This window comes from Dipodomys merriami, unplaced genomic scaffold (genome assembly GCF_024711535.1).
Source record: "Dipodomys merriami isolate MVZ:Mamm:240054 unplaced genomic scaffold, mDipMer1.0.p SCAF_63, whole genome shotgun sequence".
NCBI classification, from domain to species: Eukaryota; Metazoa; Chordata; class Mammalia; order Rodentia; family Heteromyidae; genus Dipodomys; species Dipodomys merriami.
The window spans coordinates 5,177,159-5,429,479 of NW_027206213.1; the positions used below are offsets into that span (position 1 = coordinate 5,177,159).

General features: G+C 39.6%; 1 protein-coding gene, 3 long non-coding RNA genes, 1 other non-coding gene and 1 pseudogene across 10 annotated transcripts; 3 read left to right on the forward strand and 3 right to left on the reverse strand.

Moving 5' to 3' along the window:
- Positions 1 to 2,838: 2,838 nt before the first annotated feature.
- LOC138815187 (uncharacterized) lies at positions 2,839 to 11,314 on the reverse strand. The gene is made up of 3 exons (XR_011368204.1): positions 11,248 to 11,314; positions 7,826 to 7,898; positions 2,839 to 3,275 (listed from the first exon to the last, which is right to left on the reverse strand). It is a non-coding gene; the product is annotated as an uncharacterized lncRNA (long non-coding RNA).
- Positions 11,315 to 60,374: 49,060 nt separating this feature from the next.
- LOC138815277 (U6 spliceosomal RNA) lies at positions 60,375 to 60,481 on the forward strand. The gene has a single exon (XR_011368248.1). It is a non-coding gene; the product is annotated as a U6 spliceosomal RNA (small nuclear RNA).
- A 16,345-nt stretch (positions 60,482 to 76,826) lies between these two features.
- On the forward strand, positions 76,827 to 85,148 carry LOC138815205 (high mobility group protein B1 pseudogene; annotated as a pseudogene).
- An 11,159-nt stretch (positions 85,149 to 96,307) lies between these two features.
- Positions 96,308 to 151,152, reverse strand: LOC138815254 (uncharacterized). The gene is made up of 4 exons (XR_011368232.1): positions 151,066 to 151,152; positions 143,226 to 143,324; positions 99,790 to 99,963; positions 96,308 to 96,409 (listed from the first exon to the last, which is right to left on the reverse strand). It is a non-coding gene; the product is annotated as an uncharacterized lncRNA (long non-coding RNA).
- Positions 151,153 to 168,122: 16,970 nt separating this feature from the next.
- Positions 168,123 to 218,270, forward strand: Peli1 (pellino E3 ubiquitin protein ligase 1). Of its 6 annotated transcripts, none has more exons than XM_070004532.1 (7): positions 168,123 to 168,394; positions 204,516 to 204,655; positions 209,140 to 209,269; positions 212,147 to 212,248; positions 215,124 to 215,321; positions 215,412 to 215,600; positions 216,836 to 218,270. In XM_070004532.1, the coding sequence occupies exons 2-7, from the start codon at positions 204,585 to 204,587 to the stop codon at positions 217,400 to 217,402; spliced, it is 1,257 nt and encodes a 418-aa protein (XP_069860633.1). In that variant the 5' UTR covers positions 168,123 to 168,394; positions 204,516 to 204,584; the 3' UTR covers positions 217,403 to 218,270. The 6 variants fall into 6 exon arrangements, with proteins under 6 accessions (XP_069860633.1, XP_069860638.1, XP_069860636.1 ...); XM_070004537.1 differs by lacking the exon at positions 168,123 to 168,394 and adding an exon at positions 168,812 to 168,830; XM_070004535.1 differs by lacking the exon at positions 168,123 to 168,394 and adding an exon at positions 169,044 to 169,141.
- On the reverse strand, positions 193,226 to 195,168 carry LOC138815188 (uncharacterized). Its single transcript, XR_011368205.1, has 3 exons — positions 195,088 to 195,168; positions 194,040 to 194,162; positions 193,226 to 193,400 (listed from the first exon to the last, which is right to left on the reverse strand). It is a non-coding gene; the product is annotated as an uncharacterized lncRNA (long non-coding RNA).
- Positions 218,271 to 252,321: the final 34,051 nt, after the last annotated feature.

Consider the following 252,321-nt stretch of genomic DNA (forward strand, 5'->3'; position numbering starts at 1 on the left):
GGCCTAGGTACTGTCCCTTGAACTTTTGTGCTCAAGTCAAGTACTCTACCACTTTGAGACACAGCTCCATTTCTGGCTCTTTGGTAGTTAATTGAAGATAAGAGTCTAATGGGCTTTCCTTCCCCAGGTCTGGCCTTGATCCTCAGAACTCAGCCTCCTGAGTAGTTAGGATTATAGGTGTGAGCCATCAATGCTGGACTGTTTTTTGTGTTTTTAAATCCTGTTTTCCCAGGACCTTGGGACTCTTTGTCTCTGATCATGTAGAGATCTCCCATGCCTCTGTCTCCCCACAGGGCCAGGCAGGGCCTCAGATGTACCCAGCAGTCTCCTTGATGGGGAAGACAGTTCTGAGAAGTCCTGGGTAGGATCAAGAGTTATCTGGAAGGGATCATTATCCCACATTGCTGATTTCCAGACTATCAAGATCAACAAGGACTGGGATGAAGGAGGGAAGTTTGGAAGGCAGGAGTTGATTCAAGAATGGAAAAGGAATCAAGAAGTGGATGCCAAGAAACACAAATTCGTTAAGCCATTATAGCAAGCAGTATGCAGGTTCCTCGGAAACCTAAAAATAGAACTATTCTGTGAGCCTGCTATTCGACTCTCAGAGTATACATCTGAAGGAATATAAGTCAGCATACAATAGATACTTGCACACTCATGTTCATTGTGGCACAGTTCACAATAGCCAACTTATGGAATCAGCCTAGGTGCCCATAAATTGATGAGTGGACAAAAAAGTGGTAAATATCTACAATGGAGTATCATTCAGCCATAAAGAAGACTGAAATTATATATTTGTAGGCAAGTGAATGGAACTGGAGAGTATTATACAAAGCAAACAAGATAAAAAGAAGAGAAAGGAAAAAGAGGCCAATACTCAAAAAGATAAATATTGTATGTTTTCTCTCTCATGATGTGGAAGCAGGAAAAGAGGCAAAATGATGGGGAGTGGTGAATAGAATAAAAGTACAATAAGGAAATTTCATAATGAAATTCATTATTTTGAATAACAACAACAAAGAAACAAACCAAGTGGATCCCAAGTATGAAACAGATCAGTGCCAGGTCTGACAGAGGCCTTGGAAAACCAAGGGAGCCTGGGAGCCTAAATTTGGGGACTAGGAAGTGAACCAGAAGCAAAGTAATCTCTGGCTGTATCTTCAGAAGTCCTCCTAACCTGTGACACTGGTACACAGATTCTCTTTTATAAAAAACAACAACAGTTTTTCATAAGCTGCTATACAACACTGTATAACAGTGCTGTCTTTGTCCATTATGGGGCACAAACCCAGCCATGCTACAGGATAACACTCGTGTCTCATCTAGGAAGCTCTGGTGATCGTGACTCCACCGTTGCTCCTGTCTTTGGGCTGTTCCAGGAGCAGAGAAGATACATGTATTCCAGGGCAGGAGCAGCCTCCTTGCAGCCAGGAGCCCTTACCTGCTTCCATGAATTATTCACCACAGCCCCCCCCCCCCCACAGCTAAGGTATGCCATTTCCCCTGCAGGCCCTACTCTAACCCTCCAAGGGGATGGGAGATGAGAGGAAAAAGCTCAGTGAGGCAGAACCGTCCTTAAACCAGACATTAAGCCTAGGGATAATCGAGAACCAGTGGGCTCCCCTGGATGTTTGCTCAGCATCCTCCCAACATGCTCTGCTCTGCATCCTCCGCGGCCCTGGTCATGGACCATTTACCAGCTCCTTTACTGGTTGCATTATCTCACAGTGGGTGGAAGCTTCCATTTGGCCCCAAGCCCTCCAGTGCTACAAACAAGCCTATTTCCTACCATGCTGGGCTTTTAGGCTCCAGTCAGTAGTTTAATATACCTGAACCCCAGAGGACATTCTTAAAATAGGGGAGCTTCAGACAGCAGCTCTGACACATGGACCTATCTATCTCTTGCCCAAATGAAAAATGTCCAAGTCTATTTTTTTTCCCTTTTCTGGGAAGCTGAGCTAAACAAGTCATGGTGTGCTATAAATGTCTTTCAAGATTTGACTTGTAGCTTCTAATAATAATTAAGACAACAGTACTTTGGGCTGTGCTTTCCTTTCAAAGTTGCTAGCACGCTCAGCTGCCTGAGGGTGATTGTCCCCCGTTACTTCATTTCTATCTTGTAGTAGATTCTAAGGACACTTTCTTTCCTTCTCCAAGACTGGAGCACCAGGGCCTCCATCACCTAGCTCCTGGCCTGCAGGTCTGGAGGTCTGATCTGAGGGAGGAGCACCAACCATTCACGTCTGTAGGGCCTTACTACCTGGACTTGACCCATGAGCTTTTTCAGATGACCGTACTGGCTGATGCCAAAAGCCCGTCCAGACTCCCAGCTGCCAGAGAACAAGCTTGGCTTCCTGGCACAGGCTCCTCACTGCAAGTGTTCCATACCCAAGCTTGCCCTCAGTGGACTCTGCTCTGCCTACACTGTTCCAGCTCCAGGGCAGGGACAAGCTGAGACTTGTTCACTGGCCTGCTATGCTGTCAGATCACATAAGCTTGATTTGGGTCTTCTGGGTTCCTTTGAACATGCGCTGTGGGCTCTTCCTGGCCTTGGAACCCACTCCTCTCCCAGCAAACCTTGTGACCTTATCAATCCTTTTGAACTAGAAACGAGTCTGTGGTCACTGAAGTCAAAAAGATAGTTTGCATCCTGAAAGAAAGTATGTGCCAGCCTTGGATGAAAAAGCCAACTGAGAACACCACACCCTAAGTTCAAGCCCTTCATATTGCACACAAAACAAAAACAAAAATAAACCCAGCTCCCTGATATGACAAGCCCAGTCCCGTGGAAAATAAACACTCTGAACTAGATTGGTTTGTTTTTTATTTGGTTTTTGTGTGCTGGTACTGGAGCTTGAATTCCAGGTCTCACTCTCTTGAGCTGGTGTCTCTAGTTTCAGCTTTTTGCTGGTTAAATGGAAATAGAAGTCTCAGATTTGTCAGTCCATGCTGGCCCCCAGTGTTAGTCCTCTACTGTCAGTCTCCTAGATAGCTAGCAGTGTGAGCCACCAGCGCCCAGCGTTGAACTGGGTTATAGGCTGAGGCAGTTCCTTGCTCCTGGCAGGACAGCTGTGGGAATTGGGAGGAAGGCAGCAGGGTGGATCATCCTCTCCTGCTTTCCTCCCTTAACCCGATAACTTCCTCTTGGAGTTAGAGGAGGGAAAAGAGAAGCACAGGAAGGTTTCCAAGTGGCCCCTCCAGGACGTAGGTAGGATTCCACTTCTGTCTTCTTCCAAGACTCCGTTCTCTTCTTCCTCACCAACTTCTGTCACCTATGGGGTTCAAACAAGAGTCCATGCATCCAATTCTAGTGCTTTTCTATATTTCCTGGGTTCCCAGAAATCCAGCAACACCTCTGCTTCTTTTAGTTTGTCCACAGGTGACTCAGCGGGGCAGATGTATGTTCGCCATACAACATACTCAGCCTGCTGCCCGCATGCTTTGCCCTCAGCCACTCACCCACTGTGCCATTGGGGCCACTAGCCAACCTTTTAGATCTTCCAGCTAAAAGAAGTGAACATTGAGTTCTCTACTGGGCTGGGGAGATGCACCCTTTATTCTCCCCCTTGTGTGTGTTAGTGGCTCTCACCATTCTCTCCAATGAGTGTTTCTCCAAAACACTTCACTCTAAACCTCAGAGCCTTGATGATTAAACTACGGATTTTCTCTACTTTTATGAACTCACAGTGTTAAATCTCTGAGGGAAAGCAGAATTGGGATGTTGTAATTTGCTGTGAAAATCAGTATGGCTCACCCTCATTAGCCTCCACTGAGATTTACTTAGGCTTTTCAGCAAGAGCAAGAGAGCCATGGTGTTTGAGCTCACACTGTAACACAGCTTCTAATGTCTGGTACCCACAGGTTTATTCCAGCTGGTCCCAACCCACCTCCCTAATAAGACAGCCATGGCATGTCTTGGAACATTTATCTCTTCTATTAGTATCATCCAGGTGTTTAAAGAATAATTTAGAGAACCATCCATCTATTTTGAGACTTGATAGTCAAAGACAGTGCCCCAATGTATTACCTAATGTTCTGTCTGTATAAAGGTAACCCTTTAACACCTACTGACATTTTGTACCAGAAAATATTCCTATTCATAGTCAAATTTGCATACTTCCTTTTATTTGGCAAGGAGAACTACATAATGACGCAGTTCTCATTGTGCTTTGCCTACCAGGAAGTTCAGCACTAAACTTCGTGTTTAATTGCAGTAACTAAATTATCCCAGAAGGCAGGTATGATTCTTTCATTTCTTTCCACTCTCCCTCCGTTTTACTGTGCTGGTCCTGGGGCTTGAACACAAGGACTGTGCACTGTTCCTTAGCTTTTTCCACTCAAGGCTTGAACCACAGCTTTATTTCTGGCTTTTTTTTTTTTTTGCTAGTTAATTGGAGATAAGAGTCTCACAGACTCTCTTGCCTACACTGGCTTTAAACCTCCCTCTTCATATCTCAGCCTTCTGATTAGTTAGAATTATAGATGTGAGCCACCAGCACCAAGGCCTCATTTCATTTTCATTTTTTATTTAAAAGTTATGTCTGCAGATATAGTCTGACATTGTAAGCTCTTTTAAATTATTATAGGACATTCATCTTAAATAAATGGAAATAAAATCCACATTTGTCTATCCCTTCCAAAATAATTACTGATCACCTTCTACATGCCAGGGAGTTCTCTGAGTACTTAGAAAAACTGTGGTGAGTGAACAGGTCACCCCTCACCTGGCAGAGATCATCAGGCACCAGGTTGGCATGCAGGAGACTAAACCTTCAGAGGACCCAAGAGAACCTTAGAAGGAAAGTCCTAGCACTGCACAGTCGTGGATGACAAGACAAGCAAGTGTTCCCAGAGGACCGGCAAATGTCTGGCTGCACAGAGATCTTAAATAAGACAAGAACTGAGGCAGGCCCACTTAGCAGCTCGAAGGTCATTAGTTACTCTTCCAGGAACAGTCTCACTGGAGATAGGAAGTGGGGATAGCAAGCATGGACAACTCTTTCACAAAACTTGATTGTGAGAAAAGCATCTTTTCTGTCAAAGTAGGTTGGTTCCTTTATGTCAATCTTGTGAGAATTGTTTTTCTGAAAAGTTATCAAAGCCATTTCAATGTTAGATTTAAAGCTGTTAGCTTACAAAAGGAGCCAAATAGTATCCAGGCAGACATCAGGGCTATGTCAGGCTTTTCTACTGACATTCCTAATGATGGAAATAACTTCCTCTAAAATCACAGTAAGTCAAAATGTAATTGCATGATGTTCTGACTATTCTGCCTCTCTTGTGCCCTTGTACACCACCTAAACTTAATTCAACCAACTCTGCTATGATTTGGATGTAATCTGAGTGACTAACATCTTGTGACTAACATCTTGGTCCCTAGGGTGGTGCTATTGGGAAGTGGTAGAACCTTTGGGAAGTGAAGACTTATGGGAGATCGTTAGGTCACTGGAATTTACATAAGGCTCCTTGAGTATTCTTGAGAAGATTGTTTTAAGGACCAAGCTTGCCCTTCCAGCCTTCTCTGTGCTCCTGTTCAGCAAGTGACTGCTCCTAGCTACACTCCTGCCATGATGAATGGCCACTCACACATCATCTGTCCTCACTGAGGCCAAGTCAATCCCATCTGACCTTGAACTTCGAACTCATAAAACTGTGACTGCAAATCAAATAAACCTTTTCTTTTCATAAGTTAGCTGCTTCGTGTATTTCACTATAGACATGCTAAGCTCCTATTTAATTGTGCAATGACTTGCAGTTCTTTCTTTGTCTTGGCTGTTTGAGACTTCATATTTGGGTTTTATTTCAAGACATGGCAAGCTTTTTGAGTTTGACCCTGGGCATATAAACTTAGCTACTTTCTTTGGGATTCCTTTAAAAATTTTTGCTTCTATATGACATGTTTGAAAGCTGCTTCACATATGTTTTAAGAAAGAGGTAGAAAATAAAATCAATAAACAATAATACATTTCTGCATTTTCCAGGTTCATTCTGCTTTTAGGTGACTCATTTGTGGTATAGGAGAAATTGTGGTTTTCAAAGAGAAAGTCCTTGCTATTGCATATAAGATTTCAATTTCTGTGTTGTGTGTGTGTGTGTGTGTATGTGTGTATTTGTGTGTGAATATGTGTGTGTGCGCGTGCGTGCATTGGTGTAGCAAGATGTATTATAGCACAAGGATTCAGCATGTGAGCTCTGAAGGCTAGGTTCAAATCTCAAATGTGCCACTTCCCAGCAGGGTAACCTCAAGCCACTCCTCTAATTCTGTGTACCTCAGCTTTCATAATGACTGCAGAGTATGGCGATGAGGAGAAAATGCAAACACAGTCATGCCTCAGTAAACAATGGGGACACGTGCTGAGAAATGCATTGTTAAGCAAATTAACTAACATTGTTAGACACTTTACAAGCATCCTGGCCTGTACTTCCCAAGCCTATGTAGAACAGGTCAGTTACTCCATAGAGCCTCTCATGCAATCAAGGGCACAGGCCATAGAGATGTGGTAAGGCTGCTGCCAGTGGAAGACGGCATACTGTTTTACCGTAAACTGCTAAAGTAGAAGTTCCTTCTAAAATAATGAAAGAAAAATAGTAGTAAATACATAAGCCAGGGGCTTGGCATTATCAAACACTCTGTGCTGTATGTAGTTGTGTGTGTTGTGCTTCTAGATGACTAGACATGCAGCAGATGTGTGTATATCAGTCCTCTCCTTAATCTATCTCTTGAACTGAAAGTTCTAGTTTTTTAGACTTTTAGTATCTTCTTATTAACCAGTTGGTTGCTTTTATTATTATTCTTTAATTCTATTCATCATTAAAAGAGAAATTATACAGAAATACATAAAGAAAGAAAAATTATGGTAGAAGGCAATCTTCTGTCCCCCTTCTGAAAAGTCCAATTCTGCTCTTTTTCCTGAATATTTGGAATTGACTCTTATTTCGCTAAATAACATATTCGTCTTGTTGTTTGCCTGTTTATTGGTTGGCTTTGGTGGTCAACATATCACTATTCCACTATGAAAAAGCAAGGGGTCAGCTCTTTCTCATTCCCCCGTTCTCCCAGTCCTCCAGCTGTCCCTGAATTGCACATTCTTCCAACACTTTCATGGTGATTTGATTAAATACCAGCAGTATTGAATGTTTAGAGTTAGGTGAGGTCAACATCATAGATTACTGGGCTTGAGTAGTGTTCTGAGAATTTGTTTTCCTTCCTGTGGCAGTTCTCATTTTCCATGAACTCAATAATTTCCCCCTAATTGCCTAGTTTTCTCTGAATTCTCTATATTGTGAATTGGACCTTCAGTTGATTGAATCTATGGAGGCAGAACCCATAGATAAAGAAATCTGATGCTAGTCTCTTTGTTCATCAAGGTTGAGACAAGTATTTAACATTAATGTCAAAATTTTCACAGGTAATGTAAATTTCTTGGATGTGTTAACACTGTGGTGATTTTCAAGATATATTTAATGATACTAGGAATAGTTAAGATGCATTGCACTCATAAACTGATATGTTGAACTGAAATGCCTTTTCACAACTAAAGATAATAAATAAATAAATAAATGCCAGGAATAAACCTATGATGGGATGGCAGCTAAGTTTGCATTTAATTTTATTAGTCATTTTTTTATGGATGGAAAATTCAGAAACATCTATGGTGAGAGCCCATAACAGATCTTCTCTGGGCTATAGACCATAGCTTTTTACTCTTTTCTCTCTTTTTCCTATTTGGAGTAAACAAAATACCTATTAACCCCAAAAGCTATAAAACAAAGGCTTAACCTTGCTTAACCTTGCTTAACCCCTGTTAGAAAAATTGCATACTTGTTAAGAAATAATTTGCAGCGCTGTGATCCCAACCAGCAACTACAATGTCTGTTTTCAGCAAGTTCCTGACCTGTAAGAAAACAGATTGAAACACGTTGGTGAGAAAGTCAGATGATTTACACATAGGCTGCAGAGTTGTATTTTATCTTTAAGTAGTTCTACAAAGAGGTTTCCATACACCATATCAGTTTATGGGCACAATGCATCCTGACCACTGTCACCCCTTTCTTTCATTCTCTCTCATCTCCCCAACCACTGTCCTATCTTGAAGAGGGCCAGAAAGAAATAAGTTGATACAGAGAATCAGAAGATAGAATTCTATTTCTCAATGAGCATAAGCTAATTTCTGCTCTGTGGGTTTAAATATTTATTTGATGGCAGAGTCAACAAAGTCTGAGGCTGTTGATGACTTAAAATCAAAATGTGGCAAAAGGATAATTTGTGGAGGAGATGGGGAAAACAAGTCGTTTAAGGATACAGGTGGAAATGGAATTCTATGCCTCCATCAGAAAGAATGACATTGCCCCATTTGTTAGGAAATGGAAAAACTTGGAAAAAATTATATTAAGTGAAGTAAGCCAGGCCCAAAGAAACATAGGTCCCATGGTTTCCCTTATTTGCAATATCTAGTATATGTAGGAGTCAAGCGGAAAAGGTCTGATAAAGTGATGTCAGGAAAATGAACCCTTAGATATGTATTTTAATGTTTTTTTTCTTTCATGCATGTGTTTCTAACGCATTTATAAGATTATCTCTTTGTTGCTTTGTATGTCCCTCCCCCACAGTATAACCCTTGTTTTCACTATATTTGATGTCAGTATAACTTGTGGAGGAGATGGGGAAAAACCAGTTGTTTAAGGATACATGTGGACCTGTTGCAACAATGAGAAGTACAAGTTGTCATGTCCAAAACGAGCTTTACAACGTTGGTGGGGGGGGGGGGGAAGGAGAAGGATTGGGATGGGGGGAGGGGGGAGGCTGGGAAGGGATGTGAAGGGTAAACCAAAGGAGGAGGCTGCAATGCTTGGGAAGAAATGTACGCATTATCCTGCCCATGTAATTGTAACCCCTCTGTACAGTATGTTCACAAATAAAATAAAATTAAATTAAAAAAAAAAAAGGATACAGGTGGACCCGTTGCAACTATGAGAAGTACAAGTTGTCATGTCGAAAATGAACTTTACAACTTTGGTGCGGGGGTGGGTGGGAGGTGAGGGGGATTGGGTGGGGGGTGGCGGGGGGAGGTTGGGAAGAGATGTGAAGGGAAAAAAAGGAGGAGGCTGCAATGCTTGATAAGAAATGTACTCATTATCTTGCCCATGTAATTGTAACCCCTCTGTACAGTATGTTCACAAAAAAAAAATTAAAATTAAAAATTAAAAAAGTGAAAAAAATGTGGCAAAAGGGATCCTAAACTCTTGTGGCAAGATGATATATTCTGGTTAAAAATAATAGTGATTATGGAGCAGAAAGGCAAAGTGATAGACTTTTACAAGGAGACTGGTTGGTATTTAGGAGACCAGAGGCTGAAGCAGTCTTCTGTACCTCCTGCTTCCAGGAAAAGGTCCTTGAGCCTGGGAAGAGAATAGTGGTTTGAAGTTTTCATGGACCCTCAAGTAATATTGTCCTTGCTTCTTTGAGGGTATTTAAAAGTAGCTTAGTAATAGCCAAGGGTAGAGAGAGGAGCCCTAAGAACTGGGGCTTCCAGACTCTGCAAATACTGTGAATCTCAGCACAGATGGAGGCTGCAGAGAGGCCCTTCTGAGTGCTTGGGCATCTCATCAGCAGATGACAAGTGTGAGCTGGAGGCCAGACAGTCTCTTCTGTGAGGTCTCTAACCCGAAGGGAATAGTCTACCCCCTCATCCTCCAATGAATAACTTGTTGAAAAAGTAGAGGCTTGGGGCAAGCAGTTTCTGTGGTTTGAATATCTTCACTAAAACTCAGGTTGAAATTTAAACCCTATGATGATGTATTAGGAAGTGAAACCAAGTGAGAATTTTAAGAGGTAATTGGGAGCCACATATCCTAGCTATTTGAGCAGATGACATCAAGAGAACAGTTGATCAAGGCAGCCCAAGGTTCTGGGTGGGGAATTCATGATACCAACATCGCAACTAATAAAAAATTAAGCATATTGTCATCCAGCTATAAAGGAAAGGTAAATAGGAAGATGGAGGTCTACACCAGCCTGGGCAAAAAGTGAGACCCTATTTGAAAAAACAATGAAAATATAAAGGAGGGCTGGAGGCATAGCTCCAGTGGTAAGGCATCTTCCCAGAAAATTCAAGGAAGGAAGGAAGGAAGGAAGGAAGGGAGGGAGGGAGGGAGGGAGGGAGGGAGGGAGAGAGAGAGAGAGAGAGAGAAAGAAAGAAAGAAAGAAAGAAAGAAAGAAAGAAAGAAAGAAAGAAAGAAAGAAAGAAAGAAAGAAATCAGGATTTTGTATCCAAATATGTATGGTGTTTACAAACACTTCCCTGCTACAGTAGCCACTTCCTTCCTTAGCACTTACATGCCAGGTATGAAGCTATGAATTTACATGCTTATTATGAAAACCATTGCATGTTACTACTGTTTCTTTAAACAGAGCTTTGTCAGGAAGCTCACATCCTAGAGGGCAAAAGTGTATTAAACTGTTGGAAACAAGACTAGATTTATACTGGAAATGCAAATAAAGTTATCTTGTGGCTTTTTTTTTTGCAGTACTGGGGTTTAAATTCAAGAGTGCACTACTACTTAAGCCATGCCCCAGGCCTATTGCCCTCATTATTTTTCAGGGTCTTGTACTTTTGCCTAATCCAGGCATAGACCACAATCTTCCTACCTCCACCTGTGAAGTAACAGAGATTACAGATGTAAACCACCACACACAGCTTGTTCTATGAAATAGGGTCATGCTGACTTTTCTTGCCCAAGTCCCAAACCTCAGTCCATCTATCTCTGCCTCCCAAGTAGCTGGGTTTACTGGTATGAGCCACTACACTCCTCATTGCTACTTTTCATTAACTATGTAAAACGTTCAAGCTTTCCATTAAGATAAAATGTCAAAGAAACAACTTTCCTAGGAAAAGTCAAATAAGAGTTAGCAGTGTCCTTGGGTTTTAGAAGACTGATCAGCTTAAAAGAAGCAAATTGTCAGAACCATGGACAGAGGCTCAATCATTCAAGGTCAACCCCTCCCCCCACCCCCCAACAAGTCCCTGGCCATGCTACCTCTAGGATGAAACCCATTTTACAAAAGGAAGAAACAAGGCTCAGAAGGATGGAGCAGATGCCTAGGGTCAACCCGTTGATAATAAAAGAGGTAGGAATTAAACTCCAAATCATGTCATTTCAAAGCCTATGAAATTTTATCATGAAGTCAGTCCTCCCCACCCCCATCTAGCTTAAGATCAGATCATTTTCCTTATAATTACTTACTCTCAGTCACATTCTTGGTCAAGACAGTGAACGATATTTGGCCCCTGCAGTGGCATCTAGATTGGAAGCTGGAGAAGCAAGCACAGAAGATGCACTGAGACTAGCCCTGATTCTCTGCCCTCACTCCCCCTCAAGTCTAAGGCTCTGGAAAGGAGGTGGTGTGGCAGGCACAGACAACCACAATGTCTTTATCTAACTGCTTCCAAATACTATTTTAGGGCCTCATCCATCCCCTCCTTTCCCTCTCCTTCCTTCCCTGCTGAGCCAGCCAGACATCTCCTCCACCCACCTGCCATGTGCTGGCCATGTGCAATTTAGCTGCCTGTCCCTAGCACCTCAATGAGGTGGCAGCAGTTTTGTCCTATCAGCCACCAGCTTCAGAAACCCCACTGCTCATCAGTTCCCCTGCTTCCTGAGCCAGAAATAGTCCATGTACCATAAAGAGCAAAACAGAGGAACATGTGGGTAAGTTTCTTTTAAGCTACTAAATTGATTTCTTATTGTTATTATTAAACTATATTTCTGTGTGTACCAATTCTCTCTCATGTCAGTAGATATCATCCAGAGCCAGGAAAAGGCAGGCTTAGGTGAGGTCAGGGCAGAGACCTGGGCAGGCAGCAAGCTAGCCGCCTGCTCATCTGCCTTCCCAGCCTCCTTCTTGTTCAAGGAATCTAGGTAGAATTTTTTTCTCTTCCTGACAGCTTTGGCTTGGGCCACTCAGAATGGAATGGGCTAGAGGTGGATTTAGAGGCATGGAAGTGGGGGAGGGAAGTGGGTGACCCACCAGAGTGAGCCCTTCAGAGGGACAAATTCCAACCCCTTGTCTTTTATTTATTTTTTAAAATTTATTTATTTTTTATTGTGAACATACTGTACAGAGGGGTTACAATTACATGGGCAAGATAATGAGTACATTTCTTTTTTTTTTTTTTTTTTTTGGGTCCAGTCGTGGGGCCTGAACTCTGGGCCTGGGCGCTGTCCCTCAGCAATTCAGCTCAAGGCTAGTGCTCTACCACTTGAGCCACAGCGCCACTTCTGGCTTTTTTTCTTTTTGCTTATGTGATGCTGAGGAATCGAACCCAGGGCCTCAGGCATGCAAGGCAAGCACTCTACCACTGAGCCACCTTCCCAGCCCTAATGAGTACATTTCTTATCAATCATTGTAGCCTCCTCCTTTGTTTCCCCTTCCCATCCCTTCCCTTCCTCCCCCGTCCCCCCCACCTAATTCTCCCCCCCCCCAGTTGTAAAGTTCGTTTTCGACATGACAACTTGTACTTCTCATTGTTGCAACAGGTCCACCTGTATCCTTATTTAAACGACTTATTTTTCCCCTTCCCCTCCACAAATTATACTGACATCAAATACAGTGAAAGCAGGGCCAACCCCCTGTCTTTTAATTGGATGCTAAGGGCAAGTTCGCTCCATGCCCTCATCATCACTTTGTCAATCTTTAAAGCTTTAGGACTCCTCACTGAACCACTCTGGTCCAAGGGCATCTTTGACACAGCCAGTGTCCATGGCTTGGAAAGATCTTGGCAAGATCTCTTGCTCCGCTTAGGAGTTCACAACTCCATGCTACATGGAGTCCCCTATACTCTGTCTTCCTTCTCCTGTCCATGTATGGATGGTCATTTTACATATCTACTTCTGGTTTCTGTAATGTTCCATCAAACTCAATGAATGGGCTGCATTTTCTCTCTCCCCAAAGCTGTGTTACTCTGAGAGCTAGATAGGAGAGGAAGGGCTCTTATATGCTGCGGATCTTGATTACTAGGTTCTGTGAGCTCAGCCACCTGCCATAGAGCCTGCAAATTTCCACACTATGGGCTACTCTGAGGGACATAAATCAGCCAGCTCTCAACATGTATTGCTGCCTGATGGTCTGATAAAAATCTTTGGAGTAGGATAGAACACGAGTTAAATAAAAACAAAAGAGAACCTCTATAAGTCTTGAGTAGACAGAAATTTCTTCATGTTCACTAAATATGCTTTAAGAGACCATTGTGTACTTGGAGTTCTGTCAGTGATGGGACACAGAGTGAAAAAAATATACACAGTTCCCACTCTTGTAAAGTTGAGAGAGAGAGAGACAGAGAGAGAGAACACAAAGAATCCAACAAAATATAGATTTAGTAACTGTAAAAGCTCAGTAAGTGAGTGAAAAGTATTTTTTTCCTCAGGAGAACAGGCATTAAGCCACTTATCACATGCTAACTGGATTTTTTCCCCAAATACTGAGGATCCAACCTAAAGCCTCATGTGTGCTAGCCAAGTGCTCTTCCACTGAATTCTGGTCCTTTAAATAGTAGACTCAGTGCATGAAAGAATGCTTGTGCACATCACCAGAATCCTTGAGAGTGCATCAGTAAGAGATAGTGAGGTTTGAAACTGAAAAGCTCTCCGAACTTCATCAACTTCAGTTGTTAAGGTCAGTTTATCAGATCTGTCTGAAGGTCACCTGTAATTGGGAGTGGCACACAGAATCTTGGGCATGCAACATTGCATTTTTGTTACTCTCCAAAACTCTTGTATATAAAGTACCTTCTTGGAAGCCAAGTGATTTAAGTAGTCTATCAATAAGAAGCAATTGACGGTGATGTGCTGTTTCTTTAGGGTTTTCTCATGGACATCTCCGAGGCTTTGATTTCCTACTTGTCTTGGTTAAGGACTCTTATTTAAAACTACTGAAGTAGGGCTGGGAAGTTGGCTCAGTGGTAGAGCGCTTGCCTTGTATGCATGAGGCCCTGGGTTTGACTTCTCAATACCACATAAGCAGAAAAAAGCCAGAAGTGGCGCTGTGGCTCAAGTGTTAGAGCGCTAGCCTTGACCTGAAGAGCTCAGGGACAACACCTAGGCCCAGAGTTCAGGCCCCACAACCAACAAACAAACAAGTTAAAAAAAAAAAAAACTACTGACGTAAACTTACAGAATGCCAAATAAAAATGGGAATTATAAAGAAAGATGGGGATAGGTCTTTGCTATACTTGTCCTACTTATTCCCTTCTGGGATAATTTTTCTTTCTGCCAGACTCTTGTTTTTATGTGAAGCTTTTCTTTGCTATGGCCCCAACTGTAGCTTCAATTCCACATGATTGGATGAGTCAGGACTGTCTGGAATATGACTGATATACACACAGAGCAAAATAGCATATGTAAAAACAAAATAATTCAACCAGAGAATTGAAAACTCTGGAGGCATCTAATTTTTAGACATAACTGGATAGATGAGTACCTAATAAATGCCAGAAATGCCTCTTGGCCTTTTTGTCTCTGTCACTCTCATTCTGCTATTCTCTGTGTTGCCTGTGACCTCAGGGAATATGATGATGGCAAAGAGCAGCTCTAGAACTATATTGTTTTCTTTAGAATTAGCAATTCCAGAGGAAGAGAAAGCATTTTCCCCAGCTGTTCTTGCTAAAATCCAGGGCTCTAGGTGGCCTAATTTAGGTCATGAGTTTACAGTTGAACCAAACTCTGAGGCCAGGAAAATGAAGTCTACACATTATTCAGGCTTCGTTGCATATCCATCTCTAAGATTAGATCAAGCTTAGTCTGACTAGAATCATGGGGTTAGATATTTCTTAGTTCACATTCTCAGGAGAATATGATTGGCTCAGCTAAAGTCACATGTCCGTCCTTAGTCTAATTATCTGTGGCCAGGAAAGCAAGGCTACCTGGAAGAAATAAATAGACTCAGATCTTCAGGATGGATTGTTGGTAGAGTACAGACTTTCTTAGTAGGGTATGAGTGGTGAAGCACCATAGATGAAAAAAACATTCGGGGATCCTTCTCCAGGTCGATTAAGTGACTATATTTTTGATATGGAAAAAATATTGGGATCTGTACAAGTACAACTTTGGGGGAATTGGGAGGAGGGAAAGAGGGGAAAAATGAGGGAGGGGGTAACAAGTTAGACAAGAAAAGTACTCACTACCTTATTTATGTAACTGTAACCCCTCTGTATATCACTTTGACAATAAAATTAAAGTAAAAAATTAAAATACTTATATTAAAAATATGGGGCAATCAGACTTTGCAGATCCATGGAACTTTTAGGAACTCTTGATAAATGGGGAAACTGAGACTTGCCTAAATGAATAGTTTCCTTTTTTGTAGAGCATAATATGAACCTGAAGTCTGACATCCCCTGAGTTCCAAGAGGATGCTTGCTTAATATAACCATGGCTGCTTAGCCAAAGGATGTCAGACCAGCTTCTCCAGGGCTACTTCTGACCCTCTTAGTTTTCTTCCCATGGGACCTCTAGACTTGTTTGCTGTGAATGAGGGGACTCAACTTGATGCAAACTGATATGGAGGCTATTGGGGCTGGCCTCTGGATCTAGCAGTGTATTAAATGTGATAGACACACAAACAAGCAGATATTGAATATACTGTAGCTTCATGGAGTTTAGCAAGTACAGTGTCAGTTCTCAAAGATCTTACTAGTTAGAAAGAAAAAAAACCTTGATACTCATAATAATTATAAATAATAAGAGGCAGTACAGTATCCCGCCTTATTTGTGGATTTATTTTGTGTAGTTTTGACTGAGCATGCTCAAAAAATAAATAAAAGTCAAGACATTTTGAAAACAAAAAGTTTAATTCCTGCACATATGATGCAGCTCAGTTGATATGAAGAAGCACTCACTCAACCCCATGTTATCATCGGTTGTGTTTAAGTAGCTGTGTCACCTGCTCTTTCCTTGCCCCTTGCTTTGTAAACAATACACTTCCCCAAATGCAAGGTAAAAATTAGTGTGCTTAATTTAAGTAATAAAGGGAAAAAAACTTTAGACTTGCTGAAAATTTTAGATTTGTTGATTGGGAGCCTATCTTGAGCAGAAGTTGAGAGGCATTATGGGAAAAATCAAGCAACCATCTTCAATACAGTATTGAAACCTATGCATCCTGAGCATTCTTGATTTTGCCTCAATGCTGGTCTCCTTGGAACCTGTGAATACCATAGGTCTAGTGGATTTAATTAATATTGGACACTGTAGCTCATCTTTTTGATACATTTTCTCATACTTTTCATTAGCTATTAGTTATTTCTGTTAGATTCTTCCCTTCCTTGGTTCAGAGTGTCCACACTAGGTCAGGGGCACAGGCTGGTTTTCATCCATTCTTGGCACTTGAGAGCCACATACACACACACCTTTAGCGCATATCCCATAGCTCGGAAGTTTCACAGAGTTCCTGTTGAGCCACAGAAATCCCCTGGGACAGTATTTTGCCCTACACTTTCGTCAGCTGATAAGCTCCTTCCTCCAGAGCACTATATTGTGAATGAGAGACCAAAATGAGGATCTGTAGTTGTTGTGGCTCTCCAAGTAAGGATGAAAGAAATCACTCCTGAGGCTGAGGATGCAGGGAAAACCAAATGGTGTAGAGGAGCTCTCCAAGCCCCCTGTGAACGGCATGTGGATTAGAAGATGCATGACTGGAATCTGAATGAAAGGACTGTCTTCAGAGTCCTCTGGATGCTAGAAGAATGCACATCTTGCAGACATTCCTGGCTAACTAAAGCAAACTGAGGTTCCCATCTCTTTCTCTCAGGGGCAATAGATTTGTCCCACCCTAGGCAGGGTAGGGAAGAAGCCCCAGGAACAATGTTAGGAAGAGGGAAGAGAAAAGGGTTATTTTGCTGCCCACAAAACCAGGGATATGACATGCTCAGCTGTCCTAGTCACCAGTTATTGCCACGCATGGGTAGAGGGCTGCTGTCTGTCTGAAAGTTGGCTAGGGAGTAGAGGCTCAGAATATTGGACACCATCTCACACATGTCCTCTGTTATATGGGGGGGCCTTCAGTCTCCTATTATGCCATGCAGTATCTCCCAACCCTACCTCTGCCATCCGTTTCTCTACTTTTTTCTCTTTTTCACCCTTTTCTTGCATCATAACTTAAATGTTCTTCCCACAGACAACATGGCTCCATGCCTGACTCCTTCCTAGCACATCACACTGTAGTCATTTTACATTTAATCACGACCTGTCCTCCACGACAGAAGAGAAAGTCACCAAGAGCAATGACTTGTCTGATTGGGCTCACATGGTATCCATATCCAGCACCATACCTGGAACCTTGGCTGACTTGAGCAAATACTTGCAGAAGATCAATATACCTGACCTGTTGCTGGGAGGCTAAGCAGGCAACCAGGATTAGAGGGCAGGGAGGGACTGACGCTAAGAGTAGGAGTATACAGAGCCAAAAGTCAAGTCAAGGTAGAAGAGCATGTGGGGAAGGGGAAGAACCCAGAGAAGGAAGCCAATATTTAGAACACCAGGGAGGAGCACCCAGGCAGCTCTGAGAGCCCAAGGAATAAAAGCTAAGGGTGATAATCATACAATGACGGTGGTGAAAGTAGGAAATGGCAATCTGAGCAGAGCAGAGGAAGAGACCTAGAGGCTGCTGCCCAATCTCCTACAGGCCTGAGTCATCAGACCACACTTGGTGAGAAAAAATTGCAGGGAAAGTAGAATGTGACCAGAGTTTTCTAGTGGTTCCCAATTCTAGCTAGCAATCAGAAATTTTTTTAAATGCAAAGACCACCCAGAAATTCTGACCTTAGTTTTCATTCTAAAGGTGAGGAGAAACTATTCAAAAGTTTTGAGAGAGAGAGAGAGAGAGAGAGAGAGAGAGAGAGAGAGAGAGAGAGAGAGAGAGAGAGAGAGAGAGAGTTGCTAACAGATTGAAGTTCAGAAGGCATTAAGATTGTGAATCAAGAACAGTTATTTCCAAAAGCATCCCATGCATTTAAAGTATGTGGTAGGGCTAGGAATCAGCACTCTAATATAAGTCTTTATAGTCCTGGCTGCACATTGCTATCATCTAGGGAGCTTTAAAAACTACTGACGCCTGAACTTTACTCTCAGAAATTCCAACTTAATTGGTCAAGTGTGACCTGTGCATGGAGATTTTTCAAAGTTTTCCAGATGTTTCTAATGTGGAGCCAGAGCTGAGAACCACTGCTAAAACTATTCAAGGAGACTTGTTACTCCTACTGTGGTTTGTGGAGCAGCAAAGTAGACTGGGGAACTTGGTAGAACTTCAGGATACCACCCTCTACTCCAGTCTTGCTGAATCATGATTTTAAGAAGATTCCTGGGTGAAAGTATGAGAAGCATTGTCCTGAGCAGTGATTCTCAAATTGTCTTCTCTGGACCAGTTGCCATCAGCATCTCCTGAAAACTTCCTATAAATGGATAATCATGGGCCAGACATCAGAAGCATAGGTAGGAGGATTATGTTTCCAGGTTAACCTTGGGCAAAAACATGAGATCCTATTCAAAAAATAAAGGGAGAAAAAGGTCAAGGAGCATGACTCAAATAGTAGAGTACCTGCCTAGCTGAGTTCTAGCCCCGTACCACTAAAAATGAAAGAGAAAGAGAGGAAGAGGAAGAGGGAAGAAGGAAGGAAGGAGGGAGGGAAAGATGGAAGAAAAGAAGGGTGGGAGGGAGGAAGGAAAAGAGAAAAAAGAAAGAGGAAGGAAAGAAAAGAGAAAGAAGACAAGAAAGAAAAAGAAAAACGAAACGAAATGAAAGAAAAGACAGAAATTGTTGCTTATGTGCCACTGACCTAGAAACTATAGGAAGTGGGGGCATCCAGATGCTTCTGGTGCATGCTAAAAATTTGGTTCCATAATTCCAGTGGGAGAAAGTAGTAATTTCAGGATGAGACTCCATTAGGAATCGGGCCAACTATTTCAGAGGCTTGGGGGTTAGCTCATTTCCATAAGCTTGGGTGTAACTTTCACTTTGCATCAAAAGCCTGAAGATGAAAATAAGTTCTCCTCGGTGCGGCCTACCTTCTTCCAAGCTGAGGACATTCCTTTGGGGGCAGAGGCTTGACTTGTTCTCCAAGACTCTCTGCTCTCCCACTCTGGCAGGATCTCAGCAGAAGACTACATTGAGGTCTGTGGGAGGCCTGACTTAGCAATGGGTTTCACATGAGGCAAAGAGAAGATGGGCCAAGAGAGCTGAGGCTCAAACCCAGATCATTTCTCATGCTAGGCAACCCCCAACCCTCTGAATCTGTTTTAATGTCTTACTAGTTCCCTTGTTCACTGGAGCCTGAAACAATCACAGACAGGTGTTTATTCTATATTACTCAAAAGCTATACTTTTTAACCCACAAAAGTGGTTCATGCTATAGACAATCTCTTCTGACTTCTATTTTTCAACAGCTTGCGGCTTATGCTACATATGGAGAAAAACGGGCAGAAGCACAAAGCCAGACTGAGATTCCCCAAGACCAGGTGGGGGATGAGCCCACAGGCCCTACTGGTTATCAAAACCTGAGGTCTATTCTCTCGTAGAATCCTGAGAAAGAAGCAGCATTTCCAGAAGGGAATGGCTAAATGGAGCACCTGAGAGGCTAACACCTAGGGAGACTGTATTTAACTGAGTTCCCAGCCTCCACAAAGATCCAGGTTCAGATTGAATTTGAAGCATTAGATTGGAGGGACCAAGTAATGGCCAACTGAAAAGGGACCATTAAGAGCAAAAGGCCTGAAAGTATGCTGTAGAAGAGAGATAATACTTTCACAATAAGTTGGAGGTAGTAAGATTCCTAATAAACACTGAGCTCAAATTTACCACCAACCTGGTGGTTTGGGGACTTCCACTTGCAAATTATTATGATGTTTCTCACATACCTTGCAGAGTGAAATTAGATTCTGCCTGTTTATGGGGTGTGTGTGTACCTGATTTCTAGTGTTACAATCTGAAAGACCTAAGCAACACACACACACACACACACACACACACACACACACACACACACACACACACACACACACACACACACACACACACACACACACACACACACACACACACACACACACACACACACACACACACACACACACACACACACACACACACACAGAATCCTTTGTCTCCTGAAGACTGGTTTGACCTGTTCAAGTTCATCACCAGTGCTGGAGAAGTAACTGTCACTTCCCTGAGAAGTAGCACTGGCCTCCCGAAAGGGAGGGTCCAGTAAGCATGTGTTCCAATTCATTTCACACAAGAATGATAGGAGACAATGCTTGGTGAGGGTCTCCTCACCAACCTCAGAGCCTAACCTTCCACTATGACGTCATTTTCTCTGACCCTCAGATTCCCAGACCCCAAAACATATAGTCTATAGACTGGAAATCCTATACCGAAGTTCATATTTCTAGTGAGTGTTTCTCAGATGTGTTCAATTAAGCTACCAGGTCTGAATCACCTGGAGAATGTGATTAAAAACCTATTCCTGGGTCTTCCTGAGTCTATTTAATCAGATCCTCTGGGAATCTTTCTCTTTAATGAGTGATACTGATATCCTTGCTAGTCTGAGAATTAGGAGGAGGTTAGGTGTGAGGCAACACTTTGACCAAACATAGGAAGAACAACAACAAAAATGAAACCATGTGGGACAGGAGATGCTGTCTTCTGCAGCCTACTCCTGCATGCCCCACCCCATGGATGCAGGGCTGCTGCTGGCATGAGGCTTTGGTAGAAACTTCTATATATTTTCAAGGGAGGAGAGGACTCAGCCTGCAGCTCCTAGGAAGCTTTGCCACTCAGTGTGACCGAGTGACAGCAGCATCAGCTTGTTTACTAAAAACTGAGCTGTGAGAAATGCTGCCTCACAGGCCCACCCCCCATCTGCTGACTCCAAGTTTGCATTTTTGTACAATGTCCTGGGAATTCTCCAGGACATTACAATTTTAAAAGCTCTGGTCTAGGGTAGGAGCTGATAGAGGGAAGAAAGAGCTTAGAAAGAAAGCATACATAGATAATTAAAGGCTTGAAATTCTCCAATTCTTCATTCAGCTAAAGACAATGGAAAAATTGTGTGTGTGTGTGTGTGTGTGTGTGTGTGTGTGTGTGTGTGTGTGTGTGTGTGTGTGTGTGTCCCACGGGAAAAGTATGAGTTGCTCTCTCTGTACATTCAAGAGCTCAGGCCTGTTCTCTGTGTGGCTCTGTTGTCCCGTCTGAGACTCCTTCATGGGGCACATGCCTTCCCCCTGCCCTGCTTCTCTGGCTCCTGAGCTCCAGCATGCCTTTGCACCTGCTCTTGCAGAAGAGCTACAGAGGGAAATGGGGCTTCCTCCAGGAGGTTCAAGGTTGCTGTGTCAGAGTGGTAAAGATGAGAAAAATAGTAGAAAACATGAGTTAACTTGCACCCCACCCCTTTGTTACAGGCCATGTTGGCCAGACAGAGGGGAAGCTGGGGTGGTTTCTCTTTGCTCATTCCCTTCAGGTTCCCTCTGAGTTTTCTCCAGTCTGCAGTTGGTCCTGGCTGCCCTCCCGCTGCTTAGCGCTCACCCACGTCGTCCTTCCTTTGCAACAAGCCTGCCAGGAGACTTGAGATTCTGCTCCCAATACGTGGCTGGCCATGAGCCAGGGTCTGGCTGCCAACTGACTGACTAACCACTTGGCCAGAGCCTTGGCTTCCCCTGCATGAGCAGCAGCTGGCATTTCCTCTCTGTCCTGTGGGCTGCAAAGGAGTCTCCTGGCTCCTGGTCATCTGGCGTGGCTGGGGTCTGCTGGTGGCCTCTGGACTTTCTTTGCTCAGTTCTTTGTATTAACATTTTCTTATTCTCTCTCTCTCTCTCTCTCTCTCTCTCTCTCTCTCTCTCTCTCTCTCTCTCTCTCTCTGTCTCTCTCTGTCTCTCTGTCTCTCTCTCTTTCTCTCTGTCTCTGTCTCTCTCTCTCTCTCTCTCGTGTGTGTGTGTGTGTGTGTGTGTGTGTGTGTGTGTGTGTGTGTGTGTGTGTGTGTGTGTGTGTGTTTGATGTTATTGGGGCTTGACTTCAGGTTCTATGTATTGTCCTTCAGCTTTTTCACTCAAGGCTGCCACAGCTCCACTTCTGGATTTTTGATGAGTAATTGGAAATAAGAGTCTCACAGACTTCTTGCCTGGGCTAGCTTCAAATGACTATCCCCAGATCTCAGCCTCCAGAGTAGTTTGTATTACAGGAATGAGATACCAGTGCCCAACTTATGTGTTTTTCTTTTCTTTAATTCATATAATTTCTGTTATTTCTCCCCAACTCAATCTCTCAATCCATTCCTCCCATCCACACATAGATGCTTTAGTCAGTACCACATAGCTAAGATACCCTTCATTAGTCCATGGACCTTCCTAGCTACTGCCTTGGTTTTCTCTCCTCCAATAATAAAACTACTTGGTATAACTTTGTCTCCATATATTATTTTTGTTTCCATATTATTTCCCACTCTTACCTCCATTCATCCCTTTACTCAATGCAATTTGCCTTCTTGCTATAAGGCTCTACCCTAACTGCCCTTCAAAAGGACTCCATGTCCATCATTTTGGAGGTGCAGCAAATACTCCAATCTCTATGAACTTCTCAGTGGAATCAGACACAGTGAAACATCCTTGACCATAAAACATGTTCTTCTCTTGTTTCCTATGGCATCTCAAGTACTATGTTTTCTTCGTAGCGCCTTCCTTGCTGCTTTTGGTAGCTTATCTTCTTCTAGTTGATCTATGTATATAGCAATTTATAGGTACTAATCTCTGAGCTATTTTTCTTTTACTTTTGTGAAAGGAGTTTTAAAACTTTTATTATTATTAAAAAAAGGTGATGTACAGAAGGGTTACAGTTATATGTCAGGTAAAACATACATTTCTTTTTGGACAATGTAACCTTTTCTCTTGCTCTCACCCAGTTTTTCCTTCCCATTCCTACCCACAAGTTGTATAGTCCATTTTTAACATAGTGTTCTGGGCTTTTTATTCTCCCTCTCTTCTTATTCTAAATTTTAGGGCCCAGTGTGGACTAAGATTTATCACTAAAGAATAACCATGTATAGGAGAAAGCAACAATACTTGCTAAGAAATGTACTCATTACCTTACCCGTGTAATTGTAACTCCTCTGTACAGTATTTTCACAATAAAAAAGAATAACCAAATATAACTATTTAATATTAAACCACAAGTGTTTGGGGAAATTTTCAATTTTTTTTTAAAGTGAAAAAAATCTAAACAGAGAAATTGAAGTAGAACTCAAATCATACTAATTTATATTGGAGCAGGAATGGGGAGAGAGGAACAGAGGTTAAGCTGAGACTAGAAGGAGGCACCATAGTTGTGCAGGTGCAAAGGGTCAAAAAAAGAAGCAAAAGCAAATAAAATAACACAAGCGGCAATAAAAGCCACTGCTGACAACAACCTGAACCCAGCCTCCAACCCAACCTCTTCCCTAGACTCTGCTCCACAAATCTCTCTCTACCTTCCAAACATTTCCAATTGTGTGTCTCTCAGGTATCACAAAACATCTGGATTTCTTCACATGTACACATTCTCTCCCAAATGTCTGCCCGTTGGTGAATGGCTTCCTTCATCTACCAGTTGCCCAAACAGAAAGCTGAGAGTTTGCTTTGACTCCTTACTTTCCCTCATTCCCCATATCTTAATGGCCACACCTATTTGTTCTACCACTAAAATAGATTTTTAAACAAGCCTGCCACTTACTCCTCTGCCACTCACTTGGACTAAGCCAACATCTGTCACCTGGGGACTATGGTAGTCTCTCAATTCCTCTCCTAACCTCTCAGCAGGCCACCTCTCATCCACTTTCCATGAAACACACAGACCTTAAAAAAATGGGAACAGCTTCTACTTCTTCAACAGCTTCTCCTGTCACTTAAAACACAAATGCTGAGGCCTGCACTACACAACCTGTGAGATCTTGGTCCTTACCCATCTGGTCCAGCTTCATCTTGGGCTACCTTCTCTTCACTCCCTAGACTCCACCTTCAGGATCATCTGTCTGTTCCCCAAAACAATCCTACTTTTGTGTGCTGCTTATCATAATACAAGTGTTTCCTAAGCCATTCTACAGAGTGGTGGAAACCTGTACAGTGAAGTTGTACCAAATCATGAGGTTGGTGAAGGTTCTTTGGTCCTGAGTGCCTGCTCACAGGGTGTCCTCTGAGCCATCCCTCATTCTCCCAATGCTAGGTTACTGAAGCTGGTGGAGCACTCCTGAGATGAGTTCCTGGTTTCTTTGCTTCTTCCCAAGTGCTAGGCAATCTCCTTGTGGCCTTCATACCTCACTCAGGAGTCCTGCCGGGCTGTGTATACGCTGTGAGTCCAAATTCACCATAGAGTCACTTCCCGGCCAGGTTTTTGCTTCCTCTTCAGTCTTCATCCCCACCCCAGCTGGATCTTCTGGGCTAACAATATCTCTGGTCTCTCTATGTCCCCTCTAACCCCCCCTTCCACAGGCCTAAGGGTTTTGTTTTTGTTTTTTTCTAGTCCAGAGGAGACCCTTCTCTTCTTACACCCCATGTCTCCAAAATATTTTGACTCTGGCTAGAATGCTCTGCAGCCCTATAAGGGCTTTTAGGCCTCTGGAAACCAAAGTCAGAAAGATATACTGCATCCTGTTATATTTGCCTTAAGGCAACAGACCCTGGGTTTCTATCAGCATGGCTTGAGAGATAGGCAAAGAGGAAAAGAAAACAGAGAAGTAAAACATCCCTATTATTCTATCCCATTTGTTTGCTGCACATTTCCCCTACTAAATTAGTTCAGGCTCTGCAAAGGAAACAGAAGCAACGTATCTCTGGAGTCAGACTTATATAAAGTAATTGGCTCATGCAGTTGTGGGGCTACAAGTCTTAAGCATGCTTTAGAGGCTGGAGACCCAGAGAAGATGTGAGGTTTTAGTCTTAAGTCTGAAGCAGTCTAAAGGCAGAGTTCCTTCCTTCTTAGGGGAATCTCAGACTTCTATCTTTCAAAACTTTGTTTCATATTAGCATAAATTGATTATACAACGGCTTCATTGTAAATAGGTGTATATAATGTACTCTGACCAAATTCTTAACCTCACTTCCCTTTTCTTTCTCCTTTTAATATGTTTTAGTATATGATTTACATGTATATATTTCCCTCTCCCAAACAGTCCCACTTTTACAATCATGTCATTTCTTTCCTATTTTTTTTTTGTGTGTGTATGTGTGGGGTGGGGGCTGAATGCAACTTACCTCTGTCTGACCTTTCCCTTAATCCCTTCTACTGATTGGATAAAGTCCACCCACTCAGGCTGTTTATAAAGAGCAAGTAATTCGCTATACTCAAAGCCAACTTGTTTAAATAGCACATCTAATTTTTTAAAAATGCACATAGCATGGTGTAGATTGGTTTCAACCAAACAACTGGACATCATAGCCTCGCCATGTTGTCATATAAAATTAATTGTTCATCACAGAATGTAAGCCCATCAGGTAGGATTGTTTTGTTTTGTTTCTATTTTTTTTCACTGCATATATTCCTAGATGAAATTAGATCTAATGCATACTTAGACTTACCTTGTTTGTGTCTTCACATACAACGAATCCTTCTTATCTTGGCCCTGCTTTCCAACTATCTGATTTTATTCAACATTACTTCTCATGATTTGTATAGCTTTACAAAAGCTCTAGCTCCATTCAATCAACCTGAAAATCTCAACTAGTAAAGTACATGGGGGCAGAGTTTACCTGTTTTTGCTTATCACAGTACATACCAAACTAAAAGTCTACTGATGAATTGACTAATCCATTCCTCTTTTATTGCCTAAAGGTGAAGCCAGATTAAGATCTTTAGGGATCCTAATGCCCCAAGTATTGAAAAAAAAATCCTAATCACAGTTAGTCCCATTTGTTAGTTTTCTCCAATGGTAATTATTCAATATCAAACTCTTTCCAAAATTTTCTGTCTTGCAAGAGAAGGAGAGAGACTGACATCTGCATTGCTGGTATTTGAATACATGTTTAGTCTGATTTTTGTGCCTTTACTGAGTGGGGGGCAGGGAAGTAGGTAGCAGCCCAACCCACTGATTATGGTAGCCACAGCCTTATTCTGCCCGGCTGCTCTGGAAAAGCCCAGCAATCCAGCTACATAGACATAAGAATAACCTCTTCTACTGCTTGTTCAGAGCTGCAGCTGTGTAATGTCATCCACACCCCTGGACCTATGCACAGTTAAATGTTTGTATAGAAGTCAATATAGTCAAGGTTGATCCAATAGGTGCTGGGGCCAGTACTTGAACCTAACAAGCCCAAGAAGCAACATTAGGGTTGAAGAGTAGTTAATAAGAATAAAGACAATAGTTATTGCAATCTATCTACAATCATAATTGGCTCTCTTCAAGGTCTTCTTGCTCATGTGTTTTTTTAATTTAAATGCTAAAGGATAACTCAGAGTGTGTTTGCATTACATTATTGCTTGTAACCAAATGACAAGAATCTAACAATTCTGGTTTCAGATTTCACTGTCTCCCCATCCTGCTTGCTGATAATGAAATGTGCAGACAAGTCTAATGACTGTAGAACACAGATAAGTATGGTAGGAATGACAAGGTCAGAAGAATTAAAAGTGTGTGTGTGTGTGTGTGTGTGTGTGTGTGTGTGTGTGTGTGTGTGTGTGTGTGTGTGTTTAAATTTTTTCATTAGTGAGTGTTCCAGGGCATCTAAAGAATTAAACCAGGCAAATTTTTAAGCATTTCTAGGTCGGTTATACTAATGTGAGTTCACTTCTGACCATTTGTGGGTGTTAGAGGCATTTAAATCATTTTTCCTTTTTCCCTATCCTCCTCTAGAAATCGGTATAATATCTAGACTACATATGGTAGTACAGAGCTGAGATTAAAATAAAATGCCCAGTCATATAGGTGGCTACTGAATAACTGCATCATACAGTTTTTAAGATAAATTACTTGTACAATTTAAAATATATCCTTATTATCAATAGTACATTTCAAATTCCAAAGACAGCAATAAAAACTGACAAAAGATAAAATAACTGCAAACCTATTAACTAAGAGAACATAAAATATAGGGAAAACAAAATTATATATAAAAAACACAATTCCTATAAATGGTAATTTTCTTTACTTGTTCCAATGATGAGACAAATAGCTGATAAATTAACCAATCTTTAAGATAAAAGAAGAATTTCTCTTTCCCTAATTGTGTAGTAGGAAAATTACTTCTTATTTCATGTCTTTATATTCACAGATGGAGAACTGTGATAACACATAGATCTGCTCGTAGTATCGGGCATGACTGACTCTTTGAAAATGATTCTTTTTTGGAGGTTTAATATTGCTGAAAAGTATGGTTTTTCTGTTTCAAGCGATTCAACAAGTTAACAAGGAAAGCAAACTGCTATGAGATGGCATTTATAATAACATACTGATTCCGGATGATTTCAAAGAGTCCCCACAATCTGTAGGAAGCACAAAAATAGAACTGATAATAATCTGCTATATGGCCTTATTTTGAACACAAAGATTTTCCCTGCCTTTCTGCACTGACATAGGAAAATTTCTCTAAAGATGTGGCTCCAGTGGAGGCGCTAAATTCAATCCCCATTACTGAGGGAGAGAGAGAGGGTGGGAGAAGGGAGGAAAGGAGGAAGGGAGGAAGAAAATGTAAGCGATTTTTCTTCTTGCCAGTAAGTTGAATCAAAAACAAATGCTGTTAAATCCTTTTTTTAAAAAATTGTTATAATATAAGTGATATAGAGAGGGGTTACCATTTCTTAAGTCAGGCAATGAGTACATTTCCTTTTGGGCAATGTCACCCCTTCCCCACCTGCAAGTCACATGCTTCATTTTTCACAGAGTCTAGTGAGTGCCACTGCTGCATTTGTTATTTGTTCACCTATGTCCCTCCATTTTTTGTGTTCCTGTTATTCCCTCAAAGACAGAAAAACAAACAAGACCAAAAAAAAGAAAAGAACAAAATGAAAAGAAAAACCCTTTTGTTTCCATTTCATGGAGTTCATTCTCTGTCAAATTCTTAATTGTGGAAATATTACAGACCCAAAGTTTTCGGGGTTTTTTTTTACCCACTTTGAAAAGTAATGGGAAATAGAAACAATTTCAAAGGGGGCAGGGGAAAGAAAATTAATAAGAAAGTCTCATTCCCAAGGGAACCAAGTCACCTGGACCTGGGTTGAGTTGGTGCTGGGAAGTCAGCTCTCTCCAAACATCCATCTTTCCTGTTCTTCTTACTGTCTGATGGTCTGAGGGCTGAACGAGGAAAGGTGAGGGCCCCAACACAGTGTAACAGCAAGGGAGGAAAATAAAGCAGTGCTCACCTTGAGAAAGCGCGAGGTGGTCTGCAGCGCTCATCTTGTCAAAACACACAAGGCACTTTCTCTGAAAACATAAAGTAACCTGAGGAGATATGGGAGCACCAATCAGATGCCATCTTCCTTTAACCAATACATCTGAGCTTGGCAAAAAAGGCTTGCTGTTCTCTGCTGTATCTGCCTGCCCCGGCCATGACTCACTCAGCTTTCACACGGGGCTGCATCCCAGAGGGGGCCATCGGGGCTAAAAGTGACTATGCACTTTAGGAAATGAGCACTCTGGTTTCTCAAATGATGGGTCCGATTATATTTTCACATCTTGGAATTTGCCTCCCTGTGAGCAAAAGCCTCCTTCAAAATCACTCCTTGAGCTGGTGTGGGGCTGACATGAGAGGCTCTTTGGCTTGCCCAGGGATTCCAGAGACTAATTGTATATGGAAATGAATGGGTCCAGTCACTGGCCTCTCACACTGGAATGCGGCTTATGAAGCACAGCACTATTATGCCCAAACCACGTTCTGTAGAGGAAGTAGAACTTCTCCAACCGGTTGGTGAGCTTGCTCTGCTGGCTGTTTACCTCTGGGCTTTGGTTTCCAAGGGCTGCTATTCCTAGGCCTCACCAGCCACACGGGAAGAAATTGAGGTTACAGAGAGGGATTTGATTTCAGGATGCCAGTGTTCACCAGAGCTCCCAGAAACTGTTACTGTTGGTGCCCAACTTTTTGGCCTGGGGAAGTATCACCCTAGTCTCACATCCACAGTTGTATTAGTTGGTCTTAAACCAGTCCCAACCAAACCAGCTGGGGAAAGTGCCCTTTCCCCATCTCTGGTCAATTCGCAGACCCTTTTGGGGACCCTAAGGCAAGCCCCACACACATGGTGAGTACCCATCTTATAAAAGGAGTTGCGGAATTAGCTCTTCTCTTTGTGTGCCCAGATTTTTGGGGGAATCCTTTAACACCCTCTTAGGATCAAAGCCTTGCTGGGATCTTCCATACCTATGTCGTGGGCTGGGTAGACAGGCAGGCTGGCTCTGGCTCTTGCCCTCATTGTAAGTCAATACATAGGTACCCTGTCTTTCGTGACAACATTGGCAGTTAAATACAGACATGTTATGCAAACAGGAAATGGACATTTTTCACATTCTTCAGCCGGAATTAGCGGATGCCATGGAGGCAACCATGCAGGCGGGGCACTTGTGGCATGTGAAGGTTCTTCTTACATTTTCCTACTTTCTCCAACCTCTTCACCCTCCCAGGTGCCACACCAGCTAGCCCTCTGAAAGGATGGCAGGTTGTTCTGGCACGCTAGGGAATAGCCTTTGGCACAGGAACAGAGCCAGTTTCAAATCTGCAGCTGCCCTATAGAGAATGAGAAGGGTTATTCAGAGGGAAATAGGTGTCCAGAAAGCCAAGAAAAGTGAGGGTATCCTGCAAAGAAGTCAGGTAAGATAGGCAAGGAACAGAACAGTGAAGAAATGGCCTGATTTAAGGCGGCTGGGATGTAGGAGTGGGACGGGAGGGGTGACTGAGGAGATGTTTATTTATGGGAGATTCCTGACCAGGTTCCCATGCTACAGAAAAGGGCCCAGAAGTTGGGTAGAAAAAAAGGATAATGGAGAAAACATTGGCTAAAGAGAGACTGAATCCGGAGCAGAAGTAGAAGCTCCAGGCAGAATGGATGTAGGGGTATATCCTTCAAACCAGAGAAGAGAGCTAGAAGGTCAGTGCGGTTAAAGATGACCTGCAGGTCTGAAGGCCAGAGCTGAGAGAGTTTATAAACTAAAAGCTGCTACATACTGTGCATTCACGTACTCACAAATTCAAATGCTGAAGCTTTTAACCTCCCATGTAGTGATATTTGGAGATGGAGCCTTTGGGAAGTGATTAGGTTTTAGGAAGTCAAAAGGATAGAATTCCTTGTGATGTGACAGGTACCCTTAGAGAAAGGGACCAGAGCCCTGTGTACTTAGTCATGAGAAGACACAGGGAGAGGACAGCTGTCTACAAGCCAAGAAGAAGGTCTTACCAGGAAACGATCTGCTGGCTCCTTGATCAGGGACTTCCCAGCCTCCAGAGCTGAGAACAATATGTTTGTCATTTAAGTCACCTGTCTATGGTATTCATGTTCTATCAGCTCCACTGACTAAGACAGAAGCTCAGAGAAGGTGGCTATGTTTGGGGAGGGGACTAGGCACAATGGAGAAGAATAGCAATGAAGAGAAACAAGGAAAGAGGAATACAGGCTGATCAGAGGGTTGTTGAACTGAGAATGCAGCTGGGATTAGAGGACACAGGTTGTTTAGAATTCAGATCACAGGAGTGAATACTTTTAGATGCCTGTAGAAAGAAGACAAATGGCCAGCTGCTGCTGGCTCAGACCTGTAATCCTACTACTCAGGAGGCTGAGATCCAGAGGAGCGAGGTTAGAGGCCAGCCCAGGCAGAAAGACTTCAATTAACTACCAAAGAGCAAAGCTGGAGGCATGTCTCAAGTGGTAAAGCATCAACTATGAATGAGCAAGCCAAGTACATGGGCACTGAGTTCATACCCTGAGACAAGAAAGAAAGAAAAGTCAGGCACTGGTGGTTCATACCTGTAATCCTAGCTATTCAGGAGGCTGAGAGCTGAGGATCATGTTTCAAATCCAGCTCTAGCAGAAAAATCCACAAGATTCTTATCTCCAATTAACCACCAGAAAACCAGCAGTGAAGCAGTGGCTCAAAGTGGTAGAGCACTAGCCTTGAGGACAAAAGTTCAGAGATAGCACCCAAGCCCGGAGTTCAAGACCCATGAAAGAAAGAAAGAAAGAAAGAAAGAAAGAAAGAAAGAAAGAAAGAAAGAAAGAAAGAAAGAAAGAAAGAAAGAAAGAAAGAAAGAAAGAAAGAAAGAAAGAAAGAAAGAGAGAGAGAAAGAGAGTGAGTGAGCGAGCTGAGTGCCGGTGGCTCACGCCTGTAATCCTAGCTACTCAGGAGGCTGAGATCTGAGAATCATGGTTGAAAGCCAGCCTGGGCAGGAAAGTCCGTGAGACTCTTATCTCCAATAAACCACTAGAAAACTGGAAGTGGTGCTGTGGCTCAAGTGGTAGAGTGCTTGTTTGAGCTGAAGAATGTAGGAACAGCGCCCAAGCCCAGAGTTCAAGCCCCATAACCGACAAAAAAAAAAAAAGAAAAGAAAAGAAAGGAAGAAAGAAAGAGCGAGAGAGAGAGAGGAAGGAAAGAAGGAAGGAAGGAAGAGAAACCTCCACAGAGAAGAGTTTGCATGACCATCAAAATCAAAAGAAGGGGCAATACAGTGACAGAAAACACAAATACATAGACATAAATACACACACCTACACACACACACACACACACACACACACACATATATAACTATGTATATAATTGCATATGTGAACATATACGTTAGATAGATCAATAGCTGATACACGGCAGAGATAGAACAGGTCTGAGTGGCTAGGAATTAGTGGGGTTATGTTACTTTGATAAGTAGTTATCAAAGAATGCTTCTGGAAGGTTAAACTTTTTCTGGGGAAAAAAATAAGGCATGCATACTACTTGGGAGGATTATGTACAGATCAGGATCAGATCCCAAGCTGCAATTTCCCTCCAGTGCCCAAGGCAATCACTGTTAATGGACAGCCACACTCTCCAGCTCAACTCCAAATCTGTCTCAACATAGGGCTCCAGGAACAAGAATGGCTTCCTTGAGTGGGAACTACTTCCAGTTCTAGGGCAGATGGAAGTTAGTGAGCTCTGGCTGGGTTTTTAACAACAGTGGTGAAGTCATAGCACTGTTGAGCCATTGTAGACAAGGAGAATGAACATCTCACAGCCAGCCTCAGTTAATTGGGTTTTAGAGAGAACTAAGGGCGGTACCAGGGAGGAACCCAGAGCTCAGGATTGGTCTGAGGCACACCACAGAAGTTCAGTTTCAACCAAAGCGTCAGGGTTTACCTGGATTGTCCCCTTGGAGTCCCCAGGTGGAAATCCCAGATTTGTTTGCCTTAACTGGCTTCCAGAAGTGGAGAATGAAACAGTTTATCTCATGACTCAGTGATCTTCCACCTGAGCAAATGCTTGTTAGCCCAGTTTGGAAGGAATTTGGGGGAGAATGAGCTTAATCCCTTTTGTCGCCCTTGTTTATAATTTCTTGAAAGCTAGACTCAGCCTGAGGCTACAAGGAAACAGACCCCATTTAGGCTGTCTCCGAGAACACCTTTCACTTTATCAGGTTCTTTTTTCCTTTGGGTGAGCAGTTACAGAAGACAGGGAGCCTTGTTTCCTTACTCTTTGCTGAAACTCCTTTGCTTTAGGCTTTTGTTTTCCTCAGTCACTGCAAAACTGATCTCTGATTGCACAATATGGGCAACCCAAAGACAGCGATGAGGCTGACAAATCCCATGAAAGCCAATCATGCTAATAGATCAGATATTCATATAGGGACTCAGCAGTATTAATCTCTGACGTCACCATAGCTTCCTTCAGACTTACTAATATCAGAAAACATAAGTCATCTCTAAGTCATCATGGCCTCCACTTATTTAGGACTTTTTGTTCTTGTTACATAACGAAATGAATTCAATGAGAAGAGACCTCAGGAAATGTTTCTTGACTTTTGTTATTTTTTCTTCTTTGTTTTTTTTTTTTCTGAGGCTCTTATCAGAAGAACCAAGAAGCCAGGCATGATGGTACATGCTTGTAATCCAGCACTCAGGAGGCTAGAGCAGGAGAACCTCAAATTGGAGGCGATCCTAAGTAGTGAGACTATCTGAAAAATAACAACAACAGAGAAGAAAAAGAAAGAAACAGAGAGAAAGAAAAAAAAGAAAGAGAGGAAGGAAGAAAGAGAGAAAAAAGAATGAGAAAGGAAGAGAGAAAGGGAAGGAAAGAAGGAAGGAAGGAATGAAGGAAGGAAGGAAGGTGTGAAGGCCAAACAAAATATAATATAGCCATTTTAGGTTTAGATTCCATCCTGTTAAGTCACTATAACAAACTCCAGGAACTGTATCAGCAACTCCCCTTGAGCCCAAATTCCAGGAACAATTCCACTAACTACAGCTAAGTTCCAAATGTTCCTGCAAGATAAAGACCCTTGGTTGCAGCTCAGATCATCTGCTTTAGCCAATCATTCCAAAGAGCATCAGCCCCATGAACCAGTCAACCCCCAGTCCCTGGTTGGTTCCCGCCATTGGTTAAACTAATCATCTTTTAGAATTATTTTATGAATTTCCCGCTGTGTGATATGATTTGCTAAGTGATGCTATGGTATATAGAATGCCCCTGAAACCCTATAAAAACCCTGCTGAAGGAAGGGTCAGGGCTCTCAACTCTGACCCACTGCATCAGTGATGGTTGTGAGTCCAGGCTCGAGCTTGTAATAAATGACTCTCTTGAGCTTACATCGGTATCTGCTCCTTGGTGGTCTTTGGGGATCCTTATCTGGGCATTAGGAAGGAAAGAAGGAAGGAAGGAAGGAAGGAAGGAAGGAAGGAAGGAAGGAAGGAAGGAAGGAAGGAAGGAAGGAAGGAAAGAAGGAAGGAAAGAAGGGAGGGAAGGAGGGAGGGAGGGAGGGAGGGAGGGAGAGAGGGAGGGAGGGAGAGAGGGAGGGAGGGAGGGAAGGCAAGGGGAAAAAAAGAAATAAAAAGAAGACAAACCAAAAAATAGGCATACAAGATAGCTTCTGCATAGTTCATGGCCCTAAATGACTAGTATTTAATTGAAACCTCTAATCTATAAAACCAAAAGCTTATTGGAAGAGATAACAAAGAAGAATACAACATTGTGTGTGTGTGTGTGTGTGTGTGTGTGTGTGCACCCGTGTGTGTGTGTGTGTGTGTGTGTGTGAGAGAGAGAGAGAGAGAGAGAGAGAGAGAGAGAGAGAGAGAGAGATGTGCGATGTCAGAACAAGAGAATGAGAGAACAAAGCAACCTTGTGTGGGAAGGTGGAGGAGGGACTTGCAATACCTATGAGTTGCATGTCTGGAAGGTGTGGTGCTTGCAAGTAACACAGGTATGAATTACCCATCACCCTGGCATTTCCCTAGGTCCAACCTATATCAGCATCTAGCCTCCCACACCTCTTTCTACTGTAACTTAGTAAAAAATAAGTTCTCCTGAGTAAGCTCAGTGTGGTGTGTTTGGTTGTTGTTGTTTTAGTTTTTTAAACAACAAATAATTGTACAAGTGGGTTACAACTTAACATGTCCATTTATGTGTCCAGTGTTCTTGATCAGACTCAGCCTGCCTGTCATTCTCCTCCATGACTTAACCAATGGATCAATCCATTGATAGAATCACAATATGATGACATTATTGGGACATGGTGAAATGTAGGATATGGGACCTTGCTGGAGGAAATAGAACATTAGGAATATCCTGAAGGGCTCTTCTACAAGCTCCTGCCACCATGATGTTCAGTCTCATCATGGGTCCAGAATCAATGGGGCCAAGAACTATGAACTGAAACTAAGCCATGATAAATAATTTGTCTCTCAGGCATTTTGATCAAGTTTTGAAACACTAACCAACACATACAGTTACTGAAGAGCTAGAGGGAATCTGAGGTTCAGAATAGGAAGAAAAACTTTTCTGGAGACATGAGCTATGAACTGGTTCTAAAAGCAAACCAATGATTTTTTTTATTACAAAAACATAGAAAGTATTTATTACAGAGAATTAGAAACTAGAGGTTAGGGGAAAAACGTTATCTCATGTATTATTCTACCACCTGGAAGTAATTATGGTGTGTGTGTGTGGGGGGGGGGTTACTGCATGCCAAGCTACATCTTTTTCTTCCCCTTATACTCCCTTTTTATCCCTCTGGTCTGATTTACTTCATACCTATGAATTGTCCTCATTAGATTTTATTCCACAAAATAATTCTACTACTACAGCATGTCCAAAAGCTATTGCTGAAGCCAGGTGCTGGTGGCTCATGCCTATAATCCTAGCTACTCAGGAGGCTGAGATATGAGAATCACGGTTCAAAGCCAGCCTGGGCAGGAAAGTCTGTGAGACTCTTATCTAGAAAACCGGAAGCAGCACTGTAGCTCAAGTGCACTCACCTTGAGCTGAAGAGCACAGGGACAGTACCCAGGCCCAAAGTTTAAGCCTCACGACGACGACGACCACCACCACCACCAACAACAACAAAGCTATTGCTGAACACCTATGCCAGGAAACTCTCCCCAAATCCTGCTTTCTTTCCATCACTCTCATTTGAATCAGCCTTCAGTGGCACTCATCTCACTTTGGCCATTTAGGGCTTAGTAAGTTCAGGCTGCTCTAGCAAAATACCACGGGACTGTGCAGCCTGTACACAGTGGAAACTTCTTCTTCACAGTTCTAGATGGCTAGAAGTTCAAGATCAAGGTGAGGACCTGTCTTTTTTTTACCTAATCATCCATCTAAAGGCTCCATTTTCTTAAGCCACCATTTTGGGTTTAGAATTAAAGCTGAATTTAAGGGGTGAGATGAACATTCACACGATGACAAGGGCTGCAATTCATCTTCATACTTTAATTTCCTCTCACTCTCCTACAAACCTGGAAGGTGCTGTGCCTGTTCTATTGCCAACTTTTCCATCACTTTATGTGCCCAACTCTTCTCTCCAAATAACCTTAGTTTGTCTTGCTTCATTGGTCCAACAAGAGCTCCTTGCATTACTTAGTATCACCTGAATAATGCAGGACTTCTAGAACCCCAGGAGATATTTGATGTGTACTCACAACACACAACAAACATGCGTCCTCTCCTATGTTTTCCCTCTCCTGCTCCAACACCACCTGCCATGTCTATGCTTTCATTGTCAGACATTTCTGCGTAGGTCTTCCATGAATATCATAAATTTGTTTTTTCTAATGGCTTCATGACTATAATACTCAAGAAGCTAGGGATTCCAGGGAGTAATATTCTTTCCCTGAAAGCAGAAACTTTGGCTTATTTCTACTGATCACTGAACCCAAGGCCTTCCACATGCTAGTAAGCATGTGTCTTGCTTTTGAGACAGGGTCTTGCCAACTTTGCCTGGGCTGGCCTCAATCAAACTTGTAACCCTTCTACTTCCTCCTCTTTAGTAGCTAGGATTATAGGCTTGGGCCACTCTACCCAGGTTCCTGTGACATTTTCCATTGTAAGTCCAGATCAGAGTCTGTTGACTTGGTAGAGCCCTCATCTGACCCTGTGGTGTCCTTCCTATTCATCTGTCCTGACCCTCTATAGAAGCTATTTTTGACAAGTGACTTACACAGGTAAACATCTGAGAGCTAGTTTCCTGGATGAATCATCAGATATAATCAAAAATACTCTAATCCTGCTGGTGGAAACAGTTTAGCTTCAAATGAAAAATCCCACTTAATACCCTTCAAGACCCTGAGACATAGTGCCAGTCTTCATAAAATCATCCCTATGTCAAATTGAATAAGCTCACAGGCTTCTGAACAGCCGTAGTTCTACAATTAATTTGGTAATTAATCATGTATTTCCTGTGACAACTTCTGTTCTTTCTCCAAATTGGTGTTACATATTTTATTGTACTAAAAATATACATGTATAAAAGTCATTTTTATTCTGAGCATATTAAGCAAAGAAAGGAAAATCAAGAAAGCTAGTCTCCTTCCTTGTCAATCCTCAAGAGCATAGGAATAGCATGAATAATTTTTAAGTATCAGCATCTGATGTTTACATCTTGGCTCATCACTGATAAAAGGACCATAATCTTCACTTTGGTAGAGTTTGATATTCAGCAGGCACTCAAAGGCCCATTTGTTCTTTTAAAAGAGGTTTAAGGTTATTATTTCACACCTTAATCAAGATGGCAGAGGGGGAAAAAGCCAATAGAAAGGAATACAGGATAGAAAATAATTTTAATTTCCAGAATGAACATGACTGTGATTTGAATATATCTCCCAGATTTCATATGTTGGAACTTTAACCCCCAAATCATATGTGGAGGTAGGAAGCAAAACCCTCATGCACACTAGGTAAACTCACTCATATATTACCATTGACACGTTAATGGTTTGTTGAGGGCTGTTCTGTCTGGCTGTGTAATGCCTTCTACCATGTCATGATGAAGCAAGAGGATCCTCTCCAGAAGTTAGGGAATTCTGGTATTATGCTTCTAGAACTATGCACCCAAAGAAATCTCTTAACTTTATAAATTATCCAGTCTCTAGCTTTCTGTTGAACAAAGTTTGCTTTAGGGTTCTGGTGACAAAATGAACAACTCCTAAAGTCATCTCCCATTTTAGAGGGTTTGTTTCAAGTATACTTAGTCAGTATCTAATTCTCACAATTCAACAAACGCTAAGTATCTACTGTGTATCAAACTTATTTCTGAATAGGTAGACCAATATCTCTTCCCTCTGGAAATCCAGTTTGTTGTAGAGATGCAGAAACTCAACTAGGTAATTTCAGACTGTGCATACCATTAAAAAAAATAAACTATGTGATTGGGGAGGAAGTTCTTGGCTCCTTTGGATACAAAGGTCCTGGAAGCTTCTTGCAGAGGTAATATTTGAGTTAAATCAAATGGATGACCAGGCACCAATTTACCATAATCTGGAGAAGAATATCCTGAGGCTCTTCGCAGGTTATGTAGTAGTTAATCTCTTGGACTCCATTTACAAAAACAGTGGTGCCCCTAGGGCCGTACAGTTGCATTAGCTCAGAGTGTTCCAGACATGTGTCAATTCACTTTTGTAATTAATTTACTTTGTGAAAGTCAATTTGCACAACTGCTGACATATACTTAGTCCGGCTGGACATGATGACAATCAAATTAGCCATGCAACCATTCAGACTAGTCAGAAAATAACCCTCTGCAAACTGCAGGTTGGAGTTGGTTGAGTAGCTTGTGACAATATGTTTTCCACTTCTGAAGACATGGGAGACAAGCCTAGAAATTGTCATACTTTAAGTGGGAAAAGCTTGAGATTGTTTTTGGAACCAATCCCTTGTCTACTCTTGTAGTCCTAATGCCAGCAAAAGGAAATATGAGTAATTGCTGCCCAAGCCTGAAGCGGGTTTTCACAGTGAGAAATCTTCCTTCTCTGGGAATGATCATGTGTGGGATTTTGAAAATAGCTCTGATAATTACAGAGTATACTATTAAAGACAGGCCACTCAATTAACCATTTGACTCCATGGCATGGAGAGATCCCATAATGACAGGTTAATGGATTCTATGCTTAATAAAAGCAGAAGGAACCATTAAACTTCTAGTAAAGTAAACAGTGTAACTCTTTGCTGGCTACGGGGTCCTTTTTAAACTGGCCTCAAAAAAATGCATGTAGATCCCTTAAGATTTCAAACTGGTTTAATGGGTTTCACAGTGTTCAAAGGTAGCTTTCCCAGCAATTTACAGTTGAGGCAGTGAAAGTGATATGGTGATTCCCAGATCACTCCCCAAATCCCTCAGCTGTTCCTACTTCATCTAAGAACTACATTCATCAGTGCTTGAATCCATCAAAGTCAGATCCAGGGTAAGATCTAGTCCCTTCTCACCACACACTCTACCATGTAGAACTCTAAAGGAGCTCAAGAGGGAGGGGAGATGGAAAGAATACGGGGCATGATAGGGTAGTTGTGGGGAGAGAAAGTGAGGGACTGGCCCTCCTTGAGTCATGCCCATGCAGGGGAAGGACAACTTCAGGCCAAATTTAGCAGGTGGGCATAGTCCAAGATCTCCGATTGTGGGAACCAAAACTAAAGTAAACATCTATGCGTATTCTGGAGTAACCAGTTCAAAATAAATGGAAAGATAGATCAGGGCTCAGGAACTAAAGAATGAGAGTTGAAGGACAAATGGGCTCCAGAGAGCTACCTGAAGCATGCTTTTCAAACCTCACTATGCATAGGAATCATTGGAATCTTACTACTCATGCAGTTCTGATCCAGTTAGCCTGAGCTTCTATATTTCCCACAAATCCTTAGGTAATGATAGATGCTGCTGGGTCATGTACCACCCTTGGTATACTGAGGGGTTAGAATACAGGACAAGATCCCCTCCCTTTTTTATCTCAATCGTCGTAGATCCAAGAGAATGAAGAAGCCTGGTCCCCTGGAGCCTGAATAATCACAGCACTACTCCCTAACAGTACTTCTGAAAAGATGCATCATTCTGTGGGCTAGGAGCAGTGGAAACCTCACACTCATTCTAGGGAAGGGCCATAGGAACTGGCTGCTGGTTTAAGCTTAGAATAGAAATAGCTTCAACCAATTGGCATAAGAAAATTATTTAATAGAACAAAAAAGTGGGTCATATTGGTGGATCACAGGGATAAACTTAGTCTCTGTACCTTTTTAAGGGCTTAAAGATCCTTTATCACCTCAACTAGAGAAGTGCATTGATGATGTTCTACAATAGAAGGAATCTGGAATTTGTTGAATAAAAGCTGTGATTCAGGCCACCCTACTTGTCTTCTAGAAAGATTTAAGTGGAAGATTTCTAGGAATATGCTATGACCCCTCATTGTTCAGTAAAAACAAATATTAGGTGTCTTGATGAAGGTACTTGGTAGATGTGGTTAACATCTACAATCAATTGACTCTAAGTCAAAGAGTTGTTCTTGATAATTTGTGTGGGCCTTGTTTAATCCATTGAAAGGCAAGAGAAAATCCTAGTTTCTCTGAGGAAGAAGAAATGCTGTCTACTGTAGCTATTGGAGTTTCCAACTTGTGGCTTGCCCTGTACATTTCAGCCTTACCAGACCTCACAATCAGATGGGCCAGTTCTTTGAAATCTGTCTTGTTAACAGATAGAGCCAGTCTCATTATTTGTGGATTCACTATTTGTAGATTTTCCTGGTTGAAGTCAATACTTACAGCCCTTACATGATTATTTGCCATGATCACTTTATGCTTGAAGCAGTAAAACCTTTTTATCACCCATTGCACACATTTCCAGCCGAGGTTGAATGAAGTGGCACTTTGTGTCTTCAGCTCACAGACTATAAAGTGTCCTTTTTGTGATCCATTTAATGCCATGCTCTTCACTTTTTTTTTTTGCCTTTCATTGGTGATGTCACTGTTTAAAATGGCCCCTAAGCTCCATGTGAAAGGACTGTCTAATGTTCCAGCACCAAGAGGACTGTGATGTGTCTTATAGAAAACAGATGTGTGAGATAAGCTTCATTCAGACATGAATTATAGTGTTGGCTGTGAGTGCAACCTTAATGAATCGACACTATATAGTAAGTGAGGCATCCTTAAATAGAAACATACATTACACAAAGTTCTACCTTGATTGGTTAATGAAAATGTGATCAGAGGCTCTCAGAAACCTCACCCTGTATTTCTCCTAGTAGCAATGGCTCACTATTACCTCACTATTAGCTAATTCAAATGTTTGTGGTATTTTACAATATAACTACTATGAGTAACAAGGACCAATTCTCTCTCCTCCGCTCTCTCTTTCTTACTAGTGCAAGTGCACTGTCACCCTTTCCTCTAGGGTCCATCTGTGCATGACACAAGAAATGAGCATTTTGCCTTTTCTGTGTTCAAATCCCTTACAATATTCTGCAGAACAAGAGGAAGGAGTCTGTGTACAAATGATGTGAATTGTCCCTTTTATAGGGAAGGGTTCTCTCTTACTAATTGTTATTTAGGGACACAAAATATATGTAGACTCAGTCATTTGGATTCTACTGCATCTCCTGATACAGTAAGAAGTAGACTAGAGTAGGTAATAACTGAAATGCATTTCAGCATTTGTAATGTAATTTGGGTGATGAGTCCCAAATTACTTTTCAAAGGGAACCCAATCAAGTATATTCCAATTTAAGCACCTTTACCAAAAATAAACTTCTAGAATATATAAAAAGATAATTAGACTGTCTAAAAAGCATTGGGTTTATTCCCCAAGGTAGAGAGACACCAGCCTATCTCTGGGTAAAATGAAGGAAGCAATTCAATGGCGCTAACACCCTCCCTCTTCTAGTGGTCAGTTTTAGTCTTCTTGGTGGCTGTGGCTCTCTGACTGTACTCTACTATGTTCATGACAAATTGTGAATTTGTCATCTTCCACATAGCCCTGACTGTCCCAGGAGAGTCTGAGCAACAGAGAGCAATGTCTTAGTTCAAAGCCTACCCTGTCCTGTGCTACCTGGAGCTCATGTCATCTACTGGGCAAAGCCCATCACTGCAGATGAGACACACGGTCCCTATATGCCTGCTCAACATCGGAATGAGATTTGAAAAGGCTTCCAAATCATCTCATTTTACTTTAAGAACATGTTATGACTAAGAATAAGTATCAAGTGAAAGCACTGTTGATCCTGAAAAAAAAAATGCTGTCTGGACAAAAAAGGAAAAAGCTTCTTTATGCACAGCTTCTAGGAAATCAGAATACCACTCACAGAATGCCATCCACAGAGTAATTCAAGTATCCAAAATGCTCAGCACGGACAGAGGAAAGGGAGATGCAATGCAGTTTGAAATTTATTTGTATTCAAAAGCCTTTCCCTTTTAATGCTTAGCAATTTCTATGGCATGAATAGAGTCTAAGCTGTTAATGGTAGAATGCCTTGTCTTGTGACTATTAAATGGATATAGGAAATAGAAATGATATGCTAAATAAAATTAGAGCCAGTGGGTGGAAAAGTATCCTCTATTACCAACAAATAAAAAAGTATGAATATATGTAGTAAACAAATTGATTAATCCAAGTAATCTCAACCCAGTAAAAGATGACTTAACAGGACTAGCTCTTATGAAGTTTGGTTTTGAGGCCCATTTCATTTTCTTTCTTTCCTTCTTTCTTTTTTATTTTTATTTTCAATTGGGGGCTTGAACTCAGGGCCTGGGCACTGTCCGTGAGCAATTTTTGCTCAAGACTAGTAGTCAACTACTTTGAGCCACAGTGCCACTTCCAGTTTTCTAGTGGTTAATTGAAAATAAGAATCTCACAGATTTTCTGGCCAGGCTGGCTTTGAACCACAATCCTCAGATCTCAGTCTCCTGAGTATTCATTCTGTTTTCTATCAAGTGCCTTCTCTCTCCCCTTCCTGAGCGCTCATCTGATTGGCATCTTTGAAGGATTCAGTTGCATTAGAGGTAGGATAACTATGGCTCATGGATGGGCCCAAAGCAGCCTACCTCTTGTTTTTGTAAATAAAGTTTTATAGAAATAAGCCATGCTCATTTGTCTCTTTACCATCTATCTATGTCTGCCTTCTGCCCTACAAAGACAGATTTGACCTTAGGACCCATCAAACCTAAAGATTTTTCTATCATCAAATCTTTTACAGAAAGTTTCCTAGCCCCAAATCAGTCCCTTCACATTAAAGTATGGCAGTTTTAATATGTTTCTCCTCCAGAGGTGCACTGGATTTTAATAGGGAGATAATTTCTTCATCGAAAGGAATTAGTGGCTAATAAGAGGATTCCAGCCATTAGCAACTGGATACTCAGGAGATATTATGGGCTAGGAGAATTTCTTAAGCTCATTTACTGCCTCTTCCAAGTTATGGGTCCATCTATAAAAGATTTTTAATAAAAGTTGAGAGGTAATGGTGGTAGGAACAGAGACCAGAAAGGGTGATTTGAGAGCTGTTGGAATTGCTGAAAAAGAGGGAATACTAGAGCTATGATTGTGATTTCTCTCTCTCTTTATCTGTTTCTCTGCCTCTCTGCCTCTCCCCCCCCCCCATTTCTCTATCTCTGTCTCTCTCTCTCTTCCCCCTACTTTGGGATGGAACCCAGAGCCTTACATATCTACTTGAGCCACATCTTCAGTCCCTTTACTGCTAGATTGTTTTTCAGGTAGGATTACATGCTTTTACACAAGCTGGCCTTAGACTTCAGTCCTCCTAGCTCCACCTCCTAAGTAGCTGGGATTACAGATGTGTACCATATGTCCACCAACAGACATTTTGAGGTCTACTTAAAGGAATCAGATTGCTGTCTTTGGCAATGCCCTTAACGTTTCCCTTTTTACTTTTCATAGATAGTTATATCTTACAAAGATAGTAAATCTTTTATTTAATGGCACGTGGATGATTTTTGTCTCTAAAATTCCCGTGAAAGGTGGTATTTATCTCTACAAAGGACTCCTCCATAAAAGCAAGGCCCTGGACTTGCTTCACACCAACATCATTAAGCCGATGGGGCAAGACTGAAAAGCAGTGGTCATCCTGAGATGAATCAGAGGCTAGGTGTACATGGGGGAGCAATGCTCTTAACATTTGTGCTTGTTCTGGATATTATAGATCTCATAATCTTCTCCAAAAATCTTCTTTCATTTAGTCCTCAGGACAATCCTTTGATGTGAAAATTGTCATCTTCATTTCACAGTTAAGAAAACTGAGGATCTAAAAGGTTAAATGACTCACTCTAGATCAAACAGCGGTAAGGGATAGAGTCAAACAAAAAATTCAGGTCTTCTAAACTATCTCTGGGTAGAGGTTTTATTTCCTTGGCCCACACTGAGGAGATGCTAGGTCTCACTGGGTACAGTTAGGGCAACTTTTTGTTTTTGTTGTTGTTATTGTTGGTCATGGGGCTTTCAGGGCCTGGGTGCTGCCCTTGAGCTATTTTGCTTAAGTCTAGAGCTCTATCACTTTGGGTCACAACTCTACGTCCCATTTGTTTGCTTGTTTTTTGGGGGGAGGTAATTAGAGGTAAGAGTCTCATGGATTTTCCTGCCTGGGCTGGATCCTCAGATCTCAGCCTCCTGAGTAGCTAAGATTACAGGTGTGAGCCACTGTCACCCAGCTTCATTCTTTATTTTTGAGACAAAGTCTTGCTAAAGATGCCAGGCTTGCTTTGCACTTTTAATCCTCCTGCCTCAGCCTTCTACATGCCCTCACACACACCCACTTTCACTCAATTTTAGAAGCCCAAGATTTTGTCCCTGTCCAGGTACAAGAGCGGTAAGTAGCAGCCTGGAGAGGAATAGGCTATGTTCAAGTGCAGCCCTGAGGTATGCATGTTGAGTGTCAAGATGTGCTGTGTGCCTCCTGGGCTCTCCTAGGAAAGTGATCACACATCACTAGAACCTGATGGGTCTCTTTGCAAGCTAGCTAAAGGAAGATCAATTCTACCAAGGTCCTCCTCCCCCAGTTGACCCAGCCCTGCAACAGTACCACACAGCAAGCCAAGCAAGCTAGATCCAGTCCAAACTCAAGTCCTACAACCCAGACAAGGCACCACTGTCCAGATGTAGCTGATACAAGAATCCCATGGCTGCTGGGTCCAGAGATCTCACTTCACCAAGTGGGAACATTTCTCAAAAGACAGAAAAGCTTGTTGAGAACTGAATCTACACAGCACGATGGACACTGCCAGCTTACCAAGAAGGTATCGGTCATATTCTAAGCTCAGCATGGCTTAGTGATAACAGCCCTTGTGAGCTAGAGAACTGGGCTTGTCAGTGACCAGAGCATCCCCCTCCCCCTTGTTTCTCCCTCTTAGCAAAGCAGCTCTCTGTATCCCATTCAAGCCATCCTCCTGCATTCATTCAGATGCTGCCATGTTTAACAAGAACACCCCCAAATCAGAGGAACATCCAGCTAGCAGAGGGGTGTGCTGGTGGGCAACCACCCTATTCTACATGTCTGTGTTGCACAGTGACAGGAACACAGTTTCTGGAACAGAGACACTGGTCCCTTCCTACTCCTCTAAGTGTTCTGGGGAGCCCACAACTTCCCTTAGGCCATTGGGCAAGGTCCAGCTGAGCTCATTAATCATTTTCGAGTCACCTTTCCTGCTCAGAGATCAAAGGCAGTGGGAGCCCATAATCCCTTTTGGAGCTGTGTTGCATAGGATTTGAAAGAAGAATGAATCCAAGAACAAAATAATGGTTTTAACTAACCCTGGGAGACCAGAATAAAAAGTCATACTTGGTGTACAGATACTAGGAATAGAGAAGTAGAGTGAGCTGGGTACAGAGTTAATCATAGCCACTCCTTTATAGGCCATAACCAAGAAGCACGGGAAACAAGATTGTTCAGCAAGAGGGTAGAACTAGACTCATAGACTAAAATGTTTAATTTATATCAAATGGGCTTAATTTATAAGGTACATGGCCTTCCATTTATGCAATGTACCTCAAATCTCTCCAATCTTGTTAAGCAAGTAATCTTGCTTCAGTAACATTGTATGAGCTTTTCTACCCCTTTCTTTTTAAAACTCTATTTTCTTTCTTTTATTTGTTATTGTAAAGGTGATGTACAGAGGGCTTACAGTACTCTTTACAGGTAAAGAGTACTTTTCTTTTTGAACAATGTCACCTGTCACCCTTTATTTCACTCTCCCAGTTTTTCCCTCTGGTCCCCATGCACAAGTTGTATAGTTCATTTTCAACATAGGGTCTAGTAACATACTCAGATGTGGATTTTAATCATCTTGTTCTATGATTTAAAGTTTGGTTGCCATTTTCAATATCATACTATATATATTTATGTATATATATGTGTATATATGTATGTGTATATATGTATGTGTATATATGTATGTGTATATATGTATGTATATATATAATGGCTCTGGGTTGCTAATCACAAACTACATTTTTTTGCCTGTTAGGGATTTGGTTTTTTTTAGCTGGAGAGGGACAGGATGGCTTCAACCTTGTGATTCTTCTGTCTCAACTTTCTGAGTGCTAGGACTGCAGGTTAACCATCAACTTTTGATAAAGAAGTATCTAGAAAGCTCACATTCTATGGTGTTTTGGAGGGAATATCCCCCTTATGATTAGATTGTGTCTTTATGGTATTTCCTCTCATCAGTTCATCCAAAGTTATAAGATACAACCAAGGAATGTTTTGTGATGTTATAAGGTTTGTTGCAACTATTAAAAAGAGACATAGTTTTTGAAAACTATCACTTTAAAAACACAGTCTTGCTGGGAGCTGGGAGCTCATACCTATAACCCTAGCTATTCAGGAGGATGAGATGTGAAGATTGAGATTCAAAGCCAGCCAAGGTAGAAAAGTCCAAGAGACTCTTATTTCCAATTAACCCTCAAAGAGCTGGAGATATGGCTCAAGTGGTAGAGCATCAGCCATAAGTAAAAAAGGCCTAAGTCTAAGCCCTGTAACCAGCACAAGTAAACAAACAAAAAAAATCCCAATCTTTTGATATCATGTATAAAAAGTAGAGCCTCCAGTGTGAGAATAAATCCTCTTCTCTTCCCTATGGTAAATGATAGCATCTGCCATATTTAGCATGTTAACTGTAGATAACCCAATGGTGATTAAATAATCCAGTGCCATGGTATGAATTAAAGACTGTTTTAGAAAACAAACATTAGTAAAAAACTACTGCTAACATTGAGGCAAAATATAGAACATAGAATCTCAGTAAATGTGATGATTTATAACCAACTAAAGAGAGATTGGAATTTATTAAGGGGTGACTATACATCACAAAAATCCTAGGTAAGAAGAAACAGATATGTGTTTCTGGAAAATAGTTCTGGCACTGAAGGGGACATCAGGGAGTATTAAATACAGCAAGGAAAGTTTAATCTCCTCTTCCCTGGCACATTGCTCACACAGGGAGGATGTGCAGAAAATGGGTTAAACTAAACCACATTGTTTCTGCATGTGGTTTGGTGTGGCAGGCATATTCTATTATCAAAATATGTTAGTAAATATTGCTTAGCCAATCTGCCCTATTTAAAAGAATGGGTTTTCCCTCCTCTCCCCACCCCCTGCCAAACAAAAAAGAACACCAGTAATACAAAATGACTCCATTGTTACTATCACCAAGGGAAAGGTTTTCAATTTCCCAACATGAAACACTTGGAAGAAAAACTCATTCAGGGAACTTTTTGGTTTGGGGAAAAAACACAGAGTAAAGATTGGGGAACCCTACCCCCAGCACTAACCCTAAGGATCACTTCCTGTAATCACAGGTCACAGACTCTTCTCCCATGTGGACACCCACAGGACAGCTACTTGCACAGACAGCCTGTGGGTTCCAGGAAATTCTCATGGCTCTGTCCCCATGGCTGGGTGTTCCCTACAGACAAGACACTACACAAAAGCTCCAAGTAACAGTAGTGATTCTGCTTCTGCTTTCCAGAACTGGGTTGTCTGGGTGAAATGCTGACTTGTCTCACAGCTTCTCTTCCTGTCTCTAGCTTCCTGTTGATCCCTGTGAACTTTCATAACCCCAGCACTGCGTCCCATCCCGCAATGAGCTCCTCTCAAGGCAGAAAAGAGTGAAAACCCCACATTTTAAAAGGTGATGGAGACATTGGGAGCTGATTATTCCCACTATAGAACAACTCTCAGAACTCAGACTAAGAACATGGGTAAGCAGTTTTTAAAATCTTCCATTGTTTATACTTGTCCTCTGATTTTTTTTTTCCTAGTCTTGGGGCTTGAACCCAGGGTCTGGGCACTATCCCTAAGGCTTTTTTTTTTCTCTCTCTCTCTCAAGGTTAGCACTATATTATTTGAGCCACCACTCCTTCTGGCTTTTTGATGATTAATTGGAGATAAGAGTCTCATAGACTTTCCTGCCTGAGCTGGCTTCAAACTATAGTCCTCAGATCTCAGCCTTTTCAATAGGTAGGATTGCAGGCTTGAGCCACCAGTGCTTTTTTAGATGAAAAGCTTAGGACAGAGGGACCCTCTTGTTCCCAATTCATACTTGGAGAAAGAAAAACTCTGAACAGGACTTTAATTTTTTTAAGTAATCAACATATGGTTTTGCTTAAAAGTACTTAATTTATGCACTTATCCCTGGGAAAACATTACCAGTGGAGAACAATAGTTCATTTATGAAATGGAGTATGAACTTACATGGTATTGCTTTTCTAAGGTGTGATACACACTGTAGAATAATGAAAACTTACATCCAAACCAAAGATGGCACCTCTGAACAACTTGGATTTGAAATATATATATATATATATATATATATATATATATATCTTAAGGGAATTATCTTCCAGATAGGCAATTAGAAAACATTGTATTATATAGAGAGACAAGTATATTCTTAAACCTTGAGAGGTTTAAGTCAAGTCAATGACACTTCATTTGTGCTTGCTAGTTTTTGTGGCTGCCTTCTCGGTTGGCCTCTTCCTAATCTCCAAGTTCAAGTTCTGTTTTTATAACTTGCCTAGGTGATTTTTCAGGAAGCAGCTGTGAGAGAAACTAGTCATATGCATGTGTACGTGTGCATGCACACGCAACTGGGACAAAATTTAGTATAGAATCTTAACAGAAAAGAAAATGCTTTTCTTTCTTTTTTAAAACCTGGATGCAGGAACCCTTTTTAGAGTCAACTGTCAATATAGGCTTTTGTTATGTCTCGCTCCTGATTTTTTTAATATATACTGCAAATGGCACTCCTGCACAATCATCCTGTGGAGGCCACTCTGGCTTGCTGCCATCTATCCTTGCTGTAATAAGAAATGTGGATCCATTGCTATTACAAATCCTGAAGCATAGCCAAGAAGGAATCTCAGAGGGCCCTCTCCCCAGACATGTGTGAGCAGAATCCGAATGAGACACAAATGAGAGCACGAAGCCTCCAGCACACTAGGGACAAAGTGGGGGCCGTGTCATTGGCCAAGAGAATGTTCTGGTTCTTAGGAAAGCAAATTAAATTAAAACATGCTATTCTCTACATGTGAAATTCTTTCAGACCTCTCTTCAAATAGAATGGCCCCTTTCTGTGGATTTCCTGAAAGTGGGCATTAGAATTTCATAAAGCAAATGTGTACATTCAGAGCTGCACCGAGATGCATCTTCATGATGTTCAAAGTATCCATGGTCCCCATCCAGATGATCAGATAGCAGAGGAAGCAGAGGAAGTAATGAGCAGATAGACTGCTCATTTATACCAAAATGTTCAGGTGCCGGGCACCAGTGGTTCATGCCTGTAATCCTAGCTACTCAAGAAGCTGAGATCTAAGGATCGTGGTTCAAAGTCATCCCAGGCAGGAAAGTTCAGTGAGACTCTTATCTCCAAACAATCACCAGAAAACTGCAAGCGGCACAGTGGCTCAAGAGGTAGAGCATTTGCCTTGAGCTGAAAAGCTGATGGACAGTGCCCAGGCCCAGAGTTCAAGCCCCAGGATGGACTAAATAAATGAATAAATAAATAAATAAATAAAAATGTTCAGGACCTGAAATATGTCCTATCTCACAGATATCTGTAGTCCAGAGAAAACTCCTTTCCAGAGGCCCATGGAACCCAAACAGCTCTAACCTAAAGGAAAACACAAAAAAATGGTAGTATTTTCGGTACCAGTGCTTTTGAAACCACTCCACCCTACCCAGGAAGCCATCTATTAATGCACAGGTGGATCTAAATATATCTTTCTGATGATGAGGTGACAAGCATAAAAGGGAATGTCATACCTAGCCAACCTTGAAGGGTAAGTCATGGTTTCTGCTATTTTTAATTCCTCCTCCCCTTCCTCCTTTCACACTGGTTCCTGCAACTTTGTCTGTCTCATGCCACTGCCCCATGTCACCAACACAGTTGGGAAGACTCAGAAAAACATGTTTTACACATTTTGTGGCCAAAGATAAATCCAGTGCCCAGATCACTGTGATATGAAACTAAAGGCAAAAAGCAATGCCACTGAATATTATGGGAGGAATGGGCTTACTGGAATGAAAAGATGAGGCTGCACAAGAGCTTGAAAAAAAAATCTACAGGATCAGGTGGACCTGTTGCAACAATGAGAAGTACAAAATGTCATGTCAAAACCAGCTTTACAATGTCGGTGTGTGGGGGGGAGGGGGGTATAATTGGGTGGGGGGAGGGGGGTAAAATTGGGTGGGGGGAGGGGGGAGGCGGGGAAGGGAAGTGAAGGGTAAACAAAGGAGGAGGCTGCAATGCTTGGTAAGAAATGTATGCATTATCCTGCCCATGTAATTGTAGCCCCTCTGTACAGTATGTTCTCAAATAAAATAAAATACAATTTAAAAAAATCTACAGGAATCACTAATGCTTTTATGAGATGCTTGGTTTTTATACTACTTCTGTTTGATAGGAAGAAAAGAAGTAAGTCATTTGGTTAGGTCAGAGTCAAGAGAATTTGCCAGACATTTGCTGACCAATTGCATGTTAATGTCTGTTGTCCTTACAACAAGTACATTGTTCCCTCTTATGGCCTTCTCCACATTCAGCAAGACTTTTACAGGAATTCTTCTGCAGCCTAGGACCAAGGGCAGAAAGGAGGAGAGGTTTACTAGGGGTAAGCCAGGTACCTTGCCTGAAAAGAACTCAAAATCAATAATAAAGCCAGGAGCCAGTGGCTATACAGAAGGCTGAAACCTGAGTATCATAGTTCAAAGCCAGCTGGGGCAGGAAAGTCCATGAGACTCCCATCTCCAATTAACCAACAAAAGGTAGTAAGTGGAACTGTGATTCAAGTGGTAAAACACCAGCTTTGAGAGAGAAAAAAATCTCAGGGACAGTGCTCAGGCCCTGAGTCTAACCCCCAGGCTCAGCCATAAGAAAAACAGACAAAAAATAATAAAAATACCTACTGAAAAACAGTCTGCTTTTTATTCTTACCACAGCAAGCAATTCCAAATAATGTCAGTGTTAACTTGCTCTCCCCACCAAAATCCATAAACAAATAAATAAAATCTTTCACTGCTCTAAGTTCCAAGCAATCACTGAAGTTGCAGTTGAGTTTTTAACAGTATAAATGTAAGCTTCAATTTAGTAGCTTTGCCTTGGGTAAACAATGCATACTATATGGAAGTTGATTTAGAGAATGAACTCCCTGCATTTATTTTGAGAGCCACTGCATATAACAGAGCTTGCTTTGGGCACAAGTAATATCTTACTCTCCCTGGTACAGTACTAGATATTCTAGTCAGTTCAGACTACACAATGATAGCATAGTGATTGTAGACAATCAGAATTTGAGTAACTTCAATTCTGTCATTCTTTGTGACTGCTTGGAGTTGTTAGTTGTATCTAAATTTTCTAGAATTTATTGTGAAGTGGGTGTTTATGCATTGATACCAAACATTGCCTTTTGTTGAAGACATTTCTTCCTATTTAATCTATGCCTTTATTTTCAAAATTAAAATTGATTTTTAAAAGTGTTTTACAGTCAAGGTAGGCCAACACTTTACTAGTATTGGTGATATATAGTTTTTATCCTTTTCTTCAAAAAATATGTTAAGGAAAATATTTCTGTAACTGTTTTCCTTTGAGGGACTATAATATTTCTTCTATGTTTATTAGTATGATACAAGAATTAATAAAGATATTCTGAATCATCATGTTTCATCTTATGATTATTATTAAAAGTAATTTTGTCACATAGAAAACCTTTACTCGGTGTGTCAAATATTTGCCCCATTACCAATTTTGTTCTATGGCTCCATGACTCTCCCATACATGCTCATCCTTCTCCTATCCCTGACCTCATCATGGCAAATAGAACACATTTGAGAGAGAGAGGAAGATCTGAAACATCTCCCATCTCCTATTTCCCTTCCACTTTTCCTTATAGAGAAAGAAGAGAATTAGGATATGAAATTAGAAGAGTTAAAACTCAGTCTTCCACTCTGAACAGAGACCTGACCTTTCAGGACCTATACCTATCTAACCAGGAAAACGGAGCCCAGCCCAAGCCAGAGAGGAAGGAAGGAAAATTCAGAAAGCACAAAGCTATTTTAACTCTCTGACTCCCATGAAGCCATCTCTAGCCACAGCTCTCAGTAGATTTCCTGCCTGGAGGAACATTTGAGAGCACACTGTTCTAAAATGCAAATTTAATCAGTATGCCTCCCACCCCCTAACACCCAGGCTGTAGTTCCTATCACCCAAAGAGAAGAGAGTTCATCCAGGCCTCATTCCTCCCCTCCCCTCTGAGACTTCTAGCTATGGTCAGCCCAATGCTCTTAAACACCAAACAATCTACTCAAAACAAGACAGAAAATATTTCCCACCCAAATTTGGCAAAGGATTATCATCACTCTTCATGTTTCTAAAGGATCTTATGTCATCTAACAATGATTCATTATGTCATTAAGTGTCACATTTTCTTCACATTGGTGATGGGGGAAAGTTGTGATATTTATTTTTCATCTCTTACTTAGCTGAGTATAATGAATTCCACGCATGGCCTATTTCTGAAATCCCACCAATCAAAGGAAATTGTAAAGTTCACCATAGTAACAGCTCTGTGTCAGTGGCCCGCATGAGAACCACGCAGCATAGGAAGCATTGGCCAATCACCAGGCAGAGGAATGCCACAATCTCATAACAACCAAGAGATCTGCATGGCAACATCAGTTGCTATATAAAAGGAAAATTAGAAACAATATTCTGTGAGGCAGAAATGAAGGTATTAACTGTAAGTCATTGTTGAGTCATGGTTGTGAGAACTGATCCTAAAATACCCACCTAAACATAGCACAGATAAGTACCTGCTAGATCCAAGAGTCCCGTGCTAGGAACATGGTCCTACCAGCAACTGGGCCCACCTGTGGAGCAAAAGAGACCGTCCACTCCTTCTGAGTAGGAAGGAACAAGGCTTTTGAATGTGAGTAACAGGAAAGTGTTTGCAGAGCAAATTGTACAGAAATCATCATATTTGATCCTGTGAGGGAGGCAGAGCAACTATTATTGTGACTAAATTCTCCATCTATTCCCCTCCAACTCTCCTGCAGCTTTCACATCTTAGTTAATGGCAACACAATTCTTCCATTGTCCCGGATGAGAAGCTTGGCTATGTTCTTTCTTTCACATTCCTATGCAATCCACCAGCAAATACTATTCTTTGTACTTTCCAGATGTGTTCCGAATCCAACCTCTGCTCATTACCTCTGAAGCAACTTCCTGGTTCAATTCGCCGTCATTTCTAACCTGAAGACAACAGCCTTTGTTTTTCACTGCTCCTCCTTTTCTTGCCTCTCCCACCCCCTGCATTACTCTCAATGCATCCCAAAGCACAAGCCTTTGGCTCACAATCCATCCTATCTCAATAAAAAAATCCAACACGTCAACATGGTTACAAGACTTCACCCAACATAGCTCCCTTCTTGTTTCTTCTTAGACCTCATCTACTGCTATTGTGTTTGCTCACTCTCCCTTCTCCTCTGGAACATTCTTCATTTTTGTTCAATTATCACCTTCTCAGTGAACCATTGTCTGACTTTCTATGCCCTCAGCTCCTCACCCTCTTCCCTGCCCACTTTCTAGTGGCCATCTAGAGCAAATCCTGGCACATAGTAAGTACTCATTAAGTATCTCATGATGAATAAAAGAAGCAGTGCTTTACAAAGAAGTCAGCCTTAAGAAGGTCACTGATTTGCTTAGAACTCACAGCCACAATGGAGTAGAGCCTGGACTTAAATGCAGATCAACACAGGATTCTCCACACTGTGCTTTGCCCACTATACCACAGTCTGTTTTCCTTTTTCCAGATCTATCATCTCTTCCAGAGTGCTGTGACCATACTGCTTCCCTGGGATGGCAAGCTGGACCACTGTACTGATGAGGCTGCTGTGGGCTTAACCATCAAAGGATGGAGAGTGGGGATGTGATGACCCCTTGGGAGTGGACACCTTTCCAGGGAAGTCAGGAAGGTTGGCTGACGTCATCTCAATGTGACCTCTCCACCCCTTCCAGGTCACTTTTCTTGAGTGGAGGAACAAGCCTTTTGACTCTTTTTTTTTTTTTAAACCAGGGCTGAGAACCGAACCCAGGGCCTTGGGCGCGCCAGGCAGGTGCCCTTCCGCTGGGCTAAACCCCCAGCCCCGCCTTTTGACTCTTTGGCATTCCCATCTTTTGTTTACTCGTCTTGGCTCAAAAACAAGGCTTTAAATGGAATTTTTAATTTTCATAATGTTTCCTCGTGGTTCTTGCTAATTCATTCGCAGGGAGCTTCAGAGTTATGTGAAGTGTTCACTGCATGACTAGTTGACTAGTTGGAAAGAAATAGAACATTTCAGCCACCAAGTACGGCTTTAGTCTGCACAATGAATAGATGAGTTTTTGTTGTTGTTTTACTAGAAACTACCCAGGAAGAAGATTATGTGAAAGAGCATTTTTTTTTTTAGCTAAAATATACTGAAAACTATTAGTAGCATGGCTGTATCCTTTATCCTGATTTTAGCAATGGAGAGTAAGGAGTAGGGAGTGAGAGGCAGAGACAGAACAGGAAGAGGACTAAAGCAATGGCTGTTTGGGAAATGCTGGTACACACACACACACACACACACACACACACACACACACACACACACACACACACACACACACACACACTGAACTTACCAAACCATAAAGATTCACCCACACTTTTGCTCGGTTTTGGTGGAAGAAAGAAAACTCTTTTCTTTTTTTCTTCTTCCCAGTACAGGGCTTGAACACAGGGCCTGGGCATTGACCCTGAGCTTTTTCTGCTCAAGGCTAGTGTTCTACCACTTGGAGGCACAGCACCACTTCTGGTTTTCTGATGGTTAATTGGAGATACGAGTCTGACAGACTTTCCTCCCTGGACTGGCTTCAAATTATCATCATCAGATCTCAGCCTCCTGAGTAGTTGGGATTACAGGCGTGAACCACCAATGCCCAGCTAGAAAATTCTTCTATCAAGAAAGCAGACCCACCAGCATCTGTTATTATTAGATTTCTTGATAATGGCCATTCTAACTGGTGTGAGGTGGAATCTCTATGTTGTTTTGATTTGCATTTCTTTTATGGACAGAGATGTTGAGCAAACAGAAAGGGGATCCAAATAGGAAAAGAAGAAGTAAAATTCTCCTTCTTTGCAGAGGACATGATCCTGTATTTAAAGGACGCCATAGGAAATGGCACTGTGGCTCAAGTGGTAAAGCGCTCGCCTTGAGCTAAAGAGCGCAGGGACAGCGCTCATGCCCAGAGTTCAAGCCCCATGACTGACTGAAAAAAAAAAAAAAACCCACCATAGACTCCTCTCCCAAGTTACTTGAGCTGATCAAAAACTTTGGCAAAGTAGCAGGGTATAAAATTAACCCACAAATACCAGTAGCTTTTCTGTATGCTCATAATAAGAAAAGCAAGGCTGAAATCAGGAAAACAACTCCTTTTGTAAGGACCTCAAAAAAAAAAAAAAAACACCTAGGAATTAACCAAAGAGGTAAAGGACCTCTATAATGAAAACTTTAATAACCTAAAAAAAAAAAAAAAAGAAATTAAAGCAGATTTAAGGATGTAGGAAAACATCCCATGCTCATGGATAGGGAGAATGAACTTTACAACCTGGGGACCAAGACTGCGGGTGGGGGGGGGAGGGAATTGGGAGAAAAAGGAGGGAGAGGGGTAACAAGGTTTGACAAAAAAGTGTACTCATTACATTACGTATATAACTGTAACCGATCTGTATATCAATATCAACTTTACAACAAAATAAAATTACATTAAAAAATAAATAAAAGAAAAGAAGAAATGTTAGAGGGCCATCAGGTAGGGTGAAAAGTAAAAGGAGATGGTGATAAATAATAAATCCAATTAAAGAATATTATATATCATCTATTAGTATATATTCTCAATGTATAGAGAACATTATACAGTATTTATACAGTACATCATATAAACAAAATATATACACAGAATATACACACATCATTAAAATATATAGGCCAATCTATATCAACATATATGTTAATATATGCACATGTTGATGTGACACGTGAAATGTGTGACACATGCATGACGTTTTCATGACACATATGAGACATGATGTGTGCAGCACATGAGACATATGTGGTATGTGATGTATGGTCCATGTGACATATACAACCTATAAGACATGTGTGACATGTGTAGTATTTGCTGACATATGTGATCCATGTAGCAATGTAGCACATGGGGCATGTGTGGCATGGATGACATGCATGACATGTGTACGTATGACAAATGTGACTGAGAGGTCCAACACGTGTGGCATATATTGGCATGTGTGGAAAATGTGTCATGTGTGTTGATTTGGCATCTGTCATTTGCAACAGGTGTATCATGTGTGTCAATTTAGCACGTGTTGCATGTTGATTTTGACATGTGGTGACTGTAGCATTTGTGCCTTTTTGACGTGTGTCAGTTTTGGTGTGTGTCATTTATGACACATGTGCTGATTTTGACATGTGTGGTGCTTATGACATGGATGTTGGTTTTGCCAGCCTGCAATTTATGACGTGTGTTGATTCCACATCTGTGCCATTTATGAGGTGTGCTGCATTTGTGACATGTGTCAATCTTGACATGTGTGTCCATTGTGACATGAGTTGGCTTTGACACGTCATTTGTGACGTGTCGTGCCTATTTTGACATGTGTGTCAATTTTGACATTCCTATCATTGGCGATATGTGTGCCATTTGTGTCAGGTGTGTTGATTTGAACATGGGCAACATTTGTGCCATGCTTGTCAATTGTGACATGTGTGTCAGTCCTGACATGTTTAACTTTGTCATACATCTCTTAGATGTTATGTGCAAATTTGGGGACTTCTAATTTACACATATCTTTTTTTCACTATCTAAACTATAAAGAGAAATGGGCAAATGGATTTTCTTCTTGACTGATTCAGAAATTGTCCTTTCCGATGTAAGAATGTACTGTGTGAATGTTAACTGGACGTTTTGAAAAGACCAGTACTGGGGCTGGGAAGGTGGCTCAGTGGTAGAGCGCTTGTCTTGCATGCACGAGGCCTTGAGTTCGATTCCTCAGCACCACATAAGCAAAAAGAAAAAAAGCCGGAAGTGGTGCTGTGGCTTAAGTGGTAGAGCGCTAGCCTTGAGCTGAAGAGCTGAGGGACAGCACTCAGGCCTCACGACCAGACACCCCCCCCCCCAAAAAAATGAAAAAAACAGTACTTCCGGTTTCTACCCCTCCATCTTCTCTATTTTTTTGGGGGGGGTGTGGGGAGTGGGGGGGTCCGGTCTTGGGGCCTGAACTCTGGGCCTGTGTGCTGGTCCCTCAGCTCTTCAGCTCAAAGCTAGCGCTCTACCACTTGAGCCACAGCGCCACTTCCGGCTTTTTTCTTTTTGCTTATGTGGTGCTGAGGAATCAAACCCAGGGCCTCACTCATGCAAGGCAAGTGCTCTACCACTGAGCCACCTTCCCAGCCCCCCATTTTCTCTATTCTAAGAAAGTGTCTTTCCAGGGTTGGCATAGCCACATCTGTAGCACTTCTGAACCGAGTGGACCCATTGACCCAGAGTTGGCAGCAGATACACATAGAAATGTCCACTTGGGCCTGAATGTTCACAAGGGCTGATGCTTATGATTATGTGTTGAGTTGGGACCACCAAATCTCAGCAAAGAAGTGGTCATGTGTTCTTCCATAATTTTCATCTGTTTAGGTGATGGTAAAATGCAGGTCTTCCAAAGCACAAGTCCCAGAGACAGAGCCCCTGCCCCAAGACTCTGACTAAGAGCAATTATATCAATTACTAACCTTTATCTCTACAACAGAATCAATGTATGTTTAATAAAATGGCAAAGACAAATTCAAATTCTTGTTGTCTTCTTTCCCACTGAATGCTTTACTCATTTTCATATATTGTCTTCCCCAGCTCCAGCAAAGTACCTTTATGCTCTATTTTCCCCATAATTCCTTATACTTGGTGCTTTGAAAACACTGGTCTCTTTGCTTTGACTCTCTTTCACTTTCCCCATTCCTGATTATCCCATTATTAACTCAAATCAGATACCACTATTTCTGTGCCAGGATCCTTTCTGGGCATTTCTAGAATACCTAGACCTCTTTACACCACAGAGGTAACCACACTATATTTAAATTTTCTGCTTAGTTAATAAGAGTACTCCTAATGATGAGCACATTTAGGGCAGAACTAGTCTATTTAATGTTGTAATCATGCTACCTAGTAGACTGGTTCATCAGTGATGCTTAATAAACATCTGGTAAAAACAAAATAGACTATTAAATCAAAGGCACTGAACTCTGACCAACTTTAACCAAGATACAACTGTGACCAAATTCAGTTATACTCATTTAGTTACTCATTACCATACAGCAAAAGGTACTGGATACAGTGTGTCTATCAATGGCCTGATCAAATTAAAGCCACAGAGCACATAAAAATCTCCAGACACATATCTTGTTCAAAGCCATCAACAAATATATTCTCCTCAATATACACAAACTTCACTTCAGATAAAAGCTTAGTTGGATGGCCTCAAGTCTTGCATATATTCAGTTTACTCCTTATAAACCTCATTTTCTTCCTTTTGTCCCCATGTGTGGAAAAAGACAGCTGATGCCCAGTGTTCAAGGCAGTTTTCACAAAGGTCAACTAGCATTCAAATTTGTGCTGGTAAAATGCATTCCTTCTCTTTCAAAACTTAAATGAGAAAGGACAGCTTTGTGAAATGGAGAAGCAAGAACAATATTGCTTAAATAAATTGAAATTTGCACTTTGATTACCCTGCAGTTTCTGCCATACTTTACTGGAAATGTTCCTTGTGGTGCAGATTTTCTCCAGAGTAACATCATCAGATGAAGCCATCTTCACTACAGTTATTTCCATCCATATTTGCAAAGGACATAGCTAAAACATTCAGTAAGGAATACTTGAGGCATTTACAACTATTTAAAACTGTAACGTCACAGAAAGCTCTGTTAAAAGACAAATGATATATATCTTTATGCATGCTTCTGACCCCAAAGGAGGTATATCACATTCACATTAGGAAGTAAAAAATGTCCTTCACAAACAATGAGACTCTGATAACCGCAAATATCCCATACCATCAAACTACAGAAAGCAATGTGTTCCAGTTGTCTTCCTTAAAACAATACTTTTTAAAGATGCCACATGAAGGGGGTCCATGTCACCAAGTTAAATATTTTTAGAACTTAGTAACATTGACAGAATGTTACTTCCATGCACTGAGATTTTAAATTTTTTCCTGCCTGGTTTCCCTTTTGGCAAAGCTAGTTGTTCTTTTTAGAATTTAGAGTTGTTCTGGGTTTTTTTTTTTTTCAGATTAATTTGAATGAAAGTTAAAAAAACATACAAAAGTATTAATTTTAATTAAAAGTAAAAATCAAATATAGTTAACTGAAAAGCTATTTTTGATATCTGAATAAAATTAAAAATATCATGCTGAGCACGGGCTTCCCTGACACAACTTGTGATTTACTAGGGGTGACTTCACACAGGGCAGAGACAGTAGCCTCCATTGCTGAGTTGAAGGGTAGTTTTTTTGTCTCCTGGGAAATAAAAGCTTCCACCATCTGCTCACTGAGGCTCTGATTTTATTTTAAACGCGGGAAAGTGTGTTTAACTCAGTTTAACTCAGTAGTTAGTAAGTGGAAGGTGCTGACTCTTTCATTCATTCACTATCCATGCATTCAATCATTTACTCATCATAACAACGAAGAGAAACAGGCACTGATGATGAGATTAAATTGTTTACTTAAAAGAAGCACAGCAAGACTTGACTTTCTCTCTAACCACTATTTTTAGATTTGCTTTGTAAATTCTCCCTTCCATATCTTGTAATGTCTTTCAATTTGCTTCCATCATTTTTCAAGTGTTATCAGTTGCTTTAAAAAAAAAAAGCAAATTTAATTGAGCTTATAGTTTCAGCTTACTCTTTTAGAGTTGACGTAGGACAAAGTGACCCTTGGTCTTAGTGACTAGATTTTCCCCCCTTCTCTTTCTCATTTGTGTCTTATAATTTAAAGATGGCTGAAATAGAAAGGATAATCAGTCCTCTTACAGTGCTACAACAAAGCCCTCTATCACTAGTGAATTAATAGTTTCAATCCTAGAGGGAGAATGTTGGACTCTACCTGAGGTCCAGTGGAGGTTCTGTTGCCAACCTATCCCATGGACATCAGCCACTCTTGTGGCTCTGGATTAGTCTGAGTACACACTCAGAATCTCAATGCTGGGGGGTCTTCTAACATTACATTTGAATATCTCCAAACTCCCAGGGACACCTACCAGATCTCTGAAGCCTGAGTTTAATGATAACTATTTGGGGGTGCTCAATGTCTTATTCTTTTATTCTTGGGTCCATGGTTTTTCTCTGAGTAATTATGTATTTTTTTAAAAGTAGCACTTGCTTTGACAGTACATCTATTAATATTGGAATGATACAGAGAACATTAGCATGACCCCTGCACAAGAATCCAATGCATATCCTACAAAATTAAGAATAAGGAAAGAGGTATGATGGGAAGGCATGGGTGAGAATGGTGAAAGGGCTGACATCGGTCAAGAATATTGTATTCATAGGCAGGCACCGGTGGCTCACGCCTGTAATCCTAGTTACTCGGGAGGCTGAGTTCTGAGGATCATGGTTCTAAGCCAGCCTGGGCAGGAAAAATTCGTGAGACTTTTATCTCCAATAAAACCACTCAGAAAACTGGAAGTAATGCTGTGGCTCAAGTGGTAGAGTGCTAGCCTTGAGCTGAAGAGCTGAAGGCTAGCACCCAGGCCCAGAGTTCAAGCCTCATGACTGACAAAAAAAAAAAGAATATTGTATTCATAAACTGCTTTATTAAATGGCAACTCCTTTGTACAACTACTTAAAGATAATTCTAGAAATTCAAATGTGAAATGGGGTCAATATTATATGCCTATATAAGCAACAGATATACATATCCATCTCAACTAATGAGCAAATCCCACCTACTTCCCCCAGATAGATGTGGGAATGCAAAATCTACCATCACAGCAAGAACTGTCTGGATGTGACACACTCTTGGGGCTAAGTTTACCCAGATTTTTGTGTGCCTTCATTTTCTCATAGCACACAAGACATTAATCAAATTGGCCCTTTATGATAATGCTGTCAGGAGCTGTCAGAAACACGCAGTTTCACTGTTCTCACAGGTCCTGTTTCCTTAATTGAAGTTTGTAATGATAAATAGCAGCAAGTGGTTCCAATTCTCTAACTTGGGAACTTGTTCCTAAGGGTGACTTGCTCAAATGGACTAAGAAAAGCAAAGTCACATTGCTCTCACAGTGGATGATTTCCTTTTCACTGGCATTAAAAACATAAGAATCTCATTTAGAGTGTCCTATCAAAAACCAGAAATGCTGACTGTCGTGGAAAACTTTATTTCTGGGATTTGGGTAAATGAGTTATTTCAGTCACTAAATAAAGCTGTTTGTCAGAGAGAGAGAGAGAGATAGAGAGAGAGAGAGAGAGAGAGAGAGAGAATTACATTAAGACAGCTTCACTTAATACTTTAAGTATTGAGGGAACAATAGGATAGTTAAAAACATGTTTTATACCATTGCAATAGTAAAAGTCCCATGGCTCTGAATAGAAAGGGTTTCAAGTAAGTCACCTGCACTTTTAGCCTCAGGAATCGTATGTTCCTCTTATACCTATTTAAATAAATTTAACACCTCTTTAGTTACATATTGAAATAATAACAACACATTTCCAAGTTTGGTGTAATTTAAGAATATTAGAACAAGACACTATGTTGAAAACAAACTTTACAACTTCCAGGGGAGGGAGGAGTTGGGAATGGGGGAGGGAAGGATGATAGGGGCAAAACAAAGGAGGGGGTAACAATGCTCAATAGGAAATATACTCATTACCTTACTCATGTAACTGTAACCCCTCTGTACAGTATCTTTACAATAAATATATATATATATAAAGAATATTAGAATAGCACATAATCTATCCTTAGATCTCATATATAACATATTTGACACATGTGACATGCATGACATGTATAGCATATAATATGTGTTATACATGTGCTGTATGACATGCACATCACATGTGACATGTAGAATTGTGACATACATGACATGTGTGGCAGGAGTGACATATGTGGCTCCCAACATGCATGACACACGCTATATGTGGCATGCATGACACATATGGCACATGTCATGCATGCTGCACAGGTCACACATGCCACGTGTGTCATGCAGGACATGTGTGACTTAGGCGACAATTGCTACATGTATGGTGTGTGACTGCATGGCATACATGGCACATATGACATTTGTGACACACATGACATGGATGGCATGTGTGGCAAGGAGACAGGTATAAGATATGTGACACACATGACGTGACATGTGACGCGTGTGATGTGTGTGACATGTGCGGCATGTGTGACATGTACGGCATGTGTGGCACATATGCTATATATGACATGTTACGTCACAACTGTGATGTGTGGCTGTGACACATGCAGCATATTGACATATATGACATGTGTGGCATGTGAGTCACATGATATATATGGCATGTGGCATTTGTGACATGTGATACATGGCACATGTGGCATGTGTCAGACATGACACCTGTGGAAACTGTGACATGTGTGCCATATGTGGCATGATGTGTGACATAATGTGACATCCATGACACAATGTGACATGTGCAACAAGGATGACATATATGGCATATGTGACACAATGACATGTGACACGGATGGCATTTACAACACATATGGCATGTGTGACATCTGTGACAGGTGTTACTTGTGTTACACATGTGCCAGATGTTCCGACCTGCAGGACGTCAACGAGGGCAATGAACCTAAGCTAGAAGGAATGAAGGGACAAGAGACACGAAGAATGACAGCAAGACAAGGGTTCTGATCAAGCTGCAAATTTTTATTTTTCACACAGGTATTTATATGCTTGGAATAAGGAAGCTTTTTCATTGGCCGTTAAGGAAGTTTTTTAATTGGCCATAGCAGTGCAGGATGTTTGCTTAGGACAGGGGGAAAGGGTGGTCGTTAGCAGTTGCAGGATGTTTACTTAGGGCAGGATGAGGGTCGGATTCTGTAAACTCAGCCTCAAGATGTTCCAGTGAGATAGTCAAGCCTATTATGTTGAGAGACTCAACTTTTGGCTCCCGACAAGATGTGACATATATGACATATGTGACACACATCCATTTCTTCATAGGTTCCTATGTATTTTTCTCCAACACTATTTTTGAATAATAAAATCTTTCCTATTCTGAATTCTTAGAATTGTTGTTACAATTGACCGTGTATGTGCACATTTATTTCTGGGCTTTCTGTTCTGATCCATTGAGTAGGTCTATTTTTGTGACAGTACAATTTTCTTTTTATTATTTTAACTTCATAATGTTTTATAATCTGGAACTAAGAAACACACCTTTATTAGTTCTTAATCAAGTTATTATTGTATTTGCAGTTCTAAATGATTCCATATTTAAGTATATACATATATATATATACATAAAACACAAACATATGAGTACACATACATATGCACATACATTAGTACTTAGGTGAATCTGGTTATTTAGTGTTTCCTTGGTAAAAGTGAATCCTTAGAAGTATCATGTCAAAAGCACTTGCCTTGCATGCATGAGGCCCTGGGTTCGATTCCTCAGCACCACATAAGCAAAAACAAAGAAGCCGGAAGTGGCACTGTGGCTCAAGGGGTAGAGCGCTAGCCTTGAGCTGAAGAGCTGAGGGACAGCGCCCAGGCCCAGAGTTCAGGCCCCATGACCGGACCCCCCCCCAAAAAAAAGAACCTATACAAATGATATGATAACATTATTTCTGATGAAACATAGAATTCCATTGTGTATATAAATAAAACATCTTCTTGATCCATTTGTCCTTTGAAGGTCATCTGGGTTGATTCTATATTTTAGCTATGATACACAATACTGCAATGAACATAGTTGTGCTGATAGCTTTAGTGTGGCCTTGTTTGTAGTCTATTGGATAAATGCCCAGGAGTGGAATTGCTGGGTCATACAGAAGCTCTGTGTTTATTATTTTGAGGAAATGGGAAGAGTTGGAAAAATTATATTAAATAAAGTAAGCCAGACCCACAGGTTACATAGTTTCCCTTATTTGTTGTAACTAGAATGTGTCTATAAATCTACAAGTAAACACACTGAATGGTAAAAGACTTAAAAATGCACTTGGACATGCTGGTGGAGATGTGGCCAAAAGAGAATGCTACTACACTGTTGGTGCGAGTGCAAACCTATCCAGCCACTCTGAAAAGCAGTATGGAAGTTCCTCAAGAGATTAAACATAGAGCTCTCCTATGATCCAGCAATCCCACTACTGGGCATTTACCCAAATGACCACAATAAGGCCATACTAAAGCTACCAGCACAACCATGTTCATTGCAGCATTATTTACCAAAGCTAAGATATGGAACCAACTCAGATGCCCCTCCATAGATGAATGGATCAAGATGTAGTATCTATACACAATGGAATTCTATGCTTCCATCAGAAAGAATGACATTGCCCCATTTGCAAGGAAATGGAAAGACTTGGAAAAAAGTATACTAAGTGAAGTAAGCCAAACTCAAAGAAACATAGATTGCCTGGTTTCCCTCATTTGTAACCATTAGCATATGTCTCAGATAATTCTAGCAGAGGACCACAATAGCTTAAAAGCTGTGTACATGTGATCATGTAAGATGATATTAAATGAAATTAATTACAAGAAGTTTTTCTTTATTTCTGTGGTTTTTGATGTACTATGTTAAGTTGCTTCTTTTTCTTTAGTTTTTTTCCCCTATGTTTGTCTCCTGATATCACTGTATTTGATTTTGGTACCCTTGGTACTGCAAATACATTTATCTGAATCAGGGAAGGGAAGGGGAGCAACAAACTGGTGAGACAAAGGACAAAGGGTAAACCAATAAAACAGCGATACTCACAAGACACTATGTTGGAAATGAACTATACAACTTGGGGCAGGGGTGGGGGGAGGAAACGTGGGTGAAAAAAGAGGGAAGGGGTAACAAGTTTGACAAGAATTGTACTCACTACCTTATGTATGCAACTGTAACCCCTCTGTACATCACCTTGACAATAAAATTTATTTAAAAAGAAAAGAAAATAAAGCAGACCCATGGAGGACCAAAGTTAAAGGTTAATAATGGCAGCTGTGTCTTCTTGAGCGTTTGCCATGTGGTGAGCATTTTGCCTAGTGCTTTCACACAGTTTTACATTTAATCCTCATTAAGCCTGGATGAAGAAATTACCTCTTCACCTGACAGAATTTGCACTGGGAAATTGTTTGACCTACCCAAGGTTATACAGCTAGAAAGGAAGTGACAGGGCTGGTCCATTTGCCTCCAATATGCTCATTCTTTACTGTTAAACTGCACCTCCTGTCTTCAATAGGAGCAATTTACATGCTAGAAAGGACTAGAGAAGAAACATAAAAGGAAGTGCCATAGGAACTACTAACCAAACAAAACAAAGACCCTAGTGGAAGCACTGATCTATTCCAAGTATATACAGCCACAAATGAGAACAAGGCCTGCATGAGTTAGAAGGCGCTTCATCAAACTCCTCTTTCCAGGATACACAATTAGCTCCATGCTGACAGAAGAGGAAATGCTATGTGCTGCTCACAGGGTTCACATTGCCCAAAGCTGTAGAACTCATTATTGTTCTATAATCTCTTCCTTGCTTATTTACAAATAAGGTGTTTATGATGGAGCAGGCTTGTGTGATTCCTCAGTTGTATTTCAATCAGAAGCAAATCTAAATCTAAACAGGGGATAGGAAGTGAGATGAAAGAATTTTTATGAATTCCTAAATAATTTTTTAATGACAGAAGAAAAAAAATGTATCCTAACTTGATGGGTGAATGGGAAGCCAGTATACCATAGAGTGCGGCCTTTTGCACAGTCAGGGGCATTCTCTCTTCAGGGTAAACCCTTTAGTTGTTTAGGCCACAAAGCAGGTGTTGTATACGGTGTCCCCCAACATGAGAACCATCTTTCAGCTCACCTCTGTATCACTCAAGTAGCAACAGCTTTTATCTAATAGTTTCACACTGAAGCTTCCTTGTCTACCCCATCGCTGAGTTTCCTAAATAGTTTTAGAGGTATGAATTTCTCAGGAGAATACTGAAGTGCAATCCATCCCATATTCAAAAAGGAGATGTCCCAGTCTTTCAAAGTTTTGAGAAAAATATGCTACCTTTAAGACTGAATATCAATTTGTTCTCAACATACAGCACTTAAGGGCCAACCCTGTTGTTCTAATAGTGTCAAACTTCAAATTTAGCTTTTAATGTTTCCCTTTTGGTCATAATGTTCTGCCTCATCTTAACAAAAGTATGATTATGGACAGCATCATTTCTGTCTTGAAATCCACAAGATATCTTGAGTCTATAAACAAAATCATGTGTTTCAGGCTATAACTTCTGTATAAATGTATGTGCCCATCCTAGGGTGGATAGAAATAGTGTTTCAACAGATAAAATACCAATTTTAAATCTTGTAAGGCAGAACTTATGTTATCCCCTCCCTTTCCTTTAAGTGTCTGCATAAATTATCTGGTAGAGCCATGAGCATAAATTAGCATCCATGTAATAGAATAGAAAAGACTGGGAGTTCCATGGTACTGATACAGGTTTATTAGGGACTTGGGCACACTTTTGACACAGCTGTACTTGTTATCCAACTACTATAAAAACGTACAGCCAGGGGCTGGGAAGGTGGTCCAGTGGTAGAGTGCTTGCCTCGCATGCATGAGGCCCTGGGTTCGACTCCTCAGCACCACATAAACAGAAAAGGCTGGAAGTGGTGCTGTGGCTCAAGTGGTAGAGCACTAGCCTTGAGCTCAAGAGCTCAGGGACAACACCCAGGCCTAGAGTTCAAACCCCACAAACAACAAAAATAAAATACCAATAATACTTTTTAAAAAGAAAGCATACAGCCAAGTTAGAAGCTGGAAATGAAGGGTTGGGGAAGGGAACATAGTAATTTCCAGCCCAGCTTAGGTTTTGGCTATCAAGTTTTTGTGGGGGGCCTCAGTGAATCTGAAAGGAAATGATGGCAAAGACAACTCTGAGGGAAAGGACTATTAACCAGGCTTGGGAAGGGGCAAGTGTTGCGATTCCTGGAGTATGCCTGGTGCCCTGGCTGACCACAGTGTGGTGATACAGGATCATGATGTCCAGCCCCAGACCCAACTCTAGGACAGGTCTTCCCAGTTCCCCCCACCCCTGCAAAAAAACAGACCAGCAGGGAATTGAAAATAATCTATTCATTCTGGATGTTCCTGAAAGAAAGGCTGGAAAGCAAGCTCACCCTCAGTCAGAGCAGCAGGACAAGTCTGCAGACAACACAGCAAGGGTGGCTCCATTCAGAACTGCAAGAATTCCTCCAAGGAGGCCTCCTGGGAGGGAGTACAAGATACAGTGACTACCCTCCAAGCCAGGCAAGAGGGGCCATGCTCTGGAAGAGCCCATTCCCCACATGAACACAGAGAAACCATTTTAAGCACACATGACCAGCTTTGATGCTCTGGATCTGGACTTCACCTCTGGCCTACAGAGACCTAAGGCATAGTTAGCAATTCTCTTCACTTACTCCTTTCGGACCCCAGGGACACATTCCCACCTCTCTTGCCTGGCATCCAAATACCATCAAAGAGTATGAGTTTTGCTGCTGCAGATGTTGGAGACAGACACTACACTACTTCAGAGGGTGGGCAGGATTTAAGCAGCCAAAGACTTAAATAACAGAAGAACTTACCTACCTAACTTACCCAATATTTCCTCTTAAGGAGCATGAGTGGGAGAAATGAATGATTAAAAAAAAGACAGACCAGTTTCTTCAGAAATCAATCTCTTCCTTTTTTAATATTCCAACTTGTGATTCAAAAATATATTTGATGTCATAACTACTGTAATCCAGAACATTTATGTAACTCCATAGATAATTGTCTCAAACCCCAAAAATGTTAGAGTGACCTATGAGTTACTCGAACCCTGTCTGAGGCAGGCCCTGGGTAGAGGTATGTGGCTGTGATTTGGCTACTTGGGGATCCATTACCTTTGTATCTATTATGCAATGTTCACTTGGAGTTTCTCTCCCAGAAGGTGTGGCCCAAAAAAGACAGGGTTAGCAAACAATGAAACCAAAGTCATCATGTCTGGCAAGGTTTCTTAAATATTGACATGAGACTAATTGACCAATTAGGCTAATCCAACAGATTTACTCAGGAAGCACATTTAACAACTTCCTCAAGCACTCTGAATCAATAGGTATATCCTACTCATATCTCCTCTACAGACCTTCACTTTCTTCCCTTCTTGGGAGAATTTCCAAATTCTCTTCCCATCTAGTTCTCCATCCTCACAAAGGAGGAATGACTGATCCGATTGATCAGAACTCAACACTGATAAAGCCAGGGATGGCAAGTTTCAGGTTTCATAAAAAGAGGAACTGGCTCCACTTTATCTAGACCAAATTCTTCTTGCCCATCCTTGTGCTGCATATCCTCATCTAGTAGGAAAACTAGGAAAAGCTTCTCACAAGGAAAGGCCAGTCTACTCCCCACCGAGTCAGCTCTGAATAGGCAAATGAGATGGTCAGGATCATGGCTGGAATCAGTCACAGGCCCACAGGTACACAGGACTCTGTAAGTCCCAAGAAAGAGATGGAAGATCATAGATCCAGGTCATACTCCCCAGGACAACTTGTCAGGGTCTCTAGATGAAGTCACTCATGGGGCTTTATCTAAAACCCACTAATTCAGAGAGCCTGTAGGTCAGTTCTGTCATGTCTCAGGCTAGGGGACTGGCTTAGGACACCAGATAGCATCATACCATACGATCAGCCAAGGGATGAGGCCTAACAGCACTTCTGCCATCTTCAACATGGGACTCCATGGGGTTTGTCCAAGAAGGGGAGAGATAGCAGTCCAGGCCCAGAGATTCCTCTTAAGCAAATAAGGTGGGAGTTCAGTGTGTCACTTTCTCCTGAATCCATTTATGATGCTGAATTGCAGAGCCTCTTCTACTCCAAAGCAGCCTAAGAAATAAGAGCACTGATTTTGGCAGAGAGCCACCACTAGAGTTATAGAGTCTTGTAAAGAATCTGTAGGATACAGCTTTACTCCAAGGCAGACATTCTACAGGAACACGCTAAAGTGTGTGTGTTTATAATCTGGGTGGTTGATTGGCATTAGTTACTCATAAAAATGTTCCAGCCCAAATCATCTGTTCCACAAAAATTGGTGCAGCAGAACACTCAATTATACACTTATAAGGTTATTTGAGCAGACTCAAAGATACATTATGAGATATGAATAGTTCTTCTTATGGGGTCCATGTAGCCTATTTAAAGTGGAAGAAGAACAACCAGCCATTTGTAAGGTTTCTTTCAAAATCATCTCATAGTAAGTAAATTCCTTCTGAAATCCTGAACTATAACATTTTAACCTTCAAGTGAAAGTAGTTTTTTCTTACAAGAACTATGTACACAAATAGAAGCAGGAAAATCAAGAGTTTGAGACCAGCCTTACTTACATAATTAAGACTTAGTCTCAAGCAAAATAAAACAAAACAAACAACCAAACATAAAATAAACTATTTGTTCCTATAATTGTCTTGATTTCTAAAAAGACTAGAACTTGTTCAGAGCACCACTATTCATCATAACCAAGTTACAGAATCAGCCCAGATACCCCTCAATGGGCAAATGGATCAAGAAAATGTGATAGATAGATAGATAGATAGATAGATAGATAGATAGATAGATAGATAGATAGATAGATAGATAGATAGATAGATAAATAGATAGTGAAATTTTACTAATGTATTAGAAAGAGTGATATTGTACCATTTGTAAGGAAATGAAAAGATCCGGAACGTATTATGTGAAGCGAAGTAAGCCAGACCCAGAGAAACAAAGGTTACATGGTTGATTTCCTTAATTTGTGGTAGATAGAATGTGCCTATATGATTTATAGGCACAGCTGGGTGCCGGTGGCTCACGCCTTTAATCCTAGCTACTCAGGAGGCTGAGATCTGAGGATCATGGTTCAAAGCCAGCCCAGGCAGAAAGGTCCGTGAGACTCTGATCTCCAATAAACCACTAGAAAACTGAAAGTGGCACTGTGGCTCAAGTGGTAGAGCGCCAGCCTTGAGCTAAAGAGTGCAGGGACAGCACCCAGGCCCAGAGTTCAAGCCTCACGACTGACAAAAAAAAAAAACCACACACACACACACACACACACACACACACACACACACACAAGACCTCAGGGACAGCACACACACACACACACACACACACACACAAGACCTCAGGGACAGCGCACACACACACACACACACCACATTCACACACACACACACACACACACACACACACACACACACACACACACACACAAGACCTCAGGGACAGCACCCAGGTCCAGAGTTCAAGACCTACAACCAACCAAAAAAAAAAAAAAGATTTATAGGGACATAGAAGTAAACACTTTAGGCTGGGCTATATACAAGTGGTTACACATGAATGAACTGAAGTATAGTAGATTCTATGGTAAGCTCAAGCAGTAAAATCTTTTAGAAAGACTAAGTCAAAGCCTAACAAAATCAACACTGGAAAATGGATATATCCAAGGTGAGGAAAAGGGGAAGGCAGACAAATGAAGGAGGGAAGAGAGGGGGAATGCAGTCACAAGTTTACTTTATATACCACAAAATTAAGAAAAGTAAGGGAAGGAATGGATCAAGGGGGAGTTAGAATATTGAAGGGGGTGACACTGATCAAGATGCACTGTATTCATAAACTGCTTTGTTATAGGGTACCTCCTTTGTACAACTACTTAAAGATAATTAAAATAATTAAAAATAAAAAGACTGACACTAAATATAATATTCAACTAACCGGTTGTTTAATTATGGTGCCTGAAATCTATGTCCCAGTTTGTTTTATGTTATAATGTATTTAGTTTGGAATAATTTTGTATTTGTAGAGAACTCATACTACAAATAGTTACTCTATACTCTTCACCCAACTTCCCCTAATGTTAACATTGCACTTAACTTTGGTATATCTTCCCAAAATGAAGAAATCGTGTGATTTTTTTTTTTTTTTTTTTTTTTTTGTCGGTCATGGGGCTTGAACTCCGGGCCTGGGCGCTGTCCCTCAGCTCTTCAGCTCAAGGCGAGCGCTCTACCACTTGAGCTACAGCGCCACTTCCGGTTTTCTGGTGGTTTATTGGAGATAGGAGTCTCACGGTCTCTCCTGCCCGGGCTGGCTTTGAACCGCGATCCTCAGATCTCAGCCTCCTGAGTAGCTAGGATTACAGGCGTGAGCCACCAGCGCCCGGCTCGTGTGATTTTTTTTTATCAGTACCAGGGTGTGAAACTAGGGTCTCACACTTGCTCAGCTCTATCACTTGAGCCACACTTCCAGTCCAGTATTATGCTGGTTAGTTGGAGATAGAATCTCTCAGGTTTTTCTTCCCAGGCTGGTTTCAAACTTCAACCTTCTGAATCTCAGCCTTCTGAATAGATAGGATCACAGGCATGAGCCACTAACTCATTGGTTTCTTGGCTACTTGGCCCAGGCTACCTCAAATTTACAATACTACCAAAACTGAAATTTAACCTTGGTGCACAACTATACCACAGACTTTGTATGGGTGGCACCATATTTTTCTTCTGTTTTTTTTTCTAAGATACTACATTTCAGTTCCTCTAGCTTGTTGTAATTGAAATATAGTGTCCTGGGTAGAAAGCATTCTTAAGTAATTAAATGACAAGAAACTGGAAAATTGTCTATTTAAGAGTTGTAAAAGATTTGTTTTTCAAGAAAACAGTAAGAGATACTGATTTTTTTTGTAAGAGCAAACCTATCCCTTGTTGAGTTACATAGATGTAAACACTTTCTCAGTAAACCTAAGTTGTCTTAGTTGTAGGTTCTCAGCTAATAAACTAAGAGTTCACTTTCACAATTTAGTTGAATTAAAGCTATGTATAGTCTGACATTGTTGCTTTTGCTTGGCATTGAGGGTTATGATTAGAAAAGGGGATTTCCTTAAAACAAGTGAAGGAATATTCTTGTAGTTATTGCCCTGGGAAAAGACAGTTCTTAAGGACAGGAAATTGGAACTTGGGGAGGAAAAGTCTTTGATCTCCTGGGGATCTGGAGGTCAGGTGAGGTCTTCCTTCTCTCCCACTCTTGGATTTTAATTTGTTAAGACAACTCAAGGGATTCTCAGCAATGGGAATGAGCTGACCTTTGCCATGTGGAGGCAGATTGAGTGCTTCGAGTGTGATGAGGCTACACTTGAGCCTCTGGCTCAATTTAGCAGCAATCACTAGCATCTTCTCTGTGCTGTGAGCCCCAAGCACTAAACATTCAATCTGGTCTTGCCCTAAATTACAGCGTAGCCCTGCTGTACTATGGGAAACAAGAAAAGGATATGTACCAGACTTGGGGCAGAGTGGTCAAGATGCCACAGGCAGGGTTGGGGTTTGGGGTGGGAATTGGTCCTGGGAAGGCTAACAATATAGAGCCAATTAGTATGGTGGCTCAGAAATACGATTAGAGAAGAAGCTTTTAGTCCTCTTCCTGAACACACATGAGCTCTCAGTCTAGAAGCCTCTAAGGAACACCTAAGAGCATGGGATGGGGGTTAACTTCCTGTAGAGCCCGGTGGAGACACCAAAAGCTTTCATAAAGGGATACTAAATGTGACTTAATGTTGTGGTCCCACTACAGAGGTCTGTAAGTATAGGCTATACAATGTGTTCTATACTTGTTGTATTGTTTGCATTCACATTTATGAAGGGCCCCTCTATGCCAGACCCTGAGCAAGCCAGAGTGAGAAAAAGGCATATCTGACCTCTTGAAGACATCCTGGCCTGCATACGGGCAAACACATTGTGAGATGCTTTGTATGCCTTTGAAATCCTTAGTAGAAGTGAAGAGAATGGCCTACATTTTAATTTTAAGGCTATAATATAATTTAAATATGCTTTCTCTGCATGATGAAGAAATCAGATTCAGACCTTGAAAATTGGAAGAACCTACTTGATCGAGTTCATTTGGAAGCATGGGGCCCACATCTGTACCATGGAATAACTTTCCACAAAGAGAGCTGCCCCTCTGAAGATTTTTGGCTCCTCTGTACCCCAATCTCAAGGACAGCCCTAGAGATTTCCTGTTGGCTCATAGCCCAAATCTAAATACTGTCTTGGCCGCTCACATCTGAAAAAAAAAAAAAAGAACAAGAAAGTCCTTAGAAACAGATTTTAGATATTTCTTTTGGAAAGATCCCTAAATAGAGCTTCTAAATCTAATTGCCACTGCTGACGTAGCCTGTTGTAAGAATACAATAGTGAATAGGCAAGAACCGGAAGGTTCCAAATTGTCAAACCTCAGAAAGGTACTACAAATCGTCTTTCTTACAAAATATGGCTATCAGAGTCTGTGGTCTTGATTTTGAAGACATCTGTAACTAACTAATGCTGCTTATGGAAATTGCTGGAAAGTTATAAATAAGATGTTAAATAATACAGTGCAGCTAATTCCCCAGGTGTTGTTTCTATTCTCAAGTCAAGATCTACATGAACCAAGTGACAGCACACAGCTTTTCCGTGGGTGTAAATCTCTAGAGACATTGTTCACTGCATTTGCTTATGTCCCTTTACTCTATCAGTTTCAATCACATTATTATTTCCTGCTTTGTTATTTCTTCTCTCCCATCCACATCAGTAGCCTGTTCTTATAAATAATTCAGCACTAGGCGCGGTGGCTCATGCCTATAATCCTAGCTACTCAGGAGACTGAGATCTGAGGATCACGGTTCAAAGCCAGACTGGGCAGGAAAGTCCGTGAGACTCTTATCTCCAATAAACCACCAGAAAACCGGAAGTGGCACTGTAGCTTAAGTGGTAGAGCGCTAACCTTGAGATGAAGAGCTGAGGGACAGCACCCAGGCCCAGAGTTCAAGCCCTATGACCGACAAAATAATAATAATAATAATTCAGTATCCTGAGTATTCATTTGTAATATTAGTTTGCATGATACTATGTAGGAAGAGAGAGGGGAAAAAAGGCAAGGCATTTTGAAAGCTAGTAATGCTTAAATATAGGAAACAATATTTTTTAAATCTTTCATGTTGGCAAAATGGTCCTTCCACAACCACTGTCTCTGAACTTACACTGAAATTTCTCTTCCAGAAAGTCTGGTTGCAGAGACTCAAGGCTGCTGTAAAATTTGATCTAACTGAAACTTGATAAGAAGGTCCACCTTAACCGTATGCACCTACAGAAATGTCCACCATCCCTACAGTTATTGGAGAGTTTAAATAGCTCCAAAGAAAGCAAGTCAGTTCATCTATACATACTACAGGGACAAGCAGACACTTTTTTTCCCCCAAACATAATTTTGAAATAACATTGTTGAAATTTCCAGGGAAAGTTAGGCTTCAGGGCCAGGTGTTCCAATTAAAGATACTTTTAACCTTGCTTGCTGACTTCCCTTAATACATCCTATAGACCCTTGGAGTGGTTGAAAAGCTCACCACAAATGCAACAAGCATCTATTCTCCCAGTTTCTAAGCAGAATTAAGGAAGAAAACAGAATGGAGTTCACTTTAGAGGAGTTAGTTACACTTATACCTCCTTTGGCTACCAATGACTAAGAGTATAACTTTTCTAAATTCTGAAAACCTTTAGGAATCCAGGTCTAGGGCCCTTCTCACATACTGTTCCCTCTGCCTGCATTGCTCTTTCCTCTCCAACCCCCACCACCAACTTTCAATGAAGTTTCAGTTGACACTTAGGATCTCAGTTTCCCTGACACCTCAGAAGAGGTAAGCGTCCAAAGTACGCCCTCAGATTATACCTCATCTCTACTTGTGACAGTATCCCTATTTTTCTTAGGAGTTGATGTCTAAAGAAGCTACAGAAAAGCAGAATCCTATCTGATTTAATCACTGGCTAGACAAGTGCAAAGTAGTTGTTCAAAAAGATTCAAATGTATAAACCAATGCATGCCAGTGAAGTAAAAGCTAACATTTATATGCTCATTTACTATGTGCAAGGCTCTGTGTGCAGTGTTTTACGTGTGAGAATGAATGGATGAGTGAATATTGAAAGTAAGCACTGAGAAAATATAAAACATCTGAATGAATAGAAGATCTCGTCTAAAAGTTATTCATGAACTTTTTTTTGTTTAGTATTATATGATGTACCCAATTTGCAAATGAGGGAAAAACTATTATTTTAAAGGTAAACTGACAGCCAGTTGCCAGTGGCTCAGGCTTGTAACCCTAGCTACTCAGGAGGCTGAGCTCTGAAGATCACAGTTCAATGCCAGCCCAGGCAGGAAACTTCATGAGACTCTTATCTCCAATTAAACACCAGAAAACCAGAAGTGGTGCTGTGGCTCAAGTGGTAGACCGCTTACCTTGAGCTGAAGAGCTGAGGGACAACGCCCAGGCCCAGAGTTCAAGCGCCAGGACCAACAACAACTAAAAAAGTAAACTGACAAAGGAAACTTGGAAAATCCCACCATGGCTAAAACAACCATGTGGTCCAATTAACTAACCATAGTCAAGAAAACAAGAGAACACATAGGAGACCCAATGTAAAGGGACACTTTCACTTGGATTCTCAGAGAGGTATGTGATTCAAAATGCTAAACTCAATGTCTATACTATTTTGCAGATCATGTTTTCAGTCAGTACATCTTCTCCCCTGCTTTTGCCACTAAATAGCCCCTTGCAGCACCCTTCCCAGTGACCACTAGAATTTCACTGTGCCTGCATGTGCCTGTATTTATTTTAAAATTCTCCTAATGTTGGACATTTAAGTTGCTTCCCACTTCTAACTACTACCAACTTGTAGTAAAATCTTTGCACACATCACTAATTATTTGCTTAAATATATTGACGATATCAAAACTATAGGGACAAATATTTCTCTTTTTTTTCCCTTTTCTTTTTCTTTATGCCAGTACTGGGACTTAAACTCAGGACCTTGCACTCTTGCTCAGCTTGTTCACTCAGCCATTTCTGTCACTCAACCAGTTGAGCCCTACCTCCACGTCTAGCTTTTTTGCTGGTTAATTGAAGATAAGAATCTCTTGATTTGTCTGCCCCGGCTGTTTTCAAACCATAACTCTCAGATCTCAGCCTCTTGAGTAGCTAAGATTACAGATGTGAACAACTAGGGTCCGGCTTGACAAATATTTCTAGTTGCTTTTAGGAATACATGACATCACACATGCTCTTTTCCACTTGCCTGAGATGTAGACTCGGAGAACACAAAGACAACAGCTTTAAAAAACTAATTTGAAAATACATTCTTCTTACTTGCCTTGAGCTGCCTTACTATTACTTTGCTTTGCTTTAGTAAAACAACAAAATGTTACCAATTCCAAACTGAACGAAAGTTTGGAAGTGCCATCTGGAAATGACAGCATTCTGGTCCTGTGAAAATAAATATCCTTGAGTAAATATTTAAGACATTTACCATAGTATTTCTTCTAATTCTAGAAGGTTTAAAAAATCTATGTAATTGAATGATATTAAAGCAAGCAAATCTCAAGTTTTCTATATTAGTAAGAATTTTTTAAACTCTTAGCTGAGTATTTCAATTTCTTACCTTCTTAAAGGCAAACCAAGCCCTTTGATGGCTTCCCTGGAAAGAAGAGTTTCTAAAATTAGCTAACACCAGACCTACAGTGACTTAATGATGAATAGAATCATTGATTTCACAGACAGCAGAATCGGCTTGAAGGTCAGCATGGCTGACATTCCTAGAGAGAAATTTCCTCCAAAGTTAATAGTAGAAATGAAGGTAAGTAAGGAGCCATGGTGTTTCAAAAAGAAATCCTAATGTGAAGGATGAGTTTCAGTAGCCATCATTCTTATCCATGATTATCTCAAATAATCACAGACAAAAAGTGGAACATATGAGACTCATTGAACTCCTTGATCCATGATTGACATTTATGATCTTTCAGGCCTTCTGTCATGTTCATCATCACATGAAAACCTTGTTCTAAAAACGATCCTAATCATAGAAATCACTAATTGATCCTCAGCTTATGAAACCCTCCCTTCTGGCTTTCATCTTTCAAACCTACAAGCTGTCAGGGGAGTTGATACAAGGGTTAAGACAAAGCCCATAAGGCTGAATTTGAATCCTCCATGACAAAGCTCTGATAGTCAAGGGATCCTGAAAGAAAAAGGCCAATAGACAACAACTAGTTTAAAAATCGTAACCCATCTTCACATTTCTGATAAAAATCTAGTTTCCAGAGATGATGCCAGAAGAAGTAGATTTAACAGTAATCTTTTTCTTTGTGGGGCTAGTTCAAATGTTTAAATACCGTTGTTTCTCTGAATGGTAGTTCTCCCTTTAGTCTATGGCTTCAGGTCACTAGATGGAGTTTCGAACAACACTTAGCACAGGCCCAATGTTCTAAGAAGTAGACACAGACTTGATGAAGAGAAGCACGAATACCCACACTGTCTTTTTCCTCAAGGGCTAGTATTCACCACTGATTCTTCTTAGTAGTTTGGCTCCGGGCCCACAGAGATGCTCCTTTTTCTCAACACACATTTTATCAAGGCACCTTTCACCATATTACTTATTCTCTGAAGATCTCCTTCTTATGTCCCTAAGATAATGAAATATTTGAAATGTTAACTATATTACTTAATGCAATCCAAATAGTAGAAATTAAATTATCCCAGGCTTACTGCCAACTGCAGGCTTACTCTTTTGGTAGTCACCAGAAAAGGAACAGAAGCAAATGTGTACACATGTTTAAAACAAAAAAAAAAAACTCTAAACTTTTTCAAAGCAAAGTTCTAAGAAGCTGTCTAGCTGCTAAAAATAAATATATAACTAAGTTATTAACCAAAATTTTAAAATGAGGAACCAAAGTATTTTTTTAAATACAAAATGAAAATGTAAGAAAATGAGCTCAATAGAATAAGATACAGTTTCATCTTTAGAGAGCTGGCTCAAGACAGGGTGAACTTGATCCTGAACTTGTTCACAGCTGAATTTATCTCATGGGTTGGAACAGAGACCGAGAAAGATCAGACTGGGAATCAGAGGACTGTTGTATCTTGGGCTTATGATTGCATTAGTGAAGAGCCCCAAACATGAAAGTTCTATCATTACTATTGCTAACTGCTGTGGGATAACCCACTTTAGGTTAGGTACCATGTTTGAAATAAAAAAGTTTTAAATATGCTCCTTCAAGCTCATAGATTATATATATATATTGATTTTGGTACATTCCAACCCAAGGAGTGAAACATTACTAGCTTACTAGTTAAATTCTAGTAGTGTTTCCTAAAGACTATGGGGAAATTGTGCTATGTTCTACTGCCAACAAACTAGTATAAGCAAGGATGCTGAAGAGCTCAGGAATGGCATATAGAGAAGTGAAAAAAAAACATGTAAATAGAGGTAAAGGCACACTTAAAGGTTGGGGCGGGGGGAGAGGGTGTTGTACAGAACTGCAAAGCAAGGAGGAAATGGATAACATAATGTATCCACAGATCAGTATTCCCATGTCTTCACCTGCCTCAGGATCCTACCCATTGCAGGGACTTAATAATGTTAATTGACTGAATTAATATGCTTCAGAGTTCCAACAAGCAGTTGAGTGCCTAATTATCCAGCCCATGAAAACCCTCAGGAAAGCAGGTCATCCTTAATATATGTCCACTTTACATTTGGAGAACCAAAGGAATAAACCAGTCAAGAAGCACTCCCAGGTGCCCCACAAGTTACAGACATTGCTAAACAAAGGCCCAGATGGAGGGCCTAAGAAAGACTCTGAGAAGCAGCAAAATCTCACAGGGCATGAGCTAGAAGACAACCAGTCTTGGCTTTAAACCCAACTCTTATCACTCACCTGTAGCAACTAAATGTCTCCAAAACTCAATTTCCTCATCCATAAAATGAAAATGAAGATCATCTTAGAGAGTCTGGAAATTGAGGATGTGATTTAAGCCCCTGACAGGGTGACTTGGCTCTAATTGGCACTCAGTGAAAAGCTAACAAATAAAATATTGGTGATGACGATTCCAGTAAAAACAGTAGAGCCATCAGAGAGTTAGAGGTCATGTGAAGGTTTCCCCTGACTGGATTAAAAGAAGTCTAAAATAATTAATAAGCCCATGGATAAGGAATTTGATCTGCAGATCACAAGGATAATTTTTCCAGTATGGGAAAAAAAAAGTCATCCAGCAGCTCATGAGCAGATGTCACCTTGGAGCAGTGCCCCTGACCCAGAGAAAACTGGCCTTTATTCATTGTTCATTCTCTTTCTTCTTCTCTCTCTGTATCTTCCTTCCTTTTATTATGCTCAGCAAATATACCATGATGGTATGTCATCTGCCATTGTAAACTGCATTTTTATAACTGATTCTTGGGATTGATGATATCCCTAATTAACTCAAAGATTTAAGAAAGAGTGAAGTTTTTTGTTGCCTGAAAGCTATTAATGTTATTGATTATGAACAATACACTTGGGGGGGGATCCCTACCTTCATCTGGATGTCCATTCTCAAACTCATCTTCCACATCATGCACCTATTTTTCTCTGCCACATATACTTCTCTTCCTGCTTTCCATCTTCCTTGCTGAAGCCAAGATCCATCCTACCAGGTAGAAACTTGAACACAGTGCTAGAAGAGCACAGAGGAGACTCCAAGGATACTAGCAATCTACTGCAGGGTAGGAAGGCAGAAAGTAAGTTCAAGTAATAGAATGTGATTATAGAGCCACCAAAACAAGAGAGTGCAGTGGGCATATTAGTAGTTAAGATTAGATAGATATGCTGATGTAACAAAGAAAATCACTAAAATAATATATCTGTTGCATCTCTGCAACAGCTACAGTTATGATCAGTTCTGTTTCCATTGTAAAATTCACTGTTTTGGAGTGGCACAAGTACAGGCATATGAACAAGAGAGAATGACTATGAAATTCAGACCCTCAAAAATAAATAAATACATAAAGTTAAAAGAGAAAGAAATTCAGACCCTCCCTTAGTTTCCTGGAACCAAAATATCCTATATCTGTTGTCAAAAATTTGGTCAACCTAACTGTAAAAAAAAAAATCACACACACACACACACACACACACACACACACACACACACACACACGCATGTGTGCACAAAACTACGCCATGTTTTTTCCTTTGCTTGGGAAGATAAAATAAGGTAGTTAACCCATTGCATGTTTAGACCAATTTTATAAAATATTTTATATATAGTATATATGTATATGTATAAAATTGGTCTAAACATGCAATGGGTTAACTATATATAATCGTTCTAAACATGCAATGGGTTAACTACTTTATTTTATACATATAAGACTGATGTACCTGGAAACTAGTGGGAATTACAAGGGGATAAAATGTGCTGTGGACAGAGTGTGGTGGGACACACAGAACATCTGGGAAAGTAGGTAAAACCAAAGTCATTGGGATCATTTACGGGAGTGTCATGCTGAGGATAATATGGCAGCACAAAGACAGGGAGATTTGAGCAGTGGAGTATCTAAGAGCTCAACTTCTGAACCTGAAAACTCCAAGTTAAAGGGTAAGTTCCTGCTTCCAGAGCCTGAGGCTTCCAGTAGTTTTCAGAACCAGTGGAGTGGAGACTAGGATCTGGGACAGACCTAAAAGCAAACTAAGCAGCTCATTGTGGTATGTGGTTATTACCTCCAGACACTGTGGGATCCTTCCTCTAAGGGCTTCCCACACTTCCACCCTCGCTCTCCCTTTCAGCTGCATCCCAGACTCATCTCTCTTTTATCTGAGGTCCAAACCTCCTCTTTGATTTTGGAGAATATTTTTTCTTGGCCTTTGGCTTCTGTGGGGCTCCACATCCAATATTTCCAGTGTACTTCTGGCTGACTCCCAGTTGGTTTAACTCTCAGCCATCATCTGCCAGGCTTATTGAGTGAAAGGTGAAATAATAAGAATTAACACTAAGTGCTTGCTACATCCCAGGCACTCAAGCATTTCTATAAATAATTTATTTCATTCTTAGAGAAAATTCACAAAATAGATGGTATTTTCTCCATATGCAGATAAAGAAACTGAGGCAGAGGATAATGGGACACTTTGATAGTACGTATAAGTGGTCAAGTTGGACTCTGAATTTAAATGTCTAGCTCTTAGCCACTATGCACTATGCTATATTACTAAGGTAAGGAGCAGGTGAGGATGAAGAAGCAGAGTAGAGGGAGATAGAGACATGACTTCATGACATCATTTTATTTTTTTTTTAAGTGAGGAGCAGTTGTAATCCCTGAGAAGGAAGAGAATAGCAAAAGAGGGAGGAGCCACAACAGGATAAAAAGCCTACAATTATTCACACAGGGCTATTTGTTTCTTAAAAAGGGACAAATGGAGAGGATATGCCTGAGTTTTTCTTGCTGGAATTTCACTTGCAATGGCAGGTGGGTGGTAGGGACATTTGAGGCCTCTTGAATTGCAGCTTCTAGGTCCTACGCTGAAACCTCCATTCGCCTTCACAAAGGCCCTCCCACAGAAGCACAATGTGGCCGTCTGAAGGCTGGACGTGCAGTCAGCACACAAAACAGGAACTGTTTTCCCTAGGCGCAGCTGGCGAGCGTTTTCTGCTGCTTGCAGCTGCCAGAGTCCAGTCTGTAGACGGGCCACGCCCCCTGATGAATATTCAAGATGCTTTGTGCTGGGGGCTGGGATGTCAGAACTTCTAAAGGAATTCAAAGACCCTGGTTTTTAATTCAGCGAGGGACAATTTTATAAAGGGAGCTTCCCTACTCTTTGTACTGGATTAAGACTTGCCATGTCCACCATTCCAACACAGACAAGGTGCAATCACTAGTGTTCCACAAACCGGCTCTTTCTCAAGCCCTGAAATACGAAAATAACGGAGACTGGGCTGATTGCTAAGAATTAAGCATTGTCATCATAGCTCTTATCCAGTTAAACATTTGCATGAACAATGTTCCCCTCTTATACATGTTCCTGAGTATATTAATTGAGCTAATCTTTGTGGTATCTGTGTCATTCTATGTTATAAGGCAAGCAACTTATAAAACAAAAAAACAAAACCTTTTAAAATACATAGAATCTTGTGGCTGGGAAGGTGGCTCGGTGGTAGAGTGCTTGCCCTGCATGCATGAGGCCCTGGGTTCGATTCCTCAGTACCACATAAGCAGAAAAAGCGGGAAGTGGCGCTGTGACTCTTGTGGTAGAGTGCTAGCCTTGAGCTGAAGAGCTGAGAGACAGCGCCCAGGCCCAGAGTTCAGGCCCCACGACTGACAACAAAAAAAACCCACATAGAATCTTGTATATAGGTGAGATATAATTAGGAGATTAACCTCACATAGATGTGGCTCCTGAAAGAGTAAAATATTCCCTAATGCATTTCATTAATTTTAATACAATATGAGCATTTTGGGACATAGATCCATTGTTTATTGTTGTTGCCCTAAGTATTCCCTCTCCACTTCTCTTAGGATAGCGGGGTGGCTCAAGTGGTAGAGTGCTTGCTGTAAGTTCACTCAAAAGAAATTATTGAACACTTCACTGAGTACTTCTATTTCCATTAACCCCTCCATCAAAACACAGGCTCTACTTCTTCCCTACAAACTGGAAATGGAAGAAATAATATTATTGAGAGTAAACCAAAGAACAAGAGAAAATATAGTGTGAATATAGTGTGAAGACTTTCACCTACTCACCTACTTCCATCCCCAAGCACTAAAGAATTATACAGATATGAGAATAGAACCATTGAAAACAGCCTGTGAGATCTTATGAATATAGCAAGGATTGGACAAAAGACATTAAAAATGCCTTCATAAATTAAACAATAAATTTGATCCACAGAAGAATCCTAGATTAGCTAGGCAAGCAAGCAGCTACTGCTCTTATAGCACTTTGCTCAGGTTTCAACCTGAGAGGACGTACCTTGGCATCAATAAAGAAAATAAGAAAGCAGAAAAGCTTTCCCATGAAGAGATCCATGATATATACAAGGTGAGTCTAACATCTAGGCAGCTGTCAGGAGACATCTGGCTATATGCGGATGAAGCTCAGTGTGTGTGTGTGTGTGTGTGTGTGTGTGTGTGTGTGTGTGTGTGTGTGTGTGTGTGTGTGTGTGTGTGTGTGTGTGTGTGTGTGTGTGTGTGTGTGTGTGTGTGTGTGTGTGTGTGTGTGTGGTGTGTGTGTGTGTGTGTGTGTGTGTGTGTGTGTTGTTTATACATCTTTATGTGTATATGTATGGCATCCAGTACATGCATTGCTTGGTCCTAACCACAAATAGGGATCACATGAAGGAAATTGTACATTGGTCACAGGAGCCCTTAAGTAGTGAATCACAAATGAGATCGATTAATATTTAATAATATTGCTTTATAAATGCCCACTTATTTCACTTCTAAAAAAAGTTCAACCTTCTTTTCACTCTATTGCCTCTTTAGAAACTTTGAGCTCACTGGGCATGTTGGCACATACTGTAATCCTAGCACTTGCAAGGCTTATGTAGGAGAACCATGAGTTCAAAGACAGCCTGAGCTACATAATAAGATCTTGTCTCAAAAAATAAATGAATAGGGCTGGGAAGGTGGCTCAGTGGTAGAGCGCTTGCCTTGCATGCATGAGACCATGGGTTCGATTCCTCAGCACCACATAAGAAAAAAGAAAAAAGCTGGAAGTGGCACTGTGGCTCAAGTGGTAGAGTGCTAGACTTGAGCTGAAGAGCTGAGGGACAGTGCCCAGGCCCAGAGTTCAGGATCCACAACCGGACCCAAAAATAAATAAATAAATAAATGAATACAGCCAAGTGCCAGTGGCTCACACCTGTAATCCTAGTTACTCAGGAGGCTGAGATCAGAGGATCATGGTTCAAAGCCAGCACAGGCACAAAAGTCTGGGAGACTTCTATCTCCAATAACCCACTCAGAAAACCAGAAGTGGCACTGTGACTTAAATGGTAGAGCACTAGCCTTGAACTGAAGAGCTGAGGGACAGTGCCCAGGCCCAGAATTCAAGCCCCACGACTGACTAAATAAATACAAATTGGACATCTGGTGGCTCATGCCTGTAACCCTAGCTATTTAGGAGGCTGAGATCTAAGGATCACAGTTTGAAGGTAGCCTGGACAGGAGGGTCAATGAAACTCTTATCTCCAATTAGCCATCAAAAAACCAGAAGTGGAACTGTGGCTCAAGTGGTAGAGAGCTAGCTTTGATCACAAAAAGGCTCAGGGATGGTGCCCAAGCCCTTAGTTCAAGTCCCAGGACCAGTAAAAAAAAAATCATTAAAAGACTAAATTATAATGTCCAAAGATATTTAGCAAGCTTAGAATTGAAGCTAATGGATGGAAGTAGTAGCTACTTCTAAAATAAATAATAGTTTAAGCTACATGAGTGGCATTGCAGTACATTGAAGCTCCATAGAGACAGAGCAGAGGAGTGAGAGCCGGAGAGGGCACTGAGCAACTCTGCCTCAAGGAGGGAAAACTACATAAAGGAGCAAAGGAGATCCTAAGAAGCCAGGAGGCAAAATGTCATCAGATGCATTATTTGTGCAAACTTGCCAGGAAGAGCACAAGAAGAACTAATTCTATGAAATGCTCAAAATGCTGAAGAGAAAGGGAAATTTGAAGACATGGTCAAGGCAGACAAGGCTTTTTATGGAAGAGAAAGGAAAACCTTCATCCCTCCTAAAGGGGAAACAACAACAACAAAAAGAAGTTAAAGGATCCCAATATGCCCAAGAGGCCTCCTTCAATCTTCTTTTTCTTCTATTCTGAGTATGGCCCTAACCTCAGAGGGGAACGTCCTGGCATGTCTATTGGTGATGTTGTGAAAAGGCTGGGGGAAATGTGGAACTACACCGCTGCAGATGGCAAGCTGTTTTATGAAAAGAAGGCCGCTAAGCTGAAGGAAAAATAAGAAAAGGATATTCTTCCTACTGAGCTAAAGGAAAACCTGATGCAGCCAAAAAAAGGAGGGGGGAGAGTTATGAAGGCTGAAAAGAACAAGAAAAAGAAGGAAGAGGAGGAAGATGAAGAGGAGGAGGATAAATAAGTTGGCTCTAGCAAAGTTTCTTTTCTTTGTCTTTAAAATACTTAATTGCCTCGTACACTACTCATTCATTTTAAAGAAAAAAAATTGAAATGTAAAGCTGTGTAAGATTTGTTTTTAAATGGTACAGTGTCTTTTTTTGTATAGTTAACACATTACTGGATGTGTCTTTAGATAGTTCTGTTCTGGTGGTATTTTCAATCGCTACTAACCTTGCCTGGTACAGTATAGGGGCTGCAAACTGCATGGAAATTTAATGCAGGTTCTCGTTGATGCACAGTATAAATTAGGTATATGTGGGGAGGGTAGTTTTTTCATCTTCAGTTGTCTGATGCAGCTTATATGAAATAATTGTTGTTCTGCTAACTGAATACCACTCTGTATTTGAAAAAAATGTTGCAGCTGTTTTGTTGATACTCTGAATGCTCCTAAGTAAATCCAATCCCCTCACCCCCCAAAAAAGGTTCATGAAAAGCAGTTCATACTTTGTTTTTCTAACTAACAAAAAAGAATAAATAACTCAACCTAACTTTCAAGGAAGAGACAGAAGATATGGAGTTAATTCAGTAAAGATAGTCTTCAGTAACTAGTACTTTAATTGGAGATTTCCATGCAAAAAGAAAATACTATAATCCATACCTTCATTTATATACAATATTAACTAAAGCCAGGCACTGGTGACTCATGCCTATAATCCTAGTTACTCAGGAGGCCAAGATGTGAGGATCACAGTTCAAAGCCAGCCAGGACAGGAAAGTCTATGAAACTCTTATCTCCACTTAACCACCAGAAAACCAGAAGTGGTGCTGTGCCTCAATATAGTAGAGCTCTAGCCTTGAGCAAAAAAGCTTAGGGACAGTCCCCAGGCCCTGAGTTCAAGCCCCATGACTGACAAAATAATAACAATAATAATGATAACTCAAAACAATTCATAAGGCTTAAATTATAAAACTTAAAAATTGTAAAACTCCTTGAAATTTTCTTTCTTCAAAAATGCAAGTATATATATATTTAAAATAAAAGGTACATAAGTGTAGACTATGGACTAAGCAGGAAGTAGATAAGCAAAAATCATTAGGTTATTCCCCCTCCCACTGTCCTTTGCCACCTGCCTTTAAGGGTGAAGAGGGTGTTTCAGCCCCACCCACCCAAGCAGAACGGTATTTAATACAGAACCCTAGTCTGCGAAGAGCTCCATCACATGGGCATGAGAAAGTGTAAGGGAAGAGAGTGAGTGGAAGCTGCCCTCGGTAGTCCAACACTTCTTTAGATTCCCAGGATGTAAAAAGCCTGGGAGAGCCTAGTACCTTTGGCTCATGCCTATAATCCCAGTACTCAGGAGGCTGACTCCTGAGGATCATAGTTCAAAGCCAACCTGTGCAGGAAAGGCTATGAGAGTCTTATCTCCAATCAACCACCAAAAACAATGTTGGAAGTAAGTGGAGATATGATCTTGAGCACAAAAGCTCAAGGACAGTGCCCACACAATGAGTTCAAGTCCCAGGACTATCACAGTCAGACAGACAGACAGACAGACAGACAGACAGACAGACAGACAGACAGACAGACAGACAGAGACAGAGACAGAGATGGATAGATAGAGGGAGGGAGGGAGGGAGAGAGAGAAGAGAAAGAGAGAAAAAGAAAGGAAAGAAGGAAGGAAGGAAGCAAGGAAGGAAGGGAGGAAGGAAAGGGAAAACAGCCCTGAGAGACAAGAATACAAATCCTAGTTGTCACCTCATAAACAAACTGGCATAGACAAACTAGGGCTCCACTGGGTGGGCCAGAATCTGAAACGTGTCAGCTTGAATTCAAGCCCCATAACCACCAACAATAACAAAAGTCTTAGGAACATAAAAGCAATTATGCATTGTGTCAGACTGTTATTCTCAAATGCCAGCTTTGTTTTCCATTAGCTGTTTAAGCTTGGCCTGGGTTCCTAAACTCTCTAAATCTTAGTTTTTCTCTGTTACATAGGGATGACCAAAAAAAAAAGTCAAGTGTGCATTCAACAAATAGTAAGTAGTTAATTAGTTAGAATTGCAGAAGACCAAGGGAAGTTACTGTCAGGGTAAGGCCCTTAAACACTACCCAACATCTCATAGCTAAACTAGAGATGGAACTGCCTTTAAATGTGAAGTACCGTCATTTTCCATCTCAGTTTACTTTCCTCAGTTTGTGATTGGGATTTTTTTTGGAACCTCCTCTTATTATGCCAAGCTGACAACAAGTTACACCATATTTTACTTTATGATTTTCTATGGCTTCCTGGTGACCCCACATTCTTTCAGCACTCCTACATTGTAAAAGCTGAGCACCATCTGTCATTTAATCAGTGCACAGCAGTCCCTCAAAAGCTTGGTAAATGCCTTCTCTATGAAGCATTCTTCCCTCTTAAGCATAATGCAATGTTATAATTTAACTTGCAAGATCCACTCAGGATAGGAGTCTTGACAGAAGCATTCTCCCTCTGGTTAGCCTGAGTATAAATGTACCAAGATGTACCCTTCTAGAACTAACAACAAATCACCTAATCCTCTTCCACTCCCAAGCTTTTAACAGAAAGAAAAGATAGGGAAGCCGGGCGCTGGTGGCTCACGCCTGTAATCCTAGCTACTCAGGAGGCTGAGATCTGAGGATCACGGTTCAAAGCCAGCCCAGGCAGGAGAGACCTTGAGACTCCTATCTCCAATAAACCACCAGAAAACCAGAAGTGGCGCTGTGGCTCAAGTGGTAGAGTGCTCGCCTTGAGCTGAAGAGCTAAGGGACAACGCCCAGGCCCAGAGTTCAAGCCCCACGACCGACAAAAAAAAAAAAAGGAAAAGATAGGGAGTTGATTTCTACCTCATTCCTTCAAATAATAGGTAAAAGCTATTATTTTTTAAAAAATCATCTAGTCAGACAAGCTAACTCATCTGGAAACCTTTTCACTCCCAACTCTTTTTTTTTCAAAGTCTGTAGGAGTCTGTAGGGTACATCTATGAAATCCATCAGGTCTTACTAATCACAACTCACCAGAAGGACAAGCGATTTGGAAATTAGGTCACATCTTAGGGCTTTCTGCCAGATTCATACACAGGAATAGTAACATCATTGCTAGAAGTATCTTTGAACACAAAGAACAATGACAGATAATGTTGTTTGCTGGGAAATGCTGAACAACGGCTGGGTATTTTGTGTGTAGGGTCTCTTGGAGTAAAAGCTTCCTGACAAAAATAAAGAGGCTGAAAGGAAATGCTTTCAATGTCTGCTTTTCCAAAATAGACTATTTCTATATTGGTTTTCCTGTTATAATATATTTTCTGTGCCTAACATGTCTAGAACAAGGTAGGGAATTAAAAGTACAGAAAAGAGGAATAGACCATTTGTTTTCTTTCTTTTCCTCTATTAACCTCACCCTGACAGAGATACACCTAAGTAGGAACAAGCTCACTCTGTCTTTCAGATCTGTTCCTGAAACATCTTTTCCTTTTAAACCTAATGAGATCTTACAATTTAATTTCAAAAACCACTCTGAATAGAAGGAATGATGGGACAGGTCTATACATTTGGCCAGGGTTTTTTGTCATCAAGTCGTCTTTGCATGCTCAGCAAACTGTTCTTACAATCTCATCTTCAAGAAGGACCCAACCAGGGAAAGGATAAGCTTAAAGTCCTGGAACAGGTTAAGGAGCCAGTTGGAAATGCAGAATCTCAGAATCAGAATTTATATCTTAATCAGGTTCCCAGAAGAGTCCTGCAAAAGTCCAAGTCTGAAAAGCACTATCTGAAGCCAGCTGGAAAGCCAGATCCTATGGGCACCACTGCCTGGTTTTTCTGAAGATGTGCAACCTAAGATTGTATTTCCACTTGACACTGGTTTTCCAAAAGGAAGAAAGAAAAGGTTCTCTCCAGTCTTTCAAAGCCCCCAAGCTGACAGTAGACCTCAGATTCATGGTAAGGGACTGAGCCTCTACTTCAGGAGACAAGAGGTGCCCTGCTGGCACCGACAGGCAAGTGAAATTTACTTCTATACATCTTAGCAAGACTTTGAAAGTACCAGGGCCTCTTGTGAGTGTTCATAAAAACCATTATCAAAGCATGGCAAAATTTGAAATGACAACGGATCTTCTAGCTGTCTATACAAAACAATAATAATAATAAAGCTCCTGGGGTGGGCACAAATTCCCATTCCAGAAGAAATCAATAGAAAATGTTAATCTGTCTGTGATAAATCATTCCACATATTGATTCCTATGGCTTATAGGGCTCTGAGGGAAAGGCTAATCATTCTGAAATGTGTGTGCACCTACAGTATGGCCCAAGGGACCAGGGAGCTTGCCTGTTAGTCAAGACTATGTTATAAACAAATTATAAGCAAAAATTTCTTTAACGTGATAGAATCCTCCATTTCAATTTTTCTCTGGCGTTTATAAAGGCAGATGATACCAGGGATAAAACATTTAACAGCCATCTGCTTTGCATGTAAAAATTGGACCACACAGTTGACATGCAGCATGCTACTTTCCTCTTCCTTTTAAAATCTTGCCAGCAGCATTATTCAGTGGAGCCCTATCCTTAGTGAACACGTGCCATGCCCCTGTTCTACTGGCTGTGGTTCTCCTCACCAGTGTCCATTAGGAGGTTGTTTTTAAGAGACTGACATTACAGATCAAGGTGGGAAGAGAATACTAGAAGCATTTACATCATATGTTCTTTGGCAGATTGAATTGTGGTCAGGTTGTCATTGCCTACATGGTTCTCTCACCCCACTCCACCGATTAAAATCCTATTCATTTTTCATAGCACACTCTAAACTTCTCTTTGCTTCTTCTGTGTTATTTCATCTTATCTTCCAGGGTTCTTTCTTTCATATGATGTTCTAGAGTTCTAGCTAGAACTCTACCTTAAAATAAAGTGATTTGACATGCTTTATCTCTATCACTATACCCCAGCTTTCTTTTAGTCTCTGTGACACATTGTGTGCAGTCTGTCAGTGGCCACTGATTTGAACACATGGGAGTTTATGGAGTTCTCATTGTCCATTATCTCATATCCCAGTTTGGCTGGAGCAAGCAATATGGAAAGGCAAATACTAGGAGGAAAGCAGTGGGACTCCACCAACGTTTCAATTCTCTTTGCCAACCAGTGGGCCAATATTTAAGAACTGCATAGTCAGAAAGAGGAAATTATGAAACAATGAGGAGGAAGTTACAGTCAGGTTTCAAAGACCAAATACAGAGGACAAGTCAAAGGCAAAAATATGCAGCAAGCAGAGTTTTGTCCATCATTTTTTGCTGCTTCAGCTTCTTTGCCCTATGATTTGGCCCTCTATGTTCATCTAGTAGAGCTCTTATCACTCTATGCTGTATATCAGTCAGGAAGTTAAGTCTGAGTTTCGATAGAGTTGGGGATGTTTTGTTTCCCAGCAATGATTGGAAGATAAAGTCTAAGTCCTTTGAGAAAAGAGATTAAGGGAGAACTTGGAAATAACTGTGATCATCAGGAACTTTGGAAGAAAAGGAGCTATCTAATTCTCTTGCATTTGGACTCAGAAAACCTTCTCCCATTTCTACATGGAAGACAGCTGGGGACCGTGGTGGTCTAACATAAGAACTGAGCAACTAGTAGATGACTGGCACTGAGTAGAAACCTAAAGAAAATGGACAAGGCTCCCAGTCTCATGGATCTTTCTGCTACTGTGTGATGGCCAGGAGATCTCATCTGCAACAGAGTGTTTGTGTTCTTTTTTAAAGTATCAGTATTTTTCTGTCACAGTTTTTTTTTTTTTAATTTCTGGACCTCTTGTCTTGTATGTAAGTTTGTCTGATTTAGGAAGAGGAAGGGGAAGCACAGAAATTGTGGGACCAAGGGTGAACTAATGCAGCAGTGATACTCACTAGACAGGATGTTGAAGATGTTGAAAATGAACTGTATAACTTGTGGGGGAGGAGAGGAGGGAGGGGAAAAAACTAGGAGAAAATGAGAGAAGAGGTAACACTGTTCAAAAAGAAGTGTACTCATTACCTGACTTATGTAACCGTAACCCCTCTGTACATCATTTTTACAATAAAATAAAATTTAAATTAAAAAAACTATCAAGATCAAAAAGCAAAAGAGGGAGCTGGAAGGTGGCTCAGTGGTAGAGTGCTTGCCCTGCATGCATGAGGCCCTGGGTTCAATTCCTCAGCACCACATAAGCAAAAAGAAAAAAGCTGGAAGTGGTGCTGTGGCTCAAGTGGTAGAGCACTAGCCTTGAGCTGAAGAGCTGAGGGACAGCGCCCAGGCCCAGAGTTCAGGCCCCATGACTGGACCCCTCTCTGCCCCCCCCCAAAAAGAAAAAAGCAAAAGAGGGAGGCTGAGCTCAAGAAGGAAGGACGTGTGGTCCCAGTCTCTCTGTGGCCCCCTTGAACTCTGTCTTTTAACCACATGTGTTCACAGGGTTAGGAAAACAATGAGAATTCTCTACTCTGAGCTTAGACATTGACTGCCCGTCAGACTGCCTACTACAGAGAACTCTAATAACATGTTTTCTAGAAGTTTAGAGAAACAATGTGCAAAGCTGTAAACTAAGTAGACCAACCAGAATTAATTTTCCACCATTAATTTTTAAAAACTGAAAATAAGAACTTCCAGAGTCCTGACATGGTTGGAAATTGAAAGCAGCAGCCCTGAACAGAGCTAATATGGAGAAGTACACATAGTCTTTCCTTGTGGAAGCCCATGTGAAAAGCCTGCTACTGTCTGTGGTCTGGGACGTAGCTCAGAACTGGTGGCTTAGCATGCACAAGGCCTTGGGATCAATCTCTAGCATCGCAAGGAAATAAAACACAAGGCTTGGCAGAGGGTAAGTCCTTTCATATGTAACATGGCAACATCTGCAGAACAATGGTTCTTCTCTTATACGGACCATATTTGTACTTGCAGACTGTTAAAGCCCTAGACAAATTCAAGTTATATTATAACTTACTTGTTTTCTTCTTTCTTAAATTTTGAAAAGATGGACTGGCAAGTGTATCTGATAATTACATGAGAAAGGAAAGAGAGGAAAAAGAAAAATACTCAATAATTGCAAATATTAAGATGAATCTGTGTGTGTGTGTGTGTGTGTGTGTGTGTGTTTGCAAATGGCAGGAAGTAATTCCCAATGAAGCCTAGTGTGACAATGTAATATATCTCCATCAATATCAGATGTTTAAAGAAAATGAGGGCAATGAGGAAATTGGAGGAATTTCAAAGATAATTTAAGAAATGGCAACGTGGCTGTACTAAAACTCCCGGTTGTGAGTGCATTTGATGAAATACATTGGATGTCTGAGCTGCAGCATGTGTGCGGAAATCTTTTGGATATGTTACAGTCACATCTCATGTGTCAAGTTCTGAATTGTATATATAGATCACAAGACTTGCAGGAAGGAATTCCAAAAAGAGCTCATATTAGGGCAAGTTTTCATCTATCCAGTTGTTAAGAGAAGCTTTATTATAATCCTGGCACTGAAATAAATAAGGAACTAAAGAGAAGCAATAGTTTAAAAATCATCAGCAAGCCAGGCACTGGTGGCTCACACCTGTACTCCTAGTTACTCAGAAGGCTGAGATCTGAGGATAACCTTTCAAAGCCAGCTGGGGCAGGAAAGTCCGTGAGACTCTTCTCTCCAACAAACCACTCAGAAAACCAGAAGTGGTTCTGTGGCTCAAGTGGTAGAGCACTAAGCTGAAGAGCTGAGGGACAGCACTCAAGTCCAGAGTTCAAGCCTCACAACTGACAAAAAAAAAAAAAATCAGCATCTTACGCTCCAAAATGGGTAAGATGAAAGAAGATCTAAAAGGAATAGTGAGAGTAAAGGGAAATTAGACACAGCAAAGTGCTGTTCAGCAACTCACCCCCATATGGTTCTCCTACATGTTTTTGGTTTGTTGGGGGTTTTTTGCTTTGTTTTGTTTTGTAGGTCGTGGAGCCTGAACTAACTGGAGATAAGAGTCTCATGGGCCTTTCTTCCCGTACCGGCTTCGAATGGTGATTCTCAGATCTCAGCCTCCTAAGTAGCTAGGATTATATGTGTGAGCCACTGGTGCCTGGGTTTCAGGCTCATTCTTTAACCAAAAGTGGGGTCATGTTCTACAGTTTGGTAATTCTCACTATAACCATATCAACATAAAGAACATAGATTAATTCTGAAAGTGGATGTTGTGCTAATAAGCCAACAGGATTCTGCTAAACAGAATTTTTAGTCTTCTATTGCATGCGATTGTGCACATTAGATGTTTCTTTTATTTTAGGAAGTAGAATGGTCATTTAAACAAAATAAGGTGATAATGTGTCTTTTTTTTCTCTTTTTTCCACCTTTGTCTTCTTTTGCAGTAGTGAGATTGAACTCAGGGCCTCATGCTTGCTACTCAAGTACTCTACCAATTGAGCTATACCCCAAGTCCTTTTCAGATAGAGTCTCATACTAACTTTTCCCTGGGGGCCTCAAACCATGATCCTCCTACCTCTGCCTCCTGCATACCTGAGATTATAGGCATACACACCATATCAGGTCAAAATAGTGTATTTTTTAATAGAAAGGAATAGGAATAATAGGAGACTGTTATGGCCTTTCTGCTCTCATATGCAACGTTGTCATCATCATCATCTTTAATACAGGCAGCAGAGGGAGGAGGAGTAAAAAAGGGCAAGAAGTGAACACCATTGTCATTTAAGTAAAGTTCCAGAAGTTGGCGTATTTAGGTTGAGCAACCCAATAATCCAAATTGTGAACAGCTCCAAAGTTCCCCACCTTGAAGCTTTGTTTCGGGCCCCAAATTATTTTTAAAAATACTACATTACCTTCAGACTACGTGTATATGAAATAAACATGAATTTCACATTTAAATTTGTATCATATTCTCAAAATGTCTCATTATGTACATGCAACCATTCAAAAATTCAAACACAGTGTCCAAGTCCTAGAAACTTCTGGTTCCAAACATTTTTTTGATAAGGGAAACAACCTGCAATTGTTGCTCTTAGTCCCCGGCAAAGGAAACTGGAGAGGAGACTCTTTTCCTTTTTCCTGGAACTCCCCATCCAAGCTTAAAAAGTCATGTTTCTATAACTATGGAAGAAGAGGACGATACATCTATAAGGACCAACAACAGTCTCCATTGATCATTTTTAAGGTATATAAGGCTACAAACATTTTTTTTCTTTTTTAAATAATTGCATGTATTTATGGAGGACAACGGAGTAGAAAGGAATCAAACAAGCTAATTTGGTTATTGTTATAGGTAAGATATGGAATGTTCCCCAAAGCTGCTTTATATTTTGAAGGTATAATATTCAAAGCAGCAAGGTTTAGAGGATGGGACTTTGGTGAAGTGATTAGATCCATGTGAACTGGATTCAGGTGATTCGATCTAAGTAATTGGGTCATGAAGACTCTGATCAATGGCATAATCCATTGATGGGCTCATAATTTGATGGGCTGTTGGAGGTGAATGAAATCTGGGAGATGAGTTGTAGGTTGAATGGAATGGGTCCTTCGGGGCATGTCCTCAGGGACCATATATCATCTCAGCCCCTTCCTTTCTTTCTCGACTTCCTGGTTGCCATAAAGTAAGCAGTTTTGCTCTACCACACACTCTGAGCCATAATGTTCTAGCTCAGAGACTCTAAAACAGTGCTTTATGGACTGAAACCATAAGCCAAAATAAATATTTCCTCCTTCAAGTTGATTTTCCCAGGTATTTTGTCACAGCAGCAAAAATCTGACTGACACCACTTATCCATCGCCTCACTAACGTATCCTATTGTTTTCTGTGTTGAAGACCTTAAAAATCTTACATGTGTTGTGTATATGCTGGTACTGGGGCTTCACTTCAGGGCGAGGGCCCTCTTCCTTAGCTATTTCACTCAAAGCAGGTGCTTTTCCTCTTGAGCCACAGCTCTACTTCCAGCTTCTCACTGGTTAATTGGAGATAAAAGTCTTGTGGACTTTCCTGCCTGGGCTGGCTTCAAATTTCAGTCTTCAGATGGCAGTCTTCTGTGGAGCTTAGACTACAGGCCTGAGCCACAGGTGCCTGATTTATCTACTAGCAATTTTGAAATATAAAATACAATGGGTTGTTGGCAAAAAAAGAAAAGAAAGAAAAAAAAAGATGCATTACTTCATGAGCACAGTAAAAGATTTTCTTTTTAACAGCAAGAAAAAGGCAGTCATCATTAAAGAACATGAAGTAGAGATTAGTAAAAACAACTCATATCTCATACTCCTGTACTTGAAATTGAAATACACTAAAGTACTGGGAAAATGTCCTAAAAGCAGTTACTATTTACTTACATCCTTTATAGCCTTTTAAGTTAGAGGCAATGCTGTGTCCTAGCAAGAAGTGATCATCTTTCAGACTGAGACAAGTTCATGTCATTTTAGACAAAATTCTGTATAATTCTGTGGGTGTTGTGCTATAAAAGGAGACAGATTAGCATTCCTTAAGTTCAGACTCAGTCTTAGAAACATGAAATTCTGCAAGCTATTATTTAAGCTCAGCAACCTCCTTCACCTACTATCAAAATGGAAATGTCCAGAATGCCCAGGTGTATTTGCTCAACAAGGAAAGTATCTATGCACTGCTTGCTGCAATGAGAATTTGTAAGACTCCATGAAAGGCCTTTCAAATTATGACTGGTGGGCCTCTCCTTCCCATAACATGTTTTGGTGGGGAGATTTCTATAATCTTCTCCATGCTACCATCTTTTATGGTGACTGCCATGAGCCTGAATCAGTCAATTTAGAGTTAGGAAAAAAAAACTATCTAAAGTTCAGGTCTCATGCCTGTGAATAAATAGGGAGTAGAGAAAGATTTTTATTTTGTTTTGTTTTTTTTTTTGTATCTGAAAAGTTCCAGCAAAACTAAACCTCGCTGCTGAGGGTGTGGCAGCCCCATGGGGTAACACCCTTCCTGGAGTCAGGGAGTATAAGAGCAAATGCGTCAAGTATTATTCGGAGACAAGAATAGAACATTATTCTGAGCAATAAAGTGTTATTCATATTCTACCAAAGTACACAGATGCTGTAACATGGTAATTATTCTAAGAAAGAGTGTTCAATTTAGAAATTACCTAACCTTTTTGGATTCTAATTTTGATGACATTTGTGATCTAAATGAACAACAAACCTATGTCTCTCAGGCTTTTACGTCTACCTCTCAAATTTGAGTTGCAATTTTATTTTAGGAATAGCATCCGATTTATTAACATTCCATTCCTGTCACAAAGATTGAAGGCCATTCTAGGCTCAGGCAACCTGCAGACAAAGAATGGAGAAGTAAAAGGAATTAGTGCTATGCTTTTAAGCAAGGTAAAAGAGTAACCACGTCACCACCTGATTTCATACTTCTCCCTCTGTGCTACTACTCTTAGATGTCTGAGCACAAAAGGAAATTACAGAATTGCTGATATTTGTTGAGTGTTAGGACTTTGGTCTCTCTCTCCTTGTGAACCAACAGAGTCATCAACCAGCATTGCTTGTACTTAATTAAGTTTCAGATCTTCAGCAAACCTTAATATTCGTTCATTCCTTTGGTAATAATTTTTTCAAGGTGTACTGAGTTCTGTACTGGACTATAGGAAAGTACAAAGGTTTGAGTTCTCGAAGCCTTTATGTTCCAGTGATGTTGGTATTACTTTTTTAGTATTCAGTATGCATATAGGAAATACGTACAAATGATCATAATAGTCAGAAGGAATTATGGATAACTTTTTTAAATCACTCCAAACTTTCTATAACATTATTCTAGTCCTAGAGTTTTTAATTTTAGAAGTAAAACAGTAATTTTAAACCCTGGTAAAAATTGAGTGAGAAGCTTTTATTTTTCAAGTAGAGTTTCTTTAAGTAATAGAATCTCCGTTAGAAATAAACAGTTGTTTTGTAAAAATGTAAGTCACTTATTTTAAACATATAGATTCTATCTATCACATGCATAACACAGTTATTACAGCAAATCCACTTAAAACCTTCTAGAAGGAGGGAAAAGGGTCCAACATGGGTGAGAATACTAGAGAATAACTTAGACTATGTCAGGCCTGTCTCACAACATGTAGCAGTTCTAACAGTCATCAGACCTGGAGACCTAGGTTGATGATGATCTTGCACACAAACCAACTTGGTGTTAGAATTCAACCTGCTCTCAGGTGAGAAAACAGATCACATGAGTTCCAAGTTCCTAACAGTGCTATGAATACTAATAATACTATCCAGAGTCCTCATACTGTTATTCTTAAAAGGCAGTATAGAATGAATACTGAGAAGCTGTTTGGAACATGAAAGTTGATCAAGTCCATCCTTTAGACTCTAAAGTAGAAATACTTAGCAAATTTAAAAGGAGGTTACAAAAGAAGGATGAAAATTTGAGATGTTTAGCAAGTTCTTTAAAAGCCACTGATGACCAAGGGGTTGTGGATATACAGTCATATGCTCACTTCTGTCATCAGAAAGTTAGAGATTAAAAATCTTGTTTCTGAATCAACACAGATATGAATTTTATTTTCCCTTGTGTATTAAGAATTGACTCAGAGCCGGGCACCAGAGGCTCACACCTGTAATCCTAGCTACTCAGGAGACTGAGATCTGAGGATCACAGTTCAAAGCTAGCCGGGGTGGAAAAGGCCATGAAAGGCCATGAAAAGCTTATCTCCAATAAACCACCAGAAAACCAGAAGTGGCGCTGTAGCTCAAGTGGGAGCACTAGCCTTGAGCTGAAGAGCTGAGGGACAGCTCCCAGGCCCAGAGTTCAAGCCCCATGACTGACAAAAAAGAAAAAAGGAAAAAAGAATTGACTCAGGACTTGGTGCTTTGCTAGGCAGTGCTCTACTATTTCAGCCACTCTCCCAATCTAACCCAGACCAAAAAAAAAGTTACAGTTTTCTCATTCCTTTCATTCTCATCTTTGAAGTCTTGACTTTCAGTCATTCAAATATATCTATTGATTTCCTGCCATGTGGCAGACTGGAATCTAGTGCTTAGAATACATCCATGAATAAAACAAAGATGATAATGCTTATACAGTTACAGTCTGGGTAGAAGACAAAAATAAACTAGAAGTATAAGAAAGTGATTTCTATATCTCATGTTATAAGATGGGATACATGTAATTGGAAAGGGCAATAGTAGACCAGGATAGGCATAAGGAGTGCTGAGTGTGGAGAGGGAAGGCAAGGCAAGTTGTAAGTAGGTGACAGAGTAGGTGGCTTCTCACTGAGAAGCTGAGAACAGTGTGAAGGACATGACTACGTATTCCTGGGAGACAGGAAATTTCAGATTGAGAGATCAAACATGTCTGGTATGTTTGAGCAACAGTAAGAGCACTACTGTGGCCGGAATGGAATGAGTGAAGAGGACATGAGACTCACATTTATCCTGAGTGGAATGGGGCACCATTGGGAAGCTTTGAGCAAAGGAGAGATATGATTGACTTACATTTTTAAAGCATCATGTTAATCACTGAACTCTAAGGCCAGAGCAGAGAGACTCAATAAGAAGCTGTTGTGATAATCCAAGAGAGAGGTGAGAGTGGCAGCAGTAGAGGTGGTGAAAAGTTGATGGATTTAGGCTGTATTTTAAAGGAAGAAGCAACAATATTTGGGAACAAAAGAAAAAGTGAGAGGAGAGAAAAAAGGACTCTAAAGTTTTGGGATAGAGTCATCTTTAACTGAAGTTATAGGTAGTTTCAAACAGAAAAATAAGAGTCCAGGTTTGGACTTAAATTTGACACATCTAGCAAGCATTTGGTATAGGTCTGCAGGCCAGGAGATAAGTCTGCGTTACAGACAATGCATTTGGGACCTTCTACATGACATTCAAGACCATGACTGAGCGAAGTCACCAAGACAGGAAGGAAAAGATGCTTGAGGACCAAGCCCTGAAACCTTTCATGATTATGAGGTGAGGGAGAAGAGGAAGAATTAGCAAAAGAATCTGAGAAGAAATGCCTAGTGAAGAGGAGATAGATGAATAAATGGTGTTTTTGAAGCCCAGGGAAGAGACTATTTCAGAGGAAAGAATCATCACATCAGCTGGGTCACATACTACAGATATAGCTGTGTCAGTGGAACTAAAGATATGGCCTGGGAACTGACCACTGAACTCAGAAAAGTGTAAGTCTTTGGTGGCTTTCAAAAGATCAGTATTTTTTTTCTAGGGAAAAAAAATCTGTTTGGAGAAAAGTTAAGAGGTGATCAGAGGGAGAAGTTAGAGAAGTTAGAGAAAATGAATACCACCCTTTAGAAAATGCTACTTAAAGAAAAAGGAGGTCTGCCTTATGTATGTAAGAGGTTATGTATATAACCCCTCTGTACATTTTTTAAAATGATAAAACATAGTTGAGACCCCCCAAGAGAAAAAAAACAAAAGAAAAAGAAAAAGGAGGAAGATGAAGAGTGTGAGGAGGAAGATGAAGAGGATCATGATGAATAAGTCGGCTTTAGCACTGTTGTTTTTTCCTTGTCTATAAGGCATTTAACCTCCCTGTACACAACTCACTCCTTTTAAAGAAAAAAATTGAAATGTAAGGCTGAGTAAGATTTGTTTTCAAATGGTCCAATGTCTTTTTTTGTACAGTTAACACACTACAAAATGTCTTTAGATAGCCCTATCCTAGTGATATTTTCAATAGCCACTAATCTTACCTGGTACAGTATAGCAGTTGTAAATTGGCATGGAAATTTAATGCAGGTTCTTCTTGGTGCACAGCATAAATTAGTCATATATAGGGATGGTAGTTTTATCATCTTTAGTTGTCTGAAGTTACAAAATAATTGTCTTATATGAAATAATTGTTGCTCTGTTAACTGAACACCACTCTGTAATTGAAAAAAAAGTTGTAGCTTTTCATTGACATTCTGAATGCTTCTAAGTAAATGCAATTTTTATTAGAAAAAAATTGAGAAAATGTTGCTTTAAAAGATGCAAAATAATTGAACTGTAGCTACCCCATTTATCTTTAATGTTTGCTTTGTGTATTAATGTGAAAAATTAGTAATTGCCCAGTGAATGACTTATTTTTTCAAGTAAGCAAACATGTCTAGTATCTAATAAGTGTCTAGTAAATACTGTGTAATTACTAGAAAATTAATTTGCTATGGAATTACTTAAACTATGAATCCTCTTTTCTGGACAAGGTCATTTCAGAGATTAAAAATTCATCTCTATTATAAAAGATCATTCATATACAAAATACGCCTTCTTAAATCTATAAATTTTTAGGGCTTCAAATTCCATCCTTCTCAAAATGTTGTCATTTATCTCAGAGGAAATGTCTTGGTAAAGCATGAGCCCAGAGCTTGTCTACTTACTCAGCACTCAGCATTGCTTATACCCCAAGTCTCCTTTCCACCAACACAATGGGACAGGAACTGAGCCTTGGGCAAGAGAAAAGGGCTGGGAAAAGACAGAAATGAAAGAGGAATAGGTCTTTGCTGATAGATCTAACTCTAGTGACTACTTTTGGGTGTAATTCTCTTTTTTTGCTCCAATGTTTTCAAACCCAAAGGTACATTTGTATTTGTTTCTTTCTTTTGGAGGGGTGGGAATAAGGAGCTTTACCTATTTGCTCATTATCACATTCAAACAACATCTAAGGTATAATATTTGCACAGTTTTGTTTTAAATCTGAGTCGATTTAAATAGTTTTGACAGTATCCCCGCACCCAAAGGAATATGTCTTATCACTTCTCGTGTACACAGCTCATTTCTCACCTAGTTTCATTTTGTAAGAATAAATGTTGAAATCATATTTAATAATATACTGCAGAGAAGAACTTATTGCTAAGGTATTTTAAAACAACTAACAACTACTAATTTTTAGGATTATAATTACCTATAAAATAATTTCAATCTAGAGGACAGAAAAACTATAAGAAAACTCATTTCTACACTAACAACTATCCAATTCCATTACAGCGGAATGATGAAGAACACTAACTCTGAGAGCAGCAAGGATTACAATGACCTGGGAAGTGACAATGAACCTCAGAAGGATTCAGGGCCTCATGCTCTCACGCAATACCAGCTCCTCTGGAGGCAAACAGGCCTCTGTGCAATAGTGGGAGCAGAGCACAGAGTACCACATGTGCAGGCCCTGGTGACCTGCCAGTTGGAGACATTCCAGGAGCAGCCAGCCCCCATACACCTGCCACAACAAAGCCCACCATTGGATGGATACAGAAAACATGAACTGCTTTTTATGATCAAAAAGGTAAAAGGAAATAAGCATCTTTACCAATGAGTGCCAGACGTAGGAGCAGGAATCTATTTAAAAGAATGGAGTGTTCCATCTTTTCAATAAAATTAAGAAATCAACAAGTACACCACGTTTGAATAATATGTCAACTTGCCACTGGTTCCAGTATGTACTTTAATCCAAAGAAGTAGAAATAGAAGAGATTCATGGCACATTTAGGATCAAGAGTCATTTCAGCTTTTTCTGTAGCTCACATTTCAGTGCCTGAAAGCTCATTATTACAATGTAGATTCCCCCTTGTCAAATCAAGCCAGGGCCCTCTGTGGTACCAATTGTTCTTGGTGCCCAGGTAGCAGCAAGCTGGGAGGTTTCTGCTAGTGGTCTGGACTTTGAAGAGGTATAATTCTGTTTGTTGCCAACCTCTCATATACCAGGAATGCCACTATATGTTAGAAATGCCACCTTATAACAGTAAGTCAAATGCACCTTTTTCTGGCAGCCATGAAACAAAAGCTATGAGATCATTTCTAATTTGGAGAGCAAAAAGGACTTGGAGGATATTTTGCGTTGATTCTAATATTCAAGAGCTTAAAATCATGTAAAATACAGAACTGGGACAGGGGGTTCAGGATTAGCACTTTGAGAGGCTTCCTTTAATGTGCCCATTTGTCACCAAGACACAGCTTGGTTGGGGGGGGGGGGGGTTGTGCTTTTCTTGAGATTCCTACACATCACATTTTTCAGCCTGGACTCTATGAAATACATGAGAGGCCCATATCAACGATATGGGTATGGGAATCAGATCCACCCCCTTTCCCTGGCACCTGACACAGGCTCCTGATTCTCCCTCCACACTTCTATCTACCTGCAGGAAAATGGTGGAAAGGGCATTAACACTCCATCCTTGAAAGAAAAGGTAATTTTGATCATGTGTACTCATATCTGAGAGTGAACACCAAAGGTAAATGCTTGGCTGCTTGGTTAGGAAGCATTGTGCTACATTTGGGAAGATCTGGGGGGAGAGAGTACTTGAACAGAATAGGATGAAAGCCTAACCCTGGTCTTGCTTACTTAGTCTCCTGAAGTTGCAGGGCTCCACTAAGAGGTGCCCCGGCAACAGTGGACGTAACAAAGTCATGCCCCTCTAGCACAATGTAGAGACAGCCCCCCAACCCACCCCCCGCCCCTTTATCAAATGCTGTGTTGTGTTAAACCTGGGCCTCTGGCCTGTGCCATCCCCTTCCCAGGCACATGCATCTTACTGATTGGTTCTTGTTCTCTTTCCTTTGCATGATTACTTGGAATGATAACATAGCCTGTATGTGTGCCTGCACTATTTTCCTAGTGATTAAAAACTAAGATTTAGTAGCTGGGATGTACTTTATTGGGATGTACTTTATGTACTTTATTGCTTACTTAGCAAATGAAAAGCCCTGGATTCAATCCCTAACATTAAAATGGAATAAAATGAAGTAAGTGAAAATGGCTTATGTCCCTATACCCAATAAAACCACAACTAGAAATGAGACTGATGAATATTTAAATTCTGGTTCCTACACTTACCAACAAGGTGGCTTTGAGCCAATCATTACCCTCCACAGCCTTGGATTCCTCATAGGTAAGAAAAGGAACGCCTACCTTCGTGTACAAGGATCAAGCAAGTTAATGTGGGTAAATCACTTGGCAATTAGCACCCAGCATTTGGTGACTCTCAGGGCCCACTGAAGAGGACATGGCAAGATTCTCCCAACAGACCCACGAGAGGAAGAACTGCAGTGAAGTGCACCATGGGCAAGGTAGGTCTAGCAGCCAGTGCAGCAACGTCTATTCAGGAACTCCCAGAACCTCAGCCTTGCTGCCTCCCAGGAGGCCTGTAGCACTTCACATGCTGATTACCCCTATGGTGGAACTGAAAATATTTTCAGATCATTGCAAAGATCAACTGTGGCTAATAACCTATTCCCTTGAGAAACACACACACACACACACACACACACACACACACACACACACACACACACACACACACACACACACACGTGATTGGAGGAAATCAAATCGAGAATCAAGAAGGTAAATTAACTCCAGAACACAATTTTCCCAGGATCTAAGCCACCACAGACCAGTCCCCAAGGAATTCTCCCTCAGAACCTTGATAAAACTAACAACACTAGCTGCAAGATGACAGCAGTGATAAGATGAAGGTTCTCTGAAGAGCTAACGAATGGATTTAATTGAAGCATCTTATACATTTTGTTTAAGATCTCCCAGTCAGCATCATCTGCAGGTGATGCAATAAGAAGTCAAGGGCAGAACTGGGTGCTGGTGGCTCATGCCTATATACTTCTGAAAACATTTTTGCCTCTGGTTTTGGGAGATCTGCTTCTCAAGGTCCCTCCCACCTCAAAGACCCATGAAACAAATCCCAAACTGCATAGAAAGTTACAGCTATTTAAGTATCAACACAGGGTTCTGGGATTCCCACAGATGTGGAGCTTTGCTTAATATCAGCTGGGAAATAGGGCTGTTAGCTAACCTCTGAGATCCTTGGTTTGCTAATCTGTTTAGATGGGTCATAATAAGGCCTATTTGTCAAGGTTGTTACCAGGATCAAATGAGAAGTCCCTAACAGCATATATTATATGTCACACAGAAAGCACTCAGAAACTATTTCTTTAGTAGTTTCTTTTAACATATGAATTCCTATCCATCCCAAACTAGGAGAGATACTCAAGTTAAACAATCACTTATATGTTTCATCATAACTACAATCTAAATACTTAGTGTAAGCAACACTAAAGCTCTCAGCCAGGTCTCCTGGCCTCATTTTCAAATGCAGTATCACTGTAGCCAAAAAGAGGGAGAGGGGGAACTACTATATGAAAGACACTCTCCTTCCTTTTTTCCTAAAAGTTGTTTGCCCCCTTCTCTTGCAAATTCTTTTAGTTCCCAGAGAGCAGGAACTCCTGGGAAACAGAAAGTAGCAACGTGTTATTGAGAAAATCCCCAGATGAAGATCAACAGTCTCTCTAGACAAGAGTTAGGTCAAAATAGGGAAATTCCTTCATCAGCCCTCAAAAACAGTCTCTCAACAAAGCTTAGAGAAAAGGTTAATTTGGGAAATCCCCTCTGAGGCATCAGAGGAGATGGAAAGCTGCTTCTGAAGAGAAATCTGAATGAGTAAGCCAATTATTGGCTGCCTGGGAGAGCAGTCTGGGTAAAGCCACAGTGCTGCTCCTGCCTTCCTGCCTCTTTTCATCCAGATTCAAGCATCATCCAGAGAAGATTCAGTTGCCAGCACTACTATTCCCAGGCTCCCCACTTAGGAATCAAGGCCTCATCTCCTGGCCTCCTGAGCTGCCCCTAAACTAGATTCACTTTCCCCTAGAACCTTCTCTGATCACCCTAGTGAAACTCCCCCAATCCTAACCCTTCTGTAACAAGCCCATCAGGTTTTACTGGGTTCTAATCTGAACATGACCTTGGGGTCACATTTCTTAGCCCCTACTAAGCTCCAAGAAGCAGGGAGGAATCCTTCCCAAGGGGAAGAAAAAAAAATCACATAAACCTTGTCCTAGGAAGGGTTTAGAATGAAATATCTGCTGGTGAGCTGAAGCAGAGACAGTGCGTTAATGCTTTTGGGAAAGGGCCCAGGGAGCAGAACTGGCTCTGGATGGCTGGTTCACAGATGCAAGGCAGATGTAGCTCGCTGCTGCAGCCAGCGTGCTCCGAAGCTCTGCTCCCAGGAGACTTCTGTCAATGCTTGTTTTGTCTTTTATGTGTGAATTAAAATGACCATTTCAGAAAGATGGCAAAAATGAGATTTTAATAGGAAAGAAAGAAAAACAGACTCTATAATAGCTTAAATTTCCTTTAGTATATACTTTCAAAAAATAGAGATCAAATCTTGGAAAGAGGGAACGTTTTAATGGGGGGGATCTTGGAAAGGGGGCATTTTAATGGGGGGGGAGTACTCTGGCTCTAAAATTCTATGAGAATTGTGCTCTAGTAGGGTGTGTTTGTCCTTTTTCATGTAGTCAGACCTACCATGGTATGATTTACAATGACAGATTCCACTTTCAAATATTTTTAGACTCTTAGAAAATACCCTGGTGAAATCATTTCTCTGGATCTTTAAACAAACGTGTTCTTATTCACTTCCATTCCTATGGCTTTGTTAAATCTCTCTCCAAAAATTGTAAAGGTTGGGGCTGGGAAGGTGGCTCAGTGGTAGAGCGCTTGCCTTGCATGCCTGAGGCCCTGGGTTCAATTCCTCAGCACCACATAAGCAAAAAAATAAAATAAAATAAAATGTAAAGGTTGTCTGGCACCTACTTTCCCCTATGCTTTGGAAAAAGTCCAGAAGACTCTTGTTTGAGTTTGCATGTTTCCTAGCAATTAGAATAGTCCTTATATTCATTTTTGCATACACCAATTACGATCACTTAAACTTCTACCAAAATCTCCTACACCTGACAGATTATCAACATACCCTCAAAAGGTATTATTTAGGGCTGGGAAGTTGGTTCAGTGGTAGAGTGCTTGCCTCGCATGCATGAGGCCCTGGATTCAATTCCTCAGCACCGCATAAGCAGGAAAAAAAAGCCGGAAGTGGCACTGTGGCTCAAGTGGTAGAGCACTAGCCTTGAGCTGAAGAGCTGAGGGACAGCACCCAGGCCCAGAGTTCAGACCCCATGACTGGACCAAAAAAAAAAAAAAGGTATTATTTACACCTCTCACATGGAAATCTAGGAAGCATTTAATTCTCAATTCCTAACCAGACCAAAGAATATTTCTGATTTCATTAAAAAAAAGTTTCATGTGCTCTCAGCAATGCTGTAGTTGTGAATGTGATATGTATTAAATGATGAGCACTTCCACACACAAAAAAAGAAAAAGAAAAAAGAAAGATATCTTTTATGCAGTCACCGATGAAATAGATTCCATCATGGTTTTGAATAATGAAAAATTAATAAAGAAAAAGGAGGAAGGGGGGAAGAGAAGAAGGAGGAGGGAGAGGAGGAGGAAGAGAAGAAACATGAAGCAACTTTGATAGAACTAAGCTGTTTGCCTTTGCCCTGGAAAGTTTATAGTGTTTTAAACAATTGTAAACATGTCAGTATACGTGGATACCGTTTCCATAGCAGCATAGCAACAGTTAAGAGTTTCTCCAAACATACCCAAAAGGAAACTAAAAATAGCTTGTCTTCAATATCAAAATACATACATATATACATATTCGGGCAACAGTACATAATATGATGTATAATTACAAGTTCTAGAGACACCAAACTTTCACCTAGCATGTCACAGTTAGCTTTTAAAACCAGTACCTTTAGAAGTGGGGTAAAGACCAAGGAGTCCAAGCTGAAAAGATGGAGGTCATTTTGAATTCTAAGATCAGAGGCTTTGACATCAATGTCCTTGACCATTGCTTCTGCTGGTCTACCTGATACTGCTCTTGCTCCAAAGGCCTACTGTGTCCTGTTCACCTTTTGCTCTTGCCAATACTGGAGCAAAGCATAGCATACATACGGTCTTTACTTACTACAATATTCTCTCATGTTAAATTTTCTATATCCCATTGTATTTTCTATTAGAGATTGGACAATAGTTGCTTTTTAAAAAATAATATAAAAATGAAATGTCACCCTTTCCCAATGAACTTATTTAAATTGACCCTGAGTGACAGAAATAGTGATTCCAAAATGAAGACTGAATGTCAATACATGTTTTTGGACCTTCCCTGATTGTACTTTTTATTTATGTCTGAGAATTACAAGTATTTCAAAACATCATCTACTGAGAAGATACTACTGGGGTATACATAATTTATCATGCGAATTGAGATACTTATGAGAGTGAAATAATTACATTAGGGAAACATGTAAAACAAGACTGTCCCGGACAGGCTGAATACACACAAGAGTGTATCTTAAGAGCAAGGATATTGTTTTTATTTGTTTTATTCAGCATCCACTTTAGTGCTTTACATCTAAGAAGAAAAACAAATACTTGGTAGATGAAAGGATTTTTATCATTAGGTAACGTTTTAATAAAAACTTTTGGCCGGGCGCTGGTGGCTCATGCCTGTAATCCTAGCTACTCAGGAGGCTGAGATCTGAGGATCGCGGTTCAAAGCCAGCCCAGGCAGGAAAGACTGTGAGACTCCTATCTCCAATAAACCACCAGAAAACCGGAAGTGGCGCTGTAGCTCAAGTGGTAGAGCGCTCGCCTTGAGCTGAAGAACTGAGGGACAGCACTCAGGCCCAGAGTTCAAGCCCCACGACCGACAAAAAAAAAAACAACTTTTGGAAGTATTTAGTACCTAGTAAAACTATATTGAATGTACTGCATTTTTAGATTCTCTGTCTACTTATTAGGTTTAAATAAAATCTCATGTAGCAGTCACTACAGGGTGAATCTTCGTTCTTTATTATCTGATCTCTATCCTAAAAGTGAAGAAGGCACAAATGGAAAGGCAAAATAGACCCATAAGTCATAAAAAAAATCTATCACCTGTGATGGTTTATGAAAGCACTAAAGAGGGTTAGAGTATGAATTCAGATAAGAAGCAATTTCATAATGTCTATGATGGCTATTATCCTAGTTTCACTCTTCTTTGCCAGGAATGTTGGCCCCTAGGGAGAAATGCAGAATGAGTATCGGATGAGCATGCTACATGGAATAATGTGGTGTGTATTTCATGAAGTGGAATGGAGAAGAGCCCTGGTTCATGGTAAACTCTCAGGAACAGAGGTAGAGCATCTCCACTTTCTTCCTGAATCTGCTTGGAGTACAGGGCATGCCTTTCTCAAGTCATTTTACCATATGACATGCCTCCAGTTCTTGGTATAAACATTAAGTTAAAGGATTGCTGTGGGAAGTGATCATTATGTACTAGCAAAGCACTTATTGATCCTCTTATGAAAAGTGCCATAAATCTCCCTCCCCCTCCATGAAGAGGCCCCAGCATTTGAGAGGGAAGTAATATTGGCTGTCCTCATGATCTCAGACTCTGCAGTCATACTGTTTGTTTGGGTTTGCAGCCAGATTTCTCTCCAGGATGTTGTTGCCTAATCTCTCTGGGTCCCAGTTTTTATCATCTTTCAAAGAGGGAAAGTAATTATTGTACCTCTTCTTAGGGTTGTTGATGAGGAATAGGTGATATTCATGTTAAATAACTAGAAGGTAAATGTGGCCTATTATTATTATCCATCTCTCTATTTCTTTGGACATTTGGAAAGAGTGAGTTTCTAATCCAAATCAACATAAATATGTATACTTAATACCAAAAGGAATCTACTGGGCCTTAGGCCACTTATAGACTAGATCCTGCTCTCATCTCCTCCTCAATTATTTATTACTCCAACACCAAAGGGACTTTGCATTTTATTATCACCCTTATTCAGCAGGTTCTGGCAAATGCAGGCCAGTTCCTGTGCTAGGAAAAGCTGAATGCCTATTCCAAAAGAATGATAGCTCTTCTTTAATATCTAATTGAAAGGCTAGGAAAAATCTAGAAGATTGAATTTATCGAATTATGTAAAACTTTATATTTAATGAATTTTTGTTATCTAAGAGTGGGTGTGGGGAAGAGGCACTTTATAAATATCAAATCATGTTGTTATCTACAAAGAGTGTGCCAGTTGGTTAAAGAGAGCCAAATTCTGTTCCATTTGATAATTACTGGATTTGACATTCACAGAGGTTCTTTTATAATTCTGGGAATAAGAAATCCACAAACTCATTAAATTATGAAGCATTTCAACCCTATTATCCTAATACAATTATCCCCATGGATTACATTGCCACAGGAAGTCTTCAAGACAGCTCCTGGTGCTTAGAAAGACTCAAATCAGATTTTTATCACATAAAAGCCACTAAATAGAACTGGGGAAATGGCTCAGGTAGTAGAGTACCTGCTTAGCAAGCTCAAGACCCCAATAACACACACACACACACACACACACACACACACACACACACACACACACACACACACACACACACACACACACACACACACACACACAAGCCACTGCAGTGTGATTTTTGAAAGTGATATTGAAAAATCAATCTACCTGATCTAGATTTATGGTTAATGATTGTAAGCAAAGATACTGTTACTTATGCTCACCACAGAGTTTTCTGTTCTATAAATCTACCCTGGCATTTAAAGACATAAAGAGAAAAGGAAATTTAGGATTCAAACTTGTTTAAGAATATTTGAGGGACAAAAGACTTGGCTGTATCATCTGTTTCTTTCAGTAATACTAGAAACAATTTATCTATCTAGCATTATTATAATTTATTTCTTAGCTACATCAAGGGAAATGTAATTCTTTACCACTAAATGAGTTATTAATGAAACCTTTATTATTCAATGCACTTAATAAAATGAAAAGGTACAAATAGCCCCTAGATTTTCTTAGTGTCCTTACTTCTTCACTCCCAACCTTTCTGAAATATCCATGTGCTTGTGAATGGCACAAGAAAGTCAATACAAATTCATGGATCTGGGAATTGGAAATAGAGCAGCAAATCCTTTGGCAAAAAGTATTGTCCAAGAATAAAAAATTCAAAATATTACCTGTTATAATACTTCTTAATTATAAAAGGAGTACAATATTTGCAGCATGGTGAAACCTGGCAGATGCCTCTTTGACCTGTTGATCAAACTTTGCATTGCTAACAATGGAAACATTGACATTATATTACTCCATCCCATGCCCATGGTAGATATTATTAATAGTTCTAATGAAACTAGGATACAACTTCAGAATATTTCTCAAGATTGGTAGTGTCATCTTGGAGAAGAATTTGAGAAACCAACTGTGGTGCTGATGCTGCCTCAGTTTGGCCTGCAAATAATGGTGCCATGCCCTCTCTTTATATCTACCAGGTGACTCTGATGTCCTTAGTGAAGGAAAGTACAGGTCCTGGGCCTTGTAGTTTGGACAGTGAAAATGACTGTACTGAGAAAATAAACTATGTATACTTGTGTGGGTACAAGTGTGTGGGTTGAAGAGAGAAAAAAGAGGGACAGAAAGGAGAGGAATGGAAAGGAGAGGGAAGCAGGGAAAGGGAGGGGAAGGAGAAGAAAGGGAAGGGGAAAGTAATGCTGTCCCCAGTTAAGGTTGCAAATAAGGTACAAGGTTTTGCTATCACAGACAACCCAACAGATTATTTGGGGTCACTGAAATGGTACAGTTCAAGATCACCTAGCTGATTAGGATCAATCTCATATCCCACAGAAAGAAAACTTATTATGGGAAGAGTGAGCTCTACAGTCTATTTTAGTCTCAAAATTGTCTTCCAAAATAAAAGATTACTTATTTGAATACACCCAATTGTGGCAAGTGTGTATCTCCTTTAAGACTGAACTTAGCCAGGCACCAGTGGCTCACTGCTATAATCCTAGTTACTCAGGAGGCTGAGATCTGAGGATCATGGTTCAAAGTCAGCCCAGACAGTAAAGTCCATGAGATTCCTATCTTCAATTAAATCACAGAAAAAGCTGGAAATGGTGCTATGGCTCAAGTGGTAGAGTGCTAGCCTTGAGCAAGAGGGACAGTATCCAGGCCCAGAGTTCAAGTCTCAGGACCAGCCAAAGAAATAAAGAAGAAAGAAAGAAAGAAAGAAAGAAAGAAAGAAAGAAAGAAAGAAAGAAAGAAAGAAAGAAAGAAAGAAAGAAAGAAAGAAAAGAAAGAAAGAAAGAAAGAAAGAAAGAAAGAAAGGAAGGAAGGAAGGAAGGAAGGAAGGAAGGAAGGAAGGAAGGAAGGGAAAGAAAGAAAGAGAAAGAAAGAAAGAAAGACAGACAAAGAAAGAAAGACATACAAAGAAAGAAAGACATACAAAGAAAGAAAGAGAAATATACTGAATCTGTGCTTAAAGGTCATCTTGCCCATTTAACAAACTCATTGCTTCATGTTATTCCTCTGGCCCAGTCCATCTTCTATCTTCTTCATACCACTTATAAGTATTTTATTAATTTGTAAGCATGGTGTTGTAGGAGTGGTTTGTTCACACTTTCTTATTACAGTATCAGCCCCTATGGAGTAGAAACTGTTCCGTTTGTGCATCTCTGAATTCACACCTTCTAACAGATCCTGGCATATGGGGCCACACAATGAATATTTACTGAATCAGTAAACTAATAGGTAAATAAGTGATTATTTGATTTTTAACAAAATATCCCATGTTATTAGGAATTAACTTACAGAGAGGAGAAAAACAAAAAACTAATCTTCTATGTAATGCTAACTCTAAGGTAAATCACTATTTAGTCACTATTTAGCCCAAAGGAGTTTGTAGACTATAACCTTGGCTCTAGAGAGGACTCTAAGCTACAGTTCCACAAGTGCTTAGAGCAGTGTTTTTGCTAGGATCAATCTATGACTCCCAACTGTGTTCCTGGAAGGATAGTAATCATTTGAATTTGCACCATTGCTTTCTTCTTTGCATACCCCAAATACCTTACATAACACATGAGGAAGAATGTGTAAGTACCCTTATTCTAAGCCATACTTTAGAGAACTCCTTGGTTGTCAGCTGACCCCCACCAACAAGCCATTCTTCAGTGCTGAAAGGGACTACAGCTAAAAGGCATATCAGATGAACCCTTGCCACCATGGCTATAATGACTGCTTTAGAAATCTGAGAGTCCTTACCGAAAGAACAAAGATCAATATTTAGTTTCTTGTGTCCCTAAGGGGCCTTTCATCATTTTTATGGCCTCTTGTTCTGTCACCTCCCTCACCTCTAACTCTGGTCCACTCTTGTGGGAAGGCTTGGTCTAGGAATAATAGCAATACAAACATAAAACTACTTTAAACAAAATATAAAGTTTGACTCACTGTGCTTTGTTAACACCAAGATTTAGCATGTTAAATCTGTTGCTGTATTTTTCAATTAATTACTTTTAATTTTTACCTTTTGGCCATACTAGGGCTTGAACTCAAGGCCTCACCCTTGCACTCTACCACCTGAGGCACATTTCCCATCCAGTTACTGTACCTTAAAAGACACACACACACACACACACACACACACACACACACACACACACACACACACACACAGAGTCCTAACCAAATGGACTTTATTACCTGCCTATCAGGTGAAAGGAAATAGGAAAAATATTACCAGGTTATCTTTTTGCCTATTCTATTTACTAAAGACTATAAGAATAAGCATTGCACCAACGGACTTTTGGTCTTATCTACTGGCACATGTTTCATTTACATCCTGTTACCAAGGTTACAACTAACACCATAAACCAACCTCCTAATTATCATACAACTACCTTTATAATAAAACAAAGACTAGTTTTGGAATAATTTAAGCTTCAAGTGTTCAATGAGTATTTTGAATTTGGAGCTGATGGTGTAGATCAAGCATATTGAAAGTAACACTCTAAGGACACAGTGCACAGGGAGGACTTGAGCCAGGCTGCTGGCACTACCCACTTTTCCACTTTAGAAAACATCCATTAACATTGCCAAGAAACTGTCATATTAAATACCATACTCTTTCTCTATCCTACAGGCATTTGATTTTGGGTTTTTTTAAGCTAAGCCAAAATAATATTTTTTTATTTTATTGTTACTGTAAAGGTGATGTACAGAGGGATGACAGTTATGTAAGTCAGGTAATGAGTACATTTCTTTTTGAACAGTGTTGCCTCTTCCCTCATTTTCTCCTAGTGTTTCCTGCCCACTCTCCTCCCCAACAAGTTGTATAGTTCATTTTAACATAGTGTCTAGTGAGTGTCACTGCTGTATTGTTCATCTTTTGTCCCACCCTTTCTGTTCTCCCCCTTACCCTCCCCAAAACAGGTAAACTTACATACAGAAGGTACAGAAATCAAAAACAGTGATAAAGAAGGAGACAAAAAAAGAAGCAAAATAACATGAAATCTCTTGTTTCTATTTTTGGGGGTTCATTTCAATAAATATTATTTTATATGATCATATGCCCATAGCTATTAAACCTTTGTGATCCCCTCATAAGAATATCCTCCTTTGGTCTCACTGTGTAAATGTCTAGAGTCCTATAGAATTTATAATGTCCAAGTGTCAGGCATTTGTTGTAAGACTTCCAATGGAGTCCTAAATCTGCAAACTCCATATACAGACACTGTGATACCTGATAACCAATGGAAACCGTTACTAAGTGACTTTCAGGAGGGTAGCGAATAAGATATGGACATGCTAGGAAAGACAAAGTGGAATACCTCAAGATGTCCTCACACGGTTCAGAACAGTTTTCCATTCAAATTTTCCTGTGTGGTTCTACCATCTGCTTCCAACCGATAGATGTGGAAGAGAAAATTAAGCCCCACTCACTTCTTAAAACACTGGGCCTAGAAGAGATACATACCCCTTCTGTGCATGTGACTCATGACCACATGGCAGTGAGGAGTTGGGGAGGAAGAAGATGGTAAAGTCTTGGAAGCCATTTGGAACAACTCTACTGTGAAAAAATAAACAAATAACTTTTTTGGTGATTCATTAGTTGTTACTGCCATACAAAATCACTATCCTGGACTTGCTTAAGCTTTATTTCTACACCCACTTATCCTGAAATAGAATGGCCAAATCACTTTTCAGAATGTTGTGAATTAGGGAGTTTTGTTGTTGCTTGACTATGTGTTGTTTTAATATAGATCCTATAACTCAAATAACAAGGCACCAGCCACTAGAAAATTTTCACATTTATCGTGTTCTAGTGACTGAGTATGTAATTTTATTTCTTGGTTGTTTTGGAGGAAAACATTAGTAATGATTTTCACAGGTTGCCTATGAATTTTCCATTTTCAACTTCGGGTTACATAACCACGAACACAGTTATGTTTGTCTCTAAATCCCTGAATTTGCACATACAACCTTTTCGATTGCTTAACTACCCAAGTGCAAAGAACAATTAGTCATCTATAAGCAGATTTGTGAGTAGCAAGAGGGCCCTTCACGAAAACTAGGGATGCAAATATTTAAGACTAAATTTGAAAACAGGCAGTGATCTCAAGTCGCTAGTTAGAAGCAGTTGCTTACAGTCACCTGATAACCTCTTCATCACCAAATCCCTCAACCAACTTCAATCCACAATCTAGAATGGACCCTTCACTTCTCTCTTTAAACGTTCTGATGGTGTCTGTAATTTATAGCCTTAATGCTGGATACCATAGAATCTTGTTTTTGCCTCCAATACCAGTTACATTGTCTTAGTAATTTGAGTACTAGTAAGCACCTCTCCTCAATAATAACCTTCCTGACATTATAAATATATAAAATTTATATTTGTTTATATATATATATATTTCCCATAACCTTTGTCTGACTTATAATCAATGTTTAGCATTTCTTTATTTTTATTTGAATTAGGTCAAATTACAGATGAAGGCGGGCACCATGTCTGCAGTTTAGGCCACAGTCCTTCTACATATTAAGCTGCAGGATAACCATATTGCATTTTCTAGGTCAGGCACGTCCAGCTTGCTCATTCTCTTCCCATACACCCTCCACTTCTGTTTTCCTTTTCAGCAAAGCTGCTGATGTCATTCAGTCTTGCTGCTACTGCTTCACGTGCTAGAAAGGAAACACGAGAAGAAAAGGGAAACCTGGGCCTGCCCTTGCCCTTAGCTTCCCTGTTTCCTTTCTTGGTTCCCATGTTGCTCATGAAGTAACTACACGAAGATGCTCCTCATTAGTCTGAACCTCCTCTGTGGCTTCCTCTCTCTATCCCCACTCACACACAGAGGTCAAAAGAGTCATCCTGCTCCTTTTTAGTTCTTCAACATTTTAGAACCAAAAGCTAGACAGGCCTTTCAGGCCTATCACATCTAAGAGATATCTGTGAAAGCCCCAATTTTACAATAACAAAAGAAAAAAAAACAGGAAGGAACCCAGGGAACTAACACGGGGTGCTAGAAAGAACCATCTACACAGGAATTAGAAGAGTTCAGATTTGAGTTCTGGGTCTTCCTTCACAAGCTAGATAACTGTCTGGATCGAACTCTTCACTGCAGAATGAGGGGCTCAGTTAGGGTACCTGTAATTGTTACTAGGTTTTGCTCTCAAACTTTATTTGTCTCTTAAAACTGGGACACTAAGCCAGGCACAGTGATTCATATTTGTAATCCCAGTACTCTGGAGGCAGGAAGATCAACAATTACAGGCCAAACTAGGATATATAGTGAGTTACAGACTATAGCAAGACCTTGTTTCAAGAGAAAGAAAAGAAAGAAAGAAAGAAAGAAAGAAAGAAAGAAAGAAAGAAAGAAAGAAAGAAAGAAAGAAAGAAAGAAAGAAAGAAAGAAAGAAAGGAAGGAAGGAAGGAAGGAAGGAAGGAAGGAAGGGGAAGGAAGGAAGGAAGAAAGGAAGGGGGAGGGAGGGGAAATAGGAGGGGAAGAAGGAGGAGGAAGAGGAGGAGGAGGAAGAGGAGAAGGAGGAGAAATAATTTAACTAGGTCACTTACTCAGGTCTAATATGCAGCCACTGATATAGCAGATGTTGGCCATTCTAAAGTATCCAATATTTCTGGTGTATCAGTGATGGTTTTCAACCCAATCTGTCTTCTTGAGTCTTGACTGGCAACTTATCACTTGGGCAAGATCTAAAATCTTCCCTAGTGAATTAAGTGATCTTTCTTCCACTTAACCACTTAGCAAAAGCATAAGTGAGCACTCTATGCTCATAAAACAGATTTCTACTTTTTACAAATGTGACAAGTAGAACAAAACTTTCCTAGACAGGGCTGGGAAGGTGGCTCAGTGGTAGAGCGCTTGCCTTGCATGCATGAGGCCCTGGGTTCAATTCCTCAGCATCACATAAGCAGAAAAAAAAAAGCCGGAAGTGGCGCTGTGGCTCAAGTGTTAGAGCACTAGCCTGGAGCTGAAGAACTGAGGGACAGCGCCCAGGCCCAGAGTTCAGGCCCCACGACCGGACACTCCCCCCCCAAAAAAAACTTTCCTAGACAACCACCTGCCTGTTCTCTCCAGAGCTTTACCCTAGGCAGGACAGCAGGCTTCTTGTCCTCTACTTTAGCTTTCAATAAAAGAAATAACAGCCTCAGATAGAGAAAGCTTCCACTTCTAAGCTTCAGTTGGGGTCGAGGGTTCTGTTGGCTGCCAAGATGTTCTAACAGGCTCCTCAGGGTTGAGGAATTATCTGGTAAGAGAAGAAAAGAACTGAAAACATTCTGCATAACAAAATGGAAAACAATCTCCCTTGTGGGCCCAGTACTATGGGACAGATATGTTTGTTTTATTTAAGGAGGAAACAAGGGTTTCTTGTCCTTTGTTTAGACAATTTTGTCTCTGAGAATTGCTGCTTTTTCTCTGTGTTGGCACATGTATGGGCAGCCATCATGAATAAGTGTTGCAGGAGGAGGAGGGAAAGGAAAGACGTTCACATAGTTACCTAACCAAAGCCTGCAGGGACAGTTGTAACTTTCTGCACAACCCAGCAGAGAAGAAACTTTGATCTGGATATTTCCCAGAGGACTAGAGCTTGCTAGAGACTTGTCTCACTAAAATCCAACAGGGTTCTTCCTGACTGGATCACTCAGACTTTGGGAAATGCTGTTGTGGTATCATTAGACTCCAAGGTCAGACAAAAAAGAAACAGGGTTGAACCTAAGGCCATTTATTAGGAATTAAGAAGGAAAGCAAAGTTGAGATCTCCCAGGTGAGCCAGGTGATTATAGGTTATCCCTGTAATCCTAACTACTCATGAGACATTGCAGGGTGGGAGGGGTCATAGTTTAAGGCCAGCCCAGGCAGTTAAACCCACTAGACTTCAGTTCTAAAATAACTAGCAAACTACAGGGCAGGTGGCATGCCCCAAGCGGTCAAGTGTCAGCCTAGCAAGTCACTGAGCAAGCACAAGGCTCTGAATTCAAATTGCAGTACTGCTGGAAAAAAATTAATCTTCTAGATGGCTTGACTTTACCACTATCCTTTTCCCACTTTCCAACCCTGAAAGGAAAATAATGGGAAGGATTTCTTGTAAAAGAGAAGGAACAAGTCAGGTGTGATGGAGAATATCTATAGTCCCAGTACTTGACAGGTGGAAGAAGAATAATTTCAAGTTTGAGACCAGCTTGGGCTATACAGTGAGCTCCATTCAGGTGACCCTGGGCTCCATAGAGAGAGCCTGTCTCAAACAAAAAGGGGAAAATCGGCAAGAGCTAAGCTGCTCTTGGTTTCTCTCAGACAGAACAGGGAAGTCTTGGGAACACTGATACAAGGTTAGAACAGACAGACGTCTACATGGGGGACCAGGAATAGTTTTAAGTTTCCATCATGGTTTCACCTTGCCCTACTAGGACATGCAGTTTTCATTTGAGATGATGTCATCCTCATAGGGGTAAAAATTGCCTCTTGGTGGATGAAGAAAAGCCTAGGGATTAACGATGCACAAACTTCCACAGTAAATAAACACACGATGTAACTGTGGCACTTAAATTTCCTAGGCAGGGGTGGGATTTGAAGTGGGGCATAATCTGAGGGAAAATGTCTAAAGGATCTCCTTATGGGAGATGATGATGAGAAAGAAAAGGCTGAAGGACAGTATAGCAAACAATTAGGTATAACTTCAGTTTCATATTATTTGTTCCTGTGTAATTCCCTCATCACTACTGTCCTTTCATGCAGTAATTCTAGCTACTTAAGAGGCTAGAGATCTAAGGATCATAGTTTGAGGCCAACCCAGGCACCCAAATCTGAGAGACTCTTTATCTCCAATTAACCAGTAAAAAGCCAGAACTGAAGGCATGACTCAAGTGGTAGTGTCAGCCAAGCAAGCAAAGACAAGCAAGAGTTCAAGCCTCACTTTGCACAAACCATATAAAATATAGACTTTTGTATTGGAGTAGATGTGGGGAAGTTGGGCCTCCACATCAGCTCCCACTGGGGGCCACCAAAGAGACTGTCAGGAGGCCTGGGATCCAGGCCTACTTCAGTATAAGGCAGAGGGTTATGGGGGCCAGCCACTGACTGTTAGGAAAGCAAATCAGAAACTGACCAAAGGGCCCATTTCCTTTGTGTGAAAACTGTGGTCAGGTCCACAATGGGCAGTATCAGTATCCCTTGGGAACTTGTTAGAAATGCAAGTTATCAGGCCCCACCCCAGATCTACTCAGTCAGAAACTGCAAGTGAGAGCCAGCCATCTGGTTTATGATAGTCCCTCAAATCTGCAGCCACTGGACACAAGGTAAGTGACCTAAGGGAATGAGGAGGCAATCTTTGGGAGGCAGAAAAGAAATAGAAAATGGAAAGTCAACAAAAAACTTTCCATTCTCTAGTTTGCAATCACCTTTACTGTGGTTTTATTTTTAAGATCTTAGTGATATGAACATGGCTCATTTTCACCAAGAAAAGAACACAACTCCACAGTCAGATATGCTGAGCACTAAAGGGTAAGGGAAGCTTGCAATTAACTGGCTAATTAAAGCTTTGTCAGTCATCAAGACAGGCAGTCAATCAATCTCAAACTTGTCTGACTGGTTTGCTGTCTCCACTGATCACCTAAGCCGAATAATCAGCAATCACTTTATTTTGTGCTGTGTTGTCGCGGTAGAAATGTTCACAAATTGTTCCTAATTGATACCTGAAAGATTAGCTTACTCAAGTCCCTACACAGGAAAAATTAAGTGGTTTATGGTGGATCCTACCATTGCTGTAGGGTAGTATCCAAGCTTTCAAATGGTCAAATGTAACTTTTCTTCCTTTAGTCTTTTTTTTTTTTAAACTTTCTTTCCTTATGAACTACAGCATTTTGATTTTGAGCTTTATTTATAAAGTATTCACATAATTTGTCCTGGAAACATCATTCTTTGAATAAGAAGAAAACAGATTGAATGGGGCTGGGAAGGTGGCTCAGTGGCAGAGTGCTTGCCTTGCATGCATGAGGCCCTGGGTTCGATTCCTCAGCACCACATAAGCAGGAAAAAAAAAAAAGCCTGAAGTGATGCTGTGGCTCAAGTGGTAGAGCGCTAGCCTTGAGCTGAAGAGCAGGCCCAGGACCGGACTCCCCCCTCCCCCGAAAACATATTGAATGAAAATTATGTAGTAACAACCCCCTTCCGTGTTTACCTTCTATGGCTACTAAGGCCGAGGTTTTCTACAGTGCTCTTCTCAGAGCTGATTTGTCAGAGATCTATTATCATAGCCTAATTAGAGAAGCAACACTCTATGACAATGACTTTCCAATAACATTTTATGATGGTGTTACTAGTTCCTTCCTTAGATTATACCAGGAAGCTAAACTTGGGTCAAAATGTACTCAGGATATCTTTTTAGATCAAACTGTAGCCAAGTCTTTTAGCTGGGTGCCAGTGGCTCAAACCTGTAATCCTAACTACACAGAGGGCTGAGATTTGAGGATTGCAGTTCAAAGCCAGGCCAGGCAGGAGAGTCCATGAGACTCTTCAAACCATCAGAAAAGCAGATGTGGCACTATGGCTCAAGTTATAGAGGGCTAGTGTTGAGCTGAAGAGCTGAGGAATAGTACCCAGGCCAAAGTTCAAGCCCCATGACCAACAAACAACAAACAAAAATCATTTGTTGTCATTTATGTCCTGAATTATGCTTCCATGTTGTTTCTATATAACTTCCAAAATGATCTTAAATTGTGTTTTGACAAGTCTAAAAAGGAGGTAGCTAAGATTAATCTAGAAGGCTGTTGAGTTCTTCCCACACCTGAATTTCAAACACAACACACACACACACACACACACACACACACACACACACACACACACACACACACACACACACACACACACACACACACACATCATTGCCACCTTTTTCTAATTGGGACCGTTAATGTGACACATTTAGAATAATGTCTACCCATTTTCTCAACAGGCTGTGTTGGTCTTGATGATATGTGGAATTTCAGGTCTGAATTGACCAGATAGCTTTTGGAAGTTCACATTCTCACTCTGTGTGGGAGCCTTTTGACTCAGACCCTTGTGTAGATTTGTACAGATATCTGTGTCAAGTTAACTTCCTCTCCAACTTCCTGGCCATGTGTGGGCTGGTTAAGTATGTGAAGACCAGGCATTTCAGCAAAGGAAAGAAACTGCTCTTAACAATCCAATGTTTTGTTAAGTTCTTTGTCTTTCTTGAGCAGATGAGGATGTAAAACACTAAATATCTTATTTTATTATTAAGTGAATATAGATGTAAGAAAACTAGCCAAGCACTAGTGGCTCATGCCTGTAATCCTAGCTACTCAGGAGGCTGAGATCTGAGGGCGTTGGTTTGAAGCCTGGGAGGAAAAAGTTTTGGGGAGATTCTTTTCTCCAATTACCCACGCAAAGGCTGGAAGTGGAACACTAGCCTTGAACAAAGGAATTCGAGGACAAGGCCCTGTGTTCACACTTATATCCAACCAAAAGAAAAGGAAAATTAGTTAGATTCTCTTTATTACTCTTAATATTGAATTAGCCAAATAACACTTCGTTGCAGGTGTGATCCTACTTAAGGTTATTTCCGAAGGATTGTGTACATTTTACTCCATCTATGAAGTAGGACTCAAAAGCACCTCTGTATTCTGAAACAATCCTCTTTTGGTTCAAGCTTTAGATGAACCAACCAAGTCACATCATGAGTGGGAGCCTGAGCCGGAAATAATAAGAGCTCATGTTTATTGAGCACTTACAGTTTGCCAGGCACAGACCTGAATGTTCTACACATATTCACTAGGACTTCATAACAAGCTGATGGCATAGCTATTCCCTTTATCATTTTACAAAGAGGAAAGCCAGATCCAGGATAATTAATAACTTGTATAAGGTTTCCCAGCTGGTGAGTGGTCAGTTCAACCACAGCTCTAAACACATCTGGGAAAGGTGTCCCTTTCCTCAAATCTTATCCTACCAAGCCCCCACTTGCCCTCCTCCTCGTGTACTTTTATACTGTGGGGGTTGTTAAATGGAAGCCTGGCTGTCTTCAGTCTCCTTTGTTTCCTGAGCCTGAGATGGCCTGGCCTCTGGCTAGTGTCACAGGGAAAGCCTGAACAACTGATAACTCATTGGTTATACTGCCTTCCAATGTGAACTAATTTCATACTGAGCTTCGCATGCAAGAGTATCTTCTCCCTCTGCAAGCAGTTGTCCCAATGGTATAAGTGACTGGTTAAGCAGAGGAAACTGAGGCACTCTAATGCAGCAGGAGCAACTTAATTCATTAGCTCCTTCCATTAAAGATGAGACAAAGATGAACCCATTTAGACTCCTGTTTCAGCCTGATAGCTCATCTGTCATATTGTGCTTCCTTTGGAGAATTTTTTCTCCCAGAGGATCTCCTTGGGAGATATGCCTACTCCATAGCCAAACCAAACCTAACTCATCTGTCCAGCCTTAAGAATCATGCACAATTAATTATTAGTTTACAAAGCCTGCAGATTGAAAAAGAAAAGAGCCTGTCCATGAATAGCAAATCCACTGTCCTTCTTCCCACCCCACCAAACACTTGTGTTAAGAGCAACAGGAGGCAGCAATTGTTCTGTTTAACATTTGTCCAGCTGATACCATATTGGGTCTGCATTAGCTGTGACAGAATCCAAGTCCATGTGACAGTCCTAAAACAGGCTTATATTTGTCATATCCACCTTGTATAATAATAACCAAGGTTATCACCCAAAACTTAAACACAATAATATGGTTCATTATATGGCCAAACTGTGGCAAAAATAATTTCCCCTCCTTCCACAATCAGCATGAATGTATATTGCCTGCCCTTAACCTGCAGAGGTAAAAGACAAACACTTCTGTCCTCATGAGACTCTATAATGCCTTATTCTAGGAGATTCTTGGACACCAAGAATCTCAGAACATTTCAGTGGGAATTATTTTAATTTAAGAAATACCCATGACAGCTGGTTCGGGGGCAACTTTTCTAAACATGCTGAAACAAATTTGGCAATGTTAACTAAATCACACCCTGTTCCTCAGACAATTGACTCAAATTTTTCTTTACTACAGTAAATCTGTATCCAGATCATGGAAGCTTGTAAGATTAGCAATGCCAGCCCTGTCTTAAAGATAGCTTTCCAGGATGGATTACATTTTCTAGAATAACAAAGCTAAATATTTTTATTCAAAGGGAACAAAACAACAAACTTCAATTGTCAACCTGAATATTTTAATAGAAGTTTCCTTCTTTCCTACCGCCTCCTCCTCCTCTCCTCCTCCTTCTTCTTCTTCCTCTTCCTCTCCCCCCTCTCCCTCCCTTCTCTGTTTCTGGCACAAGTTCTTGCTATATAGCCCAGTTTGACCTCAAACTTGAGAGCCTCCAGAGCACTGGAATTACAAGCATAAACCATCATGCTCAGCAAAGTAAAATTTTTATTTCATATTTTTATTTTTCAGCTGCTTGGGATCAGACCCAGAGCCCTGTACATTCTGTGAAAGCATTATATCTTAATGGTGTGTTCTAATGAAAACTAATACGAGAAATAGTTTCCAAAAGTACAAAAATAGATTCCAAAAAAAGTACCAAAATAAGATTTAAAAAAAGAAAATATATACTCTCAGTAGTTAACAGTATCTTCTTAATATTTAAGCATTAGACACCATCTTAGATTATGAATAATACATTGGGTATCTTATGCTAGATACTTCACATTATTCAGCATATATCTATTCCACAGTTTTTATGTCCTAGGCAATGTCCTAAATGCTTAGCCAAAACGAATCTTTTTTGTTGTTGTTGGTCGTGGGGCTTGAATTCTAGGCCTGGGTGCTGTCCCTTCGCTCTTCAGCTCAAGGTGAGCGCTCTACCTTGAGCCACAGCGCCACTTCCGATTTTCTAGTGGTTTGTTGGAGATCACAGTCTCACAGACTTTTCTGCCCAGGCTGGCTTTGAACTGTGATCTTCAGATCTCAGCCTCCTGAGTAGCTAGGATTATAGGCATGAGCCCCCAGCACCCAGCAACTAATCTTTTCATATACAATCTTCTTAAGAAAAATTTCAAATTTTTTTCTTTCTCCTCTTCTTTTTTTCTTTCTCTTTTCTGAGTGTGTGTGTGTGTGTGTGTGTGTGTGTGTGTGTGTGTGTGTGTGTGTGTGTGTGTGTGTGTGTGTGTGTGTGTGTGTGTGTGTGTGTGTACAGGTACTAGGGCTTAAACTCAAGGCTTTGTGCTCTCACTCACCTTTTTTCACTTATGGTTAGTACTCTACCAGTTGAGCCATGCCTATAGTTCCAGTTTTTGCTGGTTAATTAGAGATCAGAATCTCTTGGATTTTTTTTTTTTTTTTGGCCTGGACTAGCTTCCAATTGAGATTCTCTGATACTCAGTCTCCTGGGTAGCTAGGAATACAGGTGTTAACTACAGGAGCCCAACATACACTTATTTTTTAGGCAAGAACTGGCCCATGTAGGCCTTCAGTATAATACAGGCCTTGATAACCCAGGCTGGCCTCAAACTTGTGATCCTCCTTTCTCTGCCTTCTGGATATTGGTATTAATGGTGTGCACCACCAAACTTGGATTCAATTTTACACATTTTGATGGTATTATTTTTATAGGTGACATAGGAGTTGTACCTTTAGGAATGCTTTCCTGCTATGTCACTAAAATTAGTGTTACAAAATGTCTCTGAATAGTTGTTGTTTTTTTTTTTTTTGGGGGGGGGTCCAGTCGTGGGACTGAACTCTGGGCCTGGACGCTGTCCCTCAGCTCTTCAGCTCAAGGCTAGCGCTCTACCACTTGAGCCACAGTGCCACTTCTGGCTTTTTTCTTTTTGCTTATGTGGTGCTGAAGAATCGAACCCAGGGCATTAAGCATGCAAGGCAAGCGCTCTACCACTGAGCCACCTTCCCAGCCCATCTCTGAATAGTTTTTATCCTCTGAATATACTGATTTCCTATCTGATCACTAGTCTTATGTGATTTAAAATTAGAATGAGTATGTCTTCAAACGTTTGTCCTTCTTTTAACTTGCCTACATTGAGCACTCTTATTATTCTATATACATATTCTATGTATGTCCCAAGTTCTGTTACATATGACTACAATTGCAATATGTAATTGAAAGAAAAGACATTTGCCTTAAAGTTTTAAGAGTTTACTTTTCTGTCCAAAGTTTCACAGAAATTCAAATAAAGCAGCATCCCAGGAGTGACAAAGACATTTTCTGTGAAGTCAGACAGTACTAGGATCAAATCTTCAAATCCTACCCATTTCTTACTAGCTGTATGGTCTTGAGTGGATTAATTAAAATAATACAGTGAGAATTAACTAATAAAATAATCCTAGGATTTGAATATGTTTCATCCCCACCAAAACTCATGGGGAAGCTTGGGCCCCAATGGAACAGTGGTGAGAGTTGGTGGGGACATAGGGATCTGAACTTTTGAATGGATTAATTGTTCCCCTCAAAAATACTATGGAGGGGAGGGGGGGGCTTGGAAGGTGGCTCAGTGGTAGAGTGCTTGCCTTGCATGCATGAGGCCCTGGGTTCAATTCCTCAGCACCACATAAGCAGAAAAACAAAATCCAGAAGTGGCTCAAGTGGTAGAGTGCTAGCCTTGAGCTGAATTGCTGAGGAGCAGCGCCCAGGCCCAGAGTTCAAGCGCCATGACAGGCAAAAAAAAAAAAAAAAATGCTATAAGGGGTCAACTCTCTTTTCCTCTCTACCATACATACCTACAGGCCATTCTGCGTTTTTTTCTCACCATGCATGAGGTCTTTACCAGAAAGAGAGGGATATGGTACGATGCATTTTTTAACTATGACCCATAGTACTTCCAGGAAGGACTGAGAACACATTCTGATTTTTTTTTTAAATCCATGTAGGTTTTAAAGAAAATTGAACTCAGTACAAGCGATAAAGTTCAGAGGCTTTGGGACATCTGCAGACTTGAATTGTGGAGCCACATCTTGTCACTCCCATTTCTCAAGGAGGTCTTGAGCCTAGGGTAAGTGCTACCTTGACTCAAGAGTTCTCGGTGGCTCCATGAAGCACACACTCCCAGAATGTTCTGTAGGTATGGTACATGATGATTTCTGTTATTAAATGCAACATTAATTCTGATATAGGTATGTGTGTCACTTGATTCAAATACTCTCAGGTTGATCAGGAGAAGACAGGAGAGAAGAGAATAGAGTTCAGGCAGCTAGCTTTTTCACTCAAACTGGCATTCTACGACTTGAGCCACACTTCTACTTCTGGCTTTTTCATGGTTACATGGAAATAAGAGTCTCATGGTCTTTCCTGCCTTGCCTGGCTTCAAACCATGATTCCCAGATCTCAGCTTCTGGAGTAGCTAGGATTACAGGTATGAGCCACCAGCACTCAGCTTGTTTACTCTTTTGAAGAGAACAAAAATGTATGTCCTGGAAATTCTGTCTGGATATTTTATGAGATTCAGGATGTTTTGAAGAGCAATGCCACCCTGACTCCAAACTCAAAGTTACAGCTAGTAAAATCAGAGTGTCACATGCTACTTTAATTCTGAGCTGCCATACTTTAGTGGCTTCTCATTTGAGAGTACATAATTATCTTCAAATTACCATGTATCATTTCACAGTTAAATATGATTATGAGCTAGAATTTCCAGGGAGATTGGAATTGTACATGCAATATAGATTTGAATTCTTATTTATTTTCCTTTTGATGGTTTTGTTTCCTAAACCCTCAGATCAGCTATTCCCCAGATAACTATCCTAGGATACTGGGAAAATTTAAATGGAAGAGAATAGCACTCTTTCATACAACATGTTGACAAGAGACATAATTCACCTATATGGAAACCTAGTTAGTATTCGGTAGGGATATATCTTTCCAAGAACATCTCAAAATAGTTCTTTAAGAAAATGTAATGCATCTGGCCTTTGACCTCTTAATTCTACCCCAGTGCATATGTGTTCATGAACATGTGTGTATGTGTGCTTTCTATACTCATTTCAATAGCATAGAAAGAAGCTCTTAAGGGGCCTCATCTTGGACACTCTGAATCAAAATGATTGGAAACTCCCTGGATATATTGTGATCAACTGTTCTATTTTCAGTTTTGATAGCTTTAATGCTCCTAAGTCAGCAGGCTCCCAACATTCTTCTTCTTTCTAAAGAGAAGCAGTGATTTTTGTTTACATGTGTAGTCAATGTGATGATAATTATCTAAATTTCTTTCTTCCAGATCTTTGATCTCCGCAGCATAAACTGATAAAATGCATCCCTTTCAGAGAGCCAAATGCCTTGCTGATCCAGGTCAGAGATCATTTCCTTAGGAGAAATCAGAAGACTTCAGGGTGTTGTAAAGACTGGTTTTCTTCACATGTAGCAACCATAGGGGATAATCTCACAACCTTCAGTCTTCCAATTCCCACTAGTTGTGTGATTACTTCCTATATGTCCATATAGTCCATGAACCTACATTAAAGTTCTATGAAAGTAGGGCCTCAAGCATAGTTGTCCACTATCATTACACTTTTAGTACATGAGGAAAAAAGTTACTAGCAAGTATATATGGATATAACAAAACAAATGCAAATACATATATACATACTGATATACAGATATACAGAGCTGTGCATATGTGTGGCTATTTAATCTTAACTGTAAATTGATTAAAACTAAAACAAATTAAAAATCCAGTCACATTTAGTCACATTTCAAATGCTCAGTAGTCAACATGGCTAGTGGCTAAAAAACTTGATAGTGTCAATTAGAGTATTGATATCATTGCAGGTAATTCTGTTTTACATCACAACTCAAGTAATCCTAAAAGGCTGGGAAGGTGGCTCAGTGGTAGAGCACTTGCCTTGCATGCATGAGGCCCTGGGTTCGATTCCTCAGTACCACATAAGCAAAAAGAAAAAAAGCCGGTAGTGGTGCTGTGGCTCAGGTGGTAGAGCACTAGCCTTGAGCTGAAGAGCTGAGGGACAGCGCCCAGGCCCAGAGTTCAGGCCCCACGACCAGACCAAAAAAAAAAGACTCAAATTATCAAGTAATCCTAAAATTCTAGCCAAGGAGAATATTGTTTAGGATAAATCATCAGTATCATTGCTGTTGTTGTAGAATTGTTAGTTACTTAAACTCCTTTTCTAGAACATTCCTCACTCAATGATGAAGATAATCCAAATATTTTGCTTCTTGTTCTCCCAGAATATATAATAAATTACTTGGCTGCTTTTATTTGTCAGGTTCTAAGGTCCATAGTTCTCCATGGTACTTTGCATATTTCTTAGCCTTCAAAAAAAGCCTTGACCTTTTTTCTAAAAGTGCATTATAGTGAATATGCTATGGATAGACATGGGAAAAATGCAATGTACCCTGGAAGTCTTTATTAGTGTTATGAAGACTGGGATTTGTATTAATTTATTTAATTACATAAATTCATGATTTCATACAGTCTGAACTTTTAATTATACATTAAGCTAATATTGTCTTTCAAAAGAATAATATCAGAGCCGGGCGCTGGTGGCTCACGCCTGTAATCCTAGCTACTCAGGAGGCTGAGATCTGAGGATCGCGGTTCAAAGCCAGCCCGGGCATGAAAGACCGTGAGACTCCTATCTCCAATAAACCACCAGAAAACCAGAAGTGGCGCTGTAGCTCAAGTGGTAGAGCGCTCGCCTTGAGCTGAAGAGCTCAGGGACAACGCCCAGGCCCAGAGTTCAAGCCCCACGACCGACAAAAAAAAAGAATAATATCAGTTTGGTGAGATCTTTTTGTTTCAACAGCTTTATTTATTTAGATATAGGTCTTTTTTGAGACAGGATCTTGTTAATGTAGTCCAAACTGGCCTCAAATTTGGAGTACTCTTTCCTTAGCCTAAATGCTAGGATTATAGGTGTATTCTATCACACCTAGCTTCTCTATTTTTTAAATCAAGAACTTCAATACCAATTATTATATTCTATAAATGATACATTTATTTATTGAGGGCAGAAATTAGTTGTTTCCACAGGTTAGAAAAACAGTGTCATATACACTCAAATAAATGTGGTAATTTGATATAAATACCAAACAAGCAAAAGCTTCTTCGTTTTGTTTTGTTGTTGTTGGGGATTTTTTTGTTTTGTTTTGTTTTTTGTTTTTTTGCAGTGCTAGTGGGCAAACCCAGGGCCTTGTACAGGCTAAGCATATGATCTACCACTGAGCTATACCCTCAGCTCTAGCAAAAGCCTCTCTAGTAATGTCAGTGTTAGAAAAGGATAACAGAATAGTGAAGATGGTAGAAGAATAGGTCAAGTGCTCAGATTCAGGTACACAGACCAGGGTAAAGTGAGCAAACCAGGAGAAATTTAAAAATGCAAATACCTACCAGGTTTCTTTTAGAGAGAGATCAAAGTACCATGGCTCCTTAGGACTTCATAGTCCCATCTATCTCCGTATCTCAACAGAAAATGGAAGATTCTAGCCAGCAAAATAATAATTGGCTTTACAACCCACATTTTAAATCAGATGCCATAACTTTTTGCCAATCTTTATCATAAAATGCTAAATCCATCTTCTAAATAAGTCATTTCATTGTACTTTCCTGGTTTCATTAAGTTAATGAAAACAATGAATACCCACATTACTTTTTTTTTCAGACAGGGTTTTACTATGTAACCCTAACTCATCTTAGACTTCCTCTCCTCCTATCTCAATCTTCCAAGTGAGGGGATTATAGATGTGTACCACTACACCAGGCTCAAGCATTATAGACAAGTGACATCGTAATACAAGTATTGTTGACAAGCAACCTCCTTTTAAAAAAATGCCAGGGGCTGGGAAGGTGGCTCAGTGGTAGAGCACTTGCCTTGCATGTCTGAGGCCCTGGGTTCGATTCCTCAGCACCACATAAGCAAAAAGAAAAAAGCCAGAAGTGGCGCTGTGGCTCAAGTGGTAGAGCACTAGCCTTGAGCTGAAGAGCTGAGGGACAGCACCCAGGCCCAGAGTTCAGGCCCCACAACCGGACCAAAAAATAATAATAAAATAAAATAAAATAAATTTTAAAAAATGCCAAAACTGGGTGGGTGCTGTTGGCTCACACTTGTAATCTAAACTAATCTGGAGGCTGAGAACTGAGAAGTCAGATCTTGTGGTTTGAAGCCAATGGCAGGCTAAAGTCTGTAAGACTCTTATCTCCAATTAACTATGAAAAAGGCAGAAATGGAGCTGAGGTTCAAGTGGTAGAGTGCTAGCCTTGAGCAACAAAAGCTCAAGGACAGTGCCCCAGGCTCTGAGTTTAAGCTCTAGGACCAGCACGCGCGCATGCACACACACACACACACACACACACACACACACACACACACACACACACACACACACACACACCAAAACTACTTGTTAATCTAGCATAATCTTTCATACCATACCACACATGTTCCATACTACAGAAAATTAGACTATTAATCCTTTTTTAAAGGTTTTTACTTTATTTTATTGTAAAGGTGATGTACAGAGAGGTTACAGTTACAAAAGTAGTGAGTACATTTCTTGTCGAACAATGTTACCCCCTTTCTCGTTTTCTCTCGCTTTCCCTCCCCGCCCCCCCCCCCCCCGACTCAAATGTATTTCAAATGCATTGTCTTGTGAGTATCACTGCTGCATTGGTTCATGCTTTGTCCTTTGTTTCACTATTTTGTTATTCCCTTCCCTTCCCCAAATCAGATAATTGTATATACAAGATCAGGGTACCAAAACTAAAAAAAACAAACAAACAGTGATAACAGGGGATAAACCAAAGGAAAAACCTGAAAGAAAAAAGAACTTCACACAAAGCATTAAAAAAAAATACCTCTGGTTTCTATATCTTGGAATTCATTTCATTCATTTTGATTAACATCATTTTTATGGTCATATGTACATAACTATTAAGCTACTGTGATCCTCTGCTAGGACTATGCTAGACATGTACTAATTATTACAAATGAGGGAAACATGGAGCCTATGTTTCTTTGGGTCTGGCTTATTTCACTTGATAAGATTTTTTCCAAGTCTTTCCATTTCCAATGGGGTGATGCCATGCTTTCAATGGAAGCATACAAGTCCATTGTGTATATATGCCTTATTTTCTTGATCTATTCATCTACTGAGGGGCATCTGAGTTGGTTCCATATCTTAGCTATGGCAAATAATGCTGCAATGAACATGGTTGTGTGGGGAGCTTTAAAGTGGCCTTGTATGTGATCATTTTGGTAGAATTGAAGACCCAGAAATGATCCCACAGACCTATAGCCAACTCATCTTTGATGAGGGAACCAAAATTGTCAGATGGAAGAAAGATAGCCTCTTCAACAAATGGTGCTGGCAGAATTGGTTGTACTGTGTAGAAAACTGAAGTTAGATTCTTATATATCACCCTGCACCAGAATCAACTCCAAATGGATCAAAGACCTCAAGGCAAGAGCATATACCCTGAAAATATTACAGGAAGGGATAGGGGATATGCTAGGGCTCCTTGGCACAAGTCAAAACTTCCTAAATAAATATATAGAAATACAACAAATCAAAGAAAGGCTAGATAAATGGGATCACATTAAACTGCAGAACTTCTGCACAGCAAAGGACATAGCTAGCAAGATAACCAAGCCAACAGATTGGGAGATCTTCACTAGCTAAACAACAGACAAGGGCCTCATATCAAAAATACATCTAGAGATCAAAAAATTAAATACCTCAAATAACAAATCTTCAAAGAAACAACCACCTCATTAATAAATGGGCTAAAGAATTTTTAAAAAGTCTTCTCTGGAGAGCAAATAAGAATAGTCAATAGACACATGAAGAAAGTCCAACATCTCTAGCCATAAAAGAAATGCAAATCAAAACTACATTGAGATTCCACCTCACCCCACTTAGAATGGTTATTATAAAGAAAACAATAACAGATGTTGGTGGGGATGTGGCCAAAAGGGACCGCTACTACATCTTGGTGGGAATGTAAGCTGGTTCAACCACTCTGGAAAGCAGTACAGAAAGCAGTATGGAGGTTCCTCAAAAGACTACACATAGAGCTCCCCCTATAATCCAACAATCCTACACCTGGGCATTTATTAATCTTTTTAAAGTATATTTACAGGGATTATACCTGTACCTACTTAGGAGCAACTCTTAGATTCGTTCTTCAATTTACTCTTCCAGTGACTAGTAAACTTTTATGTTTCATGATTTTTTACTTATCAAATGAATGTCAAAATTGACAAACATGAAATTGCATGGTTTACCCACTTGACTTCTTGAATATATCAGGTTTTGTTTCTTAGAGGATAACCTTAGAGGCAAGTTTACCCATAAGGAACTTTGAAGAATGAGATAGGAAGAATAAGAGTCAGATGAGTTAGGAACTGGAAAGTCTAAGCAGCTTCATCCACATGGATAATCCATGGGTTACATCTATGGATTTTCCAGATGGACATCCAGGACCAGCCAACCCCTTAGCAGTCTGTCACACTAATGACCACTACTTTGTGAGGGTTAGAAGCAATTGCAATGAGGTAAAGCTGAGAAAGAGAGATGGTAAATAAAAATAAGGAGAAATTGTGATAAGCCCAATTGGAAACATTTTACATTTTAACCTTTTTTTAAGCAAGTATTTCGAAGACTGTACATGCTGTGCTCTGATGGCTCATGCCTTAACCCCTAGCTACACAGGGAGCTGAGATCTGAGGATCATGGTTCAAACCCAACCCAGGCAGGAAGGCCTTTTAAGACTTTTCTTTTTGGTGTTGTTATAAAGATGATACACAGAGGGGTTGCAGTTGCATAGCCAGGTAATGAGTACATTTCTTTCTGTACCTCTTCCTTCGCTCTCTCCCACTTTTTCTCTCCCATCCTTACACACAAGTTATATAGCTCATTTTTAACATAGTGTCCAGTGAGTACCACTGCTGCATTGTTCACTCTTAAGAGTCTGATCTCCAATAAACCAGCAGAATCCCAGAAGTGTACCTGTAGCTCAAATGGTAGAGCACCAGCTTTGAGTGAAAAAGCTAAGGGACAGTGCCCAGGTCCTGAGTTCAAGCCCTAACATTGGCATACACACACACACACACACACGCATGCATACACGCACACATGACTGTACAAGTCCAACTTGAAGAGGCAGCTTGAACTTAGGGTAGGGACAAGATAGACATTGGCTAGAATAACTTCAGGACAATTTTGTTTCAGTAAATGTCACAAGGAATGCATTAAAAGTGGTTAGGGAGTCCCTTTGGAGCACAAGTTTTTCATGTTTTAGCTTATAAAATTATATTTCATTATCAGCTAACTCACTTCAGTTTTCTTCATCTCCTTCTCCAAATACTTCTACATTCTTTTGGCTTGATCAAGGCTACACTAGTGAATGTCTCATACCAAGTTCTTTCTAACTACTGGTATTATCCCAAACCATGGAGAACATTTATATAATTTGTCCAAACTTTGGGTGAAACAATAGCCATCAAAAAGGAACTGTGTAGTAAATCCTCTGTTGGCTTTAAAGGCACTGTATCTCTGAAGATTTTCCTACAGGTGGTATTCCTGCTCCTAATGGAAACAGTATTTAAATTGGTTGGGCTTATATTACTCTAATGTAAGCTGGTACTGTTTAAGCCCTATGTAATTTGGGCAAGTAAATACTATCTCCACTCAGTTTCCTTATCTTTTAATGTGAATGGTGATGCTACCTAGTCAATAGGTTGTTAAAATCATCATGTGTATGTTGGCTAGAAAAGAATACATAACATCTTGTCTGTTACACTTTCCCCAGTCATTTACTCCTCATTCTGAACACTGGGGATTCCAGTCACCACACGGAGAAACTTGCTGATAGTGCTAAGGTAGATAAGGTAGATGAGTGTAGATGAGAAAAAAATGGATTGAAACAGAAATGACAATTCACATTTATTAGGTGCTTGTATGAAATCTCATTTACTTTTCTTTCTTTTTCTTTTTCTTTTTTTTTGGGGGGGGGGGTCCAGTCATGGGGCCTGAACCCTGGGCCTGGGCGCTGTCCCTCAGCTCTTCAACTCAAGGCTAGCGCTCTACCACTTGAGCCACAGCGCCACTTCCGGCTTTTTTCTTTTTTGCTTATGTGGTGCTGAGGAATCGAACCCAGGGCCTCATGCATGCAAGGCAGGCCCTCTACCACTAAGCCACCTTCCCAGACCTCCCATTTACTTTTCATATCATTAATGAACTCCCACGAACTTCATTTTGAAATGACTCATGTGGTGATTTTCTTTTTCACTCCCTCAATCTAGTTGAGCCAGACCTAAGTTTTCCAGAACCCTTTTCCTTGTATGATTCTGGGTCTGATTTGACCCACTGCTTGCTATTTGGAAGGCAGGTGTAAAGCAGCAGCCACTCTGAAGATCATAGTGGTTAGAAACAATGATAGAGGTACTAATAGGTTCTAACTGATGATTCCATACCATTCCATATCCTGCTTCTTTGGAGGACCCTCTGGCCCCACTGATCAAACATAGCTATTGCTTGACTGTAAACCTTCTGATGCAAGAGCTCCTTAGAGATCCTCCACCAACTTTACATTTGTAATCCCATTTCACCAGTTGGACTTGCCATTTTCTCCGACAGACTGATGGGTGGACCCTCTGATCTTCCAGTACCCACTTCAGACTCTCTACTCCCCAGTGCGTCTCACAGTGACTGCTCTATTGCCCCAATTAAACTTCAATTGATACACAATAGTGTCATCTAGTAAGATTAAGTGTCTTGAGGTCACCTGGTTAGTGAACCACAAGCTAGAAGTGAAATCTTAATCTGTTCTTGATAACATTATGCAGAGATAGAGAGACAGAGAGAGAAGAAAGGGAAAGAGAAAAAAAACATCTAACTTAGAAGATAATGAATATAGAGGAACAGGAGATGACAAGGAAAGGAAGGAGGGAGCCATAAGAGCCAGATGAACATTGGAGAGAGAAGAAAGGCAAAAGCCGGGCGCCAGTGGCTCACGCCTATAATCTTAGTTACTCAGAAGTCTGAGATCTGAGGATCGAGGTTCAAAGCCAGCCAGGGCAGGAAAGCCCATAAGACTCTGATCTCCAATAAACCACCAGAAAACCAGAAGTGGCGCTGTGACTCAAGTGGTAGAGCACTTGCCTTGAGCTGAAGAGCTCAGGAACAGTGCCCAGGACCAGAGTTCAAGCACCACAACCAATAAAAATGAAAGAAAGAAAGAGAGAAAGAGAGAGAGAGTTGTGAAGGAAGGAAGGAAGAAAGGAAGGAAGGAAGGAAGGAAGGAAAGAACGAAAGAAAGAAAGAAAGAAAGAACGAAAGAACGAAAGAAAGAAAGAAAGAAAGAAAGAAAGAAAGAAAGAAAGAAAGAAAGAAACAGAAAGAAAGAAAGAAAGAGGTGAAGAATGGGTGCTCAAGTTTGACAATCCATCCCCCCCTTTTTTTTTCATAAAGGAGGAATTCCAAGCATGACTAAAATATGCCAGATGACTAAAAAGTTCTAATGCCCAGTCATTGAGAAGCAAATACACTTTTAGTTTTACTCTTCTATTAGAAATTGAGCCTAGCTGGGCGCCAGTGGCTCATGCCTGTAATCCTACCTACTCAGGAGGCTGAGATCTGAGAATCACAGTTCAAAGCCAGCCCAGGCAGGAAAATCTGTGACTCTTATCTCCAATAAAACCACTAGCAAACCGTAAGTGGTGCTGTGGCTCAAGCGGTAGAGTGCTTGCCTTGAGCTGAAGAGCTGAGGGACAGTGCCCAAGCCCAGAGTTCAAGCCCCACGACTGACAAAAAAAAGAGAAAAGAAAAAAAAAGAAATTGAGCCTAATGTCATATGCAATCAGGTGAGTGCTTAAAACTCCATATTCATGATCTGTCCCCAGATTAATGGGTCTCAATTCAACTTTTCCTTTCTTCTTCTTGAGCTGAACAGAAAACAAAAAGAGAAAGGAAATGAAAGAAATTCAACCAAAAAAAAAAAAAAAAGAAATTGGGACTAAATTTTTATGTAAGTATGTTGTTGCTGCTTTTTAAAGGACCTAATAATTTCCCTAATTACCCGCTCTTTAGTCATTGTTAATTTGTTTTTACAGCCTTATATAAGTCAGTGATAAAATGCTTGTAAAGCAGCCACCTTTACTATAGATTTTATCTATGAGTTCAGAAATCAAATACTTTGATGCAACAGAACAATGACTAATAATTTAATTACAGTACATCATGTTCAACTGGGGTGATTATCAATTTAAATATGTGATATTCCACACATGGGATATGGCAAATTTTGCACATAATTCCAAAATAGAGGTGTGAAATAGTCATTGTCCATGTGACTACTTGGTTTACTCTAGATATTTCCTATGTATAGTATTATAGTTGCCAAGGAAACATAGAAATTAAAAACAAGGTAAATTCAATTGAGTTTTTTATTTTCTACTTTGAGACAGCTAAGACTAAAAATATCCCCATGCAGGGTAAAGAAAGTGCTTTTCAAATGTCTTAATGTGCTTGGAGGCCAGAGGACATTCTGCCTGACGTTCAGGACAAAGCATCTAACCTCCAATATCATCCCATACAACCTCTCATGGTATGATTCTTGGCTTGCTTTCAATCATTGGTCAGCAAGCTTTTGGCAAGATTATACCAAGAGAACAGGTTTTTCCAGAAGACAGTAATAGAAGATGTGATCTTTTTGCCTTAGATCATCCCTTCTTTTTAAGATCCTTTCTCCTTAAAGCTTCACTTCAATTCTAGAACCTTTAGGGACATACAGAAAACATGATAGCTACTTGTTCCTTCTTTAGCACTGACTCCACATCATCAGCAACCAATGAAGAGGAATTGAAGGTGGGAGTTACTTGCAATCATGATGTTGGTGCAGTACTGCTTACCACAGCAGTGAGGCTGGCTATTTTAGCTACCTTAGAGTATTGCCTAAGAAAAGGATCTTGGTTGAAACCAGATTTCCAACCTTCTCATCACCAGCTAAGATCTTGCTTCCTGTGAGAAGGGTGTAAAAAGTTTATCTTTAAGACAAAAGGTAGATCTGCCAGATAAGGTTGTACACACCTGTAATCCAAGCTCTTTGGAATGCAGAGATGGGAAGCATTTTGATTGGAGACCAGCACAGACAAAAAGTCAATGGGACCTCAAGCTTAACAAAAAAAGCTTTCCTACATACTTACTACAAGATATATAGGAGATATGGTCCCACCGTCTGAGCCAGCCCCAAGCAAAAACACAAAACCTAATTTTAAAATAAGTAAAGCAGAAAAGGACTAGGGACATAGCTCAAATGGTAGAGCAATTGTCTAGAAAGAAAAAGAGAGACAGACACACACAGACACACAGAGAGAAACAGAGACAGAAGGGAAGAAGGAGGAGGAGAGGAAGGGGAGGAAGAAGAGGAAGGTTTCACTTTTTTGCACGGATCATCATCATCATCATCATCAAGCTCCCCTTCTTTACCTCCTCATCAAGTGCCTGAAAGTTTTGGCCTTTGCTTTTCCCACATGGTGATATTTCCATAGCTCTGGTAGAGTCAATATTTTAGACACAAAAACTGAAATGCACTTTATCTTCAGCAGACAGTGAATATATTAGCAGACTTAGAGTAGCTCCTAAAGTGAATTAAAAGTCCAAGGAACCAGGTTCAAGATTTCTTTCTACTTGTAAGTGATAACTGTGACACCGTAGGCGAAGCAGATTAGTAACGCTTTTTTCTAGTTTCACCTTGGTTTTGGGCAGGTGAAGATGTTTGTTGTAAGCTCTAACGCGACCTGGTTTATGGTCTCAAGTGTTTAGCTATTAAGCCAGATTCCTTAGCAGACCAAATCTTTTGTCATTGATGTGTTCTGACACATTACCTTGATGTTTAAAGAAATGTTTTTGTTGAAATGGCTTGAGTTTCATCAGAGAGGGTCCAATTAGTTTTCCATCCTTGTAGTTAATGCTGCATGTGCTAGTCCTCTAGAAATATGTGTTAGGCTGACACAACTTGATGGAACTCTACAGGGCTTGTTTTCCAAAGAAAAGTGTACCATTTAGAGAAATACAAATAAACTTCCCTAGATGTTGTGTTAAACATTAAAGCCACTCAGCAGCAAAAAAAAAAAAAAAAAAAGAAATCAGCCAGAACCAAGAGTGACCAAGAGACTGGATCTATTTATATCTATATCTATTATATATTATATATTATATATTATATACACCTTCTTTATGTCACAAGGAGGAAAAATGACTTCTGGGTGGCCCTTGGATCCTGATGTCATCGGACCTGGACTGTATTTTTCCTATCTTTTCTTTGTTGCTGGGGATCAAACCCAGGGCATTGCACTTACCAAGCAAGCACTTTGCCACTGAACTACATCCCAGTCTTCACTGGATCTTTTCTTTTCTTTTTTTTTTTTTTTTCTACCAATCCTGGGGCTTGAACTCAGGGCCTGAGCACTGTCCCTAGCTTCTTTTGCTCACAGCTAGCACTCTACCACTTGAGCCACAGCGCCACTTCTGGCTTTTTCTGTGTATATGGTACTGAGGAATCAAATCCAGAGCTTTGTGCATGCCAGGCAAACACTCTACCATTAAGCCACATTGCCAGCCCCTCATTGAATCTTGATACGGTTGCCACAGTCACTTTTACCCAAATGAACTTCTTTTCCAGGCAAGAATTCTTAGTGGTCTATATCATATGACCTGTCCTCATTTCAAAGAACATGGAAACTGAATCAATGGTCTTCCATTCTAGGGGTGGGAAGTGAATCCATCCTCTGCTGATGAGAACTCCCTAAAACAAAAAGGAGCTCAGGCACTAAAAGCAAAACTGCTCTGAACCTCTGATCAGACATAAAATAGACTTTGACCCAGTATTTAATTCCAGAGACCTTCAGGCTTGTTTGTATTATGAGCCAGGTTTTTGCCTTCCACTCAGTAAAGCTCCATTATATACCCATTCCAGTTTGCAGAGTTCACTATGCTATAGCTAGATCCGGTTAAATTCTGTGCCTAATATATACACTTCAGTTATACTAATGCAGTCGAGCATTTTGTACAATTATACAAGGGCTAACAAACCATCTTGATTGTGTTCTTGGTGTGAATTACAATAACAAATTTGTTCAAAGATGTACTATGTATAGGCATAGATAGTTAATATAATCCCACAAATATTATCATGCATTTTAACAAATAGGGAAGCCGAATCTCAATGTGTTTAGGTAATTTGTCTATAAAACTAGCAAAGCCAAAATTTGAATTTTTTGCAGATTCCTCAGCCTGTATGCTTCTCACTCTGCTCTGTCACCGACTGATATTACCTCACCAAGAAAAGTGAGCACTTTATAAAGTAATCCTTATGCAAAAGCACAAAACAAAAACAAATAAATCTAAAATCATTCCTACCGATTTTGATTCAGATTCTAGGTACATGCTTGTTCCTTGTGTGATGGGTTACTTTCTATTTGAAAGGGAAGATAACAAACACAGTAGGAGAGAAGAAAAGCAAGATGGAAAAGGTAAAGAAGGGAATTTTCTTTATGAGAGAATGAATTTTAAATCACACCTAGTTTCACGAAGCTTTACAAATTATGGGAGCCATTGGCAAGCTACCTTTTAAGAATTGTTTCTTTAATTAACAAGTTTGCGAATTTTAAAAGAATTGATTATCACTGGTCTGCCTTCCTCCCTTATATGCCTTCCTGTCTCTAATGACTGCAATCCAGCTATACTATCATGCTTTATTTACCTCTTATCACTAGTGCCTGACCAAACAATAGGGGCTGAAAATATAATAGTCTAGATACATGATTAAAGAAAAAAGAACAAGATATTATTAATGGAGTCAACAGTATTGTCAGCCTGACATGGTGGTGCATGCTTGTAATTCCAGCTACTTAGAAGCAAGAGGATCATGAGTTTAAAGGCAAGCCTGGGCAAAGTTAGTGAAAGACCATATCTCAAAAACAAAACAAAATCAAAAGATCTGGGGTGTAGCTCAAACTTAAGTGATAAAGCACTTGCTTACAAAGGGTAAGGCCTTGGATTCAATCTCCAGCACAAAAAGAACAAAAATAACAGCATAAAGGGGGTGGAGGATACATGGCTGAGGCCTTTTCTGAAGAGTTTTTCTGGTCCTTGACCACCTCCTTAATGAAAGAAGAATGTTTCCCTTCAAGTCTAAAGGTTGTTATAAGAAAGTAGATTTAGATTCAGCTCATATCCACTAAGTACATGTTAGGTGCTAGGAGCTTTCTTTCACATGCAGCATCTAGGGTTGAGAACTCCAATCACTCAATGGCTATTATTTTCTTCACTTTTCAGAAATAGATACTTAGGATCAAAGAGGTTAAATTCTTTGCCTAAGGTTACACAGTTAATAAGGGACAGGAGTAGAAGCTGTATTAGTGTACTTAGGTATAACAACATGCTTAAAGCTAGATATTTCATAAAAGTAGAGGTTTGCTTAGCTCATAGCTTTGGAGACTGAAAATCCAAGATTAGGCAACCTCTTCTGCATGCCTTTTGGTGAAAGTACTTTTGGGTGACGCTGGCTCAAAATCATCACATGGCAGAGAAGTGGGGAGGGAAATGGCCAAATGCAAAATGGCAAGCATGTGAGAAAACTAACTGTATAACAACCCTTTCTAGAGAGAACTAAAGCAAATCCCTCTGAGACAGTGTCCTCAACTTCATTCACTAGGCCTCACCTCTTAATAGTGTGGTCAACTCCCAACACTACCATATTGGTGACAGCTCCAATAGCAGAAGTCAACTCTGGTCTCAAAACACAGTCCTCATTCTACTCCCTCATGGCCCCACAATGTACCAACGCATGCACCACATCCCAGTAGAATTTATGACACACCTTTCTCAGCTTTTTAACATCCCCCAAATAAGGGTAAATTTTATACACAATAGCTCCCTAAATTTCATGAATTATAGCAATAGTTTTTCAAAAAATATTAAAAATTTACCATCCCTATCTTACAGATCATCACCTCAGACCAGGAGCTCATGTTGGAGACCTCCATTCTGTCCTTAGTGGAGAAAGGAAGTTGGAATAATGTACTGTGATAAGTTAGAAAGACAACATCTCTGGTTTTTCTGTTTCAGTTGTGTGTGTGGTGGTGGGGGGGGGAGGGAGTTGTGTGTGTGCTGGTCCTGAGGTTTGAACTCAGGGCATAGATGCTGTTCTTAAGCTTCTTTTGCTCAAAGCTAGTGCTCTACCATGAGCCACAGCTGTATTTCTGCCTTTTTTTGGTAGTTTATTGGAGATGAGAGTCTCACAGACTTTCCTGCCCCAGATGGCTGTGAACCTCTATCCTTAGATCTCAGCCTCCTAAGTAGCTAGGATTACAGGCGTGAGCCACCAATGCCCAGCTACATCTCTTCTTTTTAAAAAAAAAAAAACTGCTTTTATTTTGAAAGACAAGTACAAGTAATAATAATCTATAGCTCAGTTTATTGTAGTTTAATTGGCCTTTTTCCTCTTAATCTCAAACCAAAAATAACTTCAAATACAATGAGAGTTTTGATGCACAATTAGGTGGAGAATAATTAGGGATTTGAAATCTTTTGAGAAGACAGTGGGATATTTTGGGATACTGTACAAAACAAGAAAGGTGTATATTATGGAGTGGAGTTAAATATGAAAATAAGTACTGGGAACTGGTGGCTCAGACCTACAATCCTAGCTACTCAGGAAGCTGAGACTTAGAGGATAGTTTGAAGCCATTCCAGGCAGAAAAGTCTGCAAGACTCTATCTCCAACTAACCAGCAAACTGCTGGGCTGAAGGAGTGGTTCAAGTGGTAGAGTACCAGCTGCAAACAAGAAAATCTAGCAAGAGTACAGGCCCTGAGTTGAAGCCCTACTTCCAACACACACACACACACACACACACACACACACACACACACACACACACACACACACACACACACACACACACACACACACACACACACACACACACACACACACACACACACACACACACACACACACACACACACACCCCAAATGCAATACAGGACAATAAAATGGATATAAGCATTTTAAAAGAATAGCAAATAGTTATACATTAAATATAGACCATACATTATGAAGATTATTCTCAAGAGAATAAGGCCAGTAGGATGATGATGCTAACAGCAAGTATTTGCTATTTATGAGTGAGTTTACCAAATGAAGTGAAATAGTCTAGAATATGTATTTTAACATCAAAGCAATTTTAAGTTATTATTTCACTGCTCTAAAATAATTGCCTCTGTGTGTAATATTATCCAAAAGCATTCTCAGAGTATCAAGTTCATGGTCTTTAAGTATGTAACAAGCCAGAAATCTGCTTTTACCTTTGGTCACTAGGCCCAGTTTTCTTGACTCATTTAAGACTTCTCATAGCCAAATACAAGTGGCTCCTGTGTGCAATCCTAACTACTCAAAAGGCTGAGATCTGAAGACTGTGGCTCAAAGCCAGTCTGGGCAGAAAAGTCCATACAACTCTTAGCTCCAAAATATCAGAATAGCAAAATATCAGAAGTGGAGGTGTGGTTCAAGTGGTAGAGCACCAGCCTTGAACAAAAAGCTAAGTGAGCACGAAGGCCTAAGTTTAAGTCCCTGTACCCACACAAAAGAAAATTTATTTCATTTATTTTTTTTGGGGGGGGGGTCTGGTCGTGGGGCCTGAACTCTTGGCCTGAGTGCTGTCCCTCAGCTCTTCAGCTCAAGGCTAGGGCTCTACCACTTGAGCCACAGCACCACTTCCGGCTTTTTTCTTTTTGCTTATGTGGTGCTGAGGATCGAACCCAGGGCCTCATGCATGCAAGGCAAGCGCTCTACCACTGAGCCACCTTCCCAGCCCACAAAAGGAATTTTTTTTAAATGCTGTCCCAACTCAGAAGCCACTGATCAATTTTTAAGTCAAGACCAAGACATTCATGTTACCAGTTCTGTAGTCAGTAGGACATAGCAACAGAACAATATATCCAATATAGCCACTCTCTTCCTAGCCTGAAGAGTCTGTATATTAGTTCACTGAAGGAAATAGCATATGGACATATGGACAACCCCTGTCTCACTCCGGACAGAGACAGAGGCCTAACAGTTTATTTGGCATAATTAGCTATGTTTGTTGTTGTTGTTTTTATTTCAGAGATGCAGCCCTGTGCTGTGGTGAATAGAACTGAGGAATTAGTATCTTGATCCAAAGGAAGCCTGTGAAATAGATTAATTCTAGAGTACTTTGTAATTGGACTAATTGGGTTCTATTTCTTTTCTTTTCTTTTTTCTTTTTTTTTTTTTTTTTTTTGGTTGATCATAGGTTTGAACTCTGGGCCTGGGTTCTATCCCTCAGCTTTTCAGCACTGTCCCTCAGCTCTTTCAAGGCTAGTGCTCTACCACTTGAGCCACTGTGCCACTTCCAGTTTTCTGAGTGGTTTATTGGAGATAAGAGTCTCATGGCCTTTCTTGTTTCGGCTGGCTTTGAACCATGATCCTCAGATCTCAGCCTCCTGAGTAGCTAAGATTACAGGTGTGAGACACCAGCACCCGGCTTGGGTTCTATTTCTTATAAGGGTGAAAAAAATACAATAATACAGAGAAAGGTACCAGGCAATTCAAACTAAGAGCAGAAATAGACACACAACAGCAGGTTCAGAGAGAAAAGGTAAGTCACTTTTTTGACAGAAGAGATTGACCAAAAATAAATAAATAAACCCCCAGTTCTACCCTCTGATACAAGTATGTAGGGTTCCTAGGGGGGTTTTTCTGATTAGTCTCAGGTTTCCTGAGCCCCAGAGTGTCTATCAAGAAAGACTAAATTTTGAAGTTATAAAAACTAACATGAATATGTCAGAATCTAACAAAACAAAATTTATTTAATTTGAGCAAAATTCACTTTTTTTTGTCAGACTCTATTCTGGGTTTGTGAGATGTCTAGGGCTATATCATTCAACATTTTAGGTTGCACCTACCTGACAACTGATCACTGGCTCTTAGATGCTTCTTCCTGCTGTGACTCAATACTTCTACTCCTACTCAGTTTATCAAAGTTTATAACATGGTCCACCGGTCTGTAAAGAACAGAGCAAAGTGATTTTCCAAATACTGAGGAGAAAACTAGAAAAGCAGGTAAATCAGGTACCTCAATTTGGGATACCTTGCTCTTTAACCTTCCATTGCTCTATGTTAATCATTTTGTCCCCTCCTCCACTTCTCTGAAACTCATCTTGTCTTGCTGTGTTATATTTGTGTCACATACTTACCCTTGATTCACTCTCAGACACACCTAGCCACACCTATTGCCACTGGCAAATTTGATGCTTCACAAATAAATATCTAAACTTGTAGCAAGCCAGGACTTGCATGGCTGAGTAGCTGCTTTCAGTTGCCATTTATTTCCTCTTCTAAAATAAGAACAGTAGCAGAGAATGATGAATTCTGGGCATGTGAGGAGAAAAAAGATAGTGAGAGCTAACAAGATCACCTCAGTAGGGCTAAATTACTACAATTTATTTCTCTGGAAGTTATTGTAGGAGGTAGAATTCAATCTAAAAAGAAACAGCTAAGTTTACTGTCTACTATATGCCATCACTTCATTATACCATAATGCAGTATCTACAGGCTAGGAAATGATAGTTTCCCTTGGCTAAAGTGGTCACAAAGAAGTCATAGAATTTGCCCCAAGTTACACTGTTGTATGGTAAGAAAATGAAAAAGCCATATTTTGAGAGGGAGTCTTTATTAAGAGGCCAGCAAATGCATGTTGGACTCCTGTCTCAAAGACCAGCAGCCAGCAAATACACTTAACACAGGGAACTGAACCATGAAAAAAAGAACAAAAACAATACCAACAAACCAGTTCAGCTCCAATGGAGAGCTGAAGTGGGACTCCATGGTGACTGCAGAAGAGCCAGAAGACAGGAGACAGGACACAAACACAGAGACATGACATGGCATAATGGCCCTGAGCTGGTCCAGACCTAAATAGTGTGAGGATCAGTGGGCAGGGTCACAGGAAATTGGTCTCCCAGGCACTGGACTGACAGGTTTAGTAACCTAGCATCCAAGTCCCCACTCCTGCCTCCAGGGATTCGAATACCCATCACCTGGGAGGCAGGGATTTCACCTTCCCCCCACCCTGAAGACAAGATGCCAGACCCTACCATCCACCAGGTAGCCAAGATAGAGCCAGGCAAACCCAAACTCCCACTCCAAATCATGAGGATGTTTTTGAATATGGCATCTCTGCTGCATTCAGTTTCACATTCATTTGTTGAAAAAGATGTAATGAGTCTGCATAAAAAGCAATTACAGATTAAGAGACAAGGCTAAAATTCCTTCACTGAAGTAAACAGACAATTATAATACAGTGGCTTAAGAGCTGCCATAGGAATAAGCAAGTGGTACTATCAAGATCTCTAATCCAGGGTTGCTATTCTGTTTCTTCGGAAATATTCAAACAGAAATTTGTGTGCAAGAGTCTTGCTTTCAGGATCAGCCACTATAGGGACAAATACAAGAAGTTGAATGGGGCAGAAAGAGAAGCTGGGTTGTGAGGGTTGCTATAAAGCCTCAGCCCAGCCATGAGAGAACGTAAAGCTAGGATGGCCTGCAGCGCTGCCCCCGCTGGAGCAAAAGGACCAAGCTTTCATATCTATGAATTAATTAGTCACCAAATATTGGCTGTTTCTGGAAAGAAAAGCAAAACCTTAAGCAAGTATGCCTTTAATCTTTCTTTGGCTAAGAACAATCCTAGAAAGGAATGTAACTGAAATCTATGTTATCAATACTCTTAGCAATTAGAGAATTAGTACTTCTGTCCTAAAGAGATTGAGGAATCCAAGCATTACTCCACAGTATCCATTACACTCTCCTCCAAGGAAGATTTCCTAGAGGACTGGAGCAGGGTGATGAATTGGTGTTTAGTGGGATATAGCCTGCGGAGTGTATATTCAGGGAAGTTTATTGTATCTGCAGGAATGAATACTATAAGAGGGAGAGCAATGGCTAAGGTTGACACCAGATCTAGTAGAATATGGCATGCAATGCTGAGGACTTTGTACTTCTATCTAAAAGCAATGGAAGACATTCAAAAATTGTTCAGAGTGACATGACCATGTTTTCTTTGTCAAAAGGTCATTCTGATAACAGGTAGAAAATATTTTAGATGAGGATGAAAACTGAAGAGTACTAGATTTATTTAAGGGGTTGTGACATGACACTGATTCTAGAAAAAGAGAGTAATACTTGAATTAGCAAATAGAAGTAGCAGTGAAAATAGAGGAAAGAGCATTCCAGAGCTCTTAAGTGGGTGAAAGGAAGAAAACTTAAGAAATAATTAAATGTTTTGAGTAAGTACACTCAATGAATCAGGAATGTCTCCAGAGATAGTTTCCTCCATTTGTTGACATAAAATCTGGTAGAAAGATGGTTAAATTTAGTTATGAACATCTTGCCTTTAGAACATTCATGTGGAGATCTTGGACTACAGATGCTGGCTCTTTCCTGGAGCTCAGCAGAGAAAATCTGGGTTGGAGATAAAGAATTAGTGTTAACACATAGGTAGAAGGTCACAGCCACAGGAATGGGTGTGATCAGCTAGGGACTGAGGCCCAGAAGAAAAGCAGTATTTAAGGTGAAGAGGGGCCTACAAGGAGTCTTAGAAATGTAGAGGAGAAATCAAGAAAGAATGATATCTTGGAAGTGAAGAGTGTTAGGAAAATGGAGGAGAATGGAAAAGGAATAGACTGGACTCAATCATCAACAGACGAGGATTGTTTATTGCCAGCAAGGGACACAGACTTTCCCATGGGCTTTGGAGGTTATGCGAGGGACTGGATTGTGGGGTAGGGTTTATATGGGGCTTAACAAGGAAGTAGAAAATTTAAAAAATGGGCTATGGTGTCTTGGAGGCCAAGGGCAGTGTCCTTGGTCAGGCCCAGAGTGGAATGCACTACCTAGGGTGAGGGGGCTATCAGCTATGCCAAGGTCAGAATGACCTGTCTGCAGACAAGCATCTGAGCATGCACCTGATGTTTTGCTTGACCTGAGGGAATAAGATGGGAGTCAAGTCTTCAAAAAGAGGTTGCATCAACTGGGATGTATAGCACTTGCCTAAGATGTGCGAGGCACTGGGTTTAACTACATACACACACACACACACACACACACACACACACACACTCACATACACAATACACTCATATGCCACATACACACACAATTGTAACAAGTACACTAGACTGTCACTGGAAGGGCCATTTTTCAGAGGATTGAAGAAGAGTTGCAGGTGACCTTGGCAAGAATGATGTAGAAGAAGACAGAGTCAGAATAAAGAGCATCAAGGAAACTTGGTTGACACAAAAGGACAAACACTGTATGATTCTACTTGTATGGGGTACCCAAGATGTCCAACTCACAGAGACAGAAAGTAAAATGGTAGTTGACAAGGCTTCAGGGAAGGGAGAATAGAATTGGTATTTAATGGATACATTTGGGAAGATGAAACCATTCTAGAGAGAAATGGTAGTGATGCCTGCACAGCAATGTAAATGTACCTAGTGCCACAGAATTATACACTTAAAAGTGGTTCAAATGTCAAGGTTTGTGTTACAGTTAATTTACTATAATAATAAGAAAGAAAGAAAACAAAAGCATGACACGAAAGACAAGAATGGAAGGACTGAATGTAGCCTTCTTTTGAAAAGCTTGAATGGGAAGAGAGTTGGGATAATTAGCCAGAAAAGGGAAGGTTAAGGTGGGTATTTTTAGGAAAGTAAATAGAGAGGGAACTACCAACATTATAGCTAAGAGATACAATATTGTTAGAGTAAAGTATAATAAAACAATGATAAAATGGGAGCCTTGGGAGCTGCTTCTGACTCATCCTAGCAACACTGAAGGGGGAGTGGATGACATAATAGAAACATGAATTGTGACTGTAAAGGATGGCCAAAAGTTTTGCTCTGCCCAGTTGATTCACTTTATTTGGGGAAACTTAGGAAACCATTAATGGTTTCTTTAAGTTTTAAAATCAATATCTAGACAGGCTCACGCCTGTAATCCGAGCTACTCAGGAGGCTGAGATCTGAGGATCACAGTTCAAAGACAACCAGGGCAGAAAAGTCTGTGTGACTCTTATCTCCAATAAACCACCAGAAAACCAGAAGTGGCGCTGTGGCTCAAGTGGTAGAGCACTATCCTTGAACTGAAGAGCTGAGGGACAACGTCTAGGCCCAGAGTTCAAGCCCCACGACCAAAAAAAAAAAAAAAAGAGAGAGAGAGAGAGAGAAATCAATATCTAGTTTGGTGTGACTTTTAAACAGCTGAGTGAGAATGATCTACACAAGTCACAGGTTAAACTACTTAATCACAAAATAGTCCACCATGTATGATAAATAGATGCAATAATGTTTCAGTATGTAAGTTTTTATTTTTTTATAGAGTTGAATGACATTTTAACAAAGGGAAATACTTATGAACTTTTGAATACAACTATTCTATTTCAAGAGATTATATCTATAAGTTGTACTCTTAAATATTTCTCTAATTAAATTGAAATTTATTGTTGATTTTATATGTTCTTTAAAATACCTCAAGAAAAATATATTCAGATCATAGGTTCCCTTGAGTCATAGAGGAAAAGTAGTTAAATAAAAGAGTAATCTTTTTCTCTAGACTGGAAAAATAGAGGGATGGTGTTCTTTTTAGAGCACCGTATGTAAATTATGTATTTTAGATCTGTCTGGATGTTCTCTGCAAACTATGATTATGCACATCAAAAGTAATGCCCAACCCACTGCATTATATTTTTTCCGTCTAGACATAAATGTTTATAAACTATAGATAGGAATCCTTAATACAGTTATTCACACACACACAGGTGCTGGAGGAAGGTCTAGCTATTAGCCATGATTATGTGAATTTGCATCATTTCTTAGTTATATAAAGATACAAGACCAGGAAATCAGATATAGACATGAATGTTCTCTCATTTCCAGTGCCCTGGCATGACGTGATTTTGGTTTTCTGTGACAATCTTTAGACCCACTCTACTTAAATACAGAGAAGATCATAAGGGCTCTTCTATTTGGTATACATTGCAAGATTCTATCACTAAAGAAAAAGAATCTTCAGGGTCATAGTATAAGGCAATAATGATTACATTCATGTAACATTTCTATGTAATTGTTTAATTAATCTCAGAGAATAGGTAAATTTAAAACCTTGATTTGATATATAAGAAGTAAATCAGAACAGTCACAAAAGATATATAAATAAGCACGACACATAAGCAATTATATCTCAGAAGCCACCTAATTGTATCCAAAGCATAGACATAAGGAAAGAAACAGCCCTTTAAAATAAAAGACTACCTTATTTTTTGAGGTCTAAAACACACAAACCAATTAAAAACTGTAAAGAGAAACGAGAGGAAATTAAACAGGCATTTCTGAGAAGATATCAAGCAAGTGAAGACAAAGTTCCCTTTCCACATTTGTATGTCTCCTGTCTTTATACATGACTGCCAAAATGCTTCCTTTTCTTTGAAGGGGAAGAAAACAAGACATTTTGTTCTCTTAATGAATCTACTTTCTCTACTCCATCTAGGTGTGCAGATTTCTATTCTAGGCTAATTATTCCATTGTTTTGACAAGTCACCCTATCAATTCAAAATTGAATCACTACAAAATTCATCCTAAAAAGTAGATATATAATTAATATCTAAAATCATTCTAAAATTAATGGGGAGAACAAAGGAAGAGGTGACATTGACCAGGAATCATTACACTCATACCATGACTTATGGAATAGTAACCCCTTTGTATAACTGCATAATAATAATAATAATAATTTCATTTTTAAAAGAAAATATAAATATTTCCTTACATTGTAGAAATGCTATCTTTGCATTAGATAATGGACTTACCTAACTCAAGTATTAGAATAAATGGGCTATATGAAGACTCAGACTAGAAAATTTGTCAGGATATTTCTGGCACAATAAAGCTTCTTAACTAGATCTCTTTTTGCTGTATGCCTAAACCATATTTCATAACATTTCTGAGGCCAATTAGAGGACCTATTCAAAAATCAGTTACTCTATTATTCTAAGATTCTAATGCATGGGAAAATTATCTTTAGAAATGTTCTGATAATGCTAAAATCATTTGAAATCAAAGTATAAGAAATATTTTCCTAACGATGTCAGAGTATGACCCTCTACAGTGTCCAAACACTTCAAGACAAAAATCAAAATGAATAGTTTGTAGTTTCAAATGGGTTATTAAAACTGAAACTATCGTGGAAAAACTAGAACAAGCCATTGTAGCTACACATCTTTAATTTGTCATATAAATACATTTGAAGGAAATAATGTCTTGCTATCATACTTTATTCATACTCCTTTGTGTAATTTGTGGGGTTTTTTTTTACATAATTGGATCATTAATTATCTTGTCTTTATTCTAGGGGCTGAACCCAGGATCTCACACTCAAACACTATACCACTACTTAAGCTATATGCCCACATCCTTTACTTTGATTTATGTTTTATTTTATTCTGAGACAGGATTTAAAAACAAAGGGATCAAACTTGGGATCTTCCTACTGAAGTCTCTTCACCTTATCCAGCTCAATATTCTTATTTTAACCAGTAGCAGTACTTGAGCTGAGGACCTTATACTTGCATAACAGGCACTCTACCGCTTGAGCCATGCTTCTAGTTTTGCCTCTTGCTGATCATAATTTGCAGATGGAATTTCGAGGATCTCTTCAGCTCGGACTGGCTTTGAATGATGATTCTCCAGGCACCAGCCTCTTGAATAGTTAAGAGTACAGGTATGAGCCACCAGTGCCCAGCTTCAATATTCTTTTTATTTTTTTAATTCCATTCTGATCAGTAATAGGTCTTGACCAGAAGAACTAAGCCTCATGCCTCATGCTTTTGTCAATGACACATACACTTTTGAGAACATGCATCACAGGTCTATTAAAATTAAGTAACTGAGCCTGGCTGGCACCAACCACTCAGGTCTGTAAGCCTAGCTATTCAGAAGGCAGAGGTCTGAGGATCGTGGTTCAGAGGCAGCCCAGGCAGGAAAGTCCATGAGAATATTATCTTCACTCAACCACCAGAAAATCAGAAGTGGAGCTGTGGCTCAAAGCGGTAGAATGCTAGCCTTGAGCAAAAAAGCTCAGGGATTGGGCCTAGACCCTGAATTCAAGCCCTAAGACTGACACTCTCCCCCCCACTCCCCGCAGAAAAAAATTAGTTATTGTTTTCTCCACAAAGTCCTCCTGGGGCCCAAGTAAAATGTTAAAACTATTCAGCAGCGAATGGCATTTTAAAATATTATCTATTTATAATCACTAACAAGTTGAAAAATTCTATTTTTAAGTTACCAAAATTACTCATTAAAATACATCAAACTTCTAAGCAGAATAGGGGACTTTAAAAGAGATGGTAAGGTTCCTCAAAAGGAAACTGCTACACGTTGGGGCAGAAAAGAGGTTATTGGTGGGGGGAGAGCAAAGTGCACATGACGAGGCACGCAGAGAGAGATGGTAAGGAAAAAGAGAAAGAGGAGGGGACTCCGGGAGGCGGGACCACAACTGACGGAGAGATCTCAGAGGCGGGGAGATCAAGGCAATGAACTCAGTGGGTCCTTTGCTGACTCACAGGTGACCCACAGTTCCCAGGTTTAGAGGGGTCAGGGACTGTTCGATGTACGATGGATAAAAACTTATTTCTTACGGAACTAGAAAGATTTTTCAGATTTCCCAGAAAGAATAAAGTTTTCTAATACATACCTAGATAAGCAAAGTTGACTACTTTCTTTTCTTTTTCTTGTATTAGTATTGTCAGGAAATGCCCCCACACAGACCTAATTTCCGCCCTCAAAGACAGACCTAATTTCCGCCCTCAAAGACGGCGCCTGCGCAGTAGGCGAGGCACCGCCCACCTCAGCCACGCCCCCCACGGTATAAAAGGAGCCTCCAAGGCACCAGACAGCCCCATTTTCTCATGAGAGCTTGGCCTTGTTAACTCTGTTGGCAATAAATCTTTTCCTCTACGTGACTTCTGTCTATGTGGTCTTTTGTGTTACTTTCTGCCTGGGTTACATTTTCCTTTCAAGTATTATTATTATTATTATTTTGTCGGTCATGGGACTTGAACTCTGGGCCTGAGCACTGTCCCTCAGCTCTTCAGCTCAAGGCGAGCACTCTACCACTTGAGCCACAGCGCCACTTCCGATTTTCTGGTGGTTTATTGACATTGTCTCATGGACTTTCCTGCCTGGGCTGGCTTTGAACCTCAATTCTCAGATCTCAGCCTCTTGAGTAGCTAGGATTACAGATGTGAGCCACTGGTGCCCAGAAACTACATTTTAAAGATTGAAATCAAATATATCACGCCAAGTTGCATTGAAGTAGTTTATTATTTTGTCTTTATTGTTCAGAGGTTAGATCATGATTATCATCACGAGACCAGACAGCATTATAGCGGTAGAGATGGAAAAGTATAGGAAATAGAGCATCCCAGGACAAATACATTCTACTTTTAAGTGTATCTTTTGTTAACATATTCCTGAATTTAAGTTCCAAAGCTTTTAAAAGAATATCTGAGCTGAGTGCTAGTGGTTCACACCTATAATTTTAACTACTCAGGAGGTTGAAATCTGAGGATCACAGTTTGAGGCCAACCCTGGCTGCACAGAAAAATCTGTAAGACTCTTTATCTCCAATTAACCACCAAAAAGCCAGAAGTAGAGCTTTGGCTCAAGGAGGTAGAGTGCTAGCCTTGAGCAGAAAGCTAAGGGACAATACACAGTCCCTGAGTTCTAGGACATACACAGATGAACAAGAATATATATATGCTTTCTTTTCCACAAAATTATAGTGTGGGAGAATATCCAATTATTTTATTTTTGTAGTAATTTGAATTTTTGACAAATTTTGAGTTTTTATAATCTTGAAAAATACTTTAAAAATACTGTATGATTCACTACACATGATGTTGGTATTGGTTGGGCCTTGTGACACAAAATAGTAATAGCCTTTATTTAGTATATCTATTTGAATTGGTTTCCAGTACAGAAAACTTTATTTTAATCTGGTATTATTAGGAAAGAAGGTATTTTATGTAGGAGAATTTTCTAGGTACTTTAAGCTCATTCCTCTAATTCCACAGATAAGGTTTATTTTAACCATTCATATTTTTTTACTTCTTAATATGCTACACATACCTCTACTTTCTTAAACAGACAGTAGTCAGCACAATGTGACTGTCTCTTGGTACTGGGGTGGGGCTTGACTACACATTTGTGGGCCACACATTCGTGTGGTTTTTTTCACTGAACAATCTCTGCATTCACCAAATCCCTCAAATTCTGGCATGTTGTGTTGAGGCCTCTTGCCTTATATATGGAGTAGAATAATTTCAAAGTTTCCTGTTTGTGGTTTCTAACGAGGAATGGTACCAGGGGAGGAAAGTAAGCTTGAATTCCAGCTCTAGATGCTTTGCTGATTGTGCAATTTAGAAAAAATTTGAATTTATTCTATTTATTTTTGGCAGTTTGAACTTGCTAGTTTGCGCAGGAGCTCTACCACTTGAGCTATACCCACAGCCCTTTTTGCTTTTAGTATTCTTTTGATAGAATCTCACTTCTCTGCCTATCCCGAGGGGCCAACCTTAGAAATCTGCCTACCAATGCTTCCTGCATAGCTGAGACCACAGATAAGGAACCACTATGCCTGACTTCTTAGTTGAGATAGGGTTGTTAACGTTTTTCTTTTGCCCAAACTGGCTGCCAGCCACAATCCTTTCTGTCTCTGCCCCTGGCCTTATTCAAGTTTTTAAAGCTTGTTTCTTCATCTGAAAAATGATGACACTGATTTACAGAATGGTTATGAGTTCAATAATATATTGTCAAGGGTTTGGGGCTCTCTAGTCCTTAGTTTCCTTCCCTGTGTGCTGCTGTCACTGACAGGTCTTGTTCCTGCTAGCTCTTCCGTCTCTTACTTTTTCCTCTAGTTTCTAGACTATGAAGCAGGAACCTTATAACTGTCACCACTGCATCCACAGCGTTACCTGAAAGTATGGACTCTAGTAAAACACTATTTGAGCCGGGTACCAGTGGCTCACACCTGTAATCCTAGCTACTCAGAAGGCTGAGATCTGAGGATCACGGTTCAAAGCCAGCCTGGGCAAGAATGTCCTTGAGACTCTTATCTCCAATAAACCACCAGAAAACCAGAAGTGGCACTATGGCTCAAGTGATAGAGCGCTAGCCTTGAACTGAAGAGCTCAGGGACAACGCCCAGGCCCAGAGTTCAAACCCCCCCCCAAAAAAAAAACACTATTTGAATCCAAACTCTGTTTCTGTGTCTCTGTATCTGTCTGTCTGTCTGTCTGTCTGTCTGTCTGTCTGTCTGTCTGTCTCTCTCTCTCTCTCTCTCTCTCTCTCTCTCAGTACCAATACCAGGACTTGAAATCAGGTCCTGGTGCTCTAACTCAGCTTTTTTTGCTCCTAGCTAGCTTTCTACTACTTGAGCCATACCTCCATTTCCTGCTAGAGAAAAGAGTATCTTGGATTTGTCTGCCCAGGCTGCCTTGAAACTAGGATCTTCAGACCTCTATGATGAAAACTTTAAAATCTTGAAAAAGGAAATCAACACAGAACTAAAAAAATGGCAAAGCCTCCCATGCTCCTGGATTGGAAAGATTAACATCGTGAAAATGGCAATACTTCCCAAGGCTATCTACAAATTCAATGCAATACCTATCAAAATTCCAACCTCATTCTTCAAGGAAATAGAAGAGGCAATCCAAAAATTCATATGGAACAATAAAAGACCCTGAATAGCAAAAACGCTCCTTAACGGAAAGAACACTGCTGGAGGAATATCAATACCAAATTTCAAACTCTACTATAAAGCCATAGTAATCAAAACAGCTTGGTATTGGCATAAGAACAGACCTCAGGACCAATGGAATAGAATTGAAAACCCAGAAATGAACCTACAGACCTATAGCCATCTAATCTTCGATAAGGGAGCTAAAACAATAGAATAGAAAAAAGACAGCCTCTTCAGTAAATGGTGCTGGCAAAATTGGTTAACTACATGTAGAAAACTTAAGCTAGATCCTTATATATCACCCTGCACCAGAATCAACTCCAAATGGATCAAAGACCTTGAAGTCAAAGCAGACACTCTGAAAACATTACAGGATGGAATAGGAGAAACCCTAGGTCTCCTTGGCTCAGGCCGAAATTTTTTGAATAGGGACCCGGAAACACAACAAATCAAAGAAAGGTTGGACAAATGGGATTGCATAAAGTTGCAGAGCTTCTGCAGGGCAAATGACATAGCTAGCAAGATCAATAGAAAGCCCACGGATTGGGAGAAGATCTTTACTAGCCATACAACGGACAAGGGTCTCATATCTAAAATATACTTGGAACTCAAAAAATTAAACCACCCAACAACAAATCCTCAAAGAAACAACTGCCCAATAAATGAGTGGGCGAAAGACTTAAAGAGAAACTTCTCTGAAGAAGAAAGAAGGATGGCCAATAGACACATGAAGAAATGTTCAACATCCCTAGCCATAAAAGAAATGCAAATCAAAACAACATTGAGATATCACCTCACCCCAGTTAGAACGGCAAAAATCAAGAACTCTAACAACAACAGATGCTGGAGGGGATGTGGACAGAAAGGAACCTTACTTCATTGTTGGTGGGAATGTAAACTTGTTCAACCACTTTGGAAAGCAGTATGGAGGTTCCTCAAAAGACTTCACATAGAACTCCCCTATGACCCAGCAATCCCACTTTTGGGCATTTACCCAAATGTTTACAAACAAGACCACACTAAAGCTACCAGCACAACAATGTTTATTGCAGCATTATTTACCATAGCTAAGATATGGAACCAACCCAGATGCCCCTCAGTAGATGAATGGATCAAGAAAATGTGGTATATATACACAATGGAATTTTATGCCTCCATCAGAAAGAATGACATTGCCCCATTTGTTAGGAAATGGAAAAACTTGGAAAAAATTATATTAAGTGAAGTAAGCCAGGCCCAAAGAAACATAGGTCCCATGGTTTCCCTTATTTGCAATATCTAGTATAGGTATGAGTCAAGTGGAAAAGGTCAGATAATGTGATGTCAGGAAAATGAACCCTTAGATATGTATTTTAATGTTTTTTTCTTTCATGCATGTGTTTCTAACGCCTTTATAAGATTATCTCTTTGTTGTTTTGTATGTCCCTCCCCCACAGTATAATCCCTGCTTTCACTATATTTGATGTCAGTATAACTTGTGGAGGAGATGGGGGAAAACCAGTTGTTTAAGGATACAGGCGGACCTGTTGCAACAATGAGAAGTACAAGTTGTCATGTCCAAAACGAGCTTTACAACGTCGGTGCGGGGGGGGGGGGGGGGGTAAACCAAAGGAGGAGGCTGCAATGCTTGGTAAGAAATGTACGCATTATCCTGCCCATGTAATTGTAACCCCTCTGTACAGTATGTTCACAAATAAAATTAAATTAAATAAAAAAAAAAGAAACTAGGATCTTCAGATTTCAAACTCCTGAGTAGGTCTGATTATAGATATAGATATGAGCCACTGGCACTCAGTCTGACTGTACCACTTTTTATTGTGTGATTTTAGGCAAATTATTTCATCTCTGTCTGGTGCTCTGTACACTCAGATGAAAATAAGGGGAATCATATAACTACCTCAAACATTTATGTCAGCTATTCAAGTACTTATTCCTTACTCAGAGTTAACATACAATGTTAAGATCTACACAGATCAGAAAAACATTCGTATTACTTCTAGCCTCTTCTGAGGCCAGAAGAAGAAAATAATCAAATTTATTTAAATGAATTGAAAGTTTTTTCTACTAGTAAACTCTATGAACTTTTGATTTCTTCTTCCTCCTCATCTTCTTCTTCCTCGTCCTTCTACTCCTCTTCCTCCTTCTCTAGCTCTTCCCTCTCCTTTTTCTTTATTATAGGCAGCTCAGAAGGTTTCCTTTTACTTCTTTTTTTCTCTGGGGCTCTTTGACTCCATTTTCTCTGTTTCATTCACAACGATAGATATAAAGCTTTCTCCTAAGTCAACCAGTTTGCCTGTTCTATCAAACATACAAATATTTGTCACTTTTATCCATGTGTGGCCAACCATGTGAACAGCCAGGGCTACCATTTACCATTGTATTAATAAAAATTCAGTGTTTGTATTTATAAATCTTAACACCTAAATCATCTTGTAATTGAATAAAATTGTCAAATATTTGCATTATGTGTTCCATTTCTTTGTGTTTAATGATCGTCTGTTTGTCTTTGACTATTAGCCTGGTTTAATCCTCCAGTTGAATAATCGGTTGGAATTTGAAAACCGTTAAGAAGTGAGGCTGCATAGTTATGATTGAAGAGTAGGGGCAACAAAATATTTAGGATAGTAGTCTCATAAATGGCATATATTTATAGCTCTAATCAAACAACTGAATACAGAAATTGAATAAACAAAGGTTTATCTGAATGTCAAGGTGCAAAAGAGCTTAGTTTCTTATTTCAAATCATTGTCATTATTATGTTCCTTTTATGCTTATTTATCAAGACATACCATGACTTCTGATTCTAACATCAGTAGACTTCTGACAATTTCTTCTCAATGTCAAGAATCACATATAAGCTGGGTGCTGGTGGCTCATGCCTGTAACCCTAGCTACTCAGGAGTCTGAGATCTGAGGACCACAGGTCAAAGCCAGCCAGAGCAGGAAAGTCTGAGAGACTCTTATCTCCAATTAACCACCAGAAAACCAGAAGTGGCACTGTGGTTCAGGTGGTAGAGCACTCACCTTGAGCTGAAGAGCTGAGGGACAGCTCCAAGGCCCAGAGTTCATGACAAAAAACATATAAATCTGTAAATAGGCACATGTACACCTCCCCCCCTCCCCTTTCCTGAGAGAGAAAAATCACATCTGCAGAGCAAAAACAGTAAGCACAGCAGGAGGCTGAGTCTGAGGATAGTGGCCTGAAGCCAGCCCAGGGATGGAAAGGCCAATGAGACTCTTTTTTATTTTATTTTATTTTATTTGTGAACATACTGTACAGAGGGGTTACAATTACATGGGCAGGATAATGCATACATTTCTTACCAAGCATTGCAGCCTCCTCCTTTGTTTACCCTTCACATCCCTTCCCAGCCTCCTCCCTTCCCCCAATGAGACTCTTACCTGCACTTTCCAATGAGACTCTTATCTGCAATTAACCACTAGAAAACTGGAAGTGGTGCTGTCGCTCAAGGGGTAGAGTGCTAGCTTTGAGCTGAAGAGCTCAGGGACAGTGCCCAGGCCCAGAGTGTAAGCCCATGACTGAAACAAACAAACAAAAAACAGTGAGTAAAAAGGAAGATACCTAATAAAAATCCCAGTATTGTCTGAGAGGTAAACTGGTCTCCAGCATGGGGAGACAGGAGTTATGGTTAAGATTCCCAAGATAGTTGGGTGTCAGTGGCTCACGCCTATAATCCTAACTACTCAGGAAGCTGAGGATCACAGTTCAAAGCCAGCCTTGGCAGGAACGACTGACTGTGAGACTCTTATCTCTAATTAACCACCAGAAAACCAGAAGTGATTATGTGGCTCAAGTGGTAGAGTGCTTGCCATGAACTGAAGAGCTCAGGAACAGTGCTCAGGCCCAGAGGTCAGGCCCCATGACCGACAAGATAGGAGAGGGGTTTCTCTGTGATATCACTCTGAGAAGTTTCTTAGGTTGGTTATATGGGGTTAAGCTTGATTATTTTTGTTTTCATTTTGTTTGGACAGGGTCTTACCATGGAACCCAGACTCTTCATGATCCTCCTCAGCTACCCAAGGGTTAGGATTACAGGTGTGAATCACTATGCCTGGTTTAGATTGGGTATCTGATCTAGAGGACAATTTTAAGGGTATGTGAAGCAAAAGTCTAGTGATACATTTTATCTTGTCATCATCCAAAAGAATAGTAGTAGGGCTTAATACATAGATATAATAACTGGAGAAAGAGATACTAATTGCTCTTCTTTAATCATTACATATTGTATAATATATCAAATTAATGTACTGTACCTATAAATATGTAGAAATATGCATTTAATTGCATGTTTTAAAAAGTTAAAATACAAGCAAGCGAACTATAGCATATGGATCAAATCCAGCCAGTTGACGGTTTTTGTTAATAAAGTTTTATAACAATACATGCGCACAAGAGTAGTAAGGAGTATTAAAAGTGGAGACAGGTGATTTCTCTGCTGATATTTGAAGAATATGTCCCTTAACCATGTATCCCCTTTACTGCCACTGAAATTTTCCATAGTACAAAGGTGTGTGTGTGTGTGTGTGTGTGTGTGTGTGTGTGTGTGTGTGTGTGTGTGTGTTAGAAAGAAGGATGTAAGAAATACATTAACCAATGGCATACATATTTGGATTTCAATTCAAAACAGTCTGTCTGAATATTTGAAGATATTAAGAAAATATTCAGGGTTTTAATTTTAAATGTGATAGTAGTATTGCACTTAATCTTTGAAAAAAATATCTTTTAAGAGACCTCTGAACACATAGCTGAAATTACCTGGCACCTAGAGTTTGTTGGGAAATAATCCAATGGGTGTGTTGGAATGAGTTGAAACTGTTGAAAACTGGAGAATGGGATCATGATGTTCTTAAGACTATACTCTCTCATTCTGTATGTGTTGAAATTGTCTACAATAAAAAGCTTTTTGAATAATGCCTTAGGAAGAAAAAAGTCTCCCACCAACTGAGAAAGCTTAGGCTAGCTAAGTCTAGAAATGAAACTGCCTCTATGCTAATCTGTGATACTGATTTTATCTGAGTAGAGACGGAGGTTGGGGGGCTGGTAACACTTGGTGGGGGCGTGTGGTGACTCAGGTCGGTGGGGAGCCTGGGAGCTCTGTACAGTGACACAGTGGGGTGCAGTTGTGAAGCAACTGATCTCTAAGAGGTAACTGTGGAGGCAGGAGGCATGGGATGATTAAGGCAGGATTTGAAACTGCCTGGGGGATCCATCTGAGAAAATATTAAAGTGGTAACAGTTTGGGAATCCATCCCCAGAGAAGCAGAGCTCAAACAGGAGAGTTCAAATGGCAAAATCCGGATATCTCTACTTAGGTCTGTGAGGAGATCACAGACAGAGAAACTGAATTTAGGGAACAATTTGCTATTTTAATTACTAAAGTGACAGAGGCTAGAAGAAACTAACAAGAAAGAATTTGGGATTGTGTGGTACCTATCAGGCTGTAGGGATGATATAGGGAGAATTAAACTGAATGTCACATATTTATATTCCTTTAATTTACCAAATATATGTGTAGTTGCTACCTCACTCTGTGTGGCCCACACCTCCCCAGTATTCCCTGACAATGTGTTAAATTCCCAAATCATAACTCTAGAAATAGGAAAATATTTTGGATAATGAATAAAATAGGAACTTGTAGCAAAATGTCTGAAATAGTTTTCAAAAATGAATGAAAAATATGATCCTGCATGGTCTGGGGGTGTGGCTACAAGGTAGAATGCTTGCCTAGCATTCATGAAGACCTGCATTAATCCCAGGTTCATACATCATGGCAGAATGAGCTGATAAACTGCAACTTTCTGATGTAAGTATATAGAAATGCTGAATCAATATAATAACAAAAATAACAGTGAAATACCTAACTGAAGTTGAGAAATAAAGAGAAAAATGAACCCTCTTGACAAGGGAAAACTGTAGCCAGTGACCTAAATATAAGTGTCAGGGCTAGTGGCTGGAGCTTCCATGTTTATATGAGACAGGAGTTCCTGTGAACCTACAGGGAAGGGGCTAAACTAGGACTTCTGCTAATTCCTGGACTCAGTGAAAAGGAGCCATAAAAGTGCCATCAGACTGATCAGATAGCAATTTATTATCTACCCTGAGTTCTAGGTAGAGAAAATTTTTTTCCTTCAAGAAATCTAAATACCAAATTTCATAATTGTTGAGTTCAGAAGAAAAAGAGAGAGCGAGAGAGATTGAAAAAAAGCAACAGAAAACTAGGGAGTGGACCTTGTGGTACATACCTGTAATACCAACTACATAGGAATCAGGCATTAGAAGGATCTCAGTTCAAGGCCAGCCCTGAACAAAACCATGAGACCCTATCAAAAAAGAAACAAAAGAAGGGTTGGGATATGGCTCAAGTACCAAAGCACCTGTCTAGCAAGTGTGAGACCCTGAGTTCAAACCTAAGTAAAAATTTCAAACCTAAGGGGGAAAAAAAGGCAAAATTTTAACTTTAGACCATTCAGAGACAGGATTTCCAAATGGCCAGTATTTAGGCTTTCTTACTACAGGTGCCCTTAATCATAAGAGAAACGTCAATACAAACCATAATGTGGTAGCTAAAGTGATAGCAACAGAAAATAATAAAGGTTGGTGAGCATGTAGACACACAAACGTAAAGGCTTGTTTGATTGTCCATGATCTCTTATTTGTATTATTGCATATTCTCTTACCTAGCCACTCTGATCAAATACAAGTATGATTTTGTATCACACTTCTGCTAAAGATTTTTTAACAGTTCCTCCTTGCCAAACTCCTTGGTATGACACGGCATAGCATACAATGACTTCAGCACTCTTCTCTTAGAAACTTTCCCACATCTCACCTTTCAGTGTCATTGCCACACCCAGTAAGCAGCTATGCCGCCCTCTGTGCCTTTTTTGACATCACAGGCTGTGAGAAACAATCGTGTTCTCCTGGCTAGCACCTACTTATTTTTTAGGATTCATCTCAATAGTCACCTCCTTTCTGACTTGATTGGCTGACTTCACTCTCACACAAAACTGATGACTCTTTTCTCTATATTCATTCTAATTTCTCACAAAATATATTTCTAAGACAGTGACTATAAAAGCTTATTGTACTTTATCTATTCACTTGATAATAAGTGAATAATTTCCATATCCATAGCCTGAAATCAGTGGATATGGTCAATAACTATTTGATGAAAGAATAAAATCTGAGATGCAAAAATATGTGCAATTAGTCCATACTCAAATAAACCAATTTTAGGGATGGAAACACAATCTAAATCTTGTCAGCTTTCCATTTCTCTCTTTTCACAGTATTTTCTTTTTGCTACTCCAAAATAACTGTTTGCATACATATGTGCTAGGCTATTCTTTGGTGTTCAAGCATATTTCTTTAAAACATTAAAATCTTACTAGCTTGTCTTTGACATTTCCCAAATATAACTAAAATGTCAGAGCCAGCATTTGGGGCCTACAAATCTTTTGAGTGAAAGCCCAGGCCTTCAAATTGTGTGCCATTCACAGGTTTAAAATAGGAACATAGTCTACACTGACTATGAGCTATTTGGAGACTGAGAAGATTAGAAGAAAATAATTTTATTTTCAGAAGAATGTGAAAGGTAGAAGCTAGGAGAGATTATCTACTGAGAATCTGAATATTAAAATGAACACACACACACACACACACACACACACATTCACAATCTTATCAATCTCAAATCCAAGAGTCTCAGCAAGAGTTCAATATGTAACTTAGGTTCTCCTGGTCCTAAAAAAGAAGTCTGCTTGGAATTTTTGGTAAAACAACCAACTTTCAACCAACTAAAAGGATATAATCTTTTGCCAGTATAAACTATGAACATTTTGGACTAAACCAGAACAGATATGTTCATTTGCAGCAGAGGAAACACTTGCCATGAAAGAAGAAAAGTGTTTCCAACAGTTTCTCCAAGTTATAAAAAAACAAAACAAAACTGGTATGTCCAATTTCCTCTGTATCATTTACCAACAAATTATATTTATTGAATGTTATTCTAGAGAAAAGTACTGCACCTTAAGTATTCATCGAAGGTCCATGTGTAAAGGCTTGCTTCCCAAGCAAGCAGGAAGTGGTGGGACATTTAAGAAGTGAGTCCTAGTTTAGGGGATTGACAGTATGCCTTTGAAGAGGGCAGTGGAACTCCAGCCCTTCCCTGCTTTTTTCTTTGTTTCCTGGCCATGAAGTGAGTGGTTCTGCTCTCCATCCCCGTATGTTCTGCTCAATGATGTGCTACCTCTTTCTAGGTGCAAAGACAATGAGGATAATGATCATGGACTGAAACTCCCAAAACTATGAGTCAAAATCAACCTTTTCTCTCTATGCTGATGATTTCAGATATTTGTTGTAATTATGGAAAGCAAACTAATGCAGGTATTCTTACTATGTTAACAAAAACCTTATGTTCATACCATAAACTCTGTTTTCTGCATTTCTTTAGTAGAAAGAGTAGAAATAGAATTTTAGTTGATTTTGACATAGTCAGATGATAGGTACAAGAAACTTCTTGAATTTTTCCAGTCAACTTCCCAGATCAAAACTTTTTTTTGTTGTTGGTCATGGGGCTTGAACTCTGGACCTGGGCACTGTCCTTGAGCTCTTCAACTCAAGGATAGCACTCTACCACTTGGAGCCATAGGGCCACTTTAGGTTTTCTGAGTGGTTTATTGGAGATAAGAGACTCATGGATTTTCCTCCCCGGGCTGACATTGAACCACGCTCCTCAGATCTCAGCCTCCTGAGTAGCTAGGATTACAGGCATGAGCCACCAGCACCTGGCTGTCCCAGATCAAAACTTTTTAAAGAAATGCACTTAATTTTCTTTTTTAAATCTAAAATCTGAGTTCCAAGAATTTACTTTGTTACTGAATGACTAGATTTCTGTATATACCAACTTTGAAGCCACACATAAGCAACTATGTATATAGACTGAGTGGATGGTATTTGGAGGCCCACTCACTTTCCATGACTGAACTGTTCTGAATTAAAGTGATTGCAGATTGCATAGGACTATGTAGAACTGTATGGTGAAAGTAAAGTCATAATTTTAAAAAGGATTTCTCAGCCAAGAGCTAGTGGCTAATGCCTAATCAGGAGGCTGAGATCTAAGTATCTCAGTGAAAGACCATCCAGGGCAGCAGGAAAGTTTGTGAGACCCTCTCCAATTAAGCACACACATACAAAAAAAAAAAAAAAAAAAAAAAAGGTGGAGGCTCAAATGGAATAGTGTTAGCCTTAAACAAAAAATATCAGGGATAGCACTCAGGTCGTGAGTTCAAGCCCCAGGCTTGGCACAAAAAAAAGTGGAGAGGAGAAGCTTCTTAGATTTTTGACATATAAATGAATATAACCTTCATTTTCTAACCTGAATTTTTAGCACAAACCCCAGCATATATCTCTGATCCTGACTCAGTTGAAAGTACGGTATATTGATCATTTTACTGTCTCCTAAGGTCTCTTTTAAGCATTTGCACATAATTTCTCCTTCAAGAAAAGCTAACTGAAGCAATAGTAAATCATGTTATACAAAAGAACTTAGTGTCAAGGATAGAGCTGAGGAAGTATGGTGAATTTACTGGCAATGTGTGGGTCTTCTTAATTCTAAGAAATATATTTATTTTATTTCATGAAACTACTATATGCTTGTCACTTCTCTGATTAGGTTCAGCAGTCCATAATGTAGACTGTAAGACAGTAATGCCATCAAACAAGATAGAAGTTTGCTTTTCTGTGAACTTAAATAAAGTCAGGAGGTAGAGTCCACAGCTAGTATTTTTTTTGGGGGGGGGGTCCAGTTGTGGGGCCTGAACTCTGGGCCTGGGTGCTGTCCCTCAGCTCTTCAGCTCAAGGCTAGCGCTCTACCACTAGAGCCACAGCGCCACTTCCGGCTTTTTTCTTTTTCTTTTTTTTTTTAAATTTAATTTAATTTTATTTGTGAACATACTGTACAGAGGGGTTACAATTACACGGGCAGGATAATGCGTACATTTCTTACCAAGCATTGCAGCCTCCTCCTTTGGTTTACCCTTCACATCCCTTCCCAGCCTCCCCCCTCCCCCCCACCGGCTTTTTTCTTTTTGCTCATGTGGTGCTGAGGAATCGAACCCAGGGCCTCATGCATGCAAGGCAAGCACTCTACCACTGAGCAACCTTCCCAGCCCGTCCACAGCTAGTATTGCAGCTTCATAGTCATTAGGGACACAATTTCTTAAATATATTTATGTTTCTTCATTCAAGGTATTGTTTTAGGATGTCATTTTATATTCACTGCAGACTTATTAGCTAATCTGTTATTTTTGTGGTTAACATTGTTTAGAAATACTGGCATTTGAACTCAGAGCCTGATGCTTCTTAGGTAGGTGTCCTACTACTGGAGCCATGGTCCCAGACCTTGTTTGCTTTGTTTTTGAAAGATGTTCTAAGGTTTGGAGTATGAATTTCAATTTATTATTTCACACAGTAGCAAACATTCATGTATATTGTAAGACCTTTCTATATAATTCCATTTCCTCCTTCCATCCTTTAAGCAATTTGTCAAACATTTTTCTTCCACATACATTATGATCCTACAGTACACTTTAAATTATCTTTCAAAAACTTTTCAATGAAGGAGAAAAGTTTTGCATTTACTCATTTACTTATATGTACCATTTCTGGCACTCTTTTCCTTTAGCATAAATCCAATTTCCTTGCAGTCTCATTTTTCTTATGCAGAAAAGTTGTCTTAACCTTTTTTTAGTTCAGTTCTGCTGAAGACATTGTCTAAGCTTTTGTTTTCTTTAGCCTTCATTTTTGAAAACTATTTTGTCTAAAAACAGTATTTTACATGACAATTTTTTTCTTTGAGCCCTAAAAATATGCCTTTTATTGTAGTCTGCCTTGAATTTTTATTGGAAGTATACTAAATTCTTATTTTGTTCCTGTCTACATAATATGTCTTGTTCCTCTGGCTGCTCTTAGTATTTTCTCTTTGTTGTTGGCTTTCAACAGTTTGATAAGGATTTCTCTTTTTTTGTGTGTCACCTCCACCATCCCTCTTGCTGCATCCCTTCTTTCACCTGGAACTGCAATTATGCAAGGTTTAGAAAGTTGGTAATATCCTACAAATCGCTAAGGTTCTTTCTTTTTTCCCTGTACCATTTTTTATTCTGTGCTTTATTTGGTTAGATTCTATTGCTTTGTTATGTATTTTTTTGAGTGTCTTCATTTGTTCAGTGTCTAATTTGCCTCTGTTAATCCTATCCTGTAAATTTTATTTCAGAAGTTATCATTTTAATCTCTAGGTTCTAGTTTTTATGAATTTAATTTCTAATGTATATACACTGTGGTTATTGTACCCATTTTCACATTGTCAACTGCTAATTCTGTCATGTGCACTTGTGGCTTTATGTAGATTGACTTTATTCTTGTCTATATATTACACTTTAGTGCTTCTTTGTGTACCCTAGTGTTCTTGTCTCCTCCCAGGCATTTTCATGATCTACCTGCGTACATCTGAAGGGCTGGTGTCTACGTGGGTTCTATTATTACTTATCTGCTGAGCATACTATGCTACAATAGTACTTATTCCCATAATGCTCTTATACTGCTCTAATCTTCTTTCCAGAACCCAAGTCATATATGTAACCTACTACTCCACTTACTTTTCTATCTAGATACCCAAGAGTCATCTCAAACTCCACATATCCAAAGAGAATTCGTTAAATTCCCCCTCATAGCTGTTCAACTCCTGTATTCTGAGACTCAGTGAATGGTTCCTCTAGATGGTAATTACACAAACCAAAAATCTGGGAGTCATCCTTGGCTTCTTCCTTCCAGTAGATTTATGATTGCTTGCCAGCTCCTATTCTTATTCTGGGTAATTGCTTCAACTTTGTTTGTTTGTTTGTTTTGGTCAGTTGTGGGGCTTGAACTCTGGACCTGGGCACTGTCCCTCAGCTCTTCAGCTCAAGGTGAGCACTCTACCACTTGAGGCACAGCGCCACTTCCGGTTTTCTGCAGACTTTCCTGCCTGGGCTGGCTTTGAACCAGGATCCCCAAATCTCAGCCTCCTGCACAGCTAGGATTACAGGCGTAAGCCACTGGTGCCTGGCTTGCCTCAACTTTCTTAATCCACACCTCCTCGTCACAATTTTGAGGACACTGCCTCCTTTTTCTTGAGGAGTACGTAGATGTCATCTGGAGATAATTAGCTTCATGCCATCTACTGGCTGCCATTTTTAGTTTATGTGCAGACATGTGACTCACTTATTAAGGCTTCTGGGAAAAGATGCTGTACTTGCTGTTCTCCCCACTTTACAGTGCCCTCACATCTCTTTCTCCTTCCCTATTAAAATACACAAAGTCCTAGTAATCTTCACATTCATATGAGCTTTAAAGCATTTCCTGGCCTTTCTAGGGTCTGGATTAGTATGCACTTTCCTATTACAGTACTTGCCACATGGAATCTATTCATCTCTTTTGTAGAATAACCATTTTGGAAAAAAAAGGTATGTTTTGTTTACATTTTTGTATCTCTATTTCTAAGCCCTAATAAAGTGCCTGGTACATAGCAAACATTCAATACATATTTTTCCAATAAGCAAATAATTATGTGGTCTGCAGGCATCAGAATTACTGATCCTGAGATTCTTTGGAAACCAACTCTTTCTTCTGTAAATGTGTGTCTGCTTCCTGGGCATGACCCCTTTTCTTCCACAGTGTTGACCTCTAGGTAAACTGAGAGGGGAAATCAAAGAGCTTAGGAGCAGGTTATCTCTAGCCCTCTGAAGAGTCAGTAATGAGTCCTGGCTTTCTCTGCCCTTCTCATCATCACTTATGCATACCTGAATGCCCAGAATGGGTGTAGAGTTAGCTGACCAGCTCAACAACATACTCTCATACGTTGGTTCAGGTTTTACATTGCCAAATGAAAGTTGGCCAATACATATACACAAACGATTTAAAACTTTCTAGTCATCTTTTGAATTTTATGAAATTTTTATCTCTTAAAAATGGTAGGTTGGGGCTGGGAAGGTGCCTCAGTGGTAGAGCACTTGCCTTGCATGCATGAGGCCCTGGGTTCGATTCCTCAGCATCACACAAGCAGAAAAAAAATGCTAGGTCTTAAGATGAACAAATCTGGAACATTTTATACTGATCAAGTAAAATACAGTGATGTGCATCATTCATGTTACCTTTGCTGGTGCTAGTTGGACATGAGTAATTGAGCAAAGAAATTATGAGATTATGAGATTCTGTTAATGGTGATGTTCCTAAAAATTCTATAAACTAAATTACTGTAAGCAGCCAGATTTCAATGTCTTGAATAAAGAAATCTGTATTAAGAAGGAATTCACTTAAGTCCAGAGAAAAGTGTATTTGTGATTTAGGACTTAGGGAAGAAAATTAAGCAACAATAAAGGATGAACTACCCGGAGGAAGACAAATTTCCCTGAGCACTTGTGAGAGGTGAAGCTAGTTGTTGGGAGTGGAGCTAAGTAGGAAGGACTGGCCATGGGCCGGATCCTCAACAGCTCTGAGATACAAGAACGGCCTTGTTTAGTCAACAGCAGTACAGAACACACTCGCTAGGGGAGCTGGTGACCATGGCAACGGCGCCCCCCCCCATCCCTCCGACCATGCGCAGTGCAGAGGGAGTGCGACCCTATCCTCCACAATGTATCCCATTTCCTCCCCCTCACTCCGTCGAAGAACTACAATTCCCAAGAGCCCTAGCGGTGCGGCGTCGCCGCCTTCCCGCTGTCGTCCTGCCCAGGTCTCCAACCTCAGACCCCGCCCTCCTGCTAGTCTCCTCCCCTCCCTCCGTGTGTGTGTCAGTGACCCAGAGGCGGCGCGAGGCGGGGAGACCGTTGGGGGGGCGGGGGGCGCGCCGCCGCCTCCGCCAGCAGCAGCAACAGCTACAGCTACAGCAGCAGCAACAGCTACAGCAGCAGCAGCGGCGGGTACAGCAGCAGCGGCAGCCCCAGCCTTGCGGCGCGGCCGGATCTGCCTGGAGCGCACCACAAAGCCGGCCCTTCGCCTTTTCCTCACCAACGGCTCTCGAGCGCTCGACTACGCGGCCAACTTCGCCTGGCGGGGCTGGGGCGGCTGGCGGGGAAGGCAGGCGGCGGCGGCGGCAGTGGCGGCGGCAGAAGGAGCGCCGGGGCTGCCCGTTCGCGTGGCCCGCGCACTCACCCTCGGCCCCCGCGCGCCGGGTCTCGGGTGGGGGGTGGCCGTGCTGACATTCGGGCCACCAGGAATTGTCCGGTGAGTGTGCGGGGCGACGCGAGCCGCGGGGAGGGGTCGCGGCGGGGTCGGGGGCCGGCGGGAGCGCAACTTCGTCGGCGGCTTTCTCCGCGGCCGAGCGTGCTGTTCGCTCGGGCACCTGGGTCCTCCCGCCCCCGCCTCGGCGACGTCGAGTCGGGGAGGCGGCGGGAGCGGAGTTTGCGGCGCCTGCATCCCGCGCCTTCGCCGGAGGAAGCGCCTTTGTCAGGCGCGGCGCGGCGCGCCCGCCCTCCCCCGCCGCGGCCGAGCGGCGTCCGGCCGGGAGCCCCGTGCGCCCCGTGCGCCCCGTGCGCCGGGCTGCAGGCGGGGAGGCCCAGCGCCGGGAAAGAGAAACAAAGGGGGCCGGGAGTGGGCTTTCCTTTTGTGTGTGCGGAGCTGGGAACTTGTTTCTGCATCCTTACGTAACGCGGACTTCCAAGTTAGTCATTCTTTTTTTATTGCTGGGATTATTGTCATCATCTCTGCGCGTCTCTCTCTCGAATTCCTTTCATCTTTGGACCTCAGAGCATTTAAAAAGAAAACACTAATTAATTTCATCTCCGAGGCCCAAGCAGCGCGAGTGCTTACGTACATACATACATACATACATACATACATACATACATACATACATACATACATACATACATGCCCGTTTCCGTAAGTGGGTAAACTGAGGTCCAGAAAGCTGTGTAATTAATGGGGATGCTTGGTCTACCGCGCCAGCTGTCCGAGGCTCCGAAGGCGTTGGTGAGTAATAATAACTCGCCGTGGAAAAGTTAAAAGATGCTCATTTTGCTCACAGGTGAGCCAAAGTATGAAAGAAGTCTGGGGTAATTGTTAGGTAGTTCAAACAATAGTTCTTTTTCACACAGAGTTTGAATTCGAGTCTTGAAACCTCAAAGGACTTCCTGAAAAATGTTCGGAGGGGAGAAGATACAGAAAATCACCCACTCAGCTTATCTGTTTTTTTGTTTTTTTTTTTAAATCTTAATACGTACGAGTCTTTTAGGAAACTAGAGAGCAGTGGTGGCGGGGGTGGGGAAGTAGAGTGTTGGGATCGTTTTTTTTAAATGCAATACGTTTTAGTCATTATGCACCACTGAACGTGCCTTGGTTTGAGCGTTACTTCCCATCCCTTGATTATCAGTCTATTCAGAAAACATTTCTGAGCCCTTTATAAAGAGTCGTTTTTGAATAAGAAATGAAACTTGTTTAAATTAAACAAGTTAAAATATTAAAAGGTTACCTATTTGTTTTGGATCAAAAGCGGTTTACTTTTTCTTAGTCTTCCCAATGTTACTTTGCTTTCATAGCAGGAGATCTTTTGTTTCAGATACAGCATTGTCTTCTACATTGAATCTGCAGAGGAGAAATGAGTTTATTATTCAGTTTCAATAGGAGTGTGAATTTTAGTCTTTGAATTTTGGGAAGGTTCTGTTTCTGCAGTACTATTTCAGCTTATGATACGTTTTCTTCACAGCAGAAAAATATTTTCCGAGCATAATCAGACTTATGTGCCTCAAAACGTCATGATTGTGTAAATACAGCCCAGGAATTATTTATTTTTTTATTCAGAACTTGTAGAGCAAAATCCTTTAAAGGGCAATTTTATTTATTTTGGTACTTTTTGTTCTGGGGTACCAAACTGAAAGGTACCAAAAAATTAAATCAAGCTTCATTTCTAACAGATTTTTATTGAGATGAGAATGAACAGAGTTATAGCAAAAGCAAATACTTTTACTTTAGAAATTTGTATTGTACAGCTGCCCCTAGATTGTACTTTCTGGTGGTTGCATCACAAAATGAAAGTGAGACATGTATTGCTTTGTACTTTTTTCCACAGTCTTCTAACATCTCTTTTTATAATTTAAGAGACCCTGGGTTTAACACAAACAGTTGGAAAATAGAATGTTAAGTGTGTGGAAGGTAATGTGTTGTAAAGTGATTATGATTCCTCAACGAATAAATTTAAAGCTTTAAAAAAAGGGAACTATCTCCTAGATTTTTATGAGCTTGGTCAGTAGTGTCATATTTATTGATTTGAAAAAAGTAAGCTTGAAATCTCTTGTAGTGGCAGATTTCAGGATTTTGTGCTCCTGAAGATGGACATTTTATCTTACAGTCACGTTATGTTGAACTTTATTTCTTAGTACTTACCAACTAGATTTATCAGAGTCATTTGTACTTTGAGGAATCCACTCAGTGCCTTTACTCAAATCCTGGAGTCTAAAGGCAAAAGTTGACTGTTGAAGCCGGGCTTTGTAGGTTTCCCAGTTTCTTTGGGATGCCTCAAAACAAATAATGAAGCCTGGGGGGAGGGGGTGGAGACGGCCGGAGGAAGGAGGGCGGGCAGAAAACTGAGGTGAGTATTAATGAGGCAAGTGTCCAGGGGAAATCTAAGGATGTTTCCATTTGACTTAGTTTCTGCTTCCTTTGGGGTTATCAAAATGTCAATTGTAAAAGTTGTCATTTCAGAATATGCTTTATTGTGGGTTTCTAGTAGCTTAGATGATACAAGGACTATAAAACTACTACTTTGTGAACAGCTAAGGTTTTCCATAAAACCTTTATCTGGGAAAGACGTTAGTTTAAGACTTAATATTGAAAACTATCTTCCTAACGTCTAACAGGCACCATACATTTTACCATTGAACATTAATATAGACCTATCACTTGAATCAGTTTACTGAAATTATCATACATGTATTTTAACTGTATATATGAAAATTTCCTAATGACCAATTTATGATGTCACTGAGATGGTTTTAGGAATTCCTTTGAAAAATCATATTCAAATTAATATCGTTTAGCTGAAGAAAATAAAACAGATATAGGAACCAGTGAAGGAAACAAAAAATCAACAGTGAAAAAAATGATGATACTTTAAAGAGTCTAATATTAAAGATTTCTGGCAGCATTTATAAACAGGTATCAAAATTCTAGCAGTGAATTCTACTTAGCACTTTCTGTTTACAGAATTTTTTTTTTAGCCACCTTTCCCAGATTTTCTCTAAATATATTATACATAGCACGTAAATAGAAGTCATTCTTTCAAGGGATTTGTGTTTCTGGACTTTTAGTTTTTACATTTGTGGTAGTGGGCAGTTTATTGATTAAAGTTTGGTTTATTCTAGAGAAAGATTTCCCCCAGATTAATGTTGGGAAACTCCAGAGAAGAAATATTGGTCACTCAAAGATCTAGATATGATCTTCTGCTATTAGCTTTTTAAAAATGTTATCTTAAGCAGATCACTTCTTTAGTTTTGCCTTCAGAGATTGAAAATAATTGCCAGACACGTTATACTTTGTATGTCCTAAATTTTGGCTGTTCCTGAATGCATTTATAATAAAGAGAAAGCACAGTTGCTTATGTGAATATAAGGGAAATTCTTTTCTTTTTTTAATGGAAATAAGAATCAAAACATGCATTTGATTAAATTTTTTTTTTTTAAGACAAGATCTTGCTGTGTAGCCCAGGCCTTCCTTGAACTCCATATCCTTCCTTACGCCTTTGCCTCTCTAGTGCTGGTATTACAAATGTGAACAACCCCCCCTCCCCAACAGCATTTCTCTAATTTCAGAAATAAGCTTTGATTACTTATTTCTATTAAAAAGGGGGGGGGAAGCACCAATTTGTCTGATATTCACTCAAATCTTGTATTTTTTTCTCTGTTATAAATTTATTGTCGCAACAACAACAAAAAAATCCATCAGGTAATTAAGAAAAGTGAATTGCAAATGATCCTAAGAAGACCTTTTTCTTTTTTTCAGAATATTGTACAAAGTGTTGTAGTTTAGGGTTTTGTTTGTTTGCCACTGAAAGCTATTTCAGAGAAATAGAGCTCTACATAATACTCATATCACCCCATAATGCTTTTATGCCTCAAAATATCATTTACAGAAAATAGAATATATTGTTGAGGCTTACAAATGGGAGAATCCTGACATTTGTCATACTGCCAATTAATCTTGACCAGTTATGTAGTTAAAAAAATTAATTCAGGGGCTGAGAAAGTGGCTCAGTGGTAGAGCGCTTGCCTTTCATGCATGAGGCCCTGGGTTCGATTCCTCAGCACTCCATAAGCAGAAAAAAAAAAGCCGGAAGTTGTGCTATGGCTCAAGTGGTAGGGTGCTAGCCTTGAGCTGAAGAGCTGAGAGACAGCGCCCAGGCCCAGAGTTCAGGCCCATGACCGGACCCCCCCCCAAAAAAAATTAATTCAATATGTATGTAGTTTACTTCCTTTACAGAGCATTTCTTGCTGATTTTATTTTATAATGAACCTCTTGGGATGTTTCTAATTTAAGAAATATGCAGTATCCCCAGCTCCCCACAATCTTCTTCATTCTTTTTCTAGGTGTCCATCTGTCTGTACCCTGAGTCGTGGGGCTTGAACTCAGGGCCTAAGTACATTGCTCAAAGTTAGTGCTCTACAACTTTGAGCTACAGCTTCACTTTTAGATCTTTGATGGTCAGTTGGAATTAAGAGAGATTTTGCTGTGGGAGATAGGTTTGAACCACAATCCTCAGATCTCAGCCTCTTGAATAGCTAGACTTACAGGCATGAGCAACCAATCCCCCGCCGTTTTTCTTTTATTTGTTTTTGTTTTTGTTTTCTTTGCTGTCGTTTTCTTCTCCCGTAAACTTAAGTTTCAGCTAAAATTCACCATACGTGTTTCGTGTTTCGTTCTACTCTGGGAGAAAAGTACACTTTTGAAGGAGGCGTAAGTAGGAATATCAATCAAGTAGATACTTCCTTAAGTATCAAATCTGATTGTTCTGTGGTTACTGAGATCTGCTTTTCCACTTAGTAGGAAAGAGTGCTAGGATTAGCATTTTTTGCTATTAGACTTGGGGCATAAATGCCAGATATTCATTCAGTGTTTACTGGGTACTTTTTATATATCAGGCACTGGTGTAGGTATAGACTGTGTGCCTTCCAGTGTGTGTACAATCTAATCCTAAGACCTGGGCAAAAAAAAAGTAGGGCTAGGATTGTACTTTAGTGATAGAGTGTTGGTTTGTCTGTCATACATGAGGCCCTGAATTTGATCCTAAGTGCTTCAAATGCTTCAAGAAGAAATGACCTAGTTTACCTAGTTTCTTCAAAGAATAATACCAACAAATAAAGAGTGAGGAAAAACAATAAGATTTAAGAGAAACTTAAGAGGCATAGCCACCAAAGGTGACATTTGGAATTTAGATTCTACTTTGAGCAAGGTAACTGTAAAAAGACATTTGTGAAAAATGGTTTGTTTGGATATGGGTTATTTAATGAAAATGAATTGTCAAACTTTTAGGTGTGATAATGTGGTGCATATATGTGTATGTTTATTGAAAAGTCCTTCCTTGTAGAGATATATAATAAAATGAATTATGAATTAAAATATAATGTCTGAATTTGGGGCTTAACAATAATTTGGAAGGGAAACAGATAAAATGTGATTGGCCTTAATGTTGAAAATTGTTAATGTCATACATGAAACTTCTTTCTACTTCTGTGTCTGTTGGAAAATTTCCATTAAAATGTATACACACAAATAAATTAATAAGAAAGGAGGGAGTATGTGAGATCTGAGAATGGAGTCAGAGGAAAATGCAGTTTATACAGGGTAGTCAGAAAAGACTTCTTGATAAGATGATGCATAAATTTGATTAGAGCTGAAGAAGAAAATGTGTCTGGTAGGTAATCTTGGGGAAAGAAATTTCAGAAAGACCAGCCAATACACTGCCCCTGAGGTGCAAGCATGCTAAACTGCAGGGAACTACAAGAAGACAGCAGTGTCTAGATCAGAGTAGCGGGACATAAAAAGTCAGAATGGTAAAGCTTTGGTGGATAGAGTGAAGTATGGGTTGTGTTAAAGATGGCCATCCATCTTGTTTTAAAAGTAAACAGTTGTCTAACATAAGTCTACTTTAGTAACTGAAAGCCTTATACTTACTCAACAAGACTGATTATTCAGAATATTTTTAGAACTTTCTTAATTACCTTCTAAGTCAAAGAGCCACACATGAAAGTAGCTCATCATTTTGTATTTGTTCCCAGTACCCTTGTTTTTAAGGAAAGGGGGGTTATTTGCCTATAAGGTACTTCATATTATTTTTTTGCATATGATTCAAGATTTTGACAGAAAGAAAATAGGAAGTAAGTTGAGGCTATTTCTAAATAACATGCACTCTGAAAAAGCAATTACTGTTTCTAAAAATCAGATCCTCTCCTACACTGAAAAAGAGTTTTAGTACTGTTCTGGACATTTGTAACATTTGGAATTTTTTCTAAACATTAAAACATACATGTGTATATATATATATATATATATATATATATATATATATATATATATATAAATGCTTCAGTAAGAGTATTTATTTTAAAATTAAAACCGTACAACTTTCTTGTTGCTATGGCATAGAGTTGGGGAACTGAAAGAATAACATGTTTAATGTGAAGAGATGACTCTGGCTTTCAAATTTTGTATTCATGCTTAATTTCTCAGAAAACTAATTGTTTCAGTTTTTTAATTTAATTGTTAAGGTGATATATAGGGGGGTTCCAGTTACATATTAAGGTAGTGTATTAAGGTAGAGTATATTTCTTGTTGAACTTGTTACCCCCTCCCTCATTTGTTTCAAAGTTTTAATCTTGTATTAGAAGTATTGAAAAATTAGACCTCAAATGTTTAAATGCTTGGAAAGTTCTCAATATGTACTTTTGGAAAATCTGTTCATAGGACAATGTGCATGTAGACATTACTAGTTTTAAATAATTATTATGCCAGTTCAATTGTTTATGGGGTTAATATTTCAAACCCAAGAAAATAAACTTCCATGGTTTTTCACTCTACTGATAATAATAGGTGAAGACAATTCCTTTTCTAGTTAATTATCTCTAATGATTGGGAATCACTTTTCTTATTCGTGTTTTTAACCAGGATTATTTAGAATTTGATGGCATCAAGTAGAATTTGAGAACTTTTACTGTACACTAAATTAAATAGTGACTACAGTCACTAGAGTGACTATTAAAACTATGAGGCCAGATGCTGGTGGCTCAGGCCTGTAATCCTAGCTAATTAGGAGGCTGATATGCAAGGATTGCAATTCAAAGCCAATCTAGGCAGGAAAGTCTATGAGACTCTCCCCAATTAACCATCCAAAAAACAGAACTGGAGCTGTGGTTTAAAGTGGTAGAGTACTAGCCTTGAGCAAAAGAGCTCAGGAACAGCACCCAGGCCCTGAGTTCAAGCCCCACAACTGTCCACCCCCCCCACTATATGTATATAACTGTTTATAACTTTAACAAAGCTTCCTATTTTAAACATTTTTCAGTAAGTTGTTAGAAGTCTAGCTCGTCAGTATTTGCATATATGTATTCATATGTATGTATAGATAGCCAGACCTACTCACATACTGTACAGGTTGAATTATTTAATATGTTTTAAACATTAGCTATTAGCATGGAACACATAGCCCATCTTGCTATTAACTCTGAAAGTATTTTAAAAACTATCTATAAAATTAAAAGTGGCAGTAGTTTTTATTTATTTATTTTTTTGGGGTCGGTCGTGGGGCCTGAACTCTGGGCCTGGGCGCTGTCCCTCAGCTCTTCAGCTCAAGGCTAGCACTCTACCACTTGAGCCATAGCTCCACTTCCGGCTTTTTTCTTTTTGCTTATGTGGTGCTGGGGAATTGAACCCAGGGCCTCAAGCATGCAAGGCAAGCGCTCTACCACTGAGCCACCTTCCCAGCCCATGGCAGTAGTTTTTAATGAAAGACTTGAAATTCTGTGCGAACTGTACCCATGTGTGGCTTGTTTTAGAAATAGCTTTCAGTCTATTGATTTGGTGTTTGGATTATGAATGTTTTATTTCCATTTTTGTGAAATAAAAATTTTATAATGGAAGAGAAGGGGGTAGAGATCAAGAGAAGGAATTTTTAAAAATAAATTCTCACACAATAGGTAAACATGGCCATGAGCAGTTCTGATAACTTGGATCTACTAAAGTCTAATGAGTTAAGACATAAATATATAAATTCAGTAGAGAATAGAAGCAGTACAACTACATTGAAAGAAAACTAGTGCTTTGCGAAAGGGACATATTACTATGTTGACTTAAAAAGTATGACTATGGTAAAAAAAAAACTGAACTTAATTTTGGAAATAACAATGATGAACAATAACTAAGATTTATTCAGTCTGTTACCAAATTTTTGCAGTAGTAAATTCCAGTTTGCTATTCTAAGCTTAAGCCTTGCAAAGTATTTCTAATTCTGTGTCACTGCTTTTCTCATTTCTGTCTCTTCATTACTGTATCTATTGCTACACACACATATATATATATATATGTGTACATATGTATAATAAGTTATATATATTAAACTTCCTTTGTCTTTTATGTGTGTGAGGGAATGGGGCTGTTGAACATGATATTCCATTAGACACTAAGAGATAACTTTTTGACATGTAAGAAAAATTTGGTAGCATAATTTCAAAGGCTGTCTTCAGTTCTTAGTGTTTGTTGTCTTTTCCAAAAATTTAAAATGGAAATTTTATCAGCACTCTAATAACATACATGGCCTTACAGGAAGACTGTCTGGATTTCAATTGAGCTTCTTTCTCACAGAAAAGAAGAAAAGATGAAAAGACCAGTAATGTGGTTTTCTTTCAAACTTCTTTCCATAAGAATGAAATTCAAAGTGATTGTCCCTGATTGTGTTCTAGTTGTTTGTTGTTGTGCTCAGCAAACCAGTTGACCTACTATTTAGAAGGTACAGTTAAGTTCATTTTTATTTTTAACAATCAGTGAAAATATTGGAAGTGCTTTGTTGGTTCTTCAAGACCTGAATGTTGTATAGTATTCCTGGTTCTTGACAGATAACTATGCACAGTCGTCCTTGTGTTTCTTCTGCCAGTACTGACTTTTCTTTCATTTTACACTATGGTTAACTTAATGGATTTTTGTTTGAATTACTTTTCACCACCATCCTGTAAATTTACCATCAAAGGACCAAAACATCCAAATTAGTTAAGTTTACCATTTATGAGAAAATGTGTAAAAAGATGTGACATTCATAAGGTAGTGGCTCCTTCTAAACAGAAATCACAGCCATATTTATAGGCATAAGTCATGTAACAGAAAGCATTTTCTTTTCTTGCTTGCTTTTTTCCTTTTTGCTATAGTAGGGTTTAAATGGAAGGGCTTGTATTTGCAACGCAGGTGCTCTACCAGTTGAGCCATGCCCTCAGCTTTATTTGTTTTCCTTATTCATTCATTCATTCATTTATATGTGGTGCTTCATTGGAAATAAAATCTCCTGGACTTTTCCTGCCTGGAATAGCTTCGAACCATGTTCCTCTGATCTCAGCCTCCTGAGTAGCTAGGATTACAGGCGTGAGCCACCAGTGCCTGCTTCCTTGTGTTTTGGTTAGTGTCTTGTTTTTGCTTGGTCTGGTACAGAACACAATCCTCCTATTTATGCTTCCCTCATAGTTGTGATGACAGCACATACCACATTGTTCAGCTTTGATTGAGATTGAATCTCTCAAATATTTTTTCCCAGGCTGGTCTCCAATTGTAATTTTCCCAGTCTTAGCTGGGATTACAGATGTGACCCTCCATACCTTGCTTCAGAAAACTTTTTAAATATACATTGCTTTTTTGTAATTTGCACTCAAAATAGTTTAGTCTCTGAAGTGGTCATATCAATTTACCAAAGGAGCTATCACAGTTTTTGAGGTGGTCTCTTAAGGATTCGTGATTTCAATTGATAGCAAATAATTTTCTAATTTATCACTGACAGCAACCAAAAAAAATACATTTTGCTGAAGACTTCTCTTGGCTTTGTCTCTTTTAGAAATAGCATGGTGATTGGAAGTGGCGCTGTGGCTCAAGTGGTAGAGCACTTGCCTTGAGCTGAAGAGCTGAGGAATAGTGCCTGGGCTGAGAGTTCAAGCCCCATGACCAAAAAAATAAATACTAGAAATAGCATAGTGATTTGTTTGCATGTAGTTCACCTCTTAAAGATCAGCCCATTAAGGCTTTAGCCAGAAATACCTCCTAAGCTATCTTTTAAATGGCTTCCAGAAAGGATTTGCTAGGTTCCATAAAGGAGTAGGCTGTTAATGATTCAGTAAGCCCCCTCATTTTCCTCCTACCCCTAACTTGAAAGCTTCTTCATAACATCTAGGTACCTTGAGTCATCATTGCTCCACTCTAAAGAATTGTCATATGGAAAAATTTACTGTGAAGTATAATTGTCAGGAAACAACCTGAGTCAGACCACTCATTGATCGCAGTCATAGAACATACAGATTGTGGGCTTCACTTAAATCTTCGAATGTACATAAATGCCCTTATTATAGGATTGTAAGTGCTCTAATAACCTAATAAAACTTTCTAAGGTATTTGTTCTGAGTTGAGTTTTGATTGGGTTGGCTTTTATTATGTTACATAAAATGAACATTTTTATTGAAAGCATGTATTGGAAGGGAGAGGCATTTATGTACAGGATAAAAGCCACTCTACTTGAAGTTAGGGAACCTAGACTTCTGGTCCATTTATTTCATTTATTTCACTTAACCTCTCTGAACCTTAGTTTCTTTACCTTTACAAAATCCTATAGGTTATCTTTACAAGATTAGCTACTCCTCAGCACATACAGCCTTTTGGAACAACTATGATATATAGCTAATGGCTGATCCCAAATCAACCTGACTTCTTGATTTTGTATTGTTTTGTTTGCTCTAGGGATTGACCCAGAGCCTTATGAATGTTAGGCAAGCATTCTACCACTGAGTTACATCCTCAGTCCTGTTCTTTGGGATTTTTGAGAAAGGGTCTTAACTGTGTACCTAAGGCTACCCTCAAAATTTCCCTTACTCTGCCTCCTGAGTGCTGAGATTGTAGGCATGCTCCACTGTACCTAGCCAGACTCCGTTTTGGTTACAGTACTATCTGAAACTACATAGTTGGCATTCTAGATGAAGTCTGTTATCTCAGAGATTCCATGACTTTCAATAATTTGTCTACATAAAGTCTCTGTCTTCTGAATCTCTATGGTCTCTTTATATTGAAGATTCATTGTTGAAACTTACTATATAAATGTAAGAATTCCTTGTGTTAAGGGATAGCATTTTTTTTTTGGGGGGTCCGGTTGTGGGGCCTGAACTCTGGGCCTGGGGGCTGTCCCTCAGCTCTTCAGCTCAAGGCTAGCTCTCTACCACTTGAGCCACAGTGCCACTTCCGGCTTTTTTTTCTTTTTGCTTATGTGATGCTGAGGAATCGAACCCAGGGCCTCAGGCATGCAAGGCAAGCGCTCTACCACTGAGCCACCTTCCCAGCCCCAGCATTTTTATTTTTCATGTAATGTTGAAAACAAAGATTGAAGATTATTCACAATGACACTTAAAATTCCAAATACATATCAAAACAATTAGTGATAATATGATTTAAATTAATTTCAGGTCCTGAATGTTCTCTGGCACAGATCTCAGGTTGGTGAAGTTCAAAGTGATGTGTTTATCTGGAGGGTATACCATGGAGCAAAAAACAAACACAGATCCATCGATAAGAAGCCTGAATTCTAGTTCTACAAACTGGTTTTTAACTAACTGGGTTAGTGTCTTTATCTATTTAATGATATCATGCCAGTAACTTCTTAAGCATTAATGTGTCATATAAGTTACCTGAGGATCATATTTAAATGCATATTCTCATTCAGTAAGTCTGGGTAGGACTTGAGGCTCTTCACTTTTATCTAGGTATTTGTCTTTTTTTTTTTTTTTTTGGTCTTTTTGTCAGTTGTGGGCTTGAACTCTGGGCCTGGGTGTTGTCCCTCAGCTCTTCAGCTCAAGGCAAGTGCTCTACCACTTGAGCCACAGCACCACTTCCAGTTTTCTGGTGCTTTATTAGAGATAAGAATCTCACAAATTTTCTTTCCCGGGCTGGCTTTGAACTTCAGTCCTCAGATCTTAGTCTCCTCAGTAGTTAGGACTACAGGTGTGAACCTTGTCTTTTTTTTTTTTTCTTAAGGTCTTCCTGTGTTGCCCAGGCTGGCCTTGATCTATGTAGTCCTGGCTGACCTCAAACACATGAGGATCCTGCCTCCTCAGCGTCTAGAGAGCTGAGATTAAGGCTTACAGCACTATGCCTAATGAGCTTTTTTATTTTTTATTTTTTGGTCAGTTGTGGGGCCTGAACTCTGGGCCTGGGCGCTGTCCCTCAGCTCTCCAGCTCAAGGTTAGTGTTCTACCGCTTGAGCCACAGTGCCACTTCGGGTTTTTCTGCTTATGTGGTGCTGAGGAATCAAACCCAAGGCCTCATGCATGCAAGGCCCTCTACCACTCCACCACTCCTACCTCTCTACCACTGAGCCACCTTCCCTGACCCCATAATGAGCTTTTTTTACAAATCATCTACATGTGCTACTACTGGTGGCCATGTACTACATTTATAAAAGTCATAGATAATTTTCAAGGCTCCTTCTAAGCATACCCTACCTGTTAAACCCACTTCTTTCTCTCAAACTCCTGGATATCACAAGCTTTATTGAGCTAGTACTATATGCTAAGTTAATGTCTTATAACAATGCTTTGAATTTAACATTTAATAGGGTGTAATGATTGCCAATTACAGGTTCTTAACCTAGATGTCAGATGTTATCTCCTAATAACAGTGTTAGGAATTAAAGTATTAATATATAAAGCTTTGAAAAAATGCTTGGCACTTAGGATAAGATATGCATATGTGGTTGTTATTATTTATTATCTCAGATAATAAATAACAACTGAGGAAATGTGAACCACAGTGATGTTGGTCTAAGCTTCACAGCTATTAAATGTTGGTGTTAACAGTTGGAAATTGTCTGACTCAAGAACTCCCTTACCCACTTTATTTTACTTCTTCTCAAGTAATGATTGATATAGACTCCTTATTAATGTCTCATTGTAATCGAGTAATTCATTGGAGCACTCACACCTGGTGCTGATATGTAAAAGATCTAAATTTTGCCTGTAAATATTCATTTAAGTATGACTTAAGAATCATAGAATATACATGTAAATTCCATTTTATTCCATTCACTTTTCTACCTTTCTTTTAGCAGTTTAATCACCAAAATCCCTAAAAAGTGGAAGTAAAGTTTTATGTTGTGTTGCCATCAATTTAGTTGTTGTAATTGTCTTTGCTAAACATTTTCATGAGTTGAGTGCTCAATAATATGCCATACCTATGTGGTGTGCTTAAATTATTACCTCTTGAAATTGGGTAATGATTGGATCATGGTTTGCATGTTTTTATAAGTTCTAAGATATTTTAATTTCCAAAGGAGTTTTTTGTGGATTTTACTTTTTATCAGCTGCTTTTTGAATAGGAAAACTCTGATTTAGTATTTTGATGCTTTTGTATTCCCTGTAGTTGAGTATACTTGATTTTTTTAAAATATGCTTTAGTGTCTGACACTCATTAGGCCTTTAGTAAAATTTTGAAAAAGGTCTGCTTACTATTGTAAAGTTCTGTAGATTATTTGCTCTCCCCTTATTCTATCTACCCATTACTTGTTATTTTCTCTTATCCATTGTCTCTTATTCCTTTGTAACAAAAATAAAATCCTTTTTATTAAGACAATATGAGGCAGAAGATAAAATATCTTGGAGCCTTTGATCTTAGGGCAGGGAAATCAAGGGGCAGAGGATCCTTGAAATTAAGACAGACTTTGAATCTGTGAGAGAGTGTTTTTACCATGTTTTAGAACTGCATTCTGTATATTTACACTTTGGGTAACAAACATACTTGAAATAGTTTTTATATCAATAAAACTGTTGTAACGGAAAACTCAGCTCAAAACAGGATTAAAGAGGGAAAAGGAAATGTATTGGTGTGTATAAATTGGTCCAGGATAGGTGTGGCTTCAAAATAGCTCCACCCAGGGTTCAAATAATGTTATCAAGACTTAGTTTCATGTACATTTCTTAGTACTGCTTCCTGAGTGGTGGCTTTATAACCTAGCTCTACCCAGAAAAAATAATAACCTCCATCCTCTTAGCCTCTAAAATCCTGTGTCATGAGTTGAAAAGAGTCGCCATCTTTTCCCTAGAAGTTCCACAAAAAATCTCATTGATTCTCATGAACTCTGTGGCCAGGGGGTTGTGAAGCTCTCCTGTGTTTGAGAGTATAGGCTTGAACCTCCTTCCAGAAAAGAAATGATAACCATTTTATCAGAAGGGAGTTGAGTATAGAAAGTTGGGTGCATGGTTTTATCACAGCTACTACTTGGAAAGCAAAAATTCTAAGGATTGTGATTTGAGGCCAACCTGGCAATTTAGTAGGACCCCACCAACAGGAACCCAACCAGCAGGCAATGTGTGGTACCACACTCTTGTGCCTGTTTCGCAGAAGATATAAGAAGGAGGATTCATAGTCTAAGACCAGCTTGTGGCAAAAACAGGAGAGCTTATCTAAAACATAAAAGGGCTAGACACATGGTACAAGTGGTAGAACAGCTGCTAGCATAAGTGCAAGGCCCTGAGTGCGCGCGCGTGTGCGCGCGCGCCCACACACACACGTCTGGGAGAATCCCATCTCCAATTAACCAACAAAATGCTAGACAGAAGATGAGACTCAAGTGGTAAATCACAGGTCCTGAGTTCAACTCTAGTACTTGTCACAAAACAAAATAATTGGTGAGCATTTATTATATTCAATTTCATTTTTGTCAAAATGTCAATATATGATGCAGAAAAGGGACAGCTATGTCACTTTTATACTTGGAGAATAGTTGGGAAGAATCTGAATTATGGTGGATCCAAATTACAGTTCTTTGTTGTTGAAGTCATACTAGGGTTTGAATTCAGGGCTTCACACTCACTTGGTTTGCTTGCCCTAGCTGGTGCTCTACCACTAGGGTCATGCCACTAAACTAGGCCTTTGACAACTATTTTGGAGACAAGGTTTCAGAGACTTTTCTAAACAGCCTGTCTCCTAACTGTGATCCTCCAGATACCAGCCTTCCTGAGTAGCTAGAAATATAGGCATGAGTCACCAGTGCTTGGCTTACATTCAAAATTTAAAAATCAAAACTAGTAGAATTATTGCAGCATGTCAAATGAGGAGCTTTCTACTTCATCTACTATACTCCTTCTTTTAGTATGTAATAGAATTGGGAATCATTTCTAACAACAATTACATAGTATCTTTTAGGAGATAATCAGCAGTTTGCATGGAAACTTATTACACATATAGTATTGCCTTAAAGGGTATGATAGTTTAATTTTTTATCATTTGAGAAATTCCTATGACTGTGGACCAGCAATACTAGCAACTGTTTGTCTATATTCTGCATCTTCTAGAATTGGCAGTGTATTTATCTGTTTGATGTTTACAAAACTCTTGTGTGCTTTACATTATAGTATGATTCATTTGAATTAGAGGCCTTGAGATACAGTGTGACTTTAAATTCATGGTTTTAGAAAATTGTTAACAAATACTTACTGAAGAACATTTTTATACTTGTAAGAAAGGGAACAATATGATTCCTGAACAGTTAAGAGTTTAACTGACTCTAAATAAAGTCATCTTTTTTAGAAGTTAGTAAGAAAAGCAATTAGGCAAAATCTAGTTGAATTATTGTTTCAATTGCAGTTTATTTGCCTTATATGAACAAAGAGCTCTATGAGTTTGAGCATATAAGATCTCTAAGTTTTTGTATTCTGAATCTGTTGTTTACATGGAATGCTAGGATATACTAAAGTGACTCCATTTATATTATTCTACAAAAAGATTGTTCTGAGTATAAGTCTTAAGTGATTTTCACAATTTATTGCTGTCTAAAAATTTCCCTTGACTTCACATTTTGTTCTGAGTGTCTTGGTTTCTTTCTTCCACCCACACAGTGTTGAAGGCAAGGGATGCAAGAGTTGCAAAGTAATATAGCAAATTTGAGAGCCCTGGCTTTTTTTTTTTTTTTTTCAGAACAAAATAACCTTTATTATACAATTGCTTTTTATTGATACAAAAAAAAAAGCTTTGGCAAGTGTTCAACACATGTATGAATAACCTTATTGATTTTGCTAGAATGAATAGGAAGCTTTGCTATTTGTTCTTGTAGATACTTGGCTCAGTAAACACAGTGATGGTAATAAACCAAATACTCTGATGAAAGGCTTAAAAAAAAAAGCCAAACTTCCAAACTTATCAATCCATGTATCAAGCCACTTTATATCCATCCATGTATCTTTTCTTAAAAAAGAAAGGTAGTATATTAGAGTCATGTTTATATTTCTTGTTATGGAAAATAATTGTGTAAACATACATTACAAGCTAATGTGAAAATTTTGAGAGAAGATATTTGACCAGAATTGTAAGCTGTATGAATAGAAATTTAAATGTACTGTCATACACTCAACAGTAAAACTCCAGTAAAGTCAAGGAAGCATAATTAGGACAAATAATTAGAAAACAAGAGAAGCAAAGTAAGAATTTAAAAAAAAAGAAAACTTCATTTTGTATGTCACAGTTCAACTTGATCTGGTTAAAATGTAACATTTTAGGAAATGTTTAAGATTCTAAAAGAAAAAATGACTTTTAGTGAGGGGGAAAAAGAAATGTTAGTGGGAACTTTTTGTATCACTTAAAGTAAGGAATCTCCAAAAATTTCTAGGGGGAAAAAATGTATTTCCTAATTTTATTAGCTCCTTTAAGACATAGCACTTCAGAGCATTTCAGTTCTGTAGGCATTTAATAAGTGAACTAACCTGAATTTTAGAAATTTCAGGTTAAGGTAGAATTATTTTCCTGGGCTCTAAATTTATTTTTTTCTGTCCTGATAGAAAGAGGTTCTCAGATTTGAATGTGAAGAAAACTAGTTGATATTTTTTATCTATAAAACTCTGGCCTGAGCTGAAATCATTTGAAATGAAACTGGATTGTAAGAGTTGCTTCTTTTCAGCTGTCTAGACTAAAACTATGGACTAGTCAATAGTCTAATACATACATGTGTTAAAAAGTAAATGTAGTGGAGAAAGGGTTTGAAAAGAAAGGAATGGTGGATATAACTGTTCATTGGTCAGTCCTAACAGTATAGGTAGAGGGCAGTGAAATTCTATAGCTTTCATGTGTCAACTGAGACACACCTAGATTTTCCAGTTTCAAAAATAGTAACCCTTATATGTATTTTAATTGTATGTATTACATTATTTTGTCTTAAAATACATACTCTGGTTTTGGTTTCTTGGTGATTTTGTTTATTCATGCTGTGTAGAATGTTAGAACACATTCAGAACTCTTGCTTAATTAAATTCAGAGCTCTTGAGCAATTTTTTTTTATTTTTGGGTCGGGTCGTGGGCCTGGAACTCTGGACCTGGGCGCTGTCCCTCAGCTCTTCAGCTCAAGGCTAGTGCTCTACCACTTGAGCCACAGTGCCACTTCCGGCTTTTTTCTTTTTGCTTATGTGGTGCTGAGGAATCAAACACAGGGCCTCAAACACAAGTGCTCTACCACTGAGCCACCTTCCCAGCCCCTCTTGAGCAAATTATTTTGCCTAACTTCCTCATGTGTTATAGGAAAGTAGTAAGGGTAAATTTAACATATATCTGCTCTGTATGTATTTTCTTATCTTCTTTGTAGCCTCACTTAAACTTTAAGTCTTTTATTAGGTGATATGTAATCTCTATCATGATTATTAAGGACCACTGTATCAGGCACATTCTAGTTGTATATCATTTGGTTTTAAAGTATTTTTTTCATGCTTACTGATAGTCAGTAGGCTTTATGAAGACCTAGCCCTCAATTTCCACAAAATTGGTCTTTATTGGTTTCTTAACCAAACCCTTTACTATTTGAGCCTGCTGATATGTTCTTTTATTTTTGTGCTAGTCCTAGGGCTTGAACTCAGGGCCTGTGCATTGTCCTTCTTATTGTTATTGTTGTTGCTCAAGGCAACACTTGAGCTCAAGTCTACTTCCAGCTTTTTGGTTGGTTAATGGGAGGTAAGAGTTTCAGTGACTTTCCTTCCAGGGCTGGTTTTGAACCATGATCTCAGCTTCCTGAGTAGCTAGGATTACAGGCATGAGCCACCAGTCCTTGGTTCATTTTTTAAAAAATCATGTTGTAGTTGTTTCTTTCACCAAAAATTCATGTCTCCATTTGTCAAAGTCCGACAGCTTATATACCTCTACTACTATGAAGCTTCCCCTGATTCCTCTTTCACATAAAATTTTATTTAAAATCACATAGCACTTATTATTAACATTAAGTAACATTAATATTGTACTGATTTGGGTTGGGCTGATTAGCACTTTTTTTCAAAACCATAAAGTCAACAAATATTTGAGTTAAGGAATCATACTTTTTACATTATTTTTAATATTCCAGCAGCTTCTTATATTTTAGTGAATATTCAGTAATACTTGCTGAGTTAATAATTACATTATTGGTGGGTCTCAGTGTCAAAGAGGGAGAACACATCAGTTTGGAAACTGCTCCAACATAATTTAACTGACCCATAAAAGAAGCCCATAAATGCTATAGGAGAAATCACTAATAAGCATTTACTTGAAAGTACTAACCTGGAATATTAGAAGGATAGTTTATTATACTCTGAGGGTAAAAGGATGTCATGCGCCACCATTGGGATTTCTGGCAACCTGGAAATAGTTTTTAGAGGACTTTTTTTTCTTTTTCACATATATTTTTGTTGTAAAAATACTGTACAGAGGGGTTACAGTTACATGAGTAATGAGTACATTTCCTATCCAGCATTGTTACCTTCTCCTTTGTTTTTCCCCTACCATCCCTTCCCTCCCCACCTCCCCAACTCCTCCCTCCCCCCACCCTGAAATTGTAAAGTTCATTTTCAGTATAATGTCTTGTACATCTCATTGTTACAATAGATCAACCTGTATCCTTATTTAAGGATTTTGTTATATCCCTTCCCCTCCCCAAATTATAAAAATGCAATATGCAGGACACCGGAATCAAATACAGTGAAAACAGGGGGAAGAACATACAAAAGAAACAAGAATCACATAGTGCACTATAAACACATTAAAAACAATAGCAAGAAAGAAAAAACCACTTGTGTCCCTGTCTTGGTTTTTTTTTTCACTTAACCTCATCTTATATGGTCATATGTACATAGTTTTTGTCCTTTTCTGCTTGTCCTAGACATATATTAGTTATTGCAAATAAAAAAACCATGGGACCTATGTTTCTTTGGGTTTTTCATTTTGGGGGGAGGGGTCTGGTCATGGGGCCTGAACTCTGGGCCTGGGTGCTGTCTCTCAGCTCTTCAGCTCAAGGCTAGTGCTCTACCACTTGAGCCACAGTGCCACTTCCGGCTTTTTTCTTTTTGCTTATGTGGTGCTGAGGAATCGAACCCAGGGCCTCTTGCATGCAAGGCAAGCGCTCTGCCACTGAGCCACCTTCCCAGCCCTCTTACTTCATTTAATATAGTTTTTTTTCCCAAGACTTTCCATTTCCTAACAAATGGGGCAATGTCGTTCTTTCTAATCGAGACATAGAATTCCATTGTGTGTGTGCGCGCGTGTGCGTGCACGCGCATGCAAAAGTGGGATTGCTGGGTCATAGGGGAGCTCTATGTATGGAGTCTATTTAGGAACCTCCATACTGCTTTCCAAAGTGGTTGAACAAGTTTACACTCCCACCAACAGTGCAATAGGGTCTTTTGGCCACATCCCCTCCAGCATCTATTGTTACTAGATTTCTTGATTATAGCCATCCTAAGTGGGGTGAGGTGGAATCTCAATGTTGTTTTTATTTGCATTTCTTTTCTAGCTAGAGAAATTGAACATTTCTTCATGTGTCTATTGGCCATTCTTTTTTTTTTTAATACATTTTTATTGTAAAAATACTGTACAGAGGGGTTACAGTTACATGAGTAATGAGTACATTTGTTGTCTAGCATTGTTACCTCTTCCTTGTTTTTCCCCTAGCATCCCTTCCTTCCCTACCTCCCTAATTACTCCTCCTCCCCCCACCCCCAGCCGAAGTTGTAAAGTTCGTTTTCAACATAGTGTCTTGTACATCTCATTGTTACAGTGGGTCAGCCTGTATCCCTATTTAAGCATTTTGTTTTTTCCCTTTCCCTCCATAAATTAGAAGTATATATATAAGATGCAGGGCACTTCTTATTTCCTCTTCAGAGAAGTCTCTTTAGAGGACTTTTGACTTTAGCTATTTCACCAAAAAGAAAAAAGTCTACAGTAGATAGACAAGATAGGTAATTAGTAAGCAAGTAATCAGGTGTTTGTATTAAAACACTAGGCTTTACATCTGTTGGTTTGTTCTCATAGGAATTAAGTCACATTATATTAGCTGTGGGCTTATACTGAACTGTTTATTTCAGTGTTCAACCTGATTTGATCTTGTTGCTATGGTATAAAACAAAAGTCTGTTTGCTATTTGTGCGATGCAAGGATCCTGAATGATAGGAGTGTCTTTTGTTATTCATATTATGAAGCCCTTTCTGAGAACATTTGAATTTTTGCCTTTGAGGTGACTTAGAATGGGGTTCCTAGATAGCCTCAGGTCACCAAAAGGACCGTGGACTATGAAGTTGGAACTTTCAGCTCCACCCACTTGGCCTCCAGGAGAATTCAGGGGACTGGAAGTTGAGTTTATGGATTGGTGAGCACATCTAGGCACTGGGAAGATGGCATGCCTGTAGAAGGCATGGAAGCTCTGCTGTCCACATCCTACTTCCAGATACCTTTTTATATATACCTTTTCCAGTTGCTTGTTCCTGAATAATATTCTTTTGTTGTTTTTGAGACAAGATTTTGCTTTGTTGTTCAGGCTGATCTTAAACTCCCCTACTCGTTATTTACCTCAGCTTACCAAATAGCTTGCAAACCCTGTACCTGGCTTGAAATTGTGTTCTTTGCCATAAGCTAGGAGACTTAAGGGAGGTATGTTTTTGTTGTTTTCATTTGTTGTTTTTGTAGTGCCTGGATTTCAACTCAGAGCCTGGAACTTGCTAAGCAGATACTGTACCACTTAAGTCACACCTCTAATCCTTTTTTGTTTTAGTTATTTTTCATATTGGGTTTTGTATTTTAGCTAGCCTCAGACTATGATCCTCTTACCTGTGCTTCCTGAATAGCTGAGACCACAGGTGCACACCACCACTGCACCTTGCTTTTTGGCTGGGACGGGGCAGGGAGGCGCAAAAGGATGGCAGGGGGATATTTTTGCACAGGCTGGCCTTGAACAAGCCTCCTGATCTTTGCCTTCTGAGTGCCTAGGGTTATAGTTATTCACCACTACTCCTGATCCATTTTTGAGTTAATGTACTAATAGATCATGGAACCAGGAAGTGGGTTGTGGGAACCCCCCAATTTGTACCTCAAAACCTAGAACTTCTAATTGGTGTCTGAAATGGGCAGAGTTGTTGGACTGGGACTTGTGGGAATCTAACACTACTCTGTGAGGAGGTAGTATCAGAATTGAATTAAATTTCTTAGCTGCCCAGTTGTCAGAGAATTGGAGGATTGGTTGATATCAAAGAAAATTCTTCTTAGTTGTTTTCATTGAAAATGACTTGAGATATAAAAATACTTTAAAAACTAAAACTTGTATCTGCCATGAAATATAGACTGAAACAAAATATTTAAAATTCACAAACAAAATTGATTCAATCAAGAACTTGACTGATTTTGAAAAGTACAGCTCTTCACCTTAAGCTTCCCTTAGCTTCTCTGACCCAAGAAGTAGGAATTGTAATACCTAGAATTTTTTAAATGTATGTAATTTCTAAAGTTACATAGGATCAATATTTGAATTCCAGCATCCAATGATCTTGGAGTCTGTAAGAGATTTTATAATATGCTAGTGCTTTATTTGTTGGTTTGCTTGTCCCTTTAAGAGCTTTAGTTGAGGTATACTTTTCATGTCATACCCAATTAAACACTTCACCTTAGGGTATTAGTATATCACAGAATTATGCAGCCATCACAATCACTTTTAGAATACTTAAAATTTCATCACCTAAAAAATGAAACTTGCACCATTTAGCCACACTTTTCCTAATCCCTTCATCAATTTCTGCTCCCCCACCTTCACAAACATACAGGCAACCACTAATCTACTTTCTAACTCTAGATTTCATACAAATAGTATCACACAAAAAATACAGTGATTGACATCTTTCACTTAGCAGTTTCCAGTTTACAAGATTGCATCCGTGCTGCAACATGTACCGATACTTCATTCCTTTTCATTACCAATTAATATCTCATTGTATTGGTATATACCCATTTTTTTTATCTGTTCATCGGTTAATGATGTTTGAGTTGTTTCCACTTTTTGGCTATTATGAATAATATGGCTGTGAAAATGGATGAAGGTTAGCTGGGCGCCGGTGGCTCACACCTGTAATCCTAGCTACTCAGGAGATCTGAGGATCACAGTTGAAAGCCAGCCCAGGCAGGAAAGTCTGTGAGACTCTTATCTCCAATAAACCAGTAGAAAACTGGAAGTGGTGCTGTGGCTCAAGCGGTAGAGTGCTCACATTGAGCTGAAGAGAGCAGGGACAGCACCCAAGTTGAGAGTTCAAGCCTGACTAAAAGAAATGGATAAAGGTTTTGTGTGTACATTGATTTTAATTTTGGCAGGTTTATACCTAGGAATTGAGTTATATTACAATTTCATCTTTAATCTTGAGGAGCTGCCAGACTTTTTCTGACTGTACCATTTTATTTTCCTGTAATGAAAAATTTCAACTTTTCAACTTTCCTGTGTCCTTTCCAATATTAGTCATTACCCTCTTCTTTATTTTTTTTTAAATTATAGCTATCCTAGTGGAGTGAAATGGCATCTGATTGTGGTTATGTTTGTATTTCCTTGATGACTAATTATACTGAATCTCTTTTCATGTACTTACTGATTATATATAGACTTTAAAAAACTAAATGTTTACTAATTTTTACTAATCTTTACTAATTCTTACTAATTTTTGCTTGGTTTATTGCTTATATATACCAGTTGAAAGTCCTTTATCAGGTAATAGAATTTGAAAATTCTTTACACAATTATGTGGGATTCGTTAGACAAATTCTGTGGCAGTGCTTTTCATACTTACTTGTTTAAGGAGAGCTTGTGAGCAAAGCCCATCAAGTAAGAGTGTGAATAGCCAATTTAGGGAAGCATGCTCCATCTGGTATACTAAAAGAAATGTCTTCATGGCATGCCTGTCACCGAATTTCTAATTTTCAGTTTTCTCCTTATGATACCAAGTTATAATATATATGTTATATATTATAATATATAACAGAATAACACAGTAGGCAAACATTTCACCATCCCATATAATAATACTAGGTGTGAATCATATGTGAGCTGACAGCTGTGCTCTTTAGTACTTGGAATATTGCCTCCAGAACTAATGAAACAAGCTCTTTCAACATAGAAGCTGAAAGATGTGTCCACTTAGCCCCACCACCTTCATCAAATAACTTTTCTCTGGATATAGATTTTTCTCAGTTATAATAGTAGAGAATTCAAAGGGAAAATTAAACTATATTCTTTAAGGTTCTTTTCAGCCTTAAAATGTGATTATATATGTGCAATAACATTAGTGACTTTTCTTATTCTTCCCCTTAACAAGAAAGAATTGTCTTATTGGGAAAGCTTAAACCTTATGTTATTTTCACAAAAGATTGGAATTAGAGGCCAGGCACCGGTGGCACATACCTGTAATCCTAGCTACTCAGGAGACTGAGATTTGAGGATCGAAGTTCAAAGCCAGCCCTGGCAGGAAAGTCCATGAGACTCTTATCTCCAATAAAACCACTAGAAAACTGGAAGTGGCACTGTGGCTCAAGCGGTAGAGCACTTGCCTTGAGCTGAAGAGCACAGGGACAGCACCCAGGCCCAGAGTTCAAGCCCCACAACTGACCAAAAAAAAAAAAGATTGGAATTATTTGGATTTGACAAACAAAAACTTACTATAGAGTAGTAAATGCCATCAAAGAGAATTGCAGTGTGAGTTAGAGGAACATGACCCTTAGATCACCAATAAGATGGAACTAAAGGAAGAAACAATTTACACACCTGCTGTGGGTGTGGCTAAAGGTAAAGACACTGTAAGGAATGAGTCCTTGAGTGCATCCTTAAGTATTCAGAGATCATTAGAGAAGAAGCAAGCTCTCAGAGGTCAGTTGTGTCTGAAGGTGAAAACAAAACCTAGACTACAAAAATAAGAAAAATAGGACTATAAGAAAACAAACACCTGAAAGGGCATAGAAATTGTGAGGTAAGTGTACTTTATTTTGGTTAATTTGGGAAGGAGAGTAATTTTTTTTATTTTGAAGTTTTAGGAGACTGAAAGCTTACTATTGTTTTCTTAGCATAATGGAAATAATTGCCACAGATTTATCAAAGAGTAAGATAAGGAAAACACCATAAGCCCGTAAGTAAGCTGATATGTAAGAGTGTTGGAAGGGTCATTAAGATTCACAGCCATTTGATAACTTTGATTCCCACAATCCAAGAAAGCTACTTTAAAGTTACCATTTTATTTTTTATTTGACTGACTTCTATGATGACATTAATCAAACATCATTATAACTAAGTCAGAAAGAAAATCAGAAATTTAGAAAAACAAGAGAATTGGTTCTTTTCCTCAATAATTATGGATGGGTCTTTGTCGTAATATAAAAATAGCTAATCGTAATTACTTAGGAAATATTTTTTTAATGTTATCCTAGAACTCTTGAAGAAAAAAAATATTTACTGATCGGATTATTTGATATAAACACAGAGCTTGAAATACATAGGACCTATTATACTCCTAATGCTTTATTTTTTATTCATCGGGGTACTCAAGGTGAAAAAGAAATACACTTCCAGAGTTGAGAGCATTAGTCCAAAGTGTAGCAGGTTCTCGGGGTTTGTTGTTGGAATCAAGTTTAAGACATAGACAGCCACAACTACATTCTATTTGGTATGAGTGTTGAACCTGTCATGTCCGGCTTCTTGAACAATTTCATCAGCCTAGAATTACATAACAAAGGCCAAGTCACCACATAGCAAGACTGTAGAATCTTTATAGGTAAGTTTTTTTTTGGGGGGGGGTATGGATGTGTATTTACACTGGACATTAAGCAGAATATTTGAGCAAATTATTCTCACTGTAACCAAAGTAGGCTTGCTGCCAACAGAAAGAGCAAAAGAAATTTTACACAGATTTACTGAAGAACAGCTTCAGGGCATGTGACACAGTTATGCAATGCAAAAAATAATAGAAATAAACTTACCAGCTATAAGAGAAGGAGGTTCATTTTATTCTAAGACATCAATGACAAAATAATGTTACTATGTTGATCTCTTTAAAAAGGATAGCTTGACTGAATCAAAGATAGTGTATATATTGGTGAGATTTGATTTCCCACAGATATTTACTGACATCTGAGTTAGGCATTATTAGCAATAGTAGTACTATTAAGTATATTGTAATTGAGTAAAGCTTAAATTGTCTAGTTATTTACATTTATGGCTTTAAAATCATGGATATCAATTTTGGGGCTCTGGTGCAGCATTTATGTTTACAATAAATTGAACACAAGAGCTACTAAAAATTTTATAAAAGAATTATATATTAGTTATAAAAGAATTTTATAAAAGAATGAGTACCTTGACAAAAGCTGAACTTGAATTTAACAGGTGGGATATATCAGGCATGGTGGCACACACTTGTGATCACAGGCTGAAGCAGAAAGATTAGCATGAAAAGCCAGTCTTGGCTACAGAGAGACCCTGTTTCAAAAAAAAAAATCTTAAATGTAATTAAATGCTTTTGTCTTTATAGAGGAATAGACTAGTTCAGTATACAACCATTCCTCATAAAGAATTTCCTCCAAAAAGGACATGGGAAAATGATATATAAGTAGGGTAATCTGACAGTAGCAAATTCATTAAATAGCACACTACCAGTAGCTATTTGATGAAGCTTGTCCAATCCCAATGTACTTCTGTGTACTAATTTAATTTTTGTTACTGCTATGCTAGGGAATCAAACTCAAGACTTTATTGGGCATGCTGGACAAGCATTCTACCTCTGAGCTACATCCCTAGCTTAAATTATTAAATATAAAGGTAGAAATAAGCATAATTAATTGAAAATGTGGTTGAATCTTCATCTGTTTTTTTGTTTTGTTTTGTTTTCCTGGTCATGGGGCTTAAACTCTGGGTCTGGGCACTGTCCCTGAGCTCTTAAACTCAAACAGGTGCTCTACCACTTGAGCTACAGCACCACTTCCGGTTTGCTGGTGGTTAATTGAAGATTAAAAAAAAGTCTCAGGGACTTTCCTGCCTGGGCTGGCTTTGAACTTCGATCCTCAGATCTCAGCCTCCTGAGTAGCTAGGATTACAAGTGTGAGCCATTGGCACCTGGCTTCATCTGTTTTTATTACTAGGATATTGTAGTATTCCCTTTCCCCCCTCCCTCCAAAAAAATCAAGATTTCTTTAATAGTACTAAAAAGTACTCTTTCTTTACATATACATTTTGTTGATTTTTTTAATGGCGTGCTTCCTAACAGATATTGTAAATAGGCTGTGTTGCTGTCATGAAATGGTAGTTATCTTTGTTCTAGTTCTAACATCTATAAAGCATTTTAAGAAACAAAATACTTTTCTTTTGAAGTACTTCATCCCATAACTTGATACTAAGCCCATTTTACAATTGTTAGGTGCATCCTCTTCCGTTTTTCCCTTTTGGGTTACAGACTTCATCAGGGAGGAGATAAGGGAGACGTGAATTCTCATTCCGCCAATAGAATCTAGAATTATGTAGTATTTACCTATTTTGCGTAGTGCAGGCCCACCCACACACATTATGAAGTGCTTAACTTGAAAGAACACTGAGCAGACAGCTAGCTCTTCAGTGTGTGATGCCAGGTGGAACTGACAGATGCTCTAATACTATCTGGATTTTATTCTCTGGTGAGAAGGGTTTTTTGCTTGTAACAGTAGAGATGGAATAAAAAGGTAAGTTGCTCTATGGCTTAAATGTTTGTTTTATTGTTGCTTCCTGTTACAGTAAACTTGCAAAAGGAAGGATTTGAAGCATAATTATGCAAGGTATTTATAATTTTTTCACTTTCATATTTAGCTTTAGAATTGTGGTTATGAATTAAATGTCCTTCCATTCTAGTACTGAATCAAAGTCAAACTCCATAGTTAGAGTTCTTAGGGAGGGTTTGCACTATTAATCTCATCTCCTATCAGTCCTAAAGGAAGCTTAAATACAGGATTTATTGCCTGTTGATAATAGGTCAACAGAAAAATAGAAAGTTGTTCATTTTTACTATTTTTGCAGTCTAAGATATTGAACTTAGTTTTTAAATATTTTAGCCCATACTGTCATCGGCTGTTTTCTATTAAGTTATTAAATTTGACTATTATATGTTCCCTGAAGAAAATTGTTTGGTACCCAGAATGATGGTGTTATCATTGTATTAGTTGTATCCTTGGTTAGCTGTTAGTTTTGCTTTATCAGCCCTAAATCTTCTCTCAATAAACAGTTGTTCTTTGTAAGAATTTTAAGTAATGTTTTTATCTGATATAGTGGGAAGAGATTTAACAACATTAAGTATGATTATTGGTTAGAGGGACTCTTGTCTAAAAACAGGACAAGAATAGTCATTATTTTCTAGCGGTGTTCTTTTTGAAGCATTTTGTTTTCACCAAAAGAAAAAATATAATGAAATGTTTTTGTTTCTATAGGAATTTGTGAAAAGTTTTGTATGATTTAGAGTAGTGATATGTATGACCTTTTTAAAATTTAGGTATTTAATCTGTATATTTACAAGATGAGTGATAAATCAGGGATGAGAAAAGTTGAAAATTAGGGAGATCATAACTACTGCATTGGGGTATTTGTAATGTGATAAATTTTAAAAAGAGGAAATTACTAGAAATAGCTATGTATTTATCATTTTCTAATAAAAAGGGTTAAGCAGGAATACCATGCTGAGTAATTTAGAATATTCACTCTACTAAAAAAGAAAAATAGATGTTCTTAGCCTCCCACACACAGTATCTCTAAATTACTGTTATAAAAATTTATAAGGAACACATTATGATTTGGTCAAAGAAAGATTACTGCTTTGGAGAACTTTTCATGAACCAAAAAGACAAAACTAGTAATATGAAACTTCAGTTCTTCCGTGAGAATAATAATGCCATTTTTAAATAGTAATTTCTCTATTGGTAGAGCACACACAAACATACTGGGATTTGAACTCTGGGACTTATCCTTGCTAGGAAGGCACACTCCCGCTTGAACTGCACACCAGCCCTTTTTTGCCCTGATGATTTTTTTATTTCCTCTGTACCTGGAATAACAGGTGTTTACCACCAAACTCAGCTATAGATTGAAAAAAGGGGGTCTTGGGAGTTTTTCTGCATGGTTGGGCCTCAAACTCTGATCCTGTCATTCTAGGCCTCCAAAATCAATTTAAGATTTCAGGTATGAAGCACTGACTGTTGTCACTCACTGTTGTCCCAACTAAGAACTGACTTTTGAAGAAACAGTATTGGAGATCCATTTGTAATTTTGAATTTTTAACCTCATTTTTCTTACTCCTTCTGAAGAGCTTATTATGGAATTTTGAAACAAAAGGTTTAATGTTAATTTCTCTGAAGAGCTAAGAATACATGTTATAACTGATTTAATTTACATGTACTGTTTCCTCCTAGCAAAAATGAAGTGTTTATACATCACTTAACCATGAAACTAACAGATCTTTGATTGTTTTATGATCTATTATGTATTTAGAGTAGTAGAAAACTAGAACTTTCTACGTGGTATCAAAATTATGAAGATTAGATTATAAACATTCATTTAGATGCTGAGAAATAAGGATAAAGTGACAGGGCAGCATTACTTTAATGGCTAATTAAATACAGAGTAGATATTTTGCATTGCATTATATTCTTGGAAATATTCACCTCACAGTTAAAATATTTTTAGGATACTCCTAAAAACTATAACTTTTAGCCATAATAGTCTTACAGCATATGTTTGAGTCCTGCTGTGTGAGCTTGATTTCTAAGTCCAGACATAGTATATATAAGTGAGTAAATAAAGTACATAACCCAACAGTCAACTCATTACAGCTTTATTGTTCTCATTTAGTCCTCATGATAGTCCTGAGGTGGGAAATTTGCACCATTTTGGGGTATAAAAAAATCATGTGTTAGTCTGTAAATTTGAGAACTCAACAAGGATCCTAGATAGAGACCCTCATTCATAACTCAAGGACCCAAGTTCTTCCAGGTGCCCTAGATAGTTATGGCTTTCCAATTGTCTTTTCTAGTTTGAAGGAAATGCTATGATAACAAAGTAGTTAGTGATAATTTAAGAAAATACTGAATTTTAAGGTTTTATATTTAAAAGCTTTTCAATTAAACCTTGTCAAAATAACTAGGGATGCTGCTAATTCTTCATTCTTCCTCCTCTGAGCCACTATTTCTATTCTCTTTTATAAACTCTTAAAGAAACAATTTATGTAAATAGATGGACAGAATAGAGACAAGTTCAAATACAAGTATTTCAGCATAAGGTATTAATTCAAAATATAAGATATAATTGCTTTTTTTAAGACCATCTAGGGCATTCAATGCTAAAATTATACTTGTATGTCTCTATTACTATTAAGAAAATTATTACTATTATTATTACTAAGATGGTTGCTTTGCTTACCTATCACTCAGTTCATTGTGTGACCACACTTGTGCAGTAAATAACATCTTCCCTGACCAAAGGAGCTGTGAATAGTACAATTTCTCCTCAAAAAAAGAACAAGAAGAAATGCAACTGTGACTGGGCAAAACCAAACAACATGGAACTCACATTTGAATTATGGAAGGCTAAAAGGGGCAAATTTTGAATCTGGAATTTATTTTTGTAATGCCAATAAGTTTAAAGAACTTTTTATTTTCTATTTTTATTGTCCTTTTTGTGTTTCCTCCTCCCGACCCCCAACCCCTGGGGCTTGTACTGGGGCTGGAAGGCCAGGGCCTCAGGCTCTTGCTTGGCTTTTCTGATCTAGTCAGACACTCTACCACTTAAGCCATAGATCCACTTCTGGATTTTTGCTTGTTACTGACTTCAAACTGTTGATTCTCAGATCTAAGCCTTGTAAGTAGCTAGGATTACAAGTGTGAGCCACTAGCACCCAGCTACTTTGTCTTTAAAAACTTTTTTTTTTTTTGCTTTTTACAACATGGAAAATTAGTAAAACAACTTTACAGATGCCCTTTACTCAGCTTCCTCTAGTGGTAATAACTCACATAATGTATTTATCAAGATTAGCATTAGCATAATACTATTTACTCAACTATGAACAGTATTCAGATTTCACCAGTCTTTTCTATTAATGTCCTTTTCTGTTCCACAGTCCAGTTTCTGATCCTGTATTGTATATAATTGTTGCATCTTCATTATCTCCTTTCATGATCATGGGACTTTTAACACACTCTCACATTTAATCATCAATTTGGGTTTGTCATTGTTTGCATGTCTTTAGATTGAGGTTATGAAGTTTTGGATAGAATATTTCAGTATATCACATCAAAGATAAATGATATCAAAATGTCTTATTACAAGCAGTGTTAAACTTGATCAGTTGGTTGAGGTAGTATCTGCCAGTTTTCTTCCACTATGAACTTACTACCTTCTGAGTAATTAGTAATTATTTTGGGGAAAAATACTTGACTATTGTTAGTTTAAAAAAATAATAAGATGCATGTAAACTTGTTCAGTATCTTAGTAAAAGTTAAGACTACAGGTATCTAGATATTGTATCTGGGAGTGATTTAGGCACCCCAAATAATTAGAGGCTCTCTGGCTGGGCACTGGTGGCTCATGCCTGTAATTCTAGCTACTCTGGAAGCTAAGATTTGAGGATTGCAGTTCAAAGCCAGACCAGGCAGGAAAATCTGTGACATTCCTATCTCCAATTAGCCACCCAAACCAAAAGTGGAGATACAGCTCAAGGGGTAGAGCACTTGCCTTGAGTGAAAAAGGGAGCCGGGCACAGGTAGTTCATACCTGTGTAATCCTAGCTACTCCAAGAGACTGAAATCTGAGGATTGTGGTTCAAAACCAGCCTGGATAGGAAAGTCTGTGAGACTCTTATCTCCAATAACCTAACCTACCAAAAAGCCAGAAATGGGGCTGTGGCTTAAAAGGTAGAACATTTGCCTTGAGTGAAAAAGTTCATTTGACAGCACCCAGGCCCAAAGTACAAGCATATAAGCCCCAGGACCGGGACCAGGGGGAAAAAAATTGCCCCTGTTAAGGACAATAGCATCAGTTATATAAGCTCTTGCCCTGTAATACTTTATAGTAGAAAAGAATTTGGGGACTTTTTAGGTTTATTTTTTAATTTAGTTTCCCAATGTAGTTTTTCCCCAGAGAAACGTGTTTCAGCAATTCTAGAATGATAGAGTTACAGTAACATGAGAGTTAAAATATTTCCTATTTTGTAAGGTTGTTCTGAGACTCAAATCAGTCACGTAAAATGCTTAGGACATTATTTGGCTCAGAGCTAGACCAGTGTTAGCCCTTGTGAAAGAGAGTACCAGTGTTAGATGCTGACTTGGGAAAATGATACAATTTCCTATGAATGTACTTTTGTCTTGTGTTTTTGTTCCAAATAACTGATGAATCCCACCATTTTTTCCTGCTTTTTGCTGAATTTTGTTTGTTACTTTAATGGTTAATACAGGAGCTAACTTCTAGAGTTGCTTTCTGAGAAGCATATTATCACTTTAAGAACTTCGATAATCTAAATTGCTAAGTGTAGGTCTGAAAAGGACAGTGACAGTAAACATGTTTGAGTTCTTAGTTGTACTTTTAAAATAGGCTTTTCGGGTGATTGAAGTTGGAGGGAGATTATAATGGTAAGGTTATTTTAAGCAAACACCTCTCCAATCAGGAATAGTGCCCTGAAGTCTTTTTTGGCTTGTCACATTCTAGGAGCACATAAAGCTTTTTGTCCCTAAGCTGTCTTGACTCACTTCTAATACATGTTTTTCTAATGGAGCCAGGAGTTTGTTTTAAGTTCAATACTCTGGTTTTTCCTTTGCATTTCTTCCCTCCCTATGTTTTAAATAAGTATGTAATGTGTCCACTTCATGTACTGAGGTTTTTAATATTGGTCACCAGCAGGAAATGGGTTGACAAATGCAATGAGCATTGAGGAAGTGGCAAAGTACTCACAAAGTACTCACATTCATAGTTGTTACCTGTCTACACTTAAGTGTCATTTGCTTAGGGTTTGTTTTATACACGTATGCTTTTTAGTCTCTTATATAAATGATCCCCCAATAGGTCTCCTATTATGTAAGAATTACTATAAGAATTAGCCTGTTCAGCCCTATGTGGGTGCAAATTTGCACCCACAGCAGGTATCTTCATTACTTAGTTTTATCTTAGTTCTTTTTACTTTTCAGAAATTTGTACTGGTGGTTAGTAGACAGTAAGTAAAACAAGGTGTGTGCACTGTAAATAGTAAAAGGAGCATGTTATCTTGAGGGACAAAGATTGGTTTTCCCATTTTTCATCTTCAGGTGAAGCTGATGGTTTTTCTCTCTTTCTTTCTTTCTTTCCTTCCTTCCTTCCTTCTTTTTGTTGTTGTTGTTGATCATGGGGCTTGAATTCTGGGCCTGGGTGCTGTCCCTGACCTCTTCAGCTTAAGGCTAGTGCTCTACCACTTGAGCCACAGCACCACTTCGAGTTTGCTGGTGGATTATCGGAGATAAGAGCCTCACAGACTTTCCTGCCTAGGCTGGCTTTGAACCATGATCCTCAGATCTCAGCCTCTTGAGTAGCTAGTGTTACAGGCATGAGCCACCGGCGCCTGGCCTGATGATTTCATATAATAAAAAGTTTTTCTTTTGGGAAAACGTGATAAGAAAGTAATGGTAATTCTTTCCTTCGTTGAACAAATGGTTAAACTGTTCAATCTGTCAAATGCATGAAACCATTCTTATTAAATAGGGAAGTCACATGCTTAATTTTCAGTGATCAAGCAGAGCCTATTGTATCTTGTTTTATCTTAGCAAGATTTTCTCAATGTTTTTCCAGTCTCAGAATGATAATCCATGTTCTCAGCAATAGCTCACATTGGAATAGGGCTGTATAGGGTCAGATCAACTAACTGAATTGAAGCACGTGAGGCCAGTAATTGAAGTATTAAGATTTTTTTTTTTAATTGGTTGTGGGGCTTGAACTCAGGGCCTGGGCACTGTCCTTGAGCTCTTTTGCTCAAAGTTAGCTCTTCCACTTTGAGCCACAATTTTCATGTTTTCTGGTGGCTAATTGGAGATGAGAGTTTCATGGACTTTACTACCTGGGCTGGCTTTGAACTGCAGCCCTCAGATCTCAGCCTCCTGAGTAGCTAGGATTACAGAGCCCAGCTGGGATATTTTATATTCCATTCATGTTCTTAAGTGCATGACTTCAGGAATTTATTTTAGAGCCTCGTGTTTTAGAATACAGAGAAAATGATATATAGAGTATGAATACAAAAACACAGCCACTCAGCTGTGTTAGAAGACTAACCTCTTGTGTAGCTCTTACACTTTCATGTAAGAATTCCGCCACCCAGGGTGGAGGAGGAGGGAGAAGCAAGAAGTGGGGCTGTGGCTCAGAGTGATAAGAATGCTAACCTTGATTTAAAAAGCTCAGGAAGGGGCTGGGAAGGTGGCTCAGTGGTAGAGCGCTTGCCTTGCATGCATGAGGCCCTGGGTTTGATTCCTCAGCACCACATAAGCAAAAAGATAAAAGCCAGAAGTGGCGCTGTGGCTCAAGTGGTAGAGCACTAGCCTTGATCTGAAGAGCTGAGGGACAGCACCCAGGCCCAGAGTTCAGGCCCCATGGCCGGACCAAAAAAGTAAAAATAAAAAGCTCAGGAACAACACTCAGGCCCTGAGTTCAAGTCCCAAGAACCTGCACACACATACACGTCCTTTGTGTATGTTTATAAAGGTATCCATCCGGATTAGGTAGTGTCACACTTTCACTTCGATCAAGTATAATTTAGAAAATAAAAAAGTTTGTTACATTTCCCTATATTCTTGCTACCATGTTATCGTTTCTGTTTGCAGAATTTTCTCTAGCCATTCTGTTTTTTTATCTGCTGGAAAATTCTTTTAGTGTTTTCCCATCTGAGAATGTCTTGATTATCCCTCTATTTTTATTGGCTATAAAATTCTTTGTTGACATTTTTTTAGAACCAAAAAGTTATTAAACCATTATTTTTTGTCACCCATTGTTTCTAATGAGAAAACTGCTACCATTGCACTACCATTTTAACTGTAACTGGTCTTTACTACACCTTCCACCCCCGCTACCCTCCCATAGGTAAAGGATAGATTTTTCTCTACTTTCTTTGCCTTTAGATTTCAGAACTTTAAATCTCTTTACATGAATATCTGAGTGGAGTTTGTGCAGTTTCTTACTTTTATTTCTCTTTTCAAATTTGTTTTCAGCCTTTATTTCTTTGAGTGTTGTTTTGGCTCTTCTCTCCTTGAGATCCAATGAAACAAAAGTTACCTTTTTTTTTTCCTCTAGTCTCACAGATCTATGAGTGTATGAATCTCACCTCCAAATTTTTCGCTTTTGTTCAAATTTGATATCTATCATTCTTCTAGTTTCCTGATTCTTTATTAAGTCCATTCTATTTTATAGTTGAGCTGATTAGTAAACTTTTCAATTTGGCTTATATATTTTCTACCTCTAATACCCTTCTTTATATTTTCTATTTCTTTGCCAAAACTGTTTATTGGTACTGGAAATTTGAAACCAGTTGTAGCTTCCACTAGGCCTACATTGACACTACCTTCCTCATTGTGTTTCAAGGGGCTTACCACTTAGCACTTGCAGTGTTTCTCTAGTCTTGAGCTAAAGTAAAACAGCTATCAAAAGTTTTCTGTGTAGCCTGGGTGTGGTAATCCACAACTTGGGAAGCAGGGACAGAAGAATTGTTAATTCCTGGGTAGCCTGGGCTCCATAGTGAGATTTTGTCTCAAAAAAACCCCAAAAAGTCAAAACTAAGAAAAAGATTTTTATATCTTTCTAGGCGTTTTAATGTTTCTTTAACCAGAAAGCAAGCTTTTGTTTTAGCATTTTATTTATTTGTTTAATTTATTATTTGATTTACTGATGGTATTAGTTGACATTTCCAGGCTGCTGCCTTCTTTAGGGATGTATTGGTCAAAAAAAGCCAGGCATTGGTGGTTTACAATTGTCATCCTAGCTACTCAGGAGGCTGAGACCTAGAGGATCTCCATGCAGAGCCAACCTAGGCAGAGACGTCCATGAGATTGTTATCTCCACTTAAACAAAAAAGCAGGGCTAAAGGTGTGGCTCAAGTAGTAGTAGATTGCCATCCATCTATGAGCAAGAAAATCAAGCAAGCATGAGGCCCTTTGCTTTCTTGCTGGCTTGCTAGGTATGGCTTGCTAGGTCTGGCAAGCCAGTAAGCAAACAGAGCTGAGGAGTAGTTCAGTGGTAGATCATTCGTATGGTATGGAAAGGCCCTATGTTCAACCCCACCACCACCATGATCAAAAGGAAAACACAGCAAACTTATGTCCATAGTTTTTAGTTGTACCTTGTAGAAGTAATAGGAAAAAAGCCAGACACTGATAGCTCATGTCTGTAAAACTAGCTACTCAGGAGGCTGAGATCTGAGAATCAAAGTTCAGAGCCAGCCCAGGCAGGAAAGTCCATGAGACACTCATCTCTAACTACCAGAAACCAGAACTGATGCTGTGGCTCAAGTGGTAGAATACTCACCTTGAGCTGAAGAGCTCAGGGACAGCGCTCAGGCCCAGAGTTCAAGCCTATGACCAACAACAACAACAACAACAAAAGAAATAATAGGGAAAAGTACATCTACTCAGTTGGTCTGTATCTAATTTACATTTTGATCCAGTTGTGTCAAATATATAAGCATTGATGGGGAAAATGTCACATACTTTGTATATCATGTGATGATTTGCATAATACTGTGCTCCAGAGGACTGCTGGAAAATAATATATTTAAACTGAAATTCATTGTTCACATTACTAATGAAAACTTTTCCCCTACAGGAAATAATGCAAAAAGTGTCCCAAGGCTCTTGACCAGTGACCAAAGATTTGAGAAAGACAACCAAGCTCATGTTTTCTCCTGATCAAGAAAATCATCCTTCCAAAGCACCAGTAAAATATGGAGAACTCATTGTCCTAGGGTAAGATTTTTATATCTCATGGGACATAAAGAGATAGAAATCTTCTTACTTTTAGAATTTATGTCTTTTCTTCTCCATCCTCCCCCAAATCTAAAGTTACATGTTAATGTTATCATATTAAGAAACTGAGTTCTCACATTTGTGCTATTTTATTTGGGCTTAATTACAGCACAAACAATGCATAAAGGGCAAAGTTTGCTTTCTTTATCCCATCTTTTAGAAAGCTTTCTTCTACCATTCAGCCCACTATCCCAAAAGCCCCCATCCTTTTCCTCCTCTGAGTTATTTTTTGTCACTTGCTGTTTATATGTTGTTTTGTCCCTCTGAAGTAGTTGTTGATTTGTGTTTAAGGTATTTCTATTATTTCTAGTCAAAAAAAGGTATGTAGGCATATAAAAACAGTAGGATGATGGAGAAGCCTAGGACTTAGCTACTTGCTTGCACAGTATTCTCATTCATTTAATTCCTAGAAAAATAGGCTGTAGATTGAAGACTAGATGACTCTAGTATTTCAGTTTAGTCAGTCCAAACATGTTGTAACTGTCAAAATGGAAGCAGTCTGAACTGGAGATCCTAGAAGCTAAAATTGCGAAATATCCTTTCCATCTGTTGTTTCTCTGATTATGTATAAAAAACAACTGTAGAGATTGCAGTAAGTTTGAGAATTAGATGAATGCTGTTTAAGTGAGAATCTGTTGTTTCAGAAGATAAGAGAGAAATAATTACTGAGCTTGACTGAAAGCAGAATATCCTAGATTCTGGTGCTTATTCCAGCATAGCTAACTGTATGGTCTTGGGCAAGTCCACCATATAGACTGTACAGTGACAATTAAACAAGATCATCTGAGGCCTTTTTTCTTTCTTTTTCTTTTCTTTTTTTAATTTTTAAGTAATTGTCCAAAGGGGTTTCAATTTAACATGTCATTTTATGAGTATAGTATATCTTGACCAGTGTTACCCCTTCCATCATTCTGCCCCATCTGTCACAAGCCTAACAAAAAAAGTTCTCTGATTCCATTTTCTAAGACCTTTTGAAAACGCGTTTTTTTTTAAAAATCTCAAAAACCAAATTTATAGCTGGGTGCCAGTGGCTCATGCCTATAATTGTAGTTACTCAGTGTAAAAGTTGCTACCACACGGTTCAGGCAGAAGAGAGTTTATTTGGGAGAGCTAAACTACCAGGCTGGACTCGAGCAGGTTGTACAGTAGCATCTGGAATGTAGCAGGTAGCAAGTAGCAGCTTAACTAATGGTGGAGAGAGATTATAATATAGGAAAAGGTGGGGCCTCAGCAGATGTGGAAGTGATCTCAGAGCCTGGGACCCTTTTGCTGATGCCCAGTCAGGTGATTGACAGGTGGTTAACAGTTACAGGTAGTTACAGGTTTGGGGACTTCAGCATTGTATTTGGGTTGGGGGGAGGAAGGTGGTGTCTCCTAGGCAGACATAAAAGGGGCTGAGTTTTGAGGATTGTCCTTGGAAGCCAGCCTGGGTAGGAAAGTTTGTGAGACTCTTGACTCATTAACCACCAAAAAGCCAGGAGTGGAGCTGTGGCTCAAGCAGTTTAGTGCTAGCCTTTAGGGACAGCAGTTCAAGCCCAGGAGACAGACAGACACACACACACACACACACACACACACACACACACACACACACACACACACACACACACACACACACACACACACACACACACACACACACACACACACACACACACACACACACACACACACACACACACACACACACACACACACACACCTCCCAACAAAAAAAAACACCCTTAAATATCATAAACTTGGGCATGGTGGTGTACAATTGTAAACCAAGCTACTTAGGAGGCAGTTCGATACCAGGCCTGGAAGAAAGTTAACAAGACTGGGTGTGATGGCTATATAATCTGGGCTCTAATCCTAGCTAGGCAGGAGATAAGAGTAGAATGGGATAAATATGAGTGTGGAAGTTAGAGTCTGATCCCAGACAATAATGCAAGACCCCAACTAAAAACAAACATAGCAAAAGAAAGGTTTAGGAGTATGACTCAAGTGCAAGGTCCTGAGTTCAAACTCTGGTACCACCCAAAAAAAATCAAAGTATTTAGTAATTGCAATATTATAACTTCAGGTCATATCGCTGTTAATAGTATTAATGACAAACAGCTTTTTTAACTACCAGAATTAAAAAACAACTATGCTGATGAGTTAATTTTTTTAGCAAAGATTTGATCTAGGCAGTGTTGGCTCACTCCTATAATCCTAGCTACTTAAGAGGCTGAGACCTGGAAAAATCAATTTGAAGCCAGACCAGGCAGAAAAACCTAAAGATTCTCCCAACTAACCTGTAAAAGCCAGGCTGGAGGTATAGACTCAAGGAATTCAAGGATTTTGAAGAACCGGATAGTTTTAAACTATCTCATTTAGCCTAAAGATTTCCCAGTTAATCCTTAGCAGTAGTAATTAACTATATATCTGATATTTAATGACCTAAAATGCAATAAGTCTAAGAGTAAAACCAGATATAGTTATCTATTTCCTGCTATTGCTTGGACAAGAGGATTGAATTTAGGAACTTAAGAGCACAGATCCAGAAAAAGAATGAGTCAGAGACTTTTAGAAGACAGTAGCCAAGGGTCTGTAAGAAGCTCACCATAAGGCTGATGGCCACACATAGTACAGAATAGCAAAATTAAGGTATAAATGAAGGGGGGCTCTATTTGCCCTTGGAACAAGACTAACAAGATTAGCAAGAGCTTTCGCCTTGTAATGTTTTGTTTTATATTGGGTTAGTATAATTTCTATATATAGCAATCATTGAGTAAACTCTTTTCATCTTTAAAACATGATTCATTCTTGTAAGCTATTTGCAGGCCATTTTCAATTGCTTTTTCTTCCAACCTCAAATCCATCCCTAATCCCTGCTTCATTCCTGCTCAGATGGACCCACTACATAGGAGAATCAAAAACTTTGTCAGGGACAGGGAGCGATGAGTAGTTATTATTAAATTACTCTTTATGCCTCAGTGAAAAAGTAAAAAATGACCCAAAAAAACCCTTGAAATTATTTTCTAGTTTTGCCAGTGTCATGTTTGTGGCATTCCGAAATAATTCCTCTGAAAATAATTCCTTTTTCCTAACTTGTAAAAACGTGAATGGTTGGGCTGGGAATGTGGCTTGAAGCCTTGGGTTCAATTCCTCAGTACCACATAAACAGAAAAAGCTGGAAGTGGTGCTATAACTCAAGTGGCAGAGTGCTAGCCTTGAGCAAAGGAAGCTCAGGGACAGTGCCCAGACCCTGAATTCTCAGGACTGGCCAAAAAAAAAAAAAAGAAAAAGAAAATGTGGACAGTGATGCCAATTCGGCAGTTTTTACAAGGCAAGATTAAGTGAAATGCTGTATTTGAATACAACTCAGTAGTGCTTGGTGTATAGTACTTGTCTGGGTTTGTTTTTAACTTTTCCTGTGTTGTTTCAGTCCTTGTTAGAGAGAGAGAGAGAGAGAAATCATGGAGAAATTACCATAAAACATACTTTCAGGGCTGGGAAGGTGGCTCAGTGGTAGAGCGCTTGTCTTGCATGCTTGAGGCCCTGGGTTCGATTCCTCAGCACCACATAAGCAAAAAGAAAAAAGCCGGAAGTGGCGCTGTGGCTCAAGTGGTAGAGCGCTAGCCTTGATCTGAAGAGCTGAGGGACAGCGCCCAGGCCCAGAATTCAGGCCCATGACCAACCAAAAAAAAGAAGAATCGTGTGTGTGTGTGTGTGTGTGTGTGTGTGTGTGTGTGTGTGTGTGTGTGTGTGTGTGTGTGTGTGTGTGTGTGTGTGTGTGTGTGTGTGTGTGTGTGTGTGTGTGTGTGTGTGTGTGTGTGTGTGTGTGTGTGTGTGTGTGTGTGTACGCACGTGTGCACACGCACCAGTTTCAGGGCTTGAAATCAGAGCCTGGATACTGTCCCTGAGGGTTTGTTTGTTGGTTTGTTTGTTTGTTTTGTCTAAGGCTAGCATTCTACCACTTGAACCACAGCTCCACTTTCTTTTTTTCCTTTTTCTTTTTCTTTTTTGGTAGTTAATTGGAGATTAAAAATCTCATTGACTTTCCTGCCATGGTTGGAAGAACCATGATCCTAGATCTCAGCTTCTTACAGGTGTGAGCTGGGGTACCTGGCTGGAGATTCTACTTTAAACAATACATCCACTACATTTAGAGGTCATATTAACACACACAAGAACATTCACCCTAAAAAAAAAAAAAGTCAGATATGCCTTAGTCAGTGCTTCAATAAAGAAATACAAAAGGTACTTCTATCATAATAAGGAAGAATCTCATTTTGTTTCACACTAAAACAATTGGTCTAGGGGTCATCAATTGCTAATGGTTAATATGTGCTAATAGATAATTAACTGAGAATTGATTCTACAAAGTAAAACATTTATTTTATACTTGTGTGATTCTTAAAAGAAATCACCTAAACATTTTTTTCTTCTCCCATCAGGTATAATGGGTCTCTCCCAAATGGCGATAGAGGAAGAAGGAAAAGTAGATTTGCTTTGTTTAAAAGACCTAAGGCAAATGGGGTGAAGCCCAGCACTGTGCATATTGCATGTACTCCTCAGGCCGCAAAGGTAAAAAATAAAAATAAAAAATTTTTAAACTAAATAAGTAACAGAAACTGAAAGATTTTTATGTGTTTATATTTGCTAGCATTTCCCTCACATTTCTAATTGAGAACGTTCTTTTTGTTTGGATTGGAGCAGAAACTTTGGAAACAGTATATTTCAGGCTGTAGTGTGGGAAGGGAACTGAACTTAAAAATGACAAATTAGAATCAGTGGATAGAAATTAGAAGGAACCATTACCATGTCCTGTTAAGAGAGGTAGAGGTAGGGCCAAGGCTTACTTTGTTACAGCCATCCACCCTACTTTACCATAAGGGCCTCCCCTTGAAGGTGGAATGTGGCTTATAATATGTAACATTTAGGTTTTAGAAGCCATTCAGATGAAGTCATTTCTTCACTGAAGGTTTTTAATTGATGTTTCTGTGGATGCACTTGTTTTTATTTATTTATTTGTGTTTTGTAACTTTGAGAGTTTCTACCACTCACTGCACTTGTATGAAGTAGGCCTCATCATTACATTGAATCAAAGCAATGGAAGCAAATAGCCATATCCACAGTGTAGCCCCATCCCCTCCAAATACCACCCCCCCACACACACACACACTTCTAGTCTCTTTGCCTTTCTTTGCCAAAATTTCTGGAAATTTGCCCATCATTTCAGGGTACTTGTACTTTCCTAGAATGATAAACAAGAAGAGGGAATTTCAGATCTTTATCTGTCCTCTAAATTATATGATCAGCCAAATTTGATACTATAGATGAGCAAATTTTAAAAACTAGAATTCTTTGACTTCTGAAGTATAGCTATATAGCCCTGAGATGTGCCATTAGTATTGCAGTATCTGGAGTATGTCTTTGTACATTTAATAAATGAGACTGTAAAGCTGACATATGCTGCCCTGTTTTAAATAATAGTCCAGTATTCAAAATTAATAGGATTTTCAGCCTTGTTTCATATATATAGTTTGGGGTGCAAAATAGAGGCCTCAAGCCTTGACAAGTCTTCCTTTGTTACTATTTGGGAATTTTTTTAAGATTTTTCATCTTGCTCCTTTGCAATAAGGGATAACGTAGTAGAAGTAAATAGCTTATTCATCTCAATTGGAGGAGCTTCTTAAATATTTCCTCACAAGAGTGCCCTTGGCATTTTGGGTGTTCCAGTCCTTCATTGTGCAGGACATTCCACATAACATGAGACATTTAATATTTTTCTCCCACCCACTAAGTACCTTTTGAGCCCTCACATCACATTCCCATATTTTCAAATGCCCTTAAATAGCAAATATACCTCTGGTTTTGAACTACTATCAGGGAAAAATATTTAACCTTATTTGTAAAATACTCTGTTTTTTAAACTTTTATGTATTTAGTTAGTAGAGCTAGTCCTGGGGCTGATAGGCATTGTCCCTGAAACTTTTTTACTCTAGGTTAGCATTCTACTACCTGAGCTATAGCTCCATTCCAGCGTTTATTTTTGGTATTTAATTGGAGATCAGAGTCTCATGGGCTTTCCTGCCTGGGCTGGCTTTGAACCATGATCCTCAGATCTCAGCCTCCTACAGGTGTGAGCCACCAGCACCCAGCTCTAAAATTCTATTTTATATCCATCTTCCCATTTTTTTATACTTTTTAGTCCTTTATGGAATCATTATCTCGCCTTTTTTCATCTTTATTAGGCAGTAAGAACCTTAGGAATCAGAGATGAACAAAAGTAATTTTTTTTAATTTTTAAATGAATATATCAGTGAGATCATGTTAAAAAAAATTCTGCCTGTCATCTGGATTAAAGGATTCAAAAATTCAAAATAGCAATTAATTTGAAAATTTGCTTTATTAATGTTAAGTGTCAAGTATCAATTTTTAAATCTGTGTAATAATGATATATAGTGCTGTTGAATATATTAATACATAAACCTCTAGAGAAAGGAAAATAGGGAGAGCCATATGGGCAGATACAGGTATGTCTATAAAGTGTGATTTCCTTAAAAGAAACAAGTGAGAAGCAAAAGGGGCATTGATAAGCTTTGACAAAACCAGCTAGTTAGTATAGTACTGCAAATATTTGTTTATTATCTTTGGGTTTGAAAATTAATTTTCTTATTCTGAAAGGTATTACTTTAAAGCTTTTATCTACCACCAATTAGCTAAAAACTTAAACTAGACAAAAACTTTTATAAAGCCAAACTTCTAATTTGAAACTTTTTTTCTTTAGCTTCTTTGCTTTGTGTAATCACTCTTTGTGTCTATTTTCCTTTTACACAATCTGTTTCCACTTCCTTTGTACATGACTAGGTTTTTTCCCCTCTGATATTATCTTCAACACATTTACATAGAAAATGCTTGAAAACAAAACTGAAAATTTCTTTTTAGAAATGTTTTTAGTTTGGAATAGGTCAAAAGTACAAATAAAAGCATTATATCCATTTCTATGAATTTTTCTGTATGTAGCCCAGTGTATGGCAGATTTGTCATCTATATCACATAATGGTTAGAGAAACAACTATTTCTGAGTATTGCTACCACTTTATAATTATTTAGGTAACGTGAAAAATAAGATTCCTATTTAGAAATAAGATTTTTGTATTTCTGTATCAGAGGGGGTACTGAGTATTGATTTCTTTCTCCATGGCATTTGATTTTGATCACTTGATAAAAAATACTTATAAGGTGACACAAACTTTTATGTCATTTTGATTTTTTTTTACATTACGTCTTATTCTATAACTGCCTCAAAGTATTCTGTATACCCAGCCCCTAGAAAACACCAGCCTCTAATGTTTATAGTGTGTCTTATGTATGACAGATATTTTTACCTTCTTTTGTGAAAAGATTTTCTACTAAACATTGACTACATAATTTTACTATTAACCTTTTTATTTACAGGCAATAAGCAACAAGGATCAGCATAGTATATCATATACTTTGTCTCGGGCCCAGACAGTTGTGGTTGAATACACTCATGACAGCAACACAGATATGTTTCAGGTATTATAATATGAATTTTGAAAAAAAAAGTTAATCTGTTTTCATAATCCTCATACTTTCTGTAAGTTATCTTGTTTTCTTAATCTTTCAAATTTGCAAGTGGCAAATTTGAAATTTTTCTAGTAAAATGTTTATATTTAGCTTTTTATGTTTTGCTAAATAGACTTAGCTATGTAGTTGTCTTTAAAAATGCATTTTTATTATGGGAAACTTCAAAAACCACCAAAGGAAGGGAATCTAGGATAGTACAAAACGTTTCTCTTCACCTGGCTTCAATTATCAACATGGTCGATCTTGTTCTATTTGTTCTGTCTGCATTGCTAGGTGCTCAACTGCTCCTGACCCTGTTAGTCCTCATGTCATTCATCTTTTCACTGTTAATCTCTGAAAGATAAGACCATTCTTAAAAACAGAACAAAATAAAGCACTATAAAATCATTTCAATTAAAACTTGTCAGTGACTTTAGCTGTGCTCAGATTAAGGATACCATATCGTAATCTTGCAAAACTATTGTTTTCTAAACCTTATATATAAAAGTCACTGTGGCATGTTAAGATATGGACTCTGCTGCTGCACGCCTCAGTGTCCTTTAAGGATAACAGAATCTCCATCAGGACAGTTAAGATTAAATGAGTTTGTGTGTGAAAAATGCTCAGATTTGTCCCAGTTACCTATTAAAAACTCTTAGGAAATGTTAGTATGAATATTCAGAAAAAGAAACCAGAAGTATTCTGTGTACATTTACAACTTTTTTGCAAGGGAGGGACATGGAGAATATTACCTCACCTTCTCTACACTACAAAAACTACAAACAAATTCTAAAAATGTTTTTCAGCACATACTTTACAAAAAAGAGTTCCTGCCGGGCGCCAGTGGGTGCCGGTGGCTCACGCCTGTAATCCTAGCTACTCAGGAGGTTGAGATCTGAGGATTGCGGTTCAAAGCCAGCCCGTGCAGGAAAGTCTGTGAGACTCTTATTTCCAATAAACCACTCGAAAACCGGAAGTGGGAGCTGTGGCTCAAGCGGTAGAGCGCTGCCTTGAGCTAAAGAGCTGAGGGACAGCGCCCAAGCCCAGAGTTCAAGCCCCATGACCGACAAAAAAAAAAAAAAAAAAAAAAAGAGTTCCTCATTTTTTTTTTTTACAGGGCTATTGCTTATGTTTTTATAAACTAATAGATTATAAAAGAATTAGGCCCAAGGTTTAAGTAAAATTTGTGGTTTTTCTCCCTTAATATTAGGTCACTTAAACATAAGCTAGAACATAAACTGCCTGATAATGTTGCTCTTACAATTATTGTTCTAGTTAATTTACCATTTTTCTCTAGTTTTAATATTAAGTAAAGTTGAAAGACCTTTCTAAATTAATTTTAATTTTAATTAATAGCAAAAGTACTTCTTTGGACTTGTTTTTCTCAGCCCTTTTAAATGAGATGTCGAATTTTTTGAATAGTGTCTCCACAGCTGATATTACAATGAGTGTGTGTTTGTCTTCTTGCTTTTACTAAATCTAAATACATAATGAAGATAAAGGTTGCATCTCACCAAAAACCTAACTAAAAGAATTAGAATGTTCTCCCACATTTTATTTTACCAACAAGCAACTAAGTTGAACTCTAAAAAAAAAGCCATCTCTAAGAACATCTTTTTTTTGTTTTAATAATTTCAGTTTCAAAGGCCTGTGTAATCTGGTGCCTGAGTGCAAGCAGTTACTTTTTAAAAATTATCTTTGGGAAAGCATGGAGAATATGAGCCCCTAATCATACCATTTGGTAGGCTAAGGCAGTACTCACTGATTGGTTCCCTATCTAGGAAAAAGCAAAGGCATCATCTTTGTAGAGTCTGAGTCAATTCCCAAACTGAAAGTAACTTAATTACTGTTTAGTACACCTGAAGGTGTTAATTCTCTGATAACCTCACCCATCCAGAACTCTTACTTGAAACCTGTCTCACAAAAATATGAGCTAGAAGAAAGAAAAAAGTTCTAAGTATTATAAAGAGGGAAAAAAACTACACAAATGTCATTAGATAGCACAGTATGATTCATGTTAAGTTTCTTTAATGCTAATTCTCTAATTGGCTTTAGAAGTACAGATCATTTCACATCACTCTCATCCAACCCCATATGATTCCTTAAGAGCCTGTACAAACATTTTAGTTTATATCTCTTAATAGTTATAAATGGGCTCAGGAAGATGTTTCAGGAAGACCTCTAGGTGTACAAAATAAATGCCACAGAATCCACACATTAAAATGCCTTTTCTATGCTTCCTCAAGAATTCTTAGGCCTAGAACCTTTTGAAACTATTCTTTGAAGTTAGTTGATTATTTGATTTCTCAACTCATACCAGAATTAAAGGCTTGTTACTAGATTCAAATAGAGAAATCTGTGAAGTGCACATTAGACCTCAATGCAACCCCTTAAGACCAGTATTTGTGTATATCTTTCACTGCAATTAAAGACATTGCATTTCATTCAGCTTTATATAAATGGCATTGAGTATAACGTTTACTCATTGTAAATACTTTTTGTGGAACAATCCAGGTAGAATTATAAATGGTAGTTATATTTACACCTGAAAGGGTTACTTTATAGCCATCTAGAAATCTCAACTATCCTGAATTTTTTATTCCCTAAGGGTTTCATGAATTCTGTCAGAATTTCCCAGTTCATTCTATGCACAAAATGACTAGTACATCAGAAACTCTGATAGATTAGTTTTCAAGGGTATAGATGTCCCTAAAGTTAAGTATGATACATATGAGCTTTAGAAATTTCAGAGGCTTAATGTTCTTATCTCATTATGCCTTTCTTGATTGGATTTTAGCACTGTGTTGTTTGAATAGGTTTATATATATATTTCTTTTTTCTTTAGATTGGTCGGTCGACTGAAAGCCCTATTGATTTCGTAGTAACCGACACAGTTCCTGGAAGTCAAAGTAATTCTGATACACAGTCAGTTCAGAGCACTATATCAAGATTTGCCTGTAGAATCATATGTGAACGGAATCCTCCATATACAGCACGGATTTATGCTGCAGGATTTGATTCATCAAAAAATATCTTTCTTGGGGTAAAAAACTTTGTTCCTAAACAATGTATTCTTTCATCAGCTTCTGTTTCCAAGTTATACCTAAATGGCAGTACATTATTCTCTTGATAGGAGAAAGCTGCCAAGTGGAAGACATCTGATGGGCAGATGGATGGCTTGACCACTAATGGTGTTCTTGTGATGCATCCACGCAATGGGTTCACCGAAGACTCCAAGCCTGGAATATGGAGAGAAATATCAGTGTGTGGAAATGTATTTAGCCTGCGTGAAACCCGGTCAGCTCAGCAGAGAGGAAAAATGGTAACTATTGAAGTGTAGCTCTTTTTTTAACTATAGTGAACATGTGAGATAAATTGGACTAACTGCATTATTATTATATATATGCTTTGGGGGGTTAGGGGAGGAGCTCCTAGGGCTTGAACTCAGGGTCTGGGCAATGTCCCTGAACATTTTTGCCCAAGACTAGTGCTTTACCACTGGAGCTCCTTTCCCAGTGCTTTCTATGGTTAATTGGAGATAAGGTCTCTTGGACTTTCCTCCTTGTAGGTAGGTTCACAGGCATGAACCACTGGCACCCAGCATATCATTATATGTATATTTTTAAAACAAACAACAAAATAAAGCCTCTTAAATATATCACCAACAAAGGGAACTAAGCCTGAGCTTGATTATCAGATACTGAGAAATACTATATTAGAAGACCATAATAGCTTTTGTTTTTGTTTTTTGTCGGTTGGTGTCAGTGGGCTTGAACTCTGGGCTTGGGTGCTGTGCTCTTCAGCTCAAGGCAAGCGCTCTACCGCTTGAGCCACAGTGCTACTTCCTGTTCTCTAGTGGTTTATTGGAGATAAGAGTCTCACAGACTTTTCTGCCCGGGCTGGCTTTGAACTTCGATCTTCAGATCTCAGCCTCCTGAGTATAGCTAGGATTACAGGCGTGAGCCACTGGTGCACGGCCATGAGTACATTTCTTGTCAAGCATTGTTGCCTTCTTCTTTGTATTATTTTTGTTTTTCTGAAACTAGATATAGCTTTGTAGCCCAAGCAGCCCTCAAACTTAGGATCTTCCTGTCTATCTCTCACATCTGTACTTTTGCTTGGGCTGGCCACAAACAGTGATCATCCTGAGCTTCACCTCCTTAATAGTTAGAATTACAAACATAAGCCAGTACTCTAAGCTCTTAATATTTCAATTAGGAAAAGTCTGTAATAAACATTTTTGTCACATTATGTTCATATATTTAAAAGCGTAAGCTTTTCTAGATTTAACCACATTTTTACCTTTCTGTTTATTTTTGTTTAAAATTAAAAACTAGTTTATAATTTGGTTAGTGTTTAAGTCACAAGTTGTCTTTAGGCTAAAATAGAGACATGTTGGTGTTGAGTATTTTATCTTTGATTTTCAAACTTTTCCTGATGGCTTTTAGTTTCTTGACTTCTTAGTAATCATAGGAAATCTAGGAGCTGTTTATGAGAAATCCCCAAAACCCATGTAAACTCCAAACCAATGTGTCTTTTGATTCTCGTCTCTTCCAGGTGGAAATTGAAACCAATCAGTTACAAGATGGCTCACTTATTGATCTCTGTGGTGCAACACTGCTGTGGCGTACTGCAGAAGGCCTTTCCCACACCCCAACTGTGAAGCATTTAGAAGCTTTAAGACAGGAAATCAATGCAGCAAGACCTCAGTGCCCTGTAGGGTTCAACACACTAGCCTTTCCTAGTATGAAGAGGAAAGATGTTGTAGATGAAAAACAACCATGGGTCTATCTAAACTGCGGCCATGTACATGGCTATCATAACTGGGGAAACAAAGAAGAACGTGATGGAAAAGATCGTGAATGTCCTATGTGTAGGTCTGTTGGTCCCTATGTCCCTCTGTGGCTTGGATGTGAAGCTGGATTTTATGTGGACGCCGGCCCTCCAACCCATGCGTTTAGCCCCTGTGGGCATGTGTGTTCAGAAAAGACAACGGCCTATTGGTCCCAGATCCCACTTCCTCATGGTACTCACACTTTTCATGCAGCCTGTCCCTTTTGTGCACATCAGTTGGCTGGTGAACAAGGCTACATCAGACTTATTTTCCAAGGACCTCTAGACTAACAGTTGTCCTCCAGGACTACATTATAAATTTATAAGCTAAGTGAGTTGGGTTTTTCAACCTGTTGTCCACATCAGTTTCTCTGCTCTGGTCATTTGCATTAAGATGAAGAATTTTTTAAACATTTATAATAAATAGTAGCAATTTCTGAGCAAAAATCTGGGAAACTCAAGCAAAGGGATTTTTGAAAGTACCAGACTTCTGAATTCTGAGTTTTGAAAATATATTTTGAGGAAAAAAGACATAGTCTAATTTGATGCCTTCATTTTAGTGTTTTGAATCACCCATCCTCAGTGTTGAGAAATTGTTTTGTATAACTGAGGGTACTGTTGGTTCAAACTATGTTAGTTTACAGTTTGTTGCAAACATTGTAAAATATAGCAACATGTATATTAACTTTTTTCTATTTATCTTTATGATAGAAAGTATATTAGAATGTTCTTGGTAGAGTAGCATGGTAATGATGGTGTCACACTCAGTGTGAATGGTAGTGTAGTGAGCACATAGCTCAAGGATTTGCAAAGCTAAGGACAAGAGAGCCTCTCTCCTCACCCTGTTAAATATGGAATTTGGTGAATTAAAATACTTTGTAATACCGAATTCATATTAATTACCATTGTCTAAGAGGTATTTGTTTTTAACCACAATGAAGTTAATCAGGAAGATTTTTTTCCTTAATGTTTCTCTCAAGTGTAGTACTATAACAAAAACTTAATGCTAAAAACATTTTATATACTCCTTTGAATATGCAATCTAATCTAGATTATCTATTTTTCTCCCATGATGACTAATCTGTTTTTAGTATCAGCAACATTTGGCAAGTTTATTTTTTGGATATAAACTATGGTTCTCATCTGTTCACTGTTTCTAGAAAAAAAAAAAACACCATTTCTATGGTAAAAAAGCATCAAATAAGAAAAGATAGTGAATATTTGTTTTTAGAAACAGAAATGCTTAGTTAATTCTATATTTGGCTTTATCCAGGCATTAGAAAATATAGAGACATAAAGGGTTGGATGACAATAGAGCCATCCTTCCCCCCATTAAAGCAGACCAGCCTTAACTGTGGAATTGAATCCTAAGGAAAGTTGCTGCGGTATGATTTAAATGAGTGCTTAGTGCTTGGTTGTCAGATGAGCATCAGTGACAGCAAAGGGAAGGAACAAACTTGCAAGGTCTGTTTATTCTTGAACCCCAGGATATCCTTTGCTTTCAGAAGCAAGAAAATGTTTCTGTTCCTCTCCAACCTTTTTTAAAATGCTCCACAAGAAGAGACAGTTGCACTACATCAAACCCTTTCGATACTTGTAGAAATCAGTACACTTTTAGATTAGACAAATCATTTTTAGTTTTAGTCTTTTGATTTCCTTTAGTTTGAAAAACTGTATCATACTTAATTGACTATAGCAAAATTTTGTATGGTAGCATAACTTTATTCTATTACATCACTTTTTTTCTTTCTTTAAAAAAAATTGTTGCTTAGAAGCCATGAACTATTTTATTTTACTGTGTCAAAATTCCTTGTTTGAAAAAAATGATCATTTGGGTTCACTCAGGAAATGCATGTCAGGAAACTTGTATTATAAGTTTATTAGTTGTGATGTATCAGTAACTGCTGTTACCCCTTTTCAAAGAAATATAATTGATTTTGAAGTTTTTTAGATTGTCACATGATTTGTGACTAATGCAAGGAAATTAAGTCCTGTGTTGTGTTTGTTCTAGTCATTTCTATTCAGGCTATATATTGTAGCTTAATTTTTATTTGCAATTAATTTATTCAAACTAAGTAAATACTTTTCAAAATAGATATTTGAATTTGCCTCTGTGAGTTCCTTTTTGCATAACTGAGAATGGGAAACCAGAAATGAAAACTACACTTTAAAATATCCATTTAAATTACAGAAGGAGTTTGTACTTAATGTCACACTTTCATCTATCTTTGGAAATCATCTCATTAATAAAAGAAGTTGTTAGGAGCTAAATATAATAGGACCTTTTTTAGAGAGTTGGTTCTTTACAAATTGCATTCAAGGCTATTTAAGTAGTGTCTCCAAAAGCTCCATCAAGAAAGGTAATTTTTATGGCTTAACTCTTATCAAAGCCATCTTCATATATACAAGTTCCTTAATTTGTATAGGGAATTCAATTCCCTCTCATCTACAATATTAGTCATAAAACATAACAACATGAAGGACAAACATTGAGACATAGGAATCCTTTACCAAGTTACCCTCTTCAAGCTGCAATTGCTTACTTCACTCAAAAAAAAAAAAAAGTCCCCTGGTTTATGTAAAGCAGGGTAGGAATAACTCATTCTGATACAGATGTATAATTAAATCTAGCATTTGAGTACTCCACTTTTTTTCCTCAAGATATCTCAAGAACCTTGAGTGATGCAGGATCTGACACATACTGAGAATATCAGTGAAAAACTGTCCTCCGTTATTCCTTTATAAGATAAGCAATTCTAACATTGTCTCTTCAAATCATCATATTTGGCAACATAGAACACATTCCTTTCTCCTTATGCTGTAAGTATTAACCTTGCAATAAGTCAGATCATAACATACTTCTTTTATACAATCTCACACCACACCTGCACTTTCAGAATTATTCATATAAGTGCCTTGTCCGCAAATGTTACCTACTGATTCTTGTAGCTTGTACAAATTCCTGGTGTGCACCAAACCATTCTAAGCACTGGGTAATACAGCAGTACAAAAACATCCTTGCCCTCATGGAATTGGGAAGAGAGAAGTGAGCAAAGCAAAGGAAAGTGGTAGAGTGCAAAGCCTTGGGTTCAATTCCCAGCACCAAAAGTAAAGCAAAAAGACTGTTTAGTCACCCACAGCAACTGGAAGGGTAGAGTTGCCAGTTATTGAAATAGACGTCGTGGAAAGAACAGAGATGGGTGTACTGGTGGACCATAACTTGGATATCACACCAAGATTCCTATGTCAGACAAGATTTTTGCCAAAAGCAGGATGATCTTGCTTTTTGTTATTTGGCTTTCAAGTTTCTGTCTGAGGAAGTTGTGTTTTCAACTGCAGTTAACTTCCTTTAGCCAAAATATTTTCACAGTATTTCTTCCTCTACCCAAGTACACTTTTTAATTCAGCTCCTACTTTTAAAAATTAATAATCCTCAGTTTTCTTGAATGTTAATCATTTGCTGTTTCAAATTCTTCTTAATAGTGATAACTCTGCTAGGTCAAGGGATGCTTTTCCTTTACATTTTTAAAATATTAAAATGCTTATGAAAAACAGTTTTTGTTTTTTGGTTTTTTTGTGTCAGTTGTCGGGCTTGAACTCTGGGCTTAGGCACTGTCCTTCAGCTCTTCAGCTCAAGGCAAGCGCTCTACTGCTTTAGCTACAGCACCACTTCCAGTTTTGTAGTGGTTTATTGGAGATCAGAGTCTCACGGACTTTCCTGCCCAGGCTGGCTTTGAACTGTGATCCTCAGATCTCAGCCTCCTGAGTAGCTAGGATTACAGGTGTGAGCCACCGGCGCCCGACAGTTCTTGTACTTATAAAACTACATTTTTATAATTTGGTTTCTAGCTATGAATATGGTTCAGTGGTAGAGTGCTCACCTAGCATGCATGAAGCCCTAGGTTCAATTCCTTAGTACCACATGCAGAGAAAAAGCCAGAAGTGGTGCTGTGGCTCAGGTGGTAGAGCCTTGAGCAAAAAGAAGCTCAGGGACAGTGCCCAGGCCCTGAGTTCAGGACCCAGGGCTGGCAAAAATAATAATACGGTTTCTCTGAAGGAAGCATGCCTCTCAATTATTAATAGAAAATGGAATAAATAAGATCAAAAGAGTTTTCCTAGTAATTGTTGCAACTAGTAATTGTGACTATGATACTATATATCATGTCACATCAGACTTTCTTTCTGAGCCACAAGGTAGATGCTTGCAAACTTTCTTAGATGATCAGAGAGAAAACTGAAAATTCAAACTTTAAGCTTCCAAAACCCTGAGTGTTCAAAAAAAAAAATGAAGGTGACATAGCTAGTTGTTGTAGTAGAAAATGTGCTTTTCCCTGGCTAAACAAGGGACAAGATGGGGTGGGGCAAAGAAAGACCTATACATTAGTTCTGACTGTATAGTAGTTCATCAGGGCAACAAGAGAAAGCCCATAGATAGTACCAGAAAAGAACAAAAAAGATTACATGGAAAAGGAATACCAATTATAACAAAAAAATGTGCCATCCAACCTTTTAACTTTTGAGAAGCATTTACTGATGAAGAAAGGCTCACAAGAAAACCAGTACTAATGGGGCTGGGAAGGTGGCTCAGTGGTAGAGCGCTTGCCTAGCATGCATGAGGCCTTGGATTTGATTCCTCAACACCACATAAACAAAAAGAAAAAAACCGGAAGTGGTGCTGTGGTTCAAGTGGTAGAGCGTTAGCCTTGATCTGAAGAGCTGAGGGACACCACCCAGCCCAGAGTTCAGGCCCCACGACTGGACCCCCCCAAAAAGAAAAGAAAGAAAACCAGTACTAAAAGGGAAAGTAAAGATTAGTCATCTGATGTTCCTCATTACCATATAGCTGTAGATTTTAGAAAACAATAGAATTTAAAGTAAAGGAATCTTCGATAAAGTTGCTGATGAGCCCACCAAGTCCTCACAAGTGAGATTAAATTCAAAATTACAAGTGTCTGCAGAAAGAAAATAACTTGTCATGTAAACAAAGGTTCCCAAGTATAGATGGTCTGCTTCAGATTTTATTTGACTTAAAAAGTTGTCTAGTTTGTAATTGAAACACAGGAATAAAAGAGAATTGTGAGTTCTATCTAGTATGGTAGTGTGCACCTGTAGTTCCAGCCACTTAGGGGGCTAAGCAGGACATTCACTTGAGCACAGAGATTCTTGGGGAGTCTGGGCAACATAGTGACCTACCTCATCCAAAAAGAGAAAGAAAAGCCAGTACTTTCATTTGTAGCCCTTTTGTACTTAACCTAAATCAGCAAGCATAAGTGCTCTCTCAAAGGAAAAGTCTTTTAACTTTTCTAATTTCATGGTTAGGGCAGTGGTTTTGCATAATGCACCTCTGCAGAAATACTCTTCAGTATATCAGATTCTGTTCAGTAAACTTACTTGAAATGGAAATGGTAATTAATGATTTAATGTTACATCAATACATGGTCAAAAATAATAGTAATTTGGACACCAAATGCCCATAAAGTTGTCTGAATCACAAGTTGCAAATCCTGACTTGAAGAGGCAGGAATTTAACTGGACCAGGTGTGGAGGGACAGGAGAATGAAAGCTGATACAGGGTGTCAGGTGTCTACAGCTAGGAGCTTCCAAAGCAAAGATGAGTCCAGGTGGCAGCTGAGGTGGTAGGAGGAATCCCCCATGGTGGGTGTGGCTAACATGCTAGGAACCCTGAAGTAATTACTTCCCAAGTTGAGTTTGCACAGAGCGTGGAGAGGGAAGAAGAGGCAGCTTCTTAGAGGCTCAACTCACTACCCCACCCCTGACCCCCCACATACACCAGAGCCAGACAGTTGCTTCTAATTGGGTGGAGGGGATAAATATATACATATATATACATATTCATATACACACACACACACACACACACACACACACACACACACACACACACACACACACACACACACACACACACATTTGGTCATGGGGCTTGAACTCTGGGCCTGGGTGCTGTCCCTGTCCCTCAGCTCTTTAGCTCAAGGCTAGCCCTCTACCACTTGAGCCAAGTGCCACTTCCAGTTTTCTGGTGTGTGTGTGGGGGGGGGGGGGGAGGCAGAGATGGTTATTGGAGATGAGAGTATCAAGAACTTTCCTGCCTGGGCTGGCTTTGAACCACCATCCTCAGATCCCAGCCTCCCAAGCAGCTAGGATTACAGGTATAAGCCACCAGCTCCTGGCTAAGTATAACTTCTTAAACTGAGCAGTTCAAAGAGGAAAAATAGTTTACTTAAGTGTGCAATTCTAACAACTTTTAGTAGTATCCTCTCTGTAAACATTCTGCAATAAATGCTGATTGTTTTATCACTGATTTTATTCAGAATTCAGCCATAGCAGCACACCCTAGATTGAGTGTACTGTGCAAAGTTGGTGTTTTAACAGCAGAAATAATCTAACTGGTGTCTGTTACGTTATGAGATGGAAGTCAAAGATGCCCTTGGGATGTGGCCTTTTGCAGAGAAGCATTAAGATTGTTTTAAAAGCTATAGTATTTGTTCTAGGACTTTTATAGGTTTGAGATTTTACAATCGACAGTTTGTTTGAAGGTGCTTTTATGGTTTCATTATTGCTACTAACTTCAAATAGAGCCATATTTATTTACCAAAGTATTTTCATTCCTCTTTAAATACAAAAGGGCTATTGAAAATATCTGGGTGGGATTCCACAGCTAGAAGCAATTCTTCAAACAAGGCACAAGTCCAAGCCTTAATACAGCCTCAGATACCAATCCTTAGAGAGTAGGTAACAATAGGCAGTTATTCTTTAGGGGGAAAAACAAAAAACTAGAGACTGTGAGGGAGTTAGAAAATACCTAGATAAGCAGCTGCCCTTCAGAGAGGATGCAATCTACCAATGAAGCTAGCATTTCCTATAATTTTGTGAAATACTTTTACTTAATTCCTTGCCTTTATCTGAGGTCATAAATCTCAGTATCTGCCATCCTACAGGGGAAAAATAAAAAAATAATACTGACATTAATGCACATGGGTATGAGCTCAGGGAATTAATGCTTACGACACCTCATCTTAGTTCCTTTTTCTCTGGAGCTGGTCCTGTGTGTGGAATTAAGATTCATGCAAGTGGTCTCAGACTAACAAACTGAATCTCTTCATCTGGGGAGCTTTGAGGCCTTCGAAATATGAGTCAGAGTATGTCTTTTCATTCTAAGGACTTTTTTAAAGTTACTCAGAGGCCAGTGGAAAGGATAATGGAAATACTTCATGGCTGAAACACTTTTGAGGCAGTTTGGGGGAGAGTGTGTAGCAGAGAAGCAGTGTATCTAATACATCCCAAGGACCTGTCCCTATTAGCTTGCTGGCACTTATTTATTTATATGTTAACCTATGACTCCAGCTTAAACCAGTTTGAAGAGCAAAATTGCTTAGCTATAAATCAAATTTTAAAAATCCAATCTTTTCATGCATGCCTTCATTGGGATGAGTAAGTCTACTTGGCAATAAAATGTGCTATGAAATTGGACAGTCCTGAGCAAAGGAATTTATGTGGCATGCAAATATGTGCATTTTTAACCAGAAAATAGCATCCCTGTATTCATAGGGCCTGGATGCATGTTTTCTCTCATATTTGGAACCTAGAATTGATTTATAAACATACAAACACCCTGTGGTGGTATCCAAGTGTACATAAGTATATTAACCATAATATGGTAGGTTCGGGGGAGAACTCAAAAGTTGTAATTCCTTAGAAAGGTTAACACAGTCCAACACAATAAACACCAGTAAATGGGTACTAAAAAGAGGGATGAGCCAGGTTGCTGGTGGCTCATTCCTGTAATCTTAGCTGCTCAAGAGGCTGAGATCTAAGGATCATGGTTTGAAGCCAGCTCTGGCAGGGAAAGGCCTAAGGACTGCTGTGGCTCAGAGCAAAAACAATTCAGGGACAGTACCACTGTCCTGAGTCAAGCCCCAGCAGCCGGAGGGAGGGGGTGGGCGTGGAGGGGGGATGGGTAGTTGATTAAGATGAAGAAGGGGTAGATGAAGAGAGGAAGTAGGGGTGGACACAATCATAAAATTCAATGCATAGCCTACAAAATTAATGAAAGGTAGGATTAGGAAGGATGGGGAAGAATGATGGAAGGGGTGACATTGAACATAATGCATTATATTCTTAAACTGCTTCGTTGAATGGCAACTCCTTTGTACAACTAAAGACAACTTTTTTTTAAGTACCTAAACAAGTTCCAAGTTCACACCCCTTAGAGTAAAAGCATTTCCAATAAATCTATTTTGTTTCTTTAAAGTTTCTCTTTCTGTAGAAAAGTGTTTGAAGGCTTTATTTAGAGAACCTAGCTGTAATTGAAGGGAAATTAGGCCTTGTCAATAACCATCCTCCTAGCTAGAAAGAGCAAATTGACTCTTAATGTCCTCTTTCATGTGCTTCTGTTTGTGCCGCTTATTTCCAGCTAACACAGACTTCCACAATGCCAGCATTTGCTTTTTTATTTCTTGGTGGTATCTCTAAACAAGCTAAACCTACCTTAGTGCCAATAAGATAATACTGCCATGTTTTTCTGGGATTCCAGAGCATTCATTCTCTTTCAAGTGGAGTTGCAAGTAGTGTAATTAGTTTAACCTAAAATTTCACTGGGTGTGGAGGTACACTGCTGTAATCCCAGCACTCGGGAGACAATGGAGAAGGATCACAATTCTGAGGCTACATAGCAAGCTGCTGTCTCAAGAAAGGCTGGAGATGTAGCTCAAATGATAGAGTGCTTGCTAACAAGGGCAAAACCCTGAGTTCAAACCCTAGTACCACTGAAAAAATAAGAAGTTTGATTCTGTTTCTTGACCAATTATTTTCACATGGAAAAAAATTATTCTGTGACCAATGATCTCTTAAACATATCAAGGACTAATAATATTGAAACAATGGAGAGGAGGCATAGGGCAATGCCATACAATGGGCACTTTTAACCCCTTTCCAACTTTATTTATTTGCCATTCTGAGTCTAAACTTAGGACCTTGTACTTACTAAGCAAACATTTTATCCTCTAACACTTTTTGCTTTAGTTATTTTTCAGCTAGGGTCTCAGGCTTATCTTAATCTACAAAGCTTATAAACTCTACCAACTTTAACAATGGAGGTATAAAGCTATATTTTATACATATATTTTATATAAAACTATTTTATACTTCCATTGTTAAAATATAGTTTTATACCTCCATTATTGCAGAGATTATAGGCATGAACCACTACACCTGACTTGTTTGTTATAAAGGTGTCCCACTTTTTGCCCCAGTCTCAAACTATGATCTGAGTAGCTGAAATTACAGGCATGAGCCACCACGCTTCGTTGGTGCCACTCTAGAAGGAAAATCTGTATATGAGAATAAAACACAGAAGACACATTTGTCTAGAAATAGACTCTTAGTCTATTTTTTGTAATAATATTTTGCCTTTCATAATCTGTAGTTCTTTCTGAAGTTTCTAGATATGGAATTTTTAATTTATCTTATTAGGACATGTCCTGTTTTTCAAATCTACAATTCAGGTACACATCCTTCCTTATCCAAATTCTATACTGCCCATATCTGTGATATTTTACAACAGAAATATTGTATGCTACATATGTATTTTCCTCTGAATTAGATTAAAAACAGGAAGGCAATAACAAAAAAAAACACACAGACAAACATTTGATCTTTTCTAAAGCCTGAGGGGATTATGGAAAGTAAGAAGATGTGTATCATGTAAGTCAATTTGCAATTTAATGTTCATTGAATGTTTGAACAGACTAGAAATGGACCCTTCATATGCTGAAGAGCAATTTTTAATTTTCTAGCAACCTTGAGATAAGGGGACAGAGGAAAGGAGATCTTCATTTCTGAATATAGAGTTGTAAGAATCTTTATTGGCATTTATGAGAAAACTTTCTCTGTCCTTGAGGCTCTGGGGTAAATCTGAAAAAAGGCCTGTTAGCAACTTAAACTGAAAAACAAGAGGTGATGTTCTCTATTTGAACATCACAGTTTGCTTTGTTAAAATTAGTTATTACAAAAAAAAAAAAACCAAGCCAGGCACCGATGGCTCATGCCTGTATTCCTAGCTACTTAGGAGGCTGAGATCTGAGCATCACAGTTCAAATCCAGCCCAAGCAGGAAAATCCCTGAGACCCTTATCTCCAATTAACCACCAGGAAACTGGGAGTGGTGCTGTGACTCAAGTGGTAGAGCGCTAGCCTTGAGCTGAAGAGCTCAAGGACAGCACCCAAGTCCAGAGTTCAAGACCCATGACTGACAAAAAAAAAAAAAAACAACATTAAGATGCCTAGAGAAGAATTCTCTTTGCATTCATTCTCATGGTGAGAGTAGCTGTTACACTGAATCTCTTAATTGCATGACTATTCAGACACATTCATCCCCTAAGAAAGGAAAGTGAGTATTGAATGCCAAATACCTACTTTAGATCCATTTATTCAATAAAAATGCATTGAGTTAAGTGAGAGGCACTGGAGATATGAAGATTATTATAATTGCCAAGGCTCCAGCCTTTACAGTGCTGAAAATCTAGGAAAGGTAAATAAGCAGGGACAGTCTGAACATCATGTAGGGAGTGCTAAGGAAGAAACTCCCTTAGGAACATAGGAGGGACCTGAGAGAAGTGGGAAGAATTGGGGTCCTGAAGGAAGAGGAAAGTAGCCAAGGGTGAAGGGGGTTGGCAGGTAGACAGAGGAAAGAGAATTCCTACCCCGTTAGGCAAAACAAGTGCATGTATTTGTGAGACTAACAGTAGTGAAAGGAAGGGCATGCAAGGGAAGCCAAAAGAGCAGGAGGAGGCTCCAGCCAGGGCTTTTGTTAGCCATTAGCCACAAAGATGCTGAGTTCTAAGGGCCTGGCACGATCTAATCTCCACATTTGGGAGATCATGGTGGCTGCAGTGAGGAATGGTGTGCAGGAGGTAGGCAGAAAGATGGAAGATGTGGAGGACAGGGCACTGGGACTAGAGAGAGGGGGATGGATCTGAAACATACAGCATGTCTTCATGGCTGATTGCATAGAAAAGGAGCCAGGACTTTGGTTTGGGCAGCTGGTGGATGGTTCATACCTAAAGAGCTGAGCATCCATGAAGCTGTTCTTTTGGCAGTTGGATGAACAAGTCTGAAATACCCACTCACGAACAAGGTCTGCCTGAGAAACGTGGATGGGAGGAGCACCAGCCTAAGATACTACAAGTGCCAGCTAGGAAGCTGGCACGGAGGCTGGCAGAGGACACGGGGGTCTTTGGTAAAGTCTGAGCTGCAACCAACCCCAGGACTCTTGCCACTGCTGAAATTTTAGCTACTTGGAAGCAATAAATCCCTTTAATGGTTTAACCAGTTAGACTTGAATTTTCTATTGCCTGGAAATGAAAACATTAATTAATAAAAGAGGGACTGTTGAATCTGAGGAATGATAGGAGCCAAGGAGGATGTGAACGAGAGTCAGGGATCCAGTAGATGAATGAATGGGTTTGTGCTTAGGTGGAATGTGAGGGAAACTGGGAGAAGAGGTATGCAGAGTTGGCCTGATGGAAGATAATATAAACGTTAGTCTCTGTTCTCTTGGGCTGGGGGCTGCGGGCCGTGGATAATCAGAACAGTTCCAGCATTGTGCTCAGATAACTCAGTGAGGGTTATATTACTCCAAAATGTAAAGGAAGAAACTTGAAACCCACCTAAGGACCTAAACCTACTAGTTGTGGGACACAGGCCCTATTGAGTCTGACTGCAGAGCCTGCCTTCTCTCTACTGCCTCCCATTGCTCACCCAAGGGGTGTGTTTGGTGTACTGGGCACAGGTGGGCTGTGAACTAGCTGGGGAGGCAAGAGAGACAGCTTACAGAACAGCAGCAACACAACAGAAGGGAACAAGCAAACATACCCAAGCAGTGACTCCAATTCTGGTGAGTATCAAGCATGTCATGTTCATTGTCAAGCATGGGATGTCAGATTCTATCCATGTGCATTACTGTCATCCCACACTGACTTTTTCCCATTTTAATCAATTTCTTCAAGAGTTAATACATGCACAAGGAACAAGAGTTAATACATGCAAAGTCTATAGAAGGTGTACAGTGAAAAACGTACCTTTTTCCCTCCTGTCTCCCAGTTAATCTTCCTGCAGGTATCACCTTTGCCAGAAACAAGAAGAGAGGCTTCTTAACCCCTTCCTCCTCTCTCTCCATGGCAGACACAGGTACATCAAGCTGCGTTCTCTTCATGTGACAGTCATACAGACCTCCCTAATGTAACAGTGCTGGAATTGACCCCTTAAAAATCAACTATAAGAAAATCAAATATAAAACTTGAGCATGAGCTCACACCTGCAGTCTCAGCACTCAGGATGCAGCTGTTGGAGGATGGAACACTCATGGCTAGCCTGGGCTAAAAAGAAGACTCTACCTCAGGAAAAAAAATGAAAAAAATTGTATGTAATATATTAATAGAATGTATATGATATATATGACGTATATACAATATGGTATATATTCACTATAATATAGTGATATATGAATCGTGATATATAATTTATATAAAATATGTAATTTACTATAACAATGTAATATATAAAAATTCTACATAATTGAATATATATGTCATATAATATGTTATATATTGCATATATTATATATAATACATTGTGTATAGATTATATGTAATATATGTAGGGGCTGGGGGGTGTGACTGGGAGGGAGGGACTTATTCATCCTGTCAACCTCCACTGTTCTACTAAATCTCTTCAGACCACACACAGGCCCAAGGACTGCTGTTTCTGAGTCCCAGCAATTGCACTTTTCTGCAGTGGCCTTGGTTTCTGATGGCAAGAGTTGCCCACCCCGCCTGTACCCATCTGAGGGGCCCCTGTGCTCATGCTGTAAATCTCCCACCTTCCTGTCTGTTGCCCAGACTTTCATCTTCCCTTCAGCCATGGGAATGGCACTGCGTGACATCCTGCCTCAGCCAGTTCTGCCTGCCACCTACTTGGTCAAGGGCTGTCCTCCAAGCTCTGCCTTGCTGTGGAGACACACACGTGTCTGTGCAATGAAGTCTAGCTTTTTTCTCATTAAAATAACTTGATTTCAAACTACTATCTCCCTTTGGATTTTTTTTTAATCCTAGTTTGAAAGGAAACAAAGTGATGGCTTAATCATCTCAGGTGCCGTTGACTCCGAAGCTGGGGACAGGTTTTCCAGGGAAGACAAATACTTTGACTTGATAGGTCCCAAATGTTATCTCCATGATAACATGTTTGCTCAATCAACTGGAGTAGCCAGCATCACTGTGGAAGAGTGCTGAGTTTCCCCGTGCTGTGCGAGTCCTTCCACTGATGGGGGGGGGCGGGGTGGTGTGAATCCACCCAGCCCTCCACATGAGTATGATCAGAGCTCAGTTACCTGGTCCACCACCACTCCTCCACCCAACTTGTCAGGTACTTCGGTTGTGCTAGATTCCTCTCCTTTCTTCACATTCCACGTGTATCTCTGCCAGTCAAGATTAAAGGAATTCACAACCAAGCCCGGTTCTCAACAGTGACCTTGTTGGAAACCCTAGGCCAAGCCACTAGCATCTGACTTTTGGGCTTCTGTTATATTCTCCTCCCTGCGTTCCTTACTTCTTTGTTTGACCTCCTGCAATCCATTCTCCACAAAGTAGCTACAGTTACCTTTTTAATATATAGCTCTTCGGAGTTAAACACAAAGGAGCAATGTCTACATGCCTCTTTATAATTATAAAAAATAATATATATATATCAAAACAAGCCCCAAGATATAGAAACAAGAGATCTGTTTATAATATATATATATTTAATTTTTTATTTTTGATGATTTTGTCTTTTCTTTATGTATGGTGTATTCATGTGTATATCTTCAGGAGGGAGGGTACAGAATTTGAGGGGAAAAAAGGGTGAAACAGTGCAGCAGTGGAGTTCACAGGACACTGATAAAAAGTGAAATATAGAGATCATGGGTAGAGATGGGAGGGAGGGACTGGGAGAGAGCGAGGGAAGGGATGACACTTGCAACAGGAAATGTATTCCTTACCTTTGTATTTCACCTTTACAATAACAATAAATTAATTTAAGACATAAAAATGAATAAAAGGTTACTGTTTACAGCTAGGTGCTAGTGGCTCGTGCCTGTAATCCTAGCTATTCAAAAGGCTGAGATCAAAGGATCTGGAAGCCAGCACAGGCAGAAAAGTCCAAAAGATTCTTATTTTTTTTCTTTTCTTCTTCTTCTTCTTTTTTTTTTTTTTTGCCAGTCCTGGGACTTCAATTCAGCTTTTTTCTGATTACGTGGTACTGAGGAATGGAACCCAGGGCTTCATGCATGCTAGGCAAGCATTCTACCACTAAACCACATTCCCAACTCCCCAAAAACTCTTATCTCTATCTAACTACCAAAAAGCTATACGTGAAGCTATGGCTCAAATGGTAGAGTGCTAGCCTTGAGCATAAAAGCTCCGGGACAGTACCTAGGCCCTGAATACCAGACCCAAAACCAGCACCAAAAATAAAAAAGGTTACTGTTTACAAAATCCAGTAGAACTCTGAGCTAGAAAAGGCTTTGTTGGCAATAGGTTGCTTTCTTGTTAAGAAATTAGTTGTACTTATACTACTTATACTACTGAGAAGGAGCAATGTAATGTTTAGAGGTAAAAAGTTTGTCTTTAAATGGGAGACAGGCTCAAAGAGTTCTATCAGGTATAGCAATCAATTCAACTCAATGTACTTGATTACATGTAAAAGTTTGAAATGAAGTATGTGTCACTATGTAATTTTCAAAATCAATATTGAGTCTGTAATTGAAAAACACTTAGATTAATCCAACCAAAATCCCACTGAACATCATCAGTGATTAGATATTTCAGATGCATTCCTATCAAACTCATAGAAAATAAAATATAGATCAGAACCTATCATCTCCCCCAGTTTTTCTGCTTCAGATCCTCAGACAGCTCCTTATCATTCTTTGATCTGCCTCTGCCCCTCTCATTCTGGCTTTTACTCAGCCTGCTTCTTCATCTCATGAACTTCCAAGCCTGCCCTCTTACTCTGCTCCAGCCACACCGCCCATCTTTCTGTTCTCAAACACATGAGAGTCATTTCTACCACAGATCCTTTGCACTTGCTATTTCTTTGCTATAGGAGCTTTTAGATTGCAGCACTGCTGCATCCTTCTCAGCATGAAGTCCTGAATTCAGATGTCACCAGTTAGTCTCAGCAAACCCGAGGAACCATCTGCCATATTGTCTCATTTTATCTTCTTCTTAGCCCTTAGTAATTTAACTTTTTGTTTATGTACATGTTTATGAGCTATCTCCTCCTTACCTGGAATGCAATCACTTTGGACAGGGTCTTGGTTTGTCTTCTTCAGCATTGTATCCCTTGACTAGTACATAGTAAACACTCAATAAATACTGGTGGATTTAATTCAGCTCATTTCAGCCAGGTGCCCGTGGCTCAAACTTGTAATTCTAGCTACTCAGCAGGCTGAGATCTAAGGATTGCAGTTCAAAGCCAGCCTGGCAGTCCATGAGAAAAAGTCTATGAGACTCTTATTTCCAATAAACTACCAAAAAGCCAGAAGTGGAGCTATGGTTCAAGTGGTAGACTGCTTCTACCCTTGAGCAAAAAATGCTTAGGGACAGCATCTAGGCCCTGAGTTCAAGCACCAGGACCAGCACCAAAAAAAATTTTTTTTTAAATCAACGAATAGGCACGGGTGTAGGGAAATGCCCCTGCATTTATGTGTGCATGTATGTTTTGCTGGGGATCAAAGCCAGGGTCTTGAGCATGTTAGGCAAGCACTCTACCCTCTAACTGGACAATTCTTTTTAAACTCCACAAGCACTAGTGGATGCCATTCTATTTGTATATTAAGGCATCCTCAGGCCAGTGTGGCTTTTTAGTAGAAAAACTTGGCAGTAAGACAGAAGTCACATCTATTATTGTGTCACAAAAAAGCAGTTGTTGTTTTTAAATAATCATGTCAGATCAAAGCACATTCTGTTAGCTTATTTGCTAGGTACAAAATGTGAATGATTTGCATGTGTGTTGGTGTAAGTTTAACCTGCTACAGATTGCCTACTATTTTAGGGTCCCCTGATTGCTGAAAGTTGTTTACTTCATTTCTTTCATTCTAAGTATAGAGGAGGCTGAGCTGATCAGAGGCATGAGCAATGGAAGATGCAGTGAGTGCATTTTCAGATACATTATAAAACAATCAATCACAATTTTGGGGTATTGCTTGTACTTTTTTTTTTGTCGGTCATGGGGCTTGGGTACTGTTCCTGATCTCTTTTGCTTAAGGCTAGCACTCTACCACTTGAACCACAGCACCACTTCTGGTTTTCTGGTGGTTAATTGGAGATAAGAGTCTCATTGGCCTTTCCTTCCCCAGGCTGGCTTCAAACCATGATCCTCAAATTTCAGCTTCCTGAGCTAGGATTACAAGCATGAGTCACCGGTGCCCGGCTTGCTTGTACTTTTGAGATGGAAAACTCAGCTGTTCTTGTTATGTGCTTTAAAATTTTGACTAGCTGGTAGGAAATCCTGAACAGTTTCACAAACACTAAAGCAAGGACTCTGTGTGTGTGTGTGTGTGTGTGTGTGTGCGTGCACGTGTGTGTGTGCACGCGCGTGTATGAAAGTGTGTGTTTGTTGAGACAGGGTCTTCCTGTATAACCTAGGCTGGTCCTGAATTTGCAATTCTCCTGCCTCAGGTTCCTGAGTGCTGGTGTTACAAGCATGCATTACATTCCTGACTTGAAGCAAAGACTTTAAAAGTTCCTTAAAATTCTTCTCTGCGTGACATATTTTTTGACTTTTTTTTTTTAACAAATGCAGGAAAACAAGTCCCAGCTTGTTCAGGATAAACATCCTTCATCAATCCTGGTGTCACTATATCCACAATTTCTACCAGCACTGCTTTGGCTTTTAATCCTAAAATTTTCTTTTAAAATCATACATTCCTGATGGTAGATCCATGTTCCTATCTAGAGAAGAAATTACCAGTTCAAGGGCCTGGAAGAGGAAGGAAGAGGTATACTGGAGAGACTAAGTGCTGAGTTTTCTGGCCCTTGAGTAAACCACTGCAGGACAGCACAGGGCAGACAGTCTGGGGAAGTGCAGGAAAGAAATTCAGGGAACTATAGGACAGTGCAGTCAGTTCAAGAACGAAGGAGCAGGCAGGACAGGGCAGTAATGGTAAAGCTACTTTAGATAATGGTAATATGGGGCAAATGGTTTTACAATGTGTGTGTGTGTGTGTGTGTGTGTGTGTGTGTGTGTGTGTGTGTGTGTGTGTGTGTGTGTGTGTGTGTGTGTGCCTGTCCTGGAGCTTAAACTTAGGACCTATGCACCATCCCTAAGCTTTTTGCTCAAAGTTAGCACTCTACCACTTGAGCCACAGCTCCACTTTCAGCGTTTTTTTGGTTTTTTTGGTTTTGTCGGTCGTGGGGCTTGAACTCTGGGCCTGGGCGCTGTCCTTCAGCTCTTCAGCTCAAGGCGAGCGCTCTACCACTTGAGCTACAGCGCCACTTCCGGTTTTCTGGTGGTTTATTGGAGATAGGAGTCTCGGTCTCTCCTGCCCAGGCTGGCTTTGAACCACGATCCTCAGATCTCAGCCTCCTGAGTAGCTAGGATTACAGGCATGAGCCACCAGTGCCCGGCCCACTTTCAGCGTTTTGTTTTTTGTTTTTTGTTTTTTGGTTTTTTTTATAATTAGAAATAAGAGTCTCAGGGACTTTCCTGCCCAGGCTGGTTTCAAACAGTGAATTCTTAGATCCCAGCCTCTTGAGTAGATAGGATTACAGGTGGGAGCTACCAATGTCCAGCAATGAGTCAATTTGTGATGTGAGTTACTAACTCTGTGAAAATGGAGTTTTAAAGTTCCAAGTGTTGCTATGAAATATGAATTTTGATGGATTTTTTCCCAGTTAGGGTCTCAACACCAAACAGATGGCACCCTTAATTTAGAATAAATTGAGAAAACGTTTATTTTCTTTTTCTTCCTTTTTTTTCTACTTTTTCTCTTTGGCACTTATACATGCTAAGTATGTGCTCTATCACTAATCTGCACCCAGTGTAGAGTTTAATTTCAAGGGGACTCTTTACAAGAGCGTGACTAGCACTAAAGTTGGTCTAGGTCCTTAGGGATCAGGTGCAGCAGAAGGGCTGACGGCTCTGGCCTGAAGAATGACTATTTATCAGAACAGTCCCTGATCAAGGACTGACTTCGGTCATTTGGAATGAACCATCAAGGGCACAGGAGTTATAGGCCACCTCACTAGGAAAAATCCAAAAAGGAGCCACCGGGAAAGAGAGCAAGTGCCCACGACCACATTGACTCCGGCTGGCAGAGAAGAAGGGAGAACAAAGAGGAGAAAAGATCTGATTCCCCCCACTTCCTTGATGAGAAGGCTGAGGAAGAGCCGTCACAACACACACTTTCCATGGCAAAGTTTCTGAGCAAAGCTGTCCAGAGTGAATAGGATGTAACCTTACAGTCAGATTTGGAAGGCTGTTGTGTTTTCATTCTCTCTCTGTGCTGAAAATCCATTCCAGGATCTTGTGCATGCTAGGCAGGCTTTCTACCACTGAGCTACAACTCATTCCTGGATTTGGAGTTTGGATTCACATCTGACACTAGACATTCTGATTCCTGCATGGAGACAGTAGACTAAAAATTGAGCTTGTTACCTTAAAGTGGCTGAAAAATGTAAGGTCTGGACAGAATTTTCATACCATAGCAGAGAATGATGACACACACACACACATACACACACACACACACACACACACACACACACACACACACACATTTTATATATGTAAAGGGACCATAGAGACAAAAAAAGTTACATATTTGGAAGTGGAAATGTTATTCAAGTGCTAGAATGCCAGCCTTTGAGCCGAAAAGCCAATTGAGAGTACAAGGCCCTGAGTTCAAGTCCTAGCATTGGCATAAAAAATAATAATAGTATAAGTTACATATTGATTCAGTCAGAAAAATGGTCTCATCTGATGTACTACTTATATAAGAGTTTCCAATATTTTCACTGTCAAAAGAAACATCGCAGAGAACATGCTTGAGATACCTTGCATGGGCCAGCCAATCCAAACCAGAATTCCATATGAATATATGGGTATATGTTATAAATTTATATATACATATATTTATATATACACATATATATGTTATATATTCATATATATTATATATGTGAATGAATATATGAATTCCATAGCTTATGTCAACTATAGGCTTAAACAAGAAGTTAGCACTGTGACAGATTTCAAAGGAGTTTAAAGACATTGATTAGCTACCTCTGTATTGTCCTTTCAATAATGGCCCTGCAGATATTATTCTTAGGTGGTACAGTATCTGGTGGGTGGGGACATCTTACTGGCCAGGCTTTCTTGTTACAGTGACTTATGCCTCCTCTCCAAGGTTTAGACTTTAGCTATGTGATTCAGAAATTCAATTTCTTTTGTTCACTCAAGAATAATCAGGACGTAAATCAAGAATTTATGTCCCTCCTTGCCCACCTCACCACAGATTTACTGGTAAATCAAAATATCCATTGAACTAAAAAGACATTAGAGTCAGAAACAGGGCTGGTTATCACATGCTCTAGCCGAATGTTTGAAGAAAGACTGTAGACAAATAAGACATATTTTAATTTTCAAGAAAATAACTCAGTTGATAGTATAGCTCAATGGCACTGAGTTTGCCTAGCATGCTCAAGGACTTGGGTTCAACCCTTAGCACCACAAAGAAAAAGGAGGAAGAGGAAATGGAAGAAGAGAAAAAAGTATGAATTTCATTTGCGGTGGACCAAAAGTGTAAGCATCACATATAAATTACAACATATAATAATTTGCTTGACTGATTGAATGTGTGAAACAACCTAGATTATTCCTCCAAAGGGAATATAACCTATCTTCTTTACAAATCCCTGGGTAGTTTGTTCTCTTGCTTGTTTGCTTATTTTTTGTTTTGTTTTTTGGAGGGGTGCCTGTCCTGGAACTTGAACTCAGAGTGCTGTTCCTGAGCTTTCTTGCTCAAGAATAGAGTTTTACCACTTGAGCCATTGCTCCATTTCCAGCTTTTTTGGTGGTTAATTGGAGATAAGAGTCTCAGGAACATTCCTGCCTGGGCTGACTTTGAACAATGATCCTCAGGTTTCAGCTTCTTGAGTCACTAGGATTACAGGTGTGAGCCACAGGCACCTGACATGTTGTTAAGGGATTTTGTTGTTGACTCTTTTTTTTGGGGGGGGGGATTGAACTCAGGGCTTCACCACCCTGGTAGGTATACCACCACTTGAGCCACATATCTAGCCCCTCCTGGGGTGTTTTAATGTGTTGCATACCACAAATGGGCAGAATCTTAGAATCATAAAACTTTGATTAGCCAGAATTGAATCTGAACCCTTAATTTAAAGGATCTCATCTGAGCTGGGCGCCAGCGGTTCAAGCCTGTAATCCTAGCTACTAACAAGGCTAAGACCTAAAGTTCAAAGCCATCCTGGGCAGGAAAGTCTGTGAGACTCTTATCTCAAATTAAACACCAGAAAACTGGAAGTGGCACTGTGTTCAAGTGGTAGCGCTAGCCTTGAGCTAAAGAGCTCAGAACAGCACCCAGGCCCAGAGTTCAAGCCCCATGACCAGAAAAAAAAAAAAAAAAGTATTTCTTTTGATACTTGTTCCATATACCAATTTATTTCTCCTCAGGTCTTAATCCACCCTCACCCACTCTTTGATGCTGGAGGTATAAACACTTTTCTTTTGCAGTCTGCGGGATATTAAGCTTTGTCATTAAAGAATGCTAAATGGCCATTGTAGGGGGAAATTTCCTTTTTTTTTTTTTTTTTGGTGGAGTTGTATTTGACATTGAATCCAGAACCTTGTCTAACACTGGAGCACAGAAGAGCTGCCCTTTTATTTGTATTTTTTGAGAGTCTCCCTAACTTTGCTCCAGGTGATCTCAAACTTAATATTGTTCTGTCTCTGCTTCTGAGTAGCAGGGATTACAGACTTATGCCACCATGCCTGGCTATGAAAGTACCTCTCTTACTTATTCTGAGGTGCTTTTCTTACTTCTGGGGTCATGGCAGCCAGGGGGAGCTAGAATTCTGCTGCATTCAACTGCCCAACAAGTCTCTGCTGCATTCAACTGCCCAACAAGTCTCATGGACACCACAAGCAGGTGTTTCTTGCTTCCTGGTCCCTCCTTGTAGTACCTCAGTAGATTCCTTTGCTTTCTCAGGGTGACAGTCATATCTTCTCCAGTGAAGTCAGAATCTTAGCCTTGGAGAAGAGTGTGTTTGTGTGTGTGTGTGTGTGTGTGTGTGTGTGTGTGTGTGTGTGTGTGTGTGTGTGTGTGTGTATGTGTGCGTGTGTGTGTGTGGTCTTCCATTTCTTCTTCCTTAGATACATAGCCTTAGTCCTAGAGCAAGCATTCTGAGTGGGGCTGGAGACTAGTTGTTTGTTTGTAGGAAGCATGTGTGACATAATATTTGATTATTTCTCCAAAAGTCACAGTACAAGCAACTAAGCAGAGAACCTATAATATTAAAGTTGCGGAGTGGGGTAATTTTTTAAAAATGTCTAAAAAGTCTCTTTAGGAGGCTGTGGAATACTGGCCTAGGATCCACTCATTCTTATATTCTCCTCTCTCCCACTCATCTTCTTCAAAATGCTCTTCCCATTAGTGGGCAAGCCCATTTCTAGTTGACATATTTCATATGAAACATCACCTGTTCAAAGCCAAGTGTGGTATAGTCTCAGCTATTTGGGATGTTGAGAAGGGAGAATCACTTGAGCCCAAGAGTTCAAGCCCCAACCATGGTGAAAAACACTCTCAAAATTAACAAAACTTTGTCCCGTTCAGATATACTGATGGCTCTTTGTTTTCTTGGCATTGAGGCTGGAACCCAGGGTCTCAGGCATGCTAGGCGAGCACTCTGACCCTGTTGTTTTGTCTCCTGACTGGACCTTAATGATACCATGCACTCAAAGAATATAATCATTGAAATAATGCCAAAATCTAGGCGCTAAGTTTTTGAGATTTCAGGCTATTTCATGGCCTATGGATAGCAGCCTCCAGCTGCCCATGGCTTATACAGTGGCACTTTATGTTCATAATGCAGATGCTGGGCCCAGAGCAAATGCAGAATGGCCAAAGACAAGTTGTCAGTTGTAAACTGAGTAAATAAAAAGATTCATTAAACACCAGTGTTAAAACAATACAGGATTTCTAAACAGTCTTTGACTGGTACAATGCAGTACCTACAGATACTAAACACACATTCTATTTGTAAGTTTTATTAAGTGTTTGTAAGTGCCAAGCACTAATGATCATGATCATTATAATAACCAACATCTATTGAGTACTTGTTATGCCTGTACTGTTCTAAGTATGATCGCTTGGCAACAGGGCTGAGAATGGAAAGGGAAAAGCCAAGAGCTCCGCAAAGAGGCCAGTGAGGAGGCTATCCAGAAGCTCACACATGCGATGGTGCTGACTTAGACTAGGTGATAGCAGAAAGAGCATGCTATAGACATACGGATATTATGACAGAGAGCCCTCAAGTCTCCTCAGCTACTACACCATCTCCCCACAAGGCTCATTCAATTCACTACCAGAAAAATAGAGCTCCAGATGGAAACAGAATTTTTAACTCATCTGTTAACTTCCCACCATGTGGCCAGTACTATGTAACACAATATAAAATGCACCCAAAAGTCACAATCACAAATGTTTAGTATTTTTACAGCTCTTGTAAAACTAAAAAGTAATAGAGTTAATAGAGAAACTTGAAAAATCGTTTGAAGACATTTTGTGGGGGGAAGAACCTAGTAAACCAAACCCAGAAAATACAAGCCATAAGATTAAAAAAGATTTGTGTGTGTGTGTGTGTGTGTGTGCGCGCGCGCGCTGATTCTGGAGGTTGAACTCAGGGCCAAGGTGCTTTCCCCTAGCTTTTATACTCAAAACCACTGTTCTAGCACCTTAAGCCACAGCTCCATTTCCAGCTTTTTTTTTTTTTTTTTTTGGTAATTAATATAAGAGTCTCACTGACTTTTCTGCTCAGGCTAGCTTTGAACCGTGATCCACAGATCTCAGGTTCCTGACTAGCAAGGATTACAGGCGCAAACCTCCAGCACCTGGCCATAAAATCAAAATTTGACAGAACTGACTACACCAGATTTATGTTCAGTGAGGCCACAATAGACAAACTTTGATAGAGGACAGACTCAAAGGAATGGTTATATGATATGGTTATATGGTTACATGGTATCACCTAGCATATATAAGGAGCCCCAGATAAGTCAGATAATAAATCTTCAACAAAAAATGAAAAGAGAAAAAGAAAAAAAAATTCTGTGTGCCGGGCACTGGTGGCTCACGTCTGTAATTCTAGCTACTCAGGAAGCTGAGATCTGAGGATTACAGTTCAAAAGCCAGACCGGGCAGGAAAGTGTGTAAGTCTTATCTCCAATTAAACACTAGAAAACGGGAAATGGCACTGTGACTCAAGTGGTAGAGTGTTCGCCTTGAGCTGAAGAGCTGAGGGACAGTAACCAGGTCCAGAGTTTAAGCCCCACAACCACCACTACCACCACCAACACAAAAGTTTCTGTTTGCAAAAATAAAGAAAGAAAGAAAAAAAAAAAAGAATTAATAACCAGTCCTCAGAACTGGGTCCCAAATGCCTAAGAAAAATTGAAAAGAATAGGTTCAATGTTAATCATAAACATAAATTTAAGCATTTGAGATATCACCTTATTTTCAAATAGATTTGTAAAAATTAAAAATTTTGGGCTGGGAAGGTGGCTTAGTGGTAAAGTGCTTGCAGAGCATGCATGAAGCCCTAGGTTTGATTCCTCAGTACCACATAAATAGAAAAAGCTGGAAGTGGCATTGTGGCTCAAGTGGTAGAGTGCTAGCCTTGAGCAAAAAAAGTTCAGGGACAGTGCCCAGGCCCTGGGTTCAAGCCCCAGGACTGGCAAAAAAAAAAAAAAAAAAAAGGTGTGCAGTCTTGGTAGTCTTAGAAAAGATGTAATAACAAGAACACTCATGAGCAAGAAGTGAGACTAAACATAGATACAGCTATTCTAGAAAGTCCTTCACAGCATGTCATTATATATGTGCACACAACCTGTCACTCAGGAATCTATGTCCACAGAGAATCATGGGAACATGTTCATAAAGATGTTTGTCACAGGGGCTGGGAAGGTGGCTCAGTGGTAGAGCGCTTGCCTTGCATGCCTGAGGCCCTGGGTTCAATTCCTCAGCACCACATAAGCAAAAAGAAAAAAACCGGAAGTGGCGCTGTGGCTCAAGAGGTAGAATGCTAGCCTTGAGCTGAAGAGCTGAGGGACAGAGCCCAGGCCCCACAACTGGACGCCCCCCCCAAAAAAAGATGTTTGTCATAGACAGGGTTGTTTGTAGTACAATGGAGTTGAGGTCCAACAATAGGGAAACAGACGTTTTTTAATTTTTTAATTTTAAATTTTTCTCAGTTGGGGCTTGAACTTGAGGCCTGGGTGTTGTCCCTTAGCTCTTCTGCTCAAGGTTAGTGCTTTACCACTTGAGTCACATGCCATTTTCCATTTGCTGGTGGTTAATTGGAGACAAGAGTCTCATAGCCTTTCCTGCCTGAGCTGGCCTTAACTGTAATCCTCAGATCTCACCCTCCTGAGAAACTAGGATTACAGGCGTGAACCATCAGCACCTTTCTGGGAAACACATTTAAAAGCACCAGACATGTAATATGGAACCTTATCTAGCAGTTAGAAGACATGAGCTAGACACACATAAGAGAACGTGGACAGAACTTCAAAACAAAACTTCATTGAGGGCTGGGAAGGTGGCTCAGTGGTAGAGTGCTTGCCTTGCATGCCTGAGGCCCTGGTTCGATTCCTCAGCACCACATAAGCAAAAAGAAAAAAGCTAGAAGTGGCGCTGTGACTCAAGTGGTAGAGTGCTAGCCTTGAACTGAAGAGCTGAGGGACAGCGCCCAGGCCCAAAGTTCAGGCCCCACGATTGGACCAAAAAAAAAAAAAACAAACTTCATTGAACACTGCAGAATTTAAACATACTCATTTAAAGAACAATATTATATATGCTTATATCTCAGAGATATGCATATAACCAAGCACACATTTAAGTGTATTAGAGTATCTACCTATGCTAGCAATGAAAAGAGAAAATAATAAGGTAAAATAAGATAGGAAGAGGCCGTGACTGGAGCATGTACCATGAACTGAGAGCTGAGAAATTAACTCAAGTCTTTGTGCTTAAAGTCCTGGGAGGTGGGAGGAATGCTTACCCCCATTTTTCTAAAAACTTTCATACCACGAATGAGACATGATGGCTATTTTTGAGCAGCAACTCTAGGCTCATTCATCTAGCTTGTCCACGTGAGCAAAGCTGATATCCATGAAAAGTGAGACAATGGAGGATAGTCCATTTACAAAACAGAAATGCAGTGCGAGATGAAGATGAAGAAGAAAGAAGGAGGAGGAGGAGATGAAGAAGAAAAAGAAGAAGAAAACTGTTACACAGTTATGTTGGTGACTCCTCTAGCTTCGTTATTTCCATCATACAAAAAGACAAGATATTTGAAATAATATTATGTAACTCTGAATAAAGGAGACACTCCAAGTCATCTGAGACTCTGAACAAAATCTGAATTTTGTTCCTAGAGATGGATTATTTAGCATCACTAGGCTCCTATATGTGTGTCGTACATACACACAAAAAGTTGTGTTTTTTTTTTTTGTAGTGGTACTGGGGTATGAAGTCAGTGCTTTGTGTTCTACCAAAAAACAACAAAAACCCAAAACAAACCAAATAAAAAACACCCAAAAAACTTAAGAGGCTATATACTGGTGACTCATGTTTGTTATCCTAGCTACTCAGGAAGCTGAGGTCTGAGGATCACAGTTTGAAGTCAGACCTTGCAAGAAAGAGGTTCTTACCTAATTAACCACCAGAAAGCCAGAAGTGGAGCTGTGGCTCAAGTGGTAGCCTTGAATAGGAAAAAAAAAAAAAAAAAAACAACTCAGGGATAGCACCCAGAAGCCCCTGGACTGGCTTACACACACACACACACACACACACACACACACACACACACACACACACACACACACACACACACACACACACACACACACACACACACACACACACACACACACACACACACACACACACACACACACACACATTTTTTTTTTTAAAGTGAATTGGCCTTAGGATTTTGTTTGTTTCAAATTGCTCTCGACCAAACAGGAAACAAAGGAGTCTGATTTGGTTCCAAGACTTCCTTTCTAAGGCTGCCAGGTCTGTCCTCTCTCTGGGAGTGAGAGCCAGCAAGACTGGCTATTTCTCTGCTTCTGAGAAGGCCTTTTCTGCCTAGGTCGTCACAGCTGCAGACGCCACCTGTGCAATGAGTCTCTTGCCTGTTTGCAGTTCATTCTTCCTCATCTCCAATGGTCTGCCTGAGCAGATGACCGCTGGGACCTCACATCTCTTGTTTTCTTAACTTCAAACTAGAGCCGCCTCACTTCAGTGACTCTCTAAGAAGGGACTGGTTTTAAATAGAAGGTTTTAAATAGGAGGGGAATGGAGGAGGGGAGTAGATTCTTCAGCCTTTGATTCCATATTATCACCCAATTCTTCAGCAGAGTTGCCTTTCATATTTAAAATCCCTTTCTTTGAACACTCAGGGAAAAACATTTTTTTAGCTACTGTTTCATTTGGCTATCATTTCATAGTGAACTTACTTACACACTTAGCTAAACACATATTAAAAGATCTGTTAGCAACACACCAAATTTAATGGAAGAAAACTTTAACTCCACTTTCCTGTCTCCATCCTGTCTCAGTAACTGCTGTCTACCTAATCAGGTGCTATATTTGAAAGACTGTCCATCCTCCAAAGCAGGTTTATTAGTTTTTAGAAACCATATGGTGTTAATTGATGATAAAAGTGATACTGTGAGGCACAGATGTTCCCTGTTTTTCATCTAGCAGTCTGTACTCACTTTGAAGTTTATGACCTGCTTACAGATTTGGGAGTACAAAGGACCCGGACCTTTCAATTCACAGAAAAACATTGAGTTGCTGGCCATTGCTAGTGGTCCTTTGCAATTAACTCCCACACTTATACGAAGAACAGTAGCTCTATAATTATAATTAAACCTTACAATTAAATTCCATGCTTCCCCAACTATTAAAGTATTTAGCACTCCATTGAAAGTATTTATACTAGCTGTGAATATTAAAAATATTTACTATATAACCAAACACCAAATAACAAAAGCCATTTTGCAATTTTTATGATATGTCTGGCTTTGGATTTTTTTAAACTTTACTATATTTACTACATATCCATGTAGAAAAATTACAAAACACAGATTAATGGGAAAAATATAATCTTACTTCAACATTTTTGTATATATACTGTTAGTCTTCATTTTTGTCTTAAGCAAGAATAAGTTACTTTGAAATTTCACCCTAATAGACTTGTTTTTTCCAAAGGTGAGCTTCTGAGAAATCAACTTCCCTTGCACTGACAACAGATTCCGCTCTGGGGTGAGGAAGTGGCTTACATCCTACCTAACAGGGTATTACTGTTACTCTGCATGCATAAAGCCTTCTTCCGCCAGAAAGACAATTGTGTGTCAAGAGTCCAAGAGTGGGACTGCCTTGGGGAAAACTGGCTCCAAAGCAAATTTTACTCAGATACAGTGAGTAAGCTAGGCATTGTCCTCACCTCTCTAATTATTACCTCCCAGAAAGGTGTAGGTTTGAACCCCAACTCCTTTTTATAGCCAGATAGCTCTAGTACCAAAGCCCTCTCTACCACAGAGCCTCAACCATGAAATGGGGACAATTACAGTTCTAATCCTCCCATTTTCCTGCAAACTCCCCTGCTTTCTCCCCACTCTGTCCCCTCAACAGCTTCTGGGTCTTTGCAAAGACCAGTTAGTTTAAAGCCCTTCCCACAGTAAAAAGGTTCCAACAAATGTGGACATTCTATGGCTGTGGGTTAGCATGAGGATTCGGAGACACTCGATATGAACCCCCTGCCACACTCGGGGATTCTCAGAACAATGATCTGTATTACAGGGAGGATTTGGTATAAGCCACTCACCTTTTTATTTGTCAATACTCTCTGTTTTTTAATTCTAGTCCAGTGCTCTTCAGTAGAACTTTCGCATCAATCATCTGTGCTGTCCAATATGGACATGGACAGCTATAGTGGTGAATGCAATGGAAGAATTGAATTTTTAGTTTCAATTTAATTCTTATTAATTTTACTGCCCAGAGACAGTTTGGTGATTTCTGTCTAATTTGATTTCTGTCCTTGTTTAATCACTCCCATTTCCTTTAAGCCTAAAGTGGATCTGCTACAGAGGCTTTTCTAAATGTCTCCTCATTCACACCATTTCAAATAGCATAGTTTTCTACATAGCATTTTCTTGATATGTGATAAGAACAACCCAATCACTAAGCAAGCTCCACACTTTCAGTGTGAAGCTCCTCTACCCAGTCTGACTTACCACCAAACACTTTGCAAATTTGTATGCTACTTCATTTTTTAAATTGGTGAATTTAAAAGGCTCCCTTAGAGATGAAAGTTGGTATTTCAGCTATCAAACACCATCATTTACCACCATCATATCTGCTCCATTCTGTCTTTGGGGCAATCCCATAGAGTCTTACTCAGAGCCTCAGTCTGACCTTACACCTGAGACCTTTGTCCACTACTCCAAACTGTATCTGAACTTGACCAGTCTTCCTAAGAGCAGCCACTGAGCTCCTTGTAATCAGCAGCTATGAGTCTGGCCATTGAAAGTAAGATCACCACCCTCCCTCCAGGATCCAGGTCTCTGTTCTTCACTGTATGATAAGCTGACATCTACTTCAGGTCCTATATAAGTCACCTGACACTTATTTCAGGGCAATGGCTAAAAAAAAACCCAAAACACGTCATCAATCCAAATCTTTTTTTGCATTAGCTTTTCCTCCTCTCCCAGGGAAAGGCTGCCACCTGCTGTTAACATATTAGCATTGAGCTTTTCCATGATCACTGAACTTCCTCCACACAAAATTAATGTATGCAAAACCCCACCTGTCCTCACTCTTGTGGGCCACAAGGGGAAAGGAGGGCAAACCAGGATGCATGGAGCAGGGCAAAGAGGACGCTCATCCTTTTGAACGGCCCCCAGAGGAATTGGCTTCAGATAACTAAATATAACAGCACTCAGCAGGACATGCTTCAAATTAGCTCATAGGAGACTTCAAAAAGATCGGTTGACTTCCATTTCTGTGTCTCTTCATTCTCCACAATTTGGGAAGTGAAAGGCTTTAGAGAAAACAAAAACCGATCATTTTTAGGGCAGTATGTCTTAGCTCTGATTCTGACTTCCCTCTAGCAAGGAGATTGAATTTACACATACATTTCAGAGTACATTTTGCTCACTATTATCTTACTGAGCAGGGTGCTGGTCAATCCAGCCTGTCCTTGCTGAAGTGTACCATTGTATCTGGGAACTCACCAAACTTAAAGAATTACTCATGGAAACTGGGCCCCAATGACTCATGCCTATAATCCTAGCTACTTAAAAGACTGAGAAAGGGAGAATTAAAATTTTATGCCAGGCCAATCTAGGCATAAAAGTTTAGGAGATTCCTTCTCAACCTATAACATGCACATGCCTGTCATCCTAACTATAGTGGAAGTGTAAAATAGGTGGATTATTGTTTAGGTGTGTGGCTAGGCAGAAAGAAAAACTTATTTCAAAAAAATAAACCAGGTAAACTGGGCACCAACAGTTCACTTCTGTAATCCTAGCTGTTTAGGACGCTGAGCTCTGAGGATTGCTGTTCTAAGCTAGCCCAGGCAGGGAAATCCATGTCAATCTTACCTCTAATAAACTACTCCCCTGCCCACCCCCAAAAGTGAGAAGTAGAACTGTTGCTCAAATAGCAAATGGTAGAGTGCTAGCCTTGAGCAAAAGAAGCTTAAGGATAGCACTCAGGCCCTGAATTCAAGTTTCAAGACCAGAACAAAAAAAGAAAAAATAAGTAGGCCAAAAAAGGACAGGAGACTGGCTCAGCCTGGCAAGTGTGAGGCCCTGAATTTAAACCCTAATACCACACACACACACACACACACACACACACATGCCAATACCATACACACATACACACACTAGGGCTTTCAACTTTGAATAAACTCAATATAAGTAAGTTGATATTTACAACTAAATAATCAATATCACAAAAGTTTATGATGGAAGAATAGGGACAAATAGTAATAAGTTCTGAACAAAACTAGCTTAAGGAAGAATGGCTTGCTGTCAGCGGTGGTTGAAATTTGGCAACCTCTGGAGAAAATCTTAGGGAGCGCTAAATTTTCACTTCAGTATCTTCTACTGAAAAAAGCAAAATGACAGAAAAAGAAAAAAATGTTTTTGTTAGTATATAAAGCTTTAAAAGGTTGTGTTTCTCCTGGCGCCAATGGCTCAAGCCTGTAATCCTAGCTACTCAGGAGGCTGAGATCTGAGGATCACAGTTCAAAGCCAGCCAGAGCAGGAAAGTCCATGAGACTCTTATCTCCAATAAACCACCAGAAAATCAGAAGTGGTGCTGTGGCTCAAGTAGTAGAGCGCTTGCCTTGAGCTGAAGAGTTCAGGGACAGTGCCCAGGCCTGGAGTTCAAGCCCCATGACTGACCCAAAAATAAATAAATAAAATAAAAGGTTGCATTTTAATAGCCAATGGAATGAATGAACCATTAAAGGGTCTGATCCTACAACACAGCTGTGTGTGTGTGTGTGTGTGTGTGTGTGTGTGTGTGTGTGTGTGTGTGTGTGTGTGTTCAAATAAAGGATTTTTGCTTGTTTGATGTTTTGAGACATGCTCTGTAGCCCAGGTTGGCCTAGAATTCACAATTCAAAACCTCCTGTCTCTATCTCCATAGGGGTAGGATATCAGGCATGTACCATCACATCCAAGGGTCAAATAAGATTTCTTATAAGGTCAAGTGTGTATTTGAGGGGGAGAAAACAAGAAGACACAGAACTTGGCTGCTCATAGAATAGTTTCTAGTCCAATCATGTCAGCTTTACCTAAAATATTGTTAGCAATGTGAATCATTTGGTGTTTAAACCCAAATGTGGAAACTGAATCCACATTTTAACCAGAATTCCAGGTGATTCTTAGGTACATTGAGTTGGAGAGACAGTGGAGAGAAAGTTGCCATTGCCAGAGAAACTATTGTGAATTTTAAAACCATAAATCTAAAGATAGCAAACAGCCTTCTATAATTTTAAGTCGGCTGGTTCTATAAAAAACATTCTTAGTAGTATAACCTAGTTTTTAAGAAGTCAAATGTATTATGAAGAGTTTTAAATATCAACTTATTTAGTGGCTTACAATAGCTTAGACACTCCCTTTTTCAAGTATGGATTTTATTTAAACTACCTTAGGAGATAATGGATTGTCAAATTTGTAAACCCCTCCTGAGATGATTTTAAACAATACTAAAAGTTCTGTAAAAGTTAAAATGGCTTGCCCTTTTATGAGCATTTCTGAAAAACAAGTATAAGGACTTAGAACTTTTCTGTCAAAGTGGTTGCTTGACATAAGCAACGCCATTTTAAAGGTAGCCAAAATCTTACAAGAAGCTATTTTAGTTAAGCCACAATGTGTTAAGAGAATTGGTTTTTTGCCTGGCATAGGTTCCTCATGCCTGTAATCCTAACTACTTAGGAGGCTGAGATCTGAGGACTGTGGTTCAAAGCCAGCATGGGCAGGAAAGTCCTTGATAGTCTTATCTCCAATTAATTACCACTACTTCCCCTTCCCCGCCCCCCCAAATGCTGGAAGTGGAGCTGTGGCTCAAGTGCTAGAGTGCTAATCTTGGGGTGGCAGGGAAGCTCAGGGACAATGTCCAGGCCCTGAGTTCAAGCTCCAGGACCAGCACCAAGAAAAGAGAGGAGAGAGGAGAGAGAGAATAAGGAAGGGAGAGGAAAGGAGAGAAAGGGGGAGGAGGAGGGAGAAGAGAAAGAGAGGGAGGGGGAGAGAATAGTTTTTCTGAGGGCTAGAGGTGTGGCTCAAACAGTGGAGCATCAGCTGAGTCAGAATTGTTTTTTTTTGAGTTCCTGTTTTGAACAAGTGTTCTGGTTTTAGTTGATTGCTCAGGTAAACTTTTATCCCCTTTAAACTAGCCAATCATATAAGATTGTGAACTTTGTTCTGACAAATCAGAACAAAGGGCAGTACTGTGTTAGGGATAAAAATCTAGGCTAACTGACCTCCTATCTTTGCTTACTTGGCAAGTGCTTACTTGTCCCTTACATGCCCTTCTACAGGAGTAAACTTTGCTTGCTGAGTTCTCTTAGACTTGGTGTCCTTCCTATGCAACACCTCCATATCCCAAGACATTTCCAACAATTTGGGAACTCATCCAGGATGGGGAATCCCACCTGAGGAGGGCATCCTGCTATTTCTTGTGAACTAAACCTATGCTCACTTGTAGCCAACATCAGACCTGAAATCAAGTTAGTCAGCAAACAGGGAAGGAGCCCAAGCAGGTACTTGGATAACTACGTAGCCTCATGCATGGACTTAGTCAAGAAAAATAGAGTTATCAGTAGTGCATTGATGGCTGGGTATTTTCAGGGTCAAATGTGTATCACTGAGATGTGTCCAAACAGAAAAGAGTTCTGATGCATGGGTTCATTCTCCTGCTGGGGAAGAACTGGAGACAGGAAGCAACTCAATAGGGATGATAAAGTACACAAAGGGCTGCGTAAGAAACCTTCAATGGGTGCGGTGGGGGAGCCATGAGCACATAGGAAAACTTGGTCATGGAAACCTGCCAAAATTGTAGAAGAAGAATTCTAACAAGTAGTTATGTTGAAAACGAACATTACAACTTTGGGGGGTGGAGAGGAGGATTGGGTGAGGGGTGGGGGAGGATGGGAAGGGATGGGAAGGGGAAACAAAGGAGGAGGCTACAATGCTTGATAAGAAATGTACTCATTATCTTGCCCATGTAATTGTAACCCCTCTGTACAGTATTTTCACAATAAAAAAAAAAGGAAGAATTCTAGGCCTAGGGAAGCCAAGAAAAGTAGAGCTAAAAAGAATCTATTAGACGTTCCTCTGATAGTTTATTAGGGAGAACGCTCAGGTTTGAGTACTCTTTAACAGCCAATATTTGTTTTGGAGCTCATTTTTTATGTGTGCTTTACATGTCCAAATCTTATTGTGTGTGTGTTTGTGTAAATGGTCTGTTAGGTCTTGAAATTATAATGTATGAATCTTAGCAAGTGTGTTTAAACATTATGGCATAGGAAAAGTTTTAAGATTGCGTTTCTTTCTGGATATATAGCATTTTATGTTGATTTAAATTCAAAGATTTTATACAAGTTATCTCAAAACCCATATTTTAGGGCTGGGAAGGTGGCTCAGTGGTAGAGTGCTTGCCTTGCAAGACAGAGGCCCTGGGTTCAATTCCTCAGCACCACATAAGCAAAAAGCTGGAAGTGGCGCTGTGGCTAAAGTGGTAGAGTGCTAGACTTGAGCTGAAGAGCTGAGGGACAGGGGCTGGGAAGATGGCTCAGTGGTAGAGCGCTTGCCTTGCATGCCTGAGGCCCTGGGTTCTATTCCTCAGCACCACATAAGCAAAAAGAAAAAAGCCAGAAGTGGCACTGTGGCTCAAGTGGTAGAGCGCTAGCCTTGAGCTGAAGAGCTGAGGGACAGCGCCCAGGCCCAGAGTTCAGGCCCCATGACTGGACCCAAAAAAAAAAAAAAGAGCTGAGGGACAACGCCCAGGCCCAGAGTTCAGGCCTCACGACCGGACCCCAAAAAACAAACAAACCATATTTTAAAAGGTTCGATCAGTGAGTAGGAAAGATAGGGAGAGGTATGAGTATATGATTTTTGTTTTTGGTCGGTCCTGGGACCTGAACTCAGCCTGGGTGCTGTCCCTCAGCTCTTCAGCTCAAGGCTAGAACTCTACCACTTAAGCCATAGCGCCACTTCCAGCCTTTTCTGCTTATGTGGTGCTGAGGAATTGAACCCAGGGCCTCATGCATGCAAGGCAAGCACTCTACCACTAAGCCATCTTCCCAGCTGGAGTATATGATTTTTGTAGTTATCAAGATTGTCAAGATTGTTCCCAAGAGACCATGGGATGGGGGAGGGAGGAAATGGAAAAGGCATGATGTAATACTTCAGATGACTTTTGAAACCCAGACAAATTCTTAATAGGTGGACATGTGCCAAGTCCTGTCAAGCGTGACTGCCTGATAGAGTACTAGAGCAAGGTCAGACCAGACAGACAAGAAAAACAGCCCTTTAAAATAAGTAATGGACTTTTGTAGATGATTCTTCCCAGATAATTGAGGGAAAACACAATGGGTATTTGGTAATAGATGGGAACTCCCTAACTGGTTAAGTCCAGCCTACTACAGAGATGGTGATCCCTCAGGCTGCACTTGAGTGGATCTCTTAGTTGAAACTGCCAACTAACAAGGTTTGATCAGCAAAAGGAAAGATAGTGTCTATGTGGAGCTTATTTAAGTCCTGGAAAGTTGCCTGAAGCATGGGGTCTCTCCTTTGCTTTCTTTCAGGTCGCGAGGCCTTTTGGCTCAAACCCACCTTGAGTTTCCAGCTCACCCTCATCAACCTGGAGACTTATGTCCTTATGAAAGCCTGGGAAGGAAGATAAACTCCATCCCAGCTGGGAAGGACATCAGCTTCCGTTCACGGCCAAGACACTTGTTCCAGCAGCCAAACAAGAGGAGACTTATTACACCTGAGTTAAGGTCTCTCTGGTTTCCTACCGGAAGGAACAATGGACTATAGTCGTACACTCCAACCTTAAAGCCTTCTGGAAGGATGGCCATGGTTAAACATCAATCACCCACTCTCATAACACCCAGGTGATAGTTTGCCTTGGCTCCAAGGCCTGGACAGATTCTCCAGGTGAAATGGAATTGGAGCTTAGGAGCTGATGACTCAAAACTTGTAATAAATCCTTCTACACAAAGGGGTCCTCCTATGAATACAACACCTACTGCTATTCGAGGAAAAATGTAAAGGCAAAAGACAAGATTCTAGGAATCCCAAATCTTTGTTCATAAATAGCCAATTGGT

What these genes read in the sequence shown, in the direction of transcription:
- Peli1 (XM_070004532.1), top strand. Translation starts at nt 204,585, where the DNA reads ATGTTTTCTCCTGATCAAGAAAATCATCCTTCCAAAGCACCAGTAAAA. An exon ending in GGAGAACTCATTGTCCTAGG is followed by an intron (nt 204,656 to 209,139) that starts GTAAGATTTTTA and finishes TTCTCCCATCAG; the next exon opens with GTATAATGGGTCTCTCCCAA. An exon ending in GCAACACAGATATGTTTCAG is followed by an intron (nt 212,249 to 215,123) that starts GTATTATAATAT and finishes TTTTTTCTTTAG; the next exon opens with ATTGGTCGGTCGACTGAAAG.